Here is a 205,356-nt window from a genome sequence, read left to right as displayed (position 1 = left end):
GGGCTAGGTAGAAACCATTGCTCTGACCCAATATGGCTATCCTTATGTACCATTTTTCAGTTGCAGCTCAAAGTCAGTTAAATTCAGGTGTACCAGATGTTTCTCCCTAGAAGATTTATCATCTAAACCAGGGGTAGGGAACTCCGGTCCTCGAGAGCCTTATTCCAGTCGGGTTTTCAGGATTTCCCCAATGAATATGCATTGAAAACAGTGCATGCAAATAGATCTCATGCATATTCATTGGGAAAATCCTGAAAACCCGACTGGAATACGGCTCTCGAAGACCGGAGTTCCCTACCCCTGATCTAAACTAAACCTTTAAGTTTGCATACTGCATCATCTCCATAAAGATAGCGCTCAGCACGGTTTACAGGCAAATTCAATAAATGAGGGAAGGACACCACAGGAAATGGAGGGTTAGACTTGTCAAAAGCAGGGGGGGGGGGGGGGTCGGAACCAGGTTGCTTCTAATTACTCTGTAATTCCCCAACCTGAGCACTGTGTATTGATGCACCTTCTTGTCCAGTTTGTCTTAACTAGATTGTAAACTTTTTTCAGCAGGAAGGTTCTGCTATGTTTTGATGTACATTGCTGCATATGTCTAATAGTGCTATAGAAATGATTAGTAATAGTAGTGGTACCCTTCTCCCGTCTCGCAAATAATTATCTCTGAGATATGATTCTATTGGTACACCAAAGCTTTTTCCAAAATGATTGGGGATGCTACCATCTCTATAGAAATCTCTGGGGCAGGTGCGCAGAACTCCGTCCATGCGGCGGATTGGGATTGACTTTCATTTTCCAGGCAATGCTCAGCAGAAACACCATGCAAATTATATGAACGCTGTTCTGAATACCCCCGTGAAAGGGGGAGAAACTGCCTGGCGCCTGCACAAAAGAACTGAGTGGTAGGCACAGCGCTTATGTACAGGCTCAGCAGAGTGCAGGGCTGTGATTGCCAGAGGTCATCACTGAAGCAAGCAGCAGCCAGGGGCATAAAACACAACTTTTCAGTTACTCCCATAGCAAAGAGGCTTTGGCTGGAGTTCAGAAGTCATTTTTTTCCAATGTGATTTTGGACACAGCTATTGTGCATGTTTTATGTGCATGTGTGTCTTGCATCTATGGCCAGGATGTGGCTGTTAAGCAAGAGACACACATGCACACACAGTGCCTACATTCAAGCAAAATGTTCCTGCCAAAGCTACCACTAGCCACAGACCTGCAGGAAAAGTTTGCATGGTAAAAAGTGGATGCTCATTTCTGTGCATTACATGGAGTACTCATTTTAATATTAATGAGCTCCTTGTAATGTATTTGCATAGGATTCTCAGTAGCTGCTACCACAGTTGGTAAAAGCCCCCAACTGTGTATAAAGAGGCTGAGCTAACTTGCAAGTAAGACTGGCTAAAACCAATCTTACTTCCATGGTAAGCTTTTGAGCATCAGGGTCTCTGTTAAATAATGCAAATAATTCCTTTTCCCCCTTCTCCTTGGAGAAATTCCTCCCTGCACTACATAAGAATTACCAAACTGGGTCAGAACAAAAGTCTATCAAGCCCGGTATCCTATTTCCAACAGTGGTCAACCCAAATCCCAAGTACCTAGCTAGATTCCAAGTAGTAAAACAGATTTTATGCTGCTTATCCGAGGAATAAGCAGTGGATTTCCCCAAGCCTTCTCAACAATGGCCTATGGACTTCTCTTTTGGGAAATTACCCAAACCTTTTTTAAACCGTTAAGCTGATTTCATCACTATCTCTGGAAATTAATTCCAAATTTAACATATGTTGTGTGAAGATATATTTTCTCCAGTTTGTTTTAAATCTGCTACTTAGTAGTTTCATCCTAGTACTTGTCTATTTGCAAAAAAATAAACAAGCAATTCACATCTTTCCACTCCACTCAGTATTTTATTGACCTCTATCATATCACCCCTGAGTGCTTCTTCTCCAAGCTGAAGAGCTTTAGCTGCTTTAGCCTTTCCTCATAGGCAAGTCATCCCATTCCTTTTATCATTTCTGTCGCCCTTCTCTGTTCCTTTTCTAATTCTGCTATATCTTTTTTGAGATACAGCAATCAGAACTGCACACAGTATTTGAGGTACAGCCATACCTAGAGCAATAGAAGGGCATTATCATCTTTATTTTCCATTCCTTTCCTGATAATTCTTAACATTCTATTTGCTTTCTTAGCCACCGCCACACATTGAGTTGAGGGTTTCAACATATTCTTGGTCAGGGACTACTACCGTGGATCCCAGCATCACGTAACTATAGCTCAGGGTCCTTTTTCCCCACATGCATCACTTTGCACTTGCTCACATTAAACGTCATGTGTAGTGTGACCATATGGCTCCAGAAAAAAGGGGACGGATTGAGACATCCGGGTTTTACTTCCATTGAAAGCAACCAAGATGTCTCAATCTGTTCTCCTTACTTCCATTGCTTTCAATGGAAGTAAAACCCGGATGTCTCAATCCGTCCCCTTTTTTCTGGAGCCATATGGTCACACTAGTCATGTGCCATGCCATTTTGATGCCCAGGCTCACAAGGTTCTCTTGCAATTTAACAACTTCGTCAGCAGCAAATTTAATTATCTCACTAGTTATTCCCTTCCCATCTCTAGATCACTGGGTTTTGGCCAGGTACTAGTGACCTGGATTGGCCACCGTGAGAACGGGCTACTGGGCTTTCTAATTTCCTCAGAAGTCTTTCATGAGATACTTTGTCAACTCCATTTTGAAAATCCAAATACACAATCCAGCTCACCTTTAGCCACATGTTCATTCACCCCTTCAAAGAAATGCAGTAGATGAGTGAGGCACAAATTATCCCAGGCTGAACTTAGTGAAGAGAAAGCATCTAAGTTTCCAAGTTTATTTGATATACCACAAGGGAAAAAACATCCATGCCGTTTCTAAAACTAGTAATTAAAATTATATATATATATATAAAAGGTAGAACTACAATATCAATAGTAAAGGCAAGAAAATAAAGAATTAAAAGCGATTTTGTGCTCTCTTTCAGATTGATCGCCGCTACGTTTTGTAGATTGTTAACCAAATGCATCTATAAACAGGAAAGTTTTTAGTAATATTTTAAATCTTTCAAGGTTCGATTCTATTCAGATATAATTTGGGTGTTCCAAAATTGAGGACCAATAACTGCAAAGGTACGATCTCTAGTGGATGAATATACGATTTGTCTAATAGATGGAATCGCCAAGATGTTTTGCTGTAAGGAATGAAGTGTAGGCATAGGTGAATAAGGTATTAAATAATTATCCAAATATGGTGGTGATCAATTAGAACATGTTTTAAAGGCCAGGAGTAAAATTTGTATGCCAATGTTTTTTCAGTAATCAGTGTGCTGATTTTAAGTGAGGTAACATGATCAAATTTCTATTTTCCTGTTATTAATTTTGTTGAAGTATTTTGAACAAGTTGAAGGGGATGCAAGTCTTTTTGGCTGGGTATCAGTTCTGTGGGAATTTGTGCCCTGCAGTTACCTCTGCCCCACCAATTTTGAAGGGCTTTCCTATAGAAAATCTGCAAGTATCTGTACTATTGTTACTCCCAAGAACTGTCCCTCCTCTTCCGTTGCTGCCTATGATCTGTAACTGCCTCATTGGCTTCATAGGTACTTAATTCTATAACTCTCCCTAAATCTGTCTTCTAAGTATCAGCTGCACTCTGCGATTGGTATGGAAGTGGTAATCTTACACTGCTGTAATCTTTACTTGCTTATTTTAATTTTACCAAAAAGATAATGGGCTAGATTCACTAAGCAAACCAATCTTGTACCGATCGGTTTGTGACCCCTTTGCGACCTGATTTTATTCCGGCCCGATTCACTTACCTTTCTGCCAATCCGATTCCAATCTGCACATGTAAATGAGGGGAACGGCATGCAACATAGGCAGGGACGCGATTCACAAAACAAATTTTGCAAACCGACTGGGCTGGCCGATCAACCCAAGAAGCGGCTGCTGGGGACCAGTCGCAAACGTTCTTTCCAACTCTCCAGCTTTATTGCCGCCCTAATTATATCTCTCTCCCCCCCAAATCTCTCTTGCCTGCCTCCCCAAATCACCGCCCTGCTGTCCTTTGAATCTCTCCTGCCCTTCCCCGCACAGCTAACCCATGGTTTTACCTGTGGGTTTAAGCGGGTTAAAACCACAGGCTCGCAAAGAAGTTTAGAAAAAAAGTTTTTAAAAAAGAGGCGTCTGCTGCTGCCAGGGATAAAGTCAGAGCCCTCCCAAAACCAAACAAAAAATGCAGCAAAAGAACATGAACGCATGCGCAGACCATCTACAGGGAAAGAAGATGGTCTGCGCATGTGTCTGGATCGCACACTAGCAATCCCTGTCGGCACATGGGGGTATTCTCCGACCACCCCCATTTGAATATTGTGGCTTGAAGAATCCGGATCGGCCACAATCAGGCAGGTTAATGAATCTAGCCCAATGTGACCTTCATAAATACCTCCCACAAAAACAAGTGTATCTCTTGTTCTACAGTACTATTTGTCCTGTTTGCAGGTACATACATTTTATGGTTCTTCCCCAGGAGTTTCTCTTCTGTGGTCTATGATTATTCCCTGCAGTCATCTCTTTTTAATTCTGAAGGTGAAGGCATACCTGCTAACATGAAAATTCCAAATAGGGAATTTTCTGCATCTCTTCTATCCCCCCAAAATCACCCTATTTGGATTTTTATTCATGTATTTTTAGTAACACCCCTAGCTAGATTTTGTACTGAATTTCCCACGCTTATCCCCCTTTGCCGTCTAGCTTTCTATCTTCTTTTACACTTGTATTTTCCTGTACATTTCCATTCTTTCACCTATCATTTTATATTCATCACAGCCTGTTTTTGTAAATTATAAACCTCTGTTGCACATTTTTATGTTGATGTATTTATTGATCCATGTGTTAACAGGCAATCTCATTTATAAATATTTCTAAACAGAAAAAGATCACCATTTATGTTCATTGCTATTCTGTGCTTTCATGGTAAACATCAAAACTAATTCAGACCAGTTTAGGAGACTGAAGTATCTTATTATCCTTGGGGACCATTGTTCCTATTGTGCAAGTACTTGCAGTCCCTCTCCAGCACTTAGAATGCTCTATTCTCCTTTTACAGGTTGTTTATGGCTACAGCCGTGCAGCTGTAGCAACTAAAGAGGCTACAATGATTTCATTACTTTTACACACTTCAATATTTCTTTATTTGATATACCACCAGGTAGTTTACAATTAGGAAGAAAGAGAAACAATAGAGAAGAGTCATGCTTCCATTGCAGATCTGGCAAGGTATTAGAATACCTTCTTTGCCATAGCTGGAAACAATAGTTTTTAAATTATATTACAAAATAGGAAAGGTGGGTGTTACGAAGACAAGAAGAGCTGTAAAGGTGGGCAGGCAGAGGGAACAGGTATCACTGCTTATTCTCACCATGGGCTCCATTCATACTTCAATTCATAAAGATAGCAACATAAAAGAAAACAGATTTGTTTGCTTTTTTGGAAAGGGGACTGAGAAGTTAATTGTGATCTGAACAACTCCTTAGAAGTCTGAATAGTATATAGACAAAGCAAATAATGCCAGCTAAAGAGCAGCTACATAGAGCCTGTGTAGTTAGTATATTTTCCTTTCTGCTCCTTTATTAGGGTGGGGACAGGTGGGAGCAGTAGCTACATAGACACTGCCTTTTGGGAAAATCCCCCATCATAATCACTCACCCCACTTTCCCAAGTTTGGACTGAGAGTCAGTGGCACCTACCACACACAAGAGCATGCCCATGCCCAAACCAACACCAGCAACCCCTGTTTTGCATTATCCATCCCAATCCTGTCTAAACCCCACTTTTAGATTTGTCATGTTCCACTGCTTTCAACAAAAACAAAATATCCAGTCCAGCACACACATCTTGTACCAATCTGTACAGCCACCCAAACCTTTGAGGCTAATTGAAAGCATTTTAAAATGCTAATGTTAGGACTTAGTTTGTAACAGTACATCTGCATTAATGCAATCTACTTGGGGTTTCCAGTGGCAAAACTTACAATTGGTGCAAAATTTGGCCAACAGAAAAGTTTTGATCAGATGTCTCCTCCTCTAAAGGCTTTTAAAAATGTTTTTGAAAATTGGAGGAGTTTGTGCCTATGATTTGATCCAGGCTTTTCCTTCATCTAAGACAGTTTGTGAAATTATTTTCTATTTGACAGCCGACTACCCTTGCTGTGAATTTGTGGCACAGGTTATTTATCATTTCAGTAATCATTCTCTAGTCTTCAGTATTTCAATTCCTTACAAACAAACATATGGCCTTTAGCCCTGAACACAGGGGTCAGGGTGGAGACTCACAAGTGACATATAAAGCACAGTTACTTACCGTAACAGGTGTTATCCAGGGACAGCAGGCAGTCTTTGCTTTCACAGTTGCTTTATTTTATTGACCATCTCTCTTAAAGTGAAGCTGGCTTAAAGCATGAACTCATATTCATTCATCAATCAGGTTGTCACCGATGGCTTGTTAGAATACAGTAGAAGTAACAGTCCATTATACTGTCTAATCCCAGTAATTTTATATTTTGGGTGCTGCCTGCTGTAGGATGATGGTGATGGTGGTGGTAGGATGGTGGTGATGAAACAGAGACCTATAAACCTAGAGCTTATATTACATATTACTTAGAATTCCATGAAGAGAAAAACAGAAAACCCCCTACACAGTTGTCTAAGGCAGTGTTTCTCAACCTGGAGTACGCAGGCTGGCTGCCGCCTGGGATCTCTCCCTGCCTGCCCCGTCCCTGAAGCCACCAGCGCTGCTGCCGATTTCTCCCTGTCTCCCCACCCCTGAAGCTGACCCTGCCACTCTCCATTCCCCCCCCCCCCACCCTGAAGCAGACCCTGCGATGCTCCATTTCTCTCACCCCGCCCCGCCAACAATGCAGCAACAGAGACGGACCAAGCACGTGCGACTGCACAAGTGACCGGCCCACCAGTCTTCCCCCCCCCCCAATGTCAATTCTGACATCGCAGAGAACATTCTGGGCCTGCCAATCGCTGCCCGGAACCTCTCCAACATCAGAATTGACATAGGGGGGAAGGCTTATGGGCCAGCCGCTTGTGCGGTCACTGTTTCTGCATTGGTGGAGGGGGAATGGAGTGTGGCAAGGTCTGCTTCAGGGGTGAGGCAGGGAGAAATCAGCAGTGGTGGTGGCAGCTTCAGTGAGAGGGGCAGGCAGGGAGAGATCCCAGGCGGAAAGAGACAGAAAATATTTAATGAGAGGAGGAGACAACCATTAACATCATTTTTACAGGTTTGGTACACAGAATGGAGAGAGGAAGGGGACATGGGGAAGGAATAGAAAGGGAGAATTGTTGGGCATAAAGATGAGAGAGATGATGCACATGGGGAAAAGCAGAGAGAGGAGTGAGGTAGAGATGCATAGAGAAGGATGAGAGGGAGAAATGGTGGAGAGAGAACAGGGACAAATTGAAAGGGATGCAAGGGAGAGGAATGTTGGGCATAGTGATTGAGAATGATGTGGCATGGTGTTGTAGAGGGGTGATAGAAGGAGAAATGGGCATGGGGCGAAAAATGCTGCACATGATCTGGGGGATGAGAGAGGAAGAAAAGCTGGACTCATGTAGGGACAGAGAGAGATGGTGGTTGGGGAATGGAATGAGGTCTGGAGGAGAGGAAGCATGCAGGAGGCAGAAAAAGAAATATTGGATGCACATAGAGAATGACACGGTGGATGTTACCCACAGCTAGCCACAAATAACCACGGGTAACCTGCCAAAACAGTGGAGGGGGAAAGGTGCTCATCGCAGGTACGGGGACAAGGCCATCCCACCGCACCGTGGAGTGGTAAATGGCCTTGTCCCCGCAGTTAAGGGGGGATCGCGCGCAATCCATCCCTCCTTCCTACCCACCCATCCAAATTTAGAGAATGACATGGGGGAAAAATCTGTCCCCTTCACCGCAGCATCCACCCTTCCCTCTCGCCACCTCACTGCCCTTTGGCACCCTTCATGCGGTCCGTGAATCTCCCTCCCCCTTTACCTTCTCAGCGCGTTTTAATGTTTCAGACTTGTTAAAAGCCGCCGGAGTGTTTGTGCAGTTGCGTGCGTGTGTGGGCAGAAGCTTCTCCTCTGACGCAACTTCCGGTTACATATAATATGAGCATTAAAATAATCTAATTATGTACTTTTTTTAAACAGGAGAAAAGATCTCAAAGAACCCCGGATGTCAAGTCAATTGAAAGACACCAATTTGGGGTTTAAGGGTACTATCATTGTTTGTATTGTCTGGAAGTTTGCCGCAAGTTTAAGTAACAGTTGGTTGAGTGTGCATTTGGTTGCTAATCCTTTGTTCATCATTTGAATATGAGAGAAAATCAGCTATTGAAGCAGTTATATTATTATTATTATTATTAGGTTCTTATATCCCGCCATACCCAAAGAGTTCTAGGCGGTTTACATCCGTTACATTAGGATCCGGTCTGAACCCGGATTTACAAAAATTTTGTCGGAATTGCAGGTAGCGCGGAAGGAGGCAACGTAGTTTTAGCACAGGTTTATCATAGTTGGGTTAGAAGATAAAATGGAGGGAGTGGGAAACCAGAAGAGGGGGGGGGAGAGGGAGGTGGGGGGGGGGGGGGGGTTGGAGTGTATGCGGGGAGTAAGGACTAAGGGTCTTGTTCGCGGAAGAGGTGTGTTTTGAGAAGTTTTCTGAAGTCTAGGTAGGTCGGGGCCTCTAGCATCATTTGGGCTAGCCAAGGGTTCAGCTTGGCTGCCTGGAAGGCGAAGGTTTTGTCGATGAATCTTTTGAGCTGGCATGATTTTATGGAGGGGAAGGTAAACAACTGGATTCTGCGGGATTTCTTGTTGGTGCAATACATATTGAAATGTGGGGAGAGGTATTTTGGTGAGAGACCAAATACTGTCTTGTAACAGATGCAGGCGAACTTGAAGAGGACTCGGGATTCGAAGGGTAGCCAGTGCAGTTGGTGGTAGAAGGGGGTGATGTGTTCCCATTTGTTCAGGCCGAAAATGAGGCGGACAGCTGTGTTTTGAATCAGTTTTAGTCTTCTGGTGATTTTCTTTGTGGAGCTTAGGTAAATGATATTGCAATAATCCAGTATGCTGAGGATAGAGGATTGAACTAATAGTCGAAATGCAGTGTCATCGAAGTATTTCTTTATGGTACGGAGTTTCCAGAGTGCTGAAAGGCCTTTCTTGACAATGAGGTCGGTGTGATTAAATTAAAAATAAGAAAAAAATAAATAAAAATTCACACAAGTTTTTGACCAATGATTGGTGTCTTTCAATTGACTTGACATCCGGGGTTCTTTGAGGTCTTTTCTCCTCTGTTTAAAAAAGTACATCATTATATTATTTTAGTACTCGTATTGTATGTAACCTATGGAATTCTATTTTTGAACACTATTAAAAGTTCCACATTTGATATTAGTGAGATATTTTAGCATACATATCTCATCCATATTCAGTGTGGCTATCTTGAAAATCAGATGGGCTTAGGTTTCCCCATGGACTGGGTTGAGAAACCCTGTAAGCCCACATCTATACTGAAATTAATCACCCATCAAAAGTTTTAACACACTGTAATTGTAACAGCTGATATTTATAGATAATATATGGCACACAATTTACCATTCCTTTCCACCACACTGTAGCTTAAGGCCAGGATTCTCAAAAAAAACACGTTATAAAGCGACGGTCTGCTAACACAGCTGTTTTGATAGTGAATTGAAAAAAAAGGGAGACATTCTTAAAAAATCATGCATGTAAATGAGGTCGGTGGACAGCGAAGATTCACTAAATTTGCATGTGCCCATCGCTGGTGATAGCGATGGGCACATGCGCAGAAAAAACCGTGTCAAAAACAACCAAAAACACAACAGCAGGAGAGATGTTCAATATCTCCTGCTGCCAACCAACAACCCTCCTCCCCCAGTAGCGGGAGAGATGGCCACTCTCCTGCTGCCAAGTGACCCCGCCCTGCCATACAACACCTACCCCTCACCTCTAAGTAGATGACCTGAGGGACACGGATTCCCTCCTCCCAACTGGCCTGCATTGCCCAAAATAGGCCTTCCCCTCCCAGTTGCACCGGAAAGGGGCCTAAGGCTATGATTGGCCAGGATGCCACACAGGAGGTGTTTTAGATGTTCAAAATGGGCCTTCCACTCCCCAATGCACCAGAGAGGGGCCCGAGACTGATTGGCCCAAGTTGTTTAATAACTTGGGCCAATCAGAGCCTCAAAAGCCCCTCTCTGGTTCATCCCAAGATGTACTGGGGAGGGGAAGGCCCATTTTGGATGACGCAGGCTAGCTGGGAATCCGCATCCCTCAGGTCATCTACTTAGAGGTGAGGGGGGAGGTGTTATATGGCAGGGGGCAGCAGGCGAGAATCAGCATCTCTCCCACTGCAGGAGGGGGAGTGTTGGCTGGCAGCGGAAGAGAATCGGAATCTCTCCTGCTTCGGGGGGAGAGGGGTGTTGTGATGTAAGGGGAGAGAATGAGCATCTTTCCACCTGCATCACAATACGGATTTCTAGCAGTCTCACACTGTCATGCCTTTACCGGCACCCCAGACCAGTCACTTATTTTTGTCACCAAAAGCAGACGCTACTTCCCAAAAATGGCTCAGCATTTTTTAAGAATCTACCGAAGGGCTCATTTCAATGTTGAAGAGCCTATTTGCATGTCATTGTTGGACACTGCTAGAAAGCTCTCTATTGACAGATAATCCGTTTTGATAATCTGCCGCTAAAATGCGTACAATTTAGTGACGGCATTAAAGTTTTGAGAATCTAGGCCTTAATGTTAGATTAGAACAGGCTTCCCAACCTATGGTCTGTAGTCCAGAATTCAGCTCACTAAGTGCTTTTTCTAGTCCTCAGAAGCTTGACAATTCTTGTGGTACTTACAGCAGGATTCCTGCTTCCCCATTGTGACTCAGCTCTCTATAAGCTTGAGCCATGCAATGCTAGAAGTTTGGATTGGTCTTATAAAGTCCCGTGAGACTTGAAACATTGAGACCAACCTAAACTTCAGCACCATGCAGCTTGGTCTAGCAGAAAACCATCTCATGGTGGGAAAGCAGGAATCCCACTGTTTCTTCTACAGCTGAAGGCTGGTGAGAGGAAAGACACTGGATATAGACAAGTGGGATACATGAGAAAGAGACTAGTTAGCAGATGAAGACTAGAGAGGGAATGATGCACCTTCAGTGATTTGCCACTATTTGTCTAAACATGTGGCAAAATACTGTGTGTTTTGGCCATCAAAATATTATAAGAGATAAAATGTGGCCCCCTGATAAAGAAAAAAAAAAAAAAACAGTTGGACAAGCCTAGAGTATGGTTTCTCAACCCAGCCACTCAGGTTTTTACAATATGCACAATAAACAATCATAATAACAACTTTACTTTTATACCACAGTACCTCACAGTTTACAACAAGAAAAACTGTGCAAAACACAGAGATAATACATCAAATTACAAAATTAGTAAAATCGTCAATTATCTTTAAAATGGTTCATGCCATTATACAAATTTGTCAAACAGATAAGTTTTCAATGATTTTCTAAAATCCTGGTAAGAAAAAGAAGTCCTAGTCAGATCAGATTCTTATTCCATTTTCCCGCTTGAAAAGATAAAGTCTTTTCCAAAAATCTTTTACTTATACACCCTTTTAAAAGACGGAGTACAACGATTAATTTCAGATAATTCAAAATGCAGTACATGTATATCTATCTCACAACTTACTCCAACCAACACAATCTGGTTTCAGAACCAATTATAGCACAGAGACACTACTAGGTTCCCTCCTAGACAACACCTCAGCACAGGCAAAAAAAATGCTGATTATACTAGACCTCTCCACAGCATTTGACTTGGTGGACCATGACATCCTTCTACAAACACTAGACACAATAGGAATCACAGGTAAAGTACACACATGGTTTCAAGGATTCCTACAATCCAAGACTTACAGAGTAAAAATAAACAAAGAAAAATCAGAACCATGGTCCAACCCCTGCGGCATACCCCAAGGATCCCCTTTATCCCCCACACTCTTCAATCTCTACATTGCATCCCTAGGCACCTGCCTAGACAAATTAGACTTAACCTTCTATAGCTATGCAGACGACATCACCATTCTCCTTCCTTTTGATCAACCAACACCCACAATGACAGACACACTACACAGAACACTAGAAACAGTAGCAACATGGATGAAAGATCACAAACTGAAGCTGAACTCAGATAAAACAAAATTCATACTCCTTGAAAATCATAAAACCCCCAACCATAACAAACCTAGTTATAAACTCAATCACTTACCCCCCCCCCCCATTCAACCCACTCTAAAACTCCTGGGATTGATGATAGACAGATGCTGTACCATGCAACCACAAATCAACAAAACAATACAGAAATCATTCATGGTCATGAGAAACCTAAGGCAAGTTCAGAAATTCTTCGACAGAAAACAATTCCAGCTCATTGTCCAATCCCTAGTCCTAGGTCTTCTAGACTACTGTAACATCCTCTATCTCCTCTGCCCCACAATCATGATAAAGCAACTACAAACAGTACAAAACACAGCACTGAGACTTATCTATTCACTGAGGAAACAAGACCACATCACTGCAGCATACCTCGACTCACACTGGCTCCCAATACAAGCAAGAATACTATTCAAATTCTCCTGTCTACTAATTAAAACCATAAATGGAGACAGCCCAGCCTACTTGAACAACCGCCTAATCCAAACTACCACAACCAGACACAGGAGAACCCACATACCATTCACGCACCCTCCAATCAGAGACGTCAAACGAAAAAAAAACTGTACGATAACCTACTAGCCACACAGGTGGCAAAACTAGACCGCCAACTCTCCAATTTACTGATCACAACCCCAGACTACAAAACTTTCAGAAAAGAAATAAAACCCTGCTATTCAAGAAATACTTGAAAACAAACTAATCACCACAGGAATACCCAGAATTAACCTGCTCTACTCTACACTTCCTCTGGAAATGTCCAGATAACTTCCTATGTAATCCGCCTTGAACCGCAAGGTAATGGCGGAATAGAAATCACTAATGTAATGTAACGAATATCCTGAAAACTTAAGTGTCTGGTAATGGAGCAGAATGTCTGCTATCAAACGTACACATATTTTTTAGCAAACACTCTTCCTAATGCATTTCCTATGTAAATATTACAGTGCAGTCGTGTTATAGTTAAGCTGAGCAATGAATAAACGATTTTACAAAACCTGTAGGGTATATCTTTTTAGGTATTTTCTAAACTATGGGGTCCTTTTACTAAGGCGCACCAAACATTAGCAAGCACTAAATGCCAACGCATCCATTATATTCTATGGACGCGTTAGCCCACCTTAGTAAAAGAGGGAGTATATTTTAAATTGTGGACGGCAGGACATGTGAAGATGTGTTGAAGCTGTAATCAGTGTTTTTCTTCTCAGTAAATGATGTACGAGTATTAGTATATTATTTTATGAAAACAGAATCCTAACAAGCAAAGGGAAGCCCTATGAGCACTTTAGCACATCATCGCTTCCTTGACTTCAAAATTGTTCAGTATTAGCACAATTCCCTTGACTATGGCTTTGAATGTGAAAGTCTCCATCACACAGGTGAGCAAAATAGCAACTAAAACTTAATGAAATTACATTGTGGTCAGTGGCTTTGGCAGAAGCACTGAACACACTCGCTTTCAGAGTATTCTCTAAGCCTCTGCTTTTGGCCTTCCCTTTCTTCTGGAAACTGTGCCATCTGCTGGTTACAGTGCTCTATCATACTTTTGCAAAACCAGTTGTCATACAATGTTAATTTTTAGAAATGAGAGATTCACTGAAGACATCAAAGAAACCCAATTATTCCACAGTTAAAAAAAAAAAAAAAATGGTGCAAATAAAAACATTGTGGAATGGATATTCTTGATGCAAAAGTTTATTAAACACATGAAGAATACAAACTCATCCGTATGAAAAGGCAATGATGTGGACCCAACACAGTCCATGTTTCGGCTAAAGGTGCCTTCCCTCAGGGATCCCAAATTGTGAGCGTACTATATTAAATGGCACAAATATGGATGAGATAAATATCACTAAGAACCAACAAACTCCAATGTGAACAGCAACGGAGAGCTGAGCAGCACCTGCAATGCTGAGGCTTATCATAATCTGGGATTATGTGGCTTGGCATAATTAGCGTGAAAGTACATCTTAACTGTTAATTGTGAACTAGCCCCCCTTTTTCTAAGCGCTAAATGCTCTGACACTGTTCAAACGCTCATAGAATTCAATAAGCATCACAGCAGAAATCTCTACCACGGCTTAGTTAAAAGAACCTAGGTTTGGTTTAGTGGTTCAAAAGGTAAGAGGGAGAACAAAAAAAAATTATTTCCCTAGGGGAAAGTGAGGGTGGAAGTTCAAAGGTTCTAAAGGGACATTTATGATTGTTGCAGTTGTCCGGGTCTTGTCTCGTCTGGGTAGGTAACCAATATTTCAGCCATATTGCTGTGGCTTTCTTTAGCATGATGGCTGAAACATTGGTTCTACCTACCCAAACACAGTGAAAGCCGAACAATTATGACACCAGCCATGGAAGCCTAAGAAAACAGAATACATTTATGTTGAAAAAATTATTTTCATATCTGTGTTATATTAGATTTGTATTTATCTGTGTTTCATAAAGTTTGTAAATTCATTTAAAAATCAACATTTTTTAATTACATTGTTTTAACTTATTTGCAAGAAGCTTAATCCTCCAGTTTGGCCATGGTTTTGTGTCCATAATGGGCAGTAGAGTGTTAAAAACAAAAGGAATTGACCCCGAAATATCCACAAAGAAGAAAAATCCAGAGAAAACAAAAAAAACTCTGTGGAGTGACGATGTTCCTAAATGGACTTTATTTGAAAGTGTCAAAGGGATTCTTTATCCCAGGACAAGCAGGCATGATATTCTCACATGTGGGTGACGTCATCTACGGAGCCCCAGCGCGGACAGCTTTTCAAGCAAACTTGCTAGAAGTTTCAAGTTTGCACACTGCACCACGCATGTGCTAGCCTTCTTGCCACTAGAGGGCGCATCCCCACCTCGTGGTCCTCAGTTCTTTTTCATCCGCGGAGCCAGAAGCCCTGTGGAGAAATTGTGCTAAATTTGCCTTCTGTCGCCGCGGCTGTGTGGGGTTTTTCGCACGGTCGCTGCGTTTTTTCGTCTCTTTTTGCTTTGTTTCTTTCTTTTTCAAAAAAAAAAAAAAAAAAATACTTCGTATTCGTTACTACCGGGGGCTCCCGGTAGCCGTGGCCGAGGAACCTCGCTTGTTCCCGGCTCGCTTGTGGGCCCATGTCCCGGCCCGTAACGGGCTTTAAAAAGTGCGGGCGCTGTGAAAGACTCCTTTCTATTACTGACCCGCACAGGTGCTGTTTGCGGTGTTTGGGGCCCCAACACCCGACGGCATCCTGCGATAAGTGTGCCACCTTTCAGAAGCGGGCACTTAAACGCCGAAAGGCCCGCATGGCGGAACTTTTCTCTGTGGAGTCCCCGCCGGGGAAGGCCTCGAGTTCGGCCTCGGCTTCGGCCCCGGCCTTGACCTCGGCCTCGACATCGGCCTCGGCCTCAGCTTCGGGACCGTCGGCGTCGCCTCGGGCCTCGGTGCCTTCGAAGCAGCTGCCCTCTTCCAAGGCCTCGGGTAAGTCTCCGCTTCCCTCCTCAGCTCCATCTAAGAAGCCATCCTCGGGCTCGTCGGCGGGTGGGTCCGCCTCAGTGAAGCCCAAGTTGCCATCGTCCGCTGCCCCGAGGGAATACTCGAGACCGAGGTCGCCCTCTGAGGAGCAGCGGCAGGTCTTGCCGCAGGGGATGTCAATCCCCGTGTTCCAGGAATTGCTCCGGGCGTTGATCGCCTCGGAGCTCACCGGGGCCATTGACCAGCTGCACCAGGCTTCGGCCTCGGCAGCTTCGGCCTCGGAGGCTTCGGCCCCGGTGGCCCCGCAGTTGGCGACCTCGGTCTCGGGTACCGGGGCCTTGGCTCCCGAGGCGCCCACGGCCTCGACCTCGGTGGTTCCCTCGGACCCGGCTTCGCGAGGTCCGCCGGAGCGTAGTGTGCGGCCGAAGGACAAGGGGCGCCGAGTACGAAGACTTTCGTCCTCGTCCTCGGGGTCCTCGAGGGGTTCGTCTCCCTCGGGCAGGTCTCGAGCGAGGCGCAAGCCGAGGAAGGCTAAGAGGTCTCGGACCTCGCCTCGGCGGCGGGGTCGCTCGTCACCGGCCAGGGGCGGGGCCTTGCAAGTTCGGGATTTGCGGGTTGATAACCCCATTTTGTTCCGGTCTCCGGCCAGGGAGAGCTCTCGGGCTTCCTCGCCCGGGCCGAAGGGGCGGACCTCGGTGCCTCGGACCCCGGGGGGATCCCCGAGGGGTTCCTCCAGGCGCACCCGGTCTCCGACTCCGTCGAGGTCGCAGGACTGTGCCTCTTTGGGGTCGGGGTCGGGTAGGGAGCCCAGATACTCCAACCAGGCCTCTCCCTTCGGCTCTGCCGGGAAGTCTCGGTCTCCCTCTCCTCCTGCTAAACCCTCGTCCTTTACGAGGTTTGTGCAGGATATGGCTGCGGCTTTGGGTGTTGACTTGTCGGAAGGGTCCACTTACACCAAGGAGTTTTTGGAGGAGCAGGATCTCCCTGCCCCCCCCAGGGAGTCGCCGCGCCTTCCAATTAACAAGGTCCTCTGTCAGACCTTTCTGAGGAATCTTGAGGCTCCATTGACGGTCGCTGTGGTCCCCGCCAAAATGGAGTCTAAGTATCGCACCCTTCCCATCAAAGGGTTTGAGAAGGGCCAACTTTCCCACACCTCGCTTCTGGTGGAATCGGCGGTCAAAAAATCTCAGCCTTCCCGGGTCTCGGCGACGGTCCCGCCTAGTAGGGAGGGCCGGACCCTTGACAAATTTGGGCGCCGTCTCTATGCGAACTCTCTGATGGCGACCAGGGTCCTGAACTACGCCTTCTCGTACTCTTCCTTCCTCCGTACGATGGTGAAGGACCTCCCCTCCTTTCGGGAGGTGATGCCTGAGTCGCATAGGGACCGGTTCGCCACCTTTAGTTCCAACCTGACCCAGCTGCGCCTCTATTTATTCCACGCGGTTTATGATGCATTTGAACTCGCCTCGAGGGTCTCCGCCTGTGCAGTGGCCATGCGCCGGCTGGCGTGGCTCCGTACCCTCGAAATGGAGGCCAATTTGCAGGAACGCCTGGCTAATTTGCCTTGCGTTGGCGTGGAATTGTTTGATGACACTTTGGATGCGGCGACGGAGCGACTTTCCAAACAGGAACGCTCTTTGGCCTCTCTGGTGAAGCCGAAGCCTAAGGCGCCTGCTCAGCGCCCCTTCAGGCAGCCTCCGAGGAGATACCCTCAGAAGTCCACACCGGCCTTCTCCAGACCGCCCCCTCGAAGACAGCCCCAGCAGGGTAGAGGCGGCCCCTCTAAACCTGCCGCGCAGGGGGCCGCCAAGGCCGCGCCGTCCTTTTGACGGGATAGGCGGTTGGGGGCGGGCCCCCACCGCAATATCGAGCCACCCCCTCCCCATCGGGGGTCGGCTGACGGCCTTTGCCGGGGCCTGGTCGGTGATCACGTCGGACGCCTGGGTGCTCGGGATAATCTCAGACGGCTATTTGCTGAACTTCTCCTGTCCGCCTCCGGACTTGCCCCCCGGGGCTTGCCCTCCCAATCGGAACCAGCTGCCCCTTCTCCTGGAGGAGGCCAGGGCCTTGTTGAGCCTCAGGGCGGTCGAGGTGGTGCCTCGCGATCAGATGGGCCTGGGATTTTACTCCCGTTACTTTTTGGTCCCAAAAAAGACCGGGGACTTACGCCCCATTTTGGACCTCCGGAAGCTCAACAAGTTCCTGGTCCGAGAGAAGTTCCGTATGTTATCGCTCCCGGTTCTCTATCCTCTTTTGGAGGAGGGGGATTGGATGTGCTCCCTGGACTTGAAGGAAGCTTACACCCATGTTCCGGTGCATCCCGCTTGCCGCAGGTTTTTGCGGTTTCAGGTCGGGGATTTGCACCTGCAGTATCGGGTTCTTCCCTTCGGGCTGGCATCCTCCCCTCGGGTATTCACCAAGTGTATGGTGGTGGTGGCGGCGGCCCTGCGCTCGCGGGGTCTACAGGTCTTTCCCTATCTGGACGATTGGCTGATCAAAGCCCCGTCCAGGGAGGGGGTTATCTTAGCGACCCGACAGACTATCAGTCTTTTACAGGGCCTGGGGTTCGAAGTGAACTTCCCCAAATCTCAATTGCGTCCGGCGCAGTCTCTCCAGTTCATTGGAGCCGTGCTGGACACGGTTCGCCTTCGCGCTTTTCTCCCCCCGCCCCGGCGGGAGACTCTGCTTCGGTGGAGTCGACATTGTCGAGGGCAGTCGCAGGTGTCGGCCCAGCACATGATGGTTTTGCTGGGTCACATGGCGTCGACGGTTCACGTCACGCCGTTCGCTCGCTTACACCTGAGAATCGCGCAATGGACTCTGTCGTCGCAGTGGCGCCAGGATCGCGATCCGGTGTCTTCCCGGATATCAGTAACTCCTTGTTTACGTCGATCGCTCCGTTGGTGGACCGACTCTTCCAATTTGTCAGGGGGTTTGCTGTTTCGCGTTCCTCCTCACACCAAGGTCTTGACGACGGACTCTTCCGAGTACGCGTGGGGAGCGCACCTGGACGGTCTGAGGACGCAGGCTCTGTGGTCGGCCGAGGACCGTCGGTGCCACATCAATGTGCTGGAGCTTCGCGCCATTTTTCTGGCGGCGCGAGCTTTTGTCCACCTGCTGCACGACCAGGTAGTACTCGTGCGGACGGACAATCAGGTAGCGATGTACTATGTCAACAAGCAGGGGGGTACGGGCTCTTGGCCTCTATGCCAGGAGGCTCTCCGTCTTTGGGACTGGGCAATTTCCCAGAATATCTTTCTGCGGGCGGTCTACATTCAGGGAGAGCAGAACCAGCTTGCAGACAAACTCAGTCGTCTTCTCCAGCCGCACGAATGGTCTCTGAACTCCCGAGTACTTCGCGAGGTTTTCAACCGCTGGGGAACTCCTCAAGTGGATCTGTTTGCCTCTCCGGAGACTCGCAAGTTACCCCTCTATTGCTCTCGGATCTACTCTCCGGATCGTCTCGAAGCGGATGCCTTCCTCCTCGAATGGGAGGGGAGGTTCCTTTATGCGTTTCCACCGTTCCCTCTGATTTTGAGAACGCTGGTTCATCTCAGATCGGCCGGAGCCTCCATGATCCTCATTGCACCTCGGTGGCCAAGGCAGCCCTGGTTCTCCCTACTTCTTCAACTCAGTACCAGGGAACCTCTACTTCTACCGGTGTTTCCCTCTCTGCTGTCTCAGAGTCGGGGTTCGCTGTTGCATCCCAATCTTCAGTCTTTACATCTGACTGCTTGGTTTCTCTCCCTCTGACTTCGGTTCCGGTGTCTCGGGCCGTGAGGGACGTTTTGGAGGCCTCGCGTAAGGTCTCGACTCGGCTTTGCTATACTCAGAAATGGACCAGGTTTTCTTCCTGGTGTTCTTTGAATAGTCTGCAACCAGATTCGGTGCCTGTGGCTTCGCTTCTGGAATATCTTTTGCATTTGTCTGAGTCTGGCCTGAAAACGACTTCCATTCGGGTGCATCTCAGTGCCATTGCAGCATTCCATCGGCATCTTGAGGGTCGTTCTCTCTCTCTTCATCCTCTGGTGACACGTTTCATGAAGGGGCTAGTGAATATCCATCCTCCTCTGAAACCTCCTCCGGTGGTGTGGGATCTTAATGTGGTCTTGGCTCAGCTTATGAAGCCTCCCTTTGAACCCATCGACAAATCGCATCTTAAGTTTCTTACTTGGAAAGTAGTCTTTTTGATTGCACTCACATCTGCTCGTCGAATCAGTGAGTTACAGTCCTTGGTTGCGGATCCTCCTTTCACGGTCTTTCATCATGATAAGGTGGTTCTCCGCACCCATCCCAAATTTTTACCTAAAGTTGTGTCTGATTTCCACCTCAATCAGTCTATTGTCCTTCCGGTGTTTTTTCCGAAGCCCCATTCTCATCCTGGTGAGGCGGCGCTTCATACCCTTGATTGTAAGAGGGCGTTGGCCTTTTATCTCCAACGCTCCAAGTCTTATCGGAAGGTTCCTCAATTATTTTTGTCCTTTGATCCTAATCGTTTGGGACACCCGGTTTCGAAGCGCACCTTGTCCAACTGGTTAGCTGCTTGCATTTCTTTTTGCTACGCTCAGGCTGGTCTCCCGCTTGCGGGTCGCGTTACGGGTCATAAAGTCCGGGCGATGGCAGCTTCTGTGGCTTTCCTCCGATCTACACCTATGGAGGACATTTGTAAAGCTGCCACTTGGTCTTCGGTTCATACGTTCACCTCTCACTACTGTCTGGATACTTTGTCCAGAAGCGACGGCCGGTTTGGCCAGTCGGTGTTACGTAACCTGTTTTCATAATTTGCCATCCTCCCACCTGCCCTTTTTTGGTTGGCTTGGAGGTCACCCACATGTGAGAATATCATGCCTGCTTGTCCTGGGATAAAGCACAGTTACTTACCGTAACAGGTGTTATCCAGGGACAGCAGGCATATATTCTCACAACCCGCCCACCTCCCCGGGGATGGCTTTCTTTGCTATGTTATGGAACTGAGGACCACGAGGTGGGGATGCGCCCTCTAGTGGCAAGAAGGCTAGCACATGCGTGGTGCAGTGTGCAAACTTGAAACTTCTAGCAAGTTTGCTTGAAAAGCTGTCCGCGCTGGGGCTCCGTAGATGACGTCACCCACATGTGAGAATATATGCCTGCTGTCCCTGGATAACACCTGTTACGGTAAGTAACTGTGCTATATCTTTCAGTAATTTGAGAGAAATTCATTATGAAGAGTTCCTCAACAATTTTCTTTACAGAAGGACAGGTTTGGCATTAAAATTGCAGGTGAAAATCTCTAGCAGAAGTCAGAGAGAGAGAGATAATAGCCTCTGCTATGAAAGAGGAGACACCAGTAGAATTGGATAACTGCAAGCCTAGGGCGGTGCTTCTGAACGCGCTCCTGGAGGCACACCTAGCCATTTAGGATTGCCAGAATTAATATACATGAAAGAAATATGCACATAAGACACCCGTTATGTGTAAATCTCTATCATGCATAGTCATTGCAGTGATCCTGAAAACTTGATTGGCTAGTTGTGGCTCCAGGTGGTAGTTTAGCACTGGCCTAGGGAGAGAGGAGCCAGAGCTGAGAAAGACAACTTGGACAGCACTGTTAAGAGTACCTGCATACAGTTGACGCTCAGTTAACTGACACCCATGGGGACTGATAGATGCCAGATAAATGTCATTTCTGGTTGCTTGAGAGTTACTATTAAAAATAAGCCTAACATACTACCGTGTTTCCCCAAAAATAAGACCTATGCCGATTTTCGAGGTAGGACTTAATATAAGCCCTAGTTAGATCGCTCCCGAAGCCCCTCTCAAATGTCGACTTCATCTCTGGATTTGCCGGCAGCAGGGCTCCTCCCCCACCCATCCCCCTGCGCAGCATCTTTCCATCTCTCCCTCCCATCCAAACCCCGCTGACCCTCCCACCGTGACACCGACATACCTCCCTCCAAACAGCAGTGTTAGCAGCACTTTAAACAGGCTGTTTCGTGGTCTTTTCCAGCCAGGTCCTACCCTCTGCTGATGAGTTCATCAGCGACGCAGCATAGGGAAGGCCCCGGCGTGAGAAGGCCACGAAGCAGCCTGTTAGAATGCTGCTGACGCTGCTGTTTGGAGGTATGTCGGTCTCGCAGTGGGAGGGTTAGCGTGGTTCTGCTGCGTGGAGGGGATGGGAGGGAGGGTTAGAAAGATGCTGCAGAGGAAAAGCAAAAGGGGATGGGCGAGAGGGGAGGAAAGATGCTGCACATGTGGGGGGAAAGAAAAGAAAGGATTGGGGTGGAGGAGAGAAAGGGAGAGATGATCACTGTACATGAAAAAAATAAGACATCCCCCGAAAATAAGCCCTCGTGCATTTTTTGGACCCAAAATTAGTATAAGACACTGTCTTATTTGGGGGGAAACACAGTTTACCCCATACTATGCCACACCATAAACTGTTCCAAACTACTGGACATGTGGTAGACAAAGTGTAGGCGTACTCAGGTGTGGCATGTGGCATGCCAAGTTTACACTTAAATTTCCACCAGAAATTGATTTTATTTCCATTTTTATTTAAAGTTTTACAGTATTTATTTATTTTTATTTTTTTTTGCTGGTTGCTTGATTTCCGGTTAACAGAGAGTGTACTGAAACCTAACCATAAAGGTGGTACTATATCAAAATCCATGACTTTTCCCTCTTACCTTTAAGAGGTACAGCAAGAGAGAGAAGGGGATCACTCATAGGAGAGAAGCTACTAGTAACTAGGGGGATCTAGAAAACTAGACAGAGGATTATGGAGCTCATAATTGAAACTTAAATATGTCTAAAAACCTGCCCCCAAGTCAGCATTTGGATGATCTAAAAGACAGGTCCGTCCAAGTGCCGATAATTGAAACGGCTTTTTGGACATATCCAGGGACATTTTAGGCCTCTAAATGCCGCTGTGCACCCAGAGCTGGAAGGGATGTGGAGGAGTGGTGTGGGCGGAATATGGGCTGACCTAGGCTTAGTCGTCCTGCAGGGATAATCGAATGTTTGATGAGACTACCCAGGCAAAAATTATATGTTGAGTGAGACGATGTAAAGACAGGTATAAATGCCCAAAAGGTATCAAAAGAGACAACATATTCTCCACATATTCACTTACCCCGTTGTACCCCCACAAAGTTCAGAATAAAAATGTACATATCTGCCTCCGGAGAATCAGCACCTGGCATAGGAAAGCCTAGTAAAGCTGCACAGAGATGGCTTAAGTAGCCTGGGCTAGTGAACCATAGAGGAGGACCCAGACCCATAAGCTACTCTAACCATTACATTCAAGGTAAAAAATGTGAGCCCACCAAAAACAAACAAACGCTACTGTACTGCCAAATAGGTGGCACCTGCAGCAATAAGGGCTATTGGGGTTGTAGACAAGTGGGTTATAGTGTGTTTGGGGGGTAGCTCACCATATCCTATAAGGGAGTTTTGGTGAGATGTTTATGTGGCACCACTGCGTCCAACATTGGTCTCCCAACCTAAAGAAGGATATAAAACTGTTGGAGAGGGTGCAGAGGCGAGCAACAAAGCTAGTAATGAGTATGAAGAAACTGGAATACGAGGATCGACTTATGAGACTGGGATTGTTCTCCCTTAAGAAGAGGAGACTGCGAGGGGATATGATCGAGACCTTCAAAATACTGAAAGGAATCGACAAAATAGAGCAGAAAAAACTATTTACATTGTCCAATTTGACACGGAATGAAGCTGAGGGGGGACAAGTTCAGGACGAATATCAGGAAGTTCTGCTTCACGCAGAGAGTGGTGGACACCTGGAATGCTCTTCCCGACGAGGTTATTGCAGAATCGACCGTCCTAGGATTTAAAAGCAAACTAGATGCACATCTCCTTATGAGGGGCATAGAAGGATATGGGTGACTACAAAATATTCCAGGTGTACACCTGGGAGGGCCTCCGCTTGTGCGGATCGCCGGACTTGATGAACCGAAGGTCTGATCCGGAGATGGCACTTCTTATGTTCTTATGTCCTTTTTATGAAGTTCACAGCAGTACCCTGAAAGGTGCCCCACTGCTCTGTTGCCATGTCTGGGTGGCCAGTTCATCGTAATGCTGGCTCCTCCCATGTCTAAAGGTCTGGTTCTGGGCATTTGGGACTTGGACAAATTTTTGGTCGAGAATGTGGTATAAAAAATAGACGCAGTGGCAGTCTGGACGATCAAACGCCTGGACGTAGAGATAAGCCAATTTTCAAAAAACGGAATAGTTTAGACATACTTTTCGAAAATGGGCATTTTACCGCTGCCGACTTAGATGTTTCTTTTGATTATGGCTCTCCACGTATTGTTTCCTATGTAGCATACTAGTTAACACAACAGTATACGTAATTTTGGCTTGGCTTACCCTGCTTGTTTTGCTGTCCTCCTGTGCATAGCCAAACTTGCATACAATGACAGCTGTAGTTAGCAGCTATGAATGCCTTCATCATAGTGCTTGTGTGACAACAAAGTAGTTTGCTGGGAAGCTAGAGGGAGGAAACTCACTATATACTGTGTATTATTTAAAGAAAAATGTAACCTCCTCCCCCCACCCCTGTTTGTCTTTAAAATCTTCAGAGATCCTCTGATCAAACTTTCTTGCTTTGAAGAAGTATTGCATTACTTTTTCTGGAAAAAAATGATTCATTCTATTTTAATTGGAATATGGATTTGCAAAAGTAGGGCTACCATATAACTCCAGAAAAAGGAGAACAGATTGAGACTTCCGGGTTTTACTTCCATTGTTTTCAATGAAAGTAAAACCTGGATATCTTAATTCATCCTCCTTTTTCTGGAGTCATATGGTAACCCTATGCAAAAGTCAAATAATACACCTTTGGCCATGTGCATCAAGAACATACATTGTTTGTCCTCACATTTTTTCTGAAAATCATAACTTTTGCTTATATTCAATTCTGAGGATACTAACAATATTCCCCAATGTTTTATTCATGTAATTTCCCTGTCTACTTCCTATGCTCGTCTTTGATTGCATTCTGTTTTGATCTCTTTGGAACACTGATTCTATTTATTGCCAAGTACCTTAAAAATACATAAGAACATAAGCATTGCCCCTGCCAGGTCAGACCAGGGGTCCATCGCGCCCAGCAGTCCGCTCCCGCAACGACCCCCCCAGGTCCATGACCTGTAAGTGCTCCTTACCTAAGATGTTTATAACCTATTTATTTAATATCCTGTAAGTAACCCTCTATCTGTACCCTGCTATCCCCTTCTCTTTCAGTTAGTCATCCAGTCCCTTTTTGAACCCCAATAATGTACTCTGTCCTATCACCTCTACTGGAAGTGCATTCCAGGTGTCTACCACCTTCTGAGTGAAGAAGAACTTCCTAGCATTCGTTTTGAATCTGTCTCCTCTCAATTTTTCTGGATGACCTCTTGTTTTTGTTGTCCCCGCTAGTCTGAAGAATCTATCCCTCTCCACCTTCTCTATGCCTTTCATGATTTTATAAGTCTCAATCATGTCCCCTCTAAGTCTCCGCTTTTCCAGGGTAAAGAGCCCCAGCTTGTCCAACCTTTTGGCATATGAAAGGTTCTCCATGCCCTTTATTATCCTTGTTGCTCTCCTCTGGACCCTCTCGAGTATCGCCATATCCTTCTTAAGGTACGGCGACCAGTATTGGATGCAATACTCCAGGTGCGGACGCACCATCGTTCGATACAGTGGCAGGATAACTTCCTTCATTCTGGTAGTGATAACCCTTTCTCTCACCTACTAAACATTTCTTTCCCATACTCTTGTTTTCTTAATGCCATTCTGCTCTCCCTTTACCACTCAGCTTTATCAATCAGAACTCATTAGTTGTGTCATTTAAGAAAGAAACAACATCCTTAGCTAGAGTTCTGTGTATTCTCTCTCAAACATCTGGCTCTTTATGTGCCACCATATATCAAAGTAGAGTGTATACTCCTTCCTGTGCTCTTATTAAAACATCTAGAAAGTTGACTTTCTAAGTGTGCTAAAAGTACAAAAAAATACAGTAATGTAACCACTTTTGAAGAAATGGAATCAAGAAGTTGGAAAATTTCAATATTCTTTAGTATTTGTAGTCAAATACATCTCCAACATATCGATTTTTTAAAAAATTATAGCATGTTGACTTAGAAAAAAACAAATTGAGAACCAGGCTCGGTCATGATCCAAGGTGGCGATTGAGGCAGAAACTTGAAGCATAGCTCCGTGCTTCATTGCCTGTATCATTTTATCAGTGTGTTCTTCGGGACGCGTTTATCATTTGGGGAAGATTTGACGATGCTCCTCTGCTGCTATATGATGGGAAAAAGGAAGGGAGCCTCGCGACCAGAACCTCCGGCGGTCGGCGGCTACAGACCCATGATACAGATGATGTTGGACGCCGGAATTGCGCGTCAGACTCCAAGGATGACCCAGGCTTCGGGAGGAGTGCCAATTTCATCATGCTGCTTACATCTGAAAGTGTACCTTTGCCAAATCCTGTGCAAAGCTTCCTTTGGGAGCAATGAACACTCCACTGATAGCCGGCTCTGTAGCAGCAGTGCCAGGATTTGTTTAAATTTCATTGCGTTATAAAACTAGCCCTTTATTGATGACAATTTATGACAGATTATTCTTAATCCTGAACCTACACCATCCTTGTAAAGTACCTCTGTACCTGACTTCCCTGCTACTCCAATACTGATCTTACTATCACACTGATGAAGGAAAATGGTGTCAAAGGATAAGACGATGACACTGGACTATAATTTCAGACAGGGCTTTATTTTTTTTTTAACTCAGAAATTAACAATCCATTTTTATGCACCATTTCTCCTCCCCTGACCTTAAAATTATAGGGCCTATAAACGTGGCCCTTCAGTCCTTTGAAAGCATATGCCCTCAGGTCAAGCCACATCACTAAAAAGTTCTTGATAACAAACAAATTACCTTTCTCCCTATGCACACATTCATCCCATCATCCGAAGACCATCAAAACCCCCTACAAAAAGAAGGGAGGGATCCGGAATCCAGAGTGAACAGAAAATAAAATAAAAACAATGCATTTGACTACAGTGACTGAGTGAAGATCATTTAATAACACGATACTCCCCTTAGCATCACTTGGACTAAGGGGCAGCTATCACTCAGTATATGCAGACAGCTATAGTCCATGGCTGAAATAACTCCCTCTAATTAATCCAAGCTCATGGATGGCATCATAGACAGCCATGTTACTATCAAAAACCCTTAGTCCATAGGTTCCAATTTGGGATACCTCCTTTTCTACTCCTGGGTATTCACATCTTCCAGTAGTGTACCAGAACTGTTTATGAGATCCCCCACAATTACAAAGACTAAGGAACAGATGGGAAATATTCTGTTTTCCAACATGGCAGGTGTCATAAGGAAGTACTGACGATTTTATTAGTGAATCCTAGTGAGCTCCTCCACAATCTTTATTAGGTCATCTACAGTTGCCTCTCTCTTCATTCCACTGCCATCATCAATCTGGAATGCAAAAACAATAAATTGAAGGGTACATGGGATATTTATAAGATGTTATACTGTATGTTGGTCTTATAACAATAACAAAAAACAACCCAACTGTTTAACTTGTCCACTCTAACCCTTATAATTCATATCAGTTAACCTCAGCTCCTAACACCCTCTACCATCCTCTTTACCACTACATCCTTTCAATTGTCCACAAAAGCTTCTCAAACAAACTTTACCTGCAAATTTGCTACCACCTCCTGCATTTTGGAGCGGTTAATGTCCAGAAAGCTCTCAATCAAATCACCATCAATGAACCCTGTAGCAGGTTCAGTCTTTCGCTCTGTATGAAATGATCTCCAGGTAAAACAAGTTAAGGAAAAAAAGCTATGGTCTCACCATGTCATGCAGTTTCACTCCTCTATACACGGGTACATGTGATTACCAAACATTAGGATCTGCAGTTTAACAGTCTTTAATTATTACAGTTTCTTAGGAAGCAGTCATGTCACCATAATATAAGTATCAGTAACCCACTCTAGAAGGCAGAGAGTCTCCAAAGGAAGAGACATCCCCAGCTCAACAACTGGCTAGAAGTTACAGCTGCTCTGTAAAACCAAGCTGGCATTTTTGTAAAACACTTATAAGGTGTCTTTGAAGGATATAAAGAGTGTTCAATCTTGCCCACACTCTTGATGACTTTGTTAAGTCGGTTCTGCACATCCAACAGGAGGTTGTACCAGCCCTCTGATAATGAGGTGACCAAACCTGGCAGAGTAAGGAAATGCAATCAGATATCACTACAGCAATCAATGTTCTGGAAATTACAAAAGCAGGTTTACTATAATGTTCATGAATCTGAAGGAAATAAACTGAATTTTAGGCCCATTCCTAAGCAAGGAGAGTGAGACTTCTGGATTCATTCTATAATTACAACACAGTTCTCCGTTAACTTTCTTGCCCAGTAGATTCAGAAACTGGTTTTACAACTTGAAAATAAATGGTCTTCAATTATAATAAAATTCACTTCATTGTGATTTGAAATCTGTTTAAAAAGCAATGCAAGAAGTTAAATAAAGCCTTAACTATAATATGTCAAAGACATACACAGTTATCAAGATGGTCCTGGGAGTGGAAGTATGCAGTTTCTTTGACTTTGATGCAGAAACAGAAGGTAGAGGCAGGGAACCGAGGAGCTAGTGGGTAAAGAAAGATTAGATTCTTACCTCAATTTTCTTTTATGAAGATGTGTCTAATAGTCTTGCATGCTAGGGCTAAGTACCTGAACCCACACGTTACTTGTGAATAATATCACTCATCTTTCAACTCCGCCTCCTCCCAGTAAGCTTGCTCCTGCCCCCTCAATTTGTATAAAAGCAATCAAGAACCACTGTAATAGAAGAGATCACTAGAAGGAGGGCAACAGGGCAATACCATAATGTACTTCTGTTCTGCTCTGAAACAAGTACATTATTACATTACATTACATTAGGGACTTCTATTCCACCTATACCTTGCAGTTCAAGGCGGATTACAAAAGAGCTAACTGGACATTATCAAAATTGTGTGCAACAGGCACCAACATTTATGGAGCTCGTAGCTACTCACATGTCCTACTGAGAAGTGGAAACTCAGACAAAGGAAACGATGGGCTAATGGTCCTTCTAGACCTCAGTGCCACCATCGATCACCCCAGCTTCCTTACCAGATTCTCAAATATTGGAATCAATGATTTGAGAGCTCCAGTGGTTCTCACCATTCCTGAGCCAATTATGCACCCACCCAAAGCGTCCTACTAAGATCTATTCTATCACAACCTAAACCGATAAAATATGGATAAGCACAGGATGCCCCCCCCCCCCCGTTCCCTCTGCTTTCAGCCTCTATATCAGGGGTGTCCAACCTTTTGGATTCCTTGGGCCACATTGACTGAAAAAAAATGTTTCTGGGGCCACACAAACGTTGCAGCAAGACAGAAGAGGGAGCCGGCAAGACGGTAAACACCTGGGGATAGCAGAGGAAAACACTGCATCGCCCTCGGCCGGGGCCGCACAAAATACTTCACGGGGCCGCAGGTTGGACACCCCTGCTCTATATCAAAGTAGTGATAGACATTGGCTTAAAATACTAAATAAAGATGCTCAAATCTCCAAACTACAACTGCTTCTAGGAAATAAAAAGCTGGATGACCCAAAAAAGCTGCAACTAAACGCGGCAAAAATTAAGCTCCTCTGGATACAGAGATGACCCCCAAACTCACCCGCCCGTCAATCTCTTAGGAATCCATCATCCTGATGGCCAAAGACAAAGTATGCAGCCTAGGGGTGATTTCTAACAGCAACCTTTTGCTCTCTGACCATATCTCCCAAGTACCCTGTTTCCCCGAAAATAAGACCTATCCTTAAAATAAGCCCTAGCATGATTTTTAAAGATACTCCTAATATAAGCCATACCCCAAAAATAAGCCCTAGTTAAGATCGACACCCCCCCCTCCCCAGATGTCCCCAAAAACTCCCAGACTCCATCCCTGACACTAGTACTGCTCGATTCGCTGAAAAAAAGTCAGATTCGTCAATTCATCGATCCCCATCCCGGTGAGACCTGACATACCTCCACTCCAATTGCTCCAAAAACAACTGCTGTCGCTGCTGTTTTTGGAGGCCTCGGAGTGGAGGTATGTCAGTCTCACGGTGGGAGGGTCAGTGGGGTTCTGCTGCACAAGGGGATGGGAGGGAGAGATAGAAAGATGCTGCACAAGGGGATGGGTTGACAGGGGAGGAAAGATGCTGCACATGGGGGGGGGACAAAAAGAAAAGAGGAAGAATTGGGGTGGAGGAGAGAAAGGGTGAGATGATTGTTGTACATGAAAAAAAATAAGACATCCCCAAAAATAAGCCCTAATGCGTTTTTTGGACCCAAAATTAATATAAGACACTCTTATTTTTGGGGAAGCACGGTAGTATCCACCTCATTCTACTACCTCCAGCAACTATGGAAAATCAGATGATACTTCTCAGAACCAGACTTCTCTCAACTACCCAATGCCTTCATTCCGTTTTCCCATATGGACTACTGCAATGCGCTCCTAAGAAAGCCCCATTGACTACGAGTACAAAATGCCGCCATCCAACTTCTAAAGAATCTTCACATATGCATGTTGTCCATAAGCTGCTGATTGACAAATGATGTATATTCAAAGGCCTAGTAATGGCCTACAAACTTCCATAACATGGTACTGGCCTTTATGGCCCACAAACTTCCGTCCTATGTCCCGAATCGACTGCTTCGCTCACAAGAAGAAAACCAATTTGCACACACCAATCACCTTGAGACCGCCCAGATCTTACATTACCTATCGTGCCTCTGGAACAAACTATCTATCGCATAAATCATTAGGTCTACTGAACTTCAGGAAGGCAATAAAAATTCACCTCTTCCCTTGACCCTCAACGGGAGTGCACAATCCAAATTTCCCAGACCTTATGAAAAACGGCACCAACCCTTCACTGTCTCAAGTGCACTAATGTGCTTCATCCTATGTGCCATGTACTGCTGCATTTTGTATTGCCTATCATATAATGCTCTACTGTACCAAGTCCCCTCTGGTGGTATAATGTTTAGCCTCAACTGCTATGCATACAATGTTTTCCCACTTACATCATATCTACCACACTATGTTTGCCATACTATGTCTACCATGCTACCATTTTTTCATGCTATGTCTGCCACACAATATTTGCTGTTCCATGTCTACCGTGCTAGGTTTTATCATGCTATGCTTGTCTTATTATTTTTGTCATGTCATGTCAATCTAGGTTAGCCATGCTTGTAATATTATTTTTGCCTTGCTATGTTTTGCTTTACTATGCTCATTATGCTATGTATCACTATACCATGTTTAGTCATATTATGTTTTACCATGCTTTGTTAACTATGTTTTTACCATTTTTGTCAGACAATGTTCTGCCATGCTATGTTTGCCATCACTTTATATAAAGTACGTAAACTTGTAATTCATTCTGAGCTCTTCTGGGAGAATGGGATATAAAACCAAATAAATATACCTTTTATTTTTTTTCTTTCAGCTTAGCTGAGAGACGGAGAAATTCTTCAGTCAGACACAGACTGAAATGAAACCAAAAGGCAGGCGAAGCCCACTCATAGGGTGTGGCTTCAAGACTACTAGACATATCTACAAGAAAGATAACTGAGGTAAGAACCTAATCTTCTTTCTAGTATCCTGAGTCTAGGGTGGGACTACTGAGCCTGCCTTCAATACTGAGGACTCAAAGTGGCGTCCTTCCTGGCTGCCATGTCTACTCCATAGAACCTGATATAGGTATGAAGAGTATACCATGTTACTGCTCTACAAATCTCCATGGGTGAGACAGCCCAAGCCTCTGCCAACGAGGTAGCCACCCCTCTGGTGGAGTGTGCCTTCAATATGATTGGTAGCTGCTTAACCCAGCCCACATATATAGAGAAAATTGTCATTTTAATCCATCTGGATATCAAGGCCTTGGATGCAGACCTGCCTTTCTTAACATAACTGGTCAGAATGAAAACGTATTCAGAGACTCAAAATTCATTGATAACTTCAAGGTAGCAAAGAAGCGCTCTTCTGACATCAAGCAAATGCAACATTTTGTCCTTGTCCTTCAATCCCATAGACTGAAAGGCAGGCAAATTGACTTCCCAACTGACATGAAAGGCAGACTTCTTTCGGTAAAAAGAATAGAATCATGCGCAAAGACAGCCCTTCTTCCATAATCTTAAGAAAACAGCCCCTTGCAAGAGAGAGTTTGTAACTCACAGACTCGTCTTGCTGATGTAATCGCTACCAAGAAAACCGTATTGATTGTCGGATCTAACAGGGAAGTCTCCTCTAAGGGCTAATATAGAGTCTAACTGAGACCTTGCAAAATGGTATTAAAGGTTCCAGGATGGGAATGATGGATGCACTGGAGGACGAGACCTGAGAGCCTCTTTAAAGAATCTTGCCACATCTGGGTGAAAGGCCAGAGACGCTCTTTCTCTCCGAGCTTGGAAACGTGAAAGGCCTGCTAACTGCACTTTCAGCAATCTGATCGACAGACACTTCTCAAGTCACTCTTGCAAAAAATCCAGGACTACCAAGATCGGGGCTTGTAAGGGCTCCACACTGATCTAAGAACACCCCTGTCGGAAAGTCTTCCTCGCCTTGGCATAGCAAGCCACAGCTGAGGGCTTATTGGCTCTAAGCAGTCTAGAAATGACCATCTCTGAGTATCCCCTTCCTTACTAGGGTAGCCCACTCAAGAGCCATGCCATAAGCCCAAAACGATCTGGATTCTCTATGGGGATCAGGCCCTGAGTCAGGAGATCTGTCTGAACAGACAACCTGAGACCTTAATCTCTCTTTAGGCAAGCTAGGCCCGCACATCATGGTCTGTAGGACCGACTGGGTGCCATTAGGATAGTCATCCCTGGATGACTCATGATCCTGCGAATAACTCGACCAAGCATGTGCCATGGGGGAAACATGTACAAGAGTCCCTTTTCCGGCTGGACCAAACACATCCAACCAACCCTGTGCTTCCGGGCTCATATCTTCAACTGAAAAGTAATCCACATCTGTGTTTGCCACTCAGGCCATGAGATCCATCAATGGGTGCCTCCACTGCTGAACAATGGCACTAAACGACTGTGCACCACTTCCCAGGGTCGAGCGTCTGCCAACTGAGCTAGTCGGCTTGAACATTCTCCACTCCCGCAACATGTGGGACAGAGAGCTTGTAGATGAGCTTCTTCCCACCATAAGAGAAGCTGAGCCTCTAGACGTAACAGGGTACTCCTGGTGCCTCCTTGTCGGTTGACATAGGCCACTGCTGTTTCACTGTCCGAGATCACCCTGACTGCCTTGCCTTCCAGGAACTTCTCCAGGGCCTACAAAGCCAGCTGAATGGCTCTGAGTTCCAGGAAATTTATGGACCACTTTTGCTGGGTTGTGGACTAATAAACCCTGAACTGAGTGTCTGCTGCAGTGACACCCCAACCTCCCCCCAATTGTAAAGGCTGTATTCGGTTGTTAGGATCTCCTAGGAGGATATACGGAGTGCCATGCCCTTTGAGAAGGAAGCTATCTGCAGCTACCACCATAAGCTGTTCCTTGCTTCCAGTGTCAATGGAAGCGGTTGCTGAAGCAAATCTGTCTGAAGAGTCCAGCAGGATAGGAGAAGGTCTTGGAGGGGTCTCATATGTATCATGGCCCAAGGGACCAACTCTATGGCTGCTACCATCGACCCCAGGACCTACAAATAATGCCACACCACTGAAATTGGACTCAGTAGCAGGTCCGATGTCTGTTTCTGGAGCCTCTGTTTGCATGGCTCTGGAAGAAAAACCTGGCCTATAACCATGTCAAACAGAACATCCAGGAACTCCAAGCACTGGATCAGCTTTAAGTGACTCTTCTTGAAGTTTATTATTCATTCCAATTCCTGCAGGAGTTGGACCACTCTCAAGACTGCCAGTTTGCCCTCTTCCTTGGACAAGGCTCTGATTAGCAAATCATCCACATATGGGTGCACGTGGATTCCTGCCTTGCACAGGTGTGATGCGACCAGCACCATCACCTTGGTAAAGGTGCTGTAGCAAGGCCAAAAGAGTGGAGAATTGGAAATGCTGCTCCAGTATATAGAACCACAAGTACCTACTGAGAACCAGAAAAATAAGAATGTGGATAAAGGCATCCATCAAATCAAGGGAGGCAAGAAATTCCCCAGGTACCACCACCATAATGATTGAACAGTCTCTATGTGGAAGCATCGCCTGTTCAGCACAGCATTGACCTCCAGTCGTCTGAGCCTTTCTTGGCACTATGAAGTATATGAAGTATCTGGCCGAGACAGAGTCTTCATTTGGAACTGGCTCTATGGCACAAGATCCAGAAGCCTTTGCAACATTGCCAAGATTAAGAGGGCTCTCTCCGGACAGCCAGGGAATCTACAAAGAGATACAGAAGGGGAGCACAGAACTCGATCTTGTAACATTCTCTAATAACCTCCAGGACTCAACGATCTGCGCCTATCTGTGCCCAGGCCGTCCAGTAAGTCAACAGCCTGCCCCCTATCTGGGGGGGGGAGGTGTGGCCTCCAACCTGACGTCATGTGCTTTCTTGGAGGTTGGAGAGGGGCAAGAGCCACAGGCTTCCTGCCTTCTGCCCCTGCTGAACCTCTGTCATGACCCCTGAAAGGACCTCTGTGTTGCATGGCCTCCCGCATAAAAACAGAATCTTTAAGAGCTTCAAAAACATCCGCATCCTAAACTCCAAGCCTCCCAGGGCCTTAGGGCAAATGTCCGTAACATTGGCCATCAGGTCAATTAGACCCTTTCTAAATAGCATTTATCCCTTGAAGGGATGCCTGCCGAGGGTGGCCTTAGAAGCCGAGTCTCCTGCCCACTGTCTGATCCAGAGCATCTGCCGGGCAAAGATAGAATAGGATGACACCTTACTCATGACTCTTATGTCATATAAAGAGTCTGAGCAAACTTGCTCGCAGAAGAAAAACCGAGGGGGCAGGAGCAAGCCTACTGGGAAGGAGGCAGAGTTGAAAAATGAGTAATATTCTGCAAGCAACTTGCGGGTTCAGATGCATAACCCTAGCATTCAGAACTACTAGACACATTGCACTAGAATGGCCCCTCCTGTCAGTTAAGCATTAAGACTTTTTTTTTTCTGAGGTAAAGGGGTACTAGGGGAAACTATTTGTACTAGTTGTTTGGAAAGGAATAACTTTTCTAATTATAAAACTTTACTGAATTTTGTAACATTAATCCATCCATGAAAACACACTAACCAATTATCGTAATTACCAACCAAGGTAAGGAATAATCTTAATTTTATTTTATCAAGGAGCCCATGAACTTATTTCAGCACTATGCTTGCTACATTTTTCATAGCAAATCATTTATTACACTGAAAAAGTGCAAATTTTTAGAACACGTTTCTTAATGTTATTTTATTAGATCAATCACATTGCTCTTGTTCTAAAGAGAAGTATATTATGATCACCATCACCATTCTGTTATAAGTCCTTGCAATTTGCCTGACATAGACAGTTCGGTATACCTCTATCTTTATCCATGATAATTAGAGGCAAGAATTTAAGACGTTACTATTTTTCACTAAGCAGTTTCTTCCTGCTCCTTTCTACTTCTAGTTAAGTCAGAAGTAGGGCTGGGCACTGGCACCATAAATCTTCACTTGCAATTTTATTTCCTAATTTTACACCCCTCACCCTTTTTTCCTACAATAGCTAGGCTGACCATTGCAGCGATGGTACTGGACCATGAAGGACACGCCAGCACGGCGGAGCATGCACCCTGAATCAGTCAGACTTTGTGAATGGAGATGGCGCCATTTCTCTGGCTTTGTTATTGTTTGGCATTTCAATAAAGACTAGTTAAAAAAAAAAAGGACTGCTTTAAATGCCTCCCTCTAACCATCACGTCTCAGAGAAAATCCTACTAAGCCAGTTGAAAGTACGAGTCAAATTCTCACCTATCATTCCATTCACTGTTCCGAACAGCACTGAGCCCTGGGTGGGTGTGGAAGTTTCGCCCAGATTCTGCATGACAAGTGAACCATGACAGAATACATTAACAAACTCGCCCAGGTGAAACAGACCCACTTCCTGCAGGTGTTGCCGTTCTTCATCTGTTGTAGCAGCACTGCAAGAGGGGAAAACAAGGATAAATGTAAAAATTAAATATATATTATTTAGGCTTATGCAACCAATCTACAAATACATTTTTTAAAGTTCCTTTTCCAAGCAATAATTACAATATAATATATAAAAACACCAAAATACTAGGCAAGATAATTTACGAGACATGCCTCACAAAATATATTACATAGATACAAGAAATCATGATACACTACAATCCAAAGTATTGATCAAGTGGCCTCTAAATCTGTTAACCAACTAAATCTGATTAGATATTTTATCCACAAATATTTCACATCTGTACACTACACACATGAAATTCATCAGCTGTATACATTCATAAATTGCCTCTTTCCAGCTATAAAAAGAAATTGTTTTACTTCTAATGAAAGATTAGGTGTTTACCTGGATAATCTTCTTTCTGTTAATACACACATAAGGTGATCAATCTGTGTTCGTGAACTGTTGCAGAAGGATGTCAATCACATCTTTCAGCTTTTCCTTCACCAGTGGAGCATAGTGCCCTCTTCAGTTTGCACCAAAGCAATCGATCTCCACTGTAACAGAAGAGAGGAGGGACATGGAGAACTTCTCCAGAGATATACATTTCTGTTCTGCTCTGTAACTCATGGAAATAATAATTAGCAAGAACTTGCAACACAGATGTATTAATGAACCAACCTGCTGTGTACAACTAGAACACATAAGGATCTCCAAAGCAAACCAAACTCATTACTTTGTTAGTAATTTATTCATACATGTTCATCCAACTGTCAGAAGAACTCCAGTTTCAGAGCATAGAGTTGTCCAAGGCTGAAAGCAGACGAACTGCAAAAATCACAGGGTGAGCTGTACAGACTCCTATGCATATTAACAGAAAGAAGCTTATCCAGGTGAGAACCTAATCTTTCATTCCATTACATAAACACAAGAGTTTGCACGCTAGGTGATGTACCAAAGCAGTGTCAGATGTCTAGGGCAGGACAGATGAGCCTACCTACAAAATCAAGGACCCAAAAGTGGCATTCTCTTGGGCCACCATGTCCACTCTGTAGAACAGTGTGTCTCAAACTTTTTTTTTACCTCTGGAACACTAAACCGAGCAAATGTTTTCCATGGCACATTATAACTGAAATTATAAAATTGCAACACCAACAAAAAATTATATTTTCGAGTTATTTATTTAAAGTTCTTTAAACTATGTATGGGTAACTGTAACAACGGTGAAACTAAAGTAGATAGAATAGAATGTGCTTATTTTTGGGTGCAAATTAACTCAAAACAAGGCTCGATAGTTGACAAGCAAGCACAAATTTCATCATCCACCATCTGCAGTTGTTCTCTTTTTTTTTTAATTTAATTTCTGTCAGAGCAGAAAATCCAAGTTTGCAAAGGTAACAAAGTCTTGATTGCTTTGTTGCTCAAGTTAGGATAACTACTGAATAAAAAAATAAAAAAAATTACTTGCCATTAAGTTTCTTCTTTTTTTTAATTCTTTCTTCATTTTTAGAACTTACAATAAGTGTATAAACAAAGGAGAAATTAGGTTCTTACCTGCTAATTTACTTTCTTTTAGCTTCTCCAGACCAGTAGAGGTTAACTTTACGAATGGGTATATATCTAATCATGACCAGCAGGTGGAGACTGAAAACAAAACTTTGGGACAGTATATCCTAGCCCCTCCTCTCTATTTCCCTCAGTCTGCCGAATAGCCAAGCAGAACCAAGAACTGGAAAACAACAGAGAGAAAAAACAATACTCCGAAAGGAGTAACAAGTAACAAACCCAAAATGCTGTTGGAAAATGCAGAAGAGAAATTCCCGAAGGAAGAATGTCCCCACAGCTCGCCAGCTAAGCCAGCCGAGCCACAGCCGCTGTTCTTCAATTCTCCCCGGCCCTAGAAAAATACTAGAACCCGCAGCAAAAACCAAAAACTGCCCGCGCAACAGCCCCAACAACAACAACAACAGACAGGGTGGGGACCTCTACTGGTCTGGAGAAGCTAAAAGAAAGTAAATTAGCAGGTAAGAACCTAATTTCTCCTTCTTTAGCACTCTCCAGACCAGTAGAGGTTAACTTTACGAATGGGACGTACCAAAGCAGTCCCTCTCACGGGCGGGACCCCCGAAGGGCCGATACCAGTACACGCTCACCGAACACCGCGTCCCGACGCGCCTGCACATCAACCCGATAATGACGGACAAAGGAATGCAAGGAGGACCAAACCGCAGCCTTACAAATATCCACAGGGGGCACGAGCGACGACTCAGCCCAAGAAGCCGCCTGACCCCGTGTGGAATGAGCCTTGAGAAACTCCGGAACCGGCTGCTGTTTCAGAAGATAAGCGGAAGCAATCGTCTCCTTGATCCAGCGCGCAATAGTAGCCTTAGAAGCGCCAGCTCCCCGACGAGAACCCGCCAGGAGGACAAAGAGATGATCGGACTTCCGGAATTCCTGGGTCCGCTGCACATAAGAGCGAAGGACCCGACCGACATCCAACTTGCGCAGCTGCCGTTGCTCAGAAGAGCCCTCCCGACTACCCAAGACCGGGAGAACCACCGATTGATTGACATGAAAAGGAGAAACAACCTTAGGCAGAAAGGAAGGAACAGGCCGCAAGACGACCCGTTCCCTAGAAAACTCCAAGAAGGGAGTCCTACAAGAGAAAGCCTGCAGCTCAGAAACACGCCTAGCAGAAGTAATGGCCACCAAAAAGACCGCCTTCAAAGTAAGGTCCTTCAAAGAACAGTCGTCCAAGGGCTCGAAAGGCGGACGCACCAAAACAGAGAGAACCAGATTAAGATCCCAAGAGGGAACCGAGGGCCGAAGGGGAGGCCTAAGCAACTTGGCCGCCCGCAAAAACCGAATCACATCAGGAAGCGCCGATAAACGCTGACCTGACACCAACCCTCGAAAAGCCGACAGGGCCGCAAGCTGAACCCGGAGAGAAGACCAAGCCAGGCCTCTATCCAGGCCATCCTGCAAAAACTCCAGAATGGAAGGCAGAGAAGCGCGAAAAGAGGTCACTCCCCGCGCCCGACACCATTCCTCAAAGAGACGCCAAACCCGCACATAAGCCCGAGAGGTAGAAAGCCTCCGGGACCCCAACAGTGTAGAAATCACCTTGTCTGAATATCCCTTCTTGCTAAGGCGACCCCTTTCAAGAGCCATGCCGTAAGACAGAAGGGAGACGGGTCGAACATGGGAATGGGACCCTGCCTCAGAAGGTCGTCCGAGAGAGGCAGAGGAAGAGGATCCGCTACCAGGTGCCTCACCAGATCCGCATACCACGGACGGCGAGGCCAATCCGGCGCCACCAGCACCACCAAACCCGGATGGTAAACAATGCGAAGAAGCACTCTGCCCACCAGCGGCCAAGGAGGGAACACATACAACAGCCCCTCCGTTGGCCACGGCTGGACCAGAGCATCCAGACCCTCGGCCAGACCGTCCCTGCGACGACTGAAGAAGCGGGGCACCTTGGCGTTGCCACCCGTGGCCATCAGGTCCATCAGGGGCTGCCCCCAAGCCTGCACTATCAACTGAAACGCCTCGGCGCCGAGACACCACTCTCCTGGATCTAGGAAGTGACGACTGAGGAAGTCTGCCTGAACGTTGTCTACTCCGGCTATATGAGAGGCCGAGAGGTCCAGCAGATGGGATTCCGCCCAAACCATGAGCAGAGCCGCCTCCTGCGCCACCCGAGTGCTCTTGGTGCCCCCCTGACGATTGACATAAGCCACCGCCGTGGCATTGTCCGACAGCACTCTGACTGACTTGCCCCGCAACAGGGAGTGGAAAGCCAACAGCGCCAGACGGACCGCTCTGGTCTCCAACACGTTGATCGACCAGGCGGCCTCCTCCGCGGACCAGGTGCCCTGAGCTGAGTGACCCAAACACTGAGCCCCCCAACCCAGGAGACTCGCATCCGTCAGGAGCACCGTCCACTGCGGGAGATCCAGACCCACCCCCTGAACTAGGTGAGGGGTCTGGAGCCACCAACGCAGACTGCAGCGCGCCAAGCCTCGTAGGGGAACCGGAACATCCATCCCGTGCCTCTGGGGAGACCACCTCCGGAGCAGAGCATACTGGAGAGGACGCATGTGGGCCCGCGCCCACCTCACCACGTCCAGGGACGCCGCCATCGACCCCAAGACCTGGAGGAAATCTCGCGCCCGAGGACACCGGGACGCCAAAAGCAGGCGAATCTGAGATTGCAATTTGCTCACCCGGCCCTCTGGGAGGAAGACCCTCCCCAAGGAGGTGTCGAACAGCACCCCTAGGTACTCCAGACGCTGAGCCGGGACCAACCGACTCTTGGCAAGGTTGACCACCCAGCCCAGCGACCGGAGAAACTCCACCACCCGAGCAGTAACCCGGGAACTTTCCTGCAACGACTTTGCCCGAATTAACCAGTCGTCCAGGTAGGGGTGTACCAGGATGCCCTCCGACCGCAAGGCTGCCGCGACGACCACCATCACCTTGGTGAACGTCCGCGGAGCCGTGGCCAGCCCAAAGGGAAGCGCACAGAACTGAAAGTGCCGACCCAAGATCGCAAAGCGCAGGAAACGCTGATGAGAGGCCCGAATGGGAACATGCAAGTAGGCCTCCGTCAGATCGAGAGAAGTGAGAAACTCCCCCGGCTGAACCGCCAGAATGACCGACCGCAGAGTTTCCATACGGAAAGAGGGAATCTTGAGAGCCCTGTTGACCCCTTTCAAATCGAGGATGGGCCGAAAAGTCCCCTCCTTCTTGGGCACCACAAAGTAAATGGAGTACCTGCCCGTGCCCCACTCTGGAGGGGGCACCGGAACAACTGCCCTGAGATCTATCAAGCGCTGAAGGGTCTGGCGAAAAGCCTGCGTCTTCACCGGAGTCTGACATGGAGAAGCGAGGAAAAAATCCGGCAGAGAGCGGGCGAACTCCAGGGCATAACCGTCCCGCACCACCTCCAGGACCCACTGATCGGACGTGATCTCGGCCCATTTGGGGAAAAAATCTCGCAGCCGGGCCCCCACCGGAACCAAAGGGGGCGCCGGCAAGGCGTCATTGTGCAGGACGGGAAGCGGGGGAACCGGCGGAGGGATTCCCTGCCCCCCGACGGGCCCCCCGAAAGGGCTGCGTGCGCTGGAAGAACCGACCCCGGGAAAAACCCGGAGACTGGAAAGAAGCAGCCCCACGCCCCGGGCGATACTTGCGAAAATCCCGCAAACGCCCCCGGGCCGCACCCCCCCGAGACGCCGGGCGGGCACGGTCCTCCGGCAGACGGGGAACTTTCGAGTCCGACAGAGTCTGAATCAACTTATCCAAGTCCTCTCCAAACAAAAACGACCCCCGAAAGGGAAATTTAGTAAGCTTAGCTTTGGACGCAGCATCCGCCGCCCAAGCGCGCAGCCACAACACACGCCTTGCGGCCACGCCAAAAGCCATAGACTTAGCCGAGCTCCGCACCAAGTCATAGAGAGCATCTGAGAGGAATGAGGCCGCCATCTCAATCTTCGCAACCTCCTGATCCACCAGAGACCAGTCGTCAGACTCTCGATCCAAGACCCGCTCCGCCCACCGAAACACGGCGCGAGCGACCAGTCCCCCACAAATAGCCGCCTGGACCCCAAGGGCCGAGACCTGAAAATTTTGCTTAAGGAGGCCCTCCAATTTGCGCTCCTCAGGGTCTCGCAAGGCAGAACCGCCCTCAACAGGCACGGTATGCCGCTTGGAAATCGCCGAGACCACCGCATCCACGACCGGCGAAGCTAACGTAGCCCGATCCCCTTCAGGAATGGGATACAGGCGAGCCATGCTGCGCGCCAGCCGAAACGGCGTCTCCGGCGTTTTCCACTGCTCCAGAATAATATCCCGAATATCCTGATGCATAGGAAAAGAGCGGGAAACGGAACGGATCCCCCGCAACAGGGGGTCCCCCACACGCGGAGTCTCCGGCGGCGCGTCCTCAAAACGCAAGACCGAAGAAACCTGCTGAATAAGGTCAGGCAGCTCATCTTTCTGAAAAAGACGCACCACAGACGCCTCGTCACTGGAGAACGGGAAATCCGACAACCCGCCGCCAGCTTCCGTCCCCTCCAGAGAGTCCTGGAATTCCTCAGAAGGGTCCAGGTCCTCCTCCAAACCGACCCGATCCTCCGACCACAAATTCTCGTCCCACGACACCCGCGGACGCTTGGACAAGGTAGGCGGCGGAGGGGACGTCACGCCAGACGAAAGAGGCAAAGCCGCAGGAAGCGCGGAGGAAAAACCACCCCCCGAGACCCCCTGGGCGCAACCGGGACCCCCAGCCGCCTGAAAATAGGCTCTGCATAAAGAAAAGAAAAAATCAGGAGAAAACCCCCCCGAGGGTCCCAAGGGACTCCCTGCCACAGCAGGGGACCCAGCAGAACCTTGCCCCTGCATAGTCAAAACAGGGGGAAGGTCACCTGAGGTGGAAGACAAAATGGAGGGGCCAGACAGAGAAGATGGCGGTTTTCCCGCCAAAAAAGCTCCCTCCATAGCCTGAAGCGGCTGAGAAACCTGAATAGTCTCAGCCGCTAAAGCAGGCAAGCCGGCATCAGCTGTCAAAAAATCAGCTGAGAGGGAATCCTCTACAACCCGACCGTCGGCGGTCTGGGGATTCCCTCCGTGGGCGGACGGAGAAGACCGGGCTTCGCCACCGTTCCCTGCCGACTCGCGAGGCACCATCGGCGGGGAGCTCTGGGCGCCTGCAGCCGCTGCCGACGGAGCTCCTCCACCGCCCCGGCCTGAACACCGCTTGCACAGGCCGGCCGCGAGTGCCTCGCGTCTGGAGCACAATGAGCACTTTTTCCCTTTAAAAGTGCTCATTGCTCCATACGCGACCTAGCTGTAAAAAAGTGCCGGTTAGTTGAAAAAATACAGTAAAATACAGTTTTCTTAAAGGGATACAACCCTCCAGACCAGCACTACCTCAGGATTTTTTTTTTTTTTTTTTTACAGAACAGACTCCACAGGCTCTCAAAGCAATAGTCTTGCTTGATTTAGGGGGCAAGGCTTATTGCTGAGGCTCCTCTAAAAAAAATGTGGGGAGGTGGAGGAAGTGGGGGGAGGGACCCCGCTCGTGACCCGCCGGGTTTGACACCCCCGAGGTCGGACGAACCCCCAAACAGAGTCCGTCCAAGCTCCGTCCGGCTAAAAACAGGGACAAAAAACACCTTAAACAAATTCCAACAGCCCTACCAAGGGAGATGGGTACAGATCACTCAACACCTGCTGGAGACTGAAAGAAGACTGAGGGAAATAGAGAGGAGGGGCTAGGATATACTGTCCCAAAGTTTTGTTTTCAGTCTCCACCTGCTGGTCATGATTAGATATATACCCATTCGTAAAGTTAACCTCTACTGGTCTGGAGAGTGCTAAAGAATAAAAACATTTTTAACTTAAATACAACACTTAATAATCTACCACCATCACTTTCATGAAGGACCAGGGTGCCATCGCCAATCCAAAGGGCAGTGCCACAAACTGGAAATGCTGCCCCAGAACATGGAACCGCAGATACTCCAGTTGAGCCAGGAAAATAGGAATGAGGAGATACGCATCCGTCAGATCCAGGGAGGCTAGAAACTCACCCGGCGCCACAGACGCAATCACTGCGCGCACCGTCTCCTTGTGGAATCGAGGAACCTTCAGGGCTGCATTGACTGCCTTGCGGTCCAGAATTGGTTGCCAATCATTGAATCCTGTCTTTGGAAAGATGAAGTATATCGAGAATCTCCCAGAGCCTAAGTCTCGCTCTGGCACGGGGCAACTGCTGCAAGATCCAAAAATCTGCAGACTGTGGCTTGCACCCGAACCATCTTCTCAGGGCGGCCCACAGAGGAATCCAGAAAATACAGTCAGAGGACAGAGAAACTCCAATTTGCAGCCATCTTTGAGAACCTCTAGACCTCAGCGGTCAGAGGTAATGGCCTCCCATTCTGTTAGAATGCCGACAACTGCCCCCCAAAGCGCAGAGGAAGAGACAGCGGCCTGGCGTCAGAAATGTTCCAGCAGTTGGTAATGGAACTCATGTGGGATGGGGTTATACTAGACTTAGTGCTTACAAACGGGGAAAGTGTTTCTGATATTACAGTGGGTGATCATCTGACATCCAGTGATCACTGCATGGTACTGTTTAATATTGAGACGGGTATAGAGAGGACTCATTCAAAAGAAAAGGTTCTAGACTTTTAAAAAACTAACTTTGTTCAGATGGGAGATTACGACAAGAAATTGCTGTCTGGATGGGAACACCTGGAAAGAGTAGAAATGCAGTGGGCAAAACTGAAAGGAGTTATTGTAAAGGCAGCAAACCTTTTTGTGAGGAAAAGAAGGCTGCTTTGGTTCTCAAAAGTAGTAGCTGAGAAGATAAGGAATAAGAGGTTAGCTTCCATAAACAACAAAAGATCGCAGAAAGAGAAGACAACCAAAAATATCTGGAAAAGTTAAGAGAGGCTTGTTGAGAATAAAAACGACAGGGCAGGGTCTGTGCCAGGCTGGAGGAACTAAAAGAAAGAAAATTAGCAGGTAAGAACCTATTTTCTATTTCTTTATCGTCCCTCCAGACCAGCAGAGAAACTGATGGGATGTACCAAAGTACTACCCATCATGGGTGGGACCCCCAAAGGGCCACCACAAGAACACGCTCACCAACACCGTGTCCCAACACGCCTGAACGTATACACATCTACACGCAGAAAAGAATGGAGAGAAGACCAAATCGCAGCTTTACAGATATCCACCGGAGGTACTAGAGAAGACTCAGCCCAAGAAGCTGCCTGACCATGAGTGGAATGAGCTCTGAGAAATTCCAGAACAGGCTTCTTTTGAAGAAGGTACACTGAAGCCATAGCCTCCTTGAGCCATCGCACAATGGTAGCCTTAAAAGCACCATTAAGGCTGGAGCACAATGAGTACTTTTTAAGTTTCTTAAAAGTACTCATTGCGAAAACTGTTTAAAGGGAAAATAAAGTGCTGGTTAGCAATGAAAAATTAATTAACCCTTCAGACTGGCACTGCCTCGGGACTTTTTTTTTTTTTTTCAACAAAACTTTAATTTAATGTGACTGGCTCTCAAAGCTATATGCCTTGCCAGTAGTTGGTGGCAAGACTTACAGCTGAGGCACTTCTAAAGAAAAAAATTGGGGGAGGTGGGGGAAATGGGGGGAGGGACTAAACCAATCAAGTATGGACCCCCCGAGGTTGGACAGATACCCGAAAGGGTACTCTCTCAAGCTCAATCCGGCACCACAACCAGGAACAAAAAGGCCAATTTAAACAATATCCAACAGCCCTACACTAAACCAGGGAAAGATTGCTTAGGCTTTTCACCTCCACCTGCTGGAGACTGAGAGCAGACTGATTGTACTTGGGACTGCATAGTCCACTTATACTACAGCTAAAAGTTTGTAACTCAGTCTCCACATGCTGGTTGAGGTGAGCTATAACCCATCAGTTTCTGTGCCGGTCTGGAGGGACAATAAAGAAGTTGAATTTCTCAGCAATTTATAAGAAAAAACAAAATGAATACCTTTTTCCAATACCTGATCGAATGAACATAATGAATATGACATCCTCCATACTAGAGAGTTGCGCGGGGACAGAAATCCCACCCGTCCCCACCCGTCCCCGCCAAAATCCCACCCATCCCCACCCGTCCCCGTGAGGAATCCCTCCGTCCCCACCCGTCCCCGTGAGGAATCCCTCCGTCCCCACCCGTCCCCGCGAGGAATCCCCTCCGTCCCCACCCGTCCCCGCGAGGAATCCCCTCCGTCCCCACCCGTCCCCGCGAGGAATCCCCTCCGTCACCATCCTTCCCTATAAACTTCAGAAATAGTTATTTTATTTAATTATGCTACTGAATTAAAGGCTCTGGTAGAGACCCATTTACAAATAAGCAAAGAGACTATTAATTTGGAAATATTAATTGGGAAGAATACATACTTTGTAAATGGGTTTCTACCAGAACCTCTAATGTAAATATAAAATATAAATACTCAGCTGATGAGAACCCACAAACTGTCAGCTGAGGACTTCCTTTGCAGTTGGCCTGGGGTCCCTTTTGCCAAGCTTGGCAGGCAGCAGTAGCGTCCCTGAGTCACAGATGCTGGCACCTCAGTGGCTCATGGATGCTGCCAGCGACTGCTGCGCTTGGTGGAGGGGAGTTCTGACCATCTCTAGAGGAGGTCCTCTGCTGGCGGTGCTTGGGGATCCCCACCAGTCACAGCAAGGGCCAACAAGTACTTCAACACTAGAAATAAAACCAGAAATGCATTTCCTTTTCTTTTGAACACAAAACAAAGATATCTGCCATATACATTTCCCAAGGCAGATGACTCTATGCAATGTCACCTCGGTAACAAAATACAAAAATAGACAAATACACCCCCTCCCTTTTTACTAAACCACAATAGTAGGTTTTAGCACAGGGAGTTACGCTGAATGCCTCGCGCTGCTCTCAATGCTCATAGGCTCCCTGCGCTAAAAAACAATATTGCGGTTTAGTAAAAGGGAGCCATAGTGCAAAATATAGACAGCAGATATAAATTCTCAAAACAGACACATTTTGATCACTAAATTGAAAATAAAATCATTTTTCCTATCTTTGCTGTTTGGTGATTTCATGAGTCTCTGGTTGCACTTTCTTCTTCTGACTGTGCATCCAATCTTTCTTCCTTTCTTTCAGCCTCCTGTATGTTTCCTCTCCTCCAGACCTCATTCTCTCCCCCAACTTTTTCTTTCTGTCGCCCTGTTCCCCCTTCTTTCTGTCTCTCTGTCTGCCCCCTTTCTTTCTTTCTCCGTGCCCTCCCCCAAGCCACTCGGTTTGCTGCCACCGCCATCGGGGAATAGTCCCCAAGCCACCGCTGTCCCAAGCTTTCCCTGCAGAAGCGTCGCGCTGACCAGCATTCCGCTCCCTGACGTCAATTCTGACGTAGGAGAGGAAGTTCCGGGCCAACAAGGCATTTCTCCTCATTCCATCCAGCCTGAGCCCCATCTCTCCTTGATCCAGCATTTCCCTTCTGTGTCTGTCAGAATTACCATTCCACCTATTTTCCAGCATCACCCTTCTTTGTGTCCATCTCACCTATATCCCTATCTCACCACTTTTTCAGAATCTTCATTTGTCTCTGTCCTTGTCTTTTACCCCATATTCACCATTTGCCCTTTCAATGTCTTTATCTCCCCCCCCCCCCCCCACACACACTTTTTCAGCATTACTTCTATGTCTCTATTTCACCTCCTCTTCATGTCCCCTCTGTATCTCTATCCTTATTCAGAAGGTCCTGCTTACCCTTTCTCTTCTTTGTGTCACTATCTCCATTTTCAGCTTTCCCCCCTTTTCCTTTGTTAATGCACCCTGTAGCCAGAATCTTTCCACCCTCTCTCCACTCCGGCCCAGCCCAGTATGAAATATTTCCTTTTGTTTCTCTCCCCTCTCTCTTCTCCTCCCTCACCCACGAGTCCTGCATCTGGCCCTCTCCCTTCTACCTGCACCTGGCAACACCCCCCTGCTCCGCGGCTCTCTTAAGCAACTCGTCAGCAGCGGTGATCAAGACAAGCTGCCGACATCGAGGCCTTCCCTCTACGAGTCCCACCTTTGTGGAAAAAGGAAGTTGAAACAAGCGGGACTCGCAGAGGGTAGGCCCCGACGTCAGAAGCTGCTGCTGAGTTGCCGAAGAGAGCCGCGGAGCAGGGGAAGGGAGAGGGAGATAGGAAGGCTGTAGAAGCTCCGGAGCATGACACCGAACCCGGCCAGGATGATTTCTTTTTCAGGCTGCTGCTGCCGCTGCCATCCCCCACCCGAAATGACAAAAAACAGCCTAATGCCCGCGTCGGGAAATAGCCATGCTGAGCAGTGAGCTCAGCACGTACACAGATGAAAGCCTTGCTTGCTGATTGGTCCGGCGGCACGGTGGGGCGGGGCCGCCGGACCAATCAGCAAGCAAGGCTTTCATCTGTGTACGTGCTGAGCTCACTGCTCAACATGGCTATTTCCCGACGCGACGCCAGACTTGTAAGCTGCATCGCCAGAATTTAGGTAGGTTGTTTTCATCCCCGTGGGAGTCCCGTGGGCAAGGGGGCGTCCCCGTGGGAGTCCCGTGGGTCAGGGGGGCATCCCCGTGGGAGTCCCGTGGGCCAGGGGGCGTCCCCGTGGGAGTCCCGTGGGCCAGGGGGGGAACCCGCGGGATCCCCGCGGGACCCGCGGGATCCCCGCGATCCCCGTTCCCGTGCAGACCTCTACTCCATACAACTCAGCAGAGATATTTGAACAGTATGAATAAGATATACACTACTGTAAAAGTCATTCCAATACACAAGGTTTCTCCACTTAGACCCAAGCTGTAGAAGAACCTATATCTTGTCTTTGTCCCTTCCACATATTGCCCTATTTTATTTTTTAACTCAAGTTTTAGCATTGTAAACCAACCAGATACTTGTTGATGGTCGGTATATCAAACAGTAAATAAACTTGGAAAGCCATTAATTTGCATGCACAATCACAATCAGGGCTAATAGAACTCTGAAGCTTTTGGGGGTAAGAAATACAAATGCAAGTTATAACTTTTTTCTTTCCTCACCTATCTTTCTGACATACAAAGAGGTTAAAGGCATTTTCTGCTCCAAGAAAATTGTCATCATCCAGAATCTCCACAGCGCTCATCCAGTTTGGGTTAAAATCCCGAGCAATCTTGGAAGTAAAAAAAAAAAAAAAATTTAACAATTAAAAACATATTTTAAAAATACAGCAAGCCCTACAATCAAAGAAATTATGCTCCTAACTTTGGGCTCTTTTTACTAAACGGCAGTAGAAATTTCTACTGTGGATTGGTGAAGCAAATGCTCTGAAGCTCATAGGAATTCTATGAGCATTGCAGCATTTACCTAGCCAGCCCACGCTAAAAAAACTCTACCGCCGTTTAGTAAAACCCAGCATTTGAGAGTTATGTTCCTGAAATGGTCATTCTGAAAATTCACTAAATTTAGGAGCATAAAAAGTGGGTGGTGACAGAATTGGATTAAGAACAGGAAAAATTTAGGATCTTAACATATTTTCAGCACTAGGCTCAAATCTAACTAAATACATGGCAGGCCTAAATTTATAAGCATAAGTTTTAAGCTTCTAAATTAAGGTTCATTTCAGCTTAAAACTTGGCTCCCATGTTTGACTGAAAATAGGTCACAAATTTATGAACCTAACTTAAAAGCATAAATTTAGGAACTGAGCTTTTATTGAATATAGGACTCAACATCTAAGTACCGTATATACTTGAATATAAACCAAGATTTTGGGGTCACAAAAAATGGCCCAAAGATGGGGGGAGTCTCGGTTTATATTCGAGCCACTACCTGACCACTTTGGTACAGCTGTCCTCTTCCTGTAGAACTACAGGGGTATCCTCCCCTCTGAGCAGCTATACGCACCTGCCCCGGAGCCACATATCCACATACAAGCCCCTACCACCCTAGTCACTGATCCCCATATACCCACTGGTGCCACTGCAGATTCTCTGACCTCCATGCAACCCCCAGAGTTGCTGACCTCCATACACTCATGGATTTTGCTCCTGCTGATCCACTGTATGTTGGACCAGGCTGGACTTTGAGCATCTGCACATGCTCAAGGCCTGCTGGCTTCCACCTTCTCCGAGACTCTCGGAAGGAGTAGGAGCCGGCAGACCCTGAGCATGTTCAAAGCTCCACCCAGTTCAACATACAGTGGATCGATGGCAGCACAATCCACAAGTGTATGGAGGCCAGCGGCTCTGGGGGAGGGGCATGGAGGTCAGTGAATCTGCAGCAGCAGCTGCAGCACCAACGGGTATTTGGAGGACAGTGACTTAGAGGGTGGGGGCATGTATTGTGGATAGTGGGGCCCCCCCACACACACACAATAGGCAGGATAGTGACAGTGGCATACCACAGGGGGAGGGGGGGTTCACCTCAGGTGCTCCGATGACTGGCGCCAGCGTCAAGAACTTCTGGGCAGTAGCAGCAGTGTTCTCAATTCACTACTCTTGGCATTGGGCCTTCCTCTCTGCTGGGTTCTGCCTTTTTCGGAAACAGGAAGTAGACAGGACCTGGCAGAGAGGAAGATCCAACGCAGGAAAAGAAAAACCAGGGAAGGGAAAGGAGACAAACGAGAGATGCCAGACTATGGGGAAAGAAAGGATGGAGGAAAAGGAAGGAAGGAGATGACAGGCCCTGGAGGGGGAAGAAGAGATGACAAGGCTGGGGGGAGGGAAGGGAAGGAAACAGATGCCAGACCAGGGAGAAAAGGAGGGAGGGAGGGAAAGGAAAAAGGAAATACCAAAGCATCGGGGAGGGGGGAGGGACAGAGGAGAGAGATGCAAGGGCAGTAGGGAAAGAGACAGATGCTAAACCATCAGGAAGCAAGGGAGAGATGGAAAGGAGAAGCCAGAGCATGGAGGGAGAGGGAGAAATGGACAAAGAAGAGAGGAGAGAGATCCTAGGGAATGGGGGAAGGGAACCAGATGCCAGACCATGGGATGAGTTGGGATGGGAAGGCAGGAAGGAAAACAGTAGGGAGATATACCAAAGAATTGGGAAGGGAGTGGAGACAGAGAAAAATGGAAGGAACAGAGAAAGAGGGCGGATGCTGGATGGAATGGAGAGTGAAGAGAAGATGAGGAAAGCAGAAGCCAGAACTTGTAGCGAAAACAATTTATTTTATTTTATTTTTTTTGTTGCTTTTGAATAAAGTGGTATGGTAGCTGTACTGAAACATTTATACTGGTAAATAGAAAATGGAAATAAGGAAATCTTTTTATTAGACTAATTTTAATACATTTTTTACTAACTTCTGGAGATCAAAATCCCCTTCCTCAGGGGTTTTGCAGTAATAAAAATATTTAATGTTTAAAAAAATTGTGTTAAAACTTATGGCAAGGATGTCTGGTCTTTGAAGATTGGCTCACCAGGATCACCCAAGTTTCTAATCTCGGTTTATATTCGAGTCAACCTTTTTGCCTCCTTTTTGAGGGGGAAAGGCTCACCTCGGTTTATATTTGAGTATATATGCTAAAATAAATAAAATCGTAATCTTTTAAACACAGCCGAGGAAATTTAGGCCATCTGGAGGCAGTAGAGCCTTTACACACAGGTCTGCAGTGCATTTCAAGACTGACCTACAGCCTATATTAACCCAATACCACTGCTTGCTAACTCCTGAATACAGTTCAGAATACTACAGCTGGACCTACTAAAGGTTTAACTATCAAAGTCAAATTTTGGAAGATACACTCACCTCTTCCCCGCCCCCGTTCCATCTTCTCTAAGAGAAAGGATGAGGCAGAATACATACCTCCTCAAAGTTTCCTTCCATGGGTTTGTAGGCAAGCAGCAACACAGAGCGCATTAGGTCTCCCACCAAGATAAAATCTCCCTTTGTTTTCAGATATAATGCCATGATGTTATTGTAGTGGTTACATTCAGTGCGTAATTCTTTCTCTGCAGTCCACTCATACAATCGAACCTGAGAAATGGAAAGGCAGCTCAAGGTAAACATACATCGCTTCATGTGGCCTCTTCTTATACAGCTATATATGAAAAAGAAAAAGCAGAAGCTATATATACTTAGATCATCAGTCTGAGACAGTCAAGCTCGCTTTCATGTATATTATTGAGAAGGGGAAAGGAGGAGACCTACAGGAAAGAAAGGATGTAGAATTTTCTTGCCTTGATATTTCCCTCTGCTCCCACTATAGCCCTCTTCTCATGCTGCCCTGGGCTCTGCTTGCTTACCGTGCTGTTGATACTGGCCAGAAGTTTTCCATTGAATTCTACCATAGAATAAACAGCACCTTTCACTTCCTTCTCAGCAACTGTCTGGAGTTTCCCTGTGAGAAAAGAAACACTACACTGATTTATTTATTTGGATTTAGGAGGAGAGTGTGGTGTTGTGGTTAGAGCTGCAGCCTCAGCACCCTGAGGTTGTGGGTTCAAATCCCATGCTGCTCCTTGTGACCCTGGGCAAGTCACTTAATCCTCTACTGCCTCAGGTACATTAGATTGTGAGCCCACCAGGATAGATAGGGAAAATGTTTGAAGTACCTGTATGTAAATTGCTTTGAATGTGGTTGTAAAACTACAAAAAGGTGATATACAAGTCCCAATCCCTTTCCTCTTTCCTTTATGAAGAGATTCACCCAAGGCGGTATACAGCAAGCAACTCCTGATAAGTTTAGAATTTTTATGAACAAAGACTCACAGATAGGTGCACCCACAGACTCGCCCATCACCACGTGTGGCAAGAAAAAAGCACCACGGGCCTCAAGTGTTGGTGTAAAGACACTAATTTTATTAGAAGACCTAATTAAGGCCATGTTTTGGCAAACTGCCCACGTCAGAGGTCAACTTGTTCCTGCATATATGAACTCAAACTCAGTCAATGATATGATCCACTATGCACAGGTATCTGCAGAAAAGTGTGGAAAACCCTGCACCCCATCCAGTTCAGATTCCAGTTCAAGATCTTGACTATGACCCACAAAATTCTCTCTGCATCTGTTCCCATCTATCTGTTCTCTATTATTGCCCCATACTATCCAGCATGCTCACTGCAATCTGCCTTTGAAACTCATATTTGCACTCCAATCTGTTTATGGCTCCCAATTGCTCTAAGTCTGATCTCTCAAAATCTTTTTTCTGAGCACCAATGAATATAATACAATTGTATCTGATCAATTAGACATCAGGGATTGCAACTTTTGTTACAGTGTATTACATTATCCTTGGTGATACATTTGATATTAAGTACCCCAGAGTGGAGTCATTCTGCTTTTTTTTTTCTTTACTGCTCCATCCTTGTGGAACTCATTGCCACCTGACTTATATAAGGAGCCCTCTTACCTAAGGTTTAGGTCTGCCTTAAGAACATAAGCAATGCCTCCACTGGGTCAGACCTGAGGTCCATCGTGCCCAGCAGTCCGCTCAAGCGGCGGCCCAACAGGTCCAGGACCTGTTCAATAATCCTCTACCTATACCCCTCTATCCTCTTTTCCAACAGGAAATTGTCCAATCCTTTCTTGAACCCCAGTACCGTACTCTGCCCTATTATGCTCTTATCTCTTCCAGAAAGCTTTTGGAACCTCACTTTCTGCACACTAAGCCACAGTGCCCCCCCCCCCCCTACTTGCAGCTAAGTTACAGTAATGATCTTTTATTTCTCTTTCTCTCTTTTTTTTCCTCCATTATTGATGTCATTTTTTTCCTATTTATGATTTTTATTTATATCCCACTTTATACAAAGCGGGTTTCAAAAACACATAAATACACAAATGCACACATTAAAATACATCGCCGTACAAGTACAATCTCATCTAAATAACCCAGACACACAAAGTACACGTTTCACTTCAAAGCTGTAACTCACCTTCAGCGTCTCCTCATTAGGCAGTATATCAAGTAAATTGGAAACAATAATCAATTGTAAACAATATATTGCAGATGGATATCAAGGAGCACCAAGGGACTTGCTCAAGATACCCGAAGTGTCTGTGATGTAACATCCAAGATTCATATCTGTACAGCAGCTGGAGAGTACTATTACTTGGTACATTTTGGTCTTAGTGGGCAGTTTCACCCGTTCTCCCATCCCATAAATGAAAGCACAGCCTGCCTTGGCAATGTGTTGTACAATTTGTAGCTAACACTGACAGAATAAGAAATAATGATTCTAAGAGAATAGAAACTGCCAGCTGCATACGGTTACACATATAAACATTCGAGCACATGTTGGCAGCCTCTTACCATCAGAATACTGGAAGGCAACAATGCGGCCCTGCTTAGGTTCGGCCTCCTCTGGATATACCATCGCTGTGCCCACAATAAAGTAAGTGTTGGTATCTTTTCCAAGCTTGCAGGACACCAGACTCAGTGCATACTCATTTTGCAGAAACTGATGGGCATGGAGCACTGAGGGGGAGAAAGAGAAAGAATGAAGAGGGAAAAATGAAAACAGATGGTGAGAGGGAAACAAACAAAGGAGACAGAGAAAAGTGTTAAACTTGTTTTCACTTTCTGCTCTTTTTCTACAACCAATTACTGAATTACGTTCAGGGATATTATTTGACAAATGCTAGGTCAGAAAGAGTCAAAATCCAAAAGACATATAACTGACCATATGGTCACTTTTATTACAACCGGCTTTTGCAAAAGTTGTCTGCCTTACTGAAACAAAACAAAAATTAAAAAAAAAAAAAAAAAAAATCTTCCCATTCTAACCCCTCCCCACCATCATCATCATCATATAATTTTGTCTTCACTGTGCTCTGTCACAACTCATTGTTGTCAACTATTCTGTTAACTACAGGTCGCATTTTTTGCTTCTACAGCAAGTCTTTCCAAAATCATTTACAAAGAAGTGTGGAAATCTTAATAAACCTGAACATAGACCGGCCTACCTGCTGAGAAGGGATTGATTTCTCCTTGCTGGACGTGATCATAAGAACATAAGAATTGCCATACTGAGACAGACCAAAACTCCATCAAGCCCAGCATCCTGTTTCCAACAGTGGCCAACCCAGGTCCCAAGAACCTAGGTGAATCCCAAGTAGTAAAACAGATTTTATGCAGGTTTAGGGAGAACCTGAGATTTTGGGGGGCATGGGATTCCCATTTTCTCCCCTCGACTCTCTTCTCACAATTTTTATGTTCCTCTTGGAAAATTAAAATTTGTCTTGCACATCAAAACTCTCAACCACTGTCATGGAGAGCTTCCTTACAGCCATCTATTAAAGCACCCATAAGTTCATCTCCTTCCCCATCTCTCTTCAGTAGTTTGGCACAGTTGCATACCTTCAAAGGTGTGTTGGTCTATAATGAGCAAGTTGTGAACCTCTACCTCCTCTCCAAAAGATGTCTCATGTGGGGAGGTGCTGCTAGAGAACAGTTTACTGGAACTCACACTGCTGGAAAGAGCCTGAGGCACAAGGGGATATAGAAAGAAAAATTAATTCTTACCTAATTTTTTTTTCCTCAAGTCTTAGCAGACCAATCTAGAACATGTGGATTATTCCCATCAACCAACAGAGGGAGACAAAGAACAAAAGACAGTGATCTCTGCACTGTAAGGGCACCCTATAGCCTGAATTCCATAATATTTTGATAAAAAATAATAATGGTAATGCAGCTGGACATGACAATAAAATACCTTCTCTCCCTTCCTTATAGAGTCATAAATCAATTGGATTTACCCGCACTCCTCTGCTCATTTTCTTTTGTTTTTTAGAAACAGAACTAACAAGAAAGTAGCAAGCTTGAAACAACCAACCAGGTTTCTGGACTGGTCTGGTGGAACACAAAGAACAAAAATTAGAAGGTAAGAACTAATTTCTCCTTCCTTCCTATCATCACCAGACTAGTCCAGAACATGCAGGATGTAGCAAACCACTTCTCAAGATGGAACTGAGTTAACACCTCCCCTTAAAACTATGGCTTCAAAGGCCAAATCTTTTGCTGCAGCAACATCAATTCTGTACTGCTTGACAAAATATATGAACAGAGGACCAAGCCACCTCCCTACAAAGGCCTAGCAAAACCTCTGCCTTCTTACTTGAGTACTAGCACTAGGCCTTAAAGCAGTGGTTCCTCCACTTGCATCCTGCACTTCGATGCGACTTGAAAGCACCCCAAAACACTGAGACACCTCCTGGTAACAAATCTTCCTATCAAAAGAGAGAGAGAGAGAGAGAGAAGAAACCAAGAGTCATGAGAACTTGCAGATTACAGATGGTCCAAAAATCACTACAGAATAGCAGAGACTCTGGTCATAATCCACTTCACTAGTCCTCTTACATATGGATGTCTAGCAGCACCTGCTCACCTGGGGGATTCATACAGTGGGACAGTGCGAATGTGCAGTTTCTGAATCTCATCAATGGTGCCGATGGTCAAAGTGCTATTGTTGGCCAACGCCAGGCTATTAAAAATAGGAAAGCATCAGTAAGAAACAGTAGGGACAAGGAAACCTATGCAGCAGGGAAATATTAGAGTCAGCAGTACAGTGGCCTATGTCCCAGAGTGCAGGAAGGAAGGATGAAGATAAGCTCTCCTTCCTGTTTACTAAGGTGGGAAGGAGGACTGCTCACCTGTCGCAGGTTATCATGAGTTTTTTCATTTTGGCTAATGTACTGCCTCATAAGAGGAAAACAAACATATTATAGAAGATTTTACTCACCTGTCAGGGTATCCATCTGAGTTAAGAGGGCACATATAGTTCACCTCCTTCAGATTGACATTGGAGAAGACCAGTTTGTGGTTACTGCTATAGATAACCGTGGGTCGATCCGAACAGGCAAAGACGTTAGTGGTGGACAGAGACCGAAAAGTCCTAAGGACAGTAGGCTGTGTGCCAAGTGTTACTTTTTTCCGGTCACTTAGAAGCCCTGAGATAATAGAGATGAGTATGAAACAGAAACATCATTGAGAACATGCTAAATTTCATCAGTTTCACCTCTTTTCTGTCTCTTCAGAACAGTAGCAGCCTCATTCTTGCCTTTTTCCTCACCTGAGTCTACATTCAGTCCAAAGTAGAAGAGGGCTCCATCTCCCAGAGCACAGAGCAGATAATGGCTACTCTCAAATGTAGTCATCAGAATAGAGCGGGGGATTATCTCTGAAGGAAACAGACAGAAAGGAAAGGAACAGAAAAAAATGCTTGTCACCATCAGTCAAGTCCTGAAAGGCTCACAAAAATAGTGCTGGTTGGCTCTTACCTCCTCCCAGCATCTCCTTATGCAGCAACTCAAAGGAAGGCAGTTTCAGGATTCGCGCAGAGATATCAGTCCAGAGGCCAATAGCACAGAGAGGGGACATCCCATTACTCTCCCCCAGAGGTGTGATATCCAGGCAGGCCACCTCATGCTCCATGTCTGTGCAGCTGAGGAGGCACACCAGAAAGTTTATCAGAAAATTCTTTTTGGGTTGGGGTTTTTTTTTGGTGGGGTGGAAGGGACTGTACTTAATGGATTCATATTTTTATGTGAAATCTATTTTATTGAAAAAGGCAATAAACACTCCAAAAAATATACAATCTGTAATTTTTCTTTTGTCTTGCTAAACAGTGTTAATGCCTAATGTAGCCCTTACCTCAACCCAACCTAAAAACTGACAAAATGTCTTATCCAATTTATTTATTTAATTTTATTTATATCCCGTTGTCCCCCCTTCCTAACATCCTCTTGTAGTAGATATATTGGGAGTATCTGTAAGACAAAGCCACTTAGGGAAAATAATCATCTGAAAAAGTCCTATCCTACTACTCAACAATATTGGTAAGATTTTCCAAAGTGCCCGTTGTTTTTGAGTGGAATCTAAAAGACAGTTAACATTAAAAGGCCCAAGAGGTCTAGTACCAGTAGGTAGATGTAGTCCTAAATATTTAAAGAAGCCCTCAGTTCACTGCAGTGAGAAGGAGTCTCCCCATAATCCTTTCAACCCTCAGATTTTAAATAATTCAGGGCAAATCCCCGCATTCAACAAAACTTTCCATTAAAGTCCCTAACGACTCTCTAGGGTTAGTAAGGTGTACAAGCAAGTCATCAGCAAACGCTGGTATTTTAAACTCTCTAGCACAAATATCGACTCCTCATATACCCGGATTAGTTTATATCTAACATAATAAAAGGTCTAGCATTAATAAAAACAATATGGGCAACACCTTGTCTTGTCCCTCAAGAATAACCCACGTTGAGAGTCTGCACTGCTGATAGGAACCTACCCATCATAAAATCCCATTGAACACAATAGAAAGCTTTTTCCACATCGAAACTAATGATCAGAAAATTCTTAGATCACAACAAAGACATCAACAATAAAAGTGTGCTAAAATAGCAAATTGATTTTGATTTTTGTTATATCAAAATTTTAATTATCCTTTTTAGGTGTCTAATCTTATCAAACAAAACAGTCTAATTTTAAAGTGTGCACTATCCAACAGGAACAGATTTAACCTGCAGGATAAAGAATCATCGAACCAAAAAGGTAAAGGAAACGGAAAGAGATTCCACCCATAATGATGCAAGCAGGAGAGACGGAAAGAACATATAATACGTCTTTAAGTTGCAAACATTGCTTGGAGAAACAAATAATGTATACATCACCTGATCTGTCTCAGCTCCTGGGGGTGGATCTCCAGGTAGAAGAGCGCCCTTCCCACAGCCACCACCACCTGGCTGCTGTTGCAAGAAGCCACACTGATGTTTTTGCCACTGGGCTCCTTCCACTCACTGACCAGAGACTTGGGCTCCTGACTAACCAGTCGAACAGATGCAGATGTAATCTACAGATAGTGGAAAAGAGAGGTGTTTTGTAATGAGCTAATGGCCTACTCTACCACTTCTCCCTCACCATAAGAAGGACATCTTGCATTTCATCCATTTTTGCTTCACATTCAACAATCCCCTTCTGACGGTGAACGCCAAAACTAAGATAAGAAGGTATACAGCTGTGTTTCAATGAATCACTATGTGAACAGAAACTGAAACAACCTCTACATGGTGCAAAATTAAATACATCTTTATCTGTCGGATGACATCACCCACTAGTGAGAATACCTGCCTGCTTGTCATGGGATAACTGCTATTTCTAATTAACAGCAAATCTGTGAACATCCCCTACAGATAAAATTCCTCCATTACACATAAACAATTTGCATAACTGACTAGATTGAAATGGACAGGCATTATGCACTCAAATCTCACTACACCATCTAATAATAGATGTGCATCCTCTGATATCGTAAAGCTGTAAATTCAGACATACAATATTCCACAGACAGTTTACATCGCCCTAGAAGGGAGGTTAATTTTCTTTCAAACTGCTGCCAGGGCCACTTGTGGCTGTGCAGCAATGTTATCATATGACTATTTTCCTGTTTAATCTCTATAAGAGGCTGGTTTAAATCTCCTTTGGAAATTTTGATCCCCCTTTCCTTAATGATATTTCTGTACTTTCACATACAGGTATTTCCAACATGGGAGGAAGTGGGGCAGGATAACAGACTTGCATCAGAGAGGTCAGAGGAGAGTCAAACAACTGAATTCTAGATTTATTAAAAATCACAGTAAAGCAGCATAGCAAAAACCTGACGTAGGACTGTGTTTCAGCAACCAGAACCTGCATCAGGGATTACACAATCTAAACACAGATCTTTTAGATTGTAACACTTCATGCAGTCTATGTTGACCAATTCCCTTGCTCTTTGAACACTGCGGTTGTATTCGTAGAAAGATTAAAACAGGCCCTTTAGTTGAACATTTAGAAGCTGCTGGGCACATTATTCACAATGTTGAGCTTTTTGGACTAAACATCCCTTTCCCATCCCCTAGATAAAATTCCTCCATTACACAATCAACTTTTGAGCCATATTAACAACTTTAAAAAACAGTAATGAATCAGCTGGATCTATCAAAACTTTTACACCTACCGTATTTTCTTTTTCACTGTCAATCTGCTAAAAATCAGCAAATAGTAGCTCTATAGTAAAAAACAATTGCTGGAATATTTCACATTTTAACTTTGTACTATGTAGATTGTGTCAGTGTTGGTTCATTGAAACATGCAATTTTACCATGAAACTATTGCACAGAACTGTAGCTACTACTTGGCATGTTACATGATCTAAAGAACTGCTCAACTTTAAAAAGCAAAAACGATTAATTTTGCCCTTGGCTGGAAATAGCATCCTTACATACTTGAATCAGCTGGCGATGGGCTACATTTCCACAGAAGAAGGTTTGCTGGTCATCCACAAAACCTGTTAGGTCAGTCTCCTCTACTTCTTCACCGTTCAACATTAGAACTCTGAAAGACAGAAATTCAGAATTTGATGGTCATCTCAGGGGAGAAAAGAAGGTGAAGAGAATGAAGAAAGAAAATTGATTTGGAGCTCCTAACATGAAAAACAAGAGCATGTCTCACAGGAGAAATTTTCCTTATGTTTGAAAGATGGGAGCTTAGTAGGTTATGATGTCTAGAGCAAATAATGGAAAATAAAGTAAGATCTCTTTTGATCCTCTACCTCATTTTGGATCTAGGTCAGGGGTGTCCAATGTCGGTCCTCGAGGGCCGCAGTCCAGTCGGGTTTTCAGGATTTCCCCAATGAATATGCATGAGGTCTATTTGCATGCACTGCTTTCACTGCATAGTCATTGGGGAAATCCTGAAAACCTAACTGGACTGCGGCCCTCGAGGACCGACATTGGACACCCCTGATCTAGGTCTATCTCATTATCAACAACTCAAACTTTACCATGAATGGAGAGAGCTTAGGAAGGGATTTACAAAAAAACTCCCTGAAAACAATTTTTAGAGATGTAAGGATGTAATTCCAAGCAATATGTTATGCTTAATTCTCCCCTTTTGAACAAACTCATAACCTTCTAGCTTTGCAGTGAGACCTGAGATGGGAGCAGGAAGAAGATGACTGGCTCCCCACATATGAAGACACCTACAATCTCTCTATTTCTGTTCTATTGGTGGAAAATGGGTAAAATATATTGTATCGATGTTATCTCACCCTGATCAAAATACATACAACCCTAATTGGGCAAATCCATGTTGACATATTTGACATTACTGCTAGTTTTTTAATGAGTGGCTGGAAATGCAGGATAATTCAAATTTTTCAGATGAAATTAATTGCTTTCATCAAGTAGATCACAAAGACAAATACTTCCTAACACATCATACTACTGGTTCTCTCAAAGATTATAGAAACTACAAATTTACTATATACGCCCCTTTTATGAAGCTGTGTTAACATTTTTATTGCCGGCCTCGGTAGTAAAAGCTTCAACACTCATAGAATTCCTATAAGCATTAGAACTTTTACCACCACGGCAAGCAATAAAAAATGCTAGCACAGCTTCATAAAAAGAGGAGGGGGGGGGGGGTCAATGTATTAAGGATGCATGCACGAGGTCTGTTCAAAAAGCTCCAGGACTGATTTTATAAAAAAAATTATCAAAACAATCTTGCAACTTATTCCATTGGATCCCCTTCAAAGTACTCCCCTTCCCTACATATACACATTTCACAACATCATTTCCACTTCTGGAAACAGTCCTTAAACGCAACGCATCTTCAGAAATCACCAAAAGTTGCTGCATCAAATTTTGCTTTATGTCTTCAATGGTGTTCAATGTTTTCCTTTCAACGTGGATTTAAGTTTAGGAAACAAGAAGAAGTCAGCAGGGGCCAAGCCAGAAGAGTAAGGTGGCTGGGGAAGAATTGTTATTGCATTTTTTGCGCAAATTTCTCAAATTTTGATGGCGGCGTGAGCAGGCACGTTGTCGTGATGCAAGAAAAACAACTGCTCCCTCCAAAGTTCGGGCCACTTCCTCCTGATTCTCTCAAAGTCGTTTCAACACTTTCAGATAGTAATTTTAGTTGACAGGTTTGTCCTTGTGGCAGAAATTCATAGTGAACAATGTTGCGACTGTCAAAAAAACTATGGAATTCTCTCCCACAATTTCTACGGGACGAACAAAATCTAATTAAATTCAAGTCTGGCTTAAAGACATTCTTATTTCAAGATGCTTTCAATTGAACCTAGATCACTTTTTATCTCCTTTCAAATCTTCTCTTTTTTGTTTCTCCCTCTCCTTTTTTCTACCTCTTACTGCGAATAAGTACTTGCTTCAACAATGCCACCCTATCCCTCTCGTTCTATCCTTTCCCCACCCCCCCCTCTCTCTCTAAATTTTGTAACTTCTCCCCTCCTCCCCTCACTTTCCTCACTATCCAGTTTGTCTAGTCTATGTCATCTATGTTCACTTTATCTTATAATATTTTTAGCCTATACAAAACATTGTTAACCGGCCAGATATTCACTTGATGGTCGGGATATTAAAAACTAATAAACTTGGAAACTTGGAAACTTAACATCACTTTGACATTCGACCGAAATTGCCAAACTTTTTTCAGTCTTGGCGATGTTTTGGTTCTCCATTGAGATGATTGAGCTTTGGTTTCCACGTCATAACTAGACCAGTGTATCTCAAACTTTTTTTTTATTAGCTCCGGCATACTAAACAGAGCAAATGTTTTTTGTGGCACATTATAATTGAAAATTATAAAATTGCAAAACCAACAAAAAATGTAGGCCCCCTTTTATCAAGCCACATTAGGGGGGGGGGGGTTATTGCCAGCTGCTACAGTAAAAGCACAGATGCTTATAGAATTTCTATGAGCATCAGTGCTTTTACCGCAACAGCCAGTGGTGATTAAAAAAAACCCTAACGCGGCTTGATAAAAGGGGGCCTAAATCTGAGAGCAATTTATTTAAAGTTCTTTAAGCTATGTATGGGTAATTGTAACAATGGTGAAACTAAAGTAGATAGAACAGAATTGCTTATCAATGCGATGGATGTGCTTGTTTTTGAATGCAAACTAACTGAAAATACGGCTCGATAGTCGACAAGCAAACACGCATTTCATCATCTACCATCTGCAGTTCTCTTTTTTTCAATTTAATTTCTATCAGAGTTGAAAATCCAAGTTTTAAAAGATCGAAATGGTAATAAAGCCTTGATTGCTTTATTGCTCAAGTTAGGATTACTTCATATAAAATAAAAATATTTGCTGTTAGTTTTCAAGGACTAATCACAAAGAATTATGTTTGTTTGGGCGGTTGTATCCTTACGCACACAGACACTTATAACATTGACTTCTGCATAAGTCACGTACATGTCATCTATTCTAGTATATATTTATGAAGGGAATTTTTAAAAATAAAGTAAAATTCTGGAGTCTTTCATGGCACACCCAGAATCTCTTCAGGACACACCACTGTACCATGGCACACAGTTTGAGAGACACTCCCAAAGACTCATGTCTCATCACCAGTTATCACTTTATCAAAAAATGTTTCAAATGTACAAGAAGATTCTGACAGATCATGACACAGTTGTTCTTCTGGTCTTCGGTCATCAACCTTAGAATGTTGCCACAATGCGAGACATCCCCAACTTCTCAGTTAGAATGTTGTGGCATGAACCAATTGAGATGTTGCATTCTTCTTCCAATTCTCTAAGTTAACCACTGATTAGCGCGCACAAGAACCCTCACTTGGTCAACATAATAATCATCAGTTGATGCTGATGGTCTTCCAGTTTGTGAATCATCTTCTACTGATTTACAACCACTTTTGAAGTGTGAATACCATTCAAAACACCTTCCACAACTCATAACATGTTCCCCATAAGCCACTTTCTGTAGCAATCTTACCCAAATTAAAACAGAACTTCACACTATAGAGCTGTTCATTGAAGTCGCACATGATGAAAAATAGCCAATCCCAAAAACACACTTTCATAAAAACTGCTGTCCCTCGGAGACAAAAACGGAGGTTACTCATTAGGTTTTAAGCTACTCAATGCCACCTAGCATGTCTCAAAAGAACTTCCCGTTGGCACGCAATTCAAACTGTCCTGGAACCTTTTGAACAGACATCATATAGAAAAGTGTCTCTTCCTCCAATAATGTCCCAGTGTAAGAAGATTTGGAATGTTTACTTAGAAGGTAATTTTATAAAGCATTTTCTGCTTGAAAAGCATATTTTACATGTGGAAAAGATTTCTTATAAAGCAGCAAGGGGGGGCATATATGCATAAAATGTAGGTGCACAGATAGAGCATACCTACATTTACGTGATCTGCACACAGGTGTTCCTGAGAATGTAGTTTGGATGAAGTTATGACATGCATGCACATTTTATGAAATATATGGGTACACATAGAAAACATGCACAGATTTATACCATCTTGAGAACAAATGTAAATTTATGCATGTGAATTTGGATGTTATTTGGACTGGTTCTGGGTAATTATTTTATAAAAGTTATATATATACCTAAGTTACTTTTATAAAATAGGCTCAACTAGGAGGTGAATGGGCTCTGTTAGAGAAGGTCTAGAGTTATTGTAAGTGGACTAGACAGAGCCGGTTTAAACTGATGTCATCTGATATCCTCTGATGCTGGTTTTAGTTACCACTCCAGCAATGTTATGATTTTTTTAGATCGTATATGTATGTATGGGGGGATGACATGGAGTTTTCTTCATTTTGGAGAAAAATGTGATTTTGTTGTTGACTGTTTTGCTTTTATACACTGTGGAATGATGTTTCCCAATAAAATGTCTTACTTTATTTATCCAACTACAAGTCAATGTCACACATAAGTTGAGGGCAGTTTTAGAACTAAAACTAGACAAAAAATGCTGTAACACAAGTATAAGTTGAGTCTTTCGTCCAGCCTTCTCTCCCTCATCTGGGCCAGCACCTCTCAGGTCCAGAATTACTTTATCTTTCTCCCTCCCTTCCCCTCTGCCAGCCCACAGGTTCAGCATCTTAATCCCTCCTCACTACCACCTTTGCTGTGTACCTTCAAAAGTATTTTCTACAGATCCACAGCAGAGCAGCACTCTTCCTTTGCTGCCTATGGACTTTATCCTGCCCCAGCAGAAACAGGAATTTAAGTTTGGGGGAGAAGGCACGGGGAATGAATCAGGGAGGGTGCTCCAGAGCAGGCCGCAGGTAACCTAGAAGGATCACTGCATTGCCATGGCTCTATATAAGATAGATATACATTTTTGAAGGTACACAGTGGTGTGTGGAGATGGGAGGAATGAGATGCTGAACCCTTAGGCTGGCAGGGAAAAAATACAGGATTATGCTGCTGACAGAGTTAAGGATTTCTTATTTTTTTCTGCCTCATTTTTGTTAAAGAATTTTTTAGTAAAAATTTCCCAACCTACAGTCGAGCATATCTGATAATTAATCAAACAAATGACATGGGCCCAACAAAAGATAACACCTCGACCTTGCTCAGGAAAATCTCTTCAAGATCAGAAGCAGGCCACAAAACAACATTCTTCCCCCACAAGGAACACGGAGGGAAAAGTGGCAAGTAAATATTAAAATATTATTGGTATAACAGCTTAAACTCCTTAGACTGACATGTAAGTACTATGGGCACTCTAAGGTTCATCTCTGAAATAAAGCTCCCAGCTTGAAAAAACATCTAGCTTTTACCTAGTCTGCCCCACGAAGGACAATACCAGCATGTCATCAGTATCTCGTTGAGAGTCAGACCTTAGGGGCCATAAGCCTGGAGGAGAGAAAGAAAAGATGGCTAAGCATGGGACAGAGATTGACAGAAACAAAGTGTCTAAGAAAAGACATCCACTGCCCCCAATAAAGAGACAAAAGGTATATAGACAATGAAAAGGAAATAATGAGAAAAGGCTTCAAGAGCCAAATGTCATCCATATTTATTTCTGGTTTTCATACCAACTAGTTAAATATTGTAAAAGAAAATTAAGGCCCACCAAAAATCAGCTAATTCTCACCTCCCCCCCCCCCCCCCCCCCCCGATTGTGACTGCCATCAATAACACACACTTCTATTTTCCTCCACTTATACAGCCTTGCACTGGCTTCACTTTACACAAGCAGGTAGGAAGGCCTATACCATAAACCTTGTGCTCAGGAATGCTTCCTCCTAACCAGCAGCAATCTTCAACAGAATCAATTGCATTAAATTAAACAGAATCAATTGCATTAAATTCTAACTATCGGCCTATAGCCAGTATTCCGTTATTTACAAAAGTTATGGAAGGGATGGTTAACTCCGCCTTGGTGAAATATTTAGAGAAACACAATATTCTTCATGATTGCCAATCAGGGTTCCGATCAGGGTATAGTACGGAAACGGTACGCGCTTCTTTGATGAATTATCTCCACTGTTTATTCAGTGAAGGCTCAAGTGCACTGATCATTCAACTGGACCTAAGCAACGCTTTTGATCTAGTTGATCACAAGATATTATTGGACTGCTTAGATTCAATAGGCATCCCAGGGAAAGTTTGGAACTAATTTGAGGGCTTCTTAAGAACAAGACGCTATCAAGTATTTAGTGAACAAAGTTATTCTTTTTCCTGGAGCAATTCTTGTGCTCCCCGCTATCACCTACTCTATTTAACATCTATCTAGCCCCATTGGGAACATTGATGCATAGTTTGGGAGTCAAATTTTTCATCTACGTCAATGATATTACTATAATAATCCCACTTACGACCTTTTCAGGGGAGGTATGGAAAACCTTTCATATGCTGAGAGATTGGAGAAACTGGGACTCTTTTCCCTGGAGAAGAGGAGACTTAGAGGGGATATGATAGAGACTTACAAGATCATGAAGGGCATAGAGAGAGGGACAGATTCTTCAAACTTTCGAAAAATAAGAGAACAAGAGGGCATTCGGAAAAGTTGAAAGGGGACAGATTCAAAACGAATGCTAGGAAGTTTTTCTTTACCCAACGTGTGATGGATACCTGGAATGCGCTTCCAGAGGGCATAATAAGGCAGAGTACGGTACTGGGGTTCAAGAAAGGATTGGACAATTTCCTGCTGAAAAAAGAGATAGAGGGGTATAAATAGAGAATTACTGCACAGGTCCTGGACCTGTTGGGCTGCCGCATGAGCGGACTGCTGGGCACGATGGACCACAGGTCTGACCCAGTGGAGGCATTGCTTATGTTCTTATGTTCTTAGGTAAAAAACCAAATTTCTTTAGTACTAACTCATATTAAACAATGGACAAAGAGGGCAAAACTTAAATTGAATCCGGAAAAATCAAATTTTTTTCTGGCAAGTCCTTCAGACAATATAAAAGAAAAAGAATTACATCTGAATGGCCAAACTTTTTTAATATCCGCTTCGATAAAAAAAATTTAGGTGTTATATCGGACCGCTATTTAACTTTGGAAGATCAAACTAATTCTCTGGTAAAAAAAAATGTTACATAATCTTGTGGAAACTTCGGCCGATAAGAAAATTTTTTGATAATACTTCATTTAGAATGATTGCTGGTGCAATCCTCCATTTTGTCCACACTGGATTATTGTAATATAATATATCTGGGATCTCATAAAAAGTTACAAAAGAAATTGAGACTTATACAGAATACTGCGGTCCGCCTAATTTTCAGGTTAAAAAAGTATGACCATATTACTCTATCTTACAGAGAGTTACATTGGTTGCCTTTTGAGGCTAGAATACTATTTAAATTTGGTTGTACTTGTTTCAAAGTGTTGTTTGGCATAGCATCTGCTTACTTGTCTCTATGCTTTGAACGTTAGAAACCTAACAGAATTACTCGAGGGCAATATTTATTTGTTATTCCAACCATCAAACCTTGTCGATATAAGAGATTTTTTAATAAAATGCTCGGTTTTCAGGCAGGTAAAATGGACCAATGGCTAAGTACTACTATCTCCCAGGCCTACTCTTATATGTCCTTTAGGAAATTACTAAAAACGGATCTATTCGATAAATTTTTAAACTGATGTTCCAGAATACTGATAGACAAATTGTATATTGATTTTAAAGCCAGAAGGTTCTTGAGGTTTTTTCACTGTATTTTAGCAAATTGTATCTTATTTTTCTTTACTGTATAATTTTAGAATTTTATAGCATAATTTTAGTATTTTTATTGTATAATTTTTATACTAGAGTACAGTATCTTTAATCACTGTTTGTATAAAGTTATTAACGTATGTAAACCGCCTAGAACTTTGCGGCAGGGCGGTATATAAATAATTATTATTATTATTATAAATAGCTCACCAATTTAACCCAGCATAGGTCATTTGCTGTTCCACTATCACCAGGATAGTCACTCAATGTCTAATGCTATATGCCAAACAAATGCTTCCTGATGTGATATCCTGGTTAAAAACTAGAACAGCTACTTCCAGTGTTTTTGTGACCACTGTTCCTGGAACGGAACCCCTGTGAATATCGGGGGAGTACTGTATTCAGGAAATAGATGTGCACGCACTACTTTCATATCCTGAAAACCTGACTAGCTAAAGGTAGCTCAGGACAGGTTTGTAAACTACTTTGGATAACTTAAGTCTGATTTTACAAACTAGAAATCGGTGGAGTCAGTGCAATTTACTACACACCATGCCATGTCATGCCTTCAGACTTCATCACTCAGCACTATCAACGCAATATTTCTGTGATACTTCCAGACCCTACCACTTCACAGTGCTTATAACTGCTGTACACAACTTCAATTGTTGACTATATACAGTTTTCTACCTTTAATCCCAGGCAGATCAATGCTGGCATGTTCATGAATCCCAATACCATTCCGAATGATCCTCAGGGACCCCTCCTTATATGCACCTGAACAAGTGACAAGCTGAAAACACAGTGCATTCAGAGGTTACTGCTCAATGAAATATGAATTTTATAATTACTACAAAACAATGAAAGCATATTGATAAACCATATAATTTTTTTTAGGAAGTGAATTGCACCAAATCTGAAATATTTCATTTAAATATTTTTGTAACAAAGAATTACTTAATGCATTTCTTTTTCAATGATAAGCAAACGGCAGACTAAAACACTTGGGTATTTATTTTATGTCAGATGTTGATATTTCTATTTCATTAAACATTCTTCGCAGGAGGTCAGAGTGTGGACTGCCCAGAGATATGGTTAGAAGAGAAATCTGACAAGGTCTTTGCAGCAGAAGGTTCAGTAGCATGTTGGTAGATAAAAAGGGTTTGCTGGGATTGAGGCTAATTGAGCCCCAGCCTTTACTGAAAACCAAATTAAGGGGCACATAAAATAATAACAGGCAAAATCTATGTACAGTATACAGAGGCTTGCTCTCCAGACCTCAACTCCACCTCTAACAATATACCACATCTCAGCTGCAGATCAAAAATACTAAGAAAGACTAAAAGTCCACCAAGCCCAGTATCCCGGTTTCAACAGCGGCCAATCCAGGTCACAAGTACAAGGCAAGATCCCAAGAGAGAAAAATAAAATTGTGTTTCTTATTCTAGAATGAGCAGTGGATTTTCCCAAGTCCATCTTAATAATGGCTTATGGACTTTTCTTTTAGGAAATTATACAAAGTTTTGTTTTGTTTTAAACCCTTTCACCACATTCTCTGGCAACAAATTCCAGTATATGTTGAATGAAGAAATATTTTCTTTGGTTTGTTTTAAATTTACTATTTAGAAACTTCATTGCATACCCTCTAGTCCTAGTATTTTGGGAAAGCATAACAAGCGATTCACATCTACCTGGTCCTCACCATTCAGTATATAGAATACTATCATATCTCCCCTCTGCCATCTCTTCTCCAGGCTGAAAATCTAGCCACTTTCCTCATAGAGAAGTCATCCTTATGGTTTATGTTTTTTATTTATATCCCGTTTTATACAAAGCAGGTTCCAAAAACACATACATAGTAAAAAAAAAAAAAAAAACCAACCCACACAAAACAGAGACATGTCTTAACTGCCTTGTCCTACATAAAAAAACACATCAAAAACAATCTACCTAACCCTCATATACAGTACTCACCCATACGCCTGTATCATTTGTACATTCAAGTTGTAAAACTATATCATTTTCTCTCTGAGCACCCATATTTCATCTGACAGAACAGATGTTTCAAGAGACGTTTGAATGAAGTAAGATGCCCATGCTGATGTATGTAACCCAGGAGTTTATTCCACTCTATTGGGCCTGCGCATAAAAATGTCACAGCCCTCATGGTTTGCAATCGCAACTCCTTTCGAGATAGTATCACCAAATCACTGTTACCAGCAGAACGTAACTTTAAGACTGAGGTCTGCTGTGCGATTACCTCCGACAGGTACGGTGGTGACAATCTATGTATTGCTAAATAAGTTAGCAACAACAACTCTGAACTCTACCTTAAGTCAGTACAGCTTAATGTAAAACTCTGATACGTGATCACACCTTGATAATCTAAATAATGTGTGGATGACAGAATTCTGTGCAACCTCTAATGATGTAAATACAGTGGACGGAACACCCAGTAATAGATTGCAGTCGTCGAGATTTGAGAACAATTGACTGAAACATGCTATTAAATGCATGCTTTTACAAGTGCACACAGGACGGTCAAACAACGGCACCCTTTTTTGCATTTGCATGTCCCTCCCTCCACCAGTTAAAAGCTTTTAGGAAGCTTGAGCATACCAACCTCCTCCCTCCCTCTATTCTTTCAAGTATTAAAAAAGAATGCCTCCATAGAGTGATGACTATTCTCTTCCTCCCTCTCTTGATACTGTAAAAAAAAAGAAGAAGCTGCACCTGAGGGTTTTCAGTGCCTTCTATTAAAAGGAAGTAATGGGTTAAGGATTCTACCCCTCACCCCCCTCCACATATACCCTTCACTACAGATCAGGCTTATTCAGGTTTCAGGTTTATTTAAAATTTGATATACCGCCTTATCAAAATTCAAAGCGGTTTTACATAGTATATATATAAAACACAAGCAATTATAAAAATATATATTAAAAACAAATTTCATTTAAAAAAATATTAACAGACTGATACATTGACAAACAATGACATACTGGTACAAAAGGTGACGGGGCAGAAATACAAAATTTATATCCAAGAAATTCTTTTAATTTATATTTGAAGAAAAGTCTAAGTAACCAGTTTTTATCTGGTGCTAAGGCTACTGTAAGGAGAAGTGTTGCCGGTGTAGCCATTTCTCTATCCAAACGTTCCAATATCGTTGTAATATTTAGTGACTGCTGATCATCTTGTAATTGTTGTTCTTCTCTTCATATAGGCAGATAGTAAACCTGGGTAAATGGTGGCAACAGTTCTTCTGAAATTTCTAAGACCTCCGTCATGTAACGTTTTAACATGTCTCTAGGAAATATTGCCGCAACTCTAGGAAAATTAATCAATCAGATTATTATTGCGAGAGAAATTTTCTAAAGACTCCAATTTCCTTCTCAAATTTATATTATCTCTCACTAATGTTTCTGTGATCTGACTTTTTAAGGTCTTGTAATTCAGTTTAAAATTTTTAATATCAGTTTCTTAAATATTTACTTTTTGCTCCAGTTGAACCCGTTGGGGCTTAATTGATTTGGCCAGGTCTGCCACGAGATCCCAAATAGCATCAAGAGTTACCTCTCGGGGTTTCTCTAATGTAGTAGAAAGTTTTTCAAGTTCAATTTTTGTATTCTCACCAACCGACCTCTCCTCCTGGTGGCGACTCTTCCATTCGCAATTCACCCTCTGAGTAGTAAAAACCTCAGGCTCCGTGGGACTCTCCTGCAGATGTAGGGAGTCCAATTCCAAGCTCTCCTCTCTGATGTCCAAGGCTTCCGGGGAGAAAAGCACAACGCCCTCCAATTGCTCCTTCACCCATGGGGAGCTGGCAGTCTGAGGGAGAGGGGAGAAGTGCTCTGGCGTCAGGGCTCAACGTGATCTCCAGTCCCAGGGAGACCGCCTCTGTCTCGCTACAGAGCGCCTCCAGCGGGGATGCCGATGCATCGGCACAGGAGCTCGATGTTACCAAGTCTGGCTGGGCTGGGAGGCTCCAGCGGCACTACGGCCTCTCCTTTTCAGCATCTCCAGAGGTAAAGTACAAAATTTAAATAGGAAAGGCTGGGAAAAGGGTAAAAATAAGAGGAAAGGAAAAAGCAGGCAAGTAATTTAAAATACAAGGCAAATGGAAGAGAACATATTTCCATCACTATCCTTAAAAGGACTATCAAATATCATAAGCATCTTTAAAAAGAAAGGTCTATAAGCTACTTTTAAATTTATCGAGGGATGTAATTTCTCTTATATGGTTTGGTACGGAATTCCAGATAGTAGGGGCTGTAAATGAAAAAATGCTACTACGCACAGTGTTAATATATCTAAGTGAAGGGATAGCATATACATTTTAACAGTGCACCTTTTACAAATAGGAAAAATGGACAGGGTTAGATTGGGAGAGGGAAAGTATGCAAGGTGATTGTTTGAAAAATGAAAATCATGCATACTTTCCACCTGGTCCCATGCATCTTCTACCTATGCTGTATAGTACACCTGCCATCATTTTGAAATGAGGACCAAACAAAATAAGGTTACCTGGCCTTGCCCCTGTCTCTCCAGATCGACCACACACATGTCCACGATGGGGCCTAGATTGGTAAAGGTCTCCATGGCAACCACATAAGAGCCCTGCTCATTGCTGTCCACATTCAGCTGTCATGACACAAAAATCAAGAGACAAACCTTCAATCTCTTGGTAAATAAAATCACTATAAGGAATGATTTCTCAACTTCTGCTCCAACAGGGAGAGAAGAGCACAGGAGATCTGTCCACAGATGACAGAAAGCAGAAATACTCCTTAAAAATCCTCTCAAGGATTAACTTTAAAAGAAAGGAGTGGAGGAAAATCTGTCAGAGAGAGTGTCAAACAGCAAAGTGGGGACTCTGGAGAGCTTGACAAGGCATGTTAGCACCTAATATAAGGGCTGTATCTTACCTTTACAAGCTGTGAATCTCCAAGACGAGACCCAACAAAGACCACTCCATTATCCAGGTACGTCAGGCACTCTGCAATAGAAGTCTGCAAATTGAAAAGAAAATTAGCACTAGAAAAAGGTCAGGAGGTAAATGTCAGTAAGAGTGGCCTGTTTATCCGACACTCCTTATGATCTTAGCTAAATTACATTATCTCCCATTAATGCAGATACACACTAAGAGGGAAATTTTATACAGGGGGCACCTAGTGTAAGCCCATTTTCAGGCATCTATTTTAAGTTAATTTAATAAAGACAAGTAGATGCTTACAATGCAGGCACAGACCTCTATGCCTACCCTGGAAAAGGTGTAAACTTCCACAACCATAATTCTTACGTAAGCACAAAGATAATATAATATGCTGGCGATATATCAAGCTGTAACAAACATAATCTGAATATGCACATGCATTTTCTGCCCAAACTCTGGCCCCTGTATATGTTTATAAGAAAATTATGCATCATCATGCCAAATCACATTCTTTTAATGCCAGTCAGAATGTTATGAGACCACATGCTCAATAATACAACTTTATAAAATTATCACCTAAGGGAGCAAAAAGATAGGAGCCAAAATGTAGCATAAGTACAAATTCTATAACATCATCTGGACATTTAGGTGTGCCCACTTACACTATGTCTATGGCAAGTGTAAAAGTGTGAGCCTAAATACAGCACTTTACAACATAAATGGCGTTCTTCTATAATTCAAGTGCGCAATTGTTTGACATACCCATTTGCTTCCTACTCTGAATGCCCCCTTGCAATTGCATATAACCTGTTTGCATACGCTACAGAATAGTTCTTAGGCATATGAATGTAACATTTCTGAGCATTATGTGCTATTCTATAATCATACTAAAACTGTACAATTAAGAGCTAAAGGGGTAATTTTATAAAAGTAGGCAGAGGAGAGGAAGTGGTGTCATCCACCAAGATGGTAGTATAAATCAGAAGTTTCCAGATTGGATTGGTGGTAGATTTTATGGGTTTGTTGTACACTACAGCACTCAGGGAGCAGAAAATGCTGGGTTGATCGCACCATGAACAAATGGATGTGCCGGCCCTGTGGACCGGCAGAAAATTTCTGCGGACCGGCATCAGTCCATGAACATTGATCTAGACTTGGTTTCGTTTATTGACTGGTTTAAGAACCTGAGTTGCAACAATATAATTCTCATTTCAGAAATTTCAGAAAAGTTATTATCAATAAACAACAATGTTCCAAAAGGCAAGTGACATGAAAAACTTTTTTTCGGCCAATACGAGACTAAACGGCCAAACCTGACTCATTGTGTGCTGCAATACAGCGATTTTGAATTTTTTTTGTTTATAAATAAAAGTATACTTTTGCAACATATATTGTCTTGGTTTATTGTGTCTTTTTGTGTCAATTTAGCATGCATTTGGATTTTCTGGACACTCGCATACGAGCAGTCCGTTAATGGGCAGGTTATAAAACACCAAGGCTACTGGGGCCAATGTTACTGTATAATCTAAATTACCAAGAGGACAACTGGACAGCAGACAGTACCTCCCCAAGCAGCTCCACTCTCAGGTCCTTTAAGTTAACAGTCCCATCCATTTGCTCTTCCTTCTCCAGCAGAAGCATAAAGAGACGCCCCTCCATGTCTCCCAACAAGTAGCGAGAACCATTAGGATCTACTCGGTTGTGGCATACAATAGTGCTTTGCTTTAAAAAAAAAAAAGTACCAATATATAAGTGGCATTTTTTGAGAAGATAGCCATCTATTTTAACTGTTTACTTTAGATGTTTTAACTGCTTTAGATGTTTACTTTATGCTTTATTTATGTATGTAATTGGCATTAATCTCATTCATTAATCTGGATCTGTTTTGTGCCATATAAGCATTATAAATAATGAAGATAAACTATAATTACATAAAACTACTCACAAAAATTAACATTCAAAAGATCTACCAACAATTCTTTATTCAATGTGGGGAAATTAGGACTTACCTGCAATTCTTTTCCTCGAGTTGTTCTAGCCTAGTCTAGATAGATGGTTTTATCCTCCCTTACCAGCAGATGGACTGAAAACCATTGGTTTGATGATATCAGCCTACAATGACCCTGTGCGGTTCACAGCAAGCCACCCCTATGCTCTTATACTACTCTTAAATTACACTCCACATTTCCCCAGCTGATCTTAATAAGGACAATCTCCACAAACAAAAAACACCTAACCCCCAAACCCTCTCACAAGAGGTACTGAGGGAGGATCTCCTCTGCTAAGGAGAAGAAACATCCATTGGAATATCTTGCCTGCTGGCATTCAAATTTGGGAAAGGTAAACTTGGGTTTCAGTAGGTTATTTCATTGTAGTTCTCTTTTTTAGATCATCAAAATCAGTTACGTGTAACCCTTAAAGTCTCTGTTAGGGTTTCATACAAAAAACTGTTTTAGTCTAGATCAGTATTTTAGGTTGCCTTTCAGGGCATAAGATCAGATTAGGGCACAAATAGCAGTTGAGGGAAGTCTCTGTTAATTCCCTCCCACCCACCTCAAAGTGGAGATTTTGATTTATAGGCTCTTCAACCAACCAGTAACAGGGCATTGCTTTGGTAGGATTTTCTGTTCTTTATTTTTTCTTCCAGGTGTAAGTACTTCCACAACCACAGTATGGCTGATAAACATTGTGTCACCAAAGCTGCTGCTCAGGTTACAGCTTCTGTCTCTGTGCAGACAGAAAATATTACCCAGGCAGAGCAAGTAGTTCCATGTGCAAGCTGTCTTCAGCTTGAATTCCTCATGAAGGAAATAAACGAACTGAGAGAGGAGGTGGAGAGACTGAGAAGCATCCATGAGAATGAAAGGTACATTGATGAAATGGATCATGAGGCATCAAAGATTTCCAGTAGTGGGGAAGAAGAAGCTGTGCTGAGGGAAGACAGCTAGACTCAGATAACGGAACCCTGCAAGACTGGTACTGTGACTCCACCTGTCCTTGAACTGAAGAACCAGTATGCAGCCCTGGAAGTGGAGGAGATGAGAGCATCCCAGGTAGAGAAAGGACCAAAAGCTTAAACCCCCCCAAATTACTGGATCCGTGACCACTAAGAGGCATAAAGAAGTAGTGGTTGGCAATTCCTTTCTGAGGGGTACAGAAGTGCCCATCTGCAGACCAGCCATGATGCCCCAGGTCTGCCTGGTGCCAAAATCCAAGATGTCATGGAGAGCTTGCTGAGACTCATGAAGTCTGATGACTATTATCCAATGCTGCTCATCCATTTTGGCACTAATGATATTCCAGGTACCCCTATGAACGTATCAAAAGTGACTTTGTGGCTCTGGGAAAGAAGGCGAAGCAGTCAGGTGTGCAGGTGGTATTCTCATCAATCCTCCCTGTCTAGGGGAAAGATTAGGGCACAGAAGCTCGCATCCTGGAGATGAATACGTGGCTACGTGGATAGTGTCATCAAAAGCGTTTTGGCTTCCTGGACCATGGGATGATTTTTTAAGGGCTGCTGAGCAGGGATGGTATGCATCTATCAAAGAGTGGAAGAAGTGTCTTCAGAAGCAAGCTGGCTAATCTAGTGAAGAGGCTTTAAACTAGAAGTGATGAGGCAGGGTGATCAAAACCCCAGGGTGAGTATAAGCCCTCAGGTAAGTAAATCACTGAATACCTCTAAATGGATGAGAAAAGGGGGCAATGTCTGGAAAGCAGTATATACTAATGCTCAAAGTATGGGAAACAAAGCTCTAGATCTAGAAGCTATGATGGAAGATTAGTTGGATATAGTGGCGATCGTGGAGACGTGGTTCACAGAGAATTTTGACTGGGATGTTGTTATACCGAGCTGTTCAGGAAAGACAGAGTAGGAAGAAAAGGAGGGGGGTGGGGAGTAGCATTATATTTTAAAGATAATGTTAAAGCTACACAATTGACAGATCTGCAGGACAAGGCAGAGGCACTCAATCAATTTGGAAAGGGGGAATGGGAAATTACATTACATTAGTAACTTCTATTCTGCCAATACCTTGCAGTTCTGGGCGGATTACAAAAGAAGATGACTGGACATTTCCAGGAAAATTATAAATTAGAGTGCTGTTACATGGTTGAGACTTTTCTGGGAAATTTACAAGACTGGAAATAGTCAAGGAGGTATATTAGGATTTCTTGATAAATTTTCTGAATAACAATGTTTTGATTTACATTTGATAAAGTTTTGATAAAGTTACTCATGAGAGGCTCCTGAGAAAATTAAAGTGTCATGGGATAGGTGGCAAAGTTCAGTTGTGGATTAGGAATTAGGGTTAAATGGTCATTTTTCTCAATGGAGGAGAGTAAACAGTGGAATGCCGCAGGGGTCTGTACTAGGACCAGTGCTATTTAACTTATTTATAAATGATCTGGAAATTGAAACGACAAGTGAGGTGATTAAATTTGCAGATGACACTAAACTGTTCAAAGTTGTTAGAACGCATGCAGATTGTGAAAAATTGCAAGCAGACCTTAGGAAATTGGAAGACTGGGCATTTACATTACATTACATTAGTGATTTCTATTCCGCTTGTGCCTTGTGGTTCTAAGCGCATTACATTAGAAGATGGCTGGTCATTTCCAGGCGATGACAATACAATACTTTACATTACTTTAACAAACTTTGCATACCTTACTTTACATAACTTTTCGTACATAACTTTACGTGGATTTACTTAGCATTACTTTACATTATCTTACAGTACTTACATAACTTTACATTACATTATTTTACAGAGCATAACTTTACATTACAGAAAAGCAAGATTCTGTTTCTAAATAGTTGTATCGAACATTTTGAGATATTTGGTGGTGGTTATGTTTCCGGGTATGTATTAAACTAAACTAAACTAAATCTTGGGTTTATATACTGCATCATCTCCGCAGATGGAGCTCGACACGGTTTACAAGGTTAGGGAAGGAACGGAACTCCAATGTAATTATATAAGTAAGAGAGAAGAGAGGTTAGGTGTGAGAGTGCCAGGAGAGTGTATTGACTTATCGTCATTGCGACTTGATTAGATGTTGCCTGTGGAGAGGAATTGCAAGGAAGGTGCGGAGGGGATAGAAAATGATGGGAGATTATATTGTTGGGATGTGTTTTTTGAATAGTATGGTTTTGATATCTTTTTGAAACGCTTTATAGTCAGTAGTTGTGATCAGCAACTTGGAGATGGAGGGGTCAATTTTTGCCGCCTGTGTAGCAAGTAGGTTGTCATATAGTTTTTTGCGTCTTGTGCCTTTGAGTGGGGGGTAGGTGAACAGGATCTGGGTTCTCCTTATTCTGGCTGAAAGGTTTCGGTGTAGGCGACTGTTTAGGTAGATAGGTGCAGTTCTGTTTAGTACTTTGAATAATAGGCAGTATAGTTTGAATTAAATTTAATGTGGACAAATGCAAAGTGATGCACATTGGGAAGAATAAAATGAATCACAGTTACCGGATATTAGGGTCCACTTTGGGGATTAACGCCCAAGAAAAGACAATACAATGAAACCTTCCACCCAATGTGTGGCGGCGACCATAAAAGCAAACAGGATGCTAGGAATTATTTAAAAAAGGATGGTAAACAAGACTAAGAATGTTATAATGCCCCTGTTTCGCTCCATGGTGCGACCTCATCTGGAGTATTGCGTTCAATTCTGGTCTCCTTATATTAAGAAAGACATAGTGGCACTAGAAAAGGTTCAAAGAAGAACAACCAAGATGGTAAAGGGGATGGAACTCCTCTCGTATGAGGAAAGCCTTAAATGGTAGGGCTCTTCAGCTTGGGAAAGAGACAGCTGAGGGGAGATATGATTGAAGTCTACAAAATCCTGAGTGGAGTAGAACAAGTAGATCGATTTTTCACTCCTTCAAAAATTACAAAGACTAGGAGACACTCGATGAAGTTACAGGGAAATACTTTTAAAACCAATAGGAGGAAATTTTTTTCACTCAGAGAACAGTTAAGCTCTGGAACACGTTGCCAGAGAATGTGGTAAGAGCGGGTAGCGTAGGTTTGGGCAAGTTCCTGGAGGAAAAGTCCATAGTCTGTTATTGAGTCCATAGTCTGTTATTGAGAAAGACATGGGGGAAGCCACTGCTTGCTCTGGATCGGTAGCATGGAATATTGCTACTCCTTGGGTTTTGGCCAGGTACTAGTGCCCTGGATTGGCCACCGTGAGAACAGGATACTGGGCTGACCCAGATAGGCTATTCTTATGCGATATACAGGCCTCTTTTACAGACGGAAGATGTGGACAGAGATTTAATAGTAGACATTCAGAATATATCTAAAAAGGGGAAGTTTTACTAATAGGTGATTTTAATATGCCGAATGTTGATTGGGGTATCCCTATTATGGGATCTTCTAGAAGTATGGAGATCACTGGCATCTCTGTAAAACAACAGTCTGCATTATCCGCACCCCCCCCCCCCCCCACCCGAGAGGATCTTGAGTAACATCCAACAGATCCAAGTCCTCCTCAGGTGAAACCATATCCACAAAAAAAAGAAATCCTTGTCCCAAGAAACCTGTGGCCACCTGGACAAAGGGGGGGTTCTGGGCAGAAGCAGATGCCGAGGGGGTTGAACGGGGACAGACATTGATGGCAAAGGTCCCCTTGAAAAACTAGATACCCCTGGGGAACAAGCAGGATCCCCAGTCGCTTGCAAGTAAGCCTTGTACATGGCTAAAACTAAACAGGGGCAAAACCTCCTGGCAGCAACAAAGAACCCACTGCATTAGCAGGAAAAACTATTGTTTTAAATTCTTTATTCATTTTTACATATTACAACAAGTGTATCAGAAAAATCATTCGAACTTATAAATATACACTTGATTAACTTTCATATATCATTAAAAATATAACTTTTCAGCCAATATCTATATGCTATAATATTTTAAATATTATGAACTATTCCAAGTATCTAAACAATTGATATCAAGTTAGAAAACCCTCCCAACCCCTCCCTCCCCTTACAAAAGTTCCATCCCCAATACATCAAAAACAATTAAATACTCTTATACATTATAGGATTTAATCTTTATTACCCACCCATACCCCTCCATGTCAAATATCTTACTTTGGGAAAACGTTATTACTCATTACAAAAATCTGTTAATGGTGGTTGAGCAGGAAAAACTTTTAAGACCTGTTCCAGCCTCTCTAACACAGGAGGGAGGTCACCTGAGGCCAAATGGCGGAGGTAAAATGGCAGAGCTTCCCGCCAAAATAGAGGAAAAACCCACCAAAATAATCTCACCTGAGGCCTGTAGTGGCAAAGAGGTCTGAACAGACCCAGCCGCTAAAGCAGGACTGCAGACAGCAGTTGCTGTAGCAAAAAGGGAGTCCCCAGCAGTATCGGCAGTAAGGAAAACCTTATTTCCTTGATTGTCAATGGCTGGGGAACACTGGGCATCCCCACTGCCTGCAGCTGACGAGGGGAACCCTGCTCACTGTTACCCGAAGCCAACAACGATTCCCCCTTGTAGCGGCCGGCACACTTCATGCACATGCCAGCCACATTCACCGCTCATCGGGTACACAATTAGCACTTTTTTCTCTTCAAAGTGCTCATCACAAACCACCACAAAAGAAAAAGCAAAACTGCCAGTTAGCAATTAACTTTAATTAAAATTAATTAAAAGCTTCAGACTGGCACTGCCTCAGGATGGTTTGGGGTTTTTTCAAGTACAACTTTAACTAACAAACTGAGCAGACTCCACAGGCTCTTAAAGCTATGTGCCTTGCCTAAACTGTGGCAAGGCTCACAGCTGAGCCTCCTCCAAGTCAAACAATAGGAGGAGGTAGGGGAAAATGGGGGAAGGGACTCAATCAGTCAAGTGTGGAATCCCCCATGGTCGAACGGATCCCCGCAAGGGTCCCCCAAGTTCAATCCAGCACCCACAAACAGGGACAATAAAGGCCACTAATCACATCCAACAGGCCCTAACTAACCAAAGGAAAGACTACACAGGCTTACCACCTTCACCTGATGGGATACTAAGAACAGACTGATTGTAGATGGGACTGCACAGTCCACTTGAACTACAGCCAAAAGTCAGTATCTCAGTCTCCACTTGCTGGCAGAGGAGCGTAAACCCATCCATTCTGTACAGGTCTGGAGAGATGCAAAAGAACACCCATTCACAGAGGTAGAAGTCCCTGGAAACCCCTTCTCACCATTTCCCCTTGTCTGATGTCAAAGGCTTTCCTGCCTCAAATTATTGCCAATTCATATCACCTCATTCAGGTTTTTTTTGTACCCCCCCCCCAAAAAAAAAAAAAAAATCTTTATCCTCATGGATGCGCCCCCTTTATCAGCAATAGAGACATTTGAAACTGACACCCCACTGCTACCATTAGTCAGAGGACAAGATTCTTGGGGGTCAGAGGGAGAGACAGAGGGGCAGGACCCCAATAGTGCTATTCATTCTGCCTGGCAGTTCCTCTGGGTCCAGCAGGGACAGTCACAGCAGAGATGGGACCCACAGCTTGGACCCTACGGTAGGGGTAGTATCAAGTAACTATCATCAGGTTTGCAGACCAACCCGAGAACTCTAAGCAGTCTAGTGACCCCGACCTGAGGGCCACAGGCCACAGAATATGCCCTATGAAGTCAAGCATGAGAATTAAGGAAATACCTGCTGCATTAGGTCGCACTGCAACCATGTATTAAAGAGGAAGATAATGGCAAGTTTTAGGACTACAGTATTCCTTATTGTAGTAAGAATGCCACTGAAAGCTCAATGCTGCCATCTGCTGATTGGGAAGCACTGCCCACTCATCAGGACTAACAGGGATAATAAGGAAATTAAAAAGTACATTAAAACAATCAGAAAAAACAACATCACTATAAACTACATTAGAAATAATTCAACCCAACCACCTCAAACATTGAAGTAATCTGTATTGCTTAATAGTTAATTGACATGACAGTTACAAGTCTCTTAAGCTGACACTCCCTCTCCATAGAGTCAAAGAAAGAACTATGCTGACATAGCTAAACAGATCTAGTCCCCGTTAACGTAGTAAATTCTATCCAAATATCCCCAATAGTACAATGGGCCCATTTATGGCCACTCTGTCTTCTGTTGCAGATCCCCTTGCCCTGGGGATCCTTTCTGATATTTTGTTTGGAGGCTCTTAATTTAAAACTTCTGCTACTAATGACAGCCATGACATTTTGCATATCTCACCTTGATAATGGGTGGAGCTATTGCCAGATATTTATCACCATTGTGATAAGTAATAGATTCTTGACCAATGATGATTGCACCACCAAAAGGCTCAGGGACTGTAGAGGAAGAAAATCATAATAACTGGAAGTACTATTATCTAAAGATGGAGTAAGATCTTAAGGTGAAAAAGGAGACAACAATGGCAGTCATAAAAAGTTAAAAAACAAAACAAAACAACAACAAACCTAAAAAGCTAATGTTTCCATTATTAGAAATAAGCATCATGTTGCAAAATTAGATCTTATATGTGAGAAGTCCAAAAAGGCACCTATTTTAAGCCTGTCATTTTAAAAAAAATGTTTACCAAGAAGTAACTGCCATTCTTATTGTTTTGAACTTCAAGTCAACATACAAAGGAGGAAGTGATTGACAAAAATGTAAGTATTCATCTCCCCAAACAGTACCAATTCACCCTTTGGCTCTACACCTCTTTTAACTGATCTATAAATACACAAAAGATTCAGCATTTTGTTGCTTCTGCAGCCATTCCTCAAAAGATGCCCAAATCTGCAAGTATCACCTGCTGATTTTTAAATGCAGTTATCTTACACAGGGCCTCTTTTACAAAGCCAATGTAGATGCCCATTCGGTTCCTATAGGCTTTAGAGTGTTTACTGTGGCAGCATCGCTACAGTGGCTTTGTAAAAGGGGCCCACAGTTTGTAACTAGCCCCAATATACTTAAGCAAGCTATCTCTACCCAGGAGCTGCTGCTGTTTCTAATATAAAACTATCTCTGCTCTTGTAGAGATTATACATGGTAAGATCAGTTTGCCATCTGGACACTCAAACTGCTCAGGGAACACATTTAACAAAAAACATTTAAAGATCTTTACACCAGCTCCAAGCCTGTCAATTGTTTAAGGACATCAAGCACACACTCACACACTCCTACAACAAAAATATGATGGCAGATAAAGGCTAAATGGTCCATCTGTAGCATCCACTATCCTCCTCTCCCTAAGAGATCCCACTTGCATGTCCCACGCTTTCTTGAATTCAGACACAGTCTGTCTCCACCACCTCTACCGGGCGACTATTCCACATATCTACCACCACCAAACTCACTTCAAAAGTGTTAAATTATATAGCTTTTATTCATACACAAGTGGAAATCTGGACATTTACATTTAGATTGAAATTAAATCCAGGCAAATCAAAATTCTTTCTAGCTAGTCCTAATGAAAAAATTACTGAAACTTTACTTCTAAACAGTCAATCTTATTCGATATCTCCTACGCTGAAAATTTTAGGGGTTATTTTAGATCGGTCCTTATCTTTTAAGGCCCAAGAGATGCTTTATTGTCCTCTGGAAACTGCACACTATTAGGAAATATTTTGATTTTATATCATTTCAAATCTGGTTCAATCTTCAATCCTTTCAATATTGGATTATTGTAATGTTATTTATCTGGGATCATATAAAATAACTACTAGCCGACTAAAAATCATACAAAATACAGCTATTCATTTGATTTTTAATCTGAAAAACCACGATCATATCAGTGTATATTATCAAAAGCTTCACTGGCTACCATTTGAGGCTAGAGTGCTATTTAAATTTGGATGCATTTGTTTTAAAGTTTTATTTGGCTTAGCACCGGCTTACCTTGTTTCTCATTTTAGTTTTTTTGTTTCTAAGAAAAATATTCGTAGATCTAGTTGGTTTTATTTTCCTTCAGCAAATGCAAGTCGTTATAAAAATTTTTTAGATAGGACCTTAGCATTCCAAGCAGGATTAATGAATTCATGTTTGAATCTTCTTGTTTCTCCATTTCTTACTTACTATCAATTTCAAAAAGATCTTAAAACCCACTTATTTAAACAATATAATATACATTATTGATTTTTATATTATCATGTAGCTATAATGTACTTTTAATCTTTTTATCTATACTTATTTTAGTTTATATTGTGTTTTCCTTATTCATTAGTTTTAATGCTTGTATTAGTTACTTTGAATTTTATTATGTATGATGTTATTATATTGTATGCTGAGTACCTATTGTGTAAACCACTATGAACTGCTGGTTAGGCGGTATAGAAAAATAAAAATAAATTATTAAGATACAAATGTTTCCAGATTTAGCAAGGGAGACTCAAAAGCGTAAAAGAGAATTTCTTTTGTTAAAACCCGGTGTTTTGGCTTTAGGGGCAACTTTTTTTCTTAGACACCCTTGTAAATGTGTAATTCATTATAAAACCCAGAAGTATGTTTTCTTTGAACCTCTCCAACTGACGACTTTCCTGTCCTTGTCCCGATTGGAGGAGAGTGCTTAATAGAATAAATGTCCTTACTTTCTGATAGCTTATGATTTCATAAAGACTACTTTTCTTTGGTTAACTCTCATTTGAATCACATTTTGGATCTATTTGAGGACTTGAGAAGATTTATGTTAGTTTATTATTGCTTATTTAGTTTTGGTGTGACAAGTTAATTTCCCTTATCATGAATCTTCTTTCTGTACAAGTTCATCTTGATTGTATAAATTGAAAACTTATAAATAAATAATAAATTACTATTATTATTATATTATTATTTCTGATAAGTGCAAAGTGATGCATGTCGGGAACAAAAATCTCATGCACGAATACAGGATGTCCGGGGCGGTATTTGGAGAGACCTCCCAGGAAAGGGACTTGGGAGTTCTGATTGACAAGTCCATGAAGCCATCTGCACAATGTGCTGTGGCGGCAAAAAAGGCAAACAGAATGCTAGGAATGATCAAGAAGGGGATCACAAACAGATCATGCCGCTGTACCGGGCCATGGTGCGCCCTCACCTGGAGTACTGTGTCCAGCACTGGTCGCCGTACATGAAGAAGGACATGGTACTACTCGAAAGGGTCCACAGAAGAACGACTAAAATGGTTAAGAGGATGGAGGAGTTGCCGTACAGTGAGAGATTGGAGAAGCTGGGCTATCTAGATATGTACAGCAACTTCCATATAATCTCTGTACTCCTAAAATTCAAGGCCATAAATTCTCAGATTATTTATTCTTTACTTATTTTCTAGGTTTTCAATCTACTACTGGTTTACTTGTATGATCTCGATCAATTAGCTTGTCACATCCAGCACAACTCTCCTTGCTCTTTCAAATCCAACTGCTCCAAATGTCTACCCAGCTCAGATACTTCAGATCTTGATTCTGTTATGCACACCATTATTTCTGTTTACAATCACAAAGTCTGTCTTAATGTTGAGGAACCAGATTTCTAATTCATCTCTAATGACATGTATTGCACCACTTATTTCTGTGCCACTGTCTGCCCCTGCTATGCAAAACAAAGAAAACTACAGAGAACGTTGTTTTAAGGTGTTGTTTTTAATCGCATTTATTTATTTGATATAATAAATTCAGCCTGCATCATTGTACATGTGGCTGTAGTTTTCTTTGTTTTGCTTTTGTATTCCTCACTGCAAACCTTGTTGGTTCTTCCTTTTTTTGTTTGCTTTGGATTGACCTGCCCCTGCTATGCTCCACATTCTCTTCTTTGTCCATTTTTCCTGCGCTATGCTGGCCTCTTCATGAAGGTCTAATTTCCCCACAGAATAACAGAACTCTATCATTTTGTGTTTGGATATCATACTTGCTGGGTTTCTGCAAGTGCTAGGCTGGGTGACTTAACTGCCCCCATAAGTCGTAGGCTCCCAGATCTATCTTCAACAGCACACAAATGCTGGCAAACAAATCTGCATCTGCTCCAAAGATACAAATTTGAGTACAAATCCGTATGTTTTATAATACACATATATATTGCAATTTCACCTTCATTCAGCCCAAACTACATCCCCATGAATGTCTACAAACAGATTATGTAAAAGGCAGCACACCCTTTTCCACGTGTATACTGTCACAAATTTATAAAAGCCCTTTCTTATATGTAAAACAGGTTTTAAAAGTAGAAAAGGCTTTATAATACTACCCTCCATAAAGTATTACTTGAAGACTAAATGCAAAAAGATGAGAAAAGGAGAGCAATATGTGTAAATGAGAAAGGGAGAGAACACAAATTTATGATTTAGAGGCAACCTAGAGGTAAGTGAGTAAGGGAATAAAACGTACAATGAGCAAGTGGATGGAGAGACAATAGATATGAATGAACTAAGCATCAACTGAGAAGCAGACAAAACAGAATTTGGAATAAGAAAATCTTCCTGACCTGCAATAACCATTGATGCCTCAGCCTCAACATTCTCCTGTTTCCACGGGCCTTTGTTAAACTCCTTCTCTCGTAGGGACACTTCATACGTCTTCACATGACGGCCCTGAGGATCCTGGGAGGACAGGAGACTGCCAAACATTATACAAAAATCAATGAAGGAGAGAGAGGTAGGAATGAAAGCTGTGGAAAGAAAGGGTGGAATGAGTGTAATGGAGGGAAAACAAGAATGAGTGTATGTGATATGGATACAAAGGATAGCAAGAAAAAGAATGTGTTTTAGAAGTGTATGAAAGCAATGGGAAGGTAGGTGGGGAGGCAGGGCAAGTGTTTGTTTAGAGCTGGGAGGGATCCAAGGATAAGAATGTTGTCTGCAGTGAAGAAGCTAGGATTAAAGACTGCATCTATCACTTCACCATTTTTATGTAGGATACCAGCATTTTATAAGTAATTGGCTGAATATTCAGCTAGGCCTGGCACCAGCTCTTAGGTTAATACACTTATTTTAAGTAGCACCATTGAATACATATGCAAACAAAGACCACACAAGCAATTATCCCTCTAAATCTAAATAGATAACATATCCATTTAGAAATTCAATATCACCACTATTCAGCTGCTAAATGGTAAGTTATGCTTTTAGATTTAGAGGCATTGCCAACACATGGATAACTGCAGGCTCCGCCTTTGCTCTTCCCAAGTGCCCCTTATGATATGGATGAAACCTGGCCAATCCAGTGAATTAAATGGCCTGATTTTATCAGTACAATAGCTGAGAATTCAACACCTGACAGCAAACGCTTCACTGGTTCTGAATATTAGGCCAAATATTTTCACTTTTCATGAATATTAAGCAAAATAAATATTGAGTTCTAGAGGAATATTACTTCCTGTAGAGGACCATATAAAATCTGTAAATAACAGAAATGAACAAAGAAATTTTGATGAGAAGATAATCCTTACAGATTCAGGCACTGGGATAAACCAACTGAAAAAGATGGATTTTTGAATTTAGGGAAAGTGAATCCTCAACAGCATGCCCCAGAAAGAGGGAGCAAGTAATAGAAAGAAAGAAATGACATTAGGCTGGGAGAGGGATATGTGGTGCAGCAACTAGAGGCAGCAGAGCTTCTGGTATACAACTTAGGTTCACTGGGTACCTGATAGACAAAACAGATGGTGGGAGCCTGGCAGCCATATAGGAACTTCACATCAATGACCTGCAACTCTTCTAGCCGGATGTTAAAGGCTTTTAACTCCTTGTTGTCTCGGTCAAGGGGGATGACCTTGAAAAGCCCGTCATAGAGACGCAGTCCAATCATACGGCATTCTGGATCAATGATGCCAATGATGCCTGTTTCCGAGGGGCGACCAATGCGATCCTAGAGTAAGAGGGAGAAAGAATATGGCTCATGAAGCTGCACAGCACATAGATGCATTCCCTCCTATCTTCAAAATGTCAAGGGGAAGAGATTACTCATCAATAGGGTTACAACTAATACAACAGATACTTTTCTGTTTTCACAGCTGCAGTTGTAACTCTGCTGTGACATTTTTAAGGATGCTTGTATCACTACACAACTTTCCAGTTGTACTTTTCTGTGGGTGCTAATACGATCAATAAATCTCTGCTAGATGGACATGTGCCTGATGGCCTTAAGCTAGCAGCTGTGAAGCCCTTCCTTAAGAAGCCCTCTTCAGATCCCAACTTAGTTGATAATTATAGACCTATATCTTCCCTTTCTTTCTAGCTAAAGTTCTTGAAAAGGTCTTTGACCAACTAACCAAATTTTTGCTCACTAATTCCATCCTTGATCCCTTTCTTATGATGACACTGAGAATCTTCTTCTATCATTTTTGGACTTTATCCTTCTAAGTTTTAGTCAAGGTGACTTTTCTCCTAGTTAGCCTGCACATCTCAAGCACCGCTTAATAGACTGCTTTCCATTGGTTTATCGGGCACTGTATGAAGTGGTTTTAATCCTTTTTTCTAGCAGAGCCAATGAAACTCATTACCAGTGGCGTTCCTCAAGGTTCCATCCTTTCACCTGTTCTATTCAATAATTGTTTACTGCCATAAGAACATAAGAATTGCCACTGCTGGGTCAGACCAGTAGTCCATCACACGGGTGCCCACAGGTCAAAGACCAGTGCTCTAAATGAGTCCAGCCTCACCTGCGTACGTTCCAGTTTAGCAGGAACTTGTCCAAATTTGTCTTGAATCCCTGGAGGATGTTTTCCCCTATAACAGACTCCTTTTTGCGCCTTATGCTGATGATATTCAATTTTTGCTTAAGGTTAAAAGCAACATAGATGAGACAATTTTCGAACTGCAATCACACTTGAACCTGACAGAACACTGGTTACAGGATAACTTCTTGAAATTAATGTTCACAAACCCGTATCATATTTCTATCTGATCTCCCTTCTCCTGATATTCCAAAGTCCCTTAGGATTGGCAATTTCAGTATTGCTAGACTGGATAAAATGCACAATCCTGAAGCCATTCTAGATTCCAGCCTCTCCATGAAGCACCATATCTCGGGAGTGGTCTCTGTGATTTTCCATAAGTTAAGGATTGTGAGATGTTTATGTGAGGCCTTATCCTTTTCCAATTTTCACTCAGTAGCTCAGGCCTGCATTGTTCCGTGCTTTGACTACTGTAATAGTAGTGGGAACCTCAAAGCAGCATCTGAGAGCCCTACCAGTTGCTCAAAATGCCACAGCTAGAATCATCACTAGTACTGAGAATCTCACCATATAACTCCAACTTTAACCTCACTTCAATGGTTTCCGATTGAACAGAGAATCGTCTTTAAGCTTCTCTGCCTAACTTATAAAACTCTTCATGACTTACCCTCAACACAACCACCACCACTAATTTCTGCATTGTTGCAGCATTACCAGCCTACCAGGATGCTATGTTTCTCTGGTTATCTTCTTTTGGTAGTTCCCTCCATTTGATTGGTCAAACTAGAAACTTATAGATAAGGGGTGATGACCACATCACCCCTTATTATAGAAAACTACACTGGCTGCCAATAGAAGCGAGAGTCATCTTCAAATTCGCCTGTCTCTGCTTTAAAACCTTAACTGGCTTATCACCGATTTATCTGTCTCACCACTTCGTGTTCCCCGAAACCACAAGCACACGTAATACCAACCTGTTTACCTACCCTTCCCCAAAGGGATGCACCTACAAAAGATTCTTCAACAGAACTCTCTCATACCAAGCTGGCAGATGGACAAACTGCCTGACCACCCTTATTTCATCTGCCCCATGTTACTTATCCTTCAGGAAATCTCTCAAATCTTTCCTCTACGACAAATTTCTTGAACCTCCCCCATCACCAAATAACTAAAGACTACCTCTTTAGTTGGCCTCTCGCACTGCCTCACCACTACATACTTAACTCTGCTGTATATGTACTGTCCCCTGTATGATAAACCTACTCTGTTTCTTTACTGTATAAAATACCTATACTGAATATGTACAGTTCGCATTGTATCATCGCTGTAAATGTACAGTCTCTTACTCTGTAAACCGCTCTGAACTGTTTGTGGTACTGCGGTATATAAAAATAAAGTTATTATTATTATTATTATCTCTTCAATGTCATGGAACCTAAACTTTGGAATGCAATGCCTTCAACTCTCCATACATTGTCCATCTTTGGATCTTTCAAGAAAAAGCTCAAGACTATTCTTTTCCTTCGTGTCTATGAGGTCATCATGAGTGTACCAACTGTTTAACCATCTTGGTTTGGTGTTTTTGTTAATTATCACTAACTGTTCATTGTCTATTGTTGCATTTAATGTTTTGTATGTCTGTTGTAATCTGCCTAGAACGTTAGATAGTGTGAAATAGAAAATAAATTAAATAAACAAACATATGGATTTTGCCACCATCTCACAGCCTGCTTACCTGTACATTTCCATGGGCACGGGTTATGATATCAATACTGTCCCCACTTTGCTTATACTCCAGGATACAGGCATTGTACTTGGCAGTGAGAACAAATAGCAGGTCCTTGTTTTCCCCCTGAAGAGACAAAACCATAGCTGATACTCTTGAATCTAAAAAGTCCAACATGGAGCACCTGAAGTAGAACCCTCTCTGCATACCTTTGGCCGGAAGAGCTCCATGACAGCAATCTTGCCATACATTCCCACCTCCTTGACTGGACGCAGGCCCTCTGCAGTGACCACATAGATCTCAAGTCGTGTATTCTTCGCAATAAGCAAATTTAAGTCCTCAGCAGAGGTAAAATGTCCTGAAATGATGCAAGGCAAAAAGAAAAGCTTACCTGACTGTCAAAACCTAACACAAAACGAAGAGTGAAAGGAACTTAATCTATAAAAACACAGCTTACACAGTTCTGAGTAGCATAAAATGTTTTGTCTTAACACACTTTGATATTGAGTCCTAACACTTTTCAGAAAAATAAGTGTAGCTTTAATTACTGCACTAATTTTAAAAAGAAACCCAAACATTTTTTTTTTATTACGCAAGATCAGGATTTTTTAAGAGAAATACTGATCCTCATTTTTAGCCTTTCAACAATATTGGCATGCGCTGTCATTTATTCTTCTAAATGACCACTTCTAAGAGGTCAGTGGATTTAAAATTTCAAGTATGTGGACCAGAATCCAAAGATTCAGGGCTCCTTTTATCAAGCCACGCTAGCGGGGTTAACGCGTGCGACTTTTCATCACGAGCTAACCCCCGCGCTGAGCCAAAACTACCGCCTGCTCAAGAGGAGGCAGTAGCGGCTAAAGGTTTAAGCCCTCGGTTTCAAAAAGAAAGCAATCCGGCAAGGAAGATGACAGCTCTCTAAAGTCTGCTGATACTTAGTCAATGTGATCAGCACACATGGGTAAATTCTGTTGGGATTTTGCTTTTTGCATTTCTGAACAATAACCCAAAATAGGATAAAGGTTAGTTCACTTATCAACGCCACTATACGTAAATGGAGAAACCTCTGTGAATCTTGGCAGAAATATGGTCACTTAATGGGGGTCAGATCAGTCTTTTGGTGACTATCAAAATTTCTGCAACCTTGCCCCTAGCTATTATGTCATTTATAATTGACAGACTACAGGAAAACAGTATTCTCCCTGGGACCTTTTGAATGGGTACACCCTGTCAGCTGATTTTATTGACTCACAACTAACATAACAAAAGATTTTATAATACTGTTCAGTACTCTCACACCCATAACTCAGCTACTCCTTCGTGCCACCAAGTTGGTAATGCTTTCGCCAGAAAATTCTGATAAACAAGATAGCACAGTTACTTACCTAACAGGTGTTATCCAGGGACAGCAGGCAGATATTCTCATATGTGAGCGACGTCATCCATGGAGCCCCCCGGTATGGACAGTATTAAAAGTCTACTGTCACTTTTAAGTTTTAAGAAACTTTGCAACTGCCCGCATGCGTGAGTGCCTTCCCGCATGACGCAGGCTCACGGTACCTCAGTTCCTTAAGCAAACTAAGAAGCCAAGCAGGGAAGGTGGATGGGTTGTAAGAATATCTGCCTGCTGTCCCTGAATAACACCTGTTACGGTAAGTAATTGTGCTTTATAACAGGACAGGCAGCATATTCTCACATGTGGGACTCCCTAGCTTACTACAATGGGATGGAGGGAGTGTTGGCCATTAAGAAAATAGGTATTGGAATATTACTTGGCCGAAGTGACCATCCGGAAAGGATTCCACACAGTAGTTAGACGTGAACGTTTGAACTGAGGTCCAAGTAGCTGCTTTACAGATTTTATCCATGGGAGTGGAATGCAAGAAAGCAACTAAAGCTGCCATAGTTGGGACCTTATCCTGTTACAAGATCCCGGAGCTGCAGCTCATCCTGAACACAGTAGAAAGCAACAAAGGCTGCCAACCATGTAGAACAAGTTATCTTAGTTACAGGCCGACCCAAACTGTGAGGATCAAAGAAGAGGAACAGTTGAGATGGTGTATGTGGCTTAGCCCATTGAAAGTGATAAGCCATGGTTCGTTTACAGTGTAAGGTATCAAGAGCTGTTTCTCCAGGGTGAGAATGAGGCTTGGGAAGAAACTGGAAGCACAATTGATTTGATTCCAATGAAGTCCAGTGACTACATTCAGTAAGAATTCAGGATGGGAGCAGAGAACTACCATATCCTGGTAGAAAACTTAAAAGGTGGGTCCGACACCAACACTTGAAGTTCACTCACTCGACATGCACTAATAAGAAATATCACTGTGAAAGTGAGATAGGCTAGATGAGTAGAAGACATTGGCTGAAATGGAGGTTTCATCAGTCTGGTGAGAACAACAGTAAGCTAGAGAACGCTGGTGTCAATGTTTGGTCTGCATCAAGAGACTCGATACTGTCAAGACCCTTGATGCTTGTTGGGAAGTGGAAGGCTTCCAAGCTGACTTCCCCGATGCTATTCATTCTTCCAATGTCGATGCAAAGCAGGAGTTTTTGATGTCGACAGCTCTGAAGATTTGGCAATCCATGGCCGAGCCGATGAGTTTCTCCTGTTGAATGTGACAGGCCTTGAAGGAGCGCTACTGTAAGGTGTAACATCGAGAAGAAGACTCAGCGTGGTGTTCAGGACTTAAACACTGTAGACGCCAACTATGAGAGTTGGTGATAGAAATAGGCCGCTGCACCTAAAGCACTTCTCAAAACCCATCGACGGTTTCGACTATGAGGAAAAACAATTTCGTCGGCAAGATTATACTCAATGTAAAACAGAGAGATACCCGCCGAGGAAAAACTCTAAGGCTGAAGTCCAAGTTTAGAAAAAAGACGAAAACATATATATTTTTTTAAATTAAATTTTCTATTTTTTAGTAGAGAAAGAACAATACTGATAAGAAAACGTATAGAAAAAAGGCACAAGAGCAGGAAAGCAATGCAGACTGAACGGAGTTCAATCAAAAAAGTACTTCTTTGCGCCGCAGAAAAAGAAGAACTGAAGTACCGCGAGCCTATATCGAGCGGGAAGGCATACACACATGAGCGGTGCAGGCAGTGTCAAGGTTTCTTAAAACTTAAAGTGGCAGTATACTTTTAATACTGTCCGTACCGGGGCTCCGTGGATGACATCACCCACATGTGAGAATATGATGCCTGCTTGTCCTGTCCTTCACACCTCAGATTTCTAACCATAAGTGGTTTGGAGAGGAGGGAGATGAAATAAAAACCCCTTTCCCTTGAAAATTTTGTGGTACATACTCAAAGCTTTCCCAATTTTTTTAACTCTCTAAGTTACTTGTTGGAATTCCTCTCTTCATACTCTATCCCCCATGAAATGGCAATATGCAGGCCTGCCCTGCATTTCCTTTTCAACCTGCTTAAGTTTCATTTATTAAAGAAGCAGGCTGAGGCCCTGCTGGACACCAAGGCTTTGCTGGAAGAAAACAGGGCTTGTCAAGTTTGTGCATTTGGGCTGCAAAAACCCGAAGGAATGGTAGTTTAGGAGGTGAAGAACTTATGTGTACGAAAGAAGAGCGGGACTTAGGTGTATGTGATGATCTTAAGGTGGCCAAACAGGTTGAAAAGACGATGGCAAAAGCTAGAAAGATGCTAGGGTACGCAGTAAGAGGAAACAGGAGGTATTGATGCCCCTATATAAGACTCTGGCGAGACCTCATTTAAAATATTGTGTACAATTCTGGAGACCGCACCTTCTAAAGGTATAAAAAGGATGAAGTCAGTCCAGAGGAAGGCTACTAAAATGTTGCATGGTCTTCGTAATAAGGCGTATGGGGACAGACTTAAAAGATCTCAATATGTATACTTTAGAGCAGTGTTCTTCAACCGCCAGTCTGCAGAAATTTCCTGCCGGTCCGTGCAAGGCCAGTGAGATCAGGGCTTGCTCCCCTCTGCTCTCAGTACTTGCCTGTAGCATAAGCGCAGCAAATCACTTTGGCAGCCTTGGGGCTATTGATGAGTCGTGGGCCACCTCTGATGATACAACCTATCAAAAGCCCCAAGGCTGCCGAAGTGAATCGCTGCATTGACGCTACTGCAGGCAAATACTGAGAGCTGCTCTTACCCTGTTCCTCGTGTGCATCCGTGGAAGCATTTTCTTTATATGTGTGTATATAAAAACACACCTGCACTGACTCTATTATACATAGATGTTTGTGCAGACTCACATTACTTCATATCTGTATTTTCCTATATTTCTTAATGGTGGTTGTGGTCTGGGGTATTTTCTGAGGAGCTGGGCTGAATCTGTGCTAATTTGGGGCCTGATGTGTTCCCTATTCTGTGGGTGAAAGCTTAGCCTACCCTATTATACAGCATTGGTTAACATCCCTTCCCCCCCAATTAAAGCAGCTATAGAAAAGAAAATGCTCCCAGTTTCCTCTCCTTGTTATGTCTGCTTTATTGGGATTATTTGAAAGATACAGACCTTTCATCAGAGCCCCATTTCCTTTCCTGCCCCTTCTGGGACCCTTCATGCTGTATTTAAGATGAACTCGGGTGCCCCGTCGCAGATATCCAAGGAGAAGATGTACAAAAATCAGAAACTCAAAATCCTTTTATTTCTCAAAGAACGTTCTGCGAAGATGGGGGGAAAGAGGTGTGTGGGCATTAGTTAAAGGTTTAGGTACATTATTTTTTAATTTTTGGTAACAGGTAGAGCAGAGTGTGATCACATTTACTTTTGACACAGAATAGTCTGATATTGAGAAAGACATGGGGGAAGCCACTGCTTGCTATGGATCGGTAGCATGGAATATTGCTACTCCTTGGGTTTTGGCCAGGTACTAGTGACCTGGATTGGCCACCGTGAGAACGGGCTACTGGGCTTGATGAACCATTGGTCTGACCCAGTAAGGCTATTCTTATGTTCTTATAGTTTTGGTTGATTAATCATGAGTTTTTCAGAAGTAGAATATTGACTGTACCTATTTTGTTAGGTTGCTGTACTCTTTTTCATGGACCTTTGTACTTTTTACTTCTATAATTTGACTGTTGTTTTATTTTGTTCATAAAATCAATAACATTTTAAGTGGAGAATATATCAGATTTGAAATATGTATCCAGCTAGAGCTGGTGTTAAACATAACTGGGGACTGCAAAGCCCATGCAGTGCTTCTTTAGCTTCCAGCTGGCTTAGGGCTCTCTCTGACCAGGGGGCTGTTGCCCTAGTTGCACTCCCCTAACACCCCTAACATGTGTAACTGCGGTATTCTGTTAGTATGATATTTCGGTGTACCATTCTGTAATAATTTGGCTTATTCAGTTTTCTTGATAGTAGAGGAGATATATGTGAAGGGGAGGGGAGACAGAGGTTTTGTTGATCCTTATCCTGTATTATTTGTATTTATAAAATGACATTTGTACAGAATATTGTTTCTTTTTATACTTTAATAAAATACGTTCAATATAAAATCATAACTATTTGAGGCTTTTGCGGATGGGATCAAATGGTTTGCGGGGACCGAGCTCGCGGGGACGGAACAGAGATGAGTTTTTTTATTTCAGTCTTAGCAGTTTGCTGGTCCACAAAATAATTATTTTATTTCCGCCGGTCCATAGGTGTAAAAAGGTTGAAGAACACTGCTTTAGAGGAAAGGTGGGAGAGGGGAGATAAGATAGAGATGTTTAAATACCTATGTGCCATAAATGTGCATGAGTCGAGTCTCTTTCATTTGAAAGGAAGCTCTGGAATGAGAGGGCATAGGATGAAGTTAAGAGTTGATAGGCTCATAGAAATAGACGGCAGATAAGGGCCACGGCCCATCTAGTCTACCCACCCTAATGACCCTCTCCTACCTTTGCCTAGTGAATAGAGCCCACGTGTCGATCCCATTTGGCCTTAAAATCAGGCACGCTGCTGGCCTCAATCACCTGCAGTGGAAGACTATTCCAGCGATCAACCACCCTTTCAGTGAAAAAGAATTTCCTGGTGTCACCTCGTAGTTTCCCGCCTCTGATTTTCCACGGATACCCTCTTGTTGCCGTGGGTCCCTTGAAAAAGAAGATATCTTCTTCCGCTTCGATGCGGCCCGTGAGATACTTGAACGTCTCGATCATGTCCCCCCTCTCTCTGCGCTCCTCAAGCGAGTATAGCTGCAGTTTGTCTAACCTTTCTTCGTACGGGAGATCTTTGAGTCCCGAGACCATCCGGGTGGCCATTCTCTGAACCGACTCCAATCTCAGCACATCTTTGCGATAATGTGGTCTCCAGAATTGCACACAGTATTCCAGGTGGGGCCTCACCATGGATCTATACAATGGCATAATGACTTCCGGCTTACGGCTGACGAAAACCCTGCGTATGCAACCTAGGATCTGTCTTGCCTTGGATGAGGCCTGCTCTACCTGACTGGCAGCCTTCATGTCCTCACTGACGATCACCCCCAAGTCCCGTTCTGTTACCGTTCTTGTTAGGATCTCACCATTAAGAGTATAAGTCTTGTATAGATTATGGTTGCCTAGGTGCATGACTTTGCATTTTTTGGCATTGAAGCTGAGTTGCCAGGTCCTAGACCAGCGCTCCAGTAGGAGTAGGTCGTGCATCATGTTGTCGGGCATTGAATCTTCGTCCGTTGTGCATTTTCCCACTACATTACTTAGTTTGGCGTCATCGGCGAATAATGCTATTTTACCTCGAAGCCCTTCTGCCAAGTCTCTTATAAAGATGTTGAATAGGCTCAGGAGCCATCCAAGGAAATACATTTTTACAGAAAGGGTGGTAGATGCATGGAACAGTCTACCAGGGGAAGTACTGTGTCTGAATTCAAGAAGGTGTAAGATAGGCACATGGGATCTCTTAAGAGAGAGGAAGAGATAATGGTTCTTGTGGATGGGCAGACTAGATGTGCCATTTGGCCTTTATCTGTCATCATGTTCTATATTTCTAATGCTTTAAGGGGAACAGATCCCAAGCTCTAAAGATTTCTGCAGGCTAGCCAACAGGCACCACAGAAGGATTGGTTATCAGTTGCAGACTTCAGTCTGCTTGTCCTTCACAAAGGAAGAGCTAAACCCCTCAACAAGGGGAGCTCTGAGCACCAATACAAAATACAAAAACCAGAAACAAAATACAGAAAAAGACTGATAAAAAAGAAATGTACAATGTTCACCCCGTCGTTCGCAGTTGGCGGTTCGTGGTCCCGGTCATTTGCTGTATTTTCCGACCGCGAACCACCAACAAGGAGAGGGCAGCGGGAGAGGCAGGAGAGAGCAGCCAGAGTGCCAGCGAGTGCAGGAAATCACTCACTGTATGCTCCAACTGCCTCTTCTTGCACTAAGTCGGGTCTTATCCAATCAGGAGCTGCTTTGATAAACAGCTCCTGATTGGTAAGGCCCGACTTAGTGCAGGAAGAGGTGGTTGGAGCATACAGCGAGTGATTTCCTGCACTCGCTGCCTCTCCAGTTTCCCCCATGAAAAACCGTATTCGCGTTTTTTTCAAGATTCGCGGGGGTTCCTGGAACGGAACCCCCACGAATATCGGGGGAGTACTGTACAGGGCAGATCACCAAGACTCCCTTCTGGCTTGCTTGCACAAGGAAAAACTGAAGGGGGAAGCAGAGCTCTCTAGTGAAGGAGCAGAGATTCAAAAGCTGGAGTGGATTCCTTAAGCAATATCACATATAAATATGTTTAAAAGAACAGCTGTCTAATAAATAAACTTAAGTGTCCTCAGTATGGGCCACAAACTGACGGACAGGGAGCTACAGCCTCAGCACCCTGGGGTTGTGGGTTCAAACCCTTCACTGCTCCTTGTGACCCTGGGCAAGTCACTCAGTTCGCCATAGCCCCAGGTACATTAGATAGATTGTGAGCCCACATGGATAGATAGGGAAAATGCTTGAGTACCTGACTGTAAACCACTTAGATAACCTTGTTAGGTAGTATATATATAAAAAAAAAAACACCTATAGAAAAACCATCTAATAACCTAAACATAAGGAACTGGTTGGAGTAGAAGGTGACAGAGGGTAGTGGTCAATGGAGATCTCTCTGAGGAAAGGAATGTTACCAGTTGTATGCCGCAAAGTTCAGTTCTTGGGCATGTTCTTTTTAACATTTTTGGAAGTGATATTGCTGAAGGGCTGTCTGCTAAAATTTGCCTCTTTGCAGATACCAAAATCTGCAATACAGTACCTCTGATAGTGTGTATATCAAGAGGCAGGACCTAGTGAAGCTTTAGGAATAGTCTGGAATTTGGTATCTAAGATTTAATGCTAAGAAATGCAAGGTCATGCATTTGGGCTGCAAAAATCCAAGGGAGAAGTACAGTTAGGGAGTGAAGAATTTTTGAGCACAAAATAGGAGTGGAACTTGGATGTGACAGCATGTGATGATCTTAAGGTGGCCAAACAGTGAAAGGTAGAAGGATACTCGAGTACATAGGGAGAGGAATGGCCAGTCAGAAAAAAAGAGATATTGATGCCCCTGTATAAGACTCTAGTGATGAGACCTCATTTAGAATATTCTGTACAATTCTGGAGATCAAACCTTCAAAAAGATATAAACAGGATGGACTCGGTCCAGAGGAAGGCTACTATAAAATTGTCAATGGTCTTCATCATAAGGCATACGGGGACAGACTATATGACAACCTCCTAGTTACTAGAGCTGCAAAACTAGACCACCAACTCTCCAACCTACTAATGACAACCACAAACTTAAAACCTTCAATAAAGAAACAAAAACCCTACTATTCAAAAAATATATTAAACTAAACTAACACAACCAAATGTGCATCATCTGCAACATTCCCTGATCCTTCCATCTTAGTAAATTTCCAGACTACTTCTTATGCATCTCCAATTGACCTAATACCTCATACGTAATAGGTAATACTGTAAATTGTAATAATGTAATCCGCCTTGAACCGCAAGGTAATGGCGGAATAGAAATCACTAATGTAATGTAATATGTATACTTTAGATTTAGATAGAGGAAAGGTGGGAGAAGGAAGATACAACAGACATTTATTTAAATGGCATGAGGCAAGTCTCTTTCAATTGAAATGAGGGAGCATAGGATGAAGGTAAAAGGGGTTAGATTCAGAAGTAACCTCTGAAAATACTTTTTCACAGAAAGGTGAATGCTTAGAATGGCCTCCCAGTGGAGTCAAAAAGTGTATCTGAATTCATGAAAGCTTGGGAAAGCATATTGGATCTCTAAGGAAGAGGGAACAGTAGATGGCATGGTTAGGCAGACTAGATAAGCCATATACAGTATATGATCTTAATCTGCCTTCATTTTTCTATGTTTCTATGGGTTCTTTCTGCATGCCCCCTTTTCCCCCCATTTGAGGGCAAACTCATGGCCTCAAAAACAAACACAGCTAGGTTGAAAGTTTTTCTTATCTGCTACCCTCAGTCCCCTGACTCCTGTTCCCCTTCTCACCCCCTCAACCCATTCTCCCACTGTCATTAACCATGATAGGATTAATATTCATTCTTCCAGACCACATCTATATTCTCAGTTTACAAGTTGTTCACAATTAAGTTTCTCACTATCAGACAATTAAACCACTCTTTGCATTTAGGGAAAGGAAATGGACTGTTTACACATAGGTGTTCCCAGGGGTGGAGAGTAAGTGGAATTGAGGCAAAACTACAACATGCACACTTTTGTTTACAGAATGCATGCATGCACTTCATAAGTGTTCAAGACTTGTACAGATGGGATGAGACAGGGACAGAAGTCACAAGGGCAAGACGGGGATCGAGACAGATCCCTTGGGGACGGGGACTATTTTATCCCTGTGTCATTCTCTAAGAGAAAATGGCAGCAGATAAAGGTTATATGGTCTATCCAGTTTGCCTATCCATATCACCTTCATTTTCAGCCCCTTTTTCAGGGCAAGTGTAAATTTGTGCATGAGATTCGGTAGGCCTGGGTCTGGCTGCCTATTTTATAAAGACGATATCCATGTTTCTTTTAGAAAACAGAGAAATGCTATGTCTTTTTTTGAGTTTTTTTAATCTTTTTTCCCTTAAAGGGGGTAAATCCTGAACGCAATTGGTCATTATAGGAAAATAAACCTGCTTTCGTTTGTGACCACATCCATCTTTTGCAAGTATGGATGCCCAAAATCGAATACCAGCACAAGGGCGTGATTGACAACATCATTTATTTTAGCAGGCAAAGCACGGTTGCTGCTAGACTCATGTGGGCTAGTGCACGCGGACATTCCCTATGTATTTTGTTAATGCACTGAAGAGATCTTGCTTTTTTTTTTTTCACATTTGCTTACGAACCCACGCGCTGAACTTGGCAAAATTATTACACCGACTCCTTTGTCTTTCGGTCAATCTGCTGCCAACACACGAGCAAGTCCTGACGTCGTCACAATCCCAATGACGCAATAAACCTCGCTCTGCCGCGTTTCTCTGATACTATAAAAACCACAGACGCCACGCGCCGCTGTCCATTAGTCGCCGCTGCTCTTAGAAACCCAGAGCGCAGCGAAGCAAAACGACTATTTTCTCATTTGTTTTCAATTCGACGCTGCCAAACTGCCACATAGAACTATCTGAATGTCTTGCTCTTGCTCCCCGGGCCCCGACTGTCTCCCTCCCCCGGGCTTCTTACCTGTGACGCAACCGTTCACGGCGGTAGGTTTCTGCGCCGTCACCACGTAGTTGTAAGACATGTCGGCGCGTGTCAGGAGCCGCCGAAGAGCAAAGTCCTGAGAATCTCACCGACGAGGGCTCCGCGTGCCACAGGCTGTGCCTAAACATAGAGACATTCACAATAAGCGCGAGACTCCCCGCGACAGCACGCATGAGCGCAGGGTGGCGCACGGTCACGTGGCGGAGGGCACGCGTCGGCCGAGGGGGGGTTGCTCGGAGAGCAGTGCCCTCTGGGAACGTGGAGGTTCACACATTTAATCCGGATATGGTACGTCTCTGGTTCTTGTACGAGGTTTTTACAGGTCATTGAGAAAACTAAAAGCTTTGTAGGCTGTCTGGCTTTGGTACCTTTTTTAAGGGCCCCCTAAAAAGCCCATGAGGTCTCCAATATAGTGTATTGCATATTTCTCGATTAAATTCCTAGTCCTTCAGAGGCTGCTGGGCACGATGGACCCCAGGGCTGACCCAGCAGAGGCATTGCTTATGTTCTCTTTTGTAGTTTAACAATAACTTTTTATGAGCATTCAAACATTACTTTACAGGGGTCAATCATGTAGATGGGTTAGACCAGTGTTTTTCAACCTTTTTACACCTATGGACCGGCAGAAATAAAAAAAATTATTCTGTGAACTGGCATCAGTCCGTGGACCGGCGGTTGAAGAACACTTGGCTAAGTCGTGGGCCAGACCCCGCCCATTTCTACCCAATGTCCATCCCAGATCCCACCCCCATAATAGTACTAATTGCACCTTGTACGTCCCTTGCCTCAACTGGAAGCCTTCCCTCTGAAGTTGCAATGTCAGAGAGAAGGCTTCCCGTTCAGGCGCAGGATGCCCGTGGCTTTGTGCACTGAATCAGTTAGGAAGAGGTTGCTGGCTCGAAGATAATGCCGCATCGATCATACCGTGGACCGGCGGTTGAAGAACACTGTTTTGGGCCTGATGCATGTGCTGGCCCTGTAGACCGGCAGGAAATTTCTGTGGACTGGCACTGGTCCATGGATCGGTGGTTGAAGAACACTGGATTAGACTGCAACTATCAGACTTTTGTGGCAGAGATTTTCCCATGTGTACCTTGGCCTCTTAGAAAAGAAGCAAGCATTAGAGAATGATGGGGGAAAGGAGGTAGAGACCAAATTTGTCCTGTTATCATGATTAACCTTAAACAGTCTGTTCCAACTACAGGAAGTCCCCGAGTTACGTTTTTAAAGCTGTTCTTAAGTCGGATTTGTATGTAACTCACAACTTGTAGATTTTAAGATTTTTGCTTACCTCTGTTCACAGCTGACAAAAGGGCCACATGTTCCCTCTAAGATACAGCATGCACAACCACAGACTATTCTTCGTGTGGCCATCCATTATTCCTGAATCTGCTACAGAAAAGTAGAAGTCTATGCCACTGAAATGAAATGAAACTGCAATCACTTTCTTAAGTATGAGTCGTACTTAAGTCGGGCGTCTGTAATTCCGGGACAGCCTGTAGATGGAGCAGTATCTATAAAATTCTTGTATCAATTTGTAAAAACACATTTTAAATAATTGGCAACTGAATTCAAGGACTAATAAAACTAAAGAAGCTGCTTTTGGATTTAAATGGACTACTGTTAAATGACTCCATTTGTGTCTGCCTTTGATATGGTAACAAGAGTCTTATTTGCTGATCAGACTGCTACCATCTACAACTTACTGTTACTGCAACAGATTCATCCTTTGTTGCTGGTATGAAGGAGCATTTCCAGCATTTAATAGAAACTTATTTTCTTGTTCATTCACGACTAATTTTTAACCAAGGGCCGTTTTAGGTCTAAAAGGGGTAAAGGAGAGCCAACAAATGCCATGACACTAAACGCTTCTCGACATTTATTCCTACCAGAACACCTGCCCTTGGTCATACATGCAGAACACAGATAAACCCTATGCAAATACAGGACCACAAACTAAAGTCCTAATATACACACAAAACCCTTAGATGCCAAACTGCATGCAGTACAACACCAGAGAAATAGAAACAAATGCATTTTTTCCTGAACAAATATAGAAAGCAGATGTAAATTCTCAAAACTGACATTTATGTTGCTAAATTGAAAATTAAATCATTTTTCCTACCTTTGGTTATGTGGTGATTTTGTCTAATCTTTTCCTAGTCTCTGGTTGCACTTCCTTCTGTCTGTGCTCTTAACTCTGTTTCCAGGTTCTTCTTGTGCATTTGCTGTATTTTTTTTCCACTTTCTGCCCTACATCCATCTATGCCAGTATTCTTCAACCGCCAGTCCGCAGAAATTTCCTGCCGGTCTGTGGCACATGCCTCAGACCTGAGGAGATCATTGCACAAAGCTGCGGGAGGTGGCTCCTACGTACGTCCTGCGCCTGAACTGGCAGCCTTCTCTCTGACATCACAATGTCAGAGAAAAGGCTTTCGGATGATGCATGGGACACATGAGGAGCTGCCACCGCACTCGGCTTTATGCAAACTGCGGTAGTGAGGAAGAGGGAGCCGGCTGTGGGCAGCATAAAATGGCCAGGTGGGAGCGCTGGTGTGTTTATTGCAGAAGGGGAGGAAGGCAAGAGAGACAGCTAGCTTTCTCAAGGCGTTGTTTGTAAACAAGAGAGGGCAGGACACCCAGCCTCGCCCAACTGCCATGATGAAGGGATAGTAAAGTATCAGTTAGAGAAGTTTTAAAGTATCTTGACCCACAGACCTCAGAAATGCCTAGGGGTATGTTCATTTATCTTCAAAGAACATACGAACCAAAAACGGCACCCATAGTCGTCATAGGTCACTTATAATAATAGTTAGTTTTATGTATTCAATAGCTTATATAAATATTTTAAGTATCAAAAAGTACTCATCTTTTACTTTCATCTACGCGGGTGGGGGTAGGCACTCCGACATAGACTATGTTTCGCCCACACGGGCTGTATCAAGGAATCCCCCTGCAATAATGATATTATATTAAAGTTATTTAGCTTTACAATGATTTTAAAGCAAAAGATATAAAAAGCATTCTACAGTACCTTATATCCAGCGACTCATGCTTCCCGCTGTAGAATTTTAAAACAGGAAAACATGGCCGCGGCGTTTGAAGCTATAAATAGCTATACTTGTTTCTAACGTAATGACGTACATCTAAAAATTGAACTCATGGGGAGAGAGAGAGATGTTTGGTGGAGGGAATGAGGACTGGAGGACCTCAAGGATGCAAGAGGCAGAAAAAAAGATGTTGGGACTGGTGGGAGAGATGCACCCTGGATATATATAACTCACTCTCTCTCCCCTTCACTCCCCACTCATTCTGCATGGTCTCTACTGTTGCTCTATCTTCCTTCCCTGTGGATGTTCTGTAATTCACCCTGCTTCTTACAGCAAAGTCTGTTTTCTCCCTGTGTCTTCCTCCACTGTGGATATTCTGGCTTATCTTTCAATATCTCTTCCCCATGCATTTGATCTATGTTCTCTTATTTTTCCTCTGTATTGTCTTTATTGTTTATTGTTTATTCAGATTTTTGATTAAACGCTTTATCGATACTTCAAAGCGTTGTACAGAGTTAATATAACATTAATACAACATAAAACAGTTATGACATATCTATATAAAAAATTTATTACAGTGTTGCCGACAAATTACTTACAGGGTAAATTATGGGCCCTAAAGGCTCCAAAACACAATTAGGAAAGGGGGGGAGAAATACAATTGATATAGAAAAGCGTGAGAGACATTCAAGGAAAACACGAAAGGGACTGGGAAGTTAAATAAAATAGTAAAAGCTGGTATATCTCTGAATTTAAGAAATTTAATTAAAGGCTTCTTTAAAAAGAAAGCACTTTAATTTACTTTTAAAATTTTTTAGATTTTCTTCCATTTTTAAATCTAAAGGGAGATTATTCCAGATCATTGGGGCTGTTACAGAGAAAATGGATGTGCGACGAGTGCCAATTATTTTTAAAGATGGAATATTGAGATTGTTTTGAGATACGGATCTTAATGCTCTCGGTGGATCATGAGGAATCAAAAGTTTATCTATGAATGCTGGTGTATGGGACTGTAAAGTTTTAAATGTTAATAGGGCGATTTTATAAGTTATCCTGTAAGAGACAGGTAACCAGTGAGCATTTTGAAGTAATGGTGTAACGTGATCAAATTTCTTCGCGCCAAAGATTATCTTGATAGCTGTGTTTTGGATAAGCTGCAAGCGTTTTATGTCTTTATGATAGATCCCTTTTAATAGAGAATTGCAGTAATCCATTTTTGATATTATGAGAGAGTGAATCAAAATATTTATGGAACTAACGTCAAGTAGCGGTGCCAGTGATCGTATCATTCTTAATTTATAAAAACAGTTTTTAACTAAAGCACTAATTTGTGGACGAAATGTCCCCCTATTTGTCTTACTCTCACACAATGTCTTCTGCATTTTTCTTCCCTATGCAGCAAAATTCTTTCTATCTGACTCCCCCACCCCACCCATAGATTGCATTGTCCCTCCCCTACCAGCATACTTGGTATTCTCCCTCTATAATTATTGCCTCACACATACTCTGTACCTCTCTTTCATTCCATGTGGTGATTCTCCTTATGCTTTGCCCTTTGCTTTCTCTGGCATGATAGAATTTCGACTTGAAGTCAAGTCCTTTCTATATGTACAGCTCTTCATAGTAGGTCTGTATTCTATTCTCTATATTCCTGGATTCTGATGGCTGCTGCAGCTTCATTCACATATCTGATTCCCTAACACAACAGTTGTTAGGGTTTTTTTGTACCAGAAGCAATGGGTTTGGGATTGGGGATTGCCATGGACCCTTACAGCACACTTCTTTCATGTTAGATGTACATGCTGCTATTATTATGTTATATAACTGCTTCTTGTTCTTCTTTCAGTCACTCTCTTCTCGGCCATTTTTTTCATTATGTCTTGCATTACAGACAGTACCTGAGCTCCTATCCTTCCAGTTGGTATCCAAGGTTTGTCCAACTGCATTTTGTGAGCTGTTTGCTTCTAGCTCTGTTTGCAGCCATGCAGGTAAGTACAGCCTGCCAACTGGGTGTGATTAAACCCTACCTTGGGACTTGTATTTTTGCCTAGGATTTGTGTTGCAGAATAACTTGCATGTCCTGTACTTTTGCTTCCATTCTGTATAATACTATCATCAAGGTCAGATCTTTAATGTATCAGTATCTCCAAATGGATTTTGTTTTGCACATCCACAATTGCAATTTATAAGAAATTGGCTTTTAAAAAATTATATTTTAAAATAATGCTTAACTTACTACAGTTCCGAGCAGAGCAGAAACCTGCAGGATAGGTGCAACACATAATGGATGGTTAATTAAAACACATTTCAAAGGCATAAACCAGTTGTGTTCAAGTTGATCTCTCAGTAACATCATAAATAGTAACATAGTAGATGACGGTAGATAAAGACCCAAATGGTCCAACCAGTCTGCCCAACTTGATTCAATCTAAATTTGTTGGGTTTTTTTCTTTTTCTTCTTACCTATATCTGGGCAAGAATCCAAAGCTCTTCCCAGTATTGTTCTTAGGTTCCAACTACTGAAGTCTCCGTCATAACTCACTCCAGTCCATCTACACCCTCCCAGCCATTGAAGCCCTCTTAAAACATAAGAACATAAGAACATAAGAACTGCCATCACCGGATCAGACCTTCGGTCCATCAAGTCCGGCGATCCGCACACGCGGAGGCCCCGCCAGGTGTACACCTGGCGTAATTTATAGTCCACCATATCTTTATATGCCTCTCTTAAGGAGATATGCATCTAGTTTGCTCTTGAAGCCTAGGACGGTCGATTCCGCAATAATCTCCTCTGGGAGGGCATTCCAGGTGTCAACCACTCTCTGAGTGAAGCAGAACTTCCTGATATTAGTCCTGAACCTGTCCCCCCTCAGCTTCATTCCATGTCCTCTAGTCCGTGTCAAATTGGACAGTGTAAATAATCTTCTCTGCTCTATTTTGTCGATTCCTTTCAGTATTTTGAAGGTCTCGATCATATCCCCACGCATTCTCCTTTTCTCAAGGGAGAACAATCCCAGTGTTATAAGTCTATCCTCATATTCCAGTCTCTCCATACCCTTCACCAGTTTTGTTGCTCGTCTCTGCACCCTCTCCAGCAGTTTTATATCCTTCTTTAGGTAGGGAGACCAATGTTGGACGCAGTATTCCAAGTGTGGTCTGACCATTGCCCTATAAAGCGGCATTATAACTTTCTCCGATCTACTCGAGATTCCTTTCTTTATCATGCCCAACATTCTATTTGCCTTCTTTGCCGCTGCCGCGCATTGTGCCGACGGCTTCAGGGTCTTATCTATCAGTACACCCAGGTCCCTTTCTTGTTCACTCTTCCCCAGAGTTGCACCTGACATTGTATACTCGTATTCCTTATTCTTATTGCCTAAATGCATTACCTTGCATTTCTCCACATTGAACTTCATCTGCCATTTCTCCGCCCATGTTTCTAACCGACACAAGTCGCTCTGGAGTTTCTCTCTATCCTCCTGCGATCTGATTGCCCGGCATAGTTTTGTATCGTCTGCAAACTTGATGATCTCACTGGATGTTCCTTCCTCCAGGTCATTGATATAAATATTAAAAAGGATCGGCCCAAGTACCGAGCCCTGGGGTACACCACTAGTCACTTTCTCCCAGTCGGAGAACTTCCCATTTATGCCCACTCTCTGCTTTCGGTTTTCCAGCCATTTGCCTATCCATCTTTGTATATCTCCCTCTATGCCATGGCTTTGTAGTTTCCTGAGAAGTCTTTCGTGTGGAACTTTGTCGAACGCTTTCTGGAAGTCCAAGTATATTATGTCCACAGGCTTCCCACTATCAATTTGCTCGTTTACGGTCTCAAAAAATTGGAGTAAATTCGTCAAACATGATTTCCCTTTCCTGAATCCATGTTGACTGGGTTTCATCAAGTCGTGTGCGTCCAAGTGCCGGACTATGCTATCCTTGATCAGTGCTTCAACCATCTTGCCGGGGACCGACGTAAGACTCACAGGCCTATAGTTGCCCGGTTCCCCTCTCGATCCTTTTTTGAAAATTGGCGTGACGTTCGCTATCCTCCAGTCGTCCGGTATCTGTCCAGTTCTGATTGTCAGGTTTGCAAGTTTGTGCAATAACTCTCCGATTTCAACCTTCAATTCCTTTAAGACTCTCGGGTGAATTCCATCCGGTCCAGGGGATTTGTCACTTTTAAGTTTGTCGATCTGATAGTATATCTGGTCTAAGTCCACTTCAACTGTGGTGAGGCTGTCCTCTATTTCTCCTGGAAACACTTTCTCTGCTTCAGGTATTGTTGAGGTGTCTTCCTTCGTAAAGACAGACGCAAAGAAGGAATTTAGTTTGTCTGCGATTTGTTTATCTTCCTTGATGTACCCTTTTCTTCCCTGGTCGTCCAGGGGTCCCACTGCCTCTTTTGCAGGTTTTTTCCCTTTCACGTATCTAAAGAAGGGCTTGAAGTTTTTGGCCTCCTGGGCTATTTTTTCCTCATAATCCTGTTTGGCATCCCTCACCTCCTTGTGACATTTCTTCTGATCATCTTTATGTTTGTTCCAGGCTTCGGTTGTCTTTATGCATTTCCATTTTTTGAAAGAGTCCTTCTTTTCTTTTATGGCTTCCTTCACCTGTATGGTAAGCCATGCCGGTTCTCTTTTGCTCTTTGTTCTCCGATCTTTGGAAATCCTCGGAATGTAGAGATCTTGTGCTTCTGTGATAGTATTTTTCAGTAGGGACCATGCCTGATCTACCGTTTCAAGTTTGTCCACCATCTTCTCTAGTCGTTTTTCTACCATGGCCCTCATGCGATCGTATTTACCCTTTTTAAAGTTTAAGGTGGTGGTTAAGGTTTTGGCATGTTTCCCTTTCCCGATGTCAAGTTTAAAGTTGATTACATTGTGATCACTCGTTCCCAGTGGAACCACGACTTCCACTTCTGTTATCGGTCCCGTGAGGCCATTTAGGACCAAGTCCAAGGTGGCGTTGCCTCTTGTCGGCTCTTTTACCATTTGTTCCAGGAAGCAATCCCCTAGCACATCCAGGAACTTGGCCTCCTTGCCGCAGTTGGAGGTTGCTAGTTTCCAGTCTATCCCTGGGAAATTGAAGTCTCCCAATACAATTACATTGCCCGTCTTGCATTCTTGTTTGATTTCTTCCATCATTTCTGAGTCAGTTTCCTCCGCCTGTCCTGGGGGACGATAGTAAAGGCCAATTTTCGTATCTGCACCATATTGACCAGGAATTTTGATCCAGAGTGACTCAAGCTTCTCTTTCATTTCTGTTGTAACCATTTCAACAGAATCTATTCCCTCCTTGACATATAGAGCAATACCTCCACCTTTCTGCCCTACTCGATCTCTTCTATACAGTTTGTATCCCTGTAGTACTGTGTCCCATTTGTTTTCTTCATTCCACCATGTTTCTGTTATGCCAATGATATCCAATATGTCATGTCTCGCTATTGTCTCTAGTTCCCCCATTTTGTTACCTAGACTTCTAGCATTCGTATACATACATCTAAATTCCCTTTGTGTTACCTTTTTGGACCTTCTACTCTTGGCCGTCCCTATAGTTTCAAATACGGTATCCTTTACTGCTCCTGTGTTATCACCCTTATTTGCTGTGTGGTCGTCCTCTCCTGTGTCTGAGTTGTCCCTTCCTGCTTTTTCTCCCTTATTGGCTGTGGGGTCGTCTTCTCTTGTGTAGGAGTAGTAGTCCTTGGCTTCTTCGTCGGGGCATCCTGCTATCCGTGCCATCGACCGGTGGTCGACTGTCGGCTTTCCCCTATCTTTCAGTTTAAAGCCTTCTCGATTGCCTTCTTCATGTTGCCTGCCAAAACTCGTGCTCCTTCCTTGTTGAGGTGTAGTCCGTCCCTTCTGTAGTACTTGCTTTTTCCCCAGAACGCCGTCCAGTTGCGCACGAAGTCGAAGCCTTCTTCTTCGCACCATCGTCTCATCCAGGCGTTGATTACTTGCAATTCCCCTTGTCTCTTTCCATCCGCTCTTGGTACTGGGAGGATCTCAGAGAAGGCCACCCTCACCTCCCTGATCTTCAGTTGTCTTCCGAGTGAGCGGAGCTGGCCCTTCAGCTCTTCCCTGTCATACTTCCGCCCGCTCACATCATTTGTTCCCACGTGGATAAGCACAGCGGTGTCCTCTCCCCCTGCGCCATCTATGATCCTGGAGATCCTGTTGGTCACATCCTTCACTCTTGCTCCAGGCAGACAGGTGACGACTCTGTCCTCTCTTCCTCCTGCGGTGTGGCTGTCCACATGTCGTATAATGGAGTCGCCTACGATGATCCCCATCTTCTTTATTCGGGAGTTCCTTGGGGGGCGTAGGTCCACGTCCTTGGAGTAGGGCCAGTCTTCTTCCTCCAATGATACTCTTGAAATTGTTTCCTGTTCTTTGGGTGGGGGGATGTCTTCCTGTGCTCTCACTATTTCTCCTGGTGTGCGGTTGTCTCCTACCTCGTCTTCGGTTTCTTCTGTGTTTGCATGGGTGTCTTCTCTCCTCACATGGGTTTCTTGAGTACAGTTTCCCAGCCCTGGGATCTCTACGTGGTGCTGATGAGCTTCCTCTATGAACATTTCTAGTTCCTTGACCTCGTCGTTTGGGCTGTACTCCACTAGATTCTTCTCCTGTGCTCGGATTCTGTCTTCGAGTTCCATCACTGTTCCTTCCAATAGTCTTACCTGACATTTCAAGCTATCCATCTCCATGCATCGATTGCAAATGTATGCCTGGATCCCCGAAGGGAGGTAGTCATACATATTGCAGCCGATACAGAAGACCGGAAAGCTCACCTTCTGACTTCCTTGGGCTTCCATTTCTTGCTTCCCTCGTGTGTGCTTGTGTTCCTTGCCTGCTGCTTCCTTATGTTACTTGCCTTGCTGTGTCTTTTGTGTGTGCTGTCTCCGCTCTACCTCACCTTGATTGTATGTGTGGGATTGTTCCCTTGGCGTCTGTCTCTTCCTTACCTTCTGTGTTTGTCGCTTCTTTACCGTTCAGTCCTCCTCGGTGTTCTTGATAGTAGATACTTGATAGTAGATACTCGTCCCTTGCAAGGCCCTTCGCAAAGGCGCTCTCGCTAAGGCGAGCGCCTTTACCGCTCGCCTTCGCCGCGCGCCGAACGGCTGGGCGCCGTTGGCTCCGCCCCCTTTCAAGGGGGAGTTCGGGCTCTGACCTCGCTGACGCTGGGGGTGGGCGGAGCTAACTCTCGCCGCTGCCCCTGCTGTGGATCACTTTTATTCCCTGCCTTTTGCCTCCTGTCTCTCTCCTGAGGTCTTCTTACCTCCTCTCTGCCTTCTGCCTGCTTTTCAGCCGGTGTTCAGGTCAGCGTGTGCTGGGCGCCGTTGGCTCCGCCCCCTTTCAAGGGGGAGTTCGGGCTCTGACCTCGCTGACGCTGGGGGTGGGCGGAGCTAACTCTCGCCGCTGCCCCTGCTGTGGATCACTTTTATTCCCTGCCTTTTGCCTCCTGTCTCTCTCCTGAGGTCTTCTTACCTCCTCTCTGCCTTCTGCCTGCTTTTCAGCCGGTGTTCAGGTCAGCGTGTGCTGGGCGCCGTTGGCTCCGCCCCCTTTCAAGGGGGAGTTCGGGCTCTGACCTCGCTGACGCTGGGGGTGGGCGGAGCTAACTCTCGCCGCTGCCCCTGCTGTGGATCACTTTTATTCCCTGCCTTTTGCCTCCTGTCTCTCTCCTGAGGTCTTCTTACCTCCTCTCTGCCTTCTGCCTGCTTTTCAGCCGGTGTTCAGGTCAGCGTGTGCTGGGCGCCGTTGGCTCCGCCCCCTTTCAAGGGGGAGTTCGGGCTCTGACCTCGCTGACGCTGGGGGTGGGCGGAGCTAACTCTCGCCGCTGCCCCTGCTGTGGATCACTTTTATTCCCTGCCTTTTGCCTCCTGTCTCTCTCCTGAGGTCTTCTTACCTCCTCTTCAGCCCATCCTCCACCAAACGGCCATATACAGTCACAGACTGTGCAAGTCTGCCCAATACTGGCCTTAGTTCTTCAATATTTACTATTATTTTCTGATTCCAGATCCTCTTTGTTCATCCCAGTCTGTCTTGTTTCAGCATTAAGCCTGCTTCAGGAGCTACAAGTACACCAACATAATTTGTACTAGTGGTATAGCACAGGCAACCAATCTGAGAGACAATGGGCACAAAGAACAAAACAAAATATATATATTGAAACTGTACTGCCATGCTGTGAAATCATTAAATCACCTACTGAACCCCCCCCCCCTCAGCCAAAGTCAACATGGAATAAAACAAAACTCAAAAATATTTCAAAGCGCTTATCAACTCTATTACTTCCCAAACCATCACCAGCAGATCCACTAGCAGTACTTTCTATCAAATCAAAGAGCGCTGTGAACAAAAACAAAAATGTTTTAAGGCATTGCCCAAACAAACAAGGTCATCAAACATTGCAGCCAAATTCAAAGGACCTAACAGTACTGACTGCTAATCACAGACCCATCATGGTGCCCAGCAACCAGGACGTCATTCACAACTTCTAAAAATATGAGAGGTCTAAGTCCTCAGGATGCACCAAGCCTGTCAGGATACCCACAATGAATATACATGAGAAAGATTTGCATACAACGGAAGCTGGACATTCAGATTTATCTCATGCATATTCATTATGGCTATCCTGAAAACCTGACTGGCTTAGTGTATCCTGAGGGCTAGATTGAGTACCCCAGACTCAAGAAACTTGACCATTCTCTGTTTTAAAAGCGTTTCCATTAATTTGCTTACCACAGAAGTCAGACTTACCGGCCTGTAATTCCCTACTTCCTTACTTCCACTTTTGTGGAGAGGGACCACATCCACCCTTCTCCAGTCCTCTGCCAATGCCACATAAGTGTTTTTCAATATTGACTTAGGTATTTTTGCTTAATATGAAATATCTTTCTTATTGGAAAGAGAGCATCATGGCTTTCCTGATAACTTGTTGTTGCAATGCTGACATCAAAGGTCCCAAATTTGAATCCCAGGTCAGGTTTTCTGCTTCTTAGGTTGGTTGCGGCTGAGGATGCTACTTCTGGGGGAAAGGGAGTAATGGCTATATCTCATGGGTGACAGCAAGTGGCTGGATTCAGGGCCTGTGATTGCAAGGTTCTGGACAGAGCCCCGCTAGGTGGTCCCCGAGATAAGATTGTCGCTACATTGTTTAAACTAGATACATTTGGGTAGGAGTGACAAAATGGTACCAGCTAACAAAGACATACAACACAGTAGGAGGAAACTTGGGCCCAACAAAGAGCATGGAGTTTTGCCAGAGTTGACAAGGATTCTGTGGGTCATTACAATATGTATTATTTATTCTGGGTACAACAGATACCTTTGAAAGTATGCTTGGCAAATGGGGGTGGGGGGGATTTCACTAACCATTCTCTTTTCCTTGACCTTCTTCTCATATTCAGGTCTCCAAGAAGCTTGTGAATTCAGTGCCACATTGTGTGGATGACGCACTTAGTGGGATAGTGTCCTGCCATCCCTCTGTCCGGATGCTGCAGGGACATCGGGTTGTTGTGAGAGCAGATTTGGACCAGATCAAAGGAAAAGTAGCTCTTCTCTCTGGAGGAGGCTCTGGACATGAACCTGCACATGCAGGTAAATTTGAAAAATTCCAGCGAGCACCCAAGAAGGGAGACGGGTGTCAAAAGCAACACTGCTGGAAGTGACTGAAAGAGTTATTTTTCCTTGGTAAAGCTTAATTACTAACTCACTTGCCTAGAATTTCACCTAATTCTCCCATCATCTCGCGCTTTCTTTGTCTTTGAAGGTTATGTCGGAAAGGGAATGCTTACAGGAGCAATAGCTGGAGCAATCTTCACTTCCCCTCCAGTGGGCAGTATTTTGGCTGCAATTCGTGCAGTGGCCCAAGCCGGTTCAGGTATGCATGTGAACCTTCTCCATATAGCAGATTTTACTTCTATGGAGATATCTTCTGATTCAGTATTTTTCCATTCACTAAACCCTGCAGTTGGAACCCTCTTGATTGTGAAGAACTACACAGGGGACAGGCTGAACTTTGGCCTGGCTCTGGAGAGGGCCAGGGCAGATGGGATAGATGTGCAGATGGTAATCATTGCTGATGACTGTGCTTTTACAGCACAGAAGAAAGCTGGAAGGAGAGGGCTATGTGGCACTGTGCTTATCCATAAAGTAAGCAAAATACTTGATGGTGATACTTGTATCAGACATTTAATCCCACTGAAGCTAGATAAGCCTTGACCAATTCTCAGGGTTATTATAGACTACAAATTAACATACCAAGACCACATAACACAAACAATGAAAAACTGTTTTTACAAATTGCGCATGATCAGGTCATTAGCAAAAGTATTAGAACCATCCGCACTCAATATACTTATCCACTCTCTGGTTATTTCGAAACTCAATTATTGTAATTCTCTGCTAAAAGGCATTACCCAAAAACAAATAAGGAGACTTCAACTTATACAAAATACGGCAATAAAAATTAACAAAATTCAAAAAAGTACGACCATGTAACACAGGGGTAGGGAACTACGGTCCTCAAGAGCAGTATTCCAGTTGGGTTTTCAGGATTTCCACAATGAATACGCATTGAAAGCAGTGCATGCAAATAGATCTCATGCATATTCATTGGGGAAATCCTGAAAACCCGACTGGAATACGGCTCTCGAGGACCAGAGTTCCCTACCCCTGATGTAACACCTCTCAAAAAATGCGCATTGGTTGCCAGTACCCCATTGTATTACCTATAAAATAGCATTACTTTCATTTAAGATCCGCCAATCTAATATGCCTACCTTTTTGGACAGATCTGCACTCCTATCATCTTCATTGCATGCAAATCTTTCATGCATATTCATTAGGGCTATCCTGAAAACTTGACTGGCTGGTGGTCCTCCAGGACAGGGTTGGGGACAACTGGCCTAGAGTACAAACTCCTATGTTTATGTAACAGAAGAGAGATTTAGACAGCACTGATGGAATATTTATTTTGTTTTTACTATTGGCGCTTTTACCTTATTATATTATGTTGGGAGCATCTTGTGTATCTAAAAAGCACAAACTACAACTACTGGTCTAGGTGAATATCCTCTGGTTGCAAACTATTGCAGAAGGATGTTTATCGCATCTTTCAGCTCCTCCTCCTTCACCTGTGGAGTATAGTGCCCTCTTCAGTTTTTCCTTGTGCAAGCGAACTGAGAAGGTGTATTCTGATCTGCTCTGTTTGGTTTATTCTTTTGGGGTATTTTCTTCATTTTCTCCATTTTGTAAGGCTTACATGCCTAGAGGTCCCCAATTTTGAGCTACTCTGCCTGTGGGTACCTAAATGTTAGGTGTACTGATGCCAGGTTATGCCTGCATTGTGGTTCATTTTAAAGTTGCCTGGGATTCATTATAGAATAGGATCCTAGTACACATCCTTGAGATTCCTACATAGAGGTGCTACATGTCAGTATGTCTTATGAAATTGTAAGAGGTGGGATTTTATTGATTTATTTACGACCATTTTTGAAGGAATTCACTCAAGGTGATGTACACCAAGAATAATCAAACATAGGCAATAGACAATTACAGCAGTAAAAATATTCAAATTACAATACAAAGTATGGAGTAGTATGCTATTTTGTAATGTCAACACAATGTGTGCTAAAATATTTGAATAGACAGCATAGGGTGTAGCAAAGATGTAACATATAGACAGATAAGAGGAGTAATAGGAGTAAGAAAATAAAAATAAAATTACAGAAATAAACTATTTCACTGGATGACCTCGCTGTTTTTCTAATTCACTTAGCAATGAGCTGAATCATGACTCTCCCATTATTGGTGTAGATAGCAGGAGCACTGGCTGAGGCTGGAAAATCTCTGGAAGAAATAATTTGTCAAGTTACAGCCATGTTGGGAGTAATCGGTGAGTTCAAATAGCTCTGTTTGTTTATTGACATTTGATATATTGCCCTATCTTGGAGAAGTTCAGGGTGTACAATTTTTTTCTCTCAGATACTCTATTTTCTCTGTCCCAGTGGGTTCATAGTCTAATTATGGTACCTGGGACAACGGAGGGTTAGGTGGCTTGCCCAGGGTCACAAGGAGCAGCACTGAGATTGAACCCACAGCCTCATGGTGCCGAGACTGCAGTTCTAACCAATAGGCCACTTATGCACTCCATTGAATCCCTGGTCAGGGAAAGAAAATTAGAATCTATGATAAGGATAAGACCAATGCATCACTTTCCATATAGGTACTGAGAGGTTAGCCAGTGGTGGTGCTGAAATTGTACTGTTCAAATTCCTGAGGCCATCTATCTGGCTCGTGTAAAAGGAATCCACAGAATGGGAGCAAGTGGACTGATTTTTTTTTTTATTCCATCAAAAATTACAAAGACTAAGGGACACTCAATGAAGTTACAGGGAAATACTTTTAAAACCAATAGGAGCAAATATTTTTCACTCGGAGAATAGTTAATCTCTGGAACACATTAACAGAGGATATGGTAAGAGAGGTTAATGTAGCTGGTTTAAAAAAAAAGAAAGGTTTGAACAAGTTCCTGGAGGAAAATTCCATAGTCCACTGTTGAGACAGACATGGGGGAAGCCACTTTTTTACCCTGGATTGGTAGCATGGAATGTTGCTAGTATTTGAGATTTTTCCAGGTACTTGTGACCTGGATTGTCTACTGTGAAGACGGGATACTGGGCCAGATGGAACATTGGTCTGACCCAGTAAAGCTCTTATGTTATTGATATTGGGGGAGTGGGCGAGTCAGTGTGTGTGTGTGTGTGCCTGTTTGTTTAAGTCCATCTCCTAGTGTACTCTTCTGTGTGTAAATGTGTGTGGTTTTCTGTCTCTCCTTGTATGGCAGTATTAGGAAATTGGCATTCATGTCCATCTCACTAATAATTCCTCTCTGTCTGTAGGTACTATGGGCGTGAGTCTGTCTCCTTGTAGTGTTCCTGGGTCTGGACCAGCCTTTCATTTATCCCCAGATGAACTGGAGCTGGGACTGGGTGAGGAAGGGTTTCAGAATCCTAATATTTGTGTGTTTGTCTGCCTGTGCTCCTCATTCAATCGTGCTTAATGTCGGTCAAGACAATCCTCAAAAGCGCTTCTCCAGATAACAGCTGCTGATCTGGATAGTGCCTCTGAATATCCTTACAAACTCTCTGCACTATTCCCTATAATCTTGCATGCTAATTTTTGCACTTAGCATTCAAAACTTCACATGTAGGTTACAGAATACTGTCAGTTATGCTTGTAACCGTTAAATTTGGTGCTAATTGGAGTTACTTGATACCAATTTGCAAATACACACATAATTGCACTTTTAATTGATATTCTCTAACCTTTGTGTATAATTCCTGTTGGGCACAACAGATGTGAGAGGGCAGGGGTGTTCCTGGCACTTGCGGTTTCAGGGATTTTAGGGAAAAATATCTTACCGAGTTTATAGTGATGATAAGCTTTCTTATTCTTGGGTAAATCCTTGTGGGGTTCCTCAAGGATTGCCTTTATCTCCCACTTTGGGCTAGATTCACAAAGCAAACCGATCGTGTATCGATCGGTTTGCGACCCCTTGGCGACCAAATTCCCCTCTGGCCCAATTCACTTATCTCCCTGCCGACCATCCTCCAATCCGCGCACCCAAATGAGGGGAGGGACATTCAAAAATAGGAAAGGCAGCGATTCACAACACAAAATTCTCAATCCAACTGGGCTAGGCCGACCAACTCCTAAAGCGACTGCTGGGGACCAGTCGCACACCTCTGTATCGACTCTCCTGCTCCATTGCCACCTCTGCCCTGCTCTCTCCTGCCCTAATCTTGCTGCCTGTTTCAGGGGCTGCAGAAGCCCTGGGGCAGGGGGGAGAGCAGACTGATCTCTGCTGCCTTCCCTGCAGTGCAGCCTCGCTTTAAACCCGTGGGCTCGCATTGCAGGGAAGGGGGGAAGAGTCACAATTACCAGGCGCCCCACCTATGGAATAAACCCTTATGCTCCCCGGCCACGCACTGTCTGCAGGCCACTTGCCGACACATTTTACAATAGAGCTGCAGGCTATGGCCCGGGAGCTTGGGGCAGGCAGAGCCTTTCAGCTCAGGAGCCTCCACCTTGCCGTCCCCATATATCTTATTTTAAACCTGATCGAACTATGGATGATTGATATTAAAATTAAATTCTGAAGAAAACTAAATTTTTTCTTGCTAGTCCCCACGACAATGTTAGACACTTGATACATCTGAATGGTTTTGACTATCCTATTGACCACTCCATAAAAATTCTGGGAGTAATAGAACAGCACCTCACCTTGGAGCAACATACAGATTTGTTAGTTAGAAGATGTTTCTGGGCTTTATGGAAACTCCGAACCATCAAGAAATATTTTGATGCAGCATCGTTCCGCTTGTTCTAATCATCTATTTTAAGTATCCTTGACTATTGTAACAATTTATCAGGGTGCCTATAAGAAAACTTTTAAAAGATTATGAATTGTATAAAATTCAGCTGTTTATTGGATTCTGTTTTTTTCCCTTTGGCATGTTCTATTTGGTGTGTGTGTGTGTTGGTTTTTGTATACTTTATTTCTGTCTGAGTATTAATCGGCTCTTCTGTATGTATTTATCTTGCTTTGCCTCTCTGTTAAGTTTAACAGACCCGTATATCTTTAGATTGACTCAATATCTCGCCTTTTCTCTTCTTCCAATTGGTATTCAGCTTGCAGTAATTTGCATTAGTAATTGTTATATATATTCTGCATTTATTCTAGGAATTCATGGAGAGGCTGGCATTAGACGGATGAAGGTAGTTTGGGCTAGAATTGATGCTGATATTCTGTGTTGGATCTATTGAGGATAACTTTGTATAGGGCAGTAAGACTAATCTTCAATATACGGCAGAGATGCACCGGGGAGGAGCCTTAGGCCTCTGGGCCAACCGGAATCTTAGGCCCGTCTCCCAGTGCATTCTGGGATGTGCTGGGAGTGGTCTAAGATTCTGATTGGCCAGATCCCCTAGGCCCTCCTATGGGTATCTTTCCTGCTGGAGAACTATTGGGGGTTGCGGTGGGTGCCAGGCAGGAGGGACAATCATTACAGGGGCGGGGGGATAGGTTGCCTGGGCTGCTGAGTTCTGCGGCCCGATCCGGAACTTATCCCTGTTTTGACTTGGTCTAAGTCAAAATGTATAAGTTCAATTATTGCTGCCAGACGACTAAGTCTAGGTCGGCCCACCTCCCATCCTAACCACTCCTCGAAAAACACCCGTTTTCACTCTGGGCGCCCAGCAGCAGTGAAAAGACCTAAGCTGCTTTTACATACGTCTAAAACCCATTTCGATTATCGGTACTTGGGCAACCTGTCATTTTGATCATCCAAGTGCCGATTAGGCAGGTTTTTTAGACATATTTTCCTTTTGATTTTGTACCTCATAGCCTTTTACAAAATAGATATAATGGTACCAAAAAAGTTGTATTTTGCGGCATTTACAATAGTCATTTTTTGAAGGAAAATGTTAACAAGCAGCACCACTCGAAGCTTTATAAATGTAAGTAATGCTATTTTAAACTGATAAGTAGTGATTTTAGAAAAAGTGCTACTTATATCCTACTCATGAGAGAATTCTGTGAACTCTACAAAATTCTGTGCTGTTTATTATTTATTCCATTTTTGCACAGAATCTTCCCATGCTAAGGCCCCAAATGTCTCCTATTTCCCTCCTCCATCCTCTCCAATGGCACATTCACCTTATCCCTCCACTCCTTACTATGCTCCTAGAGATGGCTCTTTTCCTCCTGCTTTATAGTCTCTGCTAAGGAGGGAGGAGAGGGAGACCTGATGCTGGCACTGAGCAGAATTCTGCATGTTCGGTGGGATGGGGGAAATCTGTGCTGCACAGAATTCCCTCTGGCGTAATATACGGAAGAGGCAACACACATTTTAAGGAGCATTGTTTTGGTTGTCATTTAGAGTATAGATATATTTTGTATTTTTACATCGGCAATACACACGTGCTTTGGAAAATTTCCACTTGGGCATATATATACACCTGCTTCAGGTCATGCATAACATCTGGATAACTGCTTATTTAAACTTGAGATTTGGAAAGCTGCTTATAGAAGAATAGTGCTTACCTCTTAGGAGTTTATAACCACTTTAAATTACCAGTTACAATTACCATATATACTCGAATATAAACCCTCTGAATATAAACCAAGGTAACCTTCCCCCCCCCCCCCCAAAAGGGAGAAAAATGGTTGACTCAAATATAAACCGAGCTTGTAAGCTTGTTTAAACTAAGACATTTTGCTAGCAGTCAATCTGCTATTTAAAGCACTGCCTCCCTGCACTAGGTGCCTTGACTCAAGTTGCCTGGGCTAGGATACGTTGGCCAGAGAGCCTCAGTTGGGGGTGACACTAAAAACAGCACTTCCCCTTCATACTCTCGCGCCCCTCCATTGGCTCAAGTCCTCCAGTTAGTTTTTGTGCCTTTTATATGCTAATTAGAGAATGACACAGGGACAATTTTTTCCTTGTCCCCGCAGGAACTCAGTTTTGTCGCTGACTCTGCCCCATTCCTGTAAGCTCTTCCTTAACCACATAAGCTTCGCACACTTATATTTTTAAAGTGTTTGAGTCTTGTACAGATGAGGACGGAGCTTGCAGGAATGGGACAGGGACAGGAAAAGTACTCACCAGGACGGGACAGGAAAATGAGTTCCCATAGGGACGGGGAAAAATTTGTCCCCGTGTCATTCTCTAATGCTAATGAGTCCTAATTTTGGAAACCCCATGCAGGGTTTCCCTTGATAAAGGAAGGGGCAAACCACACAATGGATAGGTGGGTTCATGATTGTCTTGCTGCATCTGTGTAGAAAGAAAAGACATTTCAGCCATCATATATATATGCCCTGTGCTCAATCAGGTCTGTGAACCCACCATATATAAAGACACATATATATGTGTATATAAGACACACTGCAGACCTCACAGCATACCCTGAAGAAAGCCACAGCATGATGGCTGAAATGTCTGTTCTTTCTAAGCAGACGCAGCAAGACAATCATGGCACCAGCCTCAGAAGCCTAAGAGAACATACTTCCCCAGGGAATTTTATGTACTTAATATTTAAACCTGCTGTTAGCATACACAAATTTATGGATTAATCTCTGTGCATATGTCTATTTTCAAAAGTATTCACAGAAGTACAAACTCCTTCCCAGCATCCCCTCTAATCCTGCCCCTCCCCATTCCGGTAAAGTCATGTAAAATGTCTGCATATGTAACTTTACACACACATCAGACATTTTTTAAGTGCTTATATCCTCTAAAATATTAATTGTTGAACACATCTCTCTTTGTAACTTCACAGATGATGTCAGCCGATGCAGTTGTGAAATTGATGATTGATCACATGACAGACCCTTCAAATGAATCTCATTTGCGTTTCAATCCTGGTGAGCTACACCTGTCTTCTCCCAAACTACATAGGCATATGTACCTGCTTCCTCTCCCTGCTGTATTCCAAACCTCCAAGCTTCACTATTTCCTGATCCACAGTTCTTTCTTTCAGGAGTTCGCTTGGTTCTAGTAGTAAACAATTTGGGAGGACTGTCCTTCTTGGAAATGGAAGTTGTGGCAAATTCTGCTGTGCAATATCTTGGTGAGACGAATGAGGATCTCTTTAAAATCAATGTCTTCTTCCTTATTGGCTCTCCTACTTCCTGCCTGTCCCTCTTATAAAAAAAACAGTAGAAACATGATGGCAGATAAAGGCCAAATGGCCCATCCGGTCTGCCCACCACATCCTCCACTATCCTCCTCTCCCTAAGAGATCCCACATGAACTTAAATAGGTCTAGAAAGACCATGAGAGTGGCATCTTTAGATTTCTCTGTAGACTTGTGTGTCTTAGAACAGCGATTTTCAAACTTGGGATCAGTATTTGATTATTTCATTTTTTTATGTTCCACAATTTGTTTGACACAGACATTATAGAACTCTTTTTTACTAGTTTAGTGGTTGTTCTATGATAACTCGGGTTTCTTTCTAACTACGATACTTATACTGGATTGTGGCATGCCAGTGAGAAAGTACAGCTTGTACACTTCTCCCTCCGTATTCATGGTTTCAGTACTCACGGTTTTGCTTATTCGCAATTTTTCGCATGCTGGCTCCTCCCCCTTCAAATTACGTCATGAGTAAAGTACTGAACCGATAAACTTTGGCGCTTCCCAGCTTTCACCCTGAAGAACGCTGCTTCCCAGCTTGCACCAAGAACATCGCTATTTCCCAGCTTTCACAAACGCTGCTATTATTCGCGATTTTGCTATATTAAAGGATGGCTGTTACAAAAAAACTGTGAATAACATATAAAAAGTTATTTGCGTTTTTTCCATATTCGCAGTCATGTTCCACCCCTAACCACCGCGAATACGGAGGGAGGAGTGTACTGCTGATTTCGGACTCTCCATAGCTCTCCCATATTCTCAGCGCTGCTTACATGACGGTTAAGAAACACAAGAATATAGGCACCCTGTGACTCATAGGGGGGCAATTCCATAACTAGGTGCTTCCATGTAGGCACCCTGATGCTGTCTGGTAAGAACCTATTCTGTAATGCTATTTGGGCACCCAAATTACTATCATAACCCGGAATCAGTGCCCTTGGTTACATCAGCTACAAACCTGGTGTAACTGCAGTCCCATGAATGTGGCAGGGATACATGTAACTTATACATGCCTAAGTGGGATCCCTGCCCATTCCATGCCCATGTATACACACTGTGCCACTTGCAGAGTAGTGCTTTAAGCGTATACGTGTTTGTGAAAGTGGTAGCAGAGTATCTAATGCACTTAAGTGCTAGAATTCTGTAAATTTTCACATAAATGCAGATGCCCAGTTATAGACTTGGCTGAACAGAGCTGCAGGAGTGTCAAAGACTGAGTAATGGGGTAGGGTGCATGAGCAGTGGAAGCTAGAAGAAAGGTGATTGATTGAGAAGTGCATAGCAAGGGCTAGTGAAGAGAGAATAAGCAATATTAGAAATATTGTAACATGATGGTACATAAAGGCTAAATGGCTCATCCAGTCTGCCCATCTGCAGCATTCACTATCTCCTCCTCTCTCTCTCTATTGGCTAATGCTCTACAGCTGCACTATGATGTCATAGAACTGTATGGTTATAGAAACATTGTCTCTCAAGACTACACTCTCGACCTGGTTCACCTCACAGTGACCATATAAACATAGACAACCAGAAGAACCACAGAGAAGATATTGGATGTTGCTGAGAACACTGGAAGTTGAAATCAAAAACTGACAACCCTCAGCCTGCACCCCAAAACACTTTGTCCCTGAAAATTATCATGAGGTAGGAAAAAGCCTCAGATCCCCCCCCTCCACCAAACCCAATAGTTCAGGTTGTGAATAAATAGGTGGAGGCTAACCGGGGTGTATTAAAGTCATTGGCATAAAAAACCTCCTTAAATATTTCACTTTATAAAAAAGCCTTGTGCAATGCAAGTGAGTGAGTGTCCGTTTATCATTCAAAGCACCATAAGATTAGATAAACTACCAGTGCTCGCAGCAACACTAGGAGCAAAGCCCCACCAAGGTGGAAAACAAAAGCACACCACACATTGACGATGGCCAGCGTTTCGCTAATTGTAAGCTGCCTCAGGATGTGGAAGTGATCAATCTTTCAATGCGGCTCCAAGATTCAATATGGTGGCTCCTCAGACCTTGTGTTGTATTTACTTATAGAAACATTGTAACATGATGGTAGATAAAGGCCAAAAGGCCCATCTATTCTGCCCATCTGGAACATCCACTATCTTCTCCTCTCCCTATTGGCTAAGGCTCTTTACACCTGCATGGAGCTTTATGGCTATAGAAACATGATGGCAGATAAAAGCCAAATGATCTATCCAGTCTGCCCATCCGCAGTAACCGTTATCTCTTCCTCTCTCTAAGAGATCCCACGTGCCTATCCCAGGCTTTCTTGAAATCAGACACATTCTCTGACTCCACCACCTCTTCCGGGAGACTGTTCCACGCATCTACTACCCTTTCTGAAAAAAAATATCGGCAGGTGTATATGAAAATGAGCAATAGGGGCTGAGAAATGTAGGTAATGGAGGGCAAGAGTTTCTCTTTTCTTCTACTAGATCCCGTGGAAGAAAACTCTGAAAACCATTTTCTTAGCATTGTCACCATTTCCTTTTTTTCTTTAAATCAATGATTTTGACTTTTTCTTTCCATCTCTTACCTCCATTCCCACCATTCTTAGTGTTTTGCTGCCATCCCTTACTTCTGGCTGCATTATCAGTTTGTTGTTCTCTTTCAGAGGACCGAGGGGCTGTGATTGAGCGAGTCATGATGGGTCCCTTCATGACAGCATTAGAAATGGCTGGGGTTTCACTCACTCTCATGCAGGTGGATGAGGAGTTGTTAAAGCTATTTGGTAAGGCATGAATAAAAAAATCATAACAAGCGGACTGTGAAGTCCAGTCCAGATTTTGTGATTCTTGAAGAAGCGAGAGGGTGAAACGGGCCCGTCAGAATCAATGATATATTCAGATAAGTGGCCTATAAGTTGAATTTTGATATTTACTCGAAACAACTATTTATAAACTATTTATGAAACTTTTTTTTAAGATTGCTAAAATTTGCACACTAGAATCATTTAGGAGGACCAATGATTATACTGTGGTTTCCTCCTGCTGAACAGCTATTTCAGCTGATCTAAATGCAATTAGAAACCAGTCTGAGGTCCTTTCCCAATACAAAGGATGTCTGATATAACAGAAAAAGCTTTCAGGCAATAGATTGAGTAGAATATTTCTCTACAACAATCAACTGAACAATATTTGGTCTTGTATTCCATTTTTTGGTTCAATGAATAAAAAAAGGACACAATTTTAACTCCTTTGGGATTCTGCAGAGAAAGAGTTTCGAGCTAACTAAATCTGGATATGACCTCTCTCTCAAGCCTGTTATTGGGGTTATTTGAGGCTGAGCTCTGAAAAGCACATTTTTGTCTTCTGTGATGCTTATTCTGCTATAATGAAATCCTAGATGCCGAGACCACAGCAGTTGCTTGGCCCAACGTAGCTAAAATTAGAGTCACTGGCCAGAGTCGAAGCATCTCCACACCTGAAGAGGAGCCTGAAGTTGAAAATTCCCAAGGGACTGAAGGTATAACCTTACACCTATTGCTATCTGGTTCTTTTCCTTGAGATATACCAACAGAATACTCGGAATAAATATGAGGTCTGTTCAAAAAGTTCCAGGGCACACCAACGGGACATTCTTTCAAGACACGCTAGGGGACATTGAGTAGCTTGACACCTCAAGTAACCTCCTTTTTTCTATTTGTTGATATCTGATTTTATCTCCGAGCTACAGCAGTTTTTTTGTGAAGATGTGTTTTCGTGATCGGCATGACGTTCTGTTTTAAATTGGGTAAGACTGCTACAGAAACTTATGAAATGCTGAAAGTGGCTTATGGGGAACATGTCATGAGTCGTGGAAGGTGTTCTGAATGCCTCAAAATTCACGAATTTTGTGCAAAAATGCAATGACAGTTCTTCCCCAGCCACCTTACTCCCCTGACTTGAACCCTGCTGAATTCTTCTTGTTTCTGAAACTTAAATCCATGCCGAAAGGAAAGCGATTCAACACCATTGAAGACATAAAGCAAAATTTGGCACAGCAACTTTTGGAGATTCCCGAAGATGCATTTTTAAGTGGAAACAACGTGGAAAATGAATATGTAGGGAAGGGGAGTACTTTGAAGGAGATCCAATGGAATAAGTTATAAGATTGTTTAATAAATTTTTATAAAATCAGTTCTAAAACTTTATGAATAGACCTCATATTTATAAGATAGATGTGCATGCAGTTGATCTTAAAAATAATATATCTAATAACCTGAATATTTTTGAAAAGCCTAAACTTTACCAGCCAGTTGTCAGGAAGTAGAAGTGCAAATCGGCTTCTAACAGCAGCAACATTAGTAATGGCTTGTTCACACAATGAGGATGATCTAATGCCAATGATCACTTTTGCAGAAGTTGGTTTACTAAAAGCCCAAGAAATGCAAATTTTAATAGCTTTACCTGCAAACTACTGCCCATGCTCATAGATGGAGATATCTGCTTAAGTTTTTGTGTCGGTAGATTCTGTCTGTTTATAAAAATTTTATATACATTTATTTTATTTACATATTGATATTGATATATTTATATATACATACTGTGTTTCCTAAAAAATCTATCCAAAGCTTGTTTTCTTCTGTCAACTTGACCAAGCTCAATAAAATTTGGCATATATCATCTTGAATAAACATGCAATAAGCCTACATTCACAGCGGCCACCGTCTTATCTGCAATGTGCAGACACCATTTTGCTTTAAACATAAACAGTGGTTATCAGTAGGTGTTATACCCAGGGGGTAATCAGCATAATACGTGACATGTCTCCTCAAGTCTGCTTATCTGACCTCCGTGTCATGAGCGTTACCTTGATCTCAAAAGGGCAGTAAAGTTTGCTCATTTGAGAGCCTGACTTCCTTTGCAGGCAAGCTGCTCAAATAACATCAGTAAAGACAGATGGGAAACTACATCAAAAGGAAGGGGACAGTGACAAGTATTTGCTAACTTGACCTTTTTGACCTAGGAGTTGCCCAAACAGCATCAAAGGGACAGTGACAAGTATCTAACATCCTGACCTCCTTGATCTCCAAAGGGACAGTGAAACCAGTCTCATGGGAAAACAATCTCTGCAAACACCTCCACAATAACATCAAAAGGACAATAAAGCCAGATGGTCCGGTCTCTGCCACACCTCCTTGGCCTAGGTGTTGTCAAAACAGAGAACAAAGGAGCAGGACCAGCTGTATTCAGGACCAGCTGTTTATGCTTTTACTATGAACTCCGCAGTTTGCCTCCTATATAAAACCGGGATTCTGACCCTGACAGACAGAATCCATGACGTCTGAAGGGGGAAGCCACGATGTCAAAAGGGACAGTCCTTTGGTCTCCCCGCCTATCAATTGCAAGGATTCCCAATTGTTAAGGTGGTCAGTGTATGGGGTCCAGGTGATGCTATTTTATTCTTATATATATATATATATATATATATATATATATATGTATAATAAAGGGTTATTGTTTATGCTTTGATATTGTCTGTGTGCTTTTCTGAGTGTCACTGATCATCCCATTGGGCAGAAATAAGTGGCGGAACAGTAGGAATACTTATAAAAAATGTTTGTATCTGGAAAAGTTATGATTCTCCTAGTACAAGAGTTTCCAGAAATGTGGTGGAAGAAGGTAAGTGTAGAATGTGGGGGGTTTTAAGGAATCACCCATCAGGAAGCGCCAGGGCCTGATCAGTTTGCACTGAATAAAGCAGTCAGTGAAGGAATTTTAGGTGAGGTAACTGGCATGAAAAAAAGGCTTATTGCAAATTTATTCAGGATGATATTGCAAATTTTATTGAAATTGGTCAAGTTTTGACAGTTATACAGACATCAAGCTATGTATACATTTTTTAACAGTGTGTAATATATAAAAAATGTGTATGCTATATCTGCATATGGTGAAGGGGGGGTTTCAAGTTTTACATATATATAACGTTTACCTGTTTCTAAGGTAATACCCAGAGGATTGCTTAACTGTCTTGACAGGATTTCCATTTCTCAGCTCCCAAGCATTGAAACAAGTATTGGAACAGGTTTGCAGCACTCTCCTTAGCCTACAGGAGGAACTGAATGAACTGGACCGAGCAGCAGGAGATGGAGACTGTGGGAGCACCCACACTCGAGCAGCTCAGGGTGAGTGAATAGAAGCACCTGCCTGCTTGCCACTCTCCTGCTGCCGGTGCTGCTCAGGGGAAGAAAGCAGGAGAAAAGGGCAGGAGGCTGAAAGCTCCTGCCCTGGATCGCCATTCACGGAGAGGCAAGGCAGGAAGCAAAAAACTCGCGCCTGCCTTCTTGCCGCTGGGGAGAAAGCCGGATGGAAGGGCAGGAGGCTGAAAGCTCCTGCCCTGGACCGCCATTCACGGAGAGGCAAGGCAGGAAGCAAAAAACTCGCGCCTGCCTTCTTGCCGCTGGGGAGAAAGCCGGATGGAAGGGCAGGAGGCTGAAAGCTCCTGCCCTACAGCGCTGGACCGCCCAACCACCAGAGAAATTAAGATAGGGGAGGGGGGTTAGTTTTCACTCCATAAAAAGTGTGTCTTATAGAGCGAAAAATACAGTAAATTTTTAAAAAATGCACCATTACTAGTTGAGGCAATATGAGCCTTTGAAATATAGGAAACAGCTACTCTGATATCATTCAAAGATCTCAATAAACGCCTAGGTGCATAAAACAACACTAGGTTAGAAAGATATGACGGTTGTACCTCAAACAATGCTCTAGGAGGCAGTGGGGATGCTAGGATCAGAAACTCCATAGGCGCAGGGCCATACCAAGGGCTGTGTTCCCTGTCCATTGACTTCAGTTGTTGATGATGGAGTAGTGGGTGGGGGCGGGAAAGCCAGGAGACGTGTTGCACATAATTCCATATCGGAATGGTCTTGCACAGTTAGAATTATGTCTTAGAAATTCTGTCCTTTTTGGCTGTAGAACTGAAGGATGGATACTGCACTGGTACACTCCGCCTCTGCAGCCACATTGATTGTTGGTTCCTGAAAGAGGCACCAAGGAAGGAACTAACGGACTTTGTATATTTTTCTCACCTTTTTTTGCTCTAGCTATTCAAGAGTGGATTAGGGAAAGACCCCTTCCTTCACAGCCTGGCCCGCTCCTAACAGCTCTAGCCAAGATTCTTTTGGAGAGGATGGGGGGCTCATCAGGGGCGGTAAGTACTGCAGATGGAAGCTATTTATAGAGCAACTTGTTAGAAGAGGACATTTATTTGCTGGTGATTGCTCTGGGAGTTTTCAATATCAAGGTGATGAGAGGCTAGTATCCTGCTCCTGTTGACTAATATCTCTGCAAGGAGACCATGTCATTGGGTAGGGAAAGATTTATCAAACAAAGATTGACCTACTTTAGACGTTTCATTCTATCTTAATTTTACTTCAAGCTTTACAGCCTTTTTCTGACTGCAGCTGCACAGCCCCTGCAGTCGTACAATGACCCCGTGGCCTGGGTTTCTGCAATGGATGCTGGGATTGAAGCTATGAAGAGGTAACTTGATCCAAATATAATTTATTTATCTTAACATCTGTTTCCCCTTCCTGCTTTGCTGTGCTAGAACATGATTCCTCTGACTTTCTGGGTTACTGACTACCGTATATAATATAAACTGACCTGAACATAAACCGAGGAAACCTTCCCCCCCCCCCAAAAAAAAGGAAGAAAATAGGTTGACTCGAATATAAACCAGGTGGGTTTAATATTCAAGTGCAGTGCTTTGCCCTGCCAGGCTCCGCACCCCGTTTCCTCTCCCTTACTGATCTGCATCCAGCCCCCTCACTCACTCCCTACCCAGCACCCCCCTCCCTGCCAGCCAGCCAGGTTCTGTACCCTTTCCCCCTCCCGATGCCTTGCAGGCCAGTCATGAGACCTGGTGGTCCAGCGGTGGCCAGGACAGGAGGGATCCCTCCGACCTCCTGTCCCAGCCAAATCTAATTGTTATCTCCCTCCCGCCTCCCCCATGTACCTTTTAGTGTCTCTGATGGTTCTGCCTTGTCTGGTTCTTGGCCTGCTACTCTACCACTCCATTTAGTTTAGTGTTGGGTAACCTTGGTCCTCGATGTGCACAATCCTGTCGGATTTTCAGGATTTCCCCAATGAATATACAAGAGATCTATTTGCATGCACTGCCTCCATATTCATTGGGGAAATCCTGAAAACCCAACTGGATTTCAGTACTCGTTGCCTACCCCTGACCCTTAGCTGATGACCTGAGTTAGGCCTGAGCTCTGCTAGCTAAGATCTCATATCTCCAGTAAGGAATGTGTGTATTAAAATGAGCTTTTCATTTGTAATCACATTCGTCCCCATTTTAGGCAGGTTGTAGAAGCAGGAATTAAGATTTGCAGGTCAGTGCATCTCAAACTTCCATTGTATTTTAGAACACAATCTGCTGATGTAGAGCTTGTAGTAAAATACTGGAGAAATGGATGTTTACTGGCCAGATACATAAAGCATCAACATAAAAATATCAGCAGGTTCCAAGCCAGCACATAACTGGTGATGTGCAATGGCAACATAACCAATTAAGTATGCAACCTTAAACACAACTGGTTATTGGTGTCAGGTCAAAAGCGCGCCGGGACAAAGGCGCAAGCAGACAACTGAGCGCAGCGCGGAGGCACGCGCCGAAGAAAAAGTCTGTTTCTAGGGGCTACGAGGGGGTGTGTGGGGGGAACCCCCCCCACTTTACTTTATACAGATCGCGCCGCGTTGTGGGGGGTTTGGGGGGTTGTAACCCCCCACATTTTACTGAAAACTTAACTTTTTCCCTGTTTTTAGGGGAAAAGTTACGTTTTCACTAAAATGTGGGGGGTTACAACCCCCCAAACCCCCCACAATGCCGCCGCGATCTGTATTAAGTAAAGTGGGGGGGGCTCCCCAACAAAAACCCCCGTCGCAGCCCCTAAAAACAGTCTTTTTCTTCGGCGCGCACCTCCGTCTTGCGCTCAGTTGTCGGCGCACGCCTTTGTCTTCCGCGTTACTGTCTATGAACCCTGGTTATTATCCCAATGCCAGCTTCTTGCCACTTTGGCATTTGTGGGGGAGAGGACAAAAACCACTGGAGGGATTGAGGGCAACCCCTCTCTTCTCTCCTTTGAAACCAAGTGTTCAATAGCAGTGAGATACTAAATCTTAAATGTGTAACTCCTGATGTTGATCTTTTAGGACATAGACATTTATTCTCCATTTCAAAAGGGGTCTACTGTAAATGTCTGAACTTGCCATGCATTTGTTCTGCCCAAGACACACTCGGTCCATGCCCCCCTTGTTTGCACACATGGGGGAGAGGGTGCTTTTATTAAAGCTTCCCTGGGCCGCACTAGCAAAAAAAATGTTTCTGGGGCCGCACAAATGCTGCAGCAAGACAGAGGAGGGAGCTGGCAAGATGGTAAACACCCAGAAGCAGCAGAGGAAAACACTGCATCGCCCTCGACCAGGGCCGCTCAAAATACTTCACCGGGCCACGTGCGGCCCTCGGGCCGCAGGTTGGACACCCCTGGCTTAGAGCGTATCTTATACCTATGGGCTAAGTGGCACTTAGTGTGCACTAACGGACATGAGCATGCACTAAGCTATAGTAAAAGGGCTCCTGGGTTTGATACATGCATACCTTGACTTTGCAAAACAGGGATACAAAACATTTATCTTGCAAGAATGTTTACGTGCCAGCTTATGTACCCATCAAATGCACATAGAACTTATAAACAAGAATGTTGATTTCTTTAAAGTATATGTTACCATGGTGCCTTTTCTTATTAGGTTATGTTTAACAGTTTTTATCTTCTAACTTTTTATCATAGTAGTTTTTTATTACGGTTATCAATAGTTGAGTAATTTTAAAATCCAATTTTAAATTGTCATTAATTGATGTTTTATAATGTAGTGTGTTCAAAATTGTATTTCTAACTGAAATGTCTTGGTTTCTTCACTGTTGTGAACTGCCTAAAACTACTGGTGGGGTGGTATACAAGAAAATAAATTATTATTATAAAGTGAAGGTCATTGCGTATATTAAATGAGGAGTTTTTTGACCTATAAATCGGTTAGATGGCAAAAAACAACCACCCCACCTAGGTTTCTAGGATTTAACAAAATTGGAATGCTGAAGTAGTGCTGCTCTAACAGATGTTTCACAGAAGGGATTTGGGGTTTGTTTGACAGGTATGGAGGAGCCGACGCAGGGGATAGGACCATGGTGAGTTTGAATGCCATTATCCAGCTATAGCATCTTCAGGTCCTCAACTCCCAAGGCAAGAGTGAGTACTCCTACATTCTTGCCTAGAAATATACCTTGCCAATGGCAATGCAAACTGGAACACACATTACAAGCGGCACTGAAGAGATGGCTATTTCTGAGGTACTAGGCCAAGGATCTGGCATGGCCTAAAACAAGGCTGCCCAAGTCCGGTCCTCAAGAGCTACTTGCAGGCCAGGTTTTCAGGATATCCACAATGAATATGCATGAAAGAGATTTGCCTGCACTGCCTTCTTGGTATGCAAATCTCTCTCATGCATATTCATTGTGGATATCCTGAAAACCTGGCCTGCCAGTAGATCTCGAGGACCGGTCTTGAGCAGCCCTGGCCTAAAAGCTTCTGGAGGCCAAGGAAGAAGACACAGTGAACTTGCAGTCCAATAGCTAAGACCTCCTTTTCAATTGACCTTGAAATTGCCTTATTTCCCTTGGCTGAATGTACTCAGTTGTAACTAGATGTGAACATCCCTTCTGAGACTATTTAGCTTGTATATCCTTAGATTCACTAAAGCAGTGTCTCACAAACTTTTTGGCCTGTGACATACTAAACCCAGTACCCTGAAGCTGTCACTTGAGAGTTAATGTTGCGAGTTAGCTAATTGATTACAGCTGATGAGACCTACAACGCTTTTAGAAAACTCATAAAAACTGCCTTATTCGACAAATATATCACCTAAATAGAATCTTCACCGAGCACGTCTTTCTTTTCTTGTTCCCAATATACCCCCTCTGAAATCCTAATCAAACCGCATTTTGCAATTTGGGACATGTCTTCTAATATGTCCCCCCTGAAAAATTCTTAAACTGTATATTATAATTTTCGATGTATTTTTTTGTAATTAGTGATCTTTTCCTAACAGGTCCTCTCAGAAATGTCTTAGCATACTGTACATTTTATATTTTCGCATTCTTAAAGTTGATGTACTCTGTATTTCCTCTGACTATCTGCATATTGTAACTTGCTGAATGTCCAGCTCTCTTGAATGTAAACCGCCTAGAAGTCGCAAGATTGTGGCGGTATAGAAAAATAAAATTATTATTATTATTGGTCACCATCATGAGGCAGAATGACTGATTTAGGTTGTAAACAGATAATAGCTCTTCTTTCTTTGGTCTGATTTTGTCAGCTGGATGCTCTGTGTTCTGCAGCCCAAGAACTCCATGCCCTCCAATCACCAGGAGCGGATGCAATGCAAGTGCTGGCGCAGGCTGTAGAAGTAAGTACCCATTCATTAGAGATCTGAATAGTATCGGTAGCATGGGGGAAGCCAAAAGAGCTCAGATGCAGGCTTACTTAGTGGCAGAGGATAAGGTAGTAAATAAAATAGGGAAGATGGGAGATAGTAAGTTCCTGTTTATATGTGCAGATTTTTTTCTTACCTGGCAACTTAAGTGTGTTTTGTGTGACCTTTTTTTTGGATGGGCCCCACTTGTTGCAAGTTGTTTGCTCTGTTGAGTGCCTGGTAGCCAAGGTCTTTTTTTTTTTTCTCTCTCTGTTTTGTTAATATCTCTCAGAACAAATCTTGAGGAAAAAGTTCAAAGCAGACTATCATTGATTGTTTTTATCTCAATTTTTTGTCATAATTTTATCAAGTGCTATATATTTGTGTTTATAATTGAAGTGAAGTAGTACTTAACTTGACGGAAGATCTCCGTTTCGCCTGAATCAATGTATTACATCAGGCTTCTTCACGAAGTTAATCACTATTAGTGCAGCTGCGACCTGCACAAGGAACCCAGCACCAGCGTCATTTCACCTCTAAAGCACAGACCTAAAGTGCAGGAACGAAATGGAGATCTTCCGTCAAGTTAAGTACTACTTCACTTCAATTATAAACACAAATATATAGCACTCGATAAAATTATGACAAAAAATTGAGATAAAAACGATTAATGATAGTCTGCTTTGAAGTTTTTCCTCAAGATTTGTTCTGAGGTCTGACTGCAGACACTTTAGATTGGTTATCTCGGGAACAAATCTTGTTTGATTCCACTCTTAAACAAAGTATTTTCTTTTTTATTAGTATTTTTGTACTTGATATACAATATTTGAAAGGTTGTTTTGTTAATATCTCTGCCAGGGTAGGCATCTCTCTACCCTTAAGTTTAGAAGCTATTTTGGTGTCTCTCCCTCCCCAAGGTGCCTCCTTTTCCACTCTTATCATGTCATGTCTCCCTTTTCCAAAGTGGTGACCCCTCATAACCGTGCGGGACAAGCGCGTACCGAACTTATGCGCGCCAGATTAAACAGTTACTGTAAGCGCTTCAAGGGGGTATATGTGTGTGTGTGGGAACCCCCACTAAACTTAGAAGTGTTCGCGCTCCCGTTGGGGGTGTAAAACGGCAGTTTCCTTTGTAAGGGGGGGGTTTCACCCCCTCCAACCCCCCCCCAAAGGGAGCGCGAACACTTCTAAGTTTAATGGGAGGGTTCCCCCCACACTCCCCCCTCGGAGCACTTGCTGTAACTGTTTTAATCCAATGTGCACAAGTCCTGTGCACCATTGTCGGCGCGCGTTTTAGTTAGTGTACCTCCAAAGTACACCCGAGTCAGAAAATTAATCAAAATACACCAAAACAGCGATTAATTACATTTCTGACTCAGGTGTACTTTGGAAAAGGTAGACATGATAAGAGTGGAAGAGGAGGCACCTTGCACCGATTTTATTGTGGAGGGAGAGAGTGCTGCTATAAGGCATTTGGACTGCTGGAGGATGGCCCTGGTCGCTGCGTTTTGAGTCAGGATGATGTTTATTCTTTCTGGCAGAAGGCAGAAGCAGGAGCTGAAGCCACCAAGAACATGACAGCCAGAGCTGGTAGAGCCAGTTACATCAGCTCCACGCTGCTCAGTCGCCCTGATCCTGGAGCCGTGGCAGCAGCTGCTATCCTCCGAGCCATCCTACAAAGCCTACAGCTGAAGAATGTATAACTTGTATGGCTAAACTATACATTTCTAGCCTATTAAAGGGTGTCTTGGTCGCATCAGGAATCCACCCCATTTCTTCCACTCTGTCTTGTTTTGTGTTTTTTTAATCTGGGCCAAATTAACCTCGCTAAATATATGTGAGACTTCACTGCTTTTTCTTTCTCCCTTTCCCTCTTTCTCAAATATATGGGAAGAGGCATCCTCCTCTCCCCATATTTTGTTGCCAAATTAACCTCACCATTATCAGTTATGGGTTAGTCATTATAATCTCTTTAAGCTGCATGTCTGTCAAACCCTATTTGTAGTGTAATTGCCTTTAAGATCTTAGTTGGCATTTTCACCACTTTGATTCCTTTAGAATGTGCATAGGTCTCATCGTGCCAGAAGTTCTCAAATTAAAACTTACATTTCCCTCTCTTAGTGGTAAAAACAGAACCTTCAGGAGATTTAGAGCTTTTACGAAGGTGCGTTAGGGCCTTAACGCATGGAATAGCACGCGTGCTAGCCGCTCCCACCTCCTTTTGAGCAGGCGGTAGTTGTGTGTGCGCTAAAAACGCTAGTGCACCTTCGTAAAAGGAATCCTTAGTTATTCTTTTGCGTTTAACCGAATTCTGGAATGCTTTACCGCTTACACTAAGAAGTTTAGGTCCCTTTGCTTTATTCTGGAAAGCTCAGAAAACCTTGTTTGCTGAACACTTTGGAAACTAACTATTCTAGTCTACTTTTCTTTGCAAGTTTATCTATTATGCATTACATTACTGTTAAAAATCTAGATAAGTTCAAGGGAAACTTAAAAGTGCTATCTCTTCCGTGATGCATATAACTATTGAAAAGACTTGGAATCAGCCAAGGTCATTTAATAATCTGCACTTCCTTGCCTCCCTATTGTGGTTTACCCTTCTTGTTCTCTTTACTTTTAAATTGTAGTTCTCCCCACTTTCCTATTGTTTCACGTCTGTGATGTATTGTTTAGTCGGTACTTATTTGTTCAGTGTTTTCCCGTCTTTTAAACAAATTGTAAAACGCTTAGAAAACTTGATTTGCGTTTTGTCAAAACTTTAATAAATTTGAAACTTAACCGAGTCGAGCTCCTTTTGGTTGATGACCCGGTCTATAAAATTAAGTTTTAGTCTCGTCACAATTTCACGGGTTAACTAGAAGCATTTTTTGACACTGGTGGAGACCTGCACTGATGGCCAGGCTGAAGGAATAGGTGCCGCGTTTTCTAAAGTAACTTCACCAGAAATTTTCCTCTCTTTTAAAACTATGCACTCTCTCACTGCATTCCTTGTTTCTGTAGACCATGTGTTCTACATCAGTTTCCTGCTGGTACTGGGCAGTGGTAAAATCAGATGAGTGAAAGTAAATATTATTTCCTTTTTAAACCCTTTAAGTGGCAGATGGTGAAACAGCTGCTTTATGAAACATGATGTTGAAACGAGAGCAACAGTGCCAAGTAAACAGGCCTTTGGAGATGCAGATCTCCCATAAGAGCTATAGACGACATATATTGCTTCTAAAAAAACCCAATGCCAAATAAGGGTTAATTAATTTTGTATCCAATAGCTTATCTTCCCCTGCTACACTCCTTAGCGGGGTGCATTATTTGGATCAAATTCTTTCCAGTTGCTTTATTTACGCATGATTTGCAACCTTGCAGGAGTCCTCACTGTAATTTAAATCTGTCATTAGAGAAACTGGGTTTAACCTGAAGAAAGAAGACCGAGGATGATCAGTTTTCTGATATATAAGAAGGAGGGATAGTTAAGACCACAAGCAGTTGTGCTCCCTCTCTCTCAGAAAATTAATGAGCTTTAATTTTAGCAGACGAGGTAGCTTTGATAGTAACTTATCACTGGGATTCACTAAAGTCAGTGATCGTCGCTAAACCTGTTTTCACAGATTTAGCAACGATCATCGCTAACCGACCCAACTCTCAAAACGGGCCACCATGTGTTCCCCCCCCCCTCAATCGCCCATTTTCCAATCTGGTCATGCAAATTAGTAAAACCCCCATGCAAAATAGCTAAGCGACTGATTCCCTTACATTGCTTGGCTATTTAGCATCGGGTTTTACTAATCGTAAAACCTGATTGATTGCTGTAGACCTGTCGGTAACTCCTGCCATATTTTTGGGGGGTGATGGTGGCTCTGGGGTGCCAGCACAGGGGGGGGGAGGAGGGGGCACGCATGTCATGGCACAGAAGGCTGTGCGCATGTCTCAATCGCTCAGGTTTGCATGCAGACTTGATAGTGAATCAATCACTGTTGAAGAATAGGCCAGAGAATCAGCCAACAGCGATCGAGTCGCTATCTTTAGTGAATCTAGCCCTTTATCTTTTAGGGTTGGCCCACTGGCTAAATAGTAAAAAAAGATGAGGAGCTGAAGACTATGGGCTCCTTTTACTAAGGTGCGCTAGCATTGTTAGCACACGCCCAAAATTACCATGCGCTAAACCGCGCGGTATGCTTCTAGAGTAATGCCAGTTCAGTGCTGGCGTTAAGGTCTAGCGCGTGTGGCAGTTTATTGCGTGCTATTCTTCGCGTTAAGGCCCTAACACACCTTTGTAAAAGAAGCCCTATGTATTGTTAAGAGGAAAATAATGTGATTGTTTTCCTTCTTGTTAAATATTTTGCACAAATTCATCTGAGCAGGCGATTCTTTCTTATGTTGCCAGGGGACTGTGCTTTTTTCTGTACCTCTTGCTTGTAGGTAAGTCTTCCCTGATATCTGCTGTACTATTTCACTATCCTTCATCTCGTTACTTTAAATATCAAGAAAGATATAGTGGTGCTAGAAAAGGTTCAAAGAAGAGTGACCAAGATGGTAAAGGGGATGGAACTCTTCTCGTATGAGGAAAGACTAAAACGGTTAGGGCTCTTCAGCTTGGAAAAGAGATGGCTGAGGAGAGATATGATTGAAGTCTACAAAATCCTGAGTGGAGTAGAACAAGTGGATCGATTTTTCACTCCGTCAAAAATTACAAAGACTAGGAGACACTCGATGAAGTTACAGGGAAATACTTTGAAAACCAATAGGAGGACATTTTTTCCACTCAAAGAATAGTTAAGCTCTAGCATGCGTTGGCAGAGGATGTGGTAAGAGTGGATAGTGTAGCTGGTTTTAAGAAAGGTTTGGACAAGATCCTGGAGGAAAAGTCCATAGTCTGTTATTGAGAAAGACATGGGCAAAGCCACTGCTTGCCCTGTATTGGTAGCATAGAATATTGCTATTCTTTGGGTTTTGGCCAGGTACTAATAACCTGGATTGGCCACCATGAGAATGGGCTACTGGGCTTGATGGACCATTGGTCTGACCCAGTAAAGCTATTCTTATGGATAATTGAGACCTATGTTAATCTCATGTCATGTTTAAAATACCAGAAAATCCTCAAACACCAATGGACCCAATAAAAAGGTATGAGCCAAATGTAATTTTCCCTTAGGGCTTAAATATGACACCTATGGGATAAAAACTAAAAATCCTTTTAACCTAGGTAGGGGTTGCAAAATCATACCACAAACGCTCAACCAGAATTGTAATCTGTCCATTCTTTTTCCTTCTCCTGATAAAAAGGCACAAGTTAGTCAAAAACAAAGAGAATAAAAGCAAGAGAACCCCCTCAAAACACATGTCCCCTGAAGACTTAACTTGTTCTCCAAAGTTGCTGACAAAAATTAAGAAAACACTTGATGTTTCGGTAAAGAGACAGGATGTATTTCTACTAGTAAGCTTCATAAACACTTTTCTTAAAGGTTCTCACAGAAATGAATATTAGGTGCTATGCATGTGTTGCTCTGTGCCTTTCAATTCCTCAGCTTCAGCCAAGAACATCAACCTATTGCAAAGCAAATCTGAGTAGCATATTAGCCTATCCCAGGGGAGGCAATTCTGGTCCTTGAGAACCGCAGCCAGGTCAGGTTTTCTGAATATCCATAATGAATATGTATGAGATGGATTTGCATGCACTGCCTCCTTGAGATGCAAATCTATCTCAAGCATATTTATTGTGGATATCCTGAAAACCTGACCTGGCTACGGCTCTCGAGGACCTGAATTGCCTACCCCTGGAACAAACAAACCTGGAATTTGTCTTGTTTGGTTAATATTCTGTGATCTTTTAACAAAATGATGGAAGATAACTAGTTTTTGTGGCCTTGACAAGATAAAAAGAGCCAACCCTTAATGATAGTCCAATACAGGCAGCAGGCTTTAATGCCTCTTCCTGCTACACATTCTTTGATACTTGGATACTGTTGTCTACATATTACATCTTATGAACTCCAGGACACTTTGGCATGATGCAAATGCTATGGTGAATACATAGGACTCAAAGGAGGGAATGACATAGTAAGTAGATGGTATGGATGAGCAAACTGGAGAGGCCTTATGGCCTATCTGCTGTCATTTCCAATCCAAGTATTAGACATCAACTTTAGAAACAGAAATCATACTTCACTTACCTGGTGGTGGACACCTGGAATGTGCTTACAGAGGACGTAATAGGGCAGAGTACGGTACTGGGGTTCAAGAAAGGATTGGACAGTTTTCTGCTGGAAAGGGGGATAGAGGGGTATAGATATAGATAGAGGATTATTGCACAGGTCCTGGACCTGTTGGGCCACCGCGTGTGCGGACTGCTGGGCACGATGGACCTCTGGTCTGACCCAGCGGAGGCACTGCTTATGTTCTTATGTTATGTTACCTGGTCTTAGATGCAAGATTCATTGTTGTTGTCGTATGCTTAATGCTAACCAGTTTGAGACCCTAGAAAGCTACTGCAACTGCATACTCAGGCTCTTAATGGAACATCTAGTTCTGAGAGCCAAAGCACCATATACATACACAAGGCATGAGGTCAGCATCTTGTCTAGGCTTAATACAGCTATTGTAGATGTAGTCAATAAGTTTCCAAAGACCTGGCAAAAAAAGTCAGACTTGGGAACTCTTGTATATCTAATGAGTCCAGCATTTATTAGAGAACAGGAAGCTAGCATAACAACCCTATTTTTGTACACAAGAATTGCCGCTGCTGGGTCAGACCAGTGGTCCATCGTGCCCAGCAGTCCACTCTCACGGCGGCCCCTAGGCCAAAGACCAGTGCTCTAACTGAGACCAGCCCTACCTGCGTACGTTCCAGTTCAACAGGAACTTGTCTAACTTTGTCTTGAATCCCTGGAGGGTGTTTTCCCCTATAACAGCCTCCGGAAGAGCATTCCAGTTTTCCACCACTCTTTGAAGAAGAACTTCCTTACGTTTGTATGGAATCTATCCCCTTTTAACTTTAGAGAGTGCCCTCTCGTTCTCTCTACCTTGGACAGGGTGAACAACCTGTCTCTATCTTGAATGTTTCGATCATGTCCCCTCTGTCTCCTCTTTTCAAGGGAGAAGAGCCTAATTTCTCTAACTTCTCGCAGTACGGCAACTTCTCCAGCCCCTGCAGTATTCCAGGTGGGAGTGTACCATGGCCCGGTACAGCGGCATGATAACCTTCTCCGATCTGTTCGTGATCCCCTTCTTAATCATTCCTAGCATTCTGTTTGTCCTTTTCACCGCCGCTGCGCATTGCGCAGATGGCTTCATCAACTTGTCGACCAGTACTCCCAAGTACTGGGGGGTCTCTCAGAATACTGCACCAGACATCCTGTATTCGTGTATAAGATTTTTGTTACCAACATGCATCACCTTACACTTATCCACGTTAAACCTCATTTGCCATGTCACGGCCCATTTCTTGAGCGTGTTTATGTCCTGTTGCAGGTCTTTGCAATCCTTCTGCATCTTCACTACTATGAATAGCTTTGTATCGTTTGCAAATGTAATCACCTCGCTTGTCGTACCAATTTCCAGGTCATTTATAAATATGTTGAAGAGCATGGGTCCAAGCACCGAACTCTTTGGCACTCCACTCGTGACACTTTTCCTATCCACCAACCAGTTTTTTATCCACATGAGTATTTCACCCTTGATTCCATGGCTCCCAATTTTTCGAAGTAGTCATTCATGCAGGACCTTGTTGAACGCCTTCTGAAAATCCAGATATACAATGTCAACTGGGTCACCCTTGTCTATCTGCCTGTTTACTCCTTCGAAGAAGTGCAGCAAGTTCGTCAAGCAGTGTATGGTTGGTCATGAGATACTTACTGCTTACAAACACAATAACTAGGCACTGTGTATTAAAGTTGTAGCATGCAATAGTCCAGAATTATTTAAGACAATTAATGCCCTAGACAGGGAAGATGTATAACTACTATAAAATCCTGTTTCTAACACTGGCCAACCCAGATCACAAGTACCTAGCTAGATCCCAAGTAGTAAAACAGATTTTATGCTGCTTATCCTATTGTCGGCGCATGATTTCTTCTCTTTCTAAAGTCCTCGACATACCTTTCATAAACATATTAATTCATTCTCTTGTAATTTCCTGTCTTGACTATTGCAATGCACAAGGATGTAAATACAAAAAGAAATCAGATGTTTACAAATAGTACAAAACACTGCAGTTAAAATAATCTATAAAGCAAAAAAAATTTGATCACACTTCTCCACTATTGAAAAAAGCTCACTGGTTGCCAATAGAACATAGAATTACATTCAAAATTCTTTTATTAATAGAAACATAGAAGATGACGGCAGAAAAGGGCCACAGTCCAACAAGTCTGCCCACTCTAATGACCCCCCCCCCTAATTTCTTCCTTGAAGTGATCCCACATGCTTATCCCATTTTCTCTTAAAATCCAGCACGCTGATGGCCTCAATTACCTGCAGTGGAAGACTATTTCAATGATCAACCACCCTTTCGGTGAAGAAATACTTCCTGGTGTCACTATGAAATCTCCCACCACTGAGTTTCAACGGATGTCCTCTTGTCGCCGTAGGTCCTTTAAGGAAAAAGATATCCTCTTCTACCTCAATACGGCCCGTGACATATTTGAACGTCTCGATCATGTCTCCCCTCTCTTTATGTTCCTCGAGTGAGTATAGCTGCAACTTACCCAGCCATTCCTCATATGGGAGATCCTTGAGGCCTGAGACCATCCTGGTGGCCATTTGCTGAACCGACTCAATTCTCTGCACATCTTTTTGATAATGTGGTCTCCAGAATTGTACACAATATTCCAGATGAGGTCTCACCATGGATCTGTACAGCGGTATAACTTCAGGCTTCCGGCTGACAAAACTTCTTCAGATACAACCCATCATTTGTCTAGCCTTGGAGGAAGCTTTCTCCACTTGATTGGCAGTTTTATGTCTTCACTAATGATCACTCCCAAGTCCCGTTCTGCTGCAGGACTTGGGAGTGATCTAGTAACTTACCAGAATTTATTAATAGACTTCTAATTCCTTACTCTCCCATCAGATTGCTTCGTTCCATCAGTCAGAACCTTCTTGTTATTCCATCCCTAAGGCACTTCAACACTTTATGTTCCAATATCTTTTCAGTTACAGGCCTCTCACTCTGAAATTCCCTACCAAGTTTTTTATGAGAAGAATCTACCCTAGTTCATTTCAATTCCAAACTAAAAACCTTTCTGTTTAACGACACATGTGGAACTTAAATGTCCTTCTCAGGACAATTGGAAGATCTCTTCCTCTTGTTTTTTTTCCGTTTTAAGTCCTTTTTCTCTTACAATTGTAGTTCTTCCTTTTTATCCTAGTATTTATGTATGTCTGAAATTGAACTAATATTCTCCCTATCTTATCTATATTTGTCAATTGTAACTATTATTTATGTATTATTGTAATCTACACCACCTAGAAGCTTGATTAGGCAGTATAACAAATTTTAAATAAAATTTGGATTTCCCCAGGCTATCTTAATAATGGCCTATGGACTTCTCTTTTAAGAAATTATCCAAACCTTTTTTAAACCCCGCTAAGCTAACTGATTTCACCACATTTTTCAGCAATGAATGCCAGAGTTTAATTACACATTGTGTGAAGAAATATTTTGTCAAGTTTTAAATCTACTACTTAGTAGCTTCATCGCATGCCCCCTAGTCCTACTGTTTTTGGAAAGAGTGAACAAGTGATTCACATCTACCCTTTCCACTCCACTCATTACTTTATAGACCTCTATCAATCCCCTCTGAGCTGTTTCTTCTCCAAGTTGAGAAGACCTAGCCGTTTTAGCCTTTCCTTATAGAGATGGCGTCCCATCCTTTTTATCACTTTAGTCACCCTTCTCTGTACCTTGTCTAATTCCGCTATTTATTTTTTTAAGATACAGTGACCAAAATACAGTATTTGAGGTGCGGGCGTACCATACACGGGCATTATAACATTTTCATCTTTTGTTTTCCATCCCTTCCCTAGTGGCCAAATTTAAGCTCCACTTTAATCAGGGTCTTAAAGGAGCTGCAGTTTGTGCTCTCTTGCCAAGGATCATCAGTGCCAGGGTTGGGTTGAGTTTGGAAGGAAATGTTTAAAAAGGGAAGAAAAATCTTCCATAGTTTAAAAGTAGCTCATTGTGCTGAAGCCCAATAAAAGTAGGGCATAATTGATATGGAAACCAAATAATGCACAAGGAAACTGACAGGCTATAACAAATCTGTTTAAAATATAAATATTTAATTTTTCATGTTCACTTCTTCATCTGTTTAGTAAATTACCATAAGTTAAGAGACAAATACCAATAAAGTTCTACCGTATTCTGAAGTTTTTTCCAGCAGATATGTTGTATACCCTCAAATCATTTGTGGCTAACTAACCCCCATCAGACTCTTGCTGATGTTTACAGAAGACAGAGCAAGTGCACTTTTTACAAGCATTGTGGGTAGTTTCTACACCACAGTTGTCTTTTAGAGAGAGATTTTAAACAAAGCAATAGAAGTAAGAAAGGGGCAAAAGGTCCAAAGGAGGAGAAAGCCTGACCTCCACGCCTCATCCGAATGTCCATGTCTGTCCTCCATACAAGGGACGGTAAAGAAGAGCTATGGAAGAAGAAACGATGTAGGAAGGATGTGAAAGGCGTGAAATACAGCTGCACCTCCCACAGAAATCTACTGGCATTCTTCTTCTTCATCATCTTCTAACAGAGGCTGAGAAGAAAAAGAGAGTATTAAATTAGTTGCTCAATAATATGGTATGATAACTTGCTTCAAAGCTATAGCACACTCCCTATAAAAAATCCCTATCCCACAGCTTCATCCCATGTAACTCACTTTCTTCCCTTCTGTGCCTATGGACACCCTCTCATTACTAGGTACTGTTTCTAGAAGGCATGACTTCTGCCTCCCCCACATCACAGGACCCCTTCTCTCCCTCCATAAAGGCACCATCGGACAGGTAGGAATAGGCCTCCCCTAGATGTATAACAGACCAGATTCTACCAGAAAAACTGGGATCATATAAAAATCAAAAAGATGAGTCAGAAAAATGACACTATCCTTGATAGGCAAATACAGCTCATCTCCCTATGCAGGCACAACCCCCGGCTAGGACCTTCTCTACCAAGTACTATCCCCAACTGGGGGTGCAGCTATCTTCCACCCTCCCCCTCCCCAACCTGCACCATCCCTGAAAGACAGACCACAGAAACTATCCCTGACAAAGCAGATTTAATCGTCTCCCTCCATTGTCTACCGTTATACCCACATACAAAGCGTACCTAGTATAATCTCAGAATACCTATGTTCTAAATACCTGCCAACATGAACTATATCTAATTGACCCACCATCTAGTCAAGCATTTACCCACTGCCATCAAAATGTATCCACAGTACTTGCTGCCAGACACTTAACCCCCTTCAGGGATTTAGTACACAGCAAGTCCTTACTCTCTACTATTTAAATCTCCAGCTTTTATTTATAAAGCACTGATACCTTATAATTCATCTAAATTACTGAGATCAAACGACCAACATTTATTGGTCAGTCCCTCTCTTAAAATCATTAATACTCGAAGGCAATTTATTTTTACTATTACAGCGCCTCAGACTTGGAATTCACTCCCTCTATACTTAAGAGAGGAGAAGAACTTGGAAAGGTTTAAGAGCAAACTTAAGAGTTTTCTTTTTAAAGATGCATTCAATATTTAATTGAAATGTTAACTGCTTTCATTTATTTTTAACTTACCTATTTGGTAGTCTTTCCATTCCTCTTGTGCTTAACCTTTAATTGTTGACTCTTTTCTTTTTAAGATTGTATTTCTTTTCTGCCTCCCCTATTATGTCATGTATTGTATTAATTAGTTTTTATTATTTTTTGAAAACTTAGCCCTTAATTAATTATGTATGTCTACTTTATCTATATTTTAAATATGTATTTTGCTGATTTGTACATCGCTTAGAATTTGGAATAAGCGATTAATCAAATAATAAATAAACTTGAAACTTACCTGTCGTACCTCAGGCCCGCTAAGATCAGGACGCTGCCAGGTAGGTCTTAAAAGCATCCAAAGCACCAGTAGGCCAAAGACTACTATCAAAATACCTACAGCATTCATGAGGCAAGCCTCAGGGGGCAGGCTGGCATATGGTAAAGACCCATTAATTCGAGGATCCCTGTAAGGAGCGGGGGAAGAGGGGAGAAAAAGATGGATGCATTTTGTCACAACAGCAAGAAACATGTTACCTGCCATTATTCACCTGCACAACTCAGATTACAATTCACCAAATCCTTCAATCTCAGTGAACTCCACAACTGTCGCCCTGCTCCCCATCTTCAAGACAAATCTTTAAATCATTTCCCTACTCAACTATTTGAATTCCTTAGTTATGGCTGTCCCTCATGTCCTCCAATCCACAATAACCTTCAAGTGCTGTTCTGCCTTCCAGATGTCCTACTATGCAGCATGTGTGTAACCTACACTACACAAGTACGTAACAATCTCATTGTCTAATCAAAATATGCTCATCTCACATCAAAGCAGTAAAAGCTGCACTTTTCATAGCTAGGAAACAAACAAGATAATCTGAGAGTGGTTTAGGTTAGTACTCACAGGCTGAAGATCAATTTCTCATTAATGCCTGCAAGAGCAGCCGCCACAGACAGAGTCAGAATCATCATTCCAAAAAACACATGGATGGGTTTGTAGAGATTCCGAAGCCAGATGGAGGCCCAAGGTAAAAGAAAGGTACACAGAGCCGTGACCCACTGCAGGAAGAGGAAGCAGAGGAAGAGAACATAAGACTAGCCTTACTGGTCCATCAAGCCCAGTAGCCCGTTTTCATGGTGGCCAATCCAGGTCACTAGTACCTGGCCACCCCACCCCACCCCCTCAAAAAAGGCACATGCTTCAGGCCGTAGCCAGTAAGTAAGCACTGATGCTCTCCCTGAGCTAGAGATAATGGTTACTACGGATTGGCATACTAGATGGGCCATTTGGCCTTTATCTACCATTATGTTTCTATGTTTGGGAGGCTGACACACAAGTCTCTGAAGTGGTATTAAACAAACAGTCATTAAATCACTTAAACTGGTCAAAAAATAAATTAAGGAACTGGTTTGTCAAAAATATATCAAAGAAATTCAAAACCAGACCAAGTTAAGAGTTGTCCAACTTTTTCAAATGTAACATATCTTGGCAGCCTTATCACCAAGCGCCATCGGAAGCGGCACTCAAACTCAAGCTTTATAGAGTGTTTGCCGCTATGCTTCCTCATCGGCTCAACCTTTAGTTAAGGGTATTTTTCTGTAAATACTTATTATTTTCTCTATAAACACTTTTAAAGACTTACCCCCCTCTTTTACAAAGCCGTGCAACAACAGCCCCGAAGCCCTTTAAATCTCTATGGGCTGCGGGGCTGTTACCGCACAGCAGCCGCTAGCGCAGCTTTGTAAAAGTGTGGGCTAGATTATATACTGCACCAGTTTTTCAGATGTCTTTAAAAGTGTTTATAGAGAAAATAATATAAAGTATTTATAGAAAAATACCCTTAACTAAAGGTTGAGCCGATGAGGCAGCATAGCGGCAAACACTCTGTAAAGCTTGAGTTTGAGTGCTGCTTCCGATGGCGCTTGGTGATAAGACTGCCAAGATATGTTACATTTGGAAAAAGTTGGACAACTCTAACTTGGCTACATGCGGACTTGGTCTGGTTTTGAATTTCTTTGATATACTTTTAACAAACCAGTTCCTTAATTTATTTTTTGATCAGTTTTAAGTGCTTTCTTGCCTCAGTTTCTGGGACTGGAGTACAGATCCCAAATCTGTCTGTCTCAATTCATTTGTCTTGCTTTGCTTGAAATCTAATCTAATCCTTAGGTTTGTATACCGCATCATCTCCACGTTCGTAGAGCTCGACGCGGTTTACAGTAGGAGAAATAGGAAGGAACTACAACAGAGGGTTAGAGGTAGAAGTGTGAAGGAAATTTAGAGGACTTGGGATGCCAAGATATAAGAGTTTTCTTGATTCCTAAGTTGGAGGGAGACTTACATTTTTTGAGAAAAGCCAGGTTTTCAGATGTTTGCGGAAAACTTGGAGAGAGCTCAAGTTCCAAAGAGGGGAGGTAAGGTTGTTCCAGAGCTCAGTGATTTTGAAGTGGAGGGAGGTCCCTAGCTTTCCTGTGTGGGAAATGCCTTTTAGCGAGGGGAAGGACAGTTTTAATTTGTGGGAGAATCTGGTGGTATTAGGGTTTGAGGAATTCCAAGAAAGAGGGATAAAGGGAGGGAGGATACCATATAGGATTTTGAAAGCTAAACAGGCGCATTTATAGTGGACCCTGGCAATTATCGGAAGCCAGTGGAGCTTGGCCAGGAGCGGGGAGACATGGTCAAATTTACTTTTAGCGAAGATGAGCTTGGCCGCGGCATTCTGAATCCGTTGGAGTCTGTGGAGGTTTTTCTTAGTTAGGCTTAAATAGATAGAGTTGCAATAGTCCAATCTGGAGAGGATGATGGATTGGACAAGGAGGGTAAAATGTTTTTGATGGAAGCAGGATCTAACTTTCCTCAGCATGTGAAGGCTGAAAAAGCATTTTTTTACCAAGGATTGGAAGTGGTCATTGAAGGACAATGTGGAATCAATGATGATGCCCAAGACCTTGCTCGAGAACTCAAGCTGTAGAGAGGAGCCAGAGGGTAGTGGGATGGAGGTGGGTAGGTGATCTAGTTTTGGACCGAGCCAAAGAAGTCTTGTTTTGGACTCATTCAATTTCATTTGCACAGTGTGGGCCCAGGATTGTAGGTTCATTATACAAGAGGATAGGATATGTTCTTAGACAGGTCGGTGAGGTTCGAATCGGTCTCGAGGAGGACGAGGATGTCGTCTGCATAAGTGTAAATTGTTTCAAGGGGGGATAGGTGGAGGAGTTTTAGGGAGGACATATAGATGTTGAAAAAAATATTACTATGTGTAAGGATTGTCATGAGATACCTTTGTACTATATGATTAATGTTCATTTCTATTTTATATAACCATTTTACTATCAGTGTGTTTGAGAGCATTAGTTAACCAGAACAAAAAAAGTGAAAAAGAGAAGAGAATTGTGTCTGCACAGATGGTGTACGAGTGAGCTCTTTGGGTATCTGTTTGTGCTTTAGGTGTGCAGGACCTCGGGCTACTCCAAGGCCCTTTTAGTGGGTATTGGGGTAGCCTGAGTGCTCCCAATTTGCAACCCCCTCCCCCCCTAAAAAAACACACACAAAAAAAAAATCCTGTGGCTCAAATATACATAAATATTTCCCACTGTGTCGTCTATATGCCTTACATCTTACGAATGCCAGAAGGAAGTGCTTTTTGGTAATCACAAATACTAGAGCAAACTTTAGTGGTAACTTTTGCGTCTCAGCTTAGAAGCGAGGTTCATTACTGTTCATTACCTAACGTATCATACGCACATAGGAAACAGTGGTAAAGCAACATGCTCCATACCATACCAACCTGGCATGAGAAGAGACCGACAGCTGCCAGCCCCAGCCAACTGTGTAGGGAATAGAGATTTGGGAACTTGTGGTCATTGTGAAACTTAAAGACAGCAACAAGGCCCAGGACAGACACTATGAATGCAGCCAGAGTCAGAGAGGCATGGAGTAATTTCCATGGGAACTTGGATCCTGTCCAGGAGAAAGGCAGTCTGTATACCAGAGCAGCTAGAAAGAGAAAGAGAGAGAGAGGCACATCTTGTTATCATCTGCTAATGAAAGACAGACTTGCTCCTCTTAGTACCTGTACTAGAGCTTCTGATTCTAGTTTTTATCATTTGAAATTTTAGTATTTTTTATCATGTATTTTTATTGCAACTAACAAAACAGCACAACTATGTGCAATAATATAAACAGCTGTATAATACGTGGTATATTAAAAGGAAACAGTCTTTAAAAACCAAACACTTCAATGTTACTGTACATTTTCCAGCTCCAGTATCTGACCTCCCCCAGAGCCCCAGTAATGGCATCTGCTCCCTCCTTCTCAAATCCCAGCCTTAGCCTTCTCTTGTCCCAGCTCTAGCCCCCTCTTTCTTCGCTCCTGCATCTTTGTCCCAGCTCCAACTACTCTGAAAGATTTGAAACACAGAAGTGCCTTTTTTCACATTTTAAATCTCCCTGCAGTGGCCTGATGAAGCAGCAAAGGCACAAGCTGCTACAAAGGGACACTAACGGGAAGCCCATTCCTATGGCAGATGGCCGCTGCCAGATATCAAATCCAACAGGGAGAGAGTAACCTTTGAGGTCATTTCAGTTATAAGAACATAAGAAGTTGCCTCCACTGGGTCAGACCAGAGGTCCATCCCGCCCAGCGGTCCGCTCCCGCGGTGGCTCACCAGGTCCTTTGACCTGTGAAGTGATTTGACCATTTTTATATCCTACCTCTGCTTCTATCTGTACCCCTCAATCCCTTTATCCTTTAGGAACCTATCCAAACCTTCCTTGAACCCCTGTACTGTGGTCTGGCCTATCACAACCTCTGGAAGAGCGTTCCATGCGTCTACCACCCTCTGGGTAAAAAAGTTATAACTGGGAATCCCAAGTTCCCCCCGTCATGGGTTATTTTTTTTATCAGGGTTTTCCAGTTATATCAGAAGGTTCAAATTATCACCTTCTACAGAGATGACATTGTACCTGGGCTCTACCACTCAGAAGCAGACTGCGTTTTATCTAAAAAAAAAAAAAAAAAGGTGAGCCAGGTGTTTGTTTCCACTATTCCCCAATTGTTCAATATGTACTGATGCAAAGAGCTGGCAGATTTTATTCACAAAAGATACTTATTGTGTGCAATCTGGTCATCCAAACTTAAAAAGGACATAGTGTGACTAGAAAAGGTTCAGAGAAGGGTGACAAAAGTGACAAGGGGGGGGGGGTGGAACGTTTTTATGAAGAGAAGCTAAACAGGTTAGGGCTTTTCAACTGCTGAAACAGATAAAAAAAGATACTAATCCAGAATACTGCAGCCAAACTGATCTTCTCAAAACGCAAGTCTGACCATGCCTCCCCACTCCTTGCCAAACTTCATTGGCTCCCAATAATCTCCAGAATCCATTTCAAATGTTCCTGCCTGGCTTTCAAGATCATTCACGGAATCCTGCCTCCTCTTATCCCACTGTCTTTCAACTCCTCCAGTCCCGACTCCTCCAGAACTGCCCAAAGGCTTAAACTAGCCTTCCCCTCTCCACGCGGCATCCACTATTCAGGCAAACTGGGAAAATCCCTTCTCTTCAAAATCACAGGTCTTTGGAACGACCTCACCACCCCGCTGCGGAACCTGAGCTCCCTTCAGTTATTTTGCAAACAACTAAAAACCTGGCTTTTCAGCAAATTGTAGCTCTATCCTTCCCCCCTTCTACACATAAGTTCATGTAATCCTTTTTCTTCTTCTCTACCCACTATTTTAAGTTCTTGTAAACCGTGTCGAGCTCCATTCTCATGGAGATGATACGGTATATAAACTTAAGGTTTAGATTAGATTAGATTAGATTAGGACCCGCTGAGCAGTGCTTAAACAAACCCTTCCTACAGCCCTGAGCCCACTGAAATGAAATAAATAATTTAAAAAATGAACATAATAGCCATGCTGAGTCAGATCATAGTCTATCGAGTCCAGTGGCCAGTTCGGGTCAGATTCCACAAAGTAGATCTATTTCCCATAGTTTACTTCCAGGGATGAACAATCCTTTCAAAGTCTTGCTGGCTAATCATTTTTATGGCCTTTACCTAAGAACAACAGAATTGCCAGGCTATACCGGGACACACCAAAGGTCCATCAAGCCCAGCATACATACCATTCTGCAAAAGATTCCATTGCTTAATTATGCACTGCTTGAATACTTTCTATGATTTGTTTTCGTCCTACTGGTCATTAGTTTCATGAAGTGTCCGCTTGGTTTATTTGGCAGGTTAGACCAGACATGGGCAACTCTGGTCCTCGAGGGCCAGAATCCAATCGGGTTTTTAGGATTTCTCCAATGACTATGCATGAGATCTATTTGCATGCACTGCTTTCAATGCGTATTCATTGGGGAAATCCTGAAAACCCGATTGGATTCCAGCCCTCGAGGACCGGAGTTGCCCATGTCTAGTTACACAACAGTTTCAGCAGATGCCTTTTCAAGTTGAAAAGCCCTAACCTGTTTAGCTTCTCTTCATAAAAACGTTTCCCCCCCCCCCCCCTTGTCACTTTTGTCACCCTTCTCTGAACCTTTTCTAGTCACACTATGTCCTTTTTAAGTTTGGATGACCAGATTGCACACAATACTCAAGATACTCATCCAGGAGCTATGTGGAGACATAATTTCTCAGTTGTGACATATAACTCAGAACTCAGCATCAGTGGTGTACCAAGGGCTGAGTGGGGGGTGGTCTACCCTAGGTGCAGGGAGCTCAGAGGTGCTAGAATAGTTGCAGGTCTGCAGTCCGCCAGTCCACACCCCCTCCGATATCAACTGCTTGTTCTGGGAGTGGGGACCAGCAGATCCGACAGCCACGCGCAAGCAATCTGCATCTCTGCAACCAATCTACGCATCTTCCCATTACCTGGATGAGGAGGTGCTCTGCACTGGGCTCCCACCCCACCAGGTACACCACTGGCTAGTATTTTATAAAACTCTGAAGAAATTTAACCTGGGGCCTCCTGCTTTGGCCATGTCTGAATTGAAAACCATCACCTAAATAAACCAATCCAGTTGTGCTGCCACTTACCACTTCCATACAGCACTATGAGTCCTGTGATCATGCACACTGGGTGCCAGTTAAACAATGCCGAGCCCTGTAAAGCAAAGCCTCCACGCCACCGTTGGACCCAGTACCCAGTCAATGCTATGCAAAGGAATCCAAGGAGCAACACCAGGAGGTAAAGCAGGCAGAAGAGGGAAGATGATTTCATCATACCTAAGAGGACGAGAGAGAAAGAAAGGTCCAGAACCATACGATATAGCATGAAGAGCATTCAATGAGACTTGCACTTTAAATAGGCAGTACTTATACGAGAGAGAAGAGAGACCTGGGCAATTAGCTGATACCAAGGAAGTAAACACAGGAGAGACACAGAAACATGATGGCAGATAAAGGCCAAATGGCCCATCCAGTCTGCCCATCCGCAGTAACCATCATCTCTCTCTCTCTCTCTGAGAGATCCCATGTGCCTATCCCAGGCCCTTTTAAATTCAGACACAGTCTGTCTTCAAAATTCCTTCTCACAATCAAAGTTTCACATTTGATTAAAATTTGTTATACCACCTATAGCAACTTCTAGGCACTGTACAATAATAAAATTATAAAATATGGAAAACAAATATTAACACTTACAGTTCGAACAGCCAAACACAGTATGTTAATTATATTGATTACAAGGGATTAGAGGGAAGAACTAAAATTTTTAATAGGAAAGAAAAACATTCATGGTTAATACACTAGGGAAGGGGAGAATTATGTTTGTGTAGAAGATATGGAGAAGGAAAGCAGCTCATAAATCGAATGCATCCTTGAAGAAGGTCTTCAGCTTAGATTTTATGCAGAAATAAGAGGTGATGGAGTTCCATAATTGTGGGGCTGTCATTGAAAATATGGAAGAGCATGTAGTCTCAAATTATTTGTTATGGTATGGGTATTAATAAAAGGTTCTGATTTTGCGATCTTAATGTTCTTGAGGGTGTATATAAGATTAGTAATCTATAATTCTGGCTGTTTGGAGATCAGCCTTAAAAGGCTAATAAGATCTTATTATTTATTTAAAAAAATTATATACCACATAAAACTATGCGGTTAACATATTGGTTACACACATAATATACTGATCGCCCTTTAGTTGCATGGATATGAACAAACAATAGACAAACATCATATCTTATAGGTAATGCTGTAAGAGACGGATAACCAGTGAAATTTTATCAGTAATGGGATTATGTGGTTTTTGATTTTTAGAAATTTTATTGCCGTGTTTTGCATTATTTTTAATCTTCTTAATTCTTTTTGAGTTGTTGAAAGGGGATAGATTCCGTACGAACATAAGGAAGTTCTTCACCCAGAGAGTGGTAGAAAACTGGAACGCTCTTCCGGAGTCTGTCATAGGGGAAAACACCCTCCAGGGATTCAAGACAAAGTTAGACAAGTTCCTGCTGAACAAGAACGTGCGCTGTTAGGGCTAGTCTCGGTTAGGGTGCTGGTCTTAGACCAGAGGGCTGCCACATGAGCGGACTGCTGGGCATGATGGACCACTGGTCTGACCCAGCAGTGGCAAATCTTATGTTCCAATCGTGACAGTGAAAGGAAAGTCGTTAACTGGAAAGGTTCAAAAAAGACATTTTTGTGAAGAGTAATGACCCACACATTTACATGGGTAACGTAGGAAAAAAGTCCCCCCCCCCCAATGCAAGAACCCCAGGTTTTAATAAAAGAAACTCCTGTCATCTTTGGGTATCCCTAGCTAAATCTGGATACATTTGTACTTTTAATCCTAGAAATTCTTTCTGCTTATGTTTAAAGAAATTTTTCATAAGCCAAATTTTATCAGGGGCCATAGCCACCGTCAATAGTAATGTAGCAGGAGTACCTAATTCTGTATCTGAAAGTTCAAGTAATGCTGTAACATTCATATCAGAAGCAATAACTTGTTGCTGAGTTTGTAATTTTCCTGGCAGGTAATATACTTGAGATAGGAGGTAATAATTAGATAATTTCTCATCAAGTGGGGCGAAGCGCTTATCTAATAGCACACCTAAGCTGCCGTGACCTCGGCCACCCAGGTAAAATTATGGAAGAAGCTTCTGGATTCTATGGTGCTGCCATCTTGTCTTCCTGGTCACAGGCCTTTTCGTTCTTTTTCTTTTCTGAGCCGTTTGGACATCAGAGGTGCAATATTCAGTTTGCAAATTCCTGTACACTTTCCACTTGAAGGCAAAGTAAGAAAATCGGTTAATTGTTGCAGAATTTGCAGATTCAAGCCTAGAAGTCGGGAAGGCCGTGGGAGCAGCAAAATTCAGCTGCCTTCTTGACCCACTGTGTCATGTGACCTCCCTCAAGTTCCACAACTTAAGAAAAATGCCCTGTAATATAGATATGGACATCTTGCAATAATTGGTAAGAGTGAATAGATGCATCTCCTTTTTCTAATGCTACAAATTTTGCATGCAGAGATTTCTTAGCAGGAGAAAACCATGCACAAGTTAAAAATGACATGATGGTAAACTGGTGTTGACATAAGGCGTTCCCCAGCACTTCTAAACAGCACTTTAAAAAAAAAAAAACCTTAACCCTCAGCTAAACATGTCCAAGACTGAGCTGCTTCTCTTTCCTCCTAAACCCTCCAGTCTCTGTAAATAATACAATCATTCCATTCTCCTCTGCTCGAAACCTTGGAGTAGTCTTTGATTCTGACCTCATTTTCTATGCACATCCAACAAACTGCTAAGGCCTGTCGCTTCTATCTCTACAACATCGCCAAAATTCACCCCTTCCTCTCTGAGCACACTACCCGGACCCTTGTCCACACTCTTGTAACCTCACGCTTAGATTACTGCAATCTACTTCTAACTGGTCTTTCGCTGTGCCACCTCTCCCCTCTACAATCTGTGCAAGACTCATCTTCTACCAACTTCGCTACACTTGTGTTACCCATCTCCTTAAATCACTTCACTGGCTCCCTATCCGCCTTTGCATACAGTTAAAACGCCTATTACTAACTTACAAGTGTGTTCATTCTGCTGCCCCTCAATATCTCTCCTTATACACCTCCCAGAGAACTCTGTTCCTCAGATCAGCTGCTCTTAGTGTACCCTTCTCCACTGCCAATTCCAGACTTCATGCCTTTTATCTAGCTGGCCCGTATGCCTAGAATAAACTACCTGAATTTGTCCGCCACACCCCTTCCCTTACGAAAAAGCAAACTCAAAACCCACCTTTTTGTTATAGCCTTCAATCCATAATCGTACTCCCCACTGCCCACCATCCTAGCCAGCAGATTAACCATTCCCACTAACTGTATCTGTGGCATCCTGTTTGCTTGTCTTGTCTAATTAAGTTGTAAGCTCCTTCTAGAAGGGACTGTCTTTCGTGACTCTGTACAGCGCTCCGTATGTCCGATAACGCTATAGAAATAATTTAGTAGTAGCAGTAGTAGTCAAACAACCTGCAAATCCGTAAACAGGTTTTACCTATCGATATTTTTTTGCTCTTTGGATATTTAATAGAAATAAAATCTTATCCAGACTCTGTTCTGCCACAATGATCTTGGCAGAGCTGCTGTTAAAACAAGCTACAGGAACTAGCCAAGAATCACGGACTGGACTTTTTCAAGACAGACCATCTACTTCAATCTACACGTGCTTTTTTGTCACATTCTTGAACTGCAGCTCGGTCTTACTATACTGCTTTCTTTGATCAAGTAACCTTCTGCCTCCCACCCCACCCACTCATCCATCCATGTCCAACACTTACTGCTAGTCCACCTGTCGGGGCTCTGTTGCTTCCTCTGGTTTCTGCCTTTCAGCTCCATGTTCTGGCTATAAAATAGAAAATGGGAGGAGTCCCTGGATCCTCCCCAAACCACCCTTCTGAGCTTTGCCTAAGTGCTTTCTGAGCAACCTGGAAAAAAGGAGGAGACATTGAACCTGAAGGAATAACATGCTGAACAAGGAGAAGCCTCTTAAGATCTCTGGGTCTTTCATATCAAGGAACAAATTCCCTTTGTACCTGAAAAGAACAGGGATTTTAATGTTTTCCTGCCTAAAACTGCAGTTCATCTCTACCTGAATACCCTGCGTAGAGAATGGCATGGGCCCAAATTTATCCCCATCCCCACGAGATCTCTCTATCCCCGTCCCATCCCTTCAAGCTCTGCCTTAACCACAATGGATTTTAAAGGGTTCGTGGAATCTGCAGATGAGGACAAAGCTTGCAGGAAAGGAACAAAGCAGGGATAGAGCTATTCCACGGGGACCGAGACAAAAATTGTACCCATGTCATTCTCCCAGAACATCTCACATGACAGAGACTCAACCAGATGCTCAAGTCTAGCAACACACCCTGCTACTATTGTTGCCACCGGTTCATAGTCTAATGTGCGCAAGACGAAAGCGAGCGGACAAGTGAGCGCGAAGGGTTCATAGTCAAATGTGCATGCCCCAGATAACTGAGCGCAAAATTGTCGTTGCGCTGAAATGTCCGTTGCGCTGAAATGTCCAAACCGTGCTTTTGTCTTGCCACCGCTGCGACCAGCTGTCACTCCCACCTCCTCTTGAGGCTGCAGAAACCTAGTACTTGACACTGTACTGAAAACAGCATAGATCCTTAAGATCCTCTGGACAACATCTGCTCTGGGTTCCTTCTCTAAAACTAATAAATACCCATAGATCAACAATATTCTCAGTTACTGCACCTACACTTTGGAATGCATTACCTACTCATCTGTGGGCAGAGCACAATTTAGACAAATTTAAAGGAGCTTTAAAAAGCTTCTTATTCACTGATGCCTTTGGCTAATGATGCTACTATTCTCTTCTCATTGATCCCCTTAGTCCTTTTGTTTACTACCATATATGTTCTCGCTCCTGTATTGTTTGTAGTTCTCCTCCCTTTCCTCCTCATTCTTAGTACGTTTACTTTGTGTTTTGTTTGTCTGAGTAAAATTTTGTCTGTTTATTTTTGTTGTTTTAAAATTTTGTTCTTACCCCTATTTTATTGTTGTAAAACGCTTAATATTTTGAAAAGCGTTCAATCAAGTTTACAATAAACTTAGAAACTTGAAACTTGGAAATACAGTGATACCTTGGAATCTGAACTTAATCCGTTTCAGAATTCAGTTCGAGCTCCAAAGCGTTCGAGTTCCAAGACAATATTTCCCATTGAAAATAATAGAAACTGGATTAATCCGTTCCCGAGTCCCACAAACTCAAATTTTAACAGGAAATACACTGGATTTTAAGGTAAAATATTAACAAATATTCCAAAGCAGCATTTAGATTCTGGGGCACAAACACACATATACAATGTGCAGGGTGTTCAGATTCCAAGACAAAATTTACTGCAAAAAAAAAATTCAGTTTCCAAGTCGTTCAAGTTCTGGGGCATTCGGATTCCGAGGTACCACTGTACTAGCTATCACGGACTAGATAGGAGTTATGCAGGAAGGATACAGCATCTCTGCACAGAGCGCTGCCAACAAGCTTGCATGACTAAGGGACAGGGTAAGCCAGTCCTGCTCTAGATATTGGAACTTTGAGCGAGGTGATTAAATTTGCAGATGACACTAAATTGTTCAGAGTTGTTAAAATCAAGTTTCAAGTTTAATGGAGATTTGATTAATCGCTTAATCATAATTCTAAGCAAGGTACATAATAATAAAATTACAAAATGTGGGGAACAATACAATAAATAATAAAAATCAGGTCTGACAAGACTATTGACAAACGTAACAAAACTAAGAACATAAGGGAAGAGAGGGATAAGAACTACAAATTATTTAAAAGTTAAAGAGACATATAAGGGAGATACAGAAGGAAAGGGAAGTTAAAAATTACTTCAATAAAATTAGAGAGAAAAAGTAAAATTGGTTGGAAAACTAAATGGCTAATTTTCTTGTTAACCGTGTCGAGCTTTACGAATGTAGAGATGATGCGGTATACAAACCTAAGGTTTAGATTAGATTAGATTTAGTTTACTTTTGAATTTTTCTAAGTTTTGTTCTTCCCTCAAGTGAATAGGAAGTGAGTTCCAAGTTTGGGGGGCTATAACAGAAAAAAATCAATTGCCGTCTAGTATTGATAATTCTAAGAGAGGGAATCGTCAGCAAGTGCTGTTCAGTAGATCGTAACGTTCTTTTGGAAGTATATGGAATTAATAATGCATGTGAACTGTGAAAAACTGCAGGAAGACCTTAGGAAATTGAAAGACTGGGCGTCCAAATGGCAGATGAAATTCAATGTGGACAAATGCAAAGTTGGGAAGAATAATCCAAATCAGTTCTCAGATGCTAGGGACTACCTTGGGGGGTCAGCACTCAAGAAAAGAATCTGAAGGAGAATTCAAGATGGCGACGGAGTGAGTCACGCTTTCAAGTGGCTCCTGTACTTTACTGGCTACTTTATATTTTCTAAAGGAACTTTACCTGACTTGGCTCCGGCTCTCGAGGACCGGAATTGCCTACCCCTGTTCTAGACCTAAAGAGAACATATTTAAGTTCATGTGGGATCTCTCGTAGAGAGAAAGAGATAATGGTTACTGTGGATGGGAAGACTAGATGGGCTATTTGGCCTTTATCTGCCGTCATGTTTCTATGTCCTAAAATTTTGTTCTTTAAATTTTGATGTTAATTTGTTATTATATCTTACTTGTTTTCACCCCACTTAAGTGTCTTTTGAATGTAAGCCGCTTTGCTATTTGAAAAGGCGGGATAACAGAATTTTAATAAACTTGAAACTTGTGATAGGTGGCTCAGGAGTAATGTAAGAAAATACTTCTTTACAGAAAGGGTGGTAGATGCATTGAATAGTCTCCCAATGGAAGTGGTGGAGATGAAGATGGTTTCTGAATTTAAAATAGCTTGGGATAGGCATGTGAGATCTCTTAGGGAAAAGAAGAAATAGTGGATGGTATGGAAGGGCAGACTTAATGGGCCATTTGGTCTTTATCTGCCATCATGTTTCTATGTTTCAATATTGTATGCAGCTCTGGTCACCCTATCTCAAAAGATACAGGAGAACTATAAAAAACATAAGAGGGGATAGGATGAAGAAAGGGTAAACAGGTTAGGCCTCTCTAGTTTCAAGAGTCTATAAAAAAAATCACAAATGGGATGGATACACAAAAAAAAGGGAAAGTTATTTATAGTTCCAAAAGGCACTAGGACTGGAGGGAACAAATTGGTGCTGGTGCCAAATCGGAGTAAGGGATGTTATTTCGGTGCTCAGAGATGTAGGATTGCGGGGAGGGGGGGACGACGTGAGTGGGGGGATGCTGGATCACGGGGGCTGGTGCTCGTAAATTGAGCCAAACTCGATTTCTGAGGCGTCGATTTTGCAAATGTTTTGCTCGTCTTGCAAAACACTCGCAAACCAGTGCACTCGTAAACCGAGGTTTGACTGTACTGTATATATATATTTTTTTTTAATGAAATTAGCCTAACAGTGAGAAATCTCTCATTCAAGTTTATTTTAATTTGATATACCACCTATCATTAAGTCTAAGCAGTTTACAAACAAAGTTAAAATAAATATAAAGTAAAGAAGGTATTCAAAGACAAAGACAGATACAAATAACAAAGAAGTGTAACGTGATACATAGGGGTAAAAAGGTAAAAGTTACATTGTATTAAAAAAATAGAAAAGGAAAGTAAGAGGGAGACACAGAATGGAAAGAGGATTAAAGACAACTTTTCAGGTTAGCAGTCGGTCGAAATTGGCTTATACAGTACTCCCCCGATATTTGCGGGGGTTCTGTTCTAGAAACCCCTGCAAATGTTGAAAAACTGAGAATACGGTTTTTAGCAGGGGAGACAGGAGAGGGCAGCTGGAGCGCTGGCGAGTGAAGGAAATCACTTGCAGTATGCTCCGACCGCCTCTTCCTGCACTAAAGTCTGGCCTCACCAATCAGGAGCTGCTACCCTGATTGGTTCTCTTTCCTCATGACGTAGTTCCTGCTTGGTTTTTAAGCGCCGTGGGTGCTTCACTCTGCCAGTTCTGCCTTCCTCCCAGCCGGCTTGGATGATGCTTTCTATGTGGCTATTGACTTTTCCAGCGTTACAGCTCTACGGGTTCCTGATGAAGGGATGCTAAGTTTCCGAAACCGGGCTTGGTTGAACCCGGCCTCATGGGGATCTTGTAATGCAGCGATTCCCTGGACCTTTTTGCTAACTCAAGGACTCTGCTTCCACTTTATCCAAGCTAAGTTCGAGTTCATTTTGGGAGTTGGCTGGGGGGTTCTCAGAGTGGTCTTCTGATTTGATTTCACAGGTGTGAATATTATACTTGTAATTAATTATTACACTATTTATCACTATTTGTGTTGTGCACACGTGAGATATCCGATGATGGTGTGCTGGCAGGGGTTTGCTTAACCTTTGCCTGTTGTTCTAAGCGCTACAGGTTTTCCTCCCTTTGCTGACCTTTCACACTGAGGATATCCCGTTTCAAAAAAATTGTTTTAACTAATTTATAAATTACTTCTTTGATTGCTTGTTTTCTTCTTCTATTATAATCCTCAGAAAACCACTCTCAGAACCTATTGACTATTACTGCCTCTTTGTATCTTTTGTAAGTATCTCTGGCAGTTTTTTCCTGGAGTTTTGTGCTGCTTCTTTAGATGCATAACATATTGTAAGCAGGCTGTTTTGTGGCATTGGAGACAGAGACTGTGTCTGAATTCAAGAGGGCCTGATCTCTGAGAGAGAGAAAGAGATCATGGTTACTGCGGATGGGCAGACTAGATGGGCCATTTGGCCTTTATCTGCCATCATGTTTCTGTTACCATGCAGCCCATTTTTATTCCAGTATCTCCTTACCGTGCATGCTGAAACAGCCACACCACTTTGTTTCAGAGAAGCCTGTGTTTCAGTAGAAGTTGCTTGTGAGTTTTTCTTTGCATCCCTACAAAGTTTCCTGGCAGTTGTGTTCAAAATCTTTCTGACTGTGGCTTGGCATTAACACACTCTTTCAAAATTGTGGAACTCACTAATATCCTTAAGATAGGCAATCATACAAGCTCATAAATATCATTGTACAGATACTGGAGACGAATCGGAAATCTCAAGTGCTCACTATCAAAGGCCCCAAATTTATATTTGAGTCAAATGACTTACACAGTGAGCTATCATCGATCCGGTTATTTAAATATCTGTACAGTGATATTTATGAGCTTGTATGATTGCCTATCTTAAGGATATTAGTGAGTTGGCATTAACACAGACATGGGCAACTCCGGTCCTCGAGGGCCGTAATCCAATCGGGCTTTTAGGATTTCCCCAATGAATATGCATGAGATCTATTTGCATGCACTGCTTTCAATGCATATTCATTGGGGAAATCCTGAAAACCCGATTGGATTACGGCCCTCGAGGACCGGAGTTGCCCATCCCTGCATTAACAGAACCCATGATTTCCCACTTCTTGATCAGAATTTGAACAGTACTTAATCAGCTGGCCTATATATATATATATAACATTACATTAGTGACTTCTAGTCCGCCTTTACCTTGCAGTTCAAGGCGGATTACATAAGAATTGTTATGATCTTAATACATAAGATTATAAAAGAGCATTTTCTAATTTGTTAAGGAATGGATGGTGTCAGGTCAAAAGCGCGCCGGGACAAAGGCGCGCCCAGACAATTGAGCGCAGCGTGCGCCGCCGTGCCGCTCTAAATTACTGTTTTTAGCGCTCTGACGGGGGGGGCATGGAGGGGGGAACCCCCCACTTTACTTAATAGACATCGTGTTGCGTTGTGGGGGGTTGTAACCCCCCACATTTTACTGAAAACTTCACTTTTTCCCTGTTTTTAGGGAAAAAGTTCAGTTTACAGTAAAATGTGGAGGGTTACAACCCCCCATAACGCCGGCGCGATGTCTATTAAGTAAACTGGGGGGAGGTCCCCAACAAAACCCCCCGTCGGAGCCCCTAAAAACTGTAATTTAGAGTGGCACGGCGGCGCATGCTGCGCTCAATTGTCGGCGCGCGCTTTTGTCTTTCGCGCCGTTGTCTATGAACCGGAATGGATTGGTATGTGTCTCCTATTCAAGGATGTGTAAACATTTTGATCAGGACAATCTGTGTGAGTTCAGTTATTATGATTCCTAAAGGACACACACAATTCTTTAGAAACTTGATGGCAGATAAAAGGCAAAAGGTCCATCCACTATCCCCTGGAGGATCACTCATTTTCCACAAACGGTACAAATCTTACAAATTCTGCCAGAGGTATGTAAACTTACGAGTACAACTGTAACTTTCTCTTCTGCTCCTTCTCCCCCCCCCCCCCTTCCTTCCTTCCTTTCTCTTTCATCCACCCCTGGATCCGGCGTCTCACCCCCTCCCCTGCTAATTCAATTTCCCCCGCAGGCTGTTTTTGTTTCTTTCTAGCGGCCGCCAGCAGCCGTGGTGAATCACATACCCTGCAGGCAACCTGTCTTTTTTGGCGCCATCCTTCTGCAACCTTCCGCCCTCCTCTAACGCAACTTCCTGTTTTCACGAGGGTAGAAAGTAGCAAGGAGAAGACGCAAAAAGCAGGTTGCCGGCAGTGTGGGATCCACTATCGCAGCTGGCGGCTGCCATAAAATAATAATAATAAAAAAGAATTTGATAGGTGGTTAAGAGAGACGAGTGCAAGGCAGGTAAGGGCAGCTCTTTTGCTCCCTTGACAACCACAGGAAACGCGCCTGACGGTCTCCAGGAAGTGACGTCAGAACGCTGTTGTTCATTTCCATGGAGACAGAAGATGGCGCTTCGAGGCGAGTGAAGCTTTGTTTGGGGCTTGGAACGGCGGGAGAGGCGATGGTTGTCGCCGGGGAGCGTTTTCAAGTATATGGGGTGTTTGGGGAGGAGCTGCAAATATCCCGCAGGGAGTGTGTGAACAGATTAAACCCGGCTGGGATTCTCACGCGCGTTCTCTATTTCTCTTACAGGGAAGCGCAGAGCGGTCGTATTCTTCCCATTGTTGCATTTCATTTTCTTTTCCAAATGTGTGGTACGTGCTTTGGGGAAACAGGTAACTTGCTTTGGAAAGAATAGGCTCGTTCCCCTTGCATTTTAACCTATGTCAGGGGTGTCCGATGTCGGTCCTCGAGGGCCGCAGTCCAGTCGGGTTTTCGGGATTTCCCCAATGAATATGCATGAGATCTATTTGCATGCACTGCTTTCATTGTATGCTAATAGATCTCATGCATATTCATTGGGGAAATCCTGAAAACCCGACTGGATTGCGGCCCTGACCTACGTAGTAATCCTAAAGTTATTTTAAACCTCAGAAGGATGCAGAAGATGAAAGAGTGAAGCAAACTGGAAACAGCCACAGCAACCGCAACACCTCACTTATTCGGGTTCAATTACAGGATGGCAAGAGAGCCTTCAAAGCCATGAACAAATATATAAAAATGTATGACTGTCCAGCTTTGGCTCATCTAATTGCCTCCTTTTTTAAATGTTGCTTATTTGCTTATTGTTGTATTTCTTTCTATTACTTTTCAAACATAAAAACTAAACCAGCATTTCTCTTTTACTTATCCTTTTAATGCAGTGTCTCTAGTATGCTGTTGTTTAGTTTTTATGTTTGAAAAGTAATAGAAAGAAATACAACAATAAGCAAATAAGCTACATTTAAAAAAGGAGGCAATTAGATGAGCCAAAGCTGGACAGTCATACATTTTTTATATAGATGTTCATGGCTTTGAAGGCTCTCTTGCCATCCTGTAATTGAACCCGAATCATAGAGGACACAGCAAGAGCATAGCCACAGTTTGGGTGGGAGGTTTTTTGGAAGGGCAGAGGCCCCACCAATATTATTTAACTCACTTTCAACCCCAAGGCGGTTGTAGCAGCAGGGTAGAAGTAGAGACGGTGCTTTTTTGGTCTTTTGGGGTTTTTTTCTGTACTTAGATCCTTGCTTTATTATTTCACCAGAACTTCTCCCTGGGGTTAGATAACTTCAAGTGCTGAAAGTGCAATCATATACATAGTCCTATATATATATAGAAAATTAAAAAGCCAACAAACTCAAATGAGATGGCTATAGGACCAGTTTCAAGGATGGAAGCATCTCTATTTATGACTTCTGAAATCTTATTTTTTTCCTAAACATTAAGATGTTTTTTTTTTCAATTTTTTCACCTTTCTTTTCCATTTTCAGCCTTTCAGTGAATTGATCTTGTTATGGAATAAGCAAAAATGGCATTTTAATATTAATCGGCTTATTTGCATGGTCAGATTGGGGAATGAGCGATCGTGCAGAAAACCAAGCGGCGAGCCGTTTTCTGCATCGGGTCGGCAAATGCGATCGTCACTAAAGCTGTTAAAACAGGTTTAGCGTTGATCGCTAGCTTTAGTGCATCTGGGGGATAATAGTGGATGTGGATGATGACTGTGGGTCTAGAACAGGAGCTGTAAGCAGGAAGGGATTACTGCCTTGAAAAAGCCTTATTAAGCGAAACATGCATTGTGACCACTAAGCTAAGTACTCATTAACTATTAATGAATTAAATTATTTAAAAATAAATAAAAATAGTACAAAAGGAGTCCGATGAGGAGAGGACACTTAAAGCCACGGTCTATGAAATTGAGTCCCTGGTGGCGTCACTGAGGACTGTTAGTGATGGTTTTGAGAAACATACTGGACACCGTTTAAAAGTATGAACAGTTGCCTATTAGTATCTTTTTTTAATACAGACATTTGAAAGTTGATGAGCATTTTATTCTCTTAAACACTACTCAGGGTGGTCATTTACAAAATACCTGAACTGTAACCTAATGGGTTTGTCTCCTATGTCTGTTTTATGTATTTTTTAAGGTAGTTTGTGGACTGGAGTCTTATGTACTAGAAAATAAAATGTTCTATTTGTGCTTTTTTTCAACATTAACCCCCTCTTTTACGAGCATGGCACGGGGTTCTAGCACCGGCAGCGGCGGTAACTGCTCCAACGCTGATAGGAATTCTATGAGCTTTGGAGCAGTTAGCGCTGCTGCCGGCGCTAAAATCCACGCTATGCGTTCGTAAAAGAGGGGGTAAAATAAGAAAGGGCATTAAAATAGTGCATGCTGCATGTCTCAGAAAGCTACTACAGTGATCGTATGAGAAATACAAATCCCTGTTTTTCTTTGAGATCACACCAAATTCATTATAAATAGTAGTGCTACAATGCCCAGTGTTCTCCTTGAGGCAAATAGGATGTTATAACCTCTGCTATTCTATACATTTCTTCTAGACTAGCTCTGAGCAAAAGTTATTTTAAAAATATGAAACGTACAAACCCTAAAGTTCTGCCATCTCCTTACTAATCATGCTTTCCTTCCAGTTTCTGAACTATGAATTCTCCAATGTGAAAAGTATAGCTCCACCTCTCTATTCTAACCACATCCTTGAAAAACAGCCCAATCTTATTTCCAGTGTAGGCCAGACTACCTTGATGAGGATTTGTGTTTGTTCTTTTCAGAAGTAAGATTACCTTCTTTTCTCTGTGCTTAGGGGAGATGAGAGCGGCCTATTTACTGGCATCTAGACACAGTCCAAGGGGGAAGGATGCTGCAGACAAGTAATTACAGGCTGGTGCTGTCACTGCAGTTCTTACTGCTGATCTACGACCTTTTTGTCAACTCTTTCTCTGAGCTGCTGCGTATGGCCCCTGTCATTCAACTCGTCCTCTTTATGTAAGTGTAGTGCTTCCTGTACATAAATATCATCGATAGTTTTATCCTAGTGGTCTCTAAGCTTTTTCATGTAAAGGGCCTCAGTGTGAATACGAGAAAGCTCTGAGGGCTTACACATACTACTGTAATTTTGTAAACTGCCTTGACCTGCTTGTTCAGACTGGGTATTAAACCATTAAAAACTCAGTTTATTTTGGATTGTAAACAGTAGCAAATTCCTGAGTAACACACTTCAGAGATAGTGTGCAGTTACTATATCAAGTGGGCAAGTTTGAAATTGACACATTTACAGGATTTGAAGACCATTTCAGCCAACTGTTTGAGGGCCACAATGGAGGACTTTGGGGGCTGTGTATTGGGGATCACTGCCTTACCTCTTCGTACCTAAAACCCACTTTCTACATATGCATCATTTCCATTTGTCCTTGACCTCCATGTCATGCATCATGTCTGTGTCAGCAGTTTTAATGTTTTCTATATCTTGTCAATGCTGACAGAAGAGACAAGTGGCAAGGCCAAAGTAGGATTATTGCCCCTTTTGTGCAGAAATTCTGATGGACTGTTCTACTCTTTTTTTTCTGGTTTTGAAGTATCCCATTTTTCTCTGTTTTTCCTCTTATTCCTCTTTCCTATGAATAATTTTGTTGGCATCTTCGGTTTGTTTCTACAGTATTCAAGACATCGCAATTCTCTTCAATGTCATCATCCTCTTCCTCATGTTTTTCAACACCTTCGTGTTCCAGGCTGGCCTGGTCAGTCTTCTGTTCCATAAATTCAAAGGCACCATCATCCTGTCAGCTGTCTACCTGGCTCTGAGCATTGCTTTCCACATCTGGGTCATGGTAGGGAACCTGGGCAAAGGGGTTTTGGTATTTATTTTGTCATTTATACAGCTATCTAAACCAGGGCACTGTGGAACAAATATCTTACAGAAATAATGAGTCCCTTCCCACAAGAGCTTACAATTTAAATAGGTGTCTAAATCAATAAGTGAGGATGACTTGCCTAAGATCACAATAATTGTCAATGGAAGAAACATGATTTGAATTCTGGTTTTCTGGGTCCTAGATCATTGTTCTAATCACCAAGACACGAGCTCTTTCTAGCTTTCAGACAAAGTAGGTTGAAGGCTGTGTTCTTTAAGTTGAAGAGGCCACTGTAATCTTGACTAAATCACAGACAAAGACAGTTATGCTCCTTACATTAAGTTGGATAGTAAACAAAGAGAGGCGTTGCACACGTGTGTGAAAATACAGCTCTCTAGATCCATGGTGATAATTATGTAATCTCATACTTAACATTCAATAAGGTAGAGTCTTTAAATAGAAATATATATAGAAACATGATGGCAGATAAAAGGCCAAATGGCCCATCCAGTCTGCCCATCCGCAGGAACCACCATCTCCTCCTCTCTCCAAGAGATCCCACCATGCTCATTGTCTTCATCACCTCTTCCGAGAGACCATTCCAGACATGTAAGCCTGGTAACCCTTGCCCTAAAAGTCCGGCACTTACCTTTGCTGGAAGTGCAATTTTGTACCCGGCGCCATTGTATGATTGACACAGGGCCACCAACAATGGTGCCAGTTACAGAATCTGGGCCTGAGAGCACTGGAGTCTGAAATGGGAAATAGATCCATAGAAAAGCAACCTGGGGCAATGCTGCCCCCTCTCAGAAGAAGGCACACAGTCCCTAGTAGCACCTACCAGACAGAAATCCCTGCTCAACTTGCGTAGCTGTATGGGGGTAATTCTGAACAAGTCACCTAATAGGTGTGCATTAAGCATGAATTCTATAATGGCAACTGCATGTATAATTGCTATTAGAGAATACTAGTGTAAGTCCACTAGGGTTGTCCAGAAAAACTTAAAGTTGGAAAAATGAATATGATTATACTTGATTTAGAAAAGAATTTTTGAAAATTCTTTTTAAAATGCATCTGGGGTCACTCAAAGCCACTGATTACAGAAAGCTCAGTTATTTCTTAAAATGTGTTATTGTTTTTGTTTAATGGAGAAAATTTCTTGGTATTATAGCTGTAACATTTATGTTTTCACAATCAGCAATGATACATTGATAAAAAGACATTTTATGCAAAAGATCTAGCAGTATTTTATTAAATGAACCTTCAATATCTGCACTTTATTGTAGAAAATAACATAAATTTAACATACTTCGCTAATAGCTAAACACTTACACTTTGGCACAATTATCTACCAAGGGCATTCCAAATACTCAAGCATTCAACCCCTTCCCGAGATAGTCAGGACAAAGTCTGCGACGCTGTTTTAACTCCTTGCAAACTCGGTGCAGCATGAGGCCTTGTTTCAAGGATCACACTAAGCAATAAGCAATGCAGAATAACTTTTACATTCAACTCTCTTAGAAAAAAGGATGAAGGAGGACCTAGGAAAACCTGTCTGCCTTAATTAGTTCCAAATCTCATTCATCAGTCTTCAAAAAACATTGCCAACTTGGTGTTGGTGTGTGCAAAAATTGTGGTAAGTGACTTTAAAACATCACACATCAAACTCTTATTGAGAGCTGAAAGAATTGTGAAAATGCACTTATTTTTTAATAACTCAACAGGCCAGTGTTTCAACTTACTCAGTGGCTTCCTCTATTGTTTGCAAAAGGAGAATCTTATATTAGAACATCACTGCAGAATTACCATAACTTGATCAATAAATTCATGTTCAACTTACTATTACATGGAGCTGCTTTTAGTCTTAGCTGTCAGCATGTCAAATAGTGCTGGTACTTTATAAAAAAAAAATACCAATGCATGTACACAACAACTTTCAATTACTTCCTGTTGTTGATGTCTTCCGATGTCACCCAGAAGCATATATAGGAATCTCCATAAAGTGGTATAACCAGAATTACCTCTCAGTAATAAATGGAGTGGCCAGAGTCCAAAATATTAATTGACATTGAAATAGCTCTTTAGTAATAATAATAATAACTTTATTTTTCTATATCGCCATAGTCAGTCGACTTCTAGGCAGTTCACATCGAAATAAGGCTGGACATTCAGCAAATTACAAATGTATGAGGGGAATGTTACAGAAGAAAAGGATTGTAGGGGAGGGAAAGTAAGGGGGGAAAGGGGAAAGCATCGTCCGAGGGTGGGGTTAGAGATTTGGTTATGTGGTTGGATCCAAATTTTGATATGTCAATACAGATTCAGTGTATTGTAAAAAAAAATGTCTATGGGAAATTGTACTGGATTAAAACCATATCTTTCTTTTCAAGTGATAACCAATATAATTGTTTCATTTGTTCTCTCTGTCCTGTTGGGATTACCAAAGTATTTGATTCAACAAATTCAATAAGTGTAAAATGTAGCAGCAAGACTTTTGCTGGGAAAATCATGGCCAAGGTAAATAGCGGTACATAGAAGGGGGTACATTTGCCTGCGGGGACAAATCATTTCACCGTTTTTGCGGGCGGTGAAAACTTTTGTCCCCGTGTCTGCGGCGATTTGGCTATGGAGTCTCCATAACCCGCAGACAAACCGCAGCCACGCCGCGGCTCCCTGCGGGGATCGCTCCCCGTGTCATTCTCTATCAGATTCCAGGAAATATTTCTTACATTAAGTGATAGATTACTGTATTTGGTCTTCATTGATTAATTAATTTCTGTAGGGTCCTGTACAAGTGCTTGTTACTTGGAATTTATATTAAAAATTTTTCAATGAAGAGCATATTTTGAACTGTAAAACTGAATACATCATATACGTTAGCCTACATCTAAAACTATATAGGATTAATGTTGAGATGCTTAAGACCTAGGATGGCTGAACATACATCTAATCTGAATAGACACAGGACCAATGAACTGCTAGTTGTGCATTGTGATGCTCAGTCTCATGAATTAGATAGTCTGAAATATTGATCCAGTTCACAATAGAGGTGGCAATCGCATGAAGTGATTACAATAGCAAGAGTTAACATTGGATATACAGGTTAAATGCCTTAGAACTCTACGGAACAAACAGTTCAACAGACTGGACTGTATGTTTCTAATCAATATAGACTTTCTGCCTTGTATTTTCATATCCAGTAGGATATGGAGATTCCTAATTACCCTTTTGGGTGACATCTGCAGTTGTTGTCAGCAACAGGAAGTCATTGATAGTAGCTGTGCCTGTGCTCTAGAGTTTTTTTTAAATCTGAACCTTGGTCAAACCCCTGCGGAGTTCCCCAAGGATCCCCTCTATCCCCGACTCTCTTCAATCTCTATACAGCCTCCCTCAGCTCTCACAAACAAGGCATAACCTCCTACAGCTATGCCAATGACATTACCATTCTCATACCCTTCGATCAACCTGAACTCTCCATGACGAACACAGTATACCAAACACTAAAATCAATAGCAACCTGGAATAAAGATCACAAACTGAAATTGAACCCAGATAAAACGAAATTCATCCTCCTAGAAAACAACAAAATACCAACCATAACCAACATTGAAATCAACGCAATCAACTACCCCATACAAACCACCCTAAAACTGCTAGGAATGACTATCGACAGATGCTGCACCATGCAACCGCAAATCAATAAAACATACAAAAGTCATTCTTAGTCATGAGAAACTTAAGACAAGTTTGGAAATTCTTCGAGAAAACTCAATTCCAGCTCATAGTTCAGTCCTTAATACTAGGCCTACTTGACTACTGTAATATCCTCTACCTCCCATGCCCTACAACCATAACAAAACAACTACAAACTATCCAAAACACAGCACTAAGACTCATCTACTCATTAAAGAAACATGATCACATTACAGAAGCATATCTCCAATCGCACTGGCTTCCGATCCCAGCAAGAATACAATTTAAATTCTACTGCCTAATATTTAAGACTTTATACAGAGACAGTCCAAACTACCTGAATAACCGCCTCATCCACAACACCACAACCAGACATAGGAAAACTCACACCCCATTCTCATACCCCCCAATTAAGGAGGTCAAACGGAAAAAATGATATGATGGCCTCCTGGCCACTCAAGCAGCCAAACTAGACAACCAAATCGCCAATCTACTGACGGCATCCCTCGACTACAAGACTTTTAGAAAAGAAATAAAGACTATACTCTTCAAGAAAACTCTGAAAAAAGAAATAATACCGCAAGTCTCAAACTCCACCTCTCACTAAAGCCAACTACCCCAAACAAATAACCTTACCCATTTCTTACTCTTTTTGAAAATGACCAATTTTTTTTTTTTTTTTTGTAAGTTCTTGTTGTAATACATCTTGGATAATTCTTTTGTAATCCGCCTTGAACTGCAAGGTAATGGCGGAATAGAAATCCCTAATGTAATGTAATGTAATATATAACTACATTACATTTATTGACTTCTAGTCTGCCTTAATCTTGCAATTCTAGGCGGATTACAATAAGAGATAAACTGGTCAGTCCCAGCAATATCACAATTTAGTACATATTATAAGAGCAGCATTAACACTTCCTGACATAGTTCCTGAACAACAAGGATTTTATTTCCTTTCAGAAAGTTCTATAATCTGATACTACAGGTAGAATTCTAGTAATGCTGCCTGAAATGACAATAGACCCTCCAACATTCTTTTTCATTTGATGTCTTTAATTGAAGCATAGGTAAATGGGTTCTGGACTCTCCTTGATCTGGCCATGTTTTTCAGGCCAAAACACTCATTCAGGTAGGCTGGAGAAAAAACCATTCAGGACTTTAAATAGCAGACGGTAAAATTTGAACAAAATTTGTGCCTTCATTGGAAGCCAGTGTATTTCTAAGCAGGTAAAGGATATATGGTCATGTTTGCACAGAGAAAAGATCAGTCTGAGAGCTGTGTTTTATATGGTCTGTAGCTGTTTTATCATTACCTTGGGGGGCATGGTTGGTACAGGATGTTATAGTAATCTAACGAACCCAAATCTGGGGACTGAACCAGAAGATGGAATTGTGCACTTTCAAAAAAAATTTTGGAATACTTTGCAAGTTTTGCATTACTATGAAGGATTTCTGAATAATTTTGTTCTGTAATTGAAAAGTACAACATCTATCTATAATCACCCCTAGTTGCTTTAGCAAAGGGATCAGTGGCTAAATAACAGAGTTTACCTCTATATTGGTTAAGGTGGATAATTTATCTTTTTCCATCAATAAGATCCTGATTTTTTCTGTGTTAAGTTGTAACTTGTAGGATATCATCCAGTCTTCTATAACTACCAGCACCATTTTAGTTATCAGCATGTCTGTAACTAAAAGCAGCTCTGTGTAATATTAAATTGAACATAAATTTATTGATCAAGTTGTGGTAATTCTGTAGAGATGTTCTAATATAAAATTCTCATTTTGCAGATAATAGAGCTAAGTAGCATGAATACCCCTGAGGAAGCCACTGACTATGGTGAAACGGTGATCCTATTGGGTTATGGAAAGATAAGTAGATTTTCACAATTCTTTCAGCTCTCAATAAATTTGTGTGATGATTAGGTCACCACATATTTTGTCACAGTGACATTAAATAAAATATCCTCCAACTTGCTTTTTAAGACTGATGATATTTGACACTAATTAAGGACAGACATAATTCTTGGTCAGTCAAAAAGGTTTCTGAGGTCTTTTATTCCTCCTTTTTATTAAGTGAGTCAGATGTAAAAATATTCTGTGTTGCTTAGTATTTAATGAAAGACTGGGCCTTATTGAATTCTAACTGTAAGATTTTTGTGGTCTTTATATCTGAGTTTGTAGGACAATTATCTAATCCCCAAATAAGATATGTAACGAAAGACTACAACATTCCATGTATAAAATAAAATACATAATAAATAGAATAATAGAAATACAACTCAAATGATCAGGTAAAATACTTTTCTTCGAGGACAAACAACATGTGTAATATTGCTAATAAAGCCCACAAGGGAAGCTTCTCCAACTTTATGCTTAAAGCTTTTAAGTTGCTCCCCAGCACCTGTACGGTACATTTAATGGGACCATCTCAGCCTTTGCCTTTCCATGAAGCCTGTTAAAGGCGTGCCACTGGGCTCACCTCCAAAATGATGGTTTTTTTATACAAATTACTCCTTTTTGTATGGTTGGGGGTTTTTTTGTTCCCTTTTACTATCATGCAGTACTTTTCTCCTGTTAGCATCTTAGTTATGCTTTTGAGGCATTGTTCTAATTTTCTTTATTTTTTTGAGTCATCTGATATAGGCCTTGCTGAGGAATTTGTGCTCCCAAGTGGGGTACTTATTTTCAAATCCATTATTTTGATTTCACTGTCCTTATTTTCCTTTTTTAAATTTTTTTCATTTATGCTTAATTTAAATTTATACTGTATGACAGGAAAAGTCATTTAGAGAAAATTAACAATATAGAAAGAAAAAAACATAAAAGAAAGTGGCATAATACACAACACATTATACCATGAAAAGGAAATCTATCCAAAATTACATTATTGTTAGTCCACAATAAGAGGGAGAGAGCGAGCAAGGAAAAACAGAGATATACTAAGAAGAAGAAAAAAAATTCCGGAAAAAAAAAAGATAATGCCTGGAGTTGATCCAATATCTATTCATTGAGCAAACTAAGAAGATAGACTTTGAGGAGTGCTTGAAGCTGCAATCTCTTTGCCAACAAGAAAATTAGACAATTGCTTTAGGTCAAAAAAGCATGTCGGACCCCCTGATAGGTAACCACACATTTGCAAGGAAATCTAAGAACATAAAATGCCCCTAACTGTACCACCTGAGGTCTTAAAAGTAAAAACTGTCTTCATCTGTTCTGGGTTGTTCTCGATACATCCAGATAAATCCACACTTTACAGGACATAAATGATATATCTTTATGCTTAAAAACAGTTTACGCAACCAGTCTGTCAGAATCTACAGCAAATTGAACCAGTGTCTCTGTAGGGATCCCAACAATTGGTAGAATAAAATTAGTAGGAAGACAATTTGTAGGATACGACAATTGGTAGGACCTTTCTACCAATTGGCATCCCCATTTGCCCTACCGCTACCAATTGCTGCTACCAATGGCATAGGCCTATTCCACACCTCCATAGTTCCTCTCCCGACACTCCCCCCTCCCCGACATCCCCACCTCTAAGGAGAGCCCCCTCTGACATCCCCACATATCCCCTGTACCTTTCCCTCTCATGGGCAGTTTGCGTAGGTTGACTCCTTGCTGGCTCACACCCCTCCACACCCCAACAAACCCTCTCTAAGGATAGCCTTCCCTCCCGACACCCTGCCCCGTACCTTTGCTGAAACATCAGCAGGAGAGATTCATACTCCCTCCTACTGATAGAGCTGCCTCTTCAGATTGGTGGCCTTTCCCCCTCCCAGTGCATCTTGGGATGCACTGGGAGGGGCCTAAGGCCCTGATTTAGTTTTCCCTCTGATGTCACAGGGAAGGCTAAGTCAATCAGAGCCTTAGCCCCCTCCCAGTGCATCCCAAGATGCACGGCCACCATTCTGAAGAGGCAGCCCTATCAGTAGTAGGGAGTGGGCATCCCTTCTTCTGATGTTTCTGCGAAAGGTACGGGAAGTATGGGAATGTCAGAGAGGTGGTGGTAGCTGTGGAGCTGGCCTAAGCACATGAGAGGGTTTTGTCGGGGTATGTGGGGTGTCGAGAGGGGCCATTCTGAGAGGGTATTGTCAGTGGTGATGTTGGGGGTGTGTGTGGAGTCGGCTGTGCTCCTGTGGTAGCGGCAGGACAATTAGTTGTGCCAGTTGATAGGAAGATCCTACCAGTTGTCGTACCCTATGAATGGTCTTCCTACCAATTTCATCCTACCCCTGTTCACAAACTGTATTAGACCTCTCAAGGAAATTAGGTCCAGGCTATTAGTGGGTACCACTTGCTGGTTAGAAGCAGACTAGTTTTGCTTTTCTGGAAGGTAATACATTTTTGAAAGAGGAGTTGAAGCTTCTGGAATTGATAACGTTTTTGAACATCTCTTGAGCATTAACTGGAAATGCCTCGGGAAAGTTAATCAGTCTGAGGTTATGTTGTCTGACAGCATTTTCCAAATTTTCCATTTTAAATCATAGACTCCCACTGTCTTATCCAAATTTGGCTTCTTGTTTCCAATTTTATCCCATAGTCCTCTATTTTCATTTCCACTTATACCATTCTGTCCTGGCTTCCTCCAGTGGATCCCAGGCAGAGAAACTCATTGGATCTGTAGTCTATAATGTTACCAGGCTGAACTCTGTGGTTCCTTAATACAAAACTTAAAAGAAAGAAAGAAATAAACTCACAGTTCAGTTGATCTTCTCCCACTGATTTCACACTTCAGAGGTAGAATTCACAGCACTTCTGCCTATGGCAGGGCCTCCTCCAAGCAAAGTCCCTTGATGTATGCCTTTCGGAAAAACATAGTCCACTTGCAACAATTATAATGTGTATTTGTGACATGCTGTATGGTGGGATGAAGATTTGTATTTCATAAAAGTATTTTATCTAGTCATTTTATATTTTTTTAACTTTGCATTTTATTAACATCTTCTTTAGATGTTTATCTTATTTGAAGATTAGATAATAATCTCTATTACTTTCTATGTATTTTCACTTTGATTTGGAAGGGACAGAATAAGCAGTGCTTGTCAGCTTAAAGGGAACTTGTATACCACCTTTTTGTGGATACACATGAATATATTGCTAAATCTAGGGATTATGTTTGCAAGTGAATGTACAGTATCTCTAGCTGAGTTTGAGATCAGGTTGTCTTGTTTGGCAGTTAGTCAGTGTGGGATAGTAAGAGTGTGCCTGCTGTTTTGCATGGGATAAGATTACTAGAGGGCAATTCTATAACCTGGATGCTCACATTTATGCATCTTTTTGTGCACATACACAGTTGAGTCACATTTATTATGACCACCTGCTATTATACAGAATAACCGCCTCTGGCAGCACGGATGACAGCCACATGTCATGGGAGTGACTCAGTGTGAATGGGCCAAGCGGTCACCTACTGTCACTCCATCACCACCAGGCACTTCTGGTCTTCTTTTTCTCTATCACCAGATTCTTCCGGACACACTTCACTCTACACTTCACTTCCGAGCTCTTCTAAAACATAACCAGGCTCCTCCAACACACTTCCTGGTCAGTCTGGCCACCAGAGATCGTTCCAGTCTCCAACGATCCCTCTGCTGCCACCGGGTCTTCTTTAACCCTCCCTGGACTTCTGGGTCTTCTGGCTGCTTCCAGTACCATTACCAGTCTCTCTGCTGGTTGCCACCAGTCACTCTTCAGTCACCATTTTTCAATGATCTCTGGTGGCTTTCCTCTGAGTCTTCTGGCTATTTCCGATACCATTATTAGTCTCTGCTGGTTGCCACTGGTCCCGCCGGTCACTCACCAGTCACCATCAGCCTAGGGCTTCGCACTCCTCTGGCTGCTTCCCTCTGGGTCTTCTGGTCACTTCTTCCACCAGTCATCTCCAGCCAGGCTTCCACTGGTACACTGGTCTCCCACGGACCCTCCTGTCACCGGTCACTCCCAGAGGACTCTGTTACTCAATTTTCACTTCCTGAGAGGACTCTTCCGGTCCATCAGACACTCTCCACTGGGCCCTCTGCCGTTTGTCAAGCTTGAGCATTCTCAGATCATGCCAAGCTCTACCTGGCAGGCCAGTCAAGGTTAGGCTTACCAAGGGTTAAGTTTTCACCAGCATTCCTCCACTTGATGGTTGCCTAAGCTCCCAAAGGAGCTCTTGCTCTGGAACTCTTGTTTTCACATCTCTTTCCCACTCAGGGTGAGTAGAGAGCTCCCAGGTGTTTATGCAAATGAGCTCCTTCTTCTGATACCGAGACTTCCCTCTGCTGGCTGGAGACAGAATATACACCCTGTCATATTCAGTAAGATGCTGGATAGTGGTGGATCCAGTCAAACATGTCAATCGAGGTGGTCCCAAATGTGATCAATTGGGTGAAGGTCTGGGGAATTCATAGGCCAGGGAAATAGCTGGAAGTTTTGTTCATGCTCTGTGAACCATTCGCAAACAATTCTGGTGGTATGACATGTCACATTGTCCTGTTGAAATATCCCATTGGCCATAGGTCAACATATATGGTTGTACTTGATCGGTAAGGATGAAGAGATACCCATTACAGTTGAGAGTGCCTTCCAGAGGTATCAAGGGACCTAGACCATAGCAAGAAAACATTCCTTGGACCATAACGCTGCTGCCACCAGCTTGTGTACATCCAACAATGGTTGCTGGGTGTTTGTGCTGAGTGGTTTCAAGCCTGACACACCAAAATCCATCCATTCGATGGAGCTTAAAATATGACTCTGCTAGTTGGTGCAAGTCCAATGTCAGTACTCGCCATTTTTAGCGATGAACCCTCCTGAGCATGGGTGCAATCACCAGCTGTCTGCTTCAGAACCCCATTTGCAATAAGGTTTGCTGCATATTCGTTTTAGACACACATCTGGAAGCCCTCTGGTCCATTTGGATGGTGAGTTGCTCCATGGTAACGTGCCGATTGGCCTTCACCAACTTATAGAACTGACATTCACCTCTTGTATTGATGGCTTGTTCTGCCCCACAGTTATTACATCGGGTTATTGAAAAGGTTCCATTCACCACTCATGGTATATTTAGTAGGAAGACAATTCGTAGGATCGACAATTGGTAGGACCTTTCTACCAATTGGCATTCCCAATTGTCCTACTGCTACCAATTACCAGCAGCCTATAAACAGTTCACAAACTCCCCTGTTTCCATAATGTTGCCACCCTTGACCTAGTAGCCTATGATCATGCCTTTTTCATTGTTTGATAAATTGCGCTTTTTCCCCATGATAGCCCATCCTACCTTATATATATCCACAAAGTCTGCACGCAACATATGCATTTGTTCATTGGCTTTGTGTCCTTTATGTCAGAGGTAGGCGGTGGTCATAATAATGTGGCTTGACCATGTAATACAATTATCCAGCATGGTGGCTATTCTACAACAGCATGTGCATAAATGCAAGGGGCTTATACAGTCAGAACATGAGTGGCGCTCCTAATTACGAGTATAGCTTACAGAAGACTGGAAGTTTTGAGCATCCCTGTCATATTTCTATGCCCACACACAATTATGCCAGGTCTATGGCTAGTAAAACTGTGTATGTGTGTGCAAGTGTAAATGTTAAGCAAGCCAATATGGAGTTACACTGCTATTTTATTATTCAGGATCCTTTGCACCCAGATGCTGTTATAGAATAGGCTTCCACCATGCAGCCTTGGGGCAACTAAATGGATATGCAAAGTTGTAGAATTTCCCCCTAACTATATATCTATTGTTGTAGATGGGATGGGGCTTACAGTGTCTGACTGTTGCCCAGGAAAGAATGGATCACTCTTTCATGGATGTATATTCTGTGAAGTGTATGCAGTGAATTAATTCTTCTTGTTCTTAATGAAAGCTGCTTATCTGATTAATCTTACTGTTCTTGAAATTCCTTCCCTACCCAATGCTCATCCTTGCCTTGCCTTTTCAGAACTTGCGTTGGAAAAGCAACAGTCTTTTCATCTGGACTGATGGGCTTCTGGCTCTTTTTGTGTTCCAAAGACTGGGTAAGGAGGCCTTAATGGAATTACTAATACTTTTCATCATTTCTATAGCACTAAAAAGCTTATACAATGTTGCACATTTAACATGCAGTAGATCAGAGGTGCCCAAAAGGTCAATCGCAATCTACCAGTAGATCACAAAGGCAACGTGAGTCGATCTGCGATTGACTCACATTGCCTTTGTGTTCTCCCTGCTTCCCCGATGCTAACCCAACAGGCCAGGTGCGTAAAGTGACTGCACAAGTGCCGGGCCCACAAGCCTTCCCCCCACCCCCTCCTGATCTCAATTCTGATGTCAGAGAGGAAGTTCTGGGCTAGCCAATCGCTACCTGGCTGGCCTGGAACTTCCTCTCTGATGTCAGAATTGATGTCGGGGGGGGGGGGGAGGGGAGGAAGGCTGGTGGACTTGGTGCTTTTGCAGTGATTGCATGCGCCTGGCCTATTGTGGCGTTGGGGAAGCAGGGTGTGCAACATCAGCTAAATTGGCAGCGGTGGCAGGGAAAGAGAAAGAAAGAAAGGGGAGGGGGCAGGGAGAGAGGAAGAAAAAGTTGGGGGAGGGAATGGAGTGTGTCGGGGGCAGGCAGGGAGAGAGGAAGAAAAAGTTGGACTCATGGAGGGACAAAGATGTTGGTTGGGAATGAAATGAGGTTTGGAGGAGAGGAAGCATGCAGGAGGCAGAAAGAAGCGAAGAAATATTGGATGCACAGTCAGAAGGAAGTGCAACCGGAGACTCATGAAATCACCAGACAATGAAGGTAGGAAAAATGATTTTATTTTCAATTTAGTGATCAAAATGTGTCTGTTTTTAGAATTTATATCTGCTGTCTTATTTTGCACTATGGCCCCCTTTTACTAAACCGCAATAGCCCGAAGTAGCTCGCAAGCCAAAAAAGTGTGGGCACCCCTGCAATAGATGGTCCCTGCTCAAAAGAGCTTACAATCTAATTTGGACAGATGGGCAAGACATATAGGGTAGGGGAGTTTCATGCAGAGAGAATGATTGATTGATAGAATGGACATAAAAAGTGGGATTTAACATGGATTTAAATACTGTTAGAGACTGCATAGTCTATAACTCGGACAGTTTGTTCTATGCAGGCTGAGACTCGGGCCTGGATTCCTGTAGAGATATCTGGTTTGGAGAAATAGCTATGGGATTCCTCAGCATAGAGGCAATATTGAAAACCATGGGAAGAGATCAGTGTACCAAGGGAGTGGGTATATATGGAGAATGAATGGAAGATTGATGAACAATGCAGTACTAACCTGCTGTGTGCAGCAAGCAACCCAAAAAAGGCCTTTGGTAATGTATATACTCGCTGAAACTCCCCTACAAGATGTGCCAACTGGCTGGAAAAACTTCAAACCTGTAATGAAAGTGACCGAGGAAGAAAGGAGCAGGCTACTCCAACTGAGTGAAGACGGAGAAGATGGATCGTATGGAATCCTCCAGGGACTAACAGAGAGAAGATTATTGAAGTTATAAACCTAATCTTCCATTCTGTTACATCTCTTCTGGATTCCATACGTAACAGAAGATTATTGAAGGTATAAACCTAATCTTCCATTATGAGGTGATTTATACTCCTCAATGTCTCAAGAGTAAGATGTATATTGACCTAGTGGTCTTATGTTTAAGGCAATAGTTTTCTCACTGCTGAGCCAGTGGCTCCTTGAGCGATTCCCCCCCCCCCCCCTGCTCTGATCACATTGTTGGAAGCCCCTGGACAGACCATTTGGGGGGTGAGGAGGGTTGAGATTCAGTTTTAACCAGAAACTAGGGCTTTTCTGGTTATAACCAAGAATAGGAAGACCTGAAGGCCAGTTTGGGATGTGAATTGGGGTCTTCGGGGATGAAAGAATCATCTTCAAGTTGGTAAGAAAACAGGGTCAGGGTTGCTATAGTTATAATTAGTAGCATGTTGTATTGTTATTCTGGTCTGCCAGCAGCTATACTATATTATGTATTATAATTCAGTTGTGCACACTGCAAAAAAACAAACAAACAAACCAGAGTGACATGAACCAGAGCAGACATGGAGGTGAAAATATTATAGCTTAATGTTCTTCTGATGTTTTAATTCTCTTTTTGCTTTCCAGTGGCTGTGTTATACTATTACTTCTATAAGAGGACAGCAGTGTGCCTTGGGGACCCACACTTTTATGAAGACTCGCTGTGGCTGCGCAAAGAGTTTTCTCGTGTTCGAAGCTGACAATTCAAGGCTCATAAAATGACACAGGACCCTGATAATGTCACCAGCTCTGCCAGTACAGCCTGGTCAAGTCTTTTAAACAACTGTTCTGAATGGACTTTTAAATAACAAGCTTCTTCCATATATTTATTATTCACAGTAAGCAGCTCTGTTTTCAAAAGACTCTGTTTCCATAAGTGTTTTCTCTTAATTGTTTATAGTTGAGAATCTTGAGCTTAAAGAAGTTTGCAAAGTTGATGAGTATGAATGTTTGTAAAGTGTAATCATGCACATGACATTTTAATGTAATATGTAAGCATTTGATATAGAAATTGTGTACACTAATTACAGAAATAGCAAATAAATGCATTTCTTTTTATAAAAAGTCCTCTTAACTTCAGTGATAGATTTATTTCATTGCCAGATCAAAGATATTGATTTCTTTTTAGCTTCCTCCCTAGTCCATCTGTCCTCAGATTGAGAAGATTGTACATTCTGCTATCAGGCCATTTTTTAAATAAATCTATGTCATGCCAGACTAGTCCAATGATAGGGTTATGTCCCTGTGCTAGCAGGTAGAGCTAGAGAAAGACAGCAGAGTTGCTTCTTGTTGGGTGCGGGGTCAGCGAAAGGCAGAACCCTGAACCTCAGCCCAGACCAGCCGAGCGGTAACTGGAGTTTCCTTGAATAGGAGTGCTACCAAGTAAAAGGCAAAGTTGCCTTACTATTCTCAAAGAAAGTCCTTTAAAAAGAAAGTCCTATCCTTCTAAACGTCCTTACAACAACAACCAGTCCAAGCAATACTCTTCAAATAAACAGTACAGACCTGGTAAACCACAGAATGCTTACAAGGGACCTAGAGATAAAAAGGGACAGAAATCAACTCCTGCTGTATCACAGAAACCTTTGCAGCAGTTTTGACTAGCCCCCACAATCAGACATACCTGTGGGAGGCAGGCTACAGTATTTTTACAAGGCATGGACATCCATCACCACCGATTCGTAGGTGCTGAGTATAATTCGAACGGGTTACAAAAGTTGCCTCTAGCCAAACCTCACAAGCAACACCATCTTCCTGCGGAACAACTTCTATTGTTGCAACAAGACGTTCAACGTCTGCTCGCAATCAAAGCTATAGAGCTTGAACTTGTTCCCAGACACCAAGAGGGAAAGGGATTTTACTCAAATTATTTTCTGATTCCCAAGAAGACAGGAGGTCACTGGCCTATTCTAAATCTCAGAGCTCTCAACAAATTTGTCAAGAGGGAGCGTTTCAGAATGATTTCGATCCCTACTATAACAACTCTTCTGGAACACAACCACTGGCTCTCTTCTCTAGATCTCAGCGATGCCTACCTCTATATCCTGATACATCCCTCATAAAAACAGTACCTTCGTTTTCTCCTTGGCAACATCCATTATCAATACCGAGTCCTTCCATTCGAAGTGTCCTCAGCACCACAAGTGTTCACCAAGTGCATGGTAACCATTGTTGCTCATTTCAGGAAGGAAGGACTCAGCATCTTCCCGTACTTGAGACAATTGGCTCATTTTGAGTTCATCCAGAGAGGAAAATGTCCACACCTTGTATCAGACTTCAGCCCTTCTTCTAAAGCTCAGGTTTCTCATCCACATGGAGAAATCTGTTCTAACACCTTCTCAGCGTCAACTGTATTGGGGCAACGTCGACACCAGTACCACCATGGTGTATCTCCCCCCTACCAAGAGCACTGACCATCTAGATGCTTCAACATCTTCCTTTTCAAATGGTCACAGCGCAGACCCTTCTGATATTGTTAGGTCATATGGCAGCTTCGGTTCATATAGTCCCACATGCACGATTACACATGCACCCTCTACAGTGGTATCTCAGGGAGAGGTGGAACCAGTACTCTCAACCTCTCTCCACTCAAATACTTATTCTTCCATCTCTATTTCAAGACTTAGTCCTGTCAAATTTACTCATGGGAAAGCCCTTTTCCCTTGCTTCTCCAATGCTCACCATCACAACAGATGCTTCCAAACTTGGATGGGGAGCCCATCTCAACACTTCCTTGACGCAGGGATTATGGACCTCGTCCCTTTGGCGCCACAGCATAAATTTTCTAGAGCTCAAGGCAGTGGAGCTTGCTCTCCGACCTTTTCAAAATTGTCTGTGCAACCAGGTCATCCGCATACGCACAGAAAATCAAGTCATGATGTTTTATATAAACAAACAAGGCGGCATGGGCTCGTGCCACCTTTGTCATGAAGCTCTTCGAATTTGGGACATAGCGCTATGGCTCCATTCCACTCTCATGGCAGTCTACATACCAGGAAAGGAAAACACAGGTGGACAGACTGAGCAGACAATTAGCGCCGCATGAGTGGTCACTTCAGAGCATGATTACTCGAAGCCTTTTTCAATGTTGGGGGACTCCATCAATAGATCTTTTTGCATCCCCTCAGAATGCCAAGTGCAAGCAATTCTGCTCCAAGTCTTACATCTGGAACAGTCTGGCGGACGATGCCTTCCAGCTACCATGGAATCACCACTTCCTTTATCCTTTCCCTCCCATTCCACTTCTAACCAAGACACTGCACAAAGCTCGGGTGGCCAAGACAACCGTGGTTCCCCCTACTTCTACAACTCTCTCTAGAACCACCTCTTTATCTGCCACAAGTTCCAGATTTGATCTCTCAAAATCACAGTCAACAGTTGCACCCCAATCTTCTAAATATTCTTCAGTCTAGATCTGAATCTACTCAAACATCTTATCCCTCTAAATGGAGAGGATATTCTAGTTGGTGTGCCTCGCGTTGATATCAACCTGCCTCACTGCCGATACAACTTTTTTTACAATACAGTATTTAGCTCATCTTTCATCCCAAGGATTATCGTATAATTTTATAAAGACTCATTTAGCAGCTCTTTCAGTATTTCATGACAGTGTTGACAACTTGACTCTTTGTCGTCCTGTAGTCAAGCGTTTCATGAACTGTTTGCTTTGTCTGCATCTGCCGCTGCGCCCTCCTACTCCAGCATGGGATCTCAACCTAATTTTATACAGATTGCTGACTCCACTAATGTAAAATTTCTCACATGGAAAACACTTTTTCTTCTTACCATTACATCTGTGGAATATACTCGAGCATTAACAATCTACTTACAGCACACTAATATTCCTGTGAGGCCTTCTCAACTGCTCTTGTCATATCAATCCCGATCTAACCCAAGACCAGTGTGAACTCTTTCGCAATGGACTGCTAATCTCATACATTTCTGTTATGTCAAGTCTGACATAGAGCATAGTACTGGCATCCCTCATGGGATAACTCATGGTTTACGTACAATGGCTACCACACGAGCACATTTGCAACGTGCGACACCTCAAGAAATTTGTACAGCTGCAATGTGGACTACCGCTCATACATTCACAAAGCATTATTGTAGTTATGCAGCATCTCATGCAGACTCCAATTTTGGACAAGCAGAGCTTCAATCTCCACTGAACTTTATTACAGTTATTATTATTGGTGTTACCTTCAAAGCTTGAGATTACCATTTTGTGGGTCTGAAATGATCAGCTGTTCCTGGAGAAATAGAAATTGCTTACCTGTAACGGTAGTTCTCCGTGAACAGATGATCGCTCAGACACACAGCCCTCCCACCCTCCCAGAGTTGCCGCTAGCTCTAGACAGAACTGGCAGGGGGATGTGGTATCAGCTGTTTCATACTGTATACTGTAGGTGGGAAGATTGACACAAGCGCAGAAAGCTTTTCTGGAGCTTTCCAAGCTTGTATACCAGCTGGGGCAGTTCCGCCCCCGTGATGTCACCATTTTGTGTGTCTGAAAGATCATCTGTCCACAGAGAACTATCGTTACAGGTAAGCATCTTCTATTTCCTGCCCTCTCCCTGTCACACTCTGTAGATGGCCTGTACTGCTTTTTGTAATCTTTTGTGTTTTTGTATTGTTTTTAGTCTATTTTGGGTCCCGGGTTCAGACCTCAGAGGCAGTGAGAAGTAAATTAACAAGAGAACAATCAGGTGCTGCAGAAAAAGTATATTATATAGGAATTGGCTTTTTTACAAATATATAGCATAAATTAGATTTAGAGTTGCTTGTGTCTGTTCCTCTGAAAATGGCTGAGGAGGGTCTGTGTGTAGGTGTGAAGAGGCTGGAGGAGAAAGAAAGAAGAGGGGGCAGGGGTATGAGACCTGTCTTTTATAGAATTGAGGACTAGCAATACTAAACAGGATTAATAAGACCACGTGGGTCTGCTCTGATCTGACTTTGGCTGATTCTAACAGAGCTATTGATGCACCAAAAAGTTTGCATGCAAATGATTTGTGTAGAGGTTTGTCGTAATCCCCATCTCTCCTGTCCAATTGATTGCTGTGAGAATGACTCTCACACATGCATAGAGCCAGCAGGGGAGGTCTCCTGCCACTCAGCTGTTCGAGGCAGGAACCTTTTTTTTTTTTTAAATGGACACGTGCACAGTATCTGTCTCATTAAAAAAAGAAAAAAGACCCGCCCCTGCTAACAGCCCTCCCAGACATCCCAATGAGCCAGCACCGGGGACCAACCCCCCCCCCCACCCCCTCAACAGCAAAAATGGCAGGAGAGATGGCCACTACCTCCTGCCCAATGAATTCCCCCCCCCCCTTTGCCCACTTCCTTCTGCCCAGTGAACTTCCCCCGGTGGTAGCAAAAACAGCAGGAGGGATGCCCCCCTCCGCGCCAGGCACCCCCTCCCCCCAAATCATTCCCTACTCTATGTTTCAACGTGAGAAATTACATCATAAACAAAGAGATGCTCACTCTCTCCTGCTCTGAGTTAAGAACCTAATCTTTCATTCTTTTGCAAAGGATCGGATTATGTAAGAAAGCTGATGTACCTAAACTGTCAGATGTCTGGGGAGGGACATGAGTTTGTGCATTTTTGACTGCAGATGCGGCTTTTGTATTTGGACCATTTAATCAAAGCGCTACATTAGTTGAATATTGGGGTCCAAGTTCTGATTTCATGTATGCTAGCATTGCATCTACAACACAGAAGACTCCTGATGCAGGCTGATGTGGCCGAAACATGTACATGCCGCTATATCGGGCAATGGTGCGCCCGCATCTGGAATACTGCATTCAATACTGGTCACCGTACCTTAAGAAGGATATGGCAACACTCGAGAGAGTCCAGAGAAGAGCAACAAAAATGATAAGGGGCATGGAAAACCTTCCATATGCTGAGAGGCTGGAGAAACTGGGGCTCTTTTCCATGGACAAACGCAGACTTAGAGGGACATGATAGAAACTTACAAGATCTTAAAGGGTATAGAGAAGGTAGAGAGGGACAGATTCTTCAGACTGGTGGGGGAAACAAGAACAAGAGGGCATTCAAGAAAATTGAAGGGAGACAGTCTCAGAATGAATGCTAGGAAGTTCTTCACACAGAGGGTGGTGGATACCTTGAATGCGCTTCCAGAGGAGGTGGTAGAGGAGAGTACAATTTTGGGTTTCAAAAAGGGGTTGGACAACTTCCTGAAGGAAAAGGGGATTGGAGGGTATAGTTAGAGGGGTACTACACAGGACAAAATGTCTTAAATAAAGGATCACTTACAGGTCGCTGACCTGGGGGACCGCCGTGGGAGCGGACTGCTGGGCACGATGGACCTGTGGTCTGAGTTGGCAGAGGCGATGCTTATGTACATGTACATGTGGAGTCATTGATTAAAATAAAAGAAATCTCAAAACATACAAGCACACCTGCTTTTATTGGACATCTCCACTGTTTGGTTGCGTTTGGTTTGTGGAGTTGATTCTCCTGTTCATCATCGTAGTCACTTGAGCTACCATGGAATCCACCTTTGGCTGTAAAAATCAGCTGCTGGAAGTACCGAGCCATAGGATAAAACCTGGACATAGTTTTTGCAACCTTTAGGGAAACTGCAGGTGGCTCCCATTGGTCAGTGACTAATGAGTCAATGTCTGGATATGCCAGAAAGAATGTAGTCTGTGTGTTTGTACCGCACATAATGGAACACTGGGAGGTGGAGAGCTGTTTAGGGTCTAATTTCAGCTCAGAGTTTCCGAAATGACATGTGAAACAGTTGCGGTCTTGAAAAGATGGCACACTGAAGGATCGTCTCCCTGATCAATAGCAGCCACAGCCTCCTGACCTCTGGTCCCCAACAGGGATCCTAAATCATCTAAGGATGCTGCGGATCCTTGAGATAATAAAGGCATGGAAAGGGACTTCCAGACTCCAGTCCTCCTAGTCTTGCTCCAAATGGTCACTGCCACTTGGAGCCAACCTGTTCTGAAATAGGGAAGTGTAGCAGGGACGTAACTCTCCCTGTATCGGGGCCGGCGCATTCGCAGGCAGCGCAGCACTCCCTGGGTCCGTCAAGAGACTTTCCATAAGAAACTGACACAAAGTCTGAAAACCCCTGGACAGGTTGGACCTCCATCTCCTCCACACGTTCGCATTTCATATCCTCGTTGCATACAGCTTCTGAATGGGATCTCTTCCCTGAAGGTTGGGCTTTTGGGGGTTCTCCCACCCTGGAGGACTCTAGGAAGGCTGAGCCTGAAACATTGGGGTCGCCTCTCCGAACATGATCCTGTTTCAAAGATTCTTCATCAGATTCAAAGTTCCTGTTCCATTTAATCACTGCAAGAAAAAGTATGGATCCATGGAAGTTTAAACAAGTGACTTTTTCTTGCAGTGATTTCTTGTAATGATTACATGGAACAGGAGCCTCGACCCTGATGAAGAATCTTTGAAACAGGATCATGTCGGGAGAGGGGACCCGACTGTTCAATAAACTGGGATAACATCAGAATGCAAGATAAGTGAACTATTTATAAAAATCAAGATAAGAGATTGATTTATAAGAATTAAATGGCAATAAATTTATTAATTGAAAGTGAATTAGTTTAAAGAATATAGGAAAAGGTTTATATAAAAATATAACAAAATTTCAGCAAAAAAAAAATTATAAAAATGATCAATCCTATGAAGAAGTATAACTGAGCTATAAGGTTTGGAAGTTCAAGTCAACCATCTGAGGATCCATAATAAATATATTAATTTGATGATTGCCATTGAAGTTATTGGTATTTAGGACATCCAATACTCTGTACCAGTTCTGGCTCCTAATCTACCTTTCCTCAAGAAAACATGCTTCTACATCGGGGGAAGGATAATAAAATAACTACCACCTTAACTCTTGTTTTATTTACCCCCTCTTCTATTAAACAGCGCTAGCAGTTTGTAGCGCAGAGAGCCGCTCTCAATGGCCCACGCTGCTCCCAACGCTCATAGGAACTCTATGGGCCTCTTCTATTAAACTGCACTAGCAGTTTTTAACGCAGAGCCGTGCTAAAGGCCCGTGTTGCTCCCGACGCTCATAGGCGGGCCATTCAGCGCGGTTTCCCGCGCTAGAAACTCTTAGCGCAGTTTAATAAAAGAGGCCCTATAAGCGTTGGGAGCAGTGCGGCTCACCACACTAAAAGCTGTTATCGCAGTTTCGTAGTAGAGGGGGGTTAGTGTCAGGAACAAATGTTTTGAAGCCTTTTTCTCTTAATTACTTTGTATTCAGATTAAGAGTAGTTTGAATTTTTTTGGTGGAGGAAGGAGGGGGGGGGGATTTTTATTACAGTAAGTAAATAATGAAGGAAAGCTAAGCGCTCATGCTGCAGTGAGAGGGAATGGATGCATCAGTAGATGGAACCTAAGCATAGTACTGGGCAGAGCTTTGGATTCTTGCCCAGAAATAGCTAAGAAGAAAAAAAAAAAAAATCTCATATTGAATCAGGTTGGGCAGACTGGATGGACCATTCGGGTCTTTATCTGCTGTCATCTACTATGTTATGTTACTATGAGTAAGGAAGAAACAGTGTGGAGAAAGCTGGGAAGGGAACACTGAACAGATACTGGAGACAGGGTTAACAAAACAATAAAAAGTTATTACCTCCCATCAAAACTGCTCTGAAAAATGCTATAAAAAAGAAGTGGGTGATAAACACCAGAGCGAGGCTTGTAACCATTGGGCGAGGCTATTGGAGCAGCAGAATGAGGCTTGGAATTCACACAGAAACAGCAGAGAGCGTTCCTGACGCTTTCCAGGAAGTGACGTAAGAACGCTTGGGCTGATTTCCATGGCGACAGAAGATGGCGCTTCGAGGCAAGTGAAGCGTGGTTTGGGGCTTGGAGCTGCGGGAGGGAGCTCCATATTTCATTTTCTCCTCCCCCCCGTAGCAAGTGCGTGTGCCTGGCATGTCTGTGAGGGTGTGAGGGAACCGTCGAGCGAGCTAAGCATGACAGGAGAGTGGACCGAGTAAGGTTTGCATCGATGCTCATGCTCTTTTTCTCTGTTACAGGGAAGCACCGAGCGGTTGTATCCTTCCCATTGTTGCATCTTATTTTATGACTCAAATATATGGCCCATGCATAATGGGAGGAAGCGGTAACTTGCTTAAAAATAGGAATAACTTCTTTCCCTGTTCTACACCAATGATCCCCAACCCTGTCCTGGAGGACCACCCCTAATGAATATGCACGGAGCAGATTTGCATGCCTGTCACTTCCATTACAGTGGTGCCTCGCATAACGGACGCCTCGCACAGCGAACGCTGCGCACAACGAACTTCAGGTCTTGCTTCCCACAACGAACTTCGTTTCACACAACGAAGTCGCCCGAGCTGCATCCTTAACTGCCCTCTCTCCGCCTGGCTCCCTGTGCAGTGGCGCTACATATTTTAAACCCCCCTGCCGCCGCTGCTGCATATTTTTAAGCCTCTGCCGCCACCGCATATTTTTAAACCTCCCCCCGCCGCCACATATTTTTTTAAAAAAGCCACCACTGCTGCAACTTTAATCTCACCCGCTCACTCGTAACTGGTGGTCTAGCAAATTTCCCAGCCAGAAGCGCAGAGATCAAGAGCAAGCCTTCTGTGCTACTGCCTGGGCCTGCGCTGATCTCTGAATGGCTGCAGTCAGCTCTCGCGGGACTCACAAGAACTAACTGCAGCCATTCGGAGATCGGCATGGGCCCACACAGGCATGCAGAGGAATTGCTCCTGATCTCTGCGCTTCTGGCCTGTACGCCACTGGCTGGGAAAGATGGGAGGAATTAAAAAAGGTACTGGGGAGTATGTGGGGGGTGATTATAATACACAGCAAGGATCAACAAAACCCCTGTCTCCCCTCCCCTTCACATATATCCCCTCTACTATCAAGAAAATTGAATAAGCCAAATTATTATAGAATGCTACACAGAAATATCATGCTAACAGAATACCACAGTCACACATAGCAGGAATAGGGTTAGGGTAGTGCAACTAGGGCAAAGGTCCCCCCTGGTCAAAGAGAGCCGTAAGCCTCTGCCTGGACTTTGCAGTCCCCAGTTGTGTCTAACACCAGCTCTAACAAGATAAATTTATCTTTTTTTATGTCATCTTAGCATATTTTATGCTACAGAACGAATTATTTTTTTTAACATGTATTGTTATGGGAAAACGCATTTCACATAACGAACTTTTCGCATAACAAACTTGCTCCTGGAACCAATTAAGTTTGTTGTGTGAGGCACCACTGTATTTGCAAATCTCTCTCATATACTTCTTTGTTCAAACCCCTTACCATTTTTGTCGTCTTCACCTACACTGCTTCAAGTCTTTTTATATCCTTCGCCAGATATGGCCTTACTCTGTGTGTATGACATCCTTTCTTGCAAGAGAGTAAAATAAAACTAGTTGCTGTTTCACATCGGAGTCCATCCTGAGTTTTTCCAGTGGGAGCTCATTGTTTCTCACAGTTTCATCCTTGGTAATTGGCAAGAAGGAAGAAAAGGAGGCAAGGGGATGGAGGGTCAGAAGGGGAGATGGGAGGAGGGAGAGGCAGAGGTGATTTTACCCAGGCTCTCTCATATATACAGTAACTGTTTCTATGTGCTTAAGCAGAGTGTCTGTTTCTTCTTAGGCTTCATGTTTGTCCACTTCCTGTTGCTTCAAGGCCAGCAATGATGTTCAGTAACTGGTGTCTAAATCTGAAATGCAGCTTTTGCGTTCTGACAGTCTGTCGTGTCACAATACAGAGTGCTAGCATGATGCTGACATGAGATCACAATAAGGTGAAGATATCGAATCTACATTTAGGATGTGGATAGTGGTGGATATATCACCCAAGTTTTGATCATTGTTTGAAACGGAATTGAAAGTTGTTGAAGCATATTCTAAAACTATTGTCATGTATCCTGAGCTTTCTAAATAGATTCTCCTTTATGGAACAGCTTAGATATTGGACCAATAGGTGGATTAATTGTGGGAGGCTAGGGCATATAAGATTCAAAGGGCATACTGAATATCTTTTACTGTAATACATTCTATCTTAAGAAATTTAGGGTTATAACAAACTAACTCCCCTCCCCCTTTATCTTGTTTTAATCCTTTATTTATATTTTCCAACAATAAGTACAAAAATAAAACTTCTTGTGAAACAAATACAGCAAAATAAGGTTACATAGTAATCATTGAAACAATGAAAAGTAGAATAATTGAATGTCTTTCCTTAGACCTCAACAAAATAAGGGGGGAGTTAAAGCCAGAATATTGAATTAGCAAACCCTATTACAAATGTTGACTCCTAGCCCTTTGTTGTAATGAGGGACTTCTATAGTTGAGTGCCATAAGATAAATGGGATATTCAGCTATACTTTGACAAGTTTCATACCTTCCTGTTGTCATTGTAGAAATTTCCTTTGCAGCTCCATGCAGAGATTGCCTGACCACCCTCATCTCATCTGCCCCATCTTACTCTTACTTCAGGAAATCCCTCAAATCTTACCTCTATGATAAATTTCTCGAACCCCTCCCCCCCAAATAACCAAACCCTACCATCTCTATCTTACTCTTTAATTCTCTCAAACAGTATTTTTACTGTATAAATATTGCTGCTGTAGATGTACAGACTCCTGCACTGTAATTCTGCTTTGTCTTCCATTGTATTAATACCTATGCTAAACTATGTACAGTCCCCTGCATTGTAACTTGCTCTCAACTACATAGTACATTCCCTTACATTGTACCATTGCTGTATATGTACAGTCTCTTACACTGTAAACCACTCTGAACTGTTTGTGGTATTGCGGTATACAAAAATAAAGTTATTATTATTATTAATAGAACAGTGTAAGGGTTTCCCCTTTCATCTTCACTTGCCTACCGTATTCCTTACCAAGATCTGTCAGATGTCTTCCACCCCACTGGAAATCCTTCTGTTCCTGAATGGATGGTATTATGCTACTTACTTTCTATTGGAGATCCTTATCTTTGTCTACAAAGGTAAGATCTTTAGACTACCGTATTTGAAAGCATACATGTATTTCAGCTATGTCATTTTGTATATTTTAGCAAATATATTGAAATTAAAAATAGTCTTCTGTTACACTCCCCAGAACCCTTTTCTGTTTGCTGGTTATCACAAGCCCTCTTTTAAATTTTCTTTGAATTTTAGTGGTTTGGCTTTCACTTGTATACTTTTATCCTCATAGGACTAATTTTGCCATATCCCACAGCTAATTTGACACTGGATATTGTCATGCTGTTTCTCTATCTTGGCATTGAAGTCATTAGGATATTTTATGGTGAGTAAAATTAAAATTGATTATCTACTTAGATTTGTCAGTTCCTCCCTATCTGCCATGTGCACAGTGGGACAATTAGGAGAAATCCAACCCTTAATATCATACAAAGTGGGGAGGAGAGACCTGGCCACACTGTGTGCTGTGAAGTATCTTAGACATGGGTTCTAGTCTCTTCACTCATCCATTTCACAATACTGCATACAATGACATCTCAAAGAAGACCAGTTCCAACTACAGCGTACCTGAGCTAACCATGAGAAAGGAACCTATTCCTGAAATTATGCATGTCTCCTGATTTTCCATGTTCATAACTGAAATTTCAATTTACCGTATGTACTCAAATATAAGTTGATCCGAATATGTCAATCTGAATATAAGTCGAGACTCCCATTTCCCCCCAAAAGGAGGAAAAATGGTTGACTCAAATATAAGTCAGGTGGCTTAATAATCAAGTGCCCCCTGCCAGGCACTGCACGCAGCCCCTTTCCCTCCCCTTCCAACCCCTGTCAGGCTCTGCACCCAGCCCCCTTCCTGCCAGGCACTGCACGCAGCCCCCTTCCCTCCCTCCCAACCCCTGTCAGACTCTGCACCCAGCTCCCTTCCGTCCCAACCCCTGTCAGTCTCTGCACCCAGCCCCCTCCCTGCCCTGTCCTCGGTGCTGCTCAGCGGCTGAAGAAACCCGATCTCGAGGTAGCCACCACCGACTGAGTTAGCACTGAGCAGGAACGTGGAAAGCTCGCTCCTGCCAGCTGCAACTCTGGACCACCAGTGATTGGCAGAGGAGGTGCGAGGACAGAGCAGGGAGGGGGGACAGAGTGTAGAGCCTCGCGGCAGCCTGCAATAATTCTGGGAGGGGGGCACTGGCCTGAATATAGACCAGGACCCCCATTTTTGGGCCCCAAAATCCCAGCTTATATTAGAGTATATACGGTAATCTGCATATAGTTTTACCTTTAAAAATCCTAAATAATTGAATTTAGAGGAGCAATAGAGAAGAAATTGATCATGGAAGAGTATGTCTACCAAAAACCTTTTCAGACAACAGAAGAGGAAGAACATTAGATATGGACCCTAGCAGGGGTGTGAAAAATAGTGAATGGCAGAGGCTGTGGGAAAAGAAAATAAACTTTGTTTTAAAAAGATGCTCTTATTTTTAAGTAACATGCACTTTTGTTACATGTTCAATGCATCCTCACAATTACAGATTAAAAAAAAAATACAGAAAGCCTCAATTCTAATGACAAACCTTGTTGTGTGGTGGGAGTGATATCAACAACTTCCTGATAACTTTCTCTTGCTCAGGCTCCAAGGGGAATCTGTTGCAACGGAAGATGCCTCTTGCCATTAGCTTAGGCTTGATGATTCCAGCTGCTGTGATGGCAGTATACTACCTGCTGCTGCAGACATATGTGCTGCGCCTTGAAGCCATTGTAAATATCATCCTACTCGTGTTTTATGCACTTGAGCTGCTGCTTTCCATTGTGGCGTTGATTTCATTCTCCAGGTAACAAAGAGTCAATTTGTGTGCAGTGAGATAGAACACAGGGTATATATGGTTAGCATTATGGGGATTATGGTAATTATTTATTTCAGCGGACACTCCAAGAAAGGGCAAGAATTATGCACTAGCAATATTGCTGCCATTTAAGAAATCCAGGGCCTGCAAAATAATTATTTCTAACAACAGTGACTAGTGCGCCAGTATGCATAAACAGAGACATGAAGCCTTCTCCAAGGGGACTTTCTCAATATATTGGCCAGAAACAGCATGAATGGTGACATTCTAGGGAGGGTGCAAGTGAAACAAGATGAAATAAAAACAAAAACGTCTTGCAGATATTCTTAGTTGTAGCCTGATCTGGAACAAAGGAGGGAATTAAAATTATGCATTCCAATCTTATGATAGTATGTTGGGAGGAAGAAAATGTAAGCAGAATGTACCACAGCTGTGGGATTCCAAAAATAAAAGTATAACTCTAAAATAGAAATATTTATTGAAAGTGAAAAAGTACAAACTTTGCTTGTCTGCCTTTCCCACTTTCAATAAACATATGTTTTAAAAAAAAAAAACCTAACTCGTTATAGAAGAAAACAATAATTTGTTCAAACAAACAATAATTGCATATATCAGAGAACAAATTGATATCAAATCAAATTGATTAACCAGACCTCAAATACCCAAGGCACTACTGAATGATTTTTCATGCCCTTACTGGGGTGGTAATTCATCATTGGTCTTGGTAAGTGACATGTGCTCAAATCTTTTTAATTTGATGACAATTAATAAATATAAAGTGCATTTAGTGCTTAAGGTGCTAAAGAAAGGAAGGCACTTATCTTTTGTGCCCGACAGCTGCCCAACCGTTTCACACCATGTTTCGTCAGGGGCTATGCCTCCTTTGAATATATGCACCAAAAACTGAAAGAAACAAAACTTGATTTTTTATTTATAGTTTGAAATCTTAGCTTAACCAATTAAAATTTTTGTTTAATATTATATAAATTACTAATTGATAATAGACTAAGTTCCAACCATTCCCTACATATGTTATATAATAGATGAATTAATGGTTAATTCATGAAATTAAAACACATGAATTCCAACACTCAGTTGATGAATTGAACGGATAGCTCACCAAAAATTAATTAAAAATAAGATTGATAAATTGATGCATTAGTAAATTAATTAACCAAACAAATAACTTACATAAAAATAATTAATTAATCAATATATTATTAGTCAATCAAAAACTACATCAATGTTGATGTACAACACTACTTTCTACTAATACTTATTTTATAAATTACTTCATTATACTGCATATTGAATCTGAACATTTCTTCTAAATTGATTAATTATATGTGAATGATTAATAGCAGTTCTACCTAGGAGTGTGTGGCGCAGTGGTTGGATCTACAGCCTCAGCACCCTGGGGTTGTGGGTTCAAACCCCGCGCTGCTCCTTGTGACTCTGGGCAAGTCACTCAGTCCTCTATAGCCCCAGGTACGTTAGATAGATTGTGAGCCCACCGGGACAGATAGGGAAAATGCTTGAGTACCTGATTGTAAAAACCGCTTAGATAACCTTGATAAGCGGTATATCAAATCCTAATAAACTTAAACTTAACTTAAACTACCTATTTAATAAATAAATTAAATATATTGATAAATAACTAACTTATGATAAATTAATTGATCAAACAACTCAGCGTATTGATGACACAATTTGATGTACTCAAAAGGAAATTGCAATGATATTAATCAACTATGTTAATCCTTGAAATATATGTATTAAAAATATGTTTCAGCAGTCAATTGCCAACGCGATTTAACAGCCCATGTCCCTAGAAAATTAGAATTGATACATTCTAAACCACATGTCTTAGATATGCATTACCCCCCCCTCTTTTATGAAGTCCGATAGCACAGGCCGATGTGCTAAATGCTCCGTCGCACATAGGAATTGAATGGGTGTTGGAGGATTTGCCACATGTCTTTGTAAAAGAGGCCCTATATTAGTCTAATATAAAGAGGGATTTTTTTGTTGTCTTTTACATAGGCTAACATAAAAACTACAGTGCATTAACATGGAGAACTTGGAAGCATATGCTCATAGATAGAATAAAAGTAGAGCTAGTTCAGTCTTTTCTGTATAACATGGCACTTGTTGGAAACCCCAGCTGGAGGTTACACAGCAGTTTTGCCCAATTATGTTAAAAGATGTCATACTGAATAACATGCAGGGCTTTCCAAACCTCTCCTGGAGACTCCGTGGCCAGTTGAGTTTTCAGGATATCTACAATTCATATGCATGTAAGAGAGCTGTATATATATGAATCAATTTTCTTATGTTAGAACTCTCATGTCTACAAATCTATTTCATGCATATTTAGTGTGGATATCCTGAGCACATGACTGGCTGTGGTTCCCAAGGAAAGGTTTGGAAAGCGCAGTAGTGATATATTAGATGGTTGCTCTGTTACCTACATTGGGTTTGTTTTCATTTGGAGATCTCCTCCCCCCTCTATCTCTCCCTTCAGAGTGGAAACTTACTGAAGTTGCTGTCTTCCCCTTGCTGAGACCAGGAGGATCAACATCTTCTGTGGATCTAGATTTCTGCTGTAGAGGACAGAGCTTCTAGAAACAAACATCACCCCATCAGTATGTACCACTTCATCTATAGGAGAGTGCTGAAGGACATCCTTGTCATTGTTGCTTAATAGATGGAGTGGACCAGTCTCTATGTTTGTCAGTATTTACCCTAGCAGGCATGGGTTTGCATTTCAAATATCCTGTTGAATATGTTTGGTACTTAACAGTTATGCAACAAATCAAGTGATCTGGATTTCAGTGGTTCAGAGGATATAGGCTAAGACCTCCATCTGGGTGTGATGGCGCTTTCTAGCTCTGGAGGAGAGATTTTGATCTTCTGTTGTTGTAAGTGCATATCGGCCTGGATTCTGTAAATGGTGCCGTAAGCAGCTGGCGCCTACCAAAACAGCACCGGGTTGCGTTTCAGTCACTTAATGGTGCATAGGTGCCGACAGTGTAGGGCAGAAGGCCTACATTGACAGTGCCTACTTTTGATGTGAATCGGACCTTCTGAGGCGCCTAAGGTCACTTCTGGTGCAAACCATTCCTACTTCAACCTTAGGTTTCCTTAGGCACCTCCATAGCCACAGTTGTGGAGCCGTTTTGGTAGGCGCCAGCCACTAACAGCCTCCGGGCACTCACATTTTTTTTAAATGAGATTTTAATTGGTTTCTAATTGACACAGTCAATTACTGTGCCAAGTGAACCAATTAAAACAACTAAGTTAGACTGTTCACATACATGCTATGAGATGCTGTTTGTACTGTGTATTTCAGGCCATACCTACCAGTTCTGGAATTCTTGCTGGTTGGACTCCCTTCGTGTTTGTTTATCTTGACACAAGCTTGCAACACACATAATGTCCATGCATGCTCCTGCGGCATGTTCAGAAACATTGCAATAAGTAAAGAATGTCCCAGGATGCTCATTGTCAGAGCAGCAGATCAAATAACCACAGGAACCACAGGTTATCTGTCTTTCTTATATTTTAAATCTAACCACATACCTCAGAGTTGGGACAGTTCAACGTGTGACGTTCTCTGTGACTGTCCATGAATTAATAAATATAAATTCAATCTATAATAGTACCTTCACACCCTTGCACGTTTTTTACATTTTGCTGTCTAAAATACCATTCAACATACATAACATACTCTATATTTTTAACTTGAAAGGGCAATACTCAGAGTAATTAAGGATAAGAAACCAAGACATCTTGATCATATACATCTCTTCACCATTTGTCATAGCAAATCCAAAAGATGCCTTAACAAGCCTTTGACAAGCAGTGCTAAACAGTCTCCTTTGTGACCAAACAAAACTGTGTGATCCCCTGGAAATACAGAATAATGATTCACCCATAGAGAGCCAATCCAGGTAGTGACCGCAATTGTGGGTTTTGTGACAGCACCCCCCCCCCCCCCTCTTTTGGGAAGCTCTGGTAAATAGTGCTCAGCTCTATCTAGTTACATTTCTTGAGGTGACTCAAATACTGCTGGAAGAAGAATCAAACTGTTTCTGTTGCATGAAGTGAATTTTAAAGCAAGTGTAAAGATGCATAATATGAAACCATTGAAGAAACTCTGCAATAAAATTATCCAATTATCCATATCTCCACTGAGACCCTGAGTCAGATAGGATTTAGCTCCATGGGTGAAACTACTGAGGAAGGTCACTAAGTATCTGAGCTTGGGAAAAATGTTGACTGCTTAACACTTTAAAATTACTCCACAAACATGGCTGCTGTGGGAGATTGGTAAGAAGAAAGCCCCTACTAAAGACAATCCATGTGATGTACCATATGATACTTGCAAAAAAGCAATGTATAGTACACATGTCAGAAAAGTTTTTTTGGTCTGCAAAGTGGAATTTAGGGCCAAATATTAAGCAGTAGGGTGGAATAAACCAAATGCAGCACTTCATCCATCTAACATGGTCCCTATAATAAAGCATGCTGGAGGCAGCTTTATGTTTTGGTGATGCTTTGCAGCAGCAGGGTCAAGGAAGCTAGTGAAGATCAAGGGAAAGAAGGATACACAAATACAGGCAGATCCCAGAGGAAATCTTGTTCTATAGTGGCCAGAGACCTTGTTCTGACACGAAGGACAACAATCCACAGCAAAAGCAACAACAGAGTGGTTCAACAAGAAGAAAGTAAATATCCTCCAGCAGCCCATCTGAGCCCCGATTTGAATCAAAAGTCTATTTTTCTTCTCTCTTTAGATCTGTCCATGGTTTCTGACTTTGTGGACCACAATCATCTTGCTAGATTTACAAGATATAGGCATCACCGATAAAGCTATCAACTGGTTCATTTCTTATCTGACTGACTGAAAGTACACCGTCTGCTGGCATGATGTACTATTGCTGCCATTTTGCCCTGTGGCATTCCAGAAGAGGTGCTGTGAGGGGACTTCTAGAGACAGAAGAGATCTTCACTGGGAAGACTTTGTTAGGAAATTGCTTACAAATTTGGGAAAAGGGAGTCCTTAAGATAAATAGATAAGCAATTGCCATACTGGGAGAGACTAAAGGTCCATCAAGCCCAGTATCCTGTTTTTAACAGTGGCCAACCCAGATCCCAAGTAGTAGCAAAACAGTCATTAGTAGCAGTATAGAAGCTCTCAATAATCATAAATCCTCTTTGACATTATAGGCGTCCTTGAACATAAATGTTTTGAGGTTTGATTTACGGTAAATCTTGATAAAGAAGTTTCTTGTCTAAGATAGCCTGGTAGGGCATTCCATAATGTAGGTGCAGTTACGGAAAAAATGGTTTTACGTATAGTGTCATTTGGCGAATTGATGGAAACGAAAGAAGATTTTGTTGAGTTGAATGAAGTGATCTAGAAGTGGTATATGGAAGTATTAATCTATAGATAAATGCCGGAGAGTGCTCTATTTTTGTTTTAAAAGTAAGGGGTAAGATTTTGAAGGTGATATGGTGTGATAAGGGCAGCCAATAAGCGTTTTTAAGAGTGGAGTGACATGATCATATTTTTTGGCCTTATGAATAATTTTCATGGCTGTGTTTTATATAAGTTGGAGTATTCTAATATCTTTGCCTCTTTGGGTTTTGGCCAGGTATTAGTGACCTGGATTGGCCACCGTGAGAATAGTGTTTTATAAATGTCAGGGGGATTACATAATGAGGGCTACCAGATATTTTTAAAGTTTGAATAGTTTGTAGAGTCTCCATAAGTGAAGGCGTTTTGAACACTGAAAAAGTGCTAAATGATAAGTGTGAGAGGTTAAATGGTAAATTAGGAGATTGTATCGCGGATGGTTGCGTAAGATTATTGTGCACAATTTTTATTTTATTTTCAAAGTAGTTTTTCAAGTCTTGTGCTGGGGGGGATGGAGGCATCGATTAGTTTTTGGTTATCTTGCATTGTAAGTGATCTAACTATTGTACTGAAATGTTGTTAGCACTAGCAATGCGTTTGGAATAGTATTTCCTTTTTCTTCTTGAATTGACATTTTGTAGAGGGTTGCCTTTTCTTTATAATGGTTCAGTGCCGAGAGGAAACGGTGTCGTTTCCATCGATTCTCTGACGAGTGCAATTGTTGATGAGGTAATGGGAGTTCTGATGTGTACCAAGGTTTCTTTTTGAAAGTACAAAAGCATTTAATTTTAAATGCTCTGTCATTAAATCTGCTTCCTTTCAGATGCGGCTTTTTGTCCCCATATGATTTAAGCATAAAAAATTTTTGTTTTGAAATTTTTTTCCTTGTAAATTGTAATGCTCAAATTTGCTTTTATGTAAATGGAAAATTATTTAAAAAAAAAAGAAAAAAAAAAAAAGGGACTTCTAAGCTGTACTGCCCCCCCCCCTAGCATCTCCAGTTCTCCTGACTGGCACACCAGTTACCTTCACCCACTCCCTCAAGATACTGGGAGTAACTCTGGATAATACCTTATTTTATTAACAATATATATCAAACATTATCAAGAATTGCTTCTTTAAGTTGAAATAGATATAGTTTGTTCAACATATCTTATAATGATCAAATTGGACTATTGTAATTCCCTCCTACAAGGGATAAGATCCCATGGGCATCTCCAGCTTGTACAGTGTTGACTGGCTGCTGACCGGATCCATATGAACACATTATTCCACTACTGTGTGATGAACACAGGCTCCCAATTGCACATCAAATCTGCTAATGACCCACAAGATCCCCACCATATTTACCTACTAGGAGTCTCTGCTCTTCACAATATAACTGCCTTGTTATACCATCCTTGTGACCCTGGGCAAGTCACTTAGGGCTAGATTCACTAAGCCTGCTGATCAAGTCCCGACCACTTAGCGACCCCTTTGCAATTCAATTTCCCTCTGACTGCATACCATCCTTCTACCATATCTGTTTTGACTCTGTTAACACTTGGATGTTTAGCACTGTGGGGCCCACCCAGTGGTATGCCCTACACCTCTGTTTGGAAAAGTCATTGGGTAAATTCAAACCGGGTCTAAAAACCTTCTTTCACAATGCTTTTGACCAGGAGGCTGTTGAACAAACTTGAAGGGCTGAAGTTAGGACCCAAAGTGGTGAACTGGGTTAGAAACTGGCTGTCGGACAGACACCAGAGGGTGGTGGTTAATGGAAGTTGCTCGGAGAAAGGAAAGGTGAGTAGTGGAGTCCCTCAGGGTTCGGTGCTGGGGCCGATCCTGTTCAATATGTTTGTGAGTGACATTGCTGAAGGGTTAGAAGGAAAAGTGTGCCTCTTTGCAAATGATACCAAGGGAGTGGAAAATATGAAAAAGGATCTGCAAAAGTTAGAGGAATGGTCTAATGCCTGGCAACTAAAATTCAATGCAAAGAAATGCATTTGGGGATTAATAATAATAATTAATAATCGGAAGGAACCATATATGCTGGGAGGTGAGAAGCTGATATGCACGGACAGGGAGAGGGACCTTGGGGTGTTAGTGTCTGAAGATCTAAAGGCAAAAAATCAGTGTGACAAGGCAGTGGCTGCTGCCAGAAGGATGCTGGCCTGTATAAAAAGAGGCGTAGCCAGTAGAAGGAAGAAGGTGTTGATGCCCCTGTACAGGTCATTGGTAAGGCCCCACTTGGAGTATTGTGTTCAGTTTTGGAGACCATATCTGGCGAAGGATGTAAGAAGACTTGAAGCGGTCCAGAGGAGGGCAACGAAAATGATAGGAGGCTTGTGCTAGAAGACGTTTGAGGAGAGACTAGAAACCCTGAATATGTATACCCTAGAGGAAAAGAGGGATAGGGGATATATGATTCAGACGTTCAAATACTTGAAGGGTATTAACGTAGAACAAAATCTTTTCCAGAGAAAGGAAAATGGTAAAACCAGAGGACATAATTTGAGATTGAGGGGTGGTAGATTCAAGAGCAATGTTAGTAAATTCTACTTTACGGAGAGGGTGGTGGATGCCTGGAATGCGCTCCCGAGAGAGGTGGTGGAGAGTAAAACTGTGAATGAGTTCAAAGAAGCGTGGGATGAACACAGAGGATCTAGAATCAGAAAATAATATTAAATATTGAACTAAGGCCAGTACCGGGCAGACTTGCACAGTCTGTGTCTGTATATGGCCGTTTGGGGGAGGATGGGCAGGAGAGGGCTTCAGTGGCTGGGAGAGTTTACATGGGATGGAGTAGGCTTTAATGGAGATTTCGGCAGTTGGAACCCAAGCACAGTACCGGGTAGAGCTTTGGATTCTTGCCCAGAAATAACTAAGAAGAAAAATTTAAATTGAATGGTTGGGCAGATTGGGTCTTTATCTGCCGTCATCTACTATGTTACCACTGATTCCTTAAAGGCCATCACTGGCTCCTAGGTGGCTCGGATATTGCTGCTCTCTGTTGCTCTCTCTTTTTTCTATCCAATTTTATTTAGTTTGCTTCACATTCTTTATAATATATTATACAGTTTGTAAATTGCCTTGATGGCATTCTCTTAAGTGATATATCAAATACCAATGACCTAAACCTGAAAACTACAGTCTCCTGGAAAGAGCCTGAACTGTTCTGTCAAGGATGAACAAAACTTCCACTATTCTGCATCATTGTTGGTAGAATCCTCTTCTGCAACAATTACTTGAATTAAAAGGTATGAAGACTTGTGTAAGCAAGACTTTTTGATTTCTTATTTTTAATTGCTTTTAGGATATTTCTATAATTGGCTCTTTTATGTTGAAAGTACAGAATATGTTATAATAATAATAACTTTATTTTTGTATACTGCCACACCAAGGGTTCACAGCAAAAAGATACTGAACAATCAGTAAATCTTGTACATACACATTACATAAAAATCATAATACAAAGAAGATAATCAGGATACGAATTTATCAAACAAATAAGTTTTCAGTACTTTTCTAAAAGAATAGTAAGATTGATCTTGAGGGATTAAGGTACTCCACCAGATGTTCATTTTACTGGCCTGGAAAGCAAATGTTTGTACCAGAAATCTTTGATAGCGACAGGATTTTGGTGATGGAAATGCAAACCAATAGGCTTTGTCTGGGTTCTTATCCTGGGTTCAGCTTATGTAATTCAGACTGAGATGTCAGGTAAACTGGAACTGGAGATTAGTGAAACAAACTCCTCCTTTTAATGCATTTTGAAGAGAGTAGGAGGTGCAAAATGTACAATGGTGTGAAGGGTTCCACAGACACTGTAATTGGATTATAGCACAGACACATGCTACTGGGGCTTTAACTTCGACAGCTGCATTCAGGATACTGGAATGTTGAACCCTACTGCTAATTATATGTATCACTTTTTCACCTGCTTACAGTTGACTATTGTATAATAAATCTTTATTTTCTATTACAATTGTTGACAAGTCATTTTTTTGCCTTTAACGTTGCAATGTAATTTATTCTTCTGTCATATTCCTGTGCATATTCTGTATATAAGATCTCTTGTTACGCTGATAAATATATTTTGGCAATGGAATGTAGAAAACCAGAGATTTTTCATTTCTTGTTAATAGCCAACTTCATCTGTGTTCTCAAAATCTCACAATTCCTTGGATTTGGAATCGTGTGTGTGTTAAACCTTAGAAGGTGCAGTTAGAGGCTCTCTGCTTTCCAATACCATTTCTTCACAAGCTTTCCTTCTGCTCTTTGGATTTGGGTAGGAAACCAGCGACACTGCTGGATCAAGAAGGTTCAGCACAGATACCATCTGAAATACAGAGTTAAGGAAAATATTTCTTATGGGGGCAGGAGGACCTGAAGAAAGAGCAAAGCCAATTTCTAGGGTAAAAATTGTATGGTGGTTAGTGATTTATTCATAACTGTCTGGAGGAAAATATAGAGAAAACCAAAAGGTATGGCAGCTGCATTTCTAATGCTTGGAATAAATGTTATAACAATTTCTGAAATATTAAAGCATCAATTGAGGAGGGAGATCCAAGATGGCCGCGGTGGTGGAGCACTGAGCAACCGCCCGCAAATCTTTACCTTTGAGAAGTTTTTCTTCGGGCATTTCAGCGCTGTGGAACTTTTGCCATGCCAAAAAGGAGGGGAAAGGGAGCTTCTTCGGCCCCGCGGCGTCCCGGATTATTTTCCCTCCTCTGGCAATATTGAAGATTTGCTGTGACGGATGCAGGGCGTCATTGGAGCGTCGGTGTCGCCCCCGGCTGAGACGCTTCCTAGCAACAGACTCGAGGCGTCTCTTCGGGCTCATGAGATCTCATTGAGCCCCGACGTGAGAATCCCTCCTCCCAACCCTCGAACCGCCAGTTCCCCAGGAGTGGGGAGACAGCCGGAAGTTGGAGTGAGCTCCCTCCCAGAGGCTGCAGGGAACAGCGAGATGAACATCGACTCAGGCTCACATGGATTGCAGCGGAGCCTGAGTGTGTATGAGGATGTGACAATGCTGGGGTCATCCCCGATACAGGAGGAACGGAGAGGAGAGGTTCCTGTAGCTGGTGAGCCTAATTTACCACTATTAAACTGGCAAACTTTTAATCTTGTAAAGCCTCAAGAAGTCACACTGGAGGCTTTGTGGGATTTGATTGCCAATTTGACTAGAACAGTAAATAGTAATCATCTTCAAATAGAGGGGAAAATAAAAATTCAAGAGAAAGAAGTTCTGCAGATAAAACAAGACTTGGGAGAATTGAAACTAGATATCCAGTGTATTAAAGATCAACTTAAATCTTCCAAGCTGCTTCAGGACACTTTAATTAAGGACAACATAAATTTAAGAAGGAAGATAGAGACATTTGAAAATTTCTCTAGGAATAATAATTTAAGATTGATTAATTTTCCACGAATTTCAATAGTGACTCCAAGAGAAATGTTAAAAAGGTATTTCCTGGAGATATTGGAAGTACCGGAAGATTAATTACCTCCTTTCACCCAGGTCTATTATTTGCCTAATAAAAATCAGGATTTTCAAGAAAAAACTCAGGGACCAATTGATGTCTCTGCTTTACTTGAACTATCTGATAAAGAAATTGCAATACCTGCTACATTGATTGTGACCCTGGCTATTACGCTAGATAAGAATTGGCTATTGAGACTATTCTTCAAAAATAAGGAAAAAAAGTTTCTTGATCTTAAGATACAGATGTTCCCAGATTTGGCAAGAGATACACAAAGACGTAGAAAGGAGTTTCTACTATTAAAACCTGGAGTTTTGGCTCTTGGGGGAACTTTCTATCTTCGCCATCCTTGCAAGTGCATAGTTCAATATAATTCTCAGAAATATGTTTTCTTTGAACCAAACCAGTTGACGGCCCTTCTCTCCTTGTCCCGCCTGGAAAAGGGGAAAGAATGAGGGCTTCAAGACATAAGGCGCCTGAATTTCAGTTAACCACGTACCACTTATCTTTAATAATAGTTCTATGTTTAATTCCGTTTAATTTACATCATGGATCATAATTGTGGACTTGAGAGATTATACAAAAACTTGATTTCTATGTAAATTTATGAGGTTTCATTTATTCTTTTGATGTAATCACTTTCTGTACAAGATTTATCTTGATTTGTTAATTTGAAATTTATAAATAAATAAAAAAAAAGCATCAATTGATAATTTAAAAAAAGAAAAAAATATGCAAATGTCAGTGAAAATTGTAATGTTGAAAATTGTAATCTGAACTATTTCAAATGCTTCTACCCTATGTAAAATTAACAAAAAAAATTTACAAAGCTTTTAGGGCTAGATTTACTAAAACATGCTACTGTATTATTGTGTGCTAACATGCATTATTTTCCACAGGTCCCGTTTTATGCATTGCAACCTATAATGCATGTTAATGATGCTAGCATGCCCTAACTCTAGAACAGGGCTGTCCAAGTCCGGTTCTCAAGATCTACTGGCAGGCCTGGTTTTCAGGATATCCACAATGAATATGCATGAGAGAGATTTGGCTGCACTGCCTTCTTGGTATGCAAATTTCTCTCATGCATATTCATTGTGGATATCCTGAAAACCAGGCCTGCCAGTAGATCTCGAGTACCGGACTTGGGCAGCCCTGATCTAGAACATTTTAGTAAATCTAGCATGTAGGCTATTCCTTTGAACATTAGATTTTTTTTGTGTTTGGTAAATTGGAATTAACTGGGAATTTGGACCCCAGTTAGATTACAAAAGTTGGATAGCTCTAAGTCTAATAGATGTTGGCACTGTAATCTGGAAGCAGGGACTCTAGATCATTTAATATATTTTTGTCCCTGCATCATGGCCTTTTGGAAATCAATTTGGTCTCAAATTACTTGTTTATTAGAAAATCATTTAGCTCTATCATATGATACAATTCTATTTGGAACATCTATGAGAATAAAAAGTCAAATTTCATCAAATAATCATAAACTTTTATTAATAATGACAGGAGTTGCCATTCAACATATCATCAGAAATTGGAAAGATTACACCAGACTTAATTAAACCTGGTGGAATTCCTTGTGCCATAT

At 42.7% G+C, this 205,356-nt stretch overlaps 5 protein-coding genes across 23 annotated transcripts; 3 read left to right on the top strand and 2 right to left on the bottom strand.

Annotated features, from left to right (window-relative positions):
- Positions 1 to 26,500: 26,500 nt before the first annotated feature.
- Positions 26,501 to 103,275, bottom strand: DDB1 (damage specific DNA binding protein 1). 4 transcript variants are annotated; one of them, XM_033927985.1, is made up of 27 exons: positions 101,619 to 103,275; positions 89,865 to 90,013; positions 89,665 to 89,781; positions 86,900 to 87,121; positions 85,740 to 85,854; positions 81,534 to 81,631; positions 73,882 to 74,040; positions 72,311 to 72,394; positions 71,910 to 72,026; positions 68,076 to 68,178; positions 65,005 to 65,080; positions 59,664 to 59,772; positions 58,071 to 58,249; positions 56,685 to 56,848; positions 56,477 to 56,584; positions 56,147 to 56,354; positions 55,793 to 55,888; positions 55,523 to 55,634; positions 54,766 to 54,889; positions 53,719 to 53,883; positions 51,712 to 51,806; positions 51,272 to 51,442; positions 48,528 to 48,637; positions 35,775 to 35,944; positions 27,898 to 28,000; positions 27,472 to 27,595; positions 26,501 to 27,247 (listed from the first exon to the last, which is right to left on the bottom strand). In XM_033927985.1, the coding sequence occupies exons 2-27, from the start codon at positions 89,904 to 89,906 to the stop codon at positions 27,164 to 27,166; spliced, it is 3,255 nt and encodes a 1,084-aa protein (XP_033783876.1). In that variant the 5' UTR covers positions 89,907 to 90,013; positions 101,619 to 103,275; the 3' UTR covers positions 26,501 to 27,163. The 4 variants fall into 4 exon arrangements, with proteins under 4 accessions (XP_033783876.1, XP_033783874.1, XP_033783877.1 ...); XM_033927983.1 differs by lacking the exon at positions 101,619 to 103,275 and adding an exon at positions 100,307 to 100,518; XM_033927986.1 differs by lacking the exon at positions 101,619 to 103,275 and adding an exon at positions 99,973 to 100,243.
- TKFC (triokinase and FMN cyclase) lies at positions 100,545 to 134,745 on the top strand. 4 transcript variants are annotated; one of them, XR_004537553.1, is made up of 18 exons: positions 100,545 to 100,615; positions 105,269 to 105,365; positions 112,784 to 112,973; positions 113,146 to 113,256; positions 113,347 to 113,528; positions 115,194 to 115,272; positions 116,279 to 116,368; positions 118,123 to 118,157; positions 120,723 to 120,807; positions 120,924 to 121,013; positions 123,699 to 123,815; positions 124,430 to 124,549; positions 127,044 to 127,190; positions 128,112 to 128,218; positions 128,447 to 128,550; positions 131,224 to 131,318; positions 132,445 to 132,534; positions 134,082 to 134,133. XR_004537553.1 is itself a non-coding variant. In XM_033927988.1 (18 exons), exons 2-18 carry the CDS (start codon positions 105,360 to 105,362, stop codon positions 134,241 to 134,243), a joined length of 1,749 nt encoding a protein of 582 aa, XP_033783879.1. In that variant the 5' UTR covers positions 100,545 to 100,615; positions 105,269 to 105,359; the 3' UTR covers positions 134,244 to 134,745. The 4 variants fall into 4 exon arrangements, 3 of the variants coding, with proteins under 3 accessions (XP_033783879.1, XP_033783881.1, XP_033783880.1); XM_033927988.1 differs by having other exon boundaries at positions 131,224 to 131,257; positions 134,082 to 134,745; XM_033927990.1 differs by having other exon boundaries at positions 131,224 to 131,257; positions 132,467 to 132,534; positions 134,082 to 134,220.
- On the bottom strand, positions 115,117 to 161,795 carry LOC117352017 (cytochrome b ascorbate-dependent protein 3). 4 transcript variants are annotated; one of them, XR_004537554.1, is made up of 8 exons: positions 155,051 to 155,197; positions 151,319 to 151,507; positions 148,068 to 148,276; positions 145,184 to 145,338; positions 144,581 to 144,746; positions 143,116 to 143,282; positions 132,698 to 133,089; positions 115,117 to 115,226 (listed from the first exon to the last, which is right to left on the bottom strand). XR_004537554.1 is itself a non-coding variant. In XM_033927994.1 (7 exons), the coding sequence occupies exons 3-7, from the start codon at positions 151,503 to 151,505 to the stop codon at positions 143,244 to 143,246; spliced, it is 756 nt and encodes a 251-aa protein (XP_033783885.1). In that variant the 5' UTR covers positions 151,506 to 151,507; positions 153,333 to 153,504; positions 155,051 to 155,099; the 3' UTR covers positions 142,792 to 143,243. The 4 variants fall into 4 exon arrangements, 3 of the variants coding, with proteins under 3 accessions (XP_033783885.1, XP_033783883.1, XP_033783882.1); XM_033927994.1 differs by lacking the exons at positions 115,117 to 115,226; positions 132,698 to 133,089 and adding an exon at positions 153,333 to 153,504 and having other exon boundaries at positions 142,792 to 143,282; positions 155,051 to 155,099; XM_033927992.1 differs by lacking the exons at positions 115,117 to 115,226; positions 132,698 to 133,089; positions 155,051 to 155,197 and adding an exon at positions 161,714 to 161,795 and having other exon boundaries at positions 142,792 to 143,282.
- Positions 161,796 to 161,874: 79 nt separating this feature from the next.
- Positions 161,875 to 180,110, top strand: TMEM138 (transmembrane protein 138). Of its 4 annotated transcripts, none has more exons than XM_033927996.1 (6): positions 161,875 to 161,933; positions 162,225 to 162,307; positions 164,777 to 164,958; positions 165,629 to 165,800; positions 177,458 to 177,533; positions 179,631 to 180,110. In XM_033927996.1, the coding sequence occupies exons 3-6, from the start codon at positions 164,831 to 164,833 to the stop codon at positions 179,741 to 179,743; spliced, it is 489 nt and encodes a 162-aa protein (XP_033783887.1). In that variant the 5' UTR covers positions 161,875 to 161,933; positions 162,225 to 162,307; positions 164,777 to 164,830; the 3' UTR covers positions 179,744 to 180,110. The 4 variants fall into 4 exon arrangements, with proteins under 4 accessions (XP_033783887.1, XP_033783889.1, XP_033783886.1 ...); XM_033927995.1 differs by lacking the exon at positions 161,875 to 161,933 and adding an exon at positions 162,054 to 162,120; XM_033927997.1 differs by lacking the exon at positions 161,875 to 161,933 and adding an exon at positions 162,103 to 162,120 and having other exon boundaries at positions 162,225 to 162,286.
- Positions 180,111 to 187,841: 7,731 nt separating this feature from the next.
- TMEM216 (transmembrane protein 216) lies at positions 187,842 to 199,251 on the top strand. Of its 7 annotated transcripts, none has more exons than XM_033928696.1 (6): positions 187,842 to 187,894; positions 188,091 to 188,107; positions 190,958 to 191,051; positions 191,261 to 191,353; positions 192,656 to 192,857; positions 195,394 to 199,251. In XM_033928696.1, exons 1-6 carry the CDS (start codon positions 187,882 to 187,884, stop codon positions 195,407 to 195,409), a joined length of 435 nt encoding a protein of 144 aa, XP_033784587.1. In that variant the 5' UTR covers positions 187,842 to 187,881; the 3' UTR covers positions 195,410 to 199,251. The 7 variants fall into 7 exon arrangements, with proteins under 7 accessions (XP_033784587.1, XP_033784586.1, XP_033784585.1 ...); XM_033928694.1 differs by having other exon boundaries at positions 187,876 to 187,894; positions 188,091 to 188,176; positions 190,893 to 191,051; XM_033928697.1 differs by lacking the exon at positions 187,842 to 187,894 and adding an exon at positions 187,909 to 187,971.
- Positions 199,252 to 205,356: the final 6,105 nt, after the last annotated feature.

Source organism: Geotrypetes seraphini, chromosome 19 (genome assembly GCF_902459505.1).
Source record: "Geotrypetes seraphini chromosome 19, aGeoSer1.1, whole genome shotgun sequence".
NCBI classification, from domain to species: Eukaryota; Metazoa; Chordata; class Amphibia; order Gymnophiona; family Dermophiidae; genus Geotrypetes; species Geotrypetes seraphini.
Note: the sequence above shows the minus strand (reverse complement) of the source record. Positions and strands in the feature narration are given on the sequence as shown.

What these genes read in the sequence shown, in the direction of transcription:
- DDB1 (XM_033927983.1), bottom strand. Translation starts at nt 100,367, where the DNA reads ATGTCTTACAACTACGTGGTGACGGCGCAGAAACCTACCGCCGTGAAC. An exon ending in GGCATCAATGGTTATTGCAG is followed by an intron (nt 81,632 to 85,739) that starts GTCAGGAAGATT and finishes CTTCCTCTACAG; the next exon opens with TCCCTGAGCCTTTTGGTGGT. An exon ending in CAGGAGCTGAGACAGATCAG is followed by an intron (nt 56,849 to 58,070) that starts GTGATGTATACA and finishes GTGCCTCCTCAG; the next exon opens with CTGCACAGACATGGAGCATG.
- TKFC (XM_033927988.1), top strand. An exon ending in AGCCATGTTGGGAGTAATCG is followed by an intron (nt 115,273 to 116,278) that starts GTGAGTTCAAAT and finishes CTCTGTCTGTAG; the next exon opens with GTACTATGGGCGTGAGTCTG. An exon ending in CTGGCATTAGACGGATGAAG is followed by an intron (nt 118,158 to 120,722) that starts GTAGTTTGGGCT and finishes GTAACTTCACAG; the next exon opens with ATGATGTCAGCCGATGCAGT.
- LOC117352017 (XM_033927991.1), bottom strand. Translation starts at nt 155,108, where the DNA reads ATGGAGCTGAAAGGCAGAAACCAGAGGAAGCAACAGAGCCCCGACAGG. An exon ending in CATAGTGCTGTATGGAAGTG is followed by an intron (nt 148,277 to 151,318) that starts GTAAGTGGCAGC and finishes TTCTCTTTCTAG; the next exon opens with CTGCTCTGGTATACAGACTG. An exon ending in GCGGGCCTGAGGTACGACAG is followed by an intron (nt 143,283 to 144,580) that starts GTAAGTTTCAAG and finishes TTTTCTTCTCAG; the next exon opens with CCTCTGTTAGAAGATGATGA.
- TMEM138 (XM_033927996.1), top strand. Translation starts at nt 164,831, where the DNA reads ATGCTGCAGACAAGTAATTACAGGCTGGTGCTGTCACTGCAGTTCTTA. An exon ending in ATTCAACTCGTCCTCTTTAT is followed by an intron (nt 164,959 to 165,628) that starts GTAAGTGTAGTG and finishes TTGTTTCTACAG; the next exon opens with TATTCAAGACATCGCAATTC. An exon ending in TTTTGTGTTCCAAAGACTGG is followed by an intron (nt 177,534 to 179,630) that starts GTAAGGAGGCCT and finishes TTTGCTTTCCAG; the next exon opens with TGGCTGTGTTATACTATTAC.
- TMEM216 (XM_033928694.1), top strand. Translation starts at nt 188,137, where the DNA reads ATGACTCAAATATATGGCCCATGCATAATGGGAGGAAGCG. An exon ending in ATGCATAATGGGAGGAAGCG is followed by an intron (nt 188,177 to 190,892) that starts GTAACTTGCTTA and finishes TATTATTAATAG; the next exon opens with AACAGTGTAAGGGTTTCCCC. An exon ending in AGTCATTAGGATATTTTATG is followed by an intron (nt 191,354 to 192,655) that starts GTGAGTAAAATT and finishes TCTCTTGCTCAG; the next exon opens with GCTCCAAGGGGAATCTGTTG.